Source organism: Corella eumyota, chromosome 2, assembly GCF_963082875.1.
Source record: "Corella eumyota chromosome 2, kaCorEumy4.1, whole genome shotgun sequence".
NCBI classification, from domain to species: Eukaryota; Metazoa; Chordata; class Ascidiacea; order Phlebobranchia; family Corellidae; genus Corella; species Corella eumyota.
The window spans coordinates 16,315,328-16,557,122 of record NC_137491.1 but is presented as its reverse complement, the minus strand read 5'-3'; the positions used below and the strand labels follow the sequence as shown (position 1 = coordinate 16,557,122).

The 241,795-nt window shown below is 32.1% G+C and overlaps 18 protein-coding genes across 21 annotated transcripts; 7 read left to right on the top strand and 11 right to left on the bottom strand.

Annotated features, from left to right (window-relative positions):
- Positions 1-4,977: 4,977 nt before the first annotated feature.
- Positions 4,978-6,372, bottom strand: LOC145742530 (disintegrin and metalloproteinase domain-containing protein 12-like). The gene is made up of 5 exons (XM_082560307.1): positions 6,283-6,372; positions 6,024-6,160; positions 5,553-5,747; positions 5,281-5,443; positions 4,978-5,121 (listed from the first exon to the last, which is right to left on the bottom strand). Exons 2-5 carry the CDS (start codon positions 6,143-6,145, stop codon positions 4,978-4,980), a joined length of 624 nt encoding a protein of 207 aa, XP_082416433.1. The 5' UTR covers positions 6,146-6,160; positions 6,283-6,372.
- A 15,786-nt stretch (positions 6,373-22,158) lies between these two features.
- Positions 22,159-27,669, bottom strand: LOC145741571 (protein lifeguard 2-like). Its single transcript, XM_082559172.1, has 10 exons — positions 27,466-27,669; positions 26,985-27,161; positions 26,432-26,492; positions 26,141-26,251; positions 25,896-25,949; positions 25,358-25,448; positions 24,261-24,344; positions 23,579-23,716; positions 23,141-23,188; positions 22,159-23,060 (listed from the first exon to the last, which is right to left on the bottom strand). The coding sequence occupies exons 1-10, from the start codon at positions 27,533-27,535 to the stop codon at positions 22,908-22,910; spliced, it is 987 nt and encodes a 328-aa protein (XP_082415298.1). The 5' UTR covers positions 27,536-27,669; the 3' UTR covers positions 22,159-22,907.
- Positions 27,670-27,769: 100 nt separating this feature from the next.
- Positions 27,770-28,274, bottom strand: LOC145741572 (bifunctional protein GlmU-like). The gene has a single exon (XM_082559174.1). The coding sequence runs from the start codon at positions 28,233-28,235 to the stop codon at positions 27,777-27,779; it is 459 nt and encodes a 152-aa protein (XP_082415300.1). The 5' UTR covers positions 28,236-28,274; the 3' UTR covers positions 27,770-27,776.
- A 1,295-nt stretch (positions 28,275-29,569) lies between these two features.
- Positions 29,570-31,220, top strand: LOC145744002 (sperm microtubule inner protein 11-like). Its single transcript, XM_082562092.1, has 4 exons — positions 29,570-29,827; positions 30,127-30,288; positions 30,557-30,704; positions 30,866-31,220. The coding sequence occupies exons 1-4, from the start codon at positions 29,734-29,736 to the stop codon at positions 30,912-30,914; spliced, it is 453 nt and encodes a 150-aa protein (XP_082418218.1). The 5' UTR covers positions 29,570-29,733; the 3' UTR covers positions 30,915-31,220.
- Positions 31,154-34,256, bottom strand: LOC145744000 (uncharacterized). The gene is made up of 7 exons (XM_082562090.1): positions 34,119-34,256; positions 33,173-33,285; positions 32,845-32,983; positions 32,369-32,470; positions 32,225-32,291; positions 31,816-32,005; positions 31,154-31,624 (listed from the first exon to the last, which is right to left on the bottom strand). The coding sequence occupies exons 2-7, from the start codon at positions 33,240-33,242 to the stop codon at positions 31,422-31,424; spliced, it is 771 nt and encodes a 256-aa protein (XP_082418216.1). The 5' UTR covers positions 33,243-33,285; positions 34,119-34,256; the 3' UTR covers positions 31,154-31,421.
- Positions 33,556-38,419, bottom strand: LOC145743999 (protein lifeguard 2-like). Its single transcript, XM_082562088.1, has 9 exons — positions 38,233-38,419; positions 37,700-37,876; positions 36,985-37,045; positions 36,633-36,686; positions 36,000-36,090; positions 35,418-35,501; positions 34,721-34,858; positions 34,374-34,421; positions 33,556-34,294 (listed from the first exon to the last, which is right to left on the bottom strand). Exons 1-9 carry the CDS (start codon positions 38,276-38,278, stop codon positions 34,142-34,144), a joined length of 852 nt encoding a protein of 283 aa, XP_082418214.1. The 5' UTR covers positions 38,279-38,419; the 3' UTR covers positions 33,556-34,141.
- A 97-nt stretch (positions 38,420-38,516) lies between these two features.
- Positions 38,517-39,539, bottom strand: LOC145744001 (bifunctional protein GlmU-like). Its single transcript, XM_082562091.1, has one exon. The coding sequence runs from the start codon at positions 38,974-38,976 to the stop codon at positions 38,518-38,520; it is 459 nt and encodes a 152-aa protein (XP_082418217.1). The 5' UTR covers positions 38,977-39,539; the 3' UTR covers position 38,517.
- Positions 39,540-40,120: 581 nt separating this feature from the next.
- On the top strand, positions 40,121-41,323 carry LOC145743436 (sperm microtubule inner protein 11-like). Its single transcript, XM_082561394.1, has 4 exons — positions 40,121-40,214; positions 40,536-40,697; positions 40,966-41,113; positions 41,275-41,323. Exons 1-4 carry the CDS (start codon positions 40,121-40,123, stop codon positions 41,321-41,323), a joined length of 453 nt encoding a protein of 150 aa, XP_082417520.1.
- Positions 41,324-41,561: 238 nt separating this feature from the next.
- On the bottom strand, positions 41,562-44,605 carry LOC145743200 (uromodulin-like). The gene is made up of 10 exons (XM_082561114.1): positions 44,477-44,605; positions 44,255-44,324; positions 44,017-44,161; positions 43,673-43,815; positions 43,486-43,598; positions 43,161-43,299; positions 42,747-42,848; positions 42,603-42,669; positions 42,194-42,383; positions 41,562-42,002 (listed from the first exon to the last, which is right to left on the bottom strand). Exons 1-10 carry the CDS (start codon positions 44,520-44,522, stop codon positions 41,803-41,805), a joined length of 1,215 nt encoding a protein of 404 aa, XP_082417240.1. The 5' UTR covers positions 44,523-44,605; the 3' UTR covers positions 41,562-41,802.
- A 1,985-nt stretch (positions 44,606-46,590) lies between these two features.
- LOC145743283 (leucine-rich repeat-containing protein 72-like) lies at positions 46,591-48,571 on the top strand. Its single transcript, XM_082561207.1, has 6 exons — positions 46,591-46,731; positions 46,960-47,159; positions 47,317-47,477; positions 47,648-47,737; positions 47,944-48,125; positions 48,243-48,571. The coding sequence occupies exons 1-6, from the start codon at positions 46,699-46,701 to the stop codon at positions 48,387-48,389; spliced, it is 813 nt and encodes a 270-aa protein (XP_082417333.1). The 5' UTR covers positions 46,591-46,698; the 3' UTR covers positions 48,390-48,571.
- A 217-nt stretch (positions 48,572-48,788) lies between these two features.
- On the bottom strand, positions 48,789-51,633 carry LOC145742529 (uncharacterized). Its single transcript, XM_082560306.1, has 2 exons — positions 51,509-51,633; positions 48,789-51,349 (listed from the first exon to the last, which is right to left on the bottom strand). Exons 1-2 carry the CDS (start codon positions 51,630-51,632, stop codon positions 48,789-48,791), a joined length of 2,685 nt encoding a protein of 894 aa, XP_082416432.1. The 5' UTR covers position 51,633.
- Positions 51,634-52,392: 759 nt separating this feature from the next.
- Positions 52,393-82,493, top strand: LOC145742528 (titin-like). Its single transcript, XM_082560305.1, has 12 exons — positions 52,393-52,581; positions 53,225-71,154; positions 71,239-78,386; positions 78,534-78,777; positions 78,866-79,243; positions 79,328-79,516; positions 79,623-79,792; positions 79,878-80,090; positions 80,203-81,010; positions 81,293-81,416; positions 81,755-82,050; positions 82,226-82,493. Exons 1-12 carry the CDS (start codon positions 52,393-52,395, stop codon positions 82,491-82,493), a joined length of 27,957 nt encoding a protein of 9,318 aa, XP_082416431.1.
- Positions 82,494-85,711: 3,218 nt separating this feature from the next.
- Positions 85,712-86,537, top strand: LOC145741424 (SPEG neighbor protein-like). Its single transcript, XM_082559015.1, has 2 exons — positions 85,712-85,827; positions 86,030-86,537. Exons 1-2 carry the CDS (start codon positions 85,754-85,756, stop codon positions 86,190-86,192), a joined length of 237 nt encoding a protein of 78 aa, XP_082415141.1. The 5' UTR covers positions 85,712-85,753; the 3' UTR covers positions 86,193-86,537.
- Positions 86,324-103,640, bottom strand: LOC145741423 (complement C3-like). Its single transcript, XM_082559014.1, has 42 exons — positions 103,526-103,640; positions 103,349-103,463; positions 103,108-103,182; positions 102,532-102,695; positions 102,003-102,093; positions 101,759-101,896; positions 101,015-101,060; positions 100,334-100,554; positions 100,120-100,228; positions 99,885-100,009; positions 99,566-99,626; positions 99,343-99,437; positions 99,098-99,192; positions 98,793-98,886; positions 98,442-98,618; positions 98,109-98,175; positions 97,754-97,914; positions 97,100-97,286; positions 96,643-96,832; positions 96,243-96,374; positions 96,049-96,134; positions 95,797-95,936; positions 95,667-95,718; positions 95,238-95,407; positions 94,665-94,809; positions 94,130-94,333; positions 93,614-93,686; positions 93,333-93,492; positions 93,004-93,101; positions 92,767-92,895; positions 92,445-92,572; positions 91,879-92,027; positions 91,301-91,469; positions 90,725-90,873; positions 90,390-90,519; positions 90,135-90,298; positions 89,447-89,568; positions 88,383-88,484; positions 88,006-88,103; positions 87,238-87,350; positions 87,055-87,128; positions 86,324-86,891 (listed from the first exon to the last, which is right to left on the bottom strand). Exons 1-42 carry the CDS (start codon positions 103,573-103,575, stop codon positions 86,693-86,695), a joined length of 5,247 nt encoding a protein of 1,748 aa, XP_082415140.1. The 5' UTR covers positions 103,576-103,640; the 3' UTR covers positions 86,324-86,692.
- A 764-nt stretch (positions 103,641-104,404) lies between these two features.
- On the top strand, positions 104,405-108,307 carry LOC145742527 (multiple inositol polyphosphate phosphatase 1-like). Its single transcript, XM_082560304.1, has 7 exons — positions 104,405-104,430; positions 104,868-105,016; positions 105,307-105,455; positions 106,389-106,600; positions 106,815-106,985; positions 107,535-107,752; positions 107,981-108,307. Exons 2-7 carry the CDS (start codon positions 104,891-104,893, stop codon positions 108,305-108,307), a joined length of 1,203 nt encoding a protein of 400 aa, XP_082416430.1. The 5' UTR covers positions 104,405-104,430; positions 104,868-104,890.
- Positions 108,308-109,117: 810 nt separating this feature from the next.
- On the bottom strand, positions 109,118-174,419 carry LOC145742526 (titin-like). The gene is made up of 116 exons (XM_082560303.1): positions 174,288-174,419; positions 173,460-173,634; positions 173,036-173,137; positions 172,563-172,725; positions 172,069-172,256; positions 171,767-171,936; positions 171,294-171,397; positions 170,694-171,198; positions 170,278-170,481; positions 169,557-169,783; positions 169,032-169,154; positions 168,516-168,679; positions 168,078-168,235; positions 167,614-167,855; positions 167,226-167,349; positions 166,908-167,075; positions 166,594-166,691; positions 166,205-166,373; positions 165,754-165,901; positions 165,141-165,336; positions 164,612-164,801; positions 164,039-164,311; positions 163,698-163,811; positions 163,410-163,562; positions 162,982-163,126; positions 162,616-162,740; positions 162,255-162,454; positions 161,822-161,979; positions 161,436-161,620; positions 161,036-161,299; positions 160,568-160,775; positions 160,118-160,274; positions 159,543-159,717; positions 158,880-159,304; positions 158,165-158,296; positions 157,587-157,841; positions 156,126-156,350; positions 155,536-155,760; positions 155,105-155,273; positions 154,581-154,765; positions 154,159-154,273; positions 153,771-153,912; positions 153,497-153,663; positions 152,963-153,259; positions 152,446-152,742; positions 151,956-152,107; positions 151,331-151,583; positions 150,919-151,122; positions 150,464-150,663; positions 150,224-150,338; positions 149,785-149,987; positions 149,153-149,457; positions 148,557-148,877; positions 148,090-148,327; positions 147,686-148,009; positions 147,317-147,431; positions 146,868-147,055; positions 146,289-146,403; positions 146,031-146,173; positions 145,652-145,902; positions 141,727-145,499; positions 141,537-141,643; positions 140,791-141,397; positions 140,638-140,701; positions 140,346-140,497; positions 140,086-140,224; positions 139,840-139,976; positions 139,526-139,754; positions 128,646-139,391; positions 128,299-128,548; positions 128,077-128,181; positions 127,656-127,878; positions 127,242-127,403; positions 126,928-127,134; positions 126,534-126,707; positions 126,158-126,280; positions 125,700-125,878; positions 125,399-125,516; positions 125,073-125,180; positions 124,636-124,815; positions 124,377-124,528; positions 124,106-124,247; positions 123,804-123,954; positions 123,420-123,571; positions 123,046-123,271; positions 122,634-122,891; positions 122,367-122,511; positions 122,050-122,175; positions 121,505-121,806; positions 121,085-121,296; positions 120,694-120,878; positions 120,294-120,494; positions 119,913-120,114; positions 119,563-119,660; positions 119,226-119,436; positions 118,876-118,996; positions 118,509-118,678; positions 117,946-118,307; positions 117,532-117,794; positions 116,940-117,121; positions 116,327-116,564; positions 115,955-116,078; positions 115,674-115,828; positions 115,165-115,429; positions 114,660-114,870; positions 114,301-114,488; positions 113,818-114,040; positions 113,396-113,628; positions 112,765-113,070; positions 112,404-112,586; positions 111,825-112,035; positions 111,302-111,577; positions 110,794-111,085; positions 110,411-110,711; positions 109,850-110,023; positions 109,118-109,672 (listed from the first exon to the last, which is right to left on the bottom strand). Exons 1-116 carry the CDS (start codon positions 174,358-174,360, stop codon positions 109,118-109,120), a joined length of 37,188 nt encoding a protein of 12,395 aa, XP_082416429.1. The 5' UTR covers positions 174,361-174,419.
- A 628-nt stretch (positions 174,420-175,047) lies between these two features.
- LOC145743114 (low-density lipoprotein receptor-related protein 1-like) lies at positions 175,048-229,578 on the bottom strand. 3 transcript variants are annotated; one of them, XM_082561008.1, is made up of 85 exons: positions 229,448-229,578; positions 228,999-229,127; positions 228,429-228,548; positions 227,576-227,710; positions 227,115-227,258; positions 226,506-226,669; positions 225,696-225,843; positions 225,154-225,328; positions 224,610-224,770; positions 224,147-224,248; positions 223,561-223,716; positions 222,945-223,082; positions 222,108-222,255; positions 221,507-221,576; positions 220,710-220,969; positions 220,186-220,289; positions 219,803-219,921; positions 218,977-219,177; positions 218,227-218,380; positions 217,517-217,657; positions 217,141-217,281; positions 216,488-216,574; positions 215,933-216,118; positions 215,445-215,596; positions 214,865-214,958; positions 214,446-214,571; positions 214,013-214,202; positions 213,485-213,663; positions 212,764-212,980; positions 212,080-212,247; positions 211,500-211,765; positions 210,506-210,675; positions 209,864-210,041; positions 209,080-209,209; positions 208,604-208,754; positions 208,180-208,363; positions 207,442-207,583; positions 206,933-207,069; positions 206,611-206,730; positions 205,967-206,084; positions 205,721-205,817; positions 205,148-205,360; positions 204,509-204,657; positions 203,948-204,102; positions 203,560-203,655; positions 203,244-203,341; positions 202,859-203,015; positions 202,237-202,420; positions 194,633-194,843; positions 194,045-194,228; positions 193,554-193,664; positions 193,046-193,193; positions 192,442-192,557; positions 192,101-192,208; positions 191,534-191,650; positions 191,174-191,293; positions 190,646-190,765; positions 189,940-190,110; positions 189,419-189,560; positions 188,934-189,039; positions 188,507-188,628; positions 187,755-188,062; positions 187,415-187,520; positions 187,193-187,290; positions 186,859-187,008; positions 186,457-186,678; positions 185,732-185,880; positions 185,428-185,521; positions 184,900-185,031; positions 184,351-184,476; positions 183,804-183,985; positions 183,277-183,385; positions 182,941-183,057; positions 182,282-182,423; positions 181,794-181,885; positions 181,312-181,477; positions 180,731-180,846; positions 180,077-180,265; positions 179,377-179,615; positions 178,946-179,103; positions 178,582-178,678; positions 178,188-178,416; positions 176,970-177,780; positions 176,121-176,331; positions 175,048-175,727 (listed from the first exon to the last, which is right to left on the bottom strand). In XM_082561008.1, exons 1-85 carry the CDS (start codon positions 229,512-229,514, stop codon positions 175,587-175,589), a joined length of 13,281 nt encoding a protein of 4,426 aa, XP_082417134.1. In that variant the 5' UTR covers positions 229,515-229,578; the 3' UTR covers positions 175,048-175,586. The 3 variants fall into 3 exon arrangements, with proteins under 3 accessions (XP_082417134.1, XP_082417135.1, XP_082417136.1); XM_082561009.1 differs by having other exon boundaries at positions 205,721-205,814; XM_082561010.1 differs by lacking the exons at positions 219,803-219,921; positions 220,186-220,289; positions 220,710-220,969; ... (12 more) ...; positions 228,999-229,127; positions 229,448-229,578 and having other exon boundaries at positions 217,517-217,655; positions 218,977-219,108.
- Positions 195,628-202,178, top strand: LOC145743116 (uncharacterized). 2 transcript variants are annotated; one of them, XM_082561013.1, is made up of 11 exons: positions 195,628-195,811; positions 196,033-196,125; positions 197,459-197,955; positions 198,045-198,278; positions 198,365-198,496; positions 198,664-198,788; positions 198,932-199,141; positions 199,328-199,849; positions 200,148-200,356; positions 200,679-200,874; positions 201,289-202,178. In XM_082561013.1, exons 1-11 carry the CDS (start codon positions 195,722-195,724, stop codon positions 201,375-201,377), a joined length of 2,397 nt encoding a protein of 798 aa, XP_082417139.1. In that variant the 5' UTR covers positions 195,628-195,721; the 3' UTR covers positions 201,378-202,178. The 2 variants fall into 2 exon arrangements, with proteins under 2 accessions (XP_082417139.1, XP_082417140.1); XM_082561014.1 differs by lacking the exons at positions 195,628-195,811; positions 196,033-196,125 and adding an exon at positions 197,281-197,325.
- Positions 229,579-241,795: the final 12,217 nt, after the last annotated feature.

Sequence of the window (241,795 nt, the reverse complement as noted above, 5' to 3'; positions counted from 1 at the left end):
ACACAACACTCCACCTTCTACGTTGTAACAAATATCCGAACACATTCCGTTGTTCTAAAATATTCAATAATAATTTTTAAATATATTTTTTTAAATTTGTAAATATTTAATTGTAAAAAAGAAATGTTTTTACAGGTTAACCAATATACCTACTAGCCCAGCAATGCGTATTTGAAATTGTCAATCAATCTTTTTTAGCGAGGTAGAATCACTTAATAAAATACTTTTTTAGGCAGTCTATACTAGTAGCCTATAGCTAGTATGAACTTAAAATTGTATTTAAATGCCTATTAATTAACCTAAAAATCATATTTATAGGGTAAACATACCACTTGACAAGAATCTTTGAGTTTTTGTTGAATCAAAATAGGACCAATTCCAAAAACTTTTTCATTTCCTTCAGCAACATGTCGGCGTTTTTTGCCACCGCATGGCTTTGTTAAATTTAAAAAAAAATTAAATTAAACAATCTTGTTGATAGAATGTAAATAGATAAACACCTTAAATATATAATATTATACTAAAACTTAAAATTAAATTATTTTATTATTTTACATCAACTGCGCAACTGGCTTCATGATTGGAATTACAAATTGTCACGCTACAGTGGACAAAAATCTTCTGCATTTCAGAAGTCAAATTGGCCCAAACAAAAGATTTAAATTTAAATTCAACACTGGATTGATAGTTCTTGAGAATTGTGCTGTCAACTGGACAACTAAAAAAAGTAAAACATAAAACTTTAACAGAAATAATAAACAATTATTAAGAAACGTTTTCAAAATTAAAAATATCTTAGGATTTTTTTTCCAAAATTAAAAAAAATAATTGAGATATCCTTTTACATTGAAGAATTAATACTAGTGCTATTTTTACGCCAAGGCTATTCTAGTTAACAAGAATGTTCAACAAATAAAAATAATAGTTACATACCTATTTAGAATCAAATTATATCTAATACTGTTTGAACTAGACTCACTTGGAGTTGCCCAGCAATCAGTTGCCTACAAAAATATTCTTATTAAAATGTTTATGTTACAGGATTTTAACCTGGTGTAAAAAGGTCACATCGTTATCATATTTTATGTTAATGTAAGTTAAAGGCAATCAAAATTAAATTCCTAGCTCTTAGGGGTTTTACGACTAAACCAAATTGAATTGCAGGTTTCAAACCTGACAAATAATTACAAGATCGTTTAAGGTAAAAATAAATATACCTGGAGTATTAGACCACTTTCAACTGATATTAGCGAATCAAAATAAATTTTCGCAAACACATCATCTGAAACATAAACAAGAGGTCTGGGGCCTTCAAATGAAATATTAAAATCTTTAGTTTTGAACAAGCCAAAGCTCAAGGCAATATTGCAAATATTTTCTTCATCTTGGAAATTCAATTTTCTAAACAAAAACAATGGACGTTTAGAAAAACTTTTTAAAAAACATACGTTTCGCAGTTTACCTGATTGTTGGCTGAATAGATTGACTAGAAACAAGTAAATTACTTGAATTAAATAAACATGATAAAGAAAAGCAAATGTCCATAAAGCGATGAATAGTTGCCGAATCGTTCAAGTTTTTCATTGCCCAAACTGTGTAGGTAAATTGAATATATACATCTGTTTCCTATGTAAATTTAAAAAAAATTACATTACCAAAAAAAATTTAATTTATGTTATTGTTAACGTCGTTTAAATAAACAAAAAAATCAAATAATATGTTTGTATAATGCCTTAAGCAAATAATAAATTAACTTTTTTGTTTTAGATGTTTAGCAATTATTTAAAAAGTACTAAGTTAATTACATTTATTGTTGGGTAACAATCTGTTAAATTAAAAGAAAACGAAGCTAATCTTTGATTAAAGGTCGTAGGTGAGCAATATTCTGCAGAAAATCGTGGATTTGTAGAAGTAATAACAACGTTAAAACCTTTGAAACTTTCAAAACCAAAATCTTTTGGCACAACTCTGGAACAAAAAAATATAACAATAATTAACAAATCAAAAAACGTTTACACTACAGTTTAGAATATAAATATGAAAATCTTGCTAAATAATTACTTTGTAATACCTACGTTATATTTGGAGATTCAGAACAAGATATCAGTTCCTCTAAATTAAAAAAATAATAAGTTTAATGTTATACATAACAATATTATAGTAAAACAAACATTTCACAACCAACGGAAGCATGTTTTAGTTTATGTTGATATATAATATAAACATAAAACAATTTTTAAAGGTAGCCTAAGGTTAATTACAACAAGCTTTTGTCTCTAAATTTATAAACATTCTTTTTGTTTAGAAATTGCACGAAAAAAACATACAGTTTCGATTTTATACAATGTTTAAAATTTAGAAAAATTTGCCAAACCTGGTAAACATTGGGGCTCATAACCAGCCCAAGTAAGATTTTCTTGGCATGTTCTTAAATTGTTTTCCTGCAGGGTTAAGTTATTTCCACAAATATATTGCACTTGGTCACCAGGTGTATAAAAATCTCCAGGATCATTAACATCAATTAACGAAAGATTAGAATCATCAAATTCAGTTATTGGCGTACATGCTACAAATTACTAGTTTAATTTAAATGTTTTTAAAAGTGAAAGCGTTAATGTCTTTTTGCTAACAAACATATCAAACACAATTTATTCTTGTTGTTTTGTTTGTTATTGTTTAATCCTAAGATCCTAAAATTCTTGTTGTTTTGTTTGTTATTGTTTAATCCCAAGATCCTAAAATGTATATTACAAACACATTAACGTTAAAGACTTTTAAATAGCGCTACCGACATGCAAGGAGTAAAGAAGTCCAAAATATTTCATAACAAAAATAATGTTTAACATTTTTATACAAATATAACTTACTTATTGTTAAAGTTAAAGTATTGGCAAATACAAATGCATTGCCAAAAATTGCTCTTTAATTTTTCATGTAAGTAAAAGTAAAAAATTCCGATATAAAAATACCTGGTGTGCATACTGGTTCATCTCCAGCCCATGTTAGATTCTCTTGACATGTTCTAAGGTCATTGCCAACTAAAGTGTAATTTCTGCCACAGACATACTGAACCTGTTCGCCAGGCAAATACAGAGGTCCAGGACCATTCAAGTCAATTAACGACAAGTCAGGATCGCCAAATTGAGTTATAGAAAAACATGCTAAAAGTATGGTTAATAGTTACGATAAATAATATTGCTTGTACATATTGACCACACAGTTTACTATCCAAAGTTTGTGTTTTTGGTCAAGTTTTAAAGTTTTATTAACTTTGTAACAATGTCGATCAGTTAGGCTTTGATTTTATTTATTATTTAAAATAAGTTTATGCATTCTACGACTGAGTTTATATACCGGGTAAGCATTCTGGTTCAAAGCCGGCCCATGTTGTATTTTCTTGACATGTTCTGAAAACCTCTTCTTTTAAAGTGAAGTTATTTCCGCAAATATAACGCCAAGTTTGGGTCATCAAATACAGTTATTGCCATACACTCTAAATAGATTCAAATTATATAGTGTTATCATTCAGCTTGGCTAACTATAAAAATAGAATTGTTTTGTAAAATTTACGATATAGTTGTTGCTTAATATTTTTATATCTGCCAATTGGTTCTTATTTTAATATAATAGTTGGATACTGATTAAAACTGTAGCAAAATGTTTAGATACAATTTATAATATATGAAAGAGTCTACAGTAATATACTAAATGATATGATTTTACTCACGAACACTAGCTGGTCCACTGTCAACACTTCCACCCAAACCTGCAACATTACAAAAAACACCTCTCCAATCAAAATCGCAGTGACAATTTCCCAAATTGTTACAAATCTAAAACAAAGAAATACATTGGCGTAACTTTAAAATAGATAGCTTAAATAACACTAATTAGTTATTAGAGAGCGATGTGTAATATTTATACATGTTGTTATATTAACATGGCTCTTAAAAAACCTTTAATCATTATAGTATATTTTTAAAAAAAAAATTTTTTTTTAACTATTTAAAAATTTTAACTACCCCGTTTCCACTACAGTTTAGCGAACATGTCGGAGGAACATAATCAACACATTCCTGATTTCTACAAACCTTAATACCAATGCAGATTATAATTTTTCTTATATATCATTTTTTGATATTTATTTATTCAATGTTGAATAGTCGATTTTAAGACCTATGGCAGTTTGGAATATATTTGAAAAGTTTTCTTTGGCAGTTTGGAATATTATAGACATAAGTACTCAATAATTATGCTGCTGATCAAGTTTTGGATCATCAGAAGTTCAATACCGTTTATAACGCCTTTCCTAAGAGCGCTACAAAATAAGAGCAGCGAGAATCGAACCACGAATCACATTCCCAAATAACCGTAAGTAAATACAAAAAAACAGTCAGTACTTGATTTGCATCACACACAGTCCCATCTCTAACCAAAGAAATATCATTTAAGTCATTTGGAGCTGACTCCAGGAAATTACACCCAAACGTTATGCCTTCTCCGAAAAGAAGTAATTGTCGATGTATATGTGGAATATTTGGAAACATAAAACCGTCAAGACCTTGGCAGTGTAGTTTTTCGCATAGTGAACTAAAAAGCAAAAACTTTTTTAGTACTAGTATAAAAAAGACGACATTAGGCCCAGAGTTTACGAAAAAAAATGTTTTTCTATAAACTTGAATGGCTCTTTAAGTAACATATATTTGAAAGATAATTTTGTCTTTTGACTAAGTTACAATTTCTTGAAACCAACAAGTAAATTCGGTCTAGTACAGTTACAAAATTATTTTTTTTGTAAAAAATGAAATATAAGCGTACTTATCAAAAGTGCATGGGACAAAGTCTCCGCTGCTATTTCTTCCACAGTTACCAATTGAACTTTCCATTACATTAAAAAATGCAAAACAAACAGAATGTCCCCTCGAAACCTCTGTAAAACAAATAACGCAATTTTGTTAACATTTTTGTTGTTTTTTTTTATCGAAAATTACTATTAACAAAGTTACGTTCTCCCCATAATTCCTGGCATTGAAAATCACTGGTAAGACAAATTCCGTCTTGGCACAAATTTTGGTTGCTGTTGCACAAATGCCCATTTTGAACAAAAAAATCTTCAGGACACTAAATTGCAAAATTGTAATGACTAATTTTCAAAAAAACATTTTTTTTAAAGTAAAAAATTTCTTTTAAAAAGTATATAAAAGCTACTATATAATTAGGCTATGGGTACAGCTTTCTCGAAAAAAAATATATAAAGATAAAAAATATATATAAACTTACCAAGTCTGATGTTCCATTACAATATTCTGCTAAATCACAAGTATTATTACAAGTAGAACGACATTCCGTTCCTTCAGGTAAAAATTTACAATCAGAACAGCAACCACCATTATCACATTCAGCATCAACATTTAACATGCAAGTATTTGGATTACAACAGGCACTAATTAAAAAATAGTAAGAAATATATTTACATAAAAAAGCAATAGTTAAACAAAGCACTTTAAGGCGACCATTCTCAGATAGGCTTAAACTAGCTCATTTTAATTTACCTGGTACATTCATCAGGCAAACCACAATCGCATTGTTCTCCATCTTCAACGATAAAATTTCCACAATTTGAATTGTCTACTATTGAAGCTGCCTCGGGAATATTAAGCATACAAAATCCAAACCCAGTTTGCAAATTTGGAATCGCGTTAGCTACATCAACGCAAAAAGAGGACCATGCTGTTGGTAATACAGGTCTGCAAAGTAAAAAAAATTAAAATCCAACTGTAAGATCAAAAATAAAAAATATATATTTTTTTTTTTAAAACAAGGGTCACTTATACTTAAATGACAAGAGCGAATTTACGGGAACCGTAAAATACGGAAAAAAATCAAAATACGAGAGAGAGAGAGAGTAAGAAAGAGAGGGAGAGCGAGAATAAGGAAGGCCAATAAAGTACAAAAGAGAATTCAGCAGGAACGCAAAGTACGAGAGTGATCCAAAACAAATATTTATTTAACTTCATCTTTACCCTATAATTGAATTCATTATACATGTTGCATCTCGACAAGCGCAGGGGTGTTCATAGTCATCATTATGCAGCATGCCAAGATTATGTCCCATTTCATGAGTTAGTATAACAGCCACCTCCATTAAGGGTCTGATATTCTTTAAAAAGAAAACTAATGTAAAATTTTGTAAAAATGAAAAGGTAGCTGTTTTACATAAACATAGTTAAGTGTTATATCTTATTTACTCAAGTTTAAATAACATTTTTAATCTACGTTCACCTCAATAATTCCTGTTGAACCTAATGTACATATTGTTTGAGGAAATGCAATTCCTAAAAACGGTGCTATAAAGTCTCTACCCGATATTAGCTGCCCGTTATCAGTTGTTCGCCATGGAAGTCGTCAGCATCATTAATTATTCGACCTACCTTCCACTCTCCAAAGCTAAGTATAACCTATAAGTCAAAAAATAACAAATAGTAAATATTTCAAATTTTTTATGTTAAAAATAAAATGTAAGATGTTATTGCAAACTTAAATGATTATACTTCTGTTGCATTAGTAGAAGATGTAATAGGATCAGTGCCGTTCCATATTTCCAAGTAAGAGAAAACGACTCGGATGTTTAACCCATCAGCCATATTGACCAGTTCACTCAAATCATTTATTAAATCCGTTATCGTAGAAAAACTTTGTGTCTAAACAGTTTACAGTTCGTTACAATATACACTGTAGATTGAGTTCTACTAAAAAATTACATATTTTCTATTAAATGCACTCTTTACTTAAATCTTATAAGTTTAGTGTCCACGCCATAATCTACTATCAACCTTTTGTGTAAATATTAAAATTTATGGCATGTTTTAAATCATTAAATTCATTTTGTAATTTTCGTTGCATTATTATCATATTAATTCATATCTTTTCTTTTTTTATATAGATGCGGAAAAAAATGAATATAATAATTCAAAAAATTCTAACGACTTACATTTAAAGTATCTGACACTAATGCCAATTCAACAAATTTAAGATCGTTTTCTGCCGAACGCTTGTTCCGCATGTTTTCGTTCATTCCTAGTAAGACAAATCGTGTGAAAAAACATTCGCTTAAAACATTAGCTTAACATTAGCTTAAAAATCATTAGCTTAAAAATTAGCTTAAAAATTAAAATTAGCTTAAAAATTAAAATTAGCTTAAAGCTTAAAAATTAGCTTAAAAAAAAAAACATTAGCTTAAAAATCAACAAAAAAACAGGCCAATATTTCAATAAATATATACAAAACAAAGTAAATGCAAGCCAGATAATTGTTTTTGAGTCAAAAGATTTTGGTTTATTCACAAAAGACTGTGCTGTAACAGTACCATTTTAACTGAACAAAACATTTAGATGCAAAGATCTTATAATGCTAAGCTTAAACTGTTTGAAATAAAACACTAAACATACCCATTGAATGCATAAATTTGTCAGACAGCTCAATAGGAATTACTAAATCGGAAGGAGCCTGAATACCGCTTCCACAGCTTACATCATCGGAAGTGTTAATAATATCACTTGATTGGTAAGCAATATGGCAACCGTTATCATTTTCGTCTAAACAAGGCAATGGTTCAATCATTATATGAGCTTCTGGAAGAATAATCATACCACTGTAACAAACATAGATCTATGAGCATTATAACAACATTAAAAAACGCTTGTACACTAATGTGCATTCCAATACCTTGAGTATTTAACAAACTGTATTCATTTGTACTTAAAGCGATGGTGTGGTCGCAGAGTTTCTTTTTTAATTATGTTTGAAATTTTCCAACTTGCCCGAGAATACCATTATTTTTAAAATTGATCTTTATGTTTTATGTTTTTGAGATATCGTAAATTGCAGTTAAAATATTGTAAATGGGGAAAGTCCCTACGCTCGCGAGTGACGCAAAGCGTCATCGTTGTAACTTCAAAAATTAAGGAAAAATAAATCAACCGCTTAAGTATTTATTGCCACTTGACTTTTATCATATCCCTTTACATTTCCATGGTAATTACAGTGGTGTTTTTGCTAAACAAAGAATCATGTTTGTAAAACTCCTTTTTTTAAATATAGCAAAACCAAATAAGACAACAACGATGCTTTTGGAAAGCTATCTGTCATCAATGTACAAATTTAAAGTAGTGGTAGGCTATAAAACCTAAGTTGTCTATCTATGAGTGTGTCCAAATAAAACACTATCTTATTTGTAAAACAGTCTTTTTTACAACTATTTTCCAAACACACTCAGTTTTCGACACGACTTTATCTACTAAGAACCCAATAGTATGTCACTACAACGCAAAATAAATTATGTCTACGCTTGGCGTGAATTAATCCAAAGGCAAACTATGCCTTTTTTTAAAAACACAAATATTTAAGCAACTTACGCTTTCCGTATATACAGTCATTGGTTCTCCCGTAAGATATCCAACAGAAAACGAACCCGACATTAACTCATCATTTAACTTTAAGTTGAGAAAGTATTCCTTTTCGTGAAATGTAATGGAAAAGTAAGCATACTCCAAATACAATTGGCTTTGCTACACAAAAATCAATGTTTAATATATATCACAAATAAAACATAAGAAATCGTATTTTACTAAAATAGTTACCTCATCTTTATTGGTGTCGTAGCCAGGTTTTTCTTCAGTAAAATCTTCATCGTAATATTGCGTTGGTTTGAATATCTTATCTTCAGAATCTTTTATGCTTTCATGTAAACTAAAATCTTCTGCCCTTGATCCTAAAACAATGATTTCAATTTAATGTTTTTACAAGCCCTATTTAATGATATTATAATACCTGAAGAAGCGCTTGAGATGCAAAACAAAACCAGCATAAAAACTAAAGCACCTGAAAGCGCCATACTTAAAACTAAAATGATTAAACTTAAAGATGAGATGGTATATCGAAACAGACTGTATATCTTTTGTATGTGTAAAGATGTATTCTATTGTTTGTATTGCTTCCGTTTTGAATCATCATTGAATTAAATCTTCAGTAATGCGAGATAATAAGAATTCAATTGATTACATCGTTGTATCCTTAATATTACCCTTTTACATATACACAAAGTAAAACATGTAAAATCAGAGAAAATACCATTTTAAACCACCAATGTTTTGCTATACTTTCTGTTTAAATATATTTAAACGCAATAAATTCAATAAATATTTATTAAAGGTAATATAATAAACTGTATACATCTAGAGTAAACGAAAAGAAAACAGCGAGGTACACTCATACCTTAGTAACAAAAGCGTCCAATAAAAATGTCCACAAATTAAGTTATCAAAAAATTTTAGTGAGGTCCTTAACCAACGAAATTTTTTAAAAAACTTAAAAATTAATATTACTTAGGCTCTTCTTTGTTAAATCTAATTCATACAACTTGTTTTTACGTTTAAAAAATACACTTAAATACACAAGTAGGCCTAGAACAAAAAGTAGAATTGTCCCTGCTGCTAGAATACGCGAGTAGACTTTAAAATCATCTTTTTGATCTGAACAATCAAAAAAATTGTTAAATAAAAATATATTAAAAGGTATACAAAAAGGACATGAAAATGTTAAAGTTTTTACTATTTATCGGGGCATTTGCACAAGTTTTTTTATCCCCCAATAATATTTGTTCTTCAGGACATTGACACAACACACCACTTTCTATGTCGAAGCAAAAGTGAGAACACATTCCATTATCCTGATATGGTTACAACAAAAAATATAATTTAAAAGTTTTTCTTTATTTCATATTTAAGTTAAAATTACAATTTTTATTACTAAAACAACATACCACTTGACAAGAATCTTTTGGTTTTTGTTGAACAAACATTGGACCAATATCAATTATTTTTTCCTTTCCTTGAACAATTTGTCGGCGTTTTCTAGCATTGCATTGCTGTGTGTTTGATAAAACATAATTATGTGATAGCAATATTAGAATACCAAATACAACTATAGCGAGTTTTAATTAACCTTAACTATGTACTTCATTAGTCAATGTATTTTTATACGAAAAGGCAATAGTCATTATCTACAATATCGATAGGACGTTAAGTTATAAAGAATATAAAAAAGGTTTGAAAGTTATACATCAACTGTACAGCTAGCTTCTTGATTGGAATCACAAATTATCACACTACAGTGAACATATATTTCCTGTATCTCAGAAGTCGAATCGGTCCAAACAAAAGATTCAAAATGAAAGTCAACACTGAATTGGTAATTTTTAGTAATTGTACCATTTACCGCGCAACTAAAAAATTTAATATATTGAGAATTGAAAAGTTAAAAGCATGAACTACTAAACAATAACTTTAACACATGATGACTATAAATGTAACAATTGTTTTTGAATCATTATTACCCATCTTGAATTATGTCATATCTTGTTTGGTCTGAACTAGATTCACTTGGAGTAGCCCAGCAATTAGTAGCCTACAGAAGTAAATAAAAGTTGTGATTTTGGAGATAGTATAACAAAATATAATAAAATAAATTTTAAATATTATTCAGTTTACCTGTAAAATTAATCCATTTGCAATAGATGAACTGGAAGTAAATGAAATTTGAGCGAAAACATAATCAGGAACGACAACATTACGGTCAGGATTTGCAAATAAAAATTCATTTTTAAACAGACCAAAGCTTAAGGCAATGTCACCAGGACTTGATTCGTCATGTACAATAAATTTCCTAAAAAATATACATTATTGACACACCTAATAGCCACAATGACAATAGCAGGATGAATATAAAAATACAAACTTCACTAGTGGTTGAACAACATCACTTGTAATAATGGATTCACTTGAATTAAATAAACAAGAAAAGGATGCACAGTTTGCTGAAGAACGTACAATTACATTTGGATTATTTAAGTCGATAGCCCAAACTGTATACGTATACTCAACAAATTTATCCCCGTTCTATTTGAAAAAAAGTTTAATAATTAATAAAAAACAAGACTATGTTATGGAGTAATAATCGAAAAATCATATTAAAATACTGAAATATACTTTACATTTATTGTTGGATCGCAATCTTTCACATTAATTAAAAAAGTAGCTGAGTCTTGTCTAAAAGTTGTAGGTGAACAATAATCTGGCGAAATACTCGGATTTGTTGAAGTTATAACTACTTCGAAATCTTCGAAACTTTGCATATTAAACAAATCGGGAAAAACTCTATTTTAGAAAAATAACATATTAAAACATTACTTTCTTATGTTAATTCAACTTCAACGTAAGAAGGCATACGTTTTAAACAAAACACATACCATCTTGGGTTGACTTTGGAAGTTAATAGGATATTTTGGAATTTGATATATTGTTTATAATCAACCTTTCAGTTGATCTTTGGCTATTTCACAGTAAGTATCGTTATCAACTTTGTTGGCAAAGTAACAAATGTTTACAAATTCCATAAATGAGTTAAACCTCAAGTGTATTTTATTTAAGTCATATTTAAATTTTGTTTAAAAAACTTACTCTATGGCAGGAGATTGTGAACAGGTTATGGTACCACCTAAATTAAAAAAAATAGCGTTAGTTACTTAAACTTTTAATACAAACCAGTTTAAAACATGGTTTATTTATACAAATGCTAACTGACCTAAATCATAGAACATTTTTAAATAATACTTAAGTTTTACCCTGTATTTGGCGTCAAATCGTTGAAAATTGATAATTCTACAGTTTTAATAAAGGCTACATTGTAAATACTTTATTATAGTTGCAAATTACAAAAGCTAGTGTTTAATAAGGCCTATCAATTAATTTTTTTAACCTTGAAAACAGTCAGGTTCTTCCCCAGTCCAAATGTGATTTTCTTGGCATGTTCTTACAGAACTTCCACGTAACATTAAATTGTTTGCACAAACATACTGTACTTGGTCACCAGGTGAATAGAAAGCCCCAGGATCATTTACATCAATTAATGATAAGTTTGAATCAGTGAATATAGTTATTGGGGGACACTCTAAAATAAAGTTAATTGCAAACTAACTCAATTGCATTTGAAACGAGTTCAAATTGTTTTAAACTAAGCTTTTGAAAAAATTTTAATGACAGGGAAGGAAAGGCTTATCGACAAAGAAATAACCAGAAGCGTGGTGTATAGTGGTAAGAACACTTGCTCATTATATGAAGTCCCCACTGCTCTTATGCTGTAGGCCCCTTGAGTTAGGCTCTATAAACGGTGTAAACTCCTGCTGAGCCAGCACTAATCATCAGCATAATTATCGAGCAATTATTAAACTATAATATAGCAACTCGAGAATGGGTCGGGGTAACAGTTGCTACTCTATGTTTAGTTCGCGCATTCGACCTTCCCACATCGATAATAAAGATATATACAAAAAAACAGGGTTTTTAACATAAATTTTAACAAACCTGGTAAACATTCCGGCTCAACTCCTGCCCACGTTGTATTTTCTTGACACGTTCTTATTGCATTTCCTGCCAAGACGTAGTTTACTTGGCAAACATACTGGACTTGCTCACTGGGAGTGTAAAACGGCCCAGAACTATTAACATCAATTAATGACAAGTTTGGGTCAACAAAGTCGGTTATGGCCAGACATTCTACAAAGAAACAACAACAAAAACTTTTAGTAATGCAAGTTTTGGTGAATAGTACTACAAACTTTATTATTTTACTTACGAACACTTGCTGGTCCACTGTCGACACTACCTCCCAAACCCGCAACGTTACACGAGGCACCTCCCCATTCCAAATCGCAATGGCAATTTCCCATACTATTGCAAACCTAAAACAATAATCGCATCTAAAATAAATCAAAAAGCAATGTGACAACATAACCGAAAAAAGGATTCTGGAAAGATTTTAAGTTTGACTTAGTATTCATTTACGAGAAACACGAGAACTTATATTAGTGGCAACGTGGAGTAGTGACCAGAACAATTTGCTTTACTACATAAAACCATGAATTTGATTACAATGCATTCATGCTGTGTCACCTAAGGCGTTGTAAACGGTATGAATCTCTACTAAGCCAATTTATAATCAGCAGCTTAATTATCTGACAATTTTAATCTATACTATCCCAAACTGGCATAGGTAATTCGAGACTGGGTCGGGGTGAAATTTCTCTTTGTTTAGGTCGTGAAGTCAACTTCTCCACATCAAGAATAAAGATATATATTTAAAGCAACAAAAAAATAAAAATTGAAGAAAATATAAGTTTTCTTTAAATACCCCATTTCCATTGCAGTTTTGCGAGCACGTTGACGGAACATAATCAACACACTCTTGGTTGATACAAAGCTAAAATAAACAAAGAGTAAAAAAATGATTTAATGTGCTTTTAAGGTTATTTAATTATCCTTAAAAATTATTTGATATAATCTTATATTTTCAAAGATATCTTTAAAAAAAATAAATACTTTGCCTGATGCACACATAGTTCTCTCCCTTACTAAGGAACCATCCACCACCTCATTAGGATTTGATATAAGAAAACTACACTGAAAATCTGTACCACCCGCGGTTAATATTAGCCCTGATATCGGATAAGGAATGGAAGGTCCTCTGAAAGGATTTATATCTTGGCAAAAAAGTTTACCACAAGGAGCGCTAAACATAAGTTTGTTAATTTTTTAATTCTAAACTGGATTAAAGTTGTTTGGTAGTGTGGTGAACCGTTCATGGCGTCGGACTACGCTAAAAGGTTTCGGGTTCGAGCCGCACCAATGCCACATTATTCGCCCTTGAGTCCGGCGTTTTCGAATAGCTTAATTACGTCCTAACCGCACACCCTTGCCCGAAAAAAATATCAAAAATCTAGTTTCTTAAAGGGATATGAAAAAAAAACTGGATACAAGTCTGCCCGATGGTGTGGTATACCGGTTATGGCAACGGAATATGCACCGCACGAATGCCACACTATTTGCATCTTGGGCCCGGCGTTTTAAGAATAGCTCAAAACGCGCTCAAAGAAAACAACCCTTTCCAATTAAAAAACCAAAGATCACAGATATTAAAGTGTTATTCGGAGCTGATTTTAAATGTGTAAATTAATGCAATTTTGTAAAAATCGAAATGCTTACTTTGCATCAGAGCATGGAACAAAAGATCCCGTGTTGTTATTTCCACAGTGCCCCTCTGAATCACCGTCTACATTAAAAAATGTAAAGCAAATAGGATCTGCTCTTCTTGCCTCTGTTAAATAAAAAACATAAAACAGTGAACGTAACTTTATAAAAGTTTCGGTTTTTGTCATAAGAATTTACACAAACAGACAGTTTCACTAAATACGTTCAAAAATCGTTAATTCACCTTCTCCCCATAGTTCATTACATTGAACATCGTCATTAAGACAAACTCCGTCTTGGCAGTAAAACATGTTATTATCACAAGGTTCTCCGTTTTCAATAAAAACATCATCTGGACACTATATAAAATTTATTTTAAAAACAGAATTTAATTATTTTAAAAAGTATACCGGTATGATAAGAAAAATTTAAAAAAATACGATGTCTATTTATGTAAGTATTTATTTTGAGTGTAATTAACTATATTAATGTGACCCAGAAGTTTAGTCAGCTATAATTTTATACAGAAGGTTTATAAATCGGCAAGCAGTGTAAACTCTTAGCCAGTAACCAATCGGCGGGTGAATATTGAAGGTAAAAACTACAAACTTGTGTACTCCAGAATCTATCACACTTTTGTTTTAATAACATTGGCAACTGAGTGTATAAGTACATTAAACTATAACAACTATACTTACGGAGCTAGCCGTCCCAACACAATATTCTGGAAGATCACAAGTATTATCACAAATAGATCGACATTCCGTTCCTTCAGGTAGAAATTTACAATCAGAACAGCAACCACCATCATCACATTCAGCATCAGGATTTAACATGCAAGTATTCGGATTACAACATGTACTAAAAGAAGAATAGTGGCAAGTATTAACATAATAAAAATAATACAAAAAGAACTGCCAATTTTTTTTTTGATTTAACCTTTGTTACTACAGACGCATTTTTAAATCTACCTGCTACATTCATCGGGGAAACCACAATCACATTGTTCTCCATCTTCAACGATGAAATTTCCACAATTTGAATCACCAAATATCGATGTGGCTTCGGGAATATTAAGCAAACAAAGTCCCAACCCATTTTGAAAATTTGGAAGCACTCCAGCAACTTCAACACTACAAGAAGACCAAACAGTTTCCGGGGTAGCACTGCAAAGACGAAGTAAAAACTCAAAGTTGCTACATTTTTTATGTAATGTTTTTTTGTTTGTGAGAAAGCCAACTTTGTTTTGTTTAGAAAAAATCTTATTTTTAACTCTTTACCTTAAAAATATTTCAACAGTACTTAATATGAAATATTAAAGTATTTGTGTAAAAGTTTAGAAGCATTTCCACTGCTTTTGTCAGTGTCAAGAGTAATGATGTTAGCACAACGGCTTTTTATAAATTAAAAAGAAAATCTAAAGCCATTTTCAAAAAATGTTATATTTAAATTCTACCTTGTGAATGCATTCATTATACAAGCTGATTCGGAACAAACACATCCTGGAACATTACCATCATGTTGCATGCCCAGGTTATGGCCCATTTCATGAGTAAGAGTTGTACCAACTGACATTGGGCTACGACGATTCTAAAAATTTACGCAAAATTTCACAACGTTCACTTTTGCTTTATTTATTTATTAGAAGTTAATTAAAAGTTATACGTTGTTTTCAAAACGATATATCATATTTTCAAACATCACAGCGTAATTTATTCTTAATGTAATTTTAAAGAACCTCGTTTACTCCCGTTGAAACCGTTGAACATATTGTTCCTATATATGCAACACCAAAAACCGGGTGATCAAAATCTCTACCAGATATAAGATGTACAGAATCAGCTGTTCGCCATGGAAAATTTTCTGTGTCAGTTGCAGCGCGACCTGCTCTCCAAACTTGAAACTGGTCCGTCAGTAACTGAAGTAAAAAAAAATTAATTGTGTTTTTAATTTTAGTTTTTCTTTAATAAGTAAAAATAATATGTCTCATTTTTGATATGTTTGTTGAAACAAAAATAAATATTGTTAAGTTACTTTTTGAAACAATGATCAACATATTTAACCTCCTGCATATTTAACGTCCTGCAATGATCAACATATTTACCTCCTGTTTAATTTCTCTACCTTGAACTTAATAAATCTTAAATATATTTTAAAACTACATAAGACAAAAGACGATAACACAAAAGAATAAGTTGCAATATCATACAAAAAACCTATTACATACTCCAAGTATGTGTTCAACTGAAAGCGTTGATTCAACACTGTCACCGACAGCATAATGTAAAAGTCAGAAGTCTTGTGTTTACTACATAAGGTCCTGGGTTTCATTCCCATTTCTTTTATACTCTAGCCCCCTTAAATAAGGCAGTGTATAACTTCTGCAAAGCCAACTCTTTATCAACAGCCAAATTGTCGGGCAATTTTGTTCTAAATTATCCCAAACTGCTAAAGGCAACTCGAGACAGGGTCGGGGTAATTAATGTTACTTCATATATTTATATCGTAAAGTCGCCCTTCCCATTTCGAGAATAAATAAAAGCAGAAAAAATCATCAGAATTATATCACTAGATGATATACTTACTTCGACTGCTACTGTAGTATTTGAAATAGGGTCGACGCCATCCCAAACTTCCAGATGGATAAAAACGACTCGGATGTTTAACGGACTGTACAGTCCATCAGCAATATTGACTAACTCGCTCATAGCACTTACTAATTCCGCTGTATCTGCATACGACTGCGTCTAATAAGAAAAAACATTGTAAACATTTTTCTATATACAACAAACAGTACACCCTATAACGATGTTAACTTTATTTAACTTTAATATAACTTTATCCAAAAATAATTCCAACTGATGACAATTTAAATGTCAGTTTAAAGAATATACAAACAAAAGAAATCTTTTATGAAGTTTATTGTCTAGAACTAAGTTATTAATGATTAAGGGTAATTTAGGTAAAACTGTCATTTCAAATATATATAAAATTAGAGAAAATAGGCAGAAATTGGCAAAAGCGTACAGTTAAAAAATTAAATTAAAAAACCATAAAGTACATATGATATATAAAATTTTAAAAAATCCCATCATTTGAAGCAACCAAACTTATGTTTACTTTTGTTTTGAGAAACATTTAACGTCGACTTACATTAAGGGTGTCCGATACTAAAGCTAATTCGATGTAAGGTCGTTCATTTTGTACTGATCGTCTTTTCCTTGAGTCTGTTCCAAAAATAAAAGATTATAAATTAAGCATCATGTTAAATTTATTAGGGTCGCTTGAAGAGGGGTAAACGAAAATTGAAGGAAAGCGTAAAACGGAGGGGCGAGATCCTAAATTATAAGACGCGGAAAACGCAGAAATTCCGTTGGCTGTATATTTAAGGATGCTGTTTTGATCAAAAACCAAATACCGACACTACGACATTTTTTATAAACTCCCAGCTTACCCTAACTCTCTTTTAGGTCATGCGGCACAATTTATAAAACAATACTGACCTAAATACAAATAAACGGATTTTCCGCGATTTTTTTTTAAGATTCCGCCTCTCCTTTTTTGGCTTCCTTTATTTTCCATTTCTTAAATTCCGCGTTTCTATTTTTTAAATGTTGACGCTACAACTTACCAATTGACTGCAAAAAATCCGCGGACAACTGTATTGGTACAGCTTCATTAGTAGGAGGCTCCGCACCGCCTCCACAAACTGTATCGTTTAAAGTGGAAATAATATCACTTGGTGAATAAGCAATATGACATCCATTGCCATTCTCGTTTAGACAAGACACTGGTTCGACAAATATGTGAACATTTGGAAGATTAACTATGCCACTGTTAAAATAAATATCTATTATTAACCAACGTATTAAAAAATCTGCATAATACAATTCACAACTTTTACAAAGGCTACTTTAGCTTCTAAGTATAGACAAAGACTACTTTAGCTTCTAAGTATGTAATTTAACATTTTAACAGAATATTAGTACCTAGCATATGCTTCTTTGTTTTATCAAACTTATAATATGGTTACTATTTGTGTTTAAATACTAAGGTAAAACATATGAGCCTACCGTATTCCATTGCCAGAATTACAAGTGTTTATGGCTACCTGACTGTTGTTATAACCCTTTACTTCTCCGCGGTAATTACAATGACATTTTTGCTAAACAAAAAATAACATTGCTACGCCAAATGTAGTGTAAAAATCCTACAAAACACTGATTCTACAGTCTGCCCATAACTTATTTAAGCATTAAAAAACTAAAAGCGTTTGTTACCCTTTAGCAAAAAAATAATAATCTAGGTTTTTAAATAGCTTTTAAATACAAAACAAGTTAAATGTAGCAGAGATGGCATACATGCCTAATTAGAGAAAATGTCTAGACGAAAAATGTTTAATTAACTCGAGGCAAAATAACTAGGAAGCTGAAAAGCAAAGCTGTAGCCTATAGACTACGTTCAGTTAAAACTTACGCTAGTATTATATCTAGTCATTGATTCTGCAGTTCCAAATCCAACTGAGAACGTACCAGACATTAACTCATTATTCAAATACAGGTTAAGGAAATAAATTTGTCCATTGAACGTTATTGAAAAGTAGGCTTGCTCTAGAAACGTTCCATTTTTCTACATAAAAACATATAAGAAATAAGAAAATGTCCGTTCAAGTTTTTTTTAATAAACAGTTACCTTGCTTTTATAGGTTTCGTAACCATTTTTCTTGGCACTGTGTATTTCATCATAATATTGAATTGGTTTAAATATCTTGTTTTCGTAATCTCTTATGTTTTCGACATTTTCTGTTCTCAATCCTAAAAAAATAGTTGTTAAAGACTTTATAAAACTCCTATTAAGCTATCCTTGCAAGCTGATACAAAAAATAACTTAGACTGTATGTTACATCATAACAGAAACTGATAACTTTTAAATAAGATGTTATAATACTACTACATACGGTACATAATAGAAAAAAATTAGCTGTTTATTAAATAACTTTAAATACCTTTCGCTGTTCTGGAAATATAATAAAAAAGTAACAAAACAAACACTAAATATAGACTCGTCATATTTAAAATAATAAAACTGGACTGAAGATTTGTGGATATTTAAAAACATAAGATTTGTGAATATTTAAAAAGGATGTGAGTAATAATAATAATAGCTCACAATGTGTTTTTTTTATTATTCTTCTGCATTGTATTGTTTTCAAATCCGTTTTGCTGAATATAGTTACACAGAATCAGCACTTATGCCCAACAGATTAAACAAATTAAATTTTTTTATATATTTGTACTGCCATCTCGAAGAGCTATGCAGGCTGTATATCAAATGTGTGTGTAAAGATTTTTATGTGTGTGTGTGTGATATTAACCTACCACATTGAAATAAAGTAAAACATGTAAAATAAATCAAAAAAGATTTTAAACCACCATTACTGTGCTACCTTCTTTTTAGTAATCTTTAAACACAATAATTCCATTTAATATTTATTTAAGAATAATATAAAAAAAATTTTACATCAACAATGAATTAAAAAAAAATTGCAAATAGAACTAATACGTAGAACATATACGTTCAAGAAAAGTGTCTGTTAATATTATTGTACACAAGTTTTAAAACAGGCAGGCCATTATTTATTGATTATGTATTAAAAGCGATGTATTAAAAGCGCGCTGTACATTAAAAATTATAGGAGTTACTAGGTGGCGCAATATTCCGCTCTGTTATTTGATTAATCGCCTTCGATTTATTCCACTTCAACTTGGGGCCCACCTTATCTGCAAAGTTGATTTAGTGAAAATCGTCGGATCATTACACTTCGCTGTTTTAACCTTTCTTTCCCACAAAAACATGCCTATTGGCATCAGAAACGTACTTTTGGGTTTATCAGTATTTTCTTTGTAAAACCCAAAGGTAATACAACCTTTACAGTAACGCAGACCGACCATGATTTATAGATTATAAGCTAAATGCGTTGGCTTGATTTGATTATTATATAGTTAAAGAAGATGTGGAAAATTTACGCATTAGTTTGCTTTCAAAAAACTAAATTAGTATAAATTTGAAGGCAATATAAGTTAAAAACAAAATTATCTGAATTAGACTCTTTTATTAAAAGCAAAATAAAACGAGTGTAATTCCTTAGGTAGCCTTATATTAGATGAAGGTGAGTTTTTTTCTTTGCAACATACCCAGTAATAAAAGTTTGTTTTTTAAACAATTGATTTTAATTTCTATATTAGGGTTTAAAACTAAATAACTTTGCAGCACATAAAGTAATCAAGACCCCTCTTAATCGTTTTTAATCACAATTAATTTGCCGCTCCGTTGATCCTAGGCCATAGTGACGTAATAAACGATAAAGTAACGTAAACAAACTAGCGAAACGACGAACATTCAATTGCAACGAGTGCCATAAAAACTTCAAATTAAAGTCAATATTGAACCTGCCCTGACCTTCTACATCGAAAAATCAAGTCGTTTGCATTTTATAATTGGTCAAATCGTAAATGTTAATTTATTTAAGTTAAGCGCTAGTGTAGAGTATCTGTTTTTCTGAAAAAGTCGTTTTAAAAACGTCCGCCATTTTAATTTTCATGTTATTGTTATACAAAGTGAGGTAACACAAAAAAATAGACAGCAAAAATTAAATAAACTGGCTCAAGGAAAAATTGTTTCAAATTTATAATTATTTAAAAAAAATTCTCAATTACTAGAAAGAGGATAAGAATTAAAATCTAATGTTTGGAAATCAACTGTATTCTCCGACTACAATATTAAGAAATATGATGGCCTACCACAGACAAAATGACGTCACGACAACGTCATCAGAAACCAATTCTTACGTCACACAACCAACCAATCCATATTTGGTAAGTTTAAATTTAATCATAAAAACACAAATTTTATAAAAATTTAAATAAAAAAATTTTAATTAAAAAACAATTTTTTTAATAAAAAAAAATATATATATATATTTTAGAACATGTAATAATTTAGGTTTGTGTTAAGATTTAAATAGCGCAAACAATTAAAAGGCCAATAACTTATTTTTTTAAACCTGCCGAAATTTTTTTAAACTTGAAACCATAAAAAATCTTTTATCACTTCAACAATGATATATTTGTCTATAATTCCCATTTCAAAGTTAATTTTTGCGCAGTCAGACTTAATGTAGTGTTAACATATTAATCAGAATTAATTATCTTAGGGAATTTCAAGCAGTTATAATTGGCCGATAAATTCAACGTCAAATACTCAACATGCTGCGACATCTAGCGGACACAAGAAAAACAAAAGCGACGACACCACAGATCAGGTTATATATCCTTGGATGCGACGAATACATAATGCCCACGGTAAAATAAAATTCATTAACACATTATATTTTACAATTTTATTTCATTTATGGTAAAAAAAGCATAAAAAATAAAATTTACAACTGATATAGCCCAACTTTAAAGCAAATACTGAAATACTTAAAATTATTTACTGTATTTTATGGCAGACGACGGTATAGACTTTTCCAAGCGAACTCGTACGGCTTACACCAGATTTCAGACGCTCGAGTTAGAAAAGGAATTCCATTTTAACCGCTACCTTACCCGAAAACGGAGAATCGAAGTAGCACACAATCTTGGCCTGACCGAAAGACAGATTAAGATATGGTTTCAAAACAGAAGGATGAAATGGAAAAAAGAAAACAAAGAACAGAGTGCCGAAAAATCTACACAATTACAATCACGACTGGACCAAAACAAATAGATAACAGTTTTTTAAACCATGCATAAACCAAGTACATTTACTATTTATTTCCATCAACTCTCAAAACAACAGTGTTTAACAAAAGTTACCCCATACAAAATCGCATTAGAAGTGACTTGATATTTTTAGGTTGCAATATATTGGATTTTTTTTGCAGGCTTACATTCTCAAAAAGCGCGACTGTCTATAATGTTTTGGTAAAAATTTGCGGTTTGTGCCCATTAAAATAAACAACAAATTACAAAAACTACTCTAGGTAAAATTTAGTCGCTAACACTCTAAGTCAAAAGCAGGTTAAATATCACAAAGTATATTTTTCTATTTTCTATATATTTCATACCACTATATGTATACAATAAAAATGTTATTTACTTTCAATACTTGGTTATCTTAAACAGTTATACAGACTTAAAAATTTAGAGTGAACCGTACAGTAAATACATTAAACTTTAATAAAATCATAATATGTTAATACAGTTAATCAAGCAGTGATTTAAAAATAGTACAAAATTTTTCATAATCTTTGTAACGATATTTTTAACTTTTTTTTTTTTTTTTGAGAACATTATTATATTCAGTTAAATTAATGGTTTATGATTAATAAGTCATTTAAAAAAAACATTATTTTGAAAATAGTTTTAAAAAAATTGTTGTAACATATATATATATTCATGATTTAAAAAAATAGGGTTATTTAAATGGAGAATAAGGAAAAAATAATAGCTTAAACAATTAGGCAGTTAAATTATAGACAAAATTTTATTAAAAATTACCCAATATTAATAATTTTCTTTTTTTTTAAAGTTGATTAAGAAACACGATTAGTTAGTTTAATAAATAAGCAAGTACATTGGCCGGGCTACATAAGCGCTATATAAACAACAGTTGGTATATAAAACTCTGGTAAACTATACAGCAAAAGGAATCATTTAATTTTACTTTACTATTTATAACATTGTCTTTTTATTTTAAAGTATTTACAAAATCAGGGCAAAAATCAAAAAAAAAATAACATTAATATTAATACATACGCTGCTCTTTTTATTTTTTCTCAAACAACTAATTTCCAGAACTACCCCCAAAAATTGCAAGAATAAACAAAAAGATGTAAACGACGTCGATGTAAAGGGCAAGAGCACCATAAATATACTCTTCGGGGTCTAATTCATGTCTCTTACCCCCCATTACCAACTGGGTGTCATAGGCAAGAAACTAAAAATATTAAAATATAAATAAAAGCAATTTGATTTGAAAATAAAATTGTAATCGAAAATTTTTTAAATGTAGCTTACCAAAGAGAAGACTAATGCTCCTAGTGCACCATAAACTACTTGAAGATACTGAAAAATAAAACAAAATGTGGCATAACAAAACATTTTTAATTACAGTTTTCAACTTATATATAAATAAAGTCTATATACTTGGCATTAATGTAGTGATTAAATAAACTATCGATTCGTAAAAGTAAATTTAAAGTTTTAAAATTAGATTTTAAGTAAAGAAGTCTAACTAAGGTAGTTTTTAAAATAAGGAACATAACCTTTTATAATTAGATCGCGTTTTAGCCTTAGGTGTATGAATTTTTACACTAAACCTTTATTTTAATAAGTTTGTTGAATATATTATTTAACCACCATTAAATGTGTTGAATATATTATTTAACCACCATTTCTATACATGATTTTATGTTATATATAGTGTACTTTATATTATATAGGATTTAAATTTACCCAGGTCCTGCTGTATGTAAAGATAGTAACAAATCCGAATAGGAAGAGTACAAGAACTAGTACGAACAACAATCCTCCACATTTTGTGAAATCAAATTTTGTTTGCATTGAGAAAACAATGACTGCAGTGCAAACGCCCTAAAAATGTAATTTCACATTTTTTTATATTAATATTTTTTTTGTAATATAATTTAATATTACACACTGAAAGGTAAATAAAGAAACTTCATATTTATTAAACTTGTAGTCTAATTTTTGTTTTACTTTCTTATCAAGTATATAGTTTTATAAATTAAAATGGTATATATTAAAAGTGAAAATAAATATATTATACTTTTTTATTACTATAACTTTAGATATAATTCATTAACTTTACAACCTAAACATAGACTAAAAGTCTCGAGTTGCCTTTGGCGGTTTTAGATGTAATTTATAATATTGCTACAAAACTAGTAACCAGCCAAGTCAATTTTTTAGGGAAAACAGTAAGTATTGTTTATAATAATATATTTAAGGTTGATATGACTAGGAAGCAGTGAGGATCAAACACAGAAGCTCTTGTTATGAAGCCAAATTTTTTTCACCACTTCACGGAAATTTTTACAATTCAATTTTTTAAAATTCAAACTTTTTTATAATTCAAATTTTAGGACACTTTTTTATAGTTGTTATTGTAACTAACCACAGTGATTCCAAGACCAATTAACACAGCCTCAATGTCGTAAAAACTAGAGATTGTTCCAACCATGTAAGATAAGGCCAGAGTCTAAAATTAAAAAAAAAGTAATAAAATTTTTAGATTGCATAATTTTTTTGACCTTGAAAAATTAAAAAAAAATTAACACAAAAACAATTATGGTATACAAAGCAAATATTACAGCACAAAGATAAACATATAAGAAAAAAAAAATTAAAAGAACTAGCTATATAATGTATATATTTTGTAAACATGTGAAATCTCATTAGGTTATGCCAAAAAAATATTTGTTGTTTACAGTGAAGTCAATTATTACAATCCTTTCCTGTCAGTTTTATGTATGTATTAACACCTACTACTTATGTTTATAATGCATTTAAATGCTGCATTAATGAAATATTAACATAAATAAAAATTGTTTACAAAAATTACATTGTACACCAATATAGGCTAATTTTAAATAGCATATTGCATTTGTAAAGTAAATTTAAATATTAAATTATATATATATTAACTTAAAATTTATAAATACAATATATATACCAGGGAACGAAATAACGTATAAAAAACGATTCGCTAAAAATGAGGTCGCATTTTTAGAGTAATTATTAGGTTCAAGTCATAATCTTCGTTTTTTTGTAACACTTGACGCGTAGCATGGCATTTTTAAAATGTAACGTTGTGTTAAACAATCGTTAAGAATATTTTGCATGAAAAACGAGACATTTTTAATTCTTTTAATTGCGCAACAACTGAACGATCTCGGAGCGAAATTTACGCATTGCCAAAACATAGAAAGTTATTGTTGTTAAATGCCATATAGTAACCTACATTTACGCAGGATTATGATGATATAATTAAATTAGTGTAAAACCGGTGTAAAATAGATCGTAAAAATATACACGAGAGTTTTATCACTGCCTGAACCTTTTTTGGTTGATTCGCTATTTCTAATATATTTGTAAAAAACGATTCGCTAATTTTAAAAAACGATCCGCTTTTAGCGAATAGCGACCCGTTATTTCGTTCCCTGTATACAATAAATAACATAATGTAGTAATGACATTAAAGGCAAAACTTACAAATAAAATAAGAAGAATGATGTTTTGGGGATGTTTTCTTCGCACACTTTTACAGCAAGCAAGTGTGATGTACAAGGCCAAAAACACACCACTAAAAAATACAAAAAAATGTTTAGTTAAAATATTCAAACCGGCAGCGTGGTGTAGTTGTCAGAACACATGTCTTTACTACATAAGCTCATGGGTTTGATACCCTATCCTGTTATGCTGTAACGCCTTTAAGTAAGGCGCTATAAACGGTATAAACTTCTGCTAAGCCAACACTTAATCAGCAGCGTAGATATCGGGGATTATTATCTATATAATATCCCGAATTGTCTAAGACAACTTGAGAGTGGGTCGGGGTAACTGATGTTACCCTATGTTTAAGTCGTGAAGTTAACCTTTCCACATCGAGAATAAATAAATGTAAAAAAACACAATTAATATCGAAAAAAAAAATTTTCTGAATAACAATAATAATAATGCAATAGTGAATATTTTTATGGTTTCTATAAATAATTTAGCTTTAAAAGTTTTATTAATTCAACAAACTTACTAGGCTACCCAGTATATCGCTTGATTGTCTTGAACAAACTCTTTTACAGGTGTACTAAAAAAAATAAAAAATGATGCAAATAAATAATAATAGTATATATATAATTAATTTTTAGATATTTTTATTATAAATATGCCTAAAAATTTTTTCACAAAAATACCCTTTTTTTAATAAACCAACTTTTTATTAGTTTACCTTGTTTACTAATCGTTTACATATATATAAATGTTTAATGATTTACTTACACTATCACAAAAACACAAACGATTCCAAATGTAACTAACAACTGCAATGCCAGTGTTATAAAAACTTTCCGAATAAACAATCGACGAACTGCTTTATCGCTGAAAGAAGTTCTAAACAAAAATAAACACATTATATATATTAAAAAAAAATGTTTAAATAGTATATATATATATATAGCCTATAAATAGATTTTGAAAAGTAAATTTAAAATGTTTGGTTTTAAAATGGATAACCCATCATTGAAGTTTTGTAAAAATTAAACAAATGGACAAAAGTTGAAAGTTTCTTACCCTACTGTAAAACCAGCAGCCTCTGGGGCTCCACCTTGTGGCTGAGCTGGTTCATAAGCAGCTTAAAAAAAACAAAAATAAAATATTATTTAATTTTTAAATATCGAAAACTTCTTTTTTATGAACTAATTCGTGTTAAAAAAATAAAAATATATATACAACAAAAAAAAATTTTGGGCACTTTATTGGGCTATTATTATTGTGGTTAGATAGTAACTAAACTTCTCTCATTTTCAATAAATCGATTGACTTTGAGCAGTAATAAATTATTAAAATGTCAACCTAATCTCACCTTTTTAAAAACCCTTTACTCTCAATAATAAAATAAATACAAAACCAAACAGTTTAAATATTTTAAGCTTTCACTTCATTTTAATCCCAGAAAAGAATCACCTGTAGTTTAAAAGTCTTAAGCAAACACATTAACTTTATAGTCATTACCAAATTTTTTTAATACTTTTACGGTCCTTTGAAACATACATTTACATATTTTGTACCTATAATCAATCTATAAACATTACACGGACATGCCCTTTGTTACATATTAAATTACCTGGTTGAGTGACCATTGGTGAGAAGTTGGGATTATTGTAACCCTGTCCTGGTTGATTATACGTTGTCGAAAAGCTTGGGGAATAAGACTGTGCATAACCTTGAGGGGGTTGCTGAGGGGGGTACAAAGGCTGATTGGGTGGATAAGGGGGATTCTGTTGAAATCCAGCCCCATAACCTAAATGATTTAAAAAATAGTTATATATATACAAAACTTTAAAAAAAATACTATTTGCCCAGTGTACATAAATGTTATGTGTAAATCTAAAACTTAACAATAATTTTTCGCAAACACAGAAAATAAATATTTATTTTAGTTGACACACTTGTCAGCCAAACCCACCTAATATTTCTACTAACTTAATTTTAATTAAATACACCAGAAACTTTTATTCAGCATTCTATATTAACAAATATTTATAAGCATGAAAAAAATGTACAGCTGTCATATAAGTTTTTATTATTTTGGGGAAATTTCATACCTGGTTCTTTTTTGTTATCAGCACCTGAAACAGCATCATCATAACTTGGAGGTGCAGTCGGCTGTGCCATAATCAACTAACAATTTTATCAAAATATTAATTTAATAGCGCACCTGGAAAAATAGAAAAAGTTTTTAAAATAGAGTTTGTTAACTAAAATGAACCGTTACCCCAAAGATAAGGGGCCTAGTATTGTTTATTGAAGTACATGAACTTTTAAAATACTGTTTTTATTACCCACACTTTAAAATGGCTTCTACTTCCAAATTCGTTTAAAAAAAATTCTATTATATGCCATAATACTATTATTGTTAAATTCCCTTGATTGATAACTCATCATATCCTGTTTCTTTATCAAAAGGTCGTTCGAAAACAAGATTTTCAGCGCAGCCAATAACCACTTCGGCAGTTGTGTTCACAATTGCGCCACCGGTGGACATTAAATGACCTCCGAAAACATTGCCCTTGTTGTCAGACAGTGATGCATGTAAATGTGCTTCACCGTTGCATGACAGTGTCCCAACGAGAGAAACAATTTCAGTTTTAACTTCAATATCCATGTATGTAGGTTTATTGTATTGATCAGCATTTGCCATTCTCAAGTTAGCTTTTTTTAAACTGCCTACACAAGTTAGTATAAACCCTGCTTTTATTTTGTTTTCCTTGGCAAAGTCTAGAAGTTTTAAAACTAAGTCATCGCTAGGATGAAATCGAACAGCATAGCAAGATAAATTTGATTTAATTGATTTCAGATTGGGTTCTTTTGACATTACGGCAACTATTCGTTACACAAACTAAATTTAATTTAATTCAGACTGCAAATATAAATAAAGAAATGTTTTAGATTATGTTATTACTTTTAAGTAAAAACTCACTGTACAAATATATTTATTTAAAATATAGAATTTATGAATGCCAGACACTTCGGCCCCCGGACACTTCGGCCAAAATTTTTTTTTCAAAACAGCGGGGATTATGCATTTTAATTACCGCGATAAATTTTATTTTCGCGTAGTTATATACAGTTTTTTAGACAGTATTTGAAACAAAATAAGCAGTAAATTAATAAGAAAGATAACATATTTATGCATAATCCTCAGTGTAAAAAATAAAAAATTAACGCTCCATTTTCTTCAAATATTGTTTAGAAAGGCGGCACTATTTGGCAAAATACGAGATATCATTATGCATTGTCCTCCGTCACCTGAAAGCGCGCGCTTTCAAAATTAGTTTTTTATAGGTTTTAGTTTGTAAAATTAAAAAATTGACACGGCAAAAGAAAGATAACATGTTCTTGCACATTATTATTAAAAAAAAATATTAATTTACTGCTTATTTTGTTTCAAATACTGTCTAAAAAACTGTATATAACTACGCGAAAATAAAATTTATTGCGGTAATTAAAATGCCAAATCCCCGCTGTTTTGAAAAAAAAATTTTGGCCGAAGTGTCCGGGGGCCGAAGTGTCTGGTTACCAGAATTTATAACATTTAAATAAAGGCGCATAGATATGTGTATAAAACTATATAGGCCTACAAATGTAAAAGCAAATTGAAGCTGTATGGTGTAATAATTAAATGCATAAACCTAAAATCAAAATGACCAAGTTTTTATATAACACTCACTTCCATTTGTCAATCTGTCTGTACAGTCACAAGACAGACAGACAGACATCAACAATAACAAAATAAGTAGCAAGGTAACTATATTCTTACAGTAGCAAGGTAACTACATTCTTACTGTCAATAATTATTGTCTACATCGCAGCACAATAACAAAACATCACGAATCTGTGCGTAACGTCAGAACGTGATTGTGTAATCATCGATCATGTGACACTTTATAGGGAGAGCTATTTAAACCAAAAAGTCAAAACATGCTTATTTGAATTTGTTAAGTTTTTTTATACTTTAATATTTAAAAAATTATATAAAACATACACACAAAATTTATATTAGCTAATATTAAAAAAAATTATTGATCAGCTGTTTTTTGTTTAACAGCTTGATTTAAATTTTCTGTATCCATGGTTACCGATGAATAAGTTACCCGCGGTTAGAAAATAACAATTTGTTGTTTTAAGCTTTTATGTTACGATTACAGGATGCTATTTTGGTAAATTTTATATAATAAGACACTTTAATGTCAAAGCCTATTACAAAGATTATTTGGTTTAGGTTTAGGCAGCAAAACACACAAGAAACGGACTTCAATACAAATATTTAAACACAGGGCTTATCGTTAGATAAATCTTAGGTTGTATTTACTATGGCATTTTTTGGTTTAACTGCTGTTGGATATCAGGATCCAATTAAATCCCGACTTGCCGCTCCACAACTTAGTATTCGTCCAGCGACTACAGGTAATGAAAAAATATTAGTATTCACATACAGACATAGCAATTGTAATAAATAATGAATATATTTGAGATTAAAAATACAGGCAAAACCCTTTCCCAAGAGAATTATTTTACTGCATTAATTAGTAGTGAAATTGTGATTTAAATTTTACCGTATACCACGATGTAATATATCGTTAAGATATAATAAAAACAAATTTTTGAAGTTATATTTGTAAATTAAAATACAATAAAAAATGGTTTAAATGCAGTAAAATATTATAAAGCATAAACAGAAAACCGGTAATTTTTAATACATTAAGGATCATCAGAACCGCAGCCAAGGCCAGTAAAGCTGCCTCCTATCCCTAATACAGGACGGGTGACCGATCATTTTAATAATTACACCAACCCAGATCTTGGAAACGAACGCAGCTATTCGAAGCATATTACATTGTTAAAGAAGCACGTTCGTTCACGATATTGTAAGTGTACTTGAAACCTTGTTCAAACAAAATTATGTGTATTTCAAAAATCAATTCAAGGGGGTTCTATTGTTATGATGTAACGAAGTGTTACAAACTATTTTAAAGTAGTTTTAAACTTTTCAAATTTTAACGTATTGCGTTTAAAATACGTCGCATATTTCTTTTACTACAGAGATTTAAAATTGTCTCTTAACATTTTTCATAACCTTTTACATCGACAGGCTAATTTTGCCGATTAAACTTCATTGCTTAAAACTGTTTTTAGCTCCGAACGAGTTATACCGAGTCCCTTTAACGGATGCTAACAATTACGGTTATTGGATACCTTCAACACCTAGCCATCAATCCCCCAAGAGCGCATACCCGTGGGCTCATACACCACGTTACGTACATTGCAGTAGCGAAATGACAAGGTAATGTATTGTCGTTGTGTTATTGACATACGGATTTTCACGCCGATAATTACACATCGTATTGTTTGCTTGTACATACTGCAGGCCTAATACACTTACTTTATGCATTAAATAGATCAATCTGCAGCATAAATAATTAACACTTTTTTCTATATCTACAGATTTGTGGATGCAATGGCACTTACAAACCGCGAATTTTCCTTATTCTAACCTAAACTGCCTTTCTTATATATGTTACCCTACCTAGTTCAAGCCATACCAAAACAAACTGTAATATAAGCACTCGTTGGCATTAAACGTATTGCATTAATCTTGATTGCTTGTAGCATGTGGTGTTAAACGTATGCAGAACTTATTACCTAAATAACCAGCGCTAACTTGTTTTGCTTTGTGCGGTTAAATTATTTTTAAAAAATTCTCAAAATTCTGGCTCTAAAAACTATGCTTCGTAGAAATTGTAATTTATGTAGAATATATTATAGTTTAAAGCGTATTTAGTTAAAATTAAACATTGTAAATTACGTTGTTCTATGTTTTAAGCAAACAAAAATGTACAGCAGCAAAAAGGTAGTTAGTAATTTCAAATTTGTTTATCATATTGGGTTTAGAAAGGCAGCTTAGCTGATAGAGCCTTTGAAATAATACCTAAAAAACGCATACAAGGCAAAGCATACATGTTCGTTGGCTGCTATAATTATCCTTAAAACTGATGGCTATTTATGCTACTGGAATATGCCTTTGTTTGTGAATGGAACTTATGTCAGTGGTTGACTCCGAGGACAAACTATTATTTGTTTCTTTTCCTCTTATGATTCTTCGTGCTCTCCGCCTTCGAACGATTACCATTGCAATAAACAAAGAAAAACCGAGTAAAAATAACAAGAGGGCAATTCCTCCAAAAATAAACTCGATAAGAAATTCTGAAAAATAGGTACCATTAAATAGTGACAAGCTTTATCAATCCAAATTCACTTTCTAAAATAGATCAAGAGGTTATATGTAATCATTAATTATGGTATTATTAAGAGTCAGTAGTAACTGTGAATTTATTTTAATTCCTATGTGCCCATGTTTTAGTTAAAATGCTTTCGTGAGTTTAGCCAAAACTTACGTTGATCTTTTTCCACGTATTTTGCTGGTGTGGATATAGTTGATTTTCCTTTTTCGCTAAGTTTTGCCATTGCAATCGGCCCAGTTGTAATAAAACCTGGTGAACCTTCTGCAACTTCGTCTTCGGTCTCTCGCTTTCCCCTTCCGCCGTCTAGCGGAGGATTAAAAGTGTCCACCCCGTCACATAAAGGCTAAAAATTGCATTTTTAATTTCTTACGTGTTTATTAAAAATAAGTTTGGTGGTCTGCTATACTGGTCATGGCAGTTGACTAAATGCTAAAAAGTTTTGGGTTCAAGCCTAACCAAGGGCCGCCCTATTTGCCCTTGACCCCGGTGTTTAAGAATAGCCCAAAACACATCGAAATTACACACCCTTACCCAATAAAATAACAAAAAAAACGTAAATTACCCCTTCTCCGGTGCAAACTTCTGACGATGAATTGCAAACTCGTACAGCGCAGTGTAAGTAAATGTATCTGAAAATATAACTACAGTTAAGCTCTCGTTCAACATTATAAAGTGTAATATAAAACAAACTGTAAAAACAACTTACTCTGTAGAACCTTTCCATTGGAACATCTGGAACGAAAATCTAGCATCTTTCGATTCACCGTTTTGAATGATCCTTACAGTTGTGTCATTAGGGCTTGCACACCTTTTAAAATATAAAACTTAAATTAAAAACAAAAACTTAAAATGCTTTACATAGAAGGCAGGTAAGACAAAATTTGCTTAAAGTTTTTTTTATAATTTGTAGAGTACTTATGTTAATAAGAATGACTGTTTACTAGTGAATGGTTGTTTACTAGTGTAATTTTTTGCCAGGCCAATACGGTCATTTCGACAATTTGTTTGCCAAAAAATTAATAAATTACGCTTTACTTCTTGAACAAGGTTAGATAACATCTAAAACACAACAAAAAGATAAAAAATGGTACACCATATTAAGAATTTGATTTTATCTTTGTACACCATACTAAAAAAAAATTTGATTATATAAAACTGTTTAACTAAGAATTTTTCCAATACCTTCCAGTTATTAAGAAGTGGTGATCGGTCATTGTTAAATAATCGGGACTGGTTGTTGCGTAACAAGTATCCAATGTCGTAACAATTACGTCATCACCAAAAACATCAACAATATCAACAGAGACGTATATGGGTACACCTAAAAGCAGGCATTTTAAGAAGACTTTATTTAAACGAAAGTTTAAATAGAAAACAATCTAACTTTTAACAATTCAACCCAACTTAACATCTGGCGGGTTGCCTCCTCATAAGGTTGAATTGTCTAAAGTAGAATGGTCTTAAAGTTCAGTAACTGGTCAATATAGCAATAAACTTAGAAAAAACCTACCAACTAATATAAACGGTTTTGGGCCTAGCTTGCTTCTCGGGTGGAAATCTTGTCGTTGGTAAAGGTCCATACCAACGCTGAATGTACCAGTTTGAGTAACGAAATTTAAAGTTCTAAATAAAATAAAAGCATAAATTACCTGGTCATTATTCATTGCTCCTTACGTACATAAGGTTTTAAACATTACCTGGTGTACCTATACACTTAACTCCTACTGATTTGTGCCCATAAAAAATAAATAGCAAATTATAAAAACTACTCTAGGTAAAATTTGGTCGCAAACCTTGCTATTGCTCAAGTTAAAAGCAGGTTAAATATCACAAAGTATATTTTTCTATTTTCTATATATTTCACACCACTTTATGTATACAATAAATGTGTTATTTACTTTCAATACTTGGTTATCTTAAACAGTTATACAGACTTAAAAATTTAGAGTGAACTGTACAATAAATACATTAAACTTTAATAAAATCAAAATATGTTAATACAGTTAATCAAGCAGTGATTTAAAAATAGTACAAAATTTTTCGTATCTTTTTAACGATATTTTTAATTTTTTTTTTTTTCATATATATATATTCATGATTTAAAACAATAGGGTTTTTTAGATGAAAAAGAAGGAAAAAAAATGCTTAAACAATTAGGCAGTTAAATTATAGACAAAATTTTATTAAAAATTACCCAATATTAATAATTTTCTTTTTTTTTTAAAGTTGATTAAGAAACACGATTAGTTAGTTTAATAAATAGGCAAGTACATTGGCCGGGCTACATAAGCGCTATTTAAACAACAGTTGGTATATAAAACTCTGGTAAACTATACAGCAAAAGGAATCATTTAATTTTACTTTACTATTTATAACATTGTCTTTAATTTTAAGGTATTTACAAAATCAAAGCAAAAATATAAGGAAAATAAGATGAACAATTTTACAAACGCCACCTTTTTTATTCTCTTCCGAACAACTAATTTCCAGAACTACCCCCAAAAATTGCAAGAATAAACAAAAAGATGTAAACGACGTCAATGTACAGGGCAAGAGCCCCGTAAATATACTCTTCGGGGTCTAACTCATGTCTCTTACCCCCCATTACCAACTGGGTGTCATAGGCAAGAAACTAAAAATATTAAAATATAAATAAAAGCAATTTGATTTGAAAATAAAATTGTGATTAAAATTATTTAAATGTAGCTTACCAAAGAGAAGACTAATGCTCCTAGTGCTCCATAAACTACCTGAAGATACTAAAAAATAAAACAAAATGTGGCATAACAATTTTCAATAACAAAAAAGTAACTTATATATAAATAAAGTCTATATACTTGGCATTATTGTAGTGATTAAATAAAGTATCGATTCGTAAAAGTAAATTTAAAGCTTTAAAATTAGATTTTAAGTTAAAAGTCTAACTAAGGCAGTTTTTTTTACACTAAACCTTTATTTTAATAAGTTTAAGTGTTGAATATATTATTTAACCACCATTTCCATACATGATTTTATGTTATATATAGTGTACTTTATATTAAATGAGCTTTAAATTTACCCAAGGCCTGCTGTATGTAAAGATAGTAACAAATCCAAATAGGAAGAGTACAAGAACTAGTACGAACAGCAATCCTCCACATTTTGTGAAATCAAATTTGGTTTGCATTGAGAAAACAATTACTGCAGTGCAAACGCCCTAAAAATTTAATCACATTTTTTTTATATTAATATTGTTTTATTAATATAATTAAATATTACACATTGAAAGGTAAATAAAGAAACTTCATATTTATAAAACTAGTAACTTAATTTTTGTTTCACTTTCTTAGTTTTATAAATTAAAATTGTATATATTAAAAGTAAAAATATATATACTTTTTTATTACTATAACTTTAGATATAATTCATTAACTTTACAACCCAAACATAGACTAAGTCTCGAATTGCCTTTGGCAGTTTTAGATGTAATTTATAATATTGCTACGATAAAAGTAACCAGTCAAGTCAATTTTTTGGGAAAGCAGTAAGTATTGTTTATAATATTATATTTAAGGTTGATATGACAAGAAAGCAGTAAGGATCAAACACAGAACCTCTATTCAAGAAGTCAAATTTTTTTTATTACTTCACCGAAATTTTTATAAATCACTTTTAGAAATTATAACTCATTTTAATTCCAACTAAAATGTTAGAAAACAATTTTAAGTTAGAAAAATAATTTAGGACACTTTTTTATAGTTGTTATTGTAACTAACCACAGTGATTCCAAGACCAATCAACACGGCCTCAATGTCGTAAAAACTAGAGATTGTTCCAACCATGTAAGATAAGGCCAGGGTCTAAAATTTAAAAAAAATTATTAAAATTTTTTGATTGCATAATTTTTTTGACCTTGAAAAATTTAGAAAAATTAACACAAAAAACAAATATGGTATACAAAGTTAAAATATTAAAGCACAAAAATGAATATAAGAAAAAAAAATGTTTAACATAAGTACCTATAAACAAGTAAAATCTTATTAGGTTATGCTTAAAAAATATGTGTTGTTTACAGTGAAGTCAATTATTACAATCCTTTCCTGTCAGTTTCATGTATATATTAACAACTACTGCTTATTTTTATTAAGCATTTAAATGCTACATTAATGAGATATTAACATAAATAAAAATTGTTTACAAAAATTACATTGTACACCAATATAGGCTAATTTTAAATAGCATATTGCATTTGTAAAGTAAATTTAAATATTAAATTATATATTAACTTAAAATTTATAAATACAATATATATACAATAAATAACATAATGTAGTAATGACATTAAAGGCAAAACTTACAAATAAAATAAGAAGAATGATGTTTTGGGGATGTTTTCTTCGCACACTTTTACAGCAAGCAAGTGTGATGTACAAGGCCAAAAACACACCACTAAAAAATATAAAAAAATGTTTAGTTAAAATATTCAAACCGGCAGCGTGGTGTAGTTGTCAGAACACATGTCTTTACTACATAAGCTCATGGGTTTGATACCCTATCCTGTTATGCTGTAACGCCTTTAAGTAAGGCGCTATAAACGGTATAAACTTCTGCTAAGTCAACACTTAATCAGCAGCGTAGATATCGGGGATTATTATCTATATAATATCCCGAATTGTCTAAGACAACTTGAGAGTGGGTCGGGGTAACTGATGTTACCCTATGTTTAAGTCGTGAAGTTAACCTTTCCACATCGAGAATAAATAAATGTAAAAAAACACAATTGGAGATGAGATGGAGATGAAGATGATGGAGATGGAGATAATATAGATGGAGATAATGGAGATGGAGATGATGGAGATGGAGATGGAGATGATGGAGATGGAGATGGAGATGATGGAGAAAATTTTTCTGAATAACAATAATAATAATGCAATAGTGAATATATTTATGGTTTCTATAAATAATTTAGCTTTAAATGGTAACAAACTTACTAGGCTGCCCAGTATATCGCTTGATTGTCTTGAACAAACTCTTTTACAGGTGTACTAAAAAAAATAAAAAATGATGCAAATAAATAATAACAGTATACAATTAATTTTTAGATATTTTTATTATTAATGTGGTTTTATCGCTGAAAGAAGTTCTAAACAAAAAAAACATATTAATAAAAAAAATTTGTTTTGAAATAGTATATATATATAATTCGAAAACAATAAATACACTTTTGGTAAAAGTTAGGCAAAAATATAAATACAAAAATTTTTAAAATGTTTATTTTTAAAAGCAAATATTATAAATTGGGTTTTGTAAAAATTAGATTAACAAAAACTTAAAAATTCTTACCCAACTGTAAAACCAGCAGCTTCTGGGGCTCCACCTTGTGGCTGAGCTGGTTCATAAGCAGCTTAAAAAAACAAAAATAAAATATTATTTAATTTTCAAATATCGAAAACTTCTTTTTTATGAACTAATTCTTGTTAAAAAATTAAAATTTATATACAACAAAAGAAAATTTTGGGCACTTTATTAGGCTATTATTATTGTGGTTAGATAGTAACTAAACTTCTCTCATTTTCAAGAAATTGATTGACTTTGAGCAGTAATAAATTATTGAAATGTCAACCTAATCTCACCATTTTAAAAACCCTTTACTCTCAATAATAAAATAAATACAAAACTTAACAGTTTAAATATTTTAAGCTTTCACTTTATACTTTTCATCTCAAAAAATGATCACCTGTAGTTAATACGTCTTAAACGAACACATTAACTTTATAGTCATTAAAAAAAAATTTTAATACTTTTACAGTCCTTTGAAATATACATTTACATGTTTTGTACCTATAATCAATCTATAATCAACACATCTTAAAGTAAGTTATAAGGATTATTTATTCGTGATAGCCTTAATAAAGCATTGTTTTTGATATAAGCATGGATATTGCATCTTGCTACCTTCACAGTTCTAATATTTTAAGAAGACGGAAACTAACAAATTATCCAAAAAAACTTTAAAATTTAAAAAAACTAGCAAAGCAATTGTTACATATTAAATTACCTGGTTGAGTGACCATTGGTGAGAAGTTGGGATTATTGTAACCCTGTCCCGGTTGATTATACGTTGTCGAAAAGTTTGGGGAATAAGACTGTGCATAACCTTGAGGGGGTTGCTGAGGGGGGTACAAAGGTTGATTGGGTGGATAAGGTGGATTCTGTTGAAATCCAGCCCCATAACCTAAATAATTTAAAAAATAGTTAAAATCTACAAAACTTTAAAAAAAATACTATTTGCCCAGTGTACATAAATGTTAAGTGTAGATCTAAAACTTATTAATAATTTTCAACAAACACAGAAAATAAATATTTATTTAAGTTGAAACACTGGACAGCCAAACCCTCCTAATATTTCTACTAACTTAATTTTAATTAAATACACCAGAAACTTTTATTCAGCATCCTATATTAACAAACATTTATAAGCATAAACAAAATGTAGAGCTGTCATATAAGTTTTTATTATTTTGGGGAAATTTCATAAAAAAAATTTTCATCTTTTTTGTTATCAGCTTTCATCTTTTTTGTTATCAGCACCTGAAACAGCATCATCATAACTTGGAGGGGCACTCGGCTGTGCCATAATCAACTTACAATTTTATCAAAATATTAATTTATTATCAGCTGGAAAAATAGAAAAAGTTTTTAAAATAGAGTTTGTTAACCAAAATGAACCGTTACCCCAAAGATAAGGGGCCTAGTATTGTTTATTGAAGTACATGAACTTTTAAAATACTGTTTTTATTAACCACACTTTAAAATGGTTTCTACTTCCGATTTCGTTTAAAAAAAATTCTATTATATGCCATAATACTATTATTGTTAAATTCCCTTGATTGATAACTCATCATATCCTGTTTCTTTATCAAAAGGTCGTTCGAAAACAACATTTTCAGCGCAGCCAATAACCACTTCGGCAGTTGTGTTTACAATTGCGCCACCGGTGGACATTAAATGACCTCCGAAAACATTGCCTTTGTTATCAGACAGTGATGCATGTAAATGTGCTTCACCGTTGCATAATAATGTCCCAACGAGAGACACAATTTCAGTTTTATCCTCAATATACATGTATGTAGGTTTATTGTATTGATCAGCATTTGCCATTCTCAAGTTAGCTTTTTTTAAACTGCCTACACAAGTTAGTATAAACCCTGCTTTTATTTTGTTTTCCTTGGCAAAGTCTAAAAGTTTTAAAACTAAGTCATCACCGGGATGAAAACGAACAGCAAAGGAAGATAAATTTGATTTAATTGATTTCATATTGGGTTCTTTTGACATTACTATTCGTTACACAAACTAAATTAAATTTAGACTGCAAATATAAATAAAGAAAAGTTTTAGATTAAGTAATTATTTTTTAGCTAAAAACAGGTAGTAGTATAAAAATATTTATTTTATATATTACATAGAGTTTATAATATCTCAAAAAAGCATAGCCACTGTGTTAAAGACTTTATCGGCCTACTAAGCAAAAAAATTATATAATATACTGACAGTGACAGACTGATGGTAATATATCAAGTCTGTCTTATAAGTGTAAAACTAAGCTGCTAAGACAGACAGACAGATAAAAATGCTATTCAAACATCAACAAACTGACAATAACATAACAAGTAGCAAGTTGACCACATTCTTACTGTATGCCTGTTTCAAATTGTATTTATATTGTATGAAACTTTGTCATACTGATATTCATTTACAAGTAATTATTATCTACATCGTAGCACAATAAACAAAACATCACGAATCTGTGCGTAACGTCTGAACGTGATTGTGTAATCATCAATCATGTGACACTTTATAGGGAGAGTTATTTAAACCAAAAAGTCAAAACATGCTTATTTGCATTTGTTAAGTTTTTTTATACTTTAATATTTAAAAAATTATATAAAACATACACACAAACTTTATATTAGTTAATAAATTTTATTGATCAGTTGTTATTTTGATTAACAGCTTGATTTAAATTTTCTGTATCCATAGTTACCGATGAATAAGTTTTTTTTTGTATATATCTTTATCCTCGATGTGGGAATGTCGAATGCGCGACTTAAACATAGGGTAACATAAGTTACTCCGACCCAGTCTCGAGTTGCCTGTGGCAGTTTGGGATATTATAGAGACTATAATTGCCCGGTAATTATGCTGCTGATTAAGTGCTGGCTCAGCAGGAGTTTATACCGTTTATAGCGCCTTACTCAAGGGCGCTACAGCGTGAGATCAGTGGGGATTGAACCCACGACCTCATGTGTTACCCGATCCTATTTTGGTAAATTTTGTATAATAAGACACTTTATTGTCAAAGCCTATTACAAAGATTATTTGGTTTAGGTTTAGGCAGTAAAACATACAAGAAACGGACTTCAATACAAATATTTAAACACAGGGCTTATCGTCAGATAAATCTTAGGTTGTATTTACAATGGCTTTTTTTGGTTTAACTGCTGTTGGATATCAGGATCCAATTAAATCCCGACTTGCCGCTCCACAACTTAGTATTCGTCCAGCGACTACAGGTAATGAAAAAATATTAGTAGCCACATAGCAATGTAATGAATAATGGTCAATGGATATATCCGAAATTAAAAATACAGGCAAAACCAAAATAAAAAAACGCTATGAAACCGCTATGCAAGAGAACTATTTTACTGCATTAATTAGTAGTGAAATTGTGATTTAAATTTTACCGTATACCACGATGTAATATATCGTTAAGATATAATAAAAACAAATTTTTGAAGTTATATTCGTAAATTAAAATACAATAAAAAATGGTTTAAATGCAGTAAAATATTATAAAGCATAAACAGAAAACCGATAATTTTTAATACATTAAGGATCATCAGAACCACAGCCAAGGCCAGTCAAACTACCTCCTATCCCTAATACAGGACGGGTGACCGATCATTTTAATAATTACACCAACCCAGATCTTGGAAACGAACGCAGCTATTCGAAGCATATTACATTGCTAAAGAAGCACGTTCGTTCACGATATTGTAAGTGTACTTGAAACCTTGTTCAAACAAAATTATGTGTATTTTAAAAATCAATTCAAGGGGGTTCTATTGTTATGATGTAACGAAGTATTACAAACTATTTTAAAGTAGTTTTAAATTTTTCAAATTTTAACGTATTGCGTTTAAAACACGCCACATATTTCTTTTACTACAGAGATTTAAAATTGTCTCTTAACATTTTTCATAACCTTTTACATCGACAGACTAATTTTGCCGATTAAACTACTTTGCTTAAAACTGTTTTTAGCTCCGAACGAATTATACCGAGTCCCTTTAACGGATGCAAATAATTACGGTTACTGGATTCCATCAACACCTAGCCATCAATCCCCCAAGAGCGCATACCCGTGGGCCCATACACCACGTTACGTACATTGCAGTAGCGAAATGACAAGGTAATGTATTGTCGTTGTGTTATTGACTTATGGGTTTTCACACCGCTAATTACACATCGTATTGTTTGCTTGTACATACTGTAGGCCTAATACATTTACTTTATGCATTAAATAAATCAATCTGCAGCATAAATAACTAACACTATTTTCTATATCTACAGATTTGTGGATGCAATGGCACTTACAAACCGCGAATTTTCCTTATTCTAACCTAAACTGCCTTTCTTATACATGTTACCCTACCTAGTTCAAGCCATACTAAAACAAACTGTAATTTAAGCACTCGTTGGCATTACACGTATTGCATTAATCTTGAATGCTTGTAGCATGTGGTGTTAAACGTATGCAGAACTTGTTACCTAAATAACCAGCGCTAATTTGTTTTGATTTGTGCGGTTAAATTATGTTTAAAACATTCTCAAAATTCTGGCTCTAAAAACTATGCTTCGTAGAATTTGTAATTTATGGAGAATATATTATAGTTTAAAGCGTATTTAGTTAAAATTAAACATAGTGAATACGTTGTTCTATTTTTAAGCAAACGAAAATGTACAGCAGCAAAAAGGTAGTTAGTAATTTCTAATTTGTTTATCATATTGTTGTGAAATGCAATAATACCTTAAAACTCGTACAGGGCAAAGCATACATGTTTGTTGGCTGCAATAATTATGCTACAAGCTTATGACTTTTTATGCTACTGGAATATGCCTTTGTTTGTGAATGGAACTTATGTCAGTGGTTGACTCCGAGGACAAACTATTATTTGTTTCTTTTCCTCTGATTCTTCGTGCTCGCCGCCTTCGAACGACTACCATTGCAATAAACAGAGAAAAACCGAGTAAAAATAACAAGAGGGCAATTCCTCCAAAAATAAACTCGATAAGAAATTCTGAAAAATAGGTACCATTAAATAGTGACAAGCTTTATCAATCCAAATTCACTTTCTAAAATAGATCAAGAGGTTATATGTAATCATTAATTATGGTATTATTAAGAGTCAGTAGTAACTGTGAATTTATTTTAATTCCTATGTGCCCATGTTTTAGTTAAAATGCTTTCGTGAGTTTAGCCAAAACTTACGTTGATCTTTTTCCACGTATTTTGCTGGTGTGGATATAGTTGATTTTCCTTTTTCGCTAAGCTTTGCCATTGCAATCGGCCCAGTTGTAATAAAACCTGGTGAACCTTCTGCAACTTCGTCTTCGGTCTCTCGCTTTCCTCTTCCGCCGTCTAGCGGAGGATTAAAAGTGTCCACCCCGTCACATAAAGGCTAAAAATTGCATTTTTAATTTCTTACGTGTTTATTAAAAATAAGTCTGGTGGTCTGCTATACTGGTCATGGCAGTTGACTAAATGCTAAAAAGTTTTGGGTTCAAGCCTAACCAAGGGCCGCCCTATTTGCCCTTGACCCCGGTGTTTAAGAATAGCCCAAAACACATTGAAATTACACACCCTTACCCAATAAAATAACAAAAAAAACGTAAATTACCCCTTCTCCGGTGCAAACTTCTGACGATGAATTGCAAACTCGTACAGCGCAGTGTAAGTAAATGTATCTGAAAATATAACTACAGTTAAGCTCTCGTTCAACATTATAAAGTGTAATACAAAACAAACTGTAAAAACAACTTACTCTGTAGAACCTTTCCATTGGAACATCTGGAACGAAAATCTAGCATCTTTCGATTCACCGTTTTGAATGATCCTTACAGTTGTGTCATTAGGGCTTGCACACCTTTTAAAATATAAAACTTAAATTAAAAACAGAAACTTAAAATGCTTTACATAGAAGGCAAGTAAGACAAAATAGGCTTAAAGTTTTTTTATAACTTGTTGAGTACTTTTGTTTATAAGAATGACTGTTTACTAGTGAATTGTTTTAGTTTTTTTTGCCAAGCCAATACGGTCATTTCGACAATTTGAATGCCAAATAAATAATAAATTACGCTTCACTTCTTAAACAAGATGAAATAACAACTAAAACAAAACAAAAAGATAAAAATTTGATTATATCTTAAAACTGTTCAACCAAGAATTTTTCCAATACCTTCCAGTTATTAAAAAGTGATGATCGGTCATTGTTAAATAATCGGGACTGGTTGTTGCGTAACAAGTATCCAATGTCGTTACAATTACGTCATCACCAAAAACATCAACAATATCAACAGAGACGTATATGGGTACACCTAAAAGCAGGCACTTTAAGAAGACTTTATTTAAACAAAAGTTCAAATTGAAAACAACCTTTAACAACTCAACCCAACTTAACATCTGGCGGGTTGCCTTCTCATAAGGTTGAATTGTCTAAAGTAGAATGGTCTTAAAGTTCATTAACTGGTCGATATAGCAATAAACTTAAAAAAAAAACCTACCAACTAATATAAACGGTTTTGGGCCTAACTTGCTTCTTGGGTGAAAATCCTGTCGTTGGTAAAGGTCCATACCAACGCTGAAGGTACCAGTTTGAGTAACGAAATTTAAGGTTCTAAATAAAATATAAGCATAAATTACCTGGTCATTATTCATTGCTTCTAACGTACATAAGGTTTTAAACTTTACCTGACATAAGGAGTAAGACCAATGTTTGAACTAACAACATATTTGTCTTCGTAATCACACTGTATATTCAATACTGCGACCTCGGAAGTGGGAGTTGTGGCAAATACGACTTGATTTGTGTATATGTAATTCTCAGTGGTATGCTGAAAAAGTTTAAATACATAAATAGAAAAAAATGAACATTTTACACTTCTTTGTTTACTTTTGAAGTATAGCATTTTTTAATGACTTGTGAGCTTATTTTAAAAATCCCATAGCGAGGCCTTTTACATCTTATCATATTTAATTTTAACCAGGACATTGTCATAAATTGGTTAAGGTCAGAATTTAAGTCACTGGCTAACCTGTACTTGGGTACCACAATCGGTATAAGGGGGGTACAAAGTTAAAATGTAACCTCCATCTATCCTGTCAGCAAAACAGTCAGAGCTGCCCTTAAAGTGAAGTTCTCTTCCTGTAGTTACATCTATTTCTTGGCTTACTAAATACCTGTTATTTCAATTACATGTGGTTGTTAAATTCGGCCTTAACATTACTACAAGGCATTTTTGTTTTATAATGTTATTGATGAACCATGAATACCTTTCTGTGAATGTTAACTGGATACTGCCCGAGTTACACGTTAAAGCAATACCGTCGTATTGGCAATAGGCTGTAATTAAAAAGAAACAAAGCATTAGTCTAACTCTATTAACACTAAAGTATCATTTAATACAAAATAAAATATTACTAAAACTTATTAACAGACTTACTAAATACTTAACACTAAGTGTGTGATAAATATGTGCTTCAAATAATAGTTACCTGAATTAATAAAGACAAGAATAACTAAAGCAAACGCCACTTTCATGTCTAACTATAACTAGTTATCTATTTTTTAAATTATAGGTCTAAAGTGACAACCTTTTTAATTAAATAAACGATTCTGCATCTAAAAAAATAAATACATTATGCTAATTAAAACGCCTAAATAACACAATTTTTATACTCTTTTTAAATGTTAAATATGTCAGTTTTGTGCGCTTAGAATATCCGCGTTAACACTTAAAAATACTTTGACGCAATTTGAAGATATCGTGTTTTGCGAATAAAAACCTGTTTGATTTTGCCTGGAGGGGAAACAGAGAAAAAATAGGCTCATTACAAACTTCAATGCCATTTTTGACCGCATTTACCTAACGTTTACACACGATATTTTAACTAATAGAATCTGTTATAGAGAAGCCGTAATAATTAAATTAATGCAATTTAAACAAATCGGGTTAAGTGGTAACAAACATTTAAAAAAAATTAAAAATTTTTTTTTCATTTACATTTTTTAAAGTTTAATTATAAAAAAATAGTATTTTTTTAAATTTTAGTTCCATACTTAAATTAAATTATTTTATGAATAACTTTAATATTTAATTTAAAAGATAATTTTTTTATTTACGGCCATACGCAAGCGCAATAAAAAAAGAAGAGAATTATTATGGTTTGAAATCTTAGATTTCGAAACATATTGTTATTGTCATTGTATTTATTATTGTTTTTATTCTTTCTAGTCAGAATTTTGAAAGACGATAACTTCTGTTCTATAAAATTAAAAGTTTTAAATTTTCAGTATGGATGTTATTATTCTAATGTGTCGCAAATCTCCTTTAACGACATTTAATCAGTTAGTGTATGTTAAAATATTTTAGAAGAAACAAGGCTCGAAAAATGTTTTGTTTAAATGTCGATTGGAAAAAACAAAATTGCTCCGTTATAAAAACCACGCTAATTACTGACTAAAGTTTCAGGCTCTTTTGTAATATTGCTACAAATTAAAAAAGTCTTTTTACGGTTAAAAAAATAATGTTACTTGAGCAGAGATCAAAAAAACCTTTCCTAGCCCACGCTGCATCTCCGGATGGGAGTTCTGGGTCCTCTTTCTGGAGCTTTACAGGTGCAGGTTTGAGTTTTTCGACTGGGGGCAGACGGAGACCAACAGGAATGGAGGAGGTCCCGGTACCCAACCCCGTGCTGGCGGGTTTCGATTTGTTACAGGTTTGATGTTTTACTGTTACTTTATTATTAAAAGCGTGACTTAAAAATCGTTAAAGTTTGTAAGTTAGGAGTGAATATGTTCGACAACATTTTAAATGTCGATATATTCTAGTAACTAAAGCATGATGACCATTGTTTTAATATTAGCTGATGCTAGCTTATCGTATTATTTTGTTATTGTGTGTTAGTTGTGCTTGTGATGACCCTATTATATTGTCCAAATACGAAGCAAAAGTACAACAAAATATTTAAAATTTGCAACTTAAATAAATCATTCACTAGTTAAATAGACGAAATATTTTAAAAACTATTTATGGCGCTATTTTATTCAATTACCTATTGTATTGTAATAATTTGGTCGCCATGCAATCAAACTTTTTAAAATTTCCGTAACCTAACCTTGTTTATATCTACAATCTGCAATTATTTTTGATTTTTAATATAAATATATATTAAAAATCAAAAATCAATTTTAGGCATTTAAAATTTTGTTTAATGTACATTCTAATTTCAACAACTTAAAACTGAGTTAAAAAACTAATTTTTGTTTGTTGAGTTTATTTAATTAATTTTTGTGGATTGAACAATTAAAGATTAATATTTTAAAACCTTTTAAATCATTTTTTGTTTAATAATTAAATACGTAATATTTGATTTATTAATTTAGTTAATATTTTAAATTAAGTTATGTTTATGCATAACTTTATTTATTAATAGAGATTAATTTTAAAAATAATTAAATAATTTTATAGATATTACATTAAAGTAATATCTATGATGATTTCGAACCATATTTTATTTATTAAATAAACCTAGTTTAAAATATTATTTTATAGTATTTCTATACCTACCAAATCACTATGGAAATAAATCACGCCAAACATTTACATTTGAATGTAAGGTTTGTAAACATTGCAAGTTATCATTTGGTGCAGTATATTTACCTTGCCTTCTAAAGTTAAGAATGTTATAAAAAAATTTATGTGCCTCTGTTTACAATGTCTGAACTCACAAACTGCAATTTTAACACGGTAATTACAGTTACTTTAGTTAATTAATATCCTGATTTTTATATTTTTTAACTTTTTATGATTATCTAGAAAATTATAACGTTTGATTTTAAATTATTTACCATAGTTTTAGTAAAATTAATTTAAACTTACATACCTTTCTAGTACAGGAGTTATAGTGAAAGGTTGTTGATAAAAGATTGCTTTTTACCCTTAAATATCATTAATTATCAAGTTTTCATATTACAGCTTTTGCACAATTTTCTAAAAAGAAAAGGAATAAAACAAGATTTTAATGTAATTGAACTATATTTGTGCAACAAAAACATTAGGTCTCTCGAAAGTTTAGGCCAGTATCGAATGTTACAAAGAATATGGCTAAACGCAAACAAGTTAAGAAATTTGGTTACAACTGGTCCTCAACAATCATTTTTAAGAGACAATTTTAGGTAAGTTTTAAAATTTATGATTAAAAAAACTTGATTGACAGTAATGTCTAATTCTAAAGCATGTAGTTGAATATCTTACTTTAACGTGACCTTGTTTTTTTGAGTAATATTATAGCTTAGTAACTAAATGTGTTTAGTAATACTTGATTTTTTACAGGGTAACTGAATTGTATTTGGAATCAAATGAAATCAGTGATATTGTTGGCACTATTTCACACTTGCGATACTTACAAGTATTGATGCTACAAAAAAATCAACTTGCTAATCTAAACGATGTTTTGCAAGAACTTGTACCACTTCAAGCTCTACGAGTAGTTAGTAAGCGATAAATTAATATTCAACAACATGAACCAAAAGTAGTTATACCCAATTGGCAAATAATAGGCTCTTATCAGTTTAGATTATTAAAGTTTTCAAGAGTGATAGGTTTTTTATATATACAAGGAAATCAAGTAAGTGATTGTTTTAATATGAATGGTTTTTTTTAGATTTATTTGACAATCCTATTGCACAAGAAGCTGGATATAGATTGTTAGTAATACACACGCTGCCATCAGTTGAAGTTTTTGATAGACAAGGTATCATACATTAAAAAATTTCTCCAAATGTAACATGTTTTAAACAAGAACTAGCGTTTTTAGATTTTAAAAACAGACTATGTACAATGCAGACTTATACCTTTGTTGTTAAATTACAAGCAAGTGGCACGATATATGTATAGTAAATAACTTGGTAACATAACCTGAAGTTTTTAAATTTACTAAAACTATTTTTTGAATTTCAGAAGTGACACAAAATGAGAGAAACAAAGCCAGGGAAATTCATGAAGCTCACCGGGAAGCTATTCGTTTGTCTGTTGCATTTGGAAGACATGTTGAACAAAATCCACAACCATTTCCAAACCGCAGAAGCCAGAAAACCAAGATTTATAAAATTCAGTCTACATCAACAGGCACATCAAAAGTGGTAAAATTTTAAGACTTCATAAGTAAACTAATTTTACATAATTACAAATGCATGTAAAACTTTTCTACCAGTTTCTATATCACTTTTGGTAAAAAGATACACCTTTTGTCCATACAGATTTCTGTTAAAGACTTGGATCTTCAATTTCGCCGCTCAGTCATGCAATTTACAACTCTTGACTGGTCAAAGATACCAACTTGTGAGCAACGCAGGTTAGGGGAGGCAGTGCCAACCCCTCAAAATCTTACCGTTAAGTTTCGCTAATTTTTTCTTAAAATTATGTTTTTTGCCAAAGATAAAACAAACATGTATTGCCAAAGTTTTAGATAATGTTTTTTTATGTATACACAATATAGACCTGAGTGCCAAATCGCTGTTTTATTTCTACTGTCTATGTATAATACTTATTTTCACTAAATTTTGGGTAAAAAATAACAACTGTTTACTGTGCCAAAATATATTTTATATTTATTGCAATTATGTTTTATCAAAAATATTGCGAAAGTATTAAATTATTATTTTAAAATAATCTCTTTTTACTATATTTATAAATTTTTAATTAATTTTACTAGAATTACAAAAATTATAAAAAAATCACAATAATTTGAATTAATACTGATAATAATATTAATTAGTTACGAATAACACTATTTTTAATAATACCTATTTTTCAACTACAACCCTTTTATTAATTTTAACCAATCTGGCAAAATTTAGATTTTTTAAACCATAAATATGTAAAGATTGCATGAGTGGACAATTGTTTAACAATTTTTCTAAACTTCGTTGTGTGATTTGCCGACAAAAACTCACTTTAAAAGTTTTTAAACTGTAGCTACATTGAGTTAAGGAATTAACGCTAATATAGGTGGCCGATGTGCTACTAATATCTAAATTGATCAAGGATTTTGCAACAGAAATTAAATTACAAATTCCATTATTGGAAATAAGAGAACAACCGCTTACATCTAAAGTGTTTATACCAGGTAAGTAAGTTGCAATTTCCGACATTGCTACATCAGAAATTGAACTGCAATTGGCCAGAACTAATGTTACCAAATTGTTGCAATTTTTAACAATGGTGTGAGTACATTGGTCTGTAACAGCCCTTAGTCCATGTAAATCTAACACTTGAAGATGTTTTAACTTAGAGCACAGAGAGGTAATACATTCAGTTGTGACTTTGTTGCACAAGCCTATGTTAAGTTTTGAAAGTTGGGCATTGTTTGCCAACTGCAATAAAGATTGATTTGACACAGAGAAACACCCTGCCATTTCTAACGTCCTCAATGTACTTGCATGTCTATCAATAAAAACTTGAAAAGATTCGTCTGTTATCAAACTGTTTCCATTAATGTTAAGGTGTGAAATGGCTGATAAAGATAGACAAATTGCCATTAGACCATTGTCAGTAGTACCACTCCAAGGTAATACTAGTTTTTCTATGGATTTACATCTACATGAAGCATGGAGCAATATTGAATCACCCGATAGTTGGTCTCCGGTACATTGAGCAATTTCAAGTTCTTTTAGACTTAATTTACATCCATTAAAAAACTGCCGTAAACCACGGTTGTTAACTTGTTTGCCACTGCACTTGGTAAGAGTAAATGTTTTTGGTTGTTTATAGCCCATTGCTTCAAACCAGTCATCGCACAAAGATCTGTTTTCACATTTGATGTTTTTCCATAAAACTGGATCTGTTGATACTTCGTTTAACCTTGTAGAAACTTGAGAAATGTTGGCGAGATCTTTAAATGACAAAAAAGAAAAAATATGAAGAAGCATTTCATCAGAAAGATACCCAATATTGGTAACAATATTTTTGCAGTAATTTGACTTCAAAAACTGAATATTACCATTTGCCATTGACCTTTTATCAATCCAAGGCAGTGTAATTTCAGTTTCTAAATGTTTTTGTTTTGTAAGTAATTGAGTAGCATTATTGTTAATCGGATCCTTTGATGCAAAGTTTAACTTCCTTTGCCTATTTTTAGCACTCCATTCAATGCCTGAAGTTTCCCACACTCTTTTTGGACTTTTATTGCTTTTTGCATCCCAAACTTTGCTTGCGCTACAAGGTCTTGTTTTACTTGGACTTGTTTTTGATTGGTGAGAATTATTTGAACTTAACTTGTCTTTTGTAATGTTATTATTAGAATTTGCCATGCTCGCACTTTTTGGTCTTGTCATCTTTTTAGGAGAACTGTCATGAACTGCTTCGGATGCCATGTTGGTTTTGGAATTGTTATTTTTAATAAAATCCCGAGAATAAGTAAAACTTTGTGTGACATTTTTCAGTGGGTTGGATAATTCCATAGATTTTGCAGGTTCTTTCTCATTGGAACTGTGTACATCAAAATCATATGCACCATTATTGATTTTTATAGTATCAATATGCTCGGTATTCTTGGCTTGTTTATCATTTCTGTTGCTGGTGTGAGCATTTTCAGAAATAGCGATTGAATTTTCTAATTCAATAGGTTCACTACTTTTTGTTAAATCTAGGAGTTCACCCAAAAATAAACTTCGGGGAATAATATCAGGTGAGGGTGGAGCTAATAATTTATCCTCATTTCGATCATCATCAATTTCCTGAAATTTTTGTTCTTGTTGATTATCTAAAGCTTTTGTCGGATCAATTTTTAAAAAATCATCAGTTGAAAAAGAACTTTTTGTTTCATTAAATTTCTGTAAATTAGGTTGATGAACAGACAACACATTTAAAGGTTTTTCATCTTCAAAAACAGGTCTGTGAGTAAGTAGTTCTGGAATATCCGGCCTAAACCCATTTTCCTTCAGCCGGGTTAAATTATTTAACACATCAACATAGTTAAAATCTTCACCATGTTCTGCATTAAAAACATCTTCATTGTGTTGACTGTTAATGGATTTTAAGGACAATTTATTGTCTGGTAAAGGATACAAATCACTTGTGGACTTAACAGTCTCATAAGAACTTGGTTTAATAGTTTTTGATAAATTTAAAAGGCGATCTGATTGCAACATGTAATCTTTTACGAATTGAAACTTTTCATTTTCTTCCACAAGATTATTTGAGCCCCACAAATCTTGTTGATAATTTATCGATATATTCTCTACAGGTGCAACAGTAACTTTGGGTGTTGGTTCTTTAGGATCACAACTATCATTGGTATTAATATTAAACTTTGATTCTAAATTTTTTTCTACAAATCTTGTTTCAGAAATGGGAGATTTAGTATCTAGAAAATATATATAATCACATTTACTACAATCCTATTTTGATAAAAAAAAAAAATATTTTTCTTATACTATCTGCCTTAAAAAATAAAGGTTTAACAAAATAAACTAAACAGCTAAAATAGAATTAAAACAGGGTCTGACTGTCTGATAGTTTTTACCTGAAAATTCTGAATTGTTGATGGCATCAAATTTCGTGTTCGTTTTGTTATTCAATATTTGATTTGCCAGGTTATTTGCCAATCTTAATTTCTCCAAATTATCCGAGTAATTGCAAGTCTCCATAATTAACTTTATAAATGGGTAAAATAGCTATGTGCGTCATCTTTGTTTATATTTTGTGAGTATCCGTGGTTACCGGCGCGCAATTTTGATTCCAAAAGTTTATCCCCAAAATTAATAAAATTTTTAGACCTTAAAAAATAAGTAAATTTTAAAGAATTGCGCAAAAATTAATTTAAAAAAATGTAAATTGATTATAAAAAGTGTTTTAAAGGTAATTAAGTATTTTGACTGACGTAATAGTAAAAGCTTTGTTACATGTTTATTAGGCCTTTATATGTTGTACAAAATTTTATTCAAGCGAATAATGTTGCCTTGACCACTATTTTAATAAAAGTTTAGTCGTTTTTTTGTGAACAACCAAGTATGTATGTTTATGCTAAAGCGTTACTGTTGAGCGAAAGACATTACTAACAACAAGTTGTATAAAGAAAAGATGTATAGTACTTGCTGTTTTGTGATATGAACTGTTTTAAAAGGGCTTAAAGTGGGCAATAGAACCGAAATGGTTTTACCGACTACATAACTACCAAAGTGACAAATGTTGCAGCAAGAAATGCGAATTTCGTCACCTTTCTTGAGGGTCGACGCCAACTGTCATTTCACAACTTTATCTTTTTCTAATCGACATCAGGCAGCTAAGTTAACTATAGATCCAGTTCCTATCAAGCTTGACAGTGAACAGACGTTTATACTTTCTCGAAAGTCATCAACATTTAGCAACAAGTTTTATTGGATTACACTAACATTTTAGCCGTACGCTATGGCAAATTGTGCCATGTTTCGAGGGCTAGAAGCAACCGACGTAACTAGGCATTCAGTTACTTTACAATGGGCTCCACCGGACAATGACGGCGGTAGTGAGGTCAATAACTACATCATCGAAAAGAAAGAAGCTACGAAAAAAGCATGGACAACGGTGGCGACCGATTGCACTCGAACAACGTACAAGGTAAATTTAGTTTTATTTATTTTTTATTGCTCTTATAATTGGTAATGTTAGTTAAAAGGAGAAACTGCGAGAACGTACCTAAAAATTGTTACAAATACGTAAAGTAATAAGGCTTAATTTAAGTGGCAAATCGCAAGGTGACGTCATGTTAAATCTAATACGAAGCTTTTAAATTTTGTTTGCATTATTTTAAAAAAACACAAAATTTAAAAAAATACATCTTAGTTATTGAATTAATAACTGTTAGGTTTAAGTCGCTACAATTTTGTTAAGTCATGTCGGTATTGGACCACAACTGTTTTAAGGTATTTTTTAACAATGATATTTCCTTGCCCTTTTTCACTGTTATGTAATATAGAAAAAATAACTGTTATGTAATATAGGCAAGCCATTTTTGGTACTATTTTTAGTGGGTCCGCTTTTGTAAATTTTTTGACTGGTTACCATTAAAAAAATTGCTAGTTGTAATATGGTCGCAACACTTCTTGAGAATTTTCAAACTTTATTCTTTTAGCGCATTTCAGTTAATTTGATTAACAAAATGCTTTTTACATAACTATCAACAAAAACTATTTTGTATCTTAAGTTTTTAACTTCATTAATTTTACAAACATACCTGAAATGTCGCAATACTTATATTAAGGTCACAGGCCTTAACGAAGGCATGAGCTATTACTTCCGGGTTTTAGCGGAAAACGACTACGGCGTGGGAGCGCCGTGTGAAACAGCACAAGCAATCAAAATCGCAGAACCTCCGTGCACACCCGACCGTTTAGACGTGAAGGATATCACCGACGTTTCTGTAACTTTACATTGGTCAAAGCCAGAACATGATGGAGGTAGTCCTGTTACTGCCTACGTAGCAGAATATATGCAGAAAGGGGGTTTCGAATCATGGAAAGTCGTTGGATCATCTAAGCAGTTGAAGTATGTAGTAAAGAAGCTATTAACCGGCAAAGAATACATTTTTCGAGTTCGTGCCCAGAACGATATTGGAATGTCGGAAGGGCGCGAATCTCCACTGATTGTAGTCCGTGAAATTCTAATTTCACCAAACGCAGATATGAGCAAATATTTCAACAATACTGTCGCGGAAAAGGCCGGAACAGATATCAATATTTGTGTACCCTTTACTGGACGACCAGAACCAACTGCTGAGTTTTACAGAAATGACGAGCTGCTTAAAGAGACCAGTAGGATTAACTCCGACTCTTCTGGTATGGTCGCAAAGCTTAACATCGGCGAAGTATCGCGAAAAGATGCAGGCGATTATGAACTTGTCGTTAAAAACTCAGTAGGATCAAAGAAAATTGCTATTAAGATAGTTGTAATGGAACAACCTTCTCCACCGATCGGTCCTATGGAAATACTCGAGGTGACAGCAGAGAGCGTCACAGTTGCCTGGAAAGCACCAGCCGAAAACGGTGGTACTCAAGTCACTCACTACACACTTGAAAAACTTGACAGCACGACAGGCTGGATGGAAGTATCTGGATTTGTTATTCGAAATCAATACAAGGTTACCCGCCTCGTTACTGGACAAAGCTACGTTTTTCGCGTTCGCGCTGCCAACAAGTTTGGCCTAAGCGACCCCTTGACATCAACTTCAGTAATGGCAAAGTACCCATTTAATAAACCAGGAATTCCAACTGTCCCAACCATTGACAAAGTTGCAAGCGAGGCTGTTACTATTTCCTGGCAAGAACCAGCAACGGACGGGGGATCCCCTATTTTAGGATATAACGTCGAAAGAAAGGACCGAAACTCAATTTTGTGGACCAAGGCGAACAGCTATCTCGTTAAAGATACTTTTTTTAAATGTGGAAACCTATCTCCCGGACTAAGTTACGAATTTAAAGTAACAGCGGAAAATCAAGCCGGCTTGGGAAAAACCAGTAAAGTTTCGCAATCTGTTATTACGCGTGACCCAATCGAGCCCCCACGTAACGTACATGTAACTAAAGTTTGTCGAACTTCTATTTCACTTAAATGGGACAAGCCTGAATACGACGGCGGTGCCAAAATCACCGGATACATTGTGGAGAAATCCGATCTTCCGCATGGCCGATGGATGAAATGTAATTTTAACAAAGTAATTGACACCACATTCCAATGCGACGGACTGACCGAAGGAGCTTCCTACGAGTTCAGGGTAATCGCAAAGAATTCAACAGGATGTACCAGTGTACCTTCTGAATCAACCGGGTCCGTTACAGCAAAAGATGAAATTGAACCTGCTTGTGTTGAAATCGATGCTGAATTTAAAGGTATCGTGTGCGTGAAGGCTGGCGAGGCTTCAACTCTTAAAGCCTACGTCAGCGGTAATCCAGAACCAACTGTAACCTGGGAAACAAACAATCGTGAATTGGAATCAAATTCGAAATTTAAGATAGTCAACAATGACAACTTAACCCAGCTCACAATCTTACATACATCAAGAAATGACAGCGGCACATATACCATAAAGGTACGTAACGCGGCTGGCGAACGCCATATCAATATTGAAGTAAGCGTTCAAGACACGCCAGGCCCATGCCACACTGTTGATGTTAGTAACATAACTGCATCGAATTGCATAGTTACATGGAAACCGCCAGTACTTAACGGTGGCGCCAGGGTAACAGATTACACAATCGAAAAAAGAGAAACGTCTCGTCTAGCTTGGACTGTTGTTGCAGCAGGAATTGAACAAACTCGCCACAAATTGACCGGTCTTATACGTGGAAACGAATACCTGTTAAGAATACGGGCACAAAACAAATTTGGACTAGGATCGGGTATTGAATCAGCGTGCTTTGTTGCCACGGACCCATTTACTACACCTGCTGCACCAACAAACTTGGAAGTTTCAAATGTTTTAAAAAACAGTTGCACAGTCACGTGGCATCGACCTGAAACTGACGGTGGAGCTGAAATAATCGGTTACACAGTCGAAAGACACGATAAGAAATCAACAAGGTGGCATCGAGTAAACAAAAAGCTTGTTTCGGATCTGCGCTGCAAAGTAACGGATTTACGAACAGAAACAGAACAAGAATTTCGCGTTATTGCTGAAAATCAAGCAGGTTCAGGGCCAGCAAGTGAAAGTTCTGGCTTTGTAAACTTCGGTGAACCCGTCTACGAACCAGACCCACCAGGTATTCCTAGAGTCATTGATTCCACGTCCACTTCTATATTGTTACGTTGGAGTCGACCAATATACGACGGTGGAGATCCAATAATAGGCTACTCTGTTGATCTTACTGAAGTGCAAGCGGGACTTGATGATGAAGATTTTTTAGAGGAAGAAGCGACGTGGAAGCCTATTATCAATGAAAAGTCACTACGATTGACTACCTTCAACGTGACCGCACTTCAGGAAAACCTGTCATACAAATTTAGAGTCAGAGCTCATAACAAGGAGGGAGCTTCAGTTTCAGCAATCACCCCTGGATTGGAAACTCCAATTAACAGACTTGAAGAACCCTGTTTTGGCAATTATCGAAAAACTGTTTCGGTAAGAGGTGGAAACTCAATGCGAGCAAATATTCCGTTTACTGGTAGGCCAACGCCTACAGTAACGTGGTCCAAGTCTAACACTAGCATTGATGAACGGGCTATTATTGATACTACTGGAAATATGACCTCCATTTTTATCGAGAATGTTACGCGAGAGGATACTGCAAATTACACGGTGACATTGGAAAATTCAAGTGGAACGGTTACATCAAATTTGTCTGTTAAAGTGTTGGACACGCCTGAAGCTCCTATAGACCTAATTGTTACCGAAACATCCAAAAACACTGTTACTGTTGCGTGGAAGCCTCCCAATAACGACGGTGGAAGCGTTGTAACACATTACATTTTGGAAAAGCGAGAAGCAACAAAGAAGGCTTGGTCAACTGTGGAAAGCGACTGCCCCAGAACGACCTTTAAATTTACAAAACTCAATGAAGGGTTTTCTTACTACTTTAGAGTTTTGGCAGAAAATGAATACGGTCAAGGCGACCCAATTCAATTAAACGAGCCACTAAAGGCTTCTGAGGCACCGGGTACTCCCAAAGGTATATATGGTACCGATATTACCAAGGAAAGTATATCTTTGCGTTGGGTTAAACCGGATTATGATGGGGGTAGCGAAGTGACCGAATATCTACTGGAACAACAAATGAAAGGATTTGATCAATGGTCAAAAGTTAAAGCATTTAAATCTTCTGTAAACAGTTACACCGTGAAGTCTTTAAACGAAAACCAACAGTACAGCTATCGTATTTCAGCTCGTAATGTCTCTGGTTTAGGCGAACCCAAAGCTCTTTCAAATTACATTCTTGTGGTAAAACAAACAGCTCCGCCTGATGCAGAGTTGGGTGGTCTTTCGCAAAAACATATCGAAGGGAAAGCTGGAACTGCCATTAAGTGTCCTATTACGATAAAAGGCAAACCTTTCCCCTCCGTTCTCTGGAAAAGAAACAATAAAGAACTAAAGATGACTAGTCGGGTCAACTTTGAAACTGTGGACAATATTTCAACGCTTACCATTAAAGACGCTGAGCTATGTGACGTGGACACTTACGAACTCTACTTGAAAAATAACGTCGGAACTAAGTCGATACCAGTTGTTGTGAGAGTTTTTGACAAACCAGGTCCACCAAAAGGTCCTGTTGGGTTTTCAAATGTGACGTCAGATTCTCTTGTTTTGTCATGGCAACCCCCTGAAGCGGATGGCTGCGCAGCCGTTAACAATTATGTAGTTGATATTCGTGAAACATCTGCCGAAGCAACTGATTGGAAAATTATTTCAGGCTTAACAGCCAGAACGACACTAAAAGTACCACGTCTGAAAATGAATATGGAATATGCTTTTAGAATACGCGGTGAGAATCGATTTGGACTGGGAAAACCATTGGAATCAACTTCGGTAAAGGTTCAGTTTCCATTTAAAACACCTGGTGCACCGCTATGTACGGAAGTGACAGCTCGAACTCGAGAAACAATTAGTCTTCAGTGGAAACCTCCGATGAGTGATGGTGGATCCCCCATTTTAGGATATCACGTCGAGAAAAAAGATCGTAACTCCATAACTTGGCTTAAATGTAGCAAAACTTTAGTCACTAAAACTGAATACAAAATAACAAACCTACAAGAAGGACTTGTATATGAATTCAGGGTTCAAGCCGAAAATATTGCAGGTTTGGGAAAAATAAGTAAACCGTCAGACGGCGCTGTTTGTCGTGATAACATTGATCCGCCTTCCGACGTTGAGGTTATTGCGATTACAGAAACTTCAGCACATATTAAGTGGAGGAAGCCGGAATACGACGGTGGGGCTAAGATAACTGGTTATGTGATTGAAAAACTTGAACTTCCAACTGGTCGATGGTTACAGTGCAATTTTGGCAACGTTTCAGATACCGACTACAACGTCGAAGGATTGGTTAATGGTAGTAAATATGAATTTCGAGTGTTTGCTAAGAATGCTGCAGGTGTTGTTAGCTTACCAACTCAAACGTTATCATCTACTTTAATGAAAACCGATACATCTCCGCCAGTAATAGACATGGATTCGAAATATTCCCAGGCTATTGTAATAAGGGCTGGTAAAACTGTAAAACTTGAAGCTGGCATACGAGGCAAGCCGACACCAGTTATGGCTTGGAGTAAAAATAAAGAAGAAATTACACCAAACTCTCGGGTTGTAGTTAAAAACACTGACATTAGCTCTTGTTTAGAAATATTAGATTCTACCAGAGAAGACACGGCCACTTACACACTATCAGTTACCAATTTCTCGGGCCAATCGTCGTTGTCTGTTGAAGTTAAGGTTTTAGATACGCCTGGTAAACCTGAGGGTACAATAACGATATCTCAAATAACATCAGATGCATGCGCATTGTCTTGGAACGAGCCAAAACTAAACGGTGGAGAACCGGTTACAAGTTATACGGTGGAAAAACGTGAAACCAGTCATCTTGCTTGGGTTTTGGTAAACGCAAATGTCAAGGAGACAAAGTGTAAAGTAACTAAACTGTTGCACAATAACGAATACGTATTTCGTGTCCGGGCTGAGAATAAGTATGGCTGCGGTAACTTTCTGGAGTCAGCTGAAATTGTCGCGCAAAACCCGTTTTCCGCTCCCAAGTCTCCCCAGGATATTGAAGTGACCATGATTACAAAAAATTCGGTGACTTTGATATGGAAGCGCCCTAAGCACGACGGTGGTTCTCGTATAATGGGATATAACGTGGAAAAAAGAAAGACTTCTGGTATCCGATGGATAAAAATCAATAAAGTAGTTATAGACGACCTTCAATATCGTGTATCAGATCTTAACGAGAACCAAGAGTACCAGTTTAGAATATGTGCTGAAAATGCAGCTGGATGTGGATTATGGTCGGATTGTACGCCGTTTATCAAGGTTCAGAATCCAACCTACCCACCAGAAGCACCTATAAACCTGAGTGTTGATGATTCCACTAAAACTTCTGTTTCTCTTTCGTGGGACCCGCCAACTTATGATGGAGGTTGCGAAGTTATGGGTTACATTGTCGAGATGAGTAATATTGTAAAACAAGCAAGGCTGTCCACAGCTTCGACGATTCTAACCACGTGTAGTGGGGTAGAGGAGCTACTTATAACCGAAGAGGCAGATATCGATAGAGAATGGATTAAAATTTCAGGAAAATATTTAGTTCGTGAAACGGAATATGAAGTCAGTGGGTTAAACGAAACCTCACAAAATTTATTTCGAGTTGCAGCATCTAGCAGCGCCGGTGTTGGTACTTACGCCATCTTGCGGATGCCAGTTGTTTGCGTAGATAGGCTAGAAATGCCAGAGTTGGTAGTGGACGATACTGTTCACCGAAACCTCACTGTTAAAGCAGGTTTTCCTATTAAACTTAACTTGGGATTTCGGGGAAGGCCTTCTCCTACTGTTACTTGGTTAAAAGCAGACACGAAAGAAGAAGAACTAAAAGCACGATGCAATATTGACATTACACCATTTACAACATCTCTGGTCATTGACGACTCAAGTCGAATTGATTCCGGAAAATATATGGTCTCTGTAGAAAATACAGAGGGTTCCAAGGATTTTACATACCTCGTTAAGGTATTGGACACGCCTGGCCCTATTGGAAATTTGGAGGTAACGGATATATCACAAAGTTCGGTCTCGCTCAAGTGGGATAATCCAGATAACGAAGGTGGCTCAGTTATAACAAATTATGTTATTCAAAAACGCGAGTTCTCAAGAAAATCATGGGCTACTGTGAACAGTGAGTGTTTGCGTAATAGTTTTAGAATCTGTCCACTAAACGAGGGCGACAGTTATTTCTTTCGAGTGCTTGCTGAAAACAATCAAGGAATTGGCGTTCCATTTGAAACTAAGGCTGCTGTCACAATATCGATGAAACCTTCATCTCCTACAACCCTTCAAGTTGTTGACGTCACAAAATCAACTGTGACATTGGCTTGGGCAAAACCTGATTACAACGGAGGAAGTGACGTAACCGAATATTCGATTGATATGGTAAAAGCTGGATTCGATAACTGGCAAAACTGCAAATCTTTGAACAAACTATCAGTAACTTTAAAGGGCCTGGAAGAAGGACGAGAATACTTTTTCCGTGTTAAGGCTAAGAATGAAAAGGGATATGGTGAACCAATAGTTCTTGACAAACCTGTGATTATAAAAGATATTGTACAAGAGCCTACGATCTCAACTAAAGATTTGCCTGTGGGGGGAATTCACGCGAAATCCGAAGCGCCAATCACTTTTAGCTTGCCTATTACCGGGAAACCTGCTCCGGAAATAACATGGAAGATTAATGGAGAAATACTACGACAAACCACGCGGGTTTCAACTGTAAATTCTCTTTGTGACACGTCGATTAAAATTAATTCTTGTAAACTCGAAGACTCCGGGACCTATGAAATATCAGCTTCAAATTGTTCTGGATCAGCTAGCGCAACTGTGCATGTTACGGTCTTTGACAAACCTAATTTAATCGTGGATCTTATCGTCGAATCTGTCACCGAAAATTCGGTCAGCTTAAAATGGAGTCCACCAATAGAAGACGGGGGCTGTCAAATAAGTAACTACAAGGTGCAGTTTCGTGATACCGAAGACGAAAAGTGGAGCGACAGCAATATCACTGCAGTGCGACCACGAGTTAAAGTCGGTAAACTAACACTTGGAAAAGAATATCAATTTCGTGTTGCTGCGGAAAATAGATTTGGAGCAAGTGGTTATGTTTTATCTGAAAAGATAACTGTTAAATTTCCGTTTAACAAACCTGGGCCACCTGGTATACCACGAGTGACCTCAGTTGGTAGTGACTTTGTTGTTCTTCGCTGGCATGAACCTGTTCACGACGGCGGAAGTTCAATTATATCTTACCATGTTCAAATGAAAGACCGAAACAGTATTTTATGGAGAAAGGTGAACAGAATGGACATACATGACGTGAATTTTAAAATAACCGGATTACAGTCGGGCCTTACATACGAATTCCGAACAATTGCTGAGAATGTGGTTGGCTGTGGAAAACCAAGTCAAAGTTGTGACCCTGTTATTGCTCGAGACCAGATCTCACCACCACGCGAGGTTGAGGTAATAGCTGCAACACAGTCAACCGTTGAACTGTCTTGGATTAAACCAGAAAACGACGGTGGCGCTAAAATAACAGGCTACGTTGTTGAACGTAGAGAATTGCCAAGCGGACGTTGGCTTAAATGTAACTTCAGTAACTTGATCGAATGTCAGTACACCGCAACGAGTTTGACAGAAAACCAAGAATATGAATTTCAGGTGAGCGTTAAAAATTCCACGGGTTCAATTTCAGAGCCAAGCGAACCAAGCGACGCAGTAGTTTGCAAAGATGATCTTTATCCACCTAAGGTTGATTTAACTGGAAGCACAAAGGACACAGTCGTCGTTAAAGCAGGAGAAAATGCAACTTTTTCGGCGGCAATTTTCGGAAAACCACTTCCAACTGTGACATGGCTTAAAAATAACAACGAAGTTGAAAACACACCAAAAACCGAAATTAAAAATACAATAAATTCTACAATGTTAATTATAAAGGACACCAACAAAGACGACAGCGGAGAATACAACCTTGAACTAAAAAGCTTGGCCGGGTCAAGATCTGTTACCATTGCTTTAAAAGTGTTAGACCGTCCTTCACAGCCTGTGGGACCAGCAACAATTACTGAAGTCACGTCGACGAATTGTCGCATTAGTTGGAAATCACCTTTAAATAATGGAGGTGCCCCGATAAAACATTTTATTGTAGAAAAGCGAGAAACATCTCGTCTGGCTTGGACTCTCGTGGCATCTGACGTGCACGAAAATTCATTTAAAATCCTGAAATTACTTAAGGGAAATGAATATCTCTTTCGGGTAATAGGAGTTAATAAATTTGGACCAGGAGTTCCCTTAGAATCTTTACCGATTACAGCAAAAGATCCATTCAGTAACCCGGATGCTCCTGGAGAACCTCAGCTTTCTACAATTACAAAAAACTCCGCTGTACTTTGCTGGACACGACCAGTACGCGATGGCGGGAATGAAATTATAGGCTATCACATCGAGCAAAAAGAGAAGAATTCAACGCGGTGGGTTCGATCTGTACGACGGGCTGTAACTAGTTTACATCATAAGGTGACTGGACTCGTCGAAGGTGCAGAATACGAATTTCGTGTCGCGGCTGAAAATAATGCTGGCATAGGTTTACCTTCCATTCCTAGTAAATATGTTTTGTGTAAAGATCCTATTTATCCACCTGGCCCTACTAGTATACCCAAAGTATTAGATACGACAAACAAAAGTGTTACCTTAGGATGGGCCGCACCTATGTACGATGGTGGGTCAAACGTTTTGGGTTATCAAGTAGAAATATCTCTTAAATCTGACGAGGCTGAAGAGTGGACGACGATTACCCCAGTAAACGGAGTCAAAGAAACGCAATTCACTGCTACAAGCTTACAAGCAGCCAAAGAATATAAATTTAGAGTTTCAGCTATTAACGTCAGTGGAATTGGAGAATTTGCTCAACTTCCACTGGCTGCTGAAGCAGTTGATCGACTAGAAGCTCCTGAAATATCACTTGACGGAGATTTGAGGAGAAAGCTTACTGTAACTGCTGGCAATGCTATTCGAATTAACGCTTCCTTTGGCGGACGACCTAAGCCTACAGTAAAATGGAGTAAAGACGACAAGACCAAACTTGACGATAATATTGAAATCGAAAATATTGATTCTAGTACAACACTGTATATTCCTGAATCTGAAAGATCACATTCGGGAAAATATACACTTACTTTAGAGAACAGTTCAGGCACTGTCGAAGGCAGTTGCGTTGTTAAAGTACTTGATACACCTGGTCAATCTCAAGACCTTGTAGTTTCTAATGTTTGCAAAGATTACGCAATGCTTTCCTGGAAAGAACCTGGAAACGACGGCGGTTTACGTATTACGAATTACATTGTCGAAAAGCGAGAAGCTGGTAGAAAAGCATGGTCTACTATAACAACAACATGTCAAAGACTTCAAATGAAAATACCTCTAAATCCCGGCGAAACATATTATTTTAGAGTGATGGCGGAAAACGAAAATGGAATGGGCGAACCTGCAGTGACTGCAAAACCTGTAAAAGCAGCGGAAACCCCAGGACTACCAGAACATCTTGAAATCGTTGACATAACTAGCTCTTCAGCATCATTAAAATGGATGAAACCCAATGAAGATGGTGGAACTAAAGTGTTAGGGTACACTGTAGAAACCCTTGAAAACGGTCATGATGACTGGAAAAAACGAGCAACTGTTACTGAAACCCACTCACAAATTACTAACCTAAAAGACGGACAAGAATACTTATTCAGAATTAGGGCTCTAAATGAAGTAGGAGCATCAGAACCAAGAGAAACTGTTCACCTGGTTACTATAAGGGACAACTTTTTGGCCCCAGTAGTCGACACATCACAAATTCCCAACTGCATAGCGTATGCCAAAGCTGGTGAGGATCTTGATGTTTGTATCCCATTTACTGGAAAACCGACACCAGAAACTAAGTGGACTAAAAAGGGTGACGCAGTTAAGATAACCAATCGAGTGGAAACCCGAAGTGAATGTGGAAAAATGGCGGTTCTCAAAATTAAAGATGTGAACAAAGAAGATGGCGGGATTTACGATGTTGCAATACAGAATAAGGCTGGAAAACGAACCATCAACGTAAATGTTGTTATTTTGGATAAGCCTGGACCTATATGCGAATTACAAACCACAAATGTAACTGATTCATCCATAACTTTGACTTGGAAACCTCCTTTGTCAAACGGCGGTTCTTCCATTAGCAATTACAACATTGAAATGCGTTCTACTGTAGAAACGGACTGGAAGACGATCTCTTCGGCAGTTGTTCGAACCACTTTTAAATGCACGCACCTTAAAGTTGGCCAAGAGTATACACTACGTGTGCGCGCAATGAATCGATTTGGACTTGGACCTCCTGAAATAACAAAACCAATACTGGTACAGTTAGGCTACAAGTCACCAGGCGCATGTGCGGCATGTTTTGTTACTAAAGTTTCTAAAGAGTCGATGACTGTAAAATGGCAGGAACCGGTAAAAGATGGCGGGAGTCCAGTTTTGGGGTATCATTTAGAGATGAAGGATAGAAACAGTATATTGTGGAATAAAGTTAATCGGAGTCTGATAAGAAGCAGCCAATATCGAGTCGTTGGCCTGCAAGAAGGATTGGAGTACGAATATCGTGTGTTTGCTGAGAATAATGCTGGTATTGGAAAACCCAGTCGACCATCGAACGGTATTTTCGCCCGAGATACAATAGATTCACCAAGAGATGTGGAAGTTGTTGATGTCACTCAAACGACTTGCTTACTGAAATGGAATAAACCGGAATACGACGGTGGACAAAAAGTTGTAGGATACATGGTGGAACGCCGTGAAGTACCTATAGGTCGTTGGACTAAGGACAGTTTTAACATGATTCCTGATCAGGAATACCGCGTAAATGGCCTGAAAAGCGGGGAGGAATACGAATTTAGAGTAATTGTAAAGAATGCTGCTGGCATGTTAAGTGTACCATCGGACAGTAGCGGTGTTGTTAAATGTGAAGATGGATTTCACCTACCAAGAATTGTATTAGACGCACATTTACTTGATGGCGTTAAAGTTTCTGCCGAATCTACTCTTCGATTACATGTTACTATATCAGGGAAGCCATCTCCAGTGGTAACTTGGATGTTTAACGATAAGGACATCAAGGAAAACACGCGTCATGTTATTGATACCACCATGGACCATAGCAGCATGCTTATTAAAAACTGCACCAAACTTGATACAGGAATCTATACAATACTAGCGAGAAATGAATGTGGAGAAAAAATGGCTAATATCAAGGTATTAGTTTTAGATAAACCTGGACCTCCAGCTGGGCCGATTAAGTTTTCAAGAATAACAGATTCTAGTGTTAAATGTTCTTGGAATGCCCCTGTTAATAATGGCGGGGGGAACATTACACATTACGTAATTTCTAAAAGAGAAACTTCGAGGTTAGCTTGGTCTATTGTTACTGATGTTGAGGAGTTAACATCACACAGTGTCAAACGACTCATCAAAGGCAATGAATATCAATTTCGAATTCAAGCCGTAAACAAATACGGAATTGGCGAATCCCTCGATTCGGACTCGATCGTTGCGAAAAATCAGTTTATTGAGCCTTCCGAGCCAGGCACTCCGGGGATCAGTCATGTCACTGCAACCACTTGTAATGTTACTTGGTTACGACCGGAATCTGATGGTGGTTCAGATATTATGGGTTATGTGCTTGAAAGACGGGAACGCAAAAGTTCAAGATGGATTAAATGTAATCGTAAACCTCTTAACGATCTGCGCTACACAGTCACAGGTCTGATAGAAGGAAATGAATATGAATTTCGGGTAGCAGCCGAAAACTTAGCTGGATTTGGCACATACAGTCCAACTTCCGTATCTTGTATTATGTGCGATCCCATAGAGGAGCCAGGCGCACCGTGCAATCCAAAAGTGCGGGATACAACTAAATCGTCAGTTACCCTTTTGTGGTCCTCACCTACGTACGACGGGGGAAGTCACGTTACCGGATTCGTTGTTGAAAGTAAAGTTAGTGAAAAGTTAGAAGAAGATAATGAGGAGATGGACGATGAATCAGGGTGGAATATTCTTGACTCAAATGTTTTGTTTAACAAATACACAGCGGTTGGTTTGGATCAAAATACAAGTTACAGATTCAGAGTCTCTGCCAAAAACAAGTACGGCGTTGGTGAATCTGCTGAGATAACAGGATCCATTAAACCTGAGGATAAACTTGAACCACCAGAATACGACCTCGAACCTCAAATGCGTAAGACTATTCCCGTTCAAGCTGAAAAAACATTTACAATTGCTATACCTATCCGGGGAAAACCTATGCCTTCCATTTTTTGGAAACGAAACAATGTTGATGCCTCTTTAAACCCGCGCGTCAGTGTTGAATTTGTTGGCAATAAAAGTGTATTGTCACTGGAGTACTGTACCCGTGATGACACTGGAAAATACGAACTAATTCTAGAAAATTCAAGTGGCACGATTAACACATTTATTAGCATAAAAGTTTTGGACACTCCCGGGCCATGTACGTCATTTACAGTAAATGGCGTCACAAAGAACCATGCGATGCTTTCTTGGTCCGAACCTGACAACAACGGTGGATCTGAAATTAGCAATTATTGCGTAGAAAGAAAAGAGACAACGCAAAGGGCTTGGACGACAGTCGCACGTGATTGTAGCAAACATTCATTTATGATTAACGGCTTAAAGGCAGGGAGCAGTTACCTGTTTCGCGTTTTAGCTGAGAATCGATATGGTCTAGGAACGCCAGTGGAATCCAAAATGATTACAGCAACAGAATTACCTTCAGCGGTAGTTGACCTACGAATAAACGAAATTACTGACACTGCCGTTTCGCTTGCCTGGTGTAAACCTGAAGATGACGGTGGTACTCCAATTACTCAATACCATGTTGAACATTTGGTAAGAAAGTCGGAAGAGTGGGTCCCACTAAAAACCAAAAAGACAAAGTTCCTCGTGAAATCTTTAAAAACCGGCTTAAAATACGAGTTGAGGGTCGCAGCTGAAAATGAGGCTGGTTTAAGTGAATGGCAAACCTTGGGGCCAATAACAGTGCGTGAACAGCTGATCGCACCAGAGGTAGACTTAAGTGCAATTCCAGGTCGGGAGATAAACATGAGAGAGGGAAACAATCTTCGCGTAGATATACCGTTTTCTGGTAAACCCAATCCATCAGTGTCTTGGAGCAAAGACAGAATTCCCCTTAAACAAAACGAGCGCCTTTCGTTTTTTCGAAATAAGGAATCTGCAGTTCTGCTTATTGCTGAGGTTAAAAAGGTTGACGCAGGTCAATATATTTTGAATCTTGAAAGCGCGGGTGGACGAAAAGAAGCATCTTTTAATTTTAATGTTTATGGAAATCCCGGAAAAATTAAAGGTTTGATCACGTTTACTGAAATCAGTGCAGACTATGTCCAAATGGAATGGGATGAACCAGAAGATAACGGTGGATCTGAAATAACCAATTACATTGTCGAAAAGAAGCAAACAACAACGGATAAATGGTCGTCGGTCAATCCTAATTGCCGTCGTACTACAATTAAGGCAAACCGATTGAATTTAAAATCGGAATATGTATTCAGAATTGCAGCAGAAAACAAATACGGAATGGGAGAATTTGTTCAATCCCAAGCAGTAGTTGCAAAGTATTCGTTTAGAGTACCAACCGCTCCCTTACAGCCGGAGGTAGTTGATGTGACGTCAGAATCTATGTCAATTATATGGAAAGATGGTTATTCAGACGGTGGATCTAAAATTACAGCTTACGATGTTGAAAAGAAGGAAAGAAATGCAATTTTGTGGACAAAGGACAACCTGACCGCAGTAACATCCAAAGAATATTCGTGCGCTGGTCTTATTGAAGGTTTGGAATATCAGTTTAGGGTATTTGCCAGGAACGCCGCTGGTTTAAGTAATCCGAGTGAGGTAAGCCTACCAGTAAAGGCACATAACACCGTCAGTGCCCCTTCTTGTCCGGATTGTACCGATGTCAGTCGTGATTCGGTAACATTGTCTTGGAAACCACCAAAATACGATGGAGGCAGTCCCATTATTGGCTATAATGTTGAAAAACGAACCGGTGAAGCCCGCTGGTTTAAATGTAATTACGTAAATATTTACGAATGCTCATTTACCGTGACTGCTTTAAATGCTGGAGAGAAATATCAATTCCGAGTGTTTGCAAGAAATTCAGCAGGCACTATAAGCAAACCATCTGCTCCTAGTATGGAGATATTGTGCCGTGATGACTTTAAACCACCGATCATTCAATTAGACACCGAACTAATGGAAGGGGTTAAGCTTCGAGCTGGAGTTACTTTGCGTATGAAAGCTACCCTTACTGGAAAACCCCATCCCAGGGTTACATGGTTTCATAGCGATAACGAAATAATTCCAAACGCTCAGGTAGAAATTATCAGCACAGATACTACAAGTACGGTTGTTATCAAGGATACTTCAACGTGCTACACTGGAAATTACGTTGTTTCTGCCCGAAATCCTTGCGGCACTACAACAATGGACATTGATGTTGTGATTTTGGACAAACCCAGTGCACCCTTGGGACCTGTCAAATTTACTGCATTGTCGGAAAACAAAGTAACCCTTTGGTGGAATGCCCCTAAAGTGAACGGGGGATCTTTAATCACTGGATACGTGGTTGAAAAGCGTGAAACAACTAGAGTTAATTGGTCATTAGTTACAGCGGATTGTGAATCTACAAATTTTACGGTAAATCGTTTAATCAAAAATCGAGAATATCAATTCCGGGTGGCTGCTCAAAATAAATATGGAGTTGGACTTTCATTGCTTTCAGAAAATGTCACCGCCAAAGTATGTTACACAATTCCTCAACAACCAGGAAAACCGCAATACTCAATTTCTTCCAAGGACTCTATTACCATTGTTTATACCCGGCCAATTAACGATGGTGGAAACGAGATTAAGTCGTACCAAATAGAACACCGCGAGAAAAAGAGTATGCGTTGGATCAGGGCGAATAAAAAGTGTGTGGCTGATCTTAGATATAAAGCTAAAGGTTTGGTAAATGGAAATGAGTACGAATTTAGAGTCTTCGCTGAAAACAACGCTGGTTGTAGTAAACCCAGTGAAACGTCATCTTATATCGTATGCCAAGATCCTATAGCGCCACCATGCGCACCTGGAACTATAAGGGTAGTCAACGTTTATCAAAATAGCGTCGTCCTTAATTGGGTGCCGCCCATTTTTGATGGCGGCAGTCCAGTTATCGGATACATTGTCGAGGCTAGAAAAATACCAACTATTCCTCAAACCACAGAAATTAACGATGAACAACATCAAGAAGTTGACAGCAGCGAAGACGAGGAATGTGATGAAGATACATGGATAAGAACCAATCCTGAAGTTATTCGACAATGCGAGTTCAACGTTTTAAATCTGGAATCGGGTGAAGAATATAATTTTAGAGTTAAAGCGGTTAACTCAGTCGGAGACGGGGTTTTTGCAAATTTACCTGGTAAGGTGTTAATAGCAGACCAAGTCGTACCGCCAGATTTTGAAATTGAAGCCGATTTTAAATCACTTCACGTTTTAAGAGCTGGTTCTTTACTGCAATTAAATATACCGTACCATGGACGACCTAGGCCAAATATAACATGGTCTAAACTTGACGACGAATTAAAGGACCGTGCCGAAATACACAACACTGACTATAGCACACGATTTGCAATAAACTCTCCAAACAGAGACGATTCAGGCAAATACAGTGTCACACTTAAAAACACAGCTGGCGAAAAGAATTTGAACGTTATAGTTAAAATTCTTGACACGTCTGGCGCTGTGGGGGAAATAAGATGCACCGAAGTCACATGCACTTCTGCCACTTTATCATGGGATCCACCTTTAAATGACGGAGGGTCGTTAGTTCGGCATTACTTGGTCGAAAAACGTGACGTTACCAGAAAGAGTTGGCAAATTATTGCGTTGAAATGCTCAAGAACAGTGTTTAAGGCAACCAAGCTTCTCGAAGGTACAAGTTACATATTTAGAGTATCACCTCTAAATGAATTTGGAACTGGCGTTCCGCGTGAAATTGAAACGGCTGTTATAGCAACTGAAATACCATCAGTACCGCAGAGACTTGACATTTGTAAAGTGACCAAGAATTCTATAACACTGTCGTGGACAAAACCAGAGTTTGATGGTGGAACAAGAATAACTGAATATATTTTGGAAGTTGCCGAACAAGGAAGCGACGCGTTCACAAAGTGTGGAAAAATAAAAGGTTCTGTGTTTAGGCACACTTTATCAAATCTAAAGGAACAAACGGAATACAAATTTCGCATACGTGCTAAGAATGAAGCCGGGATGAGTGATATTAAAGAATCGTTTTCATCTGTTGTTACAAAAGATGAATTACTATTACCATATTGTGAGCTTAAAAATGTGTACAGCAAGAATATCACAGTAAAGGCTGGATCCGAGATTGACCTTAAAATACCCATTTTTGGAAAACCCAAACCGGTGGTGACTTGGTATCTTAGAATGAACAAACTTTTGCATAGCAATAACACGATAATGGAAACTGGCGAAGATTTTACTCGTCTTAATATTAAAAAGACGAAAAAGTCCGACTCTGGAAAATATGTGATGCAAATGGAAAATTCTTCTGGAAAGAAAAGTTATGACATAAAAATCATAGTTCTTGATATACCCGGACCCCCAGCTACTCCAATTAATTTTACAGATATATCTGCAGATTGCATAACGCTATCATGGGGCGAACCAATTGACAATGGTGGCACTGAAATAACTAACTATAGAGTTGATTATCGAGAGTTTGGCAGAGCCACTTGGTCTAACGTTACAGAGTGCGCAATCAGACCCACAATCAAAGTTCCCAATTTACAACGTTATACTGAATATCAGTTCCGCATAACTGCTCAAAACAAATACGGCTTTGGGGATCCAGTTATCTCAGAAAACTGTCGCGCAGATTATCAATACACTCCTCCAAGACAACCAAGCACTGCTATGGTCCATACAGTTACTCGAAATTCGGTAACTATAAAATGGAATGAACCCACTCACAATGGTGGAAGTCCCATAGTTGGCTACAATGTCGAGAAGAAAGAGGCTAATTCTATAATGTGGCAAAAAGACAATGAAAAATCAATCACGACTTTAACTCATACCAGCAAGGGTCTACTAGAAGAATTGGCTTATCAGTTTCGTGTTATAGCAGAGAATCAGGCAGGTTTAAGCAAACCTGGGGATGCCAGTAAACCGGTTGTCGTTATCAGTGCCGTCGGTCCACCGTTTGATCTTGAAATGTCCGATATTTCGAAGCACTCTTCTACGCTAAAATGGAAAAAGCCGTTATCGGACGGTGGAAGCAAAATAGCTTATTACAATATCGAACGTCGACATGTACCAGACGGAAGGTGGTTGAAATGTAACTTCACAAAAGTGTCGACCAATTTTTTTGAAATAACTGGTCTTAATCCAACAGATTCGTATGAATTTAGAGTAAGTGCTCAAAACGCTATTGGCACGGTCGGTGAACCATCCGACGTTTTAGGACCGCTTGTATGTAAACCTGAATACAAGGCGCCTACTATTGAATTTGACAGTAGATTCATGTCGGATATTGTTCAAGTTAGAGCTGGAAGTGTGTTAAGGTTGGAGGCCGAAATAACCGGAAAACCGGAACCTGATGTCTTTTGGCAACGAGGTGATAACGATCTTGAAGATAACGATCATCTTAAAACGGTAACAGTGAAAAACGCAACCACCTTAGTCATTAAAGATGTAACTAGAGAAGACACAGCACGTTATACTCTTTTGTTACGTAATGAATGTGGAGAAAAGCGAAAATCTATAAATGTTAAAGTCCTTGATGTGCCAAGTCGACCAGCGGGGGAAATTGTATTTAGCAAGGTGAGTGCCGAGCAATGCACAATTTCATGGTCAAGGCCTGATGAAGATGGTGGTGCCGAAATCAAACACTACCTTGTTGATAAACGTGAAACGTCGCGAGTAACTTGGATACCGGTCTACGAGAATTTAGAGTCAACATCCTGTACAATAAAAAATCTTATTGCGAAAAATGAATACATATTTAAAGTCACCGCCTTAAACAAATACGGCAAAGGAATACCCAAGGTTTCCGAGGCTCTTACAGCAGAGAATAAGTTTACTGTTCCTGATGATCCGGGTAAACCAGAAATTGTAGCGACAACTAGCGACTCAGTAACACTGACATGGACCAGGCCAGAAAGTGACGGTGGATCCGACATTAAAACATACGTCGTTGAAAAACGCGACAAAAATGGTTATAGATGGATACGCTGTAATAAAACCGTAGTAAACGATGTACGGTTTAAAGTTACTGGTTTGCGCACAAACGCTTTAGTAGAATTTCGAGTTGCAGCTGAAAATAAAGCTGGCTTGGGAGCCTACAGCGAAACTAGCGACCCAGTATGCGTTCAGGATCCTATTTTTCCGCCGGATTTTCCGCGAAATCTCCGCGTTGTGGATTCCTCCAATTCGACAGTAAGTTTAGGTTGGAGTTCTCCCTTATATGACGGCGGCAGTTGTGTAAATGGATATGTCGTGGAATACATGTTGGTTGATGATTCTGATGACAACACTTGGGTACAAATTCATAAATCCAACTACATACAAAACAAAGAGTATGTAGCTACTGGGTTAAAAGAAAATTGCAATTACACTTTCCGGGTTTTTGCTGTTAATAAATGTGGACGAAGTGAACAACCTATCCAGCTACCACAAGATGTTACAGCCAAGGACATTTTGGAAGAACCTGAAATAGAGACCAGCGACAAGACCGTCAATGTTTATGCCGGCAAACCGCTATTGTTACAAGTTTCTATAACTGGGCGTCCAGCACCTACAGTTGTTTGGTCTAAAGAACCATTTTCGGAGGAACTAAACGCACGAGCTTTTATCGAGACACATCCAAATAGTAGCAGATTAGAGATTGAGAAAGCTGATCGCTACGATGCGGGACAATACTCAGTTAAATGTGAAAACTCCAGCGGCACTAAGGAACTAGTTATTCGAGTTCGTGTTTACGATACCCCGGGGCCACCTGGTACAATAGACGTTGGAAAAGTAACAAGAAATTCAGCGACCATAAGTTGGGAAACACCGGAAATTGACGGGGGAAGCTATATTAAGAGTTATGTCATTGACAAACGTGAATCTACAAGACGATCGTGGACTTCTGTAGAGTCTAATTGTGTGAAAACAAGTTACACGATTTGTGGTTTGGTTGAAGGGGTTTCTTATTTTTTCCGTGTGTTAGGCGAGAATCAGTACGGAATTGGAGTAGAAAAGGAAACAGACTTTCCCGTGAACATATCAGAAATACCCGAGGCACCATTAAACGTTGAAATCACGAACGTAACTTCAAAAACTATTTCTTTAAAATGGGATCGACCTGCACACGACGGTGGGTCGCGCATTATCAACTACGTTATTGAAATAAGGGAAAAAGCTACGGATAAATGGATCAAAGCTGGCCATGCAAAACAACAGGATTATACAATCAAGGGTGTTAAGAAAGGCGTGGAGTATAACTTGCGTGTCCGAGCCAAAAATGACAACGGAATTGGGGTTCCAAAGGAATTGCTATCTTCTGTTTTGGTTAAAGATGAACTTATATCGCCATACGTTGATACCAAGAAGATTATCCAAAAAACTATTTCAGTTAAGGCTGGCGATCCGATTTTAGTAAAACTGCCAATATTCGGACGGCCTATTCCAACAGTTACTTGGTTTCTTAACAACATCGAAATTAAAGAAGATCTTGTGCGAAAGTTTATTAAAAATACGGACAATGATTCAACCTTAGAGATCAGAGAATCAACTGTAGCGGATTATGGTGACTATAAAATAACGCTAAATAATTCGTCGGGCACTTTTAGTCACACTTTTACTGTGTTGATCCTTGACTTGCCGCTAGAACCAAAAGGACCGGTTGAAATCAAAGAAGTCACCGAGAATTCTGTTTTGTTAAGTTGGAATTCGCCTGTTTATGACGGTGGCGCAGAATTAACAAACTATGTTGTGGAAAAAAGGGAAACGCTAAAGCCCAATTGGTCGACTGTTAGCTCAAGTGTTACCAGGACAACAATGAACATTACCCGATTAAATGAGGACTGTGAATATATTTTCCGAGTTGCCGCACAAAATCGTTTCGGAGTAGGAAAGGCAATATATTCTGATGAAGTTTTTGTAAAGAGTCAATTTAGCTTTCCTGGTCCCCCAGGAACACCAGAAGTTGCAGCAATTACAAGCGATAGCATGACCATTATTTGGATGGAACCAGTTTGTGATGGTGGTACAGAAATAATTGGTTATTTTGTAGAACGCAAGGAACCTAAATCAAACCGTTGGATTCGAGCCACTAAATCGAAGGTAACCCAGACACGATTTGTAAGCTGTGGCCTTATCGAGGGTGTTCAATATGTGCATCGGGTTATTGCAGTTAATGCTAAAGGTGAAGGCAAACCAAGCAAAGAATGTGAACCAAAAACTTGTCACGACCCTGTAGCGCCACCCAGTGCGCCGATTAATCCAAGAATAATCGACGTTACCAAAGTAACAATGTCGCTGTCGTGGGAAAAACCAGAGTTTATTGGTGGATCTAAACTTCTGGGATACTTTATTGAGATGAGAACAGATGAATCGTGGTGGAAAAGATGCAATGCAACACCAATTAAAATCACTGACTACACGTTAAAGGGTTTGTCAGAAGGAGGAAAATACTACATGCGAGTTTTGGCTATGAATGCAGGAGGCTGTGGTGAAGGAGCCGAAATTAAAGATCCAGTGGTAGTGAAAGACCAAAGTGGGCCTCCTGAAATATTAGGCGGATTTGTGGACACTATAAAGCTATGCAGTGGTGCCATGCTTCGGATTAATATTCCTTTTAAATGTAGACCATTTCCACAAGTTATGTGGAGTAAATTTGAAGGAACTAAAACGAATTTAAAAACTCGTGCAATGACTGCAATTAAATCAGATTCAGCTGAGTTTATTATAAACAATGTAGATCAAATAGATTCTGGTAAATACATTGCATTGTTTTCTAATAAAATGGGGAAAAAGGATGTCACTATCAACGTACATGTCACTGGTAAACCAGATTCACCAGAAGGCCCGCTACAGTTCGGGGATTTACAAGCTACATCTGTTTGTGTTACATGGAAGCCTGTTATTAATGATGGAGGAAGCGAGGTTACGAACTACTTGGTGGAACGACGTTTGTCGGGAAAAACCGCTTGGTTTACGGTCGACGACAAGGTCACTAAAGAAAGCTGCGTTGTTAAAGGACTGGTGGAAGGAGATGAATATTACATTAGAGTATTTGCCGAAAACTCATTCGGTTTAAGTGATCCTTTAGAAGCAGCGGAACCTGTTATTCCGAAAAACCCGCTGTTTGCGCCGCAAGCCTCTCAACTTGTAGAAGTAAACGAGGTGCGAAAGGATTGCGTTTATATTTCTTGGATTGGAGTTCGCGAGGACGGAGGTTCACGCGTCACTGGCTACGTAGTCGAACGAAAAGAAGAGTCCTCCGATAAATGGGTCCGGGTCAACAAAATTCCAACAACCAAACATGCTTTTATTGTTCAAGGTTTGGTCGAAATGGCAAGATACCAATTTCGTGTGATTGCCATTAACGACATTGGTGAAGGTGTTTCATCAGAACCGACAGAATCCATTACCTGCCAAGATCCAACTGCAGTGCCATCTTCTCCAGAGGACATAGAGATACACCATATTGAAAGAAACGCGATTACTTTGGCCTGGAACAAACCAGAATACGATGGCGGTAAACCAATAGAAGGTTACGTTATTGAATACCGAGTTTATAACATGATAATGTGGAAAAAGTGTCACGAGGAACCGATTGTCGACCGACTTTACAAAATTGGAGATTTGGATCATGAAACGGAATATGAGTTTAGAATATTTGCCAAAAATGCAGAGGGGATGTCGAGACCAGTTATGACTGAATCAGCGGTTTCAACAAAGAAGGCAGCTGGAGAAAAACCTGAAGTGGTACAACCCCTGGAAATAGTCACCGTTGAGCGAAAGGATAATGCTTTGTTAACATGCACAATATCAGGACGTCCTCTCCCTGATACAACTTGGATAAGATATGGCAAAGAAATCCAAAGTGGCTCTAAGTACAAAATAACATCAGAAGGACAGATTAATACACTTTGTATTGCCGACTGTAACGACAGCGATGCTGGTACTTACTCGCTTGTTGCTAAAAACAACGTTGGGTGTGTAGAAACAGAAAACAGTTTGGTTGTCGAAGGTATTCCAGAAATAGATGAATCTTTCGATCTTAACAAGACCTTTAAATCCAGACAAGGAAAGACACTTCGCGTTCATATACCTTATTGTTGTAAACCTGCGGCTAAAGGTGTTTGGATAAGGGGAGGAAAGAAATTAGAAAATAACGATCGATATGAAATTGAAACAACTGATTTCTATACCCACTTGGTTGTGAAGCAATGTAATAGAACTATTGATTCAGGAAAATACACAATTAAACTATCAAACAAGTATGGAGAAAACGCTTATACAATTTCAGTCGACATTATGAATGTTCCTGAAATACCAAAAGATCTTAAAATCAACAACGTTACAGCTAGTAGTGTTAATCTTGAATGGTCTCCTCCTAGCAACCATGGCGGTGCACCAATTTCAAATTATGTAATAGAAAAAAGTGACGTCCAAGATAAGGACAAATGGGTTTTGGTTACCAGTACTACACAAACAACATACAAAATAGACAAACTTTTGGAACTTCATGCCTATTACTTTAGAGTCATGGCAGAAAACTGTTTTGGTACATCACAATATCTTTCCACAGAACAACCTGTTGCCATTAAGTCAGCATACAACGTGCCGGATGCACCTACTAGCGTAAAAGCAAGAGGTGTTTCTAATACCGGGTGTATGCTTTCGTGGAAACAACCTAAACACGATGGTGGAAGCCGAGTAAACAACTACATTGTGGAGAGGCGAGACGAGAAGAGACCAGAATGGATGCGTGTTAACAAAAACACTTTGACACAGTCTGTGTTCAACGTTAATGATTTACTCGTTGGAAACAAATACGAATTTCGCGTTATTGCTGAAAACATTGCAGGTCCTTCTAAGCCATCCGAAGTGTCAGATCTAGTAATTCCTAAGAACAAAATACAGATTTCAGCGCCTAAGTTCGTTGAAAACTTGCAGAACACCGTCGTTAAACCTAACGAAAATGCAACTTTAAGTTGTAAAGTGTCAGGCAGGCCAAAACCTTTTATTAAATGGTATAAGGGTGGTCGAGAATTAAGTGCCTCAAAGAAATACGAGATGCGAGAGGGCAGAGGCAATTACTTTTCACTGATGATTAGTGACGTAACCATTGCAGATGAATGTTCGTATACCATCAGAGCAACCAACCAAGGCGGGTCAATATCTAATACTGTTGAATTAACAGTACAACTACCTGCACGAATAAATCTACCCAGACACTTGATAACCGAAGCAACAGTCTGTAAAATTCACGAAGTTGTTGAAATTAAGGTTCCCATTCAAGGCAACCCAGTTCCTTCAGTATCGTGGACTAAGGCTGGAAAAATTGTCAACGTCGACAGTCATCGACAATTCTCGACGACATCTTCTTACACATCAATGACAATAACAAACGCCGAAAGACGTGACTCAGGGTTTTACAACATTGTCGTCAAGAATCGATTTGGCAGCCACCAAGTTACAGTTGAACTGTTGGTCGCCGACGTACCCTGCAAACCTGAGTATATTAAAGTATCAAACGCTACTCGGGATTCAGTTGATTTAACGTGGAAGGAACCGACTGATGACGGGGGTAAACCAATCTTAAAGTATATCATTGAGAAATGTACTGCATCAAGTGAACGATGGGTTAAGGTGTCTTCATCTAGCACTACTCACTACACAGTATGCGACCTGTCTGGTAAAACCAATTACCAGTTTAGAGTGCTGGCTGAAAACGAATGCGGAATAGGTAAACCATCAGTTGCATCTAACCCAGTTATCACGAAAGAGGATCGGATGATGGCAACTACCTACGATGGAATGGTGGAAGTAGATAGGTTTACGCCACATGATGTCAGTAGATACACATGCAGTGTTGGTGATAAATATCAAATTTTGGAAGAACTTGGCCATGGATCTTTTGGAATAGTTCACCGTGCTAGAGAGATTTCGACTAACAAAATAAGAGCAATTAAAATATGCCGATTTGCCGATGAGTCAGATAAAATACCTGTTCTTCGAGAGGTTGAGGTAATGAGCCAACTGCAGCATCCGAATATACTTCAGCTTTACGACGTTTTTAATTCAAAGGACGAGACAGTTATCGCTGTTCAGTTTGTATCTGGTGGCGATTTTTTTAAAAGAATTACCGGAATAAACTTTGAGCTAAACGAAAACAAGTGTGTTTACTTAATTCGACAAATCTGTGAAGCACTTGCTTATATTCATGAAAAAAATATTGCCCATCTCGATTTGAAGCCTGAAAATATACTTTTCCTTACAAGAAAAAGCATGCAAATCAAAATTATTGATTTTGGGGTGTCGAGGGAGTTGAAGACGGGTGAAGGTAAGTTCAAAAATAAAAATTAATTAAAAAGTTTAATTTTAAGTCGGACATTTCATTTTTTAGACATAAATATTATAGTCAGTTTAAAAAATGCAACTTAAACTGACAGAATATTCTGTAGTTATTCACCTTGATTTTATATTTAAGGACTAAGAATGGCGTTTGGAACACCAGAATTTTCTGCCACAGAAGTTGTTCAGAATGATACTATTGGTTGTTCCACCGACATGTGGTCTGTTGGTGTCCTTGCTTACTTGCTCTTAACTGGAATATCGCCATTTAAAGGAGAAAATGACAACGAAACGTTGAAGAATATAAGTGATGCAGAATGGTACTTTGAGGCAAAAGACTGGGCCGAGATATCTGACGACGCTTTGGACTTTATTGACAGGTAATATATAACGAAAAGTCACTGATATTTAAATCGCTTTTCTTTAAACCAATTTAAGCTATTAAGGTTAACTTGTGTTTTGTTTTAGAATTCTCGTTAAAGAAAAGCGGGAAAGAATGTCTTCCGAGGACGCATTGCAACACCCTTGGCTTAGAACGCTCGACCCAGAAATGGACAAACCGATCATTGATAGTCGGTCGAAAATTATACCAACATCACGTCACAGAGCATTTGATAAAGAAATGAAAAAGCAAGACAAGTCAACTGTTATTGTATCCCTTGGTCGATATGCATCTGGTGGGGCTATGCGATCTCTTAAGGGGAAAACAGTAGCAAGAGTTAAGGTGGAGCCAGTGCCTATGACACCCAGACTTATGCCAATGCACCACGTGTTTGTAAAAGAAGGACGAGATGCTAAACTTATATGCAGGATCACAGAAGCTGAAGACGACGAAACAATTATCTGGTAAATTACCCAAAAATAATTATTTTGACAAATCTTTGAATGAAAAAAATTGTAATTATTCTTAACGTAATACTTTACTTATAGGCTTAAAGACAACATCAGGCTTGAAGAAGGCGATAAATATGAGTTTAACTACGACCCCCACACTTCATCGGCCTCTCTTTATGTTAAGGGAGTTAAGAAATCTGATGATGGATCTTATAAATGTAGAGTTGAAAATGCCTTTGGTGGAAGCGCTCAAATTTGCGAGCTTAGCGTTGAGCTCAAAACTGGGTAAATAAAAGAATTGTGAACAAAAATAATTTAAGAACGACTTTCGATTCAAATACAAAAAATGGCGTCTTAGATTTATTTTTAATATATAACACGTTTTTCTCAGTGAATGGACGAGAACTCGTCGAAGTATTTATCTGCGAAAGCACAAGAAATTAACTCGACGGACAGGAACTTCAGATCCCTCACACGCTGTTAAATGTCCACCAGAATTTACTTTACCTTTGTACAACAGAACAGTTTACGTTGGACAGCCAGCTATGTTTACAATAACAGGTTTGTTTTAAGTTACTTCAACACCTTATATAAAATACCGCTTACATGTAAGTAAAATGGTTTAAGCTTTATTTTTGCTTTTAAGTTACTGTCCACCCGACTCCTGATGTTATTTGGTTCCACAACGGGCAAAAGGTTAAAACAGACGCTGAGGAAACACACTACCTCGTGACTGCACAAAAGGGTCTTTACACGCTCCAAATAAAAAACTGTGACGTGGACGACGCCGGTGACGTCATAGTCATAGCGAAGAACAGATACGGTGAAGATGAATGTAAAGCATCGTTGATCGTACAAGGTAAGTTCTACTACGATTCATAAGTTAAACTAACAAGCTTTTAGAGGGTTGAAACTTACACCATCAACTTAAACAACAACAAAAATTTATTTCAAACGTTTTTAAATTTTAGCAAAACCTGATAAGCCTGAGTTGAGCGTGCGTCCAATGTTCCGACGTCTGCTTGCCAACCAAGAAATTAACGAAGGTGCAGACGCCAGGTTTGACATTAGAGTCGCCGGATTCCCCAAGCCGTCAGTGCAGTGGGAGAAAGATGGAAAACTTATTCAAGCCGACCATCACCATGAAATGCAATGGGAGGACAAGCACTCGTGTTATCTTTTAGTTAAAGACACCTTTCAACAAGATAGCGGAGAATACAAGGTTACTGCTAGGAATTCAGCGGGAACGGCAAGTTGCCAAGCAACATTACACGTGCGACCTCTTACTTACAAAAAGAGAAAGAAGCTGAATCCAGACGCTGATTTACTTGCAATGGCCAAATCACACACGTTGGCCGATAAATTGGCCGCTTTGAAGGGCCATACTGACGTTCATTTAAATGACACAGCAAAAGAAGCGCTTCTTGCTGCGTCAGCACAAACCTCTTACGTACGTCGTCAGCCTACTTTTGTAGATGACGAAAAAGATTCAAAAGAAAAGCGAAAGGCTGAAAAGAAACGGCAACAAAACCTGCAGATGCCATACCAAGTACCTGAACCCATACAACGCTCGAAAGACATACTTAAAGAAGATCATTCGCTTACAAAATATGTACCTATGAGCGCCAACAAGTGGTATAAGAAAGTACAAAAGGCAAATGAGTTGTACATTCCTACCGAAATTGACAACAAAGCGAAAAAGAGCCTTCGTTTAAAAAGGCAGTTTGTTCCCGATGTTGCTTACGTGATACCAGATAAGCGGCTTGGAGCAACTGTTAGGTAGGCAAAAGCGACTTTCGAATATCTTTTACAATCACTTATTTAAATTGCTTGTGTTCTTTCAATAAATTAAAGAAGTTTTTTAGAAAAGTATGGACAAAACCCAGGATTTTAAATAATTAACCTGCCGTTTGTAGGGCGCTTGCATTTACTAGGGTAAATTTGTTGCAACTACACTCGACGCAAAGCGATAGAATTGTAACCGGACAAACGCTTATATAGTTTAAGTAAAAAAGTAAATAAATTTAAATAATTAACTTACCGTCATGTTTTAAATTACAGAAAGGAGAGGAAGTTTAAAGAAATTGTAGAGAGCGACGACGAAGATCCCATTCAACAAAGTCGATTTCCATTCATTGAACCAAGCTGGAAGAATTATTACCATCCAATGTCTGATGACGAACAAGTAATCTAAAAATATATTTAATTTTATAAAAAAATGACTCTAGAACTATACAAACATAAATAATATAATTCAAATGCGGCGTTTTGCCGTTGCCTTTGCCTTATTCAAGAATTTCGTAATAAAATAAAGCGCTTTTTGAAACTGAAAAAAGTTATCTAAATTAGAAGATTGCGTTTTGACTTTTACATCCGAGATTTTAAATAAATTAACTGTCCTTGCCATATTAAAAGTGTTTGATCAGAAACAAAATTGAACAATCACTTTTACTTGAAGAATTATCTAACCTAAATTTATCTAATTATTTAATTGCAATTTGACTTAGCTGTGTCATTATTTAGGTTTTGCAGCCGTTAAGCAACTACTTAGAAGAAGAAACTGCAAAAGAGTATATTAGAGAAAGAGAGATGAACGGGTATGAAGAAAACGAAGAGGACATTGAACAATATTACGACATGTTAAAGCAGAGAAGAGAAGCAATGCGTAATTATCAGGCGGAAGATGTAGAAGTACAAGAAGTAGAAAAATTCGATTTTACTCCGATTAAAATACCACAAAAGAAAATGGAGTCGACTTCGTACGAAGAATTAAGAGAGCGACATAGGCGAGCGCTGGACATGAATAAAAACAACAAAAAGTAAATTATCGTAATATTTAATCAATTGTAAAAAATATTCTGAACTGAACAGTTTAATCAATAATAATGTTTTATGTATATTATGGTCGTTAGTAACACATTTGCCTTCCTATTTTGCATATAACTTAAAAGAAAAGTTATTATTTATCTTTTTCAACTGTAAAATTAACTTAAGGACAATGGAAAGCAAAAACGGAATGATCATTGAAATCGATTCTGAAGACGAACTACTTCGGCCGGTCAAAATTAACAATTGGTCTTACCAAGGCTCAAGCCGTGGTCAATTTAAATCTACTCTTGACGAACGAGTCTACGGAAAAAGATCAGGCTCAAATGAAAGACAACCTAACGACGTTGATATCGAATTTGAAGAAATAGAGATACCCGTAAGAAGAAGGCGAAGACCGGTGGAAGATTACAACACCAAAATAAGAAGAAGGTAGATTTTTGTTAATATATAGAAAATAGTCTAAAATTAATTCTGTTGGACAAAATATATGTGTGTATTTGTTCAAGACCTGAATATGTCGAATAATGTAAAAAACACTATTTGTGATAAGCTAAAAAATTTTAGCTAAAAAATTGATTGGGGCCCGCGTATTTTAAAGGGCGATTTGATAGTAACCGGTCCATTATGTTAAAATGCAGTTTGTAGGGTAGGCGCACATATATAGTATATTTTTAAAACTATAAAATAATAAAAATTAATTTATTAACAGATCTTTGGAGTATGAAGAATTAATGCGACCCGTGTCTCAGTTAATAACCAAAAGCACAAGAAGACACAAATATGAAACCTCATCAAGTAGTAGCAGTAGTAGCAGCAGTGAAAGTAGTAGCGACGATGAATTTGAAAAGAAAATTTACGGAAAACAAAAACGCAGTGGGAAAAAATCGAGGTAAATTTATGTGCTGTAATAACAAAAAGAATAAATTAAAAAACCACAGTTTAAAACTAAAAAAACAGCTCATCTTTCGTCTTTGGTAATGCTAGCACCTAAATTGCACTTTAAATCCCAATATTTTAAACCATTTGCTATTTATTTTTGTTAAAAGCCCAATTTTTTTAAACAACTGTTATATTTAAAACTTAAAAGTATTTTTCAGGCTTTAACTTTAAATTTGTACATAGAAAATCTGCCGATGAATTTGAATCTGATTTATCTTCTGGCATCGAGTTCACGAGCTCAAAATTAAAACGTTCGTTCGGCAAATCACGTGACCCGCTGTCGTTGGCGACCGACTACGCACCGACTTTTCAACTGCACATGCGCAGTCACGTGGTTCCAGCTGGCATGACAACAAAGCTGAGTGCTTGCGTACGGGGGAAACCCGAGCCCAAAATCACGTGGTATAAAAACGGGATTGTTTTATCACAAGGAAGCAAATATTACATAAGTAATATTGGAGGTAAGATATTTCTCTTAGTTTCTTAAAATAGAAAACTTTTCTGCAAATACTAAAGGTGCTCGAAATCGCGCTGGCTACTGCAATATTTGTTTTAACATATTTTTATCCTCCATGTGGGAATGAAACTTTAGCGCCCCAATAACACTACACAACGCTGTCGGTTTAAAAATGCATAACTATAACGTTACCGTCATTTTCCAGGTGTCGTATCATTGCAAGTAGTAAGATGTCATGAAGAAGACACAGGGACGTACCGATGCTCTGCGAGAAACTCCAAAGGTGAAATCTCGGATTATGCAACCATCGAAGTGACTGGCGCTCAATTTGAATCAAGTGCGGTGAAGAAGAATACGTATGAGTTGGAGCGCAGTGCTAGTTCCCTATCAGGGTAAGTTTTGTGATATAAAATTTTTCTAAATAGAATATGCAATAAAACAAAATATATGAAAAAGAGTTTATCTGTGTAGCCAATGAGTTGGGTCAATTGATTTCTATATTTCGTTTTTATATACGTGCAGAGCCTTATTATTTTTACATACACCTCTTTTTACTTAAAACGTAGTTCAAAATATAAATTTATATACTCATATATACAAACCCCTATGCCTAGAAAGTAATTGTAACAAAGTGGTAGAAGTCATGTAAATTTATTTTTAGTTGTATGCCATCTGGTTCCAGCACAACATTTGGGACAGATTTAAATAAAGACGAGGGCAAATTAAGCAGCAGACACGCTGCTGGTATACCCTACTTCATTATTCGACCAAAATCTCAAGTTATCACTGAAGGCAACCAGGTTGTGTTTACAGCCCAATGCGACAACTATCCTTACCCGAAAAGTAAGTAGTACCATTTGTTAATATTGGAGCGGCGGTTGTTTTAAATGGACCAATGGCTGTTTTTAATAGACCAATGGCTCTTATTAAGAAAACGGTGGTTGTTTTTAATAAACCAGTGGCTCTTTTTAACAGACCATTGGCTGTTTTCAATCAACCAGTGGCTGTTTTGAATAAACCACTGGCTATTTTTAATAGAAAATGGCTGCTTTTATTAGACCAGCTTCTAGCATACCAATGCCGGTTCATACTATTAAATCAAGTATTATTTTTTTTTTAGTTGAATGGTTTCATTGCGGACAAAAAGTAAGGGAAGATAAACGAATTTCCTTACGTTCTTCCGGAGGCAAAAGCACTCTTGGGATTCAGAAATCCTCATTAAATGATGCAGGAAACTACCAATGCGTAGCTGAGAACAATAGAGGTAGTATGACGTCAGACTTCAAGCTTGACATCACCGGAAAATCTCGGTCACCTACTATGAAAAGACACTCGGACGATTACTCCGCATTCGGGCCTCTGATTGTGAGACAACTTCGCGCAGACTTAAGACTGGACGGAAAGGTTCATATTGAATGCAGCGTTTCAAATGCGAGTGACGTAAAGCGTGTTAGCTGGAAAAAGGACGAAATACCTATTGGGTGAGAACTCATTTATCAAATTGTATTTTTTTAATATTTCTAAAGTAAATCCGGCTATACAAAATTGACAAAGTTCTAAATATGCTGGCCTAGATTTATGCATTGTTTTTTAAATGCCGTAAAAAAGGAATTTAACCAATATTTGTTGATGACATTTTATTCTAAATAGATCAAGCTCAAGTAGAATCGAACAGAGCGCGTCTGGAACATTTCAAGCTCTTGTTATTCAAGATATTAGGGAAAGCGACAGAGGTGTTTACCAATGCGAGATATTTAATAAATCGGGGGCTTCATCAGTCACCACTTACAAGCTGTCACGCGATTTTTGCGCGAGCACAAAGAAAAAATTAGAAAAACTTAAGGGAAATCTTACTCAGAAAGAAGGAAAACCGATGCGGGATTTTATGAAGCACACGCAGGAGTCGATGGAGCAGACATCCCGACTTACTTCAACTCTAAGAAAAGGTAATTTTAACAAACAATACCTAAAAAAATCTTTACTTTTAAATCTCAAAAATCATTTGACCGAACAAACGTTTTACCGAAAACAGAAATTTCTAAAAATTTTACTGAAGATTAGTTTAACATTAATAAGGAAGTTATAATCCAGAAAAGGATTAATGTAAGTGTAATCCAGTAAAGAATTAATGTAAGCTTTTATTGTTGGAAGAATGGAGTTTTCGGTCAAATGTCGATTTAGTGAAAATTAGGTCATATGAATCACTTGCACGGTTATAAACTTTGTAATTTTTTTTAGCTGAAGGACCAAAAATCGAAAGCCTTCCTTCATCACTGAATGTGGAAAATGGAAAAATAATGACATTGACTACAGCGCTGTTAGGACATGGTCCATGCGTTGCTGTTTGGTTTCGCAATGGAATGAAACTAAAGTGAGTTTTGCAAACAGTCCCAAGTATCAAAAAAATAGTTATTTTTGATTCTAAGTCTTGGTAAACATGTATCTAAGCTTTTTAAAAGCAGAGTTAGATTTTATTGTAAAAAAGTGATATAGTTGTATTTAAATAAGTTCGTCTTTTAATATATTTTTCCCATAACTTTACCTATGTAAACAGCTTTATTAATATTTTATAGTGACGGAGACGACCAAGGAAGAATTCGTCTTGAAAGTTCTGACACTTCAACTACCTTAACGATTCTGAAAACAAAGTTTTCGGATAGTGGTAAATACCGTTTGGACGTCGCTGGACATTCAGGCTCGGATTCAGCGCTGGTTATTGTCACCATCAATAATTAGAAGTGGATTTTTAAGTAAACTTAAAAAGAAAGACTTGAAAAAATTTGACATTGCAAACTATTTTAACCGAACGGCAAATTACCTTCTGTCTTTTGTCTTTTTAAACCAACTTTGAACAAAAATTTGTTGCTAATTGTTTATTATTTACAAAATTTTACCATGATGAACTTTGATTCAAATGATAATTTATACACATAAAAAGTGATTTGATGTGAAAAATGGTATTTAGATTGCTTAACCTGGACCTGCGGACCCGTTTTAATTTGGCCCTGGATGTAACTTGACCCTTAATTTTGGATAAAATCCAAAAATAAAGGGGTTTATTTTTAATTATTTAAATGCATGGTGCGTAGCGTGATAAGCATGCTTTGTATTCAATATTTTCTATACAAATTTAAGATTGTTAATGCTTTTTTTTAAGGTTTGTTAATTGTTTTGAATAAATAGTATATCTTGTTGAATAAATGAATATTAAAATGATTTTTTTGCAAGCCTTGTTATTATAAAATATCATCACAACCATGTTTAACATCGCTAACTGTTTTAAAGTTTTTGCAAACTAAGTGACGTTGTTTAGCTTTTTTACATTTCTCCGATTTTGATTTGCCACACGAATTAGCTTTATTTGAAATAGCATCACATTTAGCTTTTGTCATACCTCTTTCAACAATACTATCACGATCAAGGTAGTATTGAAAGCTTAAAAAATTCCAACAATTTAAAGTTACTAATTTGCCTTCTACTAATCTAACTTAAACCAGAAAACTGGCAGTTGCAAATATTATACTAATTTTTCTATTTGGTATATTAATTGGTATAAATATTAACTGCCTTATTTAAACAGTGTAAATAATTAACTTACCCTTTATTTCCATTCTTTTTTATGTTGTTGCCCATAATGATAAGTATGCGGTTCTCGCCGATATAAGGCTTAATCTAAAAAAGGTTATTTTAATTTTATGATTAAAAAAAATTAAACCGATTTATAAAATAAATAACAGCCCGTTATAAGAGTGTTTACACAATAGCAAATAGTTTAACATACCGGAAGGCTTTTAGCAACATACACTGCTTTTAGTTGAGCATCTTGGCATTGTTGTTCGCAATCCTTTCTCATTAAAAATATTCTGTTGTCTGCAATGTTCACAGGGTCTTCGCCTAGATAAAAAAAAGTTAATTATTTTTTATCATAGACCTTTCTTCTCGATATAGAAAAATTGATTTCATGACATAAACCGGCAGCGTAGTGTAGTGGTCAGAACACTTCCTACACTACATAAATTCCTGGGTTCGATCCCCAGTGATCTAATGATGTAGCGCTTTTAAGTAAGGGGCTATAAACGGTATGAACTCCTGCTGCTCAGCACCTAATCAGCGGTTTAATTATTGGGCAAATATAATCCATCAATGTTACATTATGGTTAGCCCGCGCATTTGACCTTTCCACATTTAATATAAAGACATAAACAAAAACCTATGTTATCCTAACTTAGTCTTAAATTACATTTGGCAGTATCATAGATTGTGATTGCCCGATACTTAAGCTGCTGATTAACTTATTGGCTCAGCAAGAGTTTATATTGGTTATAGGGCCTTACCCAAGGGCACTATAGCATGGAAGCAGAAGGAATCAAATCACCACCTCATGTATTAAAGCCAGAAACTCATAAACACCAAAAATATAATAAACGTATATTTAGTTTAAGTGAAGTAACATAAATTTTTGGAATACGTTATTTTTAATTACCAGTTTTAAATCAAAACGTAAAACTTTAGTAACATATTTTTTAGAAACCAGGTTAAACAAACTTACCTTGGTTGTAAATATCAAGAATTGATGCATTTATTTTAACGAAACTCTGCATTGATTCCGAATCTACATCTACAACTTTAATCATGTAACCGTACTGTCTGCAAATTAAGTTACAAAGTTGTTACAAAAAAACATATCAAGTTAACGGTCTTTAACATATACTTCAAATTAACCACTGCGATACCTGTTTTTTATTTCCTATATATCCAAATATGAAGTTATTATTATTTTATAATCGTAGTTATTAACACGCATTGTTTCTGTTACTTTTACAGTTCTAAATTTTTTAAACGGTTAACTAGCTTAACTACACACGATTAAAAATAAAAAAGTAAAAAGTAAAATAATTTATAGCAATAAACAAGCATTAGAAAGACCTGCTGCACATTTCAAATGGCACATCCAAACATTCGCTTATTGATCCTGATGAACATGTTCCGTTTTTCCCCTTTGTCTTAGTTGACTGATCTTCACGTGTTCTGAAGTAAGAGAGAAATTAGTATACCTTTTTTTTCTCAGGAACAATTACTATCAAAATACGTTAAAATTATTATTGAGTTTTTGCAAAGAGATTGTAAAAAACTATTAGGATAAATTTTTGAATCACTTGTACTCAACAGTTTTCGGAAAATATAAGGACGGTAAAGTAAGAGAGATAATTAGCTAGAACTGTAAAGTAAAAGAAAGAATTAGCTGGGACCGTTAAATACAAAAGAGAATAAACATAGCCGTTAAATACAAAATAGCAAATTATCTGGCTCAATATAGAACGAAAAAAAAGGTAGGACCTGTAGCTTATTTTGGATAAATCCACATAAGCTTACTTTTAATTTTATAAACAAACAGTTTTTGATGTTGATTTGAAATTGAATTGTTATTTATTTGCTGTCAAGCTTTGGCGTATTTTTTCTCCCTATTTAAATAATAAGTTTCAATGCTTTTAACTATAACTTGTTTATCGAATTTGCGGGTTATTTAACAACTCTTTTCACATGGGAACTCTAACCTCGTTTTTCTGATATTGAATTATTTTTCCAACGATTTTTTTTCTGCTTTTTTTTAAGTGCAAATGTTCGTTTTAAAAAACAGTTATGCAATTTCGTTCTGCTGAACGGACGCCACTCAATAAACATGGATTTAGACATTACTTAAATTTAGCGTTTATTTCCGTAAGACATTTTTGAAAATTGTTTTCCCAAAATTGTATATTCTTGTATCAACTAACAACTAAGGACAGTTCTAAAAATTAAAATTAATAATTCGCTACAGACCGTAAATTCCGCGAGAGAGTTAAGCAGTATCGTAAAGTACGAGAAAGAATTAGCTAGGACTGAAAAGTACGAAAGTTTTTCTAAGAAACGTAAAATACAAGTGATCCAAATTTTTTAACCTTATAGGGCTACAACGCGGTTCATACGCGTTAAATATAAATTTTGTATACCTACAAACTGGACAAGCTTCTTCCAAACATTTACATGCAGTAGCTTCTGAAATTTCCGCTCCACATTCTGTTTTCAAGCGCTGGGAGTTCCCGGGGGCGGCATAAAACTGATTGCATGAAACCTGAAGTTTAAAATATAAATATATTTGGCCAACGGTATTTATTTTTTGATTTTTTTATCTTGTAAGGGTGTGCAGTTAGAACGTGTTTAGGCTATCTGTGAACGCTGGGCTCAAGGGCGAATAGTGTAGCATTGGTGCGGCCCGTACCCGAGACCCTTTGACTCGTAGTCCGAAACGTTACTAAAAAGTTTGCCTTCAACCGGCCGCCTGGTGTAGTGGTCAGAACACTTGGCTTCACACATGAGTTTCTCGGTTCGATCCCAACTGTATTTATGCTGTGGCGCCTTTAAGTAAGGAGCTATATCAAAGGATAAACCCTTATTGAGACAACAATTAACCAACATTCATAATTATTGCCCAAACCTGATCTAAAATATCCCAAACTGCCAAAGCAACTTAAAGCTGGGTCGGGGTAACTGCTGTTACTCAATGGTTAAAACGTGAAGTTTATAAGTTAAATAAATGTAAAACAAAAAAAAACATACAAAAAACATATATAATTTAACTCATTAGTTGAGAGGGAGTATTACATACTTTAACTTTAAGTAAATAAAGCACAAGCCTACCTGTGGATTATAATAGTCGTATACAAGAATACGAGCAGGTTCAAGCGACTTTACCACCACGGTTTGGTGAACGTAGAATGCAAATTTTATTGGCGTTTCAGTTGCATTTGGTATTGACGTTAAATAAAGAACCACAGAACTGTTACTTGCCTCGTATAGATCAACTTAATTGCACAAATAAAGTTGTTATTTTTTAATAAATAAATGGACTAGTACTAAAACCATTTATAAATATATTTTTTATAAAATTTGTACTTTGGCCATCAACAACTTTGTCTTTGCTAAGTTGTTCTAAGCTGGAGATTACGGGTTCAAATCCGGAGAACATCGCCACATCAACTATTGACATACCAGAAGCTGGTCCAGTTGTTTTAAAAATTTTAATCTAAAAATTATTTCAGCAAATCATATAAAAATTAATTCAGTAAACCATACAAAAAAATTCAGCAAATTAAATAGGTCGATTGGCAGCGTGGTGTAGTAGTCAGAACGCTTGCTACACGACATAAGGTCCTTGGTTCGATCCCCACTGCTCTCATGCTCTAGCGCTCATGAGTAAAGCGTTATAAACGGTATAACCTCGAGCTTACTGTTATTTTTAATTTCACTTCGTCGCCTTCATTTACGTCTTCTTCTTCTTGTGCATCTGTTGCATCAATTGTAATATTAAAAGAACACTTCTTTGCGTTGACTGAGGTTCTGTATTCGCATTTTAATGACATAACCCCACTTCCAGTTCCTTCCAAAAGTAAGTTAATAAATAAGATAATACAAAGTAGTTAGTATATTTATATTTTAATTGAAAGTTGATATAAAAGATAGTGATAATGCTACAGTGGCTAAAAAACGATGTTAAAAATCAAATACCTAATGCAATATTTAAACCTTTACATTTCAATATTAAAAATTGACACCATTTTTTTAATGCATATAAGGTGAGTCACATAAAAATAGATACTATACAGATTAAAAAAATTATAGGCAACAACAAAAGTTTGATTTATTTGTTCTGTTTGCTCGATATATATCTTAAGATTTACTTGCCACCGTATGACATTAATATTATTTTAAATTGAGGACAATATAATATAAAGAGCATTAAAAGATTATATTCAAAATAACCCGAAATCATCAAAATGTATATTAAAGTGTTTGTTTTGATGTACCTGTTATACTTGCCTGCATGTTACCACCCCCAACAATCTCATCTGGAATTATTAACGATTTTCTGAAACGTTCATTCGACTTGTCTAATGTCATCGTGTCGTCAGACCAACTATAAGAACCAGGCCAACTTAACCGAATTGTTATTCTAGGATTTCTAGCCGGGGGTTTCTTTGAATAAATAATGAATGACAACAAACTGTGTACTGTGCCTTTGTTTTCTTGTTATATTAGTTTAATTTGGTGAAGTTAGGACACTTGTATTCACTACAAGGTGTCCCTTTGTTCGATCACCACCGTTCTAATGCTGTAGCACGCTTAAGTAAGGCGCTAAAAAACGGTTTAAACTCTTGCTGGGTCAATATTTAATCAGCTGTTTAATTATTGAGCTATTATAATCTATAATATCCCAACTGCCAGGGCAACACGAAACTAAGGTCAGGGAAACTGATGTTATTCTATGTTTAGGTCGTAAAGTCGACCTTTCCACATCGAATATAAATAAATAAATAAAATAATACTACCATCTATATTTTAATTAACTTGCTAATTAATTGAAAATAATTAAAAAAAAATTTACCGCAATTTCAATCCAGGCCCCGTACTCGGTTAATGCTTCAATAGCAATAACTGTATCTTGAGATGAAGCAAAACCTCCGTTTGAGTTCTGTCTACCTATTAGCCACCGCACCATCTTATTGTCTTTTTCTACCTCAGAAGGAGTGACCACTAAACGTACATAAAAACTAAATCACTATTAATAATAAAAAATAGCCATACATTAATGTGAAAGGGATAAAAAAATTTCATAACTAAACTGCAGACTTAAAAACACTACAATTGCAACAAATCATTGGTTTTAATTAACATCTAGTAAAGCTAAATGTATTTATCAGAACACTTGGCTTTACTACATAAGGATCTCCACTGCTCTCATACTGTAGCGCCCTTGAGCAAGTTGCTATAAACAATATAAACTCCTGCTGAGCCAAAGAGCCAATACTTAATCAGAAGCTTATAATTAACGTGCAATTATAATTAAAAGTATTCTTAACTTTTAAAGAAAACTCGAGACTGGGACAAAGTCAAACTTTACACATCGAGGGTAAAAAAATAACATATATTTATAAAAAACATAAATAATACCTCGTTTCTGTTTTTGGATAGCAACATATGCTAACAAAGCATAAGCTGTAGTTGAAGTGTCAACATTATTATGTCCAGCATTGTTCCACCATATTTTAGTTTCACTTTCTTGCTTTAGATGATCTAGTCTTAAATATAAAACAAAGTTTAATTTCTAGCCTAATTTTCACAATATCAGCAAAAAGAGTTGCATATTAAACAAAAACATTATGAACTTCTATATAGCAGCTTATTAAAAAATAAAATCTCTTCATAGTAGCATGACAATATAATTATAGAATAAAAATGTGTCAATTTTGTTATTCTGGTACATATAGTATACCTATCTTCTAAAAAGCGAACTGCATTTTCCTGTGGGTCGTGTAACGCAAGAGAATAAGTACAAATAGCAATTGTAAAGGGAATCATGTTGTCTCTCTGGTGAGATATTAGGTATGAAGCAGCCCTATTTCTATAGTATACAAACAAAATCTTAGTAAAACTTGAAGGTATGTAAGTGACTTATACAACCTGTTGATTTAAATAAATAGGTATTTTTTGCCAACATACAGGTTATTACCTTGAATTTGCTATTTGGTTATTATCGCAAATCTCAGAAGATTCAACAAGAGAAATAAGCACAAAAGCTGTAAGTGCTAATTCCCCACCTGACTCAACCTTAAAAATAACAAACTGTTAAGTTTTAAGAATAGATGGTTATTAGTTAAAAGCAAGAAGCAGTTCACCAAGTACCCCATTTAAAACCACTAAACATTTTTGGACAAAAATTTTAAAACGAGAATTTTATTTAAAACAAAAACCTAATGCTTATTGTTTTTTTTTCGTCTGTTTTAAGAATAGCACAAATGGCATATATTAAAATTGTTTAAAATATAAAAGGTATTTTACATTGATAGTATAATATTTTGCGTGCTGATCTTCAGTGAATGAACCGTCCTCACTCTGTTGTCTTATAATCCAGTTCAGTGATTGGCAAATTGGTGATACATCCATATCATTATAAAACGGTTGAGCTTGTGAATATATTTTATTGATAAACGCATTCAACCTTAAAAGTATTCAAAAAAACTTGTTATTTTACACAAGGCAATTAATCGTAATTTGAAAATACTTTGATGTTATAAGTTTGGGTTAAATCATCTTAGCCAGCGATTTAGAGAAGTATTTACCAAATTGTAGGAGAGTAGTTTTTATAAACGGACCACATATTTCCGTTTCGATGTGACAGTTGTCTTGTATATCCTAATAGTTAACAAAGTTAAAAAATTAAAAATGTTAAAAAACATTTTTAAGCCTATATACCAAATAAAATAAAAGTTGTACATATTACAGGTATATTTTAAACCTTAAATGGCAGTTTGGTGTAATTCTCAAAACACCTCGCTTCACTATATGAAGTCCATGGTTTGATCCCCACTGCTCTTATGCTGTAGGGTCCTTGAGTAAGGTGCTATATTCGGAATAAACAACTGCTGAGCCACCTAATCAGCCGATTATTTATCGGACAATTTTTATTTATAATATTCCAAAATACCAAAGGCTACTATAGGGACTGGGTGGTGGTAACTGATGTCACTCTATTGGCGTGAAGTCAACCTTCTACATCGAGGATAAATAAATGTAAAAAAGAGTTGATTATTTATTTATAGCTTGTTTAGGTAAGTTTAAACTTTAAGTATTATTACCATCACGAACGTAGTTTGTCACGCTTTGGGTTATTTCATTTTCAATTTCACCAGTGCGTTTATAATACCGAAACACGTACATATTAGGTCCACACACCATTACATTTTGCTCACCACAACCATATGGCAATTTTATAATAGATTTTAGATTCGTAGGCTCTTGTGTTACCGGATCAATTTTCATAAGTGGGCCAAGAAAAGACACTAAATAAAAGGTTTGTATCTTTACTTACGACTTTTAAAGTAATAATATGTAAGTACTGTAAAATTTTCACAAATATAAATATCAGTTTAAAACATTTTTAATCCAGCCTTAGATGTATAGTCATTTTTAAGTAAAAATTAGGGTAGGTAAAGTGTGTAAATATAAATATCAAACATATCGTAAAAACAGAGAAAGTTATGAGACGTTTTTTAACAAACGTTAATCGTTAATAGATTTAAAAAAATTAAAAACGTTTAAAAAACATATTTCTTGAACGTAATTTAATTGCTGTATCTTCACAAAATGCCATACAAAAAAGAACTGACTTACTATATCCATATAAGGTGCATAAACGAGTATTAGGAACTACGTCATCTGGAATTTCAAATGTCATAATTTCTTTTTGTACTAAATTGGTCGCAATTGCCGGATCTAAATCAAATGAATTTGATGTTGTTTCCAAACTACCTTCAGGCTTAAAAATAAAAAAAAATTAAAACATACCATAACATTTAAAACAATAGCGTTAAGGAATGAAGGTCCGTTTTAAAGAGGTGTTAAAAATGGCAGTTCAACTGGTTTTAAAAAAGTTTTTTTTATATTTTCTTGTTATTTTGCAATAAATTAAATGGACACAGTACAAAATCTGTAAAACAAACGTAAATTCATGGCAAATTTTTTTTTTGTACAACCTTTTACCATTACTAATATTTTGCATCAAATTTTAAGACAAAAAATTAAACAGTGTACACTTTATTTTATATGAATATTTATTTCTTACAATTTAAACTTTTGAGATGATATTTAATTTTTTTTTACAAGGTTGGCCGACATTTATTTTTTTTAAACAACATAAAACACTAATTTTAAATAAATAAAAATAAAGAAAATTATCTATTCCACCTCAATGACAAGTTTTTTTTCTATCGAATCAACAACATTGCCGCCAGAACTTAGTTGTAGTTGTATTGTAGCTTTTCCGCTTTGTGGAATTTTGATAGGCACGGCAGTAAAAGAAAATGGATAGTTAGATTCCCCTTGAACATTTAAAGTAGCATCATCTAAGGAGCTATCTAAAAATTTAATAAAATATGGTACATTAAATTTTTGTTTTGAAAAAATTAAAATTCACAATTTGAGTTAGACATCCTTGTGCTATATAAGTGAACGAGATAAAAAAAATCCATGTGACAAATAAAAACCTAAGTCAAAACAAGCATTACAAATACTAGTCAAAAGCACACCACAAACGGCAATTTTGTGTATTTTATTAGCCCATAAATTAGACATATATGTTTCACTAAGTTTTATTATAGACAACTTAATTGTTACCTGTATTGTAACGGGTGCATAAATTTTCATCCGTCTGTATATGCAATTTAACCTATATTAAATATTAGAAGTTAGTTAGGGTTAAAGTAGAACAAGTTGATATTAAAGATTAAATATGACAAATGCATACCTGTTGGGCGGTAGAATGGTAGTTAAAAATTGCTGCTCGTATTTGTACTTGTTCTAGCAATTTTACAGAAGGCGGTAGAAAAAGTTTGACAAAAATATGTTGAAAAACTCTGACTTGTTTTGTTTTGGCAACACAAAATCCTAAAACGTCCGACACAAAAAGCGTAAAAACCTTATAACCCTCAATAAAAATTTCCACCCAAAAAAATTGTGAATAAATGTTAAAGTTTTTTTTTAATTAATAAAAAATCACCCTTTGTAGAATGTAAACTAACGGCGTCAATATCAAATGTTGTTATACTTTCGGGAGATTTAAATTTTTTTGTAACAGTTCCAGTTCTACAAAAAAAATACATTTAAATCCATTGCAAACAAAATCATGATTTTCCCTAATTTTTGTAACTGGCAAATTTTATTTATATATTAAAATAATAAAATATGTGTTACGAGGGTAGGAGGAAAGTAAGCCAAAACCAACTGTCTTGAAATTTTTTCCTTTTTTCTTCAGAATTAAATGCCTCCTGATTTGTAGATGAACTTCCAGATGATCTTCCTCGATATCCGCTTCTGTGGCGATCTCTTAAATAAAAAAATAATACTTTTTTGAAATTAACATTTAGTCACAAAATCGTTATATACATTTTTAATTCAGCAATAAAATAAATGAAATTAATTTTTTGGCTAATAAACAGACCATTGCATACCTTGCGTATTTTCATGTATATGTATACAAGTATTTCCTAATATAAGGCAAGTGTACAGTAAAATAGAAATTTAAATAATATCCCGATAACTTGCACCCAATATAGCGACGCAACTAAATGTTTAAAAGCTATATCTGACTTACCTAATTCTGCTCATGCGGTTACAGGACGTCGTGAAGAGTTTTAAACATTTTTGTTCTTGCTGTGCATCACGATTATAAAAAGTATTTTCCTTTATGCGTTTTTTTCTTTCATTGCAGCCTATTTCTGCAACGTCTTTAAGTCGTCCATCAAGAAAACATTGTATTTCGCCAAGATCAATAAGACTACGGTCTGCACGTATAAAAAACAAAAACCAGTTGAGAAATAGCATAAATTCTTGAAGAATTAATTTTAGCTTCTTTAATGTGTATTCGCATGACATATGCCAATGATTACTACTAAAAAGTAATGACAAAAAAGATTTACCGAAAAAATTAACTTAGATTTTGTAATATTTTGTATGAAACACATTTTAAATAAGGCTTCCCAAGCGTTTGAATCTAACGTATAGTTAATCAAGTTAACAAACAAAATTATAAGTTTAAAAATCTTACTGACATAGTTTATTATAGTCATTGACTTTTCTTTCTGCACTTTTATAAATATTGCTTGAAAAGCGCCCGCGCCTCGGCGTCCTTTTATGTCGACGAGATCTTTCTTGACTAGGTGTGAAGCTTGTTGTACAATTCATCGTCGTTGTATCAGGCGTTTTATAAGTTTGAGTTGTGACCAATAACCCAGCTTCCTAGTTTAAACAAAAAAATCGATTTTGCGTTCTGTGTGCTACCGGATAGACCCGAAACACAACGTTAGTTCCTTAGTTTAATTCCCACTGCCACCATTTCATTTGTGAAACTGCATTTTGTTAAAAACGTTTGTAAAAAGATGCATTTTGTATTAGGCCAATACTATTAAAAACTACCAAAGTCATAACGATATAAAATAAAATAAAAAAACATTAAAAAACAATTAAAAAAATAAAAAATTTTGGTGAAAATAAATTTAATTAACAAAAATTAAAACAAATTTAAACAGAATAAGATATAAATAAAATAAGTAAAAAAAATTTTCTTAAAAAATTAATTTGAAGTTTTGCATCTAAATCGTATTTTTTATTTAAAAATCATTTTTATTTAAATTAATTTTATTTAAAATTTTCTCATTTTTAGACATAAATTTTAACAACCTTAAACACAATATGTTGGTTGTTACCTGAAACACATTCAAACTTGACGCTCCGCCTTCGGGGGAACACCCCATGTCAAATGACGTCATCTTGTCGAACATGACGTCACGATTAAGTCGACTTCCGTTATTGATAAAGTATCCTGCAATGTCAACTGCAGACAAACCAATTGTGGAATCACCTTCTCCTACGAAAAAAAAACAATTTATAAAACAACGCCAAAAGATCAAAAAAAGGGACAAACGGTACAAAAATTACAAAAAATAATTTAAATGATAATAGTTAAATAAATTGTGTTGCGCGATTTTAAGTTAGGCTATACAATGGTTAACATTTAAACAGATTTTTTTCTTATTTTTGTCAAACCAGCCGTTAATAAACCTGTTATAGTAAAAACTACAGCATTGCCAAATGAAGTTTCTGAACTACTTGGTTCCACAATCAAATTCTAAAAAAAAATTAAATAAATATCACGAGCTGTAAAAAAAGGTTTATTTTTTAATATTTTTTTTTATCTTAGGATAATATATTTTTGTAATTTTACTTAGAAGGGGGTGCTTTTGGAATGAATTTTGAGGTATTTGTAGACGACGGGCTTCTAGGCGAAAAGTGTGTCATTGGTGCAGCTTGAACCCAAAACCTTTAAGGTCGCAGTGCCTTGACAGGCATATCACACCATTAAACTTTTATTAATTTTCAGGAGAAAAATCTTACCGTGCCAGTGCAAACATTCTCAATGTCTACCCAATGTGAAGCAGCTATCAATTTATTTTGATACATGTAGTAACCTATTATTCTTATGCCTGGGCTCATTTGTCGAGTTATAGAAACCGATTTAAGGTTGCCTCTACTTGCACTACCAGATTCCAAAATTTTTCCACGGGACAATACCTAGAAATAGAGAAAAATTTTAACCACATTTTTATATAGCTGCCTATAAACGAAAATAGATATACTTTTGTAAACTTATAAGTAAAAGGATTAATGTTTTACGCTAATACGAAAAATTATCGAGAATAATTAGTTTATGTTAATATTTAAAATAAATTTTAATAACTGAGTTACCAGGTAATAAATGGTAGATGGAAAGTTAGTAGGTATTCGTCTAAATCTCACACTTAAGGAAGGAAAAGAACCCGAGTTTGATAAAGCTATATATCTGAAATAAAACATTACCCATAAATAACCTTTGAATGACTAAGGTATGACCGAAAGGCATTTTACCAAAAAGATGTTTAAGCGAACACTATACGCCCGAAACAAAATTTTGCGTCTTGGGTAATTGCCTATTTGGTTAAACGATTTTGAGAAATCGTGTGAATATCCAAAGCTTAACATTACAGGGACAATATTATCTTAAAGTTATATACCTATCTGCAGTAATATGTAAGTACGCTCCAGTTTCGCTTGTCTGCTTTTTTAAAATAAGTGTAGTTGAGCTGTGGGGATCTTCTGTGATTTGCAACTGCAAAATATAAATTCAGTAACTAAGTATTTTTATCTACGCCTGAAGTTTACCTCATTAAAATAAATACTTAAATGACCCAGTAACAAAACTTATACAATTTTCATAAAAAAACATAAAACAAGAAGGACAAGAAAATATTTTTTTTACTGATAAAGGTATTCGTGTTGATGTAGCGGAGGTCTCAATGTCAAATTCGACACCGCCTCTAGCGTTCGAAGATGTCCTTAACCGGCGTGTTCCATCTAATAAATCAAGCATTACTTTGTATATGTATATGTATTTTTAACGCCAAAATGGAAAATTTTAGTATTGGAACAAAAACACTAAGTTTTAGGGTTTAAAAAGCACCTTATTAACAAATAAAGCTTACATGACAAAGATACTCCAATGTTTGGCACGGGTTTCTTTGTAACTGAATCACGAACCACCACCTAATAATAATCACATGTTTATTGCCTTTTCAGGGTAAAGGAATTAAATAATTTGACGCAAAATATTCGGTACCAAAACGCCTATAACTTTAAAAAAAATATGTATAATTCTTTGTTAATTTAAAATGTCGCAAAGGTGTTTGCGACTTAACATTCGATAAAGCTTTGAAACAGCAACAAAACTATCATTTTATCTTTTTTTGGGGCTTTCTTTTCCAAAGCCCCCGACAAAAACTAACTTTAAGTAAAAAGACTTACGTAAACTTCAGCTATGAGAGAAGGAACAAAATATTCTGATATTTGTGAAGTATCCAGAAGGTATGGTGATGTTACTATAGGTATACCTTCTTTGATGTCACTTTCAATGGTCCCACTTGCCCGAGCTTAATAAAAGGCGAGGTTAAATAAAAAGAGCTTATTAACATAAACATGCACATTATGGGTAAGTGTCATTGTTACTTATTTTTAAAAAATGTAAATAAATGTTAAATACCTAAAACGACAACTTCAATTGTAAAAACGTATTCGGTATTTAAGCAATTTCCAGGATCGAACGTACGTAATGGAATCGAAATATCTGTAGTTTTTGCTCTGATTAAAATCTGCAAATAAATAGTTTACTACATTTTGAATAGCAATAAATTAAAACACACAAAATAGTAGCAACAAAATAGCATACAAAATAAATCATAAAATTATTCAGTTACCTTTCTTGAAAATCCTGCCGGTTTTCTGTAGAAATAACTTGTTTTACAACCGCGGACCAAAGGACTGGTGCCAATCTTTTCGGCCGTAACATTAAGAAAGTAGCTGCCAGCAACAGCTTTACCGAAACTGTATTCTGCGTTGAAAGAACCGCTGATTTCATTGTCGGTCAAAAGAACGTAAGATTTGTCGAGTTTAATTTTCACATCAAATAAGGGAAGAGCTAAAACACAAAATAAAATTAAACTATTTGCTATGTTTGGACTAAAAACCACGTTAAATTGTATTTCGTAATTTTAATTTCCTGTAGTATAATTGTAATCAGAAAGACGATGTGGTGGTTGGAACACTGGACTTCACAACACAATGTCATTTGTTCAATTTCCACTGCTTTCTTGTCATAGCGTGTTTTGTTTTTTTGCATATAAATGCTACAAACTACTGCCGATCCCAAAACTAATTGATTAATTATCTGGTAAAATGCTTAATAACATCACAAACCGCCAAAGTCAACTCAAGACTAGGTAGAAGTTACAAATATTAAATTTTGTTTAGATCCTATATGTAAAATCTGAACTTACAAAAGTCTTTAGTTTAAGTCACACTAAAGGACTATTTTTGTTTTTAAATTTGGTAGTAACAAACAGTTGACACAAAAAAGTGTAATAAAAATATATTCTTACCCTCTTTTCGAACTTCGAATTCACAGTAACCTTTAGTTGACATGGTCTGCACAATAAATTATTTAAACAATAAAAAAAGCTTTAATCCAAAAGTATTTTTAATGTTAGTTTAGGTATACCACCTACATTTAATCTAAATACAGGTTTATTATTTAAGGCATGCTAAAAAGTAGATTCAAAATTTTCACAAGTGTTTTTTGCAACAACTTTTGCACATTTATACATCAGGGCGTTTTTCACGTGTTATAAAATAAAACTTGGTGTAAACAAAATAAATTGTTGTTTGAAATTTATCTTTATTTGTTGACTTTACATCATAAGCATAAAATATATTTATAATTCTATACCAGTCTCTAAGCAGTTTGAAATACTAAGAATATTGGCCGATTAGATAGCTTTTTTTGACACAAGAAAGTACAGTTGACTTTAATATATTAACTTAGCAAAGATTAAGTAACAGACCGTAATGATCATTACAAATAAAGTAATTATCAAATACTGGCATAACAACCGATATGTCACTTATTTAATTTAGGTTTTAAATCGAGTGAAAATTCTTATTAAAAAAAAGTTACAAGGAAATAACCATCACTTTTTTTGTGTTTGTATATCTATTTTTTTATTGTAAAAAGTTAGTGCATAGAAACTTAAAATAGCTTACCTAATGTCAAGTTTTTGTTAATAACTAATCTTTTTAATAATAAGACAACGTAATACAAGTTAACAAAACGTTTCAAAAACTACCTGGTTGTTTATCTGGGCAGTTATATTCCACCGACCAAGAGGAGCACCCTCTGGTATTGTATAAGTTGACACCAAAAATATATTTCTGTTGTTTGTACCTCCTAAGTTACCTTTTTTGATACCTATTCCATCGGGTGTCTAAACAGATAGTAATATTAGGTTATTTATTTAATTAAAGGTTGTTTATGAATTAAAATAAAGTTAATTTACGAAAAATACTTTAAATGCATGTAAAGTTATTTACCTTTACAATATATTCTACATCAGTACTTTCTGGAAGTCTGACAAGACTGCTGTTTAAAGGTATAATTCTTATTTCCACCTTTTCATCAGGTCTATAACACATATCAGAATAATATTACATCAATGTTTGTACGCATAATAAAATAAAAAATAAGTTTTGCTTTGGCGCGCATCTGTTTGTAGTAACTTTATTGCTCTGACCAATTAATCGGCTGTCTGACCGAAACAGTAAAAATACAGTTCAAAGGACGAACTCAACTAGAGTTTTTTTAAAAAAAAGGCACGTGTGCTTTAAACTTTACTTATATGAGGCAACATCGCAAGTTATTAAAAAAGCTTATCATTAATGACCAAACTAAAAGTTTCAGGCCTATATTTTCCTGCATGCATAAGTCAATGTCTCTAACTAAGTTCACTTAGTTTCTGAATAAAGCGAATAAGAAGAAATCTGACCCAAAAATTTTGCAAGTTACATAAAAACAACCTCGAAAAGTTTAACAAACTTTAGGTTAGTAAAACTAAATTCTTACTTGTACACTGGCTTGTTAGTTTGCACAAACAAAACATGACCTATAGGCAATACAAGCGCTCTTCTTTTTCTTGTGATACTTTGATTTCTTGATCCTTTCAAAGTAACGACTAAGAAAACCTGGTCAATGACTTGCCCTTCATGAACCAGATCTTTGTGTGTTACCTTGTTTTACATTAAAATGGAAATAAAATATCGTAGGAAACTTTTTTTTTAATTTTTTATATAAATGTTTATTTATTTATTGTTGTTGTGAAAAGGTTGACTCCACAACCTAAACATAGAATAATAGTTACCCCGAACCATTCTCAAGTTGCCTTTCGCAGTTATGGATATTTTTAATTATAATTGACCGATAATTAGGCCGCTGATTAAGTGTTTGACGAGCAGGAGATCATACAAAAGAAGCTACAGCATGAGAGCAGTGAGGATAGAACCCAGATCCTCATGTAAAAAAGTATTCCATGACCACATCTGAAGTAATTTACTATACAAAGTTAAAACTTATTAAATTATGTTGTAAACATTTAAAGACTTTTATTACGAGTTTTTGAAGCTGGCCATCTTAAAGTCTCACCTTCATTTTTAATACAATAGGAGCTGGTTGACTAAAATTAATCAAGCTAAAAGTGCGATCAGCTCTTGGAAAACTCTACAACACAAACATTAATATATCAACATACCAAAAGCCTAAGTTGTTGTAGCTAGAATTCACCAATTTAATTTTTAACGGTGTTTTTGTTAATTCACCAACTGTTTTTTATTCAAATTTTTTTTTTGCTGCTAAAGGTAATTTAATAAAAAAAAGAAATAAATACCTTCATATACGCATGTCCCCTAACGTTTCCTGAAGTCCATGCAAAAACATTTATCACAACATTTTCATAGTTATCCACTCTAAAGGCCTTTGGTGAAATAATGGCAAAATTCTCACTAAAAAATAATTAAAACCATTATTAGCTTGCTGTAGGTTTATAAATCTATGACCAACTTACCAATTCACAGAAGCAACCATAATAATAAAAACTATAAACTTGAAACTCATATTAAGTGTTTTTCATGTTAGCGCTACTTGCAAATGAATTTTTGTCAAGAAATTTTGCACCTTTCAGCAAAAGGGAAGTTATTTAATAAATATGCGAAACCTTATTGCTTTTATATTGTTCCAGTATTGGTTCGAGTTCTCTAAAAAAAACATTTTGTTTTTCAAGTTTAAAAGAAAATCTAATTACCGACTGCAACCAAATTTAATAGTTTCCTTTTTGTAATGACTTGCAGCCATTGTCGACTTAAAAAAGTGTAAGCTACATTGGTAAAACCAAAGTTTGCCTTAAACAAATGAAAATAAAACTTATTCATTACATTAAAGTGGAAAATAAATTAACAAAACTTTTTTTTAACAAACGTAATTTAAGTGGTAAAACTTTTTATTATTTTTGTTTGACATTTTTTTGTTTCAATAAATAATTAAAAGTTAGTAAATCGATTAAAAACGACATATAAATTGGATGTGTTGGTATAAATTGTTTTGAGCTATGCGAAAGTATATAAAATTGTTTTGAGCTATGCGAAAGTATATAAAATTGTTTTGAGCTATGCGAAAGTATATGCCAAAAAATGTTTTTTTAAACAATTATTTTAATCTTAATAACGCCGACGGCTCTAAAAAAAAGCATCGCTAAATAGTTGCATTTCTGTATCAGACACCTTTTGTGCATCCAAGTCAAAAACATGTTGGTAAAATGGGTAATTGGTTTATATCTGATTGCTTTATTTGTCCGGAATACAGTTAGTCAAAAGCAAATTTGTTTCAAACGCAAAAATGAATACAAATTGTATGGAACAAAAACATTTTACGAAGATGTGAGGGGAAACTTAACTAAGCTGCAAACCCCTTCAGGTATCTTAACAATTTTACTTTTACTTTAAATTTAATTAAAACTGTTTTTTAAATGTTATTTGTATAAATAAAAGATTCAAATAAAAAATTAGTAGAATATAATAAATCAATACTAATTTGTTTTTAGCAAAGTTATAGAATGCTGGACGGTTTTTTATGTTATCATAACAGTTTTAACAGCAAATTCAGACTACACTATTTAACATAGGCTTAATTTATGGTTATATACTACATATACGACATCAAGAAGAACTAAGTAAACATCTTATTCCAAGAAATAAAAAAGCATATTATCTTGATTGGGTAGAATTATAAGTGGTTAAGTCTACATAGTTAAGCAAAAAAGCAAGTTTTTAACAAGATAGTATCGAAAATCGAATAACTTAACAAGCTTAACAAGCATACGTTTACAAGTAAAATTCATTTTGATATTTCAGAATGTTCACCTATTTTTGTATATATGACTGTACGTCACGGTGCTCGCTATCCTTCTAAAAATGTTGTACCAATATTTCACGAGCTTTACGATTTTGCTCGAACATTGAACACCACCTCAACGGCAAGGTTATGCTCCAAAAATCTCCAGGTGTTTTTTTTAACAATTAACTAATTTAAAAAATTAGCATAAGTTTGATACAGGTCTAAACCTTTTTTTAATCGAAATTTTATCTATATGCTTGGGTATCACAAACAGTTGTAATATTTTTAAAGCATGTGTATACATATATGGTCAGTCAAGCTCCACTATTTCGATTTGTTTATACAATAATTTTTCAACTTTGTTAATACGTTAAGTTAAATTTAAGTGCCTTTTACCAAGAATTACGATTAGTTAGAAGTAATCTGTACTTAAATGTTAGGTAATTTCTTGTTTAGGCTATACGGGATTGGAAAATTTGGACAAATACTTTCAACGATCAAAATCAAACAACGTATGGTGATCGGGAAGTTAGAATGGTGGCTACAAATTTTCAAACAAAATTTACCGAACTACTTTCCACATCTAATTCGCCAGATTTTTACAAGTAAATTATACCTTTTGTAAATTTTATTTAAAATACCACATCAAAAAATTTAACAAAATAATTACATTTTTTGAATCTGAAGAATCCTAAAAATCAAGCCATTTTAGACAAGCAAACTAAACATAAATTAAAGGGTTAAATATTGTCAGGCTAGCATTGCTATTTATTTGGTTGTAATTATGCCTTGTTGTTGCAAGAAGTTAGAAAAAACGCTTTGTCCAAACTTACGATTTGCGCTGGTAAAATCAGCTTAAAGTCATTGCAGGTCATGCTTTTATTTATGCTTTTAAGACGATAATGCAGATTAAAATAGCTCAAAACAAACATCATGCTATTGTGGACAAGCACACGATATTGATATATTTTGAAAAATGTTGTATTAGTTTGGCGGAAAATTTTTTGCGTTTCAAAAAAATTCTTAAAATTAAGACTACTCCAAATATTCGCCAATGCGCTATAACTCTAAAAATAAATTTTTAAATGACCTTTAAAAAGCATTTGTTACCAAAATATTTGCTTAAAGCAAACTTATTTCTAATTTGGTACTAGTATTAGTCCAGAACTCTGCACTAAATGGCCAATTGTATGTAGTAGGTTGCAGATTCAGTAACGGCTATTACAATTTATTGAAAAATATAAAACCTAAGCTAATAGATCTCTAAAAATATAATACAATACAAACATAGCGAAGGTACGAAATAAGAAACTCGCAATCACGCATAACACGTACATGTCAAGCACTCTAGTTAGAACTAACCAAATAAAAGCATTAATCAAGTAGACTAACAGTCTTACGTAACTGGCCAAATTACACCACCCCCAAAAAATACAAAATAATTAAGCATTTAACTAAAGCCTGCATAGCAAAAAGCGCGATCAGAACGTTATTAACAATATTACTAAACGTTACACTTGCTTAATGTGTTTTATTAGATTTACTAGCACTGACACACCAAGAACCCGTCAATCGATGCGAGTTTTTGCCCGAGCTATCTACGGAGACAAAGTAGGAAACGTGACGATGCCGAACCTCAGCGTCACACCGAAATCACGTGACCCGCTTTTGCGAGAGAGTTGCCCCAGGTTTCTGGAACGCGTAAAAAACAACCCAAACTCAACATCGCAATACAACAGATTTATTAAAGGTAAAAGTTGATCTTAAAACTAAAAACTTTTGTAATGTCAAATTTATTTAATATGTTTCCAAATTTGTTTATATTTTCGGAACAAAATACCCAACTCCTTTAAATAAATAATTTTTAAATAAGTTTTATAGTTAAATGTGCTAAATTTACCATATTCAGAAATTACCCTATAAATCTATGCTAATTGTCAAGCTAAAATTATTTTAAAATTAAGGTAGACGTATGTTAAGATTAGCTAAAAATGTGGCCATTCGACTTGGCGTTCCCGAAGAAAATGTACCAGTAAGTCTCATGCTAAAAATGTACGATGCCTGCTATTATGAACGCTGGGTTACACGAAGGTCGGGGCCTTGGTGTTTTGTGTTTACTAACGACGATTTTGAAGGTATATAAATTAAAAAATTTTATTTTAAACAAGGCGTTTTTTGTTGATTTAAGTTCCAATGTTATCAATACAGATTATACGCGTTTTTTAAAACAGTTAGTTACCCGTCCATTGTTGTATTGTACATTTTTTACTATCAATAATTTTTTTTGGAAATATTATAATTAAACATTTGTAAAATCTAGCCACGAAAATATGACTTTACAAAACTAATGTTATAGCACAGTAAGCCCCTCGAGTAAGAATATAATAAACAGTTTTACCGACAGCGTGATGTTGTGGTCAGAACACTTGGCCTCACTACATGAGGTCCTGTGTTTGATCCCAACTGCTTCATGCTTAAGCTTACTTGAAATAAACATTATAAACAGGTATAAAATAAACTTTGCTGAGCCAACACTTGATCAGCAGCTGAATATTCAGGCAATTATAAACTATATTGTCTTAAACTGCCAAAGGCAACTTGAGACTGGTCGGGGTAATTGATGTTACCCTACGTAGGTCGTGCAGTCGACCTTTCAATAAAAAATTTAAAATGATGCTCAATAGATTTGGAATATGCTACTGACTTATATAACTGGGCACAACGTGGTCTTGTTTTTCCTGTGGTAAGAGAAAAAAACTGCTTTCACTCGAAAGAAATTATCAACTCTCTAAAACTAGCTAGCGATTACAACAGACTGAATCAAACATATTTAAAAGGCAGATTTCGGTTTGGCCATGTTTTTAATGTTTTCACAACAGCAGCTAACTTTGATTTATACAAGGTAAATTATTAGTTTTTTACTACAAATAAAAATAAGATTACCTTGGTAGTCTTTCTTAAGTTTTCTTGGTAATTCCAAGTAAGTCAGTCTCCACATATTCCATTTTTAGATTAGCTTGACTATACTTTTCTAATCAAACAGTTTTTCAATTATACACAAAAGTATTAAAATACCTACATTTTAAATAAATTAAAACTTTTAAAATATATAAATATGTTACATGATTAGGTGGACAATCCACCGCGCTCTGGTAACATCAAAACTCAACAAGACAGGGTTTTTCGAACAAGTCGAATGATACCAAGTGCTGGAAATCTTGCGTTTGTTCTATATAAATGTCCTGCAAGAACCAATAACCAATGTCCTGCCTCATATTCTGACTACAAGGTTCAAATATTATGGAATGAAAAGTTGGTACTCAACCCTGCTTGTATAAATGACAACGAAAAAGATGCTACAATGTGTGATCTCGACGCGATGTTGAAGTATTATGAACGATTTGTAGCTGGCTCTGATAGAGAATGTAACCAGGATGAAATATGTTCGTTAGATTAAATATACAATGACTAAAAATATAATAACTATATTAGATACTTATATAATAAACTAACACAATATTGCGAAACTTTTATCACATGTATTTGTTGCAGTTCCGTTTACTAATACTGCCATTCACTACACCCTATTATTATTGTTATATATGTACTGTACTAACTAGAAACCTAATTACATGTATACGAAATGCCTTATATCAAGTTCTATTTGGACTCTTAAGCCTAAACGCGCAGCCAGCTGTGTTATGTAGGCCAACTTAAACCCGGGTTTTAAAATGCGCTTACGGAAAATAAGAGGAAAATGTGCTTTTCTAGTTTAAAACAGGCGTGGTAAAATTAAAACTTTGCGTGCACGCTTTCAAACAGCTGCGTAAAGCTTGTGTTGCAACAGGGGTTTAAGAATGTCGTTGTTTGATGGTTTAAAACTTAAATTTAGGATAATCTAAGTCTTACCCTTCGAAGGAATATATACTTAATATTATTATAAAAAGAATATCATAATAGTGTTAAAAAAATACAATCTTAAAAAACGTAAACATTGTTTTGCTGTAAGGCTAAATATTTTGCCTTTTTAAAAAACTTGGTATTTTCTGCTTTTGGTCTTTTTAAACTCAATACCATTTAAATGGTATAGAAAATTTAAAAAAATACAACTTAAATTTTTTTTTATAATTGTATTAGTTAAATAAATAAAATAAACCACATGACCAAACATTATTAAGTTTTATCAACAACATAGACATTTTACATAGAAGGTTATTACACTAGCAACAAAATTTAATTTCAATAATCCAAAAAATTGATGATCATTTTAAGTGTGGTTGCTTTCAGCAAGCAGATTTTTTACTGGACCAGGACATGCCAAAACTCGAACAGTAATTTGAAGATTCCTTGTTCCGGACGAATTCTCCAATGTTAGGATGTATTTTCCAGCATCGTTAATACAACAGTTATTAATAACAAGAAGAGTTGAAGTAGCAGTTGTTTCGATTATTGCATTAGAGTTAACCAAACCATTCTCCTTTTCCCATTTTGCAGTAGGTGCCGGTCTTCCACTTTTGTTGTTGAACAATCTGATCGTTCCTCCTGCTCTTACGTTAAGAAACTTTCCAACATCCGCATCCAACTCAATTTCGGGAGCAATAAGGATGTCCTTGGGCTCTACAGCATCCGGAAGATCACATGAATCACTCTGACCAGCAAGATTGATTGCAATTACTCGAATTAAATATTTCCTCTCTTCCACTAGCTCGGTAATGTTATGTTGCAACAACGGAACTCCGATCTCCGGAGTGCACATTTTCCAATTAGGTTCATCTTCGTCCTGCTCGTCTTCTGGAAGAATCTCTACCAAGTATCCTGATATCTGTAATAGAGGAAATTGCTGATAACGGACAAATATTTAAAGCATTGATGGCTGTATGCACAGACTAGAGCCATTTAACAACATATATGTACAGGCTAAAGAAGTTTAATTACATATAGATGTACAGTTAACACCGCTTTTCTTTGATTTATTAAAATTTGAATCTAAATTACTTACCTCGCTACCACCGTTAAATAATGGCGCCGTCCACGAAACTTGAATAGAATTTTTTGTTGTGTCGATCACTTTGAGCGAACGAGGCATGTCGGGTACAAATATTGGATCTTTCAATAAAATTGGATCTGAGCAAACACTGGGTTGACTTTTTCCCTCGCTATTTTCAGCCGACACCTACACAAAGAACATAAAATGTTACGTTTATTCTTGTTGTGATTTTACAAGTATCTAATTTAAGATTAAATTATTTAGGTAAAAGAATATTGTTTTGATAAAGGTAATTTGTTTTGTACAAGTAAACTTAGATTTATTTACATAAAAAAATTACTAAAAATAAAAATGTTCGCCCCACTGTACTAATGCTGTAACGCCCTCGAGTAAGGCGGTATAAGCCCTCGCTAAGCCAACACTTAATTAGCAGTTTAAGTATAAGGAAATTCTAATATATAATATTCTAAACTGAAAAAGTCAATTTTACTGTTTAGGGGGTGGACGTTACTGTTAGGTTCTGAAGTCCTCCCGCCCACATCGAGGAAAAAGAATTACAAAACAAACACCGACCTGAAATTCATATTCGCATCCTTCCTTCAATCCAGTAATTTTTAGTTTACAATCCAAGATCTGATGAGTAGTCACTCGCAACCATTTTGCACCAAGTTTTTCCCGCTTCTCTACAATGTAGTTGTTGATATCACAGCCACCATTGTTAGAAGGACGGGCCCAGGTCAAGACCAGACCCTTGCGGTGAATTTTGGAGGCCTCCGGTTTTCCCGGTTCGCTCGGGACTTTGAACGGGCTTTGAGTTAGGACAGGCTTTGTTTCAGATGCATCTCCGAGTCCGAATTTATTTTCAGCTTTTACTCTGTAAGAAATTTTAATTAGGTTTAGTGAATTTTCAAACAAAGCTATATCAATAAATATAGTAAGATTGCACCACTAAATACCTAAAAATGTATTCAGTGTCTTTCATTAAATGACGAACTCTGATCGTGCGCGCTTGTAAATCGGAAGCAATCTGAGTCCAGCTGACTCTATTAATATCTCGTTTTTCGACAACGTAATTGGTGACGTCACTACCGCCGTCCGCCAATGGCGCATTCCAGTTCAAAACACAAGAATTTGCGCTTAAATCTTCAACCTCGAGATGGCGCACCGCAGCGGGGACGTCAAGCACTTTCATTTGGATCGAAACGGATCGTTCACCAGCCTCGTTTTCAAGATAGACTGAATATGAGCCTAAATTTAAAAATATTTGACAATAAACTAACACATCAAACGCATGTGTTTAAAATAGAAAGCAGGTTTTTTTCTAGTAAAAGTTTCATAAGTAGTGCAAAACTTAAAATCATAAAAATAAGTTTAATATATAAAGTTGAGGATTTATACCAAAAATAGTTCAACATTTACCAAAAGATATCCAGACTACAAAGAAAATTAATTCTAATATCTTACCCGTATCAAGCCTTGAAGTATCGGAAATACTCAGCAAAGTATAAGTCGGAAAATTCTCGGTTTTAATTCGTTTCGAAGCCTCAATATCCTTGTCATCAACACACCATCGCACAGAAGGTGCTGGCTTGCCGAAGATGCGCACAATAAACTTGGCTGTGTCGCCAGCTCTGATTAGTTGTACGTCTCGCAATGCTTGGTCAAACTCAAAGCTTGGTGCTTCTAATTCATTACGGCAGAGTACAGATGACGAGATTTCGGATGCCTCAGAAATTGAACCTTACAAATATTTTATTAAATTTTAAAATACATCTTAATGTTTGCTTTATAATATTCCCATTTGTTTTAAAAGTAAGGCTTAATTTTTAATAAATGTAAACGTGAATTATTAAGACTAAAACGATGATTCAATTTGGTTACAACAAAGTCTTTAGTTTACCATTTTAGGTATTTAATCTTTTTTAACAAGCAATTTGTAAATATTAAATATAAAGATTTTGAAGTTAAAAACAACCACAGTTCTTACCTAGTGCATTTTTAGCAAACACTCTAAATTCGTATTCTTTCTTCTCGAGCAGACCTTCCACCTTATAAGTAGTCTCAGAAACATTACCATAGTTGGCCTTCAACCATCTTCCATATGGTAATTCACGTTTGTCGATAATATATCCAACTAATTTGCTGCCACCATCGTACATACATTTGTCCCATTTGAGTGTAACGTAATTACCGCCAACCTAAATAAAATATATTTTAATATTAATATTCATTGAAGGTCAAGAATAATATAAAATTTTTTATTTAAAGTTAGCAAATAATTATTAAAAATAATTTTAAAAATAAAAATTTTATAAAAACAGCAAACATTGACCTAATACCCTTTTCTTAACAAAAATTGTCGAATATTAGTAACTTTATTATTCAAATAGTTTTCTTATAAATAATTTTTAAAAAAATAACTCAACTTATAAGAGAAAAAAGTTTAAATGTTATAAAAAAAAGCATAAACCATGAACTGGCCTTAGGTTTAAAAAACTAAATAAAAAACTAAAAATTAACTCAAAAAACAAAAATTACTTTAAAAAGTTCTAACACAAACTATTACCTGTATAGGTTCAGGTTGTCCAGGTGGATCGATCGGATCCCTGCATAAAACAAGATCCGAAGCTCGACTTGATTTACTAAATCCAGCAGCATTCTGGGCGTAAATTCTAAACTCGTATTCGAGTCCGGCATCTAGGCCAGTAACGCAATACTGCGAGCCTTGGATCGTGGTTTTGTTGGTTTTCTAAAACGGAAATTATAATTTAAAATAAATCTTGAAATTTATTTAAAGCTTCTTTTTGATGTTGTAAGGTTAATTTATTATTTTTTGTAACAAAAGTAAGCTAATATCTCAAACAAGTTTCGACATCTAAATATATTAAAAATACTCCTAAATCGTTACTATGACAACTCTTCCCTACCTGCCACAAAATCGAATTCCGATCCTTGTGCTCCATTTTGTATCCCACAATCGGGGAACCACCGTCGTTGACCGGTTCGCTCCATTTGAGCGTAGCTGAGTCTTTCGTTACCTTGACGACGCTCGGTTGACTTGGTGCACCGGAAATTTTGTACGGGTGCTGCGCGGTAACCGGATCGGAGGTCAGGGTGGGTCCGGTACCGAATCGGTTCTCGGCTTTAATGCGGAACAAATATTCCTTACCGGCGTGAAGTCGGTTTGCTTTTACAGTGTTCCGGGCGCAGGCGGCAGAAACCAGAGTCCAAGCCTAAGTATTAAGTTAAAATATTTAATCAAGATATTGATATTTAAACTTCGCGTCAATGTAAATTCGATCAATGATAATCTATAATATCCCGAACTGCCACAGGCAAATGCAGACTGAGTTGGGGTAACTGTTGGCACTCTATGTTTAGGTCGCGCATTCGACCTCACCACATCGAGGATAAAGAAACAAAAAAAACAAAATTGTTAACTAAATCCTATCAGCTATAGAAAATAATAGATATTCATTGACAATAAATAACGACAACGCTTAAGGCATAGTCTACAAAAAATAAATATTTACATAATTAAGTAATGTGTTTACTGACCGTGTGAGTAACATCTCGCTTCTCTACAATGTAATTCGAAACCTGGCAACCTCCGGTAACAATTGGAAGATCCCAGGATAGAGTAATCGAATCAGCTGATATTTTATCGAACCGGACGGGACCTTTTGGAGCTCCTGGTTTATCGTAAACAACGACCTTAACTGGGACGCTCGTTTTTCCTTTTGAGTTCGATGCAGTTAATTCGTAGTCACCTGCATCTCCGACAACGCAATCTAACAAAGTAGATTAAATAAACCATCATTAAAAAAAGTCAAAAAAACAAACAACCCGAACTTTAAAATGCTTAAAAAATGTAATGCCACGCTTATTTGACCTCAAGTTTGTCTTATACCAAAATAATCTACAAAGTGCCCAATATTTGATCTTTACTTAAACCTACAATCTAAATGTTATTGTAATACGACTTTGAACAAATGTTGCACCTTTTATGGTTAGAATTGTGTAGTTTTCAATATTCTCCACGTTGATTCGAGTCGTCGGTTTTAACTCGTTTTTATTTCGCTTCCAGGTTACACTCGGAGTCGGTTTTCCCTTCAGAGTTATTTTCGCCGTGACGTCATTTCCTTTCTTTGCGTAATAAGTCAAGTTTGAGGCTCCGCCCATATCAATATCAGCAGCAACAACCTTGAAAAACAAGAAAAGTAATTTTAAGAACAAAAACTAAAACAAAAAAGGCTAACTAACAAATACAATTTTGTAATCCTTCAATTAAAAATTTTTCTTCATGAACTATTTTAAATAATTTTTTTAACACAGAAAGAAAAAGAACATATATGAAATTTTTATAGGTACATTTACTACCGCCATACCATTAAACATACAGCATATTTAAAAACCTTAGCTATTTAAAATACGCAATAACAAGTTTTAAATAATATAACTACCTCATCACAGACTGTCACAGGTTGTAACGTCTCTCTAGCATCACCAAGTCCGTTTTCGTTAAGTCCTTTAACTCTAAAGTGATAGTCGCGTCCTTCTGCCAGTCTGTTTACTGTAGCAGTTTGGTGTTTAACCTGCGCAGACTGCTTCCATTGGTCTGTTGCAGCGTCTTTGTACTCAACCAAATACCCTGATTTGTAAAATTAAACCACTTTAACATACTGTTTACCTCATAAAATCAATATAAATAAAAAAAATAATTAATTTACTATTTAAAAAGTACTTAAATACATTGCCTTAAAAAAATAAACTTTCTATAATAAGTGCGAACTGTGGATAAATTACATTAACGAATACTTACCGATTATTTTAGCCCCACTATCAGTGTCAGGTTTACCCCAGGAAAGAGTGACGCTTTCCGCGGTAGTTTGAACGATATCAAGCCGCGACGGAGGACTAGGAATCTCCGATGCTCGGATCGCTCCTTTAGTTTCACACGCAATGCTTAGTCCGTATTCGTTCTCGGCCATTACACGGAAATAATAACAATTACCCTCGTTAAGATTAAGAACCTAATACAATAGTTTATTATGTTAAGATAAGACAGCACCTTTTATAGGCCTAATAAACAGTGTTTTGCACTTTAAACTAAAGCATAAATTAAAGTATTATGCCATAGGTAACCCCTTCAATTTGACTGCGCTTTCTTACATCTTTAGTGAATGATTATCAGGTATTTATTAGATATTAAAAATTTTAACAACTACTTTTAAGGGCCAAACGGGTACAAACGGGTATAATAATTAATAAAAGAAAACTTTTTAAAAGGCAGAATGCAATATAATTCATTTTACAATTTATTTTACCTTGAATGTTGTTCGAACACAACTCGAGGTAACCGTCGACCACGACTTTTTAGTTGTCTCCTTCTTCTCTATGACGTAATGATTAATAATGCTTCCGCCTTCGTTGATTGGTGGAGACCATTTCAACGTCACGGAGTCAGTGGTGGAGTCAATCGCCTTCAGTAACTCTGGTGTAGAAGGTGTGTCAAGTACAACGACGTTAATATCCAAGCTTTCTTCGCCAGCGCTGTTAACAAGTTTTAGGGTATATTTTCCATAGTCGAATCTAAATCAAAATATAAGGAAGTCACAACAAAATATAAATCAGTTTTTATTAAATTTGAATATTTTTGATAGTTGTATATTTAATAATGTAGTAAAGTGTATTAGCATTTTGCAATATCAAAGATAAATTAAATCTTTTATGCCCTTTTAAACGACATGACATCCTTCCTATTCATTAATCAAATGTAATTGTACAACACCTAGGTTAAAGTAATTGTTTATAAAATAATATGATTTTTACAGACCTTGATACGTCTTCAATTGTCAGCGTAGTTGTCTTCTCTGTTGTTTCAATATGAGCAGTTTCAGGAACATCTTTACCATCTTTTTGCCACAATATGGTCGGTATTGGACTTCCAATAAAATTTGAGAGCAAGTAAAGTGCATTGCCAGCACGAATCTGCATAAACAAAATGAGAAAATATTACAAATATATCTAGGTTTTATATGTTTTAACGAAATATATTACAATGTCAAACATTCAAAAACATGATAAATATGATGTTATCATGGGTAAGCTACACACCTTTAATGCTTGTCGAGTGCTGACGTTCATATCCATCTCAGGGGGGGCTAATACATCTTGAGCTACAACATTTCCACACACCTCAGCAAATTCACCCACACCAGCTTTGTTAACACCAGCAACTCTGTTTAAAAAAAACATATTTTATTTACACAGTCAAACACATTTTATATGTAGGATTAGTATAAGCTTAGTAATATTATCAACTTAAAACTGTAAATCAAGATATTAGCATACCATTTACAATAAAATTACAACTTCGCCCTTTTTAAATTTACCTTTTTACCTTTAAAACTTAAAAAAATACATTAATTAGCATTTAAACTTTAATAAAACAAAGTTAAACATATTTTATTTTACAAAACAACTAACCTGATTTTATATTCCTTGTCTTCTGACAGATTTCTTACAACATATTCGGTCTTTGAGTGTCTGTCAGACATCGGACATTTGACCCACACTTCTTCGTCCGGGGTTTCGTCACCCTGAACCTCCACACACTCGACTACGTAACCGGTGACGTCACTTCCGCCGTCGTAAGCTGGTTTTTGCCAGACAACAGTAGCGGTTTCTTTGGTGGTTCGGGAAGTCCTTGGCTTGGTGGGAGAGCCTGTAAACAAATTATTAATAAAATTTTTAAAGATTTACGAATTGTTAAGTTCATAGTTTACTGGAATAACACAGTATTAGATTGCTAGTGCAAGTTGATCGTCGATTTTTTTTAAATATTTCAGTACAAAAGATGATAGGTAGTAACATTAACTACAATATTTAATCAATAGATATATTAAAACATTCAAACAATTTATAGAGTATAAAATGAAGGGCGCACAATAGTGCTATTTATTTGTAACTTCTACTATTTTCTTAATAAATTTGATTTGAAAACACTTTTCGAAAGCCTAGAGAATACAACATTCGACTTGTTTAAATAAAAGCTACAATTTTTTTAAATATTTAATGAAAACATCAAAATTTAAACTACCTGGAGGATAAACTGGATCTTCAATTATAGCGTAAGAAGATGGATCCGACGGTTCGCCAATTCCGGCGGCATTTTCCGCGGCAACTCGGAATTCTAATTCCGCAGATGTCGTCAGAGATGTTAAACGATATCTACAATCTGTGATGGTTTTTCGCGTTGCTCTTATCCAACGCGTCCCCTTTCTGTTTTATTTAATTAAAGTGTGTTAGAAATTTGTTTGAAATTCAAATACATATTTTGTGGATAAAGTTAAATTATCAGTGATTTTAGCCAGATTTTATAAAATTAAATATTTTTAAATTTTAATTGGGTGGTATTTGTATTTTATTAGCTTTTGTTTATAAAGTCTTAACCTGGAAAATAGCATTTTGACATATAATATATCGAAACTGATAAAAAAATTATAAACCTAAAACCTTTATAACAAAAAGTGCAATGTGGGCTATATACAAAAGAAAATATCATGAATCAAAGGAATAAAACAGGATATCATATATAAAAAATTACTAAATATTAATGCATGTAATTCATAGACATATTTTTTACAAACAGTATTTTAATACTTATTATCATTAGGCTTACGACAACTTACCTATCTCGTTTTTCTAGGAAGTAGTTGGTGATAACAGCACCGCCGTCAGTCGTCGGCCTATCCCACGTGACTACACATGAATCACACGTGATATTACTGACGACAGGTTGACCAGGTTTGCCGGCGATCAGGAACGGATTTTCCGCCTTTGCTACGACTGATTCCCGGGCTTCGCCAATACCATATTTATTGATGGCCATTACACGGAATACGTATTCGTTGTGCTGCAGAAGGTTGCTTATACGAACACTAGTTCCCTTAAGCTAAATGAACATGTAAATCGTAAAATAACTAGGAGTCAAAAATAACTAGGAGTCAAAACAAAGTAAATCGTAAAATAACTAGGAGTCAAAAAATTTTTTTATAATTATCATATAGACAATAAAGTATGCCTTAAACTTGTCAAAACTTTACCTCGTTTGCTGCTAAAGTCCAAGCCAATCTGCTAGTTTCTCTCTTTTCCACAACATAACTCCTAACTCGAGCTCCACCGTCATTCTTTGGCGCAGTCCAAGATATTTTTGCCCGTCTTGACGTAATATCAGAAACCGTGACATCACCTGGTGGTCCGGGTCGTCCGAGAACCTTAACATTGATCGAAATGCTGCGATTTCCAGCAGGGTTGCTAGCTTCTAAAGTATATTTCCCGGAGTGCAATCGTCTGGCATCGCGGACGTGTAGACAGCTTTTGCCTTCTTCGTTTGTTACAAGCACCATGTTAGTTTCTTCTAAAATTTCGCCGTCTTTTTGCCATTGCAGAGTTGGGTAAGGTTTTCCTGAAAAAAATTCGTCATAACAAAACGTTAAAAAAATATTTCAAAACGTTTAGAAAATGTTTTTTTCATTGTACAATTAAGTAAGAGATTTCTAAAAAATATTTATCATTAGAAAACGTTGAATGAAAGTGTAACAACTTTTACTATGTTTTTAGTTTAACCACAATGTGTTTCTCTAGAGTTTGTTTTTGAATATTTTACCGAATACTCTAGCTTCAATTTTAATATTTTCCCCAGATTTTGTGATGAGGGTATCTTTTAGCTTAGAATCAAACTGAACTCTTGGCATGATGTGTTCATCTTTGCATAAAACAACTTCAGAAATATCAGATGATTCGGAAATACTACCGGCCGAGTTCTTAGCAAACACCCTAAAATCAGAAAAAAATATCTTCTTTACATACACGTCGGTATAAGTTATGTTAAAAATACATCATATTATTATTATTGAAATATGACAAAGAAGTAGTTGTACACCAATGCGTCCAAGACTAACTTTCAGGCTTTTTAATATTTGAAGCAAACAATATTATTAGTAAAATTTAATTTCAAAATTTAAATATATTACCTGAACACATATTCGCTTTTTTCGTTAAGCCCGGTCACGTTAAAGCAAGTTTCAATAACGTTACTGAAATTACATTTTAACCATCGACCTTCTGGGTATAATCTTCGCTCAACAATATAACCTTTAATACAAAAAAATATGTTACTATGTACATATAAATTTAAACGAAAATATGTTTATTTAATTTTGTCTGTCTACGTTGGGCCTAAGTTGTTAATAAAATTCATAAAGATTATAATATTTTTAGTTTTTATAATATTTTTGAGTCTGAAGCAAAATATTGAACTTTCAAGTGTTAAATTTACACACATTTGCTAAAAAACTTATAGTTACGAAAAAACTTGAAGTACCAGTTATTTTTGCTCCTCCGTCATACTCGGGCTTTTTCCATTCCAGCACCACGTGATCACACGCAACTTCTGTTACCTGGGGGCATCCTGGGGCATCGACGTTGTCACGGCAAATATAAGAGTCGGAAGGGCGACACCATTTGCCGATGCCTGCCATGTTTTCGGCACAAACTCGAAACTGATATTCTAAATTTTCGTTCAGACCAACAACCTATACAAAAGATAAGTTTAATTTATATTAAAATAACTTTTATAATTTCTACAAAACACACTTTCAAAAATATAGAATAAGTCATTATTTTTTATGCTACAAAAGAAGAATTTGTTGTTATTTTACCTTGTAAGTTGTTTCTTGAATAGCACCCCTGGCAGCAGGTGTCCAAAGAATTGAGTTTCTATCTTTCTTTTCGAGATAATAAGCTGAAATTTTTCCACCTACAAAAAAAAAATTTTGCATACACATTTTTAATAAAATAGAAAAGACTGTAGTTTAGGTTTACATATGAATTATTACGTTAAATATTCAAAATAATCTTTCATGAAAAACTCTTCAGCGTAAGCGCAGCAAATTAGAAACCTTACTTAGACTTTTTAATATAAGTTTAGTATCGAAAAGCACACTAACACCAAAGAGTAAAGTCTTAAACTAAAAAAACCTTTTGTACAATCATTAAATTTTTAACAGACCTCCATCATTTTGCGGTGCAGTCCATTTTAGGAGCATGCTGTCTCGTGTGCATTTAACAGCTTCAGGTTGACCAGGCATACCAGGATGTTTAAATGAATATTGTACAAGTACAGACTTTGAGGTAAGAGGTTCGGATCGACCGAATCGGTTTTCGGCAAATACTCTGAAGTAATATTCCTGGTTCTTGGTCAATCGTCCAACCTGTTTAACCAAACCAACGTTAACCAAGCGAAAAAAACAACAATATTGTAATAATGCTATGATCAAGTTTAACAAAATTGTAAAAATGTGCAGTTATAAAGCGATACTTTCTAAATCTTCAAGTTTATAGTTTAAATTAAAGAAACATTTCACAATGTAAAATCAAATCAATAACTTGCCTTAAGAGTTGTTCTGGTAACCGTACCAGCGACTTCTGACCATTTTTCTTCCTCCTTAAACTTTTTCATGACAACGTAATTATTAATGTGAGCTCCTCCATCTTGTTCTGGAACCTTCCAAGTCATTGTCAATGAGTCTGATGTGACGTTGGAAAACTCTATAGCGCCACTTGGTGGACTTGGACGGTCAAAAATTGTCACCTGAAATTGTGCATATCTTTGTTTAAAATTTGATTTTAAAATAAATTAGAAAATTACATTTTTATTTTGGTGAAGCTTGTTTGGATAAGTTTATACGCATCAAACGTTTAAATGCCTTTACAAAAATTGCTATATAAAGATTAAGTAGCGCATATTAATTATGAGATTTAACTGAAAGGAAAACAATTTTTAAACAAACCGTAATTTCAACTGTCTTCTTGCCGACTGAATTTTCAACGATAATTTGATAATTGCCAGCATCAGAACGCTGACATTCCTTAATGTTTAGTGTTGTAAAACCGTTTGAGGTTTCTGTGTTAACACGTTGTGTTTCACGGATGTTAGAACCGTTTCTTGTCCAATGAACGGTTGGCAATGGTTTTCCTGAAAAATAATTTAAGTAAAATTTAAAAAAAAACAAGCATAAATTTATAAGTTTATGTTGACAACTTGAATGACGTTAATTTTGAATCTTATTTTATTTTTGATAAACAGTTATATATTTACATATTTTATAAAATGTAGTTTAATTTGTTTCAAAAAATTATTATAGCAAGTTGTTTACTTAAAGTATTAATAAAAATGTATACCTATAACTGGTAGTTTAATTTTGATATCTGAACCAGCTTTATCGGCTATAGTTCCTTGATACAGTTCTCTTATATCAACACTTGGACGGAAAACGTAATCTTTAGCGACAAGTGGCTTGTATGTTTCTGTAGGCTCTCCAGCACCAATTGTGTTCTTAGCTCGGATTCTAAAGTTGTACGTCGCACCTTCGTTTAGATCGGTTATAGTTGACCTGAAAGAAAATCAAAATTCAGTAAATATTAAAAAAAATCTGTCTATTAATAAGCTATACGTTAAATTATAAAAAAAGTTAAATAAACAATTGTTATGTTGTTAAACACAATAATTGCAACAAGACAACACCACACTATTATTGTAGTTTCTTTATATTGATATACAGTTTATTAAAAAACCTAATATTTAGAATAAAAGTTTTTTACTTTAGAGCTGAAGTAGTTGATTTAGTAACCCAGGTTTCCATTCCAACTCTTTGCATCTCGACCAAGTACGTTGTTATGGCACTACCGCCATCACTTTCGGGCTTTGTCCACACAAGACTAGCATCTTGCTTAGTAATTTCGACAACATCAAGTGATTTCGGTGGGCCGGGAACCTCAGAGGTTGTTGTCACATCTTTGGTCTCCGCCGGTTCGCCTATTCCGTATTTATTTTCCGGGAGAACCCGGAAGAAGTATTGTTCCCCTTCTGACAACCGTGTCACTTTGAAACAAGCCCTTGGGACCTTTAAAACAAGTTTTCAAAATTAGCTTGTTAAAAAAATATCCTGGATAACCCTGGAAGTGATACTAAAAGATTAACATTAAGACGGTATCGTAATATAACGCAAACTTCTTAACGCAGTCTTGAGGTAAGTTTGCTTAATACGCTATTAAGCATTGTTAAATTTACAAATTTTAACAGTTAAATAAAAAAAACAGAGAAAATTTTTTTTAAAAGAAAAAGTATTTTAATTCAAATAACAAACCTCTGACGAAACAGTTGACCAAGCTTTTCTTGTTGAAATTCGTCGTTCGACAATATAGTTAAGAATTGGAGATCCTCCGTCGTTTTGCGGAACATTCCAAGACAAATAAGCACTGCTTCTTGTTACCTAAAAAGGATCGCAAATTCGTTTTTAATGAATATTGTGGTATCACAAAAATATTTTAAATCTAATTTTACAGTAAACGTAATGAAAGCGAGGTATCACAAAAATAGTTTAAATTAAATTTTACAGTGAACTTATTGAATATGTGGTATCACAAAAATATACATATTTAAAATCAGAATTAATTTTCTCACATCTTTAACGATGATGTCTTCAACAGGTCCAGGTGTATCAAGCACCTTAACCCTAACTGCAACTAGGTTTGATCCAGCAGAGTTCTCAACTAATAGTTCGTACTTTCCTGCGTCGTTGCGATTGCAGTCAGTAATAACCAGTAGACTAAAACAAAAGTGTTACCAAAATATAAATTTAAAGTTATTATGAAAATGCGCGTTCGCTTATACTTTTTATAAAAGTGTAAGTACTTTTAGTGTAATGTGTTTTAACAAAAACTAATTTACCTGTACGAAGAAGTTGTATCAACAGTACATCTATTTTCGGGAAATCCCCCTTCCTTCTTCCACGTAGCAGTAGGTGTCGGTCTGCCCTTAATCGTAACAAAAAGTCGAATCGAACCCCCGGCTCGCACGGTGAGAGATTGTTTTGTGTCGGCGTCCAAAGCACATTCCGCAACTTCTACTACGTCGACAGGTGATGTGGGTTCGGTTACGTCACTTGGCTCCGATTCTCCGTTTTCGTTTACGGCAAGAACTCGAAATCTGTTTGTGAAATTACAAAAATTGTTGCAAAGTTTGGTATAAAGAATTATTGTACAATTGGTAAAATTTATTAAATAATCAAAAAAAAATAAAATTAGACAAGTATAAGCCTAGGTGACTAAAAACCACCTTTTAATTACATCCACTAACTAACCTGTACAATGTGTCGGTGTTTAATCCAGTAACAGTATGTTTGGTTGATGTTATTTCTGACTTAATAGGTTCAAAATTCTCAGTTACGTCATCTTTTTCAGTGGCCATTTCCAACACGTATTCCGTGACCGGAGAACCACCGTCGTAACTCGGTTTAGACCAAGTGAGACTGATGCTGGTAGCTGCAGTGTCTTCGACTTTTGGCACGCCTGGTACTTCGGGTATATCTAATAGCATATTTAAAAATTCAAAAAAATAATATTTTTACAAACACAAAAAGTTTCCAAATAAATTTTGCTTTAATATAACATTTTAAAATTGTCTTAAACCTTTTTAAATAGTGGATAATATCACGTAGTAAAAAATAAATCTTACATGTCGGGTCTTTAGCTGTATAAAAGTCTGAGTCGGGGCTGGGTTTACTAACACCAACTTTATTTTCAGCAGAAACCCTAAACTCGTATTCATATCCCTCAATCAATCCAGTAACAACATGTCTGCTATTTTTAATCACGGTACGGTTACATCTAAAGCAGTAACATGTAAATTTTTAAAATCGTAACAATAATTTAAAACTTATTAACCAACAAAAAAAGGTAAAATAGTAAATTGCACTTTTAGGATAGTAAATTTAAATCTTTGAAATTTTTAAATAATATTAAATTAGATCATAAAGAGACCAATATATTTTATTTTTATTCGACCTAGTTGGACATAAACATAATTTATTGCCTCTGATGATTTTTATATTATTTTTACCTTATCCACTTCATAGATTTCTTGTAATGTCGTTCAAGATGATAACCTTTGATTTCTGATCCGCCGTTATTTTCTGGTCGTGTCCACATAACAGTCATCGAATTTTTGGTAATTTTCGAAACTTCGGGTTTGCCAGGAACGTCAGGAACAACTAAAAAAAACAATTTGGAATTGTACATCAATATAACTCCATATATTTATTTGAACAGCCAAATATTCTGTTAGCCTATAGGTTAGACATTTCATTAAGTTTATTTTATATTAAAGGCCTTTCTTTAAAGTGTATAAAACAAGCGATTTACCAAAATTGTCTTCACAATCCACTGGTTCTGATTCTTTTGGTTTACCATGCCCGTATTTATTTTGAGCAGAAACACGGAACACATACTGGTTTCCATCAATTAAACGTCTACACTTTATATTGCAATCAGGTGTGTTTCCGACCTATTAAAATTACAACATTTATTTATATTTTAGTAGTCGACAAATAATCCAAGACTAATATAACTTTTTTAAAGTCATTTAATTTAAGCAAAAAAGAGAATATGTTTAATAAAAGAATTTAAGTATTACTGTAGTCCATAACAGGCGACTTGTTTCTCGTTTTTCAACCAGATAGTTGGTTATTTTACTGCCACCATCTTTTAATGGTTCAGACCATTTTAATTGGCATGATGAACCAGTAACGTCGTTGCAAGTTATTGATGCTACTTGACCTGGTTTATCTAAAGATAAAAAAGACAAAATTTAATGAATAATTCACATTTATAAAGTACAAAAAGCTTTTAAAGTAACAAAATAAATGCATTTTAAATAAAATATTATGGTTTACCCAATATTTTAACGCTACATGTCGCTGATTTTGAACCATAGTGATTAGATACAGTAATCACATAATCGCCCTCGTTGATAAGTTTTACGTCTTTAATAATAAGGGTGGATTGAGCAGCTGTGCGTTGTATTTTAACGTCTTCGTTTGCAATGATTTCTTTGTCTATGTGACTCCATTTAACTATTAAAGAATAAAATAAAATGTGAAATATTTTTACAACATCTATAAAAATATAAATAAAATATATATTGTTGTCAAGAGCTTGTTTCGTTGTTAGAACATTTTACGGATCTTTTGTTAAAAAGTAAACAACGAATATGAATGTTTAAAGTTTTTACCCAATACCATATAAAAAATTTTTAAACAGTAAACAACAATTGCGTTAAACTATACAAGAAGCTATATTGTTGGTTAAGTTTATACTGTAGCCTACTTACTTTCAGGAATAGGTTTGCCAGATGTGATTGCACTAATCTGAATATTTTCGCCAGCACGAACAATTAAACCATCGATTAAAGCGCTGTCCAAAATAACGTTAGGATGCTCTGTAATAAACAGAAGATATATACATTTTACTACTATTGTTATTAACTAAGTAAAATTTTAGGAAATCATAACCATTTTTTTAAATTAAATGTTGAAAACAGTTTCAAGATTAAGTTTTCCTTTTAAACAGAAGTAATCTATAAGAGATTTCCGAGGCCAAAAGTAAGTATTTTTATGATCTAAAAACATTGAATCTGTAAGTTTTTTAAAAACAAACCATAATCTTCCTGACAAATTATTGGTCCAGTATTTTCAGATGGTTCAGAAATTGCACCAGCTGTGTTTTTGGCTTTAATCTGAAAGTCGTATCTGCACCCTGGAGTTAACCGATCAACCTAAAAAACAAAGTTTTAAATCCATGACATGTTTAATTTGTTTTGAAATTGAAAAACAATTCTGTAAATAAAGTAAACACAAAATTAAATCCATTCAGGTATAACGGGAATTTAATAAAAATTAAACCTCATAACCAATACAGCTTTAACTAAGTAAACGTATCAATAAATTATACACAATACCTTGAATGTAGTATCCATAATACTTCCAAAATTGCATTTGATCCAATTTTTTCCGGGCAAGTTACGTCTCTCAACATCATACCCTGCAAGAGTGTGACCACCATCAAATTTAGGTTTTTCCCATTGTAAACTAATGCTATTGTCCGTCGAATCACAAACTATGGGTTTAGTAGGTGAACCTGTAAATGTAAATAGTTATAATAATAAACTAATTCTAAGTTTTGTTATTTTAAGCAATCTCAACACATGAATTCATGAATTGTGCCAAATACAATTTTAAACAAACTTTCAATGAAAAACAGTCAAAAAACACATTTAATAAAAAAACATATAATGAAAGAAATACGTCGTACCTTATTTACGAAAAATTCAAACACTTTCTGTGTTAACACACCAAAAATGCCTACTACTAATATTTAAAGTTGTAATTTTTTATCCATAGTAGTTTTTGTTCTTACCAACTGGTTCAAGAGCAAATTTAATCTCAGAGGGTTGTGATGGTTCAGATTTCCCGGCTTGGTTAATTGCATAAACCCTAAACTGGTATTCCAAACCTTCTGTAAGACTGTGGGCAGTGCAACCTTAAAAACAATATAACAAAATTTGGTACATTTAAAAAAGGTGAACTAGTATACTGTCTTGTAGTAAATAACAATAAGAGCCTATGCTCAGTATAAAATAAAGCTTTAAAATATTAAAAATTTAAGCGATTTTCCTCCTTAAATATTTTAAAAATATAAGCTGAAAACCAAGTTACTCTTAGACCCTATTAGAACACAAAAATATAAAAATGTTTTATTTTAACAAAAAGTTTTTTGAGAGTTCATAACATACCAGTTTTATAACACTTGCTTAACTCCTTCCACAAGATAGAATTTCGTTCCTTAATTTCAACAATGTAATAAAGAACTTCAGATCCACCGTCTTTACGAGGTGGTTCCCAAGCAATAACAATTGAATCCCGATGACAAGATTTTATGTCAGGGGAAGCAGGTGCGTGTGGTGTTTCTTTAAAAAACAATTTTTTACTTTGAGTAAAAATGACTAAAAAAGTTGGGTTACAAATTTTGACTATTAGATACGTAAAATAGATAACATTTATTCCTTTTTCATTTACGTTTTGGACACGTACAATATGTTACATTTATATCATAACAGTGCACCACTGAAAGCTATATTAAAAATATAAGATGTGTAATACTAATAATGAACAACATCAAATACTTACTAAATTGATATTTTGCAACAATTGTACTCGAGACAATCGGACTGCTAACTCCGTATCGATTTTCAGCCATAACTCTAAAAATATATTCGTTTCCTTCAATCAAACCACTAGCCATACAAGTTGTTCGTTCGGCTGATGACGTCACCAGGGACCACGTGTCGGCGTTGACGTCACGTTTTTCGACAACGTAGTTTGTGATGTCTGACCCTAGGAATTACAAGTAAGATGTAAATTTCTTTCGTTGGGTAGACGTACAAAATTGAACAATCAAATTACAAAAAAAAAGGTTTACTTAAATAACCGTTTTTAAATACCTCCGTTGTTTTTAGGTAAGTTCCATGTTAGGACAGCGTAATCAGCAGACAGTTCACTAATTTGCAGAGAACCGTGGGGAGGCCCTGGTTTACCCACAACCAACATTTTAATAAATGCAGTTTTCTTTCCGCCAGCATTTGAAGCAGTAATGGTGTATTTTCCTACAAAATATTGCAAATACAGGGTGATTTTAAATACATTTTGCAAATGATGGGTAAACTACATTTTCATATGCACAACAACAATGAGGTATCAATAAAATATATAAGAATGAGTAATCTTTTTATAGCCTTCCATACACACTTAACCCAAAAGGCTAATACTGTAATAGTTATATAGGTAGTTCGAAGCATTAACACCTAGAAATTTGCATTAGACTTAATAGTTTTTTTTTCGTACAATACTTAACATACCCTCGTCTTCTTTTTTTACTTCTTTAATAAGTAACATAGAAGATATGGGTGTATCCTCCACACTTATGCGAGTGTCTTGTTCCAAATCTTCTTCGTTCTTCAACCACTTGATTGTTGGTTGAGGATACCCTTGTACTGGTACCTTCAACTTGGTTGGCGTTCCTTCTTTTGCTCGGTATATTAAGCTCGGAAATTCAGACAGATCAAAAACAGGTGACGTGGTCTAGATATATAAATATTAGTAAATCGAATTAAAAACGACTTAGAGAATAAATGGTAATACTTTAATTGTTCTATAAAATTGCGAGTATATATAAAATATAAGCAATGTCGTAAAGCTTATTATAGATTAAAAAAATCTAAAATTAAACAGAAGAATGTCTTGGTAACGTAATATAAAATTCACACTAAAATGTTCAACCTGATCTTTGGCAACTAAATTCCGTTCTCTAGGTTGGCTAGAACCAGTTTCGTTGATAGCCATTACACGAATTGAATATTCAGCATCCCGTTTTAAACCAGTAAACTATAAGTAAAAAAGTACTAACAAAAAAGTCCAACAAAAATTATTAAAAAGTATAAAAAGATTACAGAAAACGTAAAACATAAAATTCAATTTTAAAAGTGTTGAATGTAAACTTACTTTATAACTGAGAATTTGGACTTCCGCAACCGATTCCCAATCATCGTCGTCTTTGGGCGAAATTTGTATATCATACCCTCTAAGTCGACTCCCCCCGTCATGCAGTGGTTTTTGCCAGGCAACCAAAGCTGTTGATCTTGTTGTTTCGACGACAACAAGGGACTGAACAGGTCCCGGTTCTTCAGTTGCTTTAACTGCATCAAATGTCTCATAGGGAACTCCAATACCGTATTCGTTTTCAGCCATCACTCTGCAAAGCAAAGTAACGTATATTTATAAACTTATTTTGATTTATACCACTAATTTAATAAAGAAAATATAGGTATGTTGTTTTTATAAAAACTTACCTAAAGAAGTAGCATTTTCCTGCTTCTAAATTATTGATGGTCCAAGATGGACGAGCACATTGGTTGGTCACCGATGCCCAAGCTTTACGAGTAGCCTCCCTTTTTTCTACAACGTAGTTAATGACTTCGGAACCACCGTCGTTTAAAGGCTCGTCCCATTTAATTGATATCGAATCACTGCTGACCTTAGCAAACTGGATAGGTTCCGGTTGCCCTGGAGTATCTTGCACTTTCACTGAAACTGTTGTTGATTTTCTGCCGCTGCTGTTTTCCAGTGAAATAAAATATTTACCAGAATCCTCGCGGTTGCAGTTTGGTAATGTAAAAACACTATCCCAATCGGAATTTTTAATTTGAACTCTGTTTGATGGAAGATCGCCGTCAAATTTTGTCCAACTCGCTCTCGGAGCTGGTCTTCCGCGAAATGCACATCTCAAAAGAAGAGTTCCTCCTGCACGGAGTTCAACAGAGTTGGAAAACGAAGCATCGAGATTAAAATCAGGTCGCTCAAGTATTTCTTTAGGAATGACCGACTCAAGAACACTTCCTTCAGATTCACCTATCGAGTTAATCGCCTTAATTTGAACGTGATACTCAGTTCCTTCTTTTAAACTCGTGATCGTGTACTTTGTATTTAAGGTTGTTCCAACACGAGTATATTTGCCAGGAGTTTCAGGATTGGCAAGTTCAATCACATAACCAGTAATTGGACTATCCCCATCCGATGCCGGTTTGTTCCAAACTAAATCAACACTACTTTGAGTGGTGTCGACAACTTTGGGAAAACCTGGTGCTTCTGGTGGATATTTGACATCTTCAGCTTTAGCAGGAATCGAGGGAGAGCTTGGCTCACTTACCCCAGCAATATTTTCAGCCCTAACCCTAAATTCGTATTCCACTCCTTCACATAAACCTGTGAGTTCAATCGATCGATCCATAGTCGAAGTACGATTAACTTTTCTCCATTGCAGAGATTTTGTCTCTCTTTTTTCTAAGTAAAATCCGATAATTTCTTTACGACCATCGTCTGTGGAATATTTCCATGTCACCTTTAGCATCTCCTTTGCTTGTTTCGTTATCAAAGGCGCTTCTGGTGGACAAGGAACTGTGAAAGGATTTTTAATAATAACTGGAGCGGAAACAAGCGAAAAACCAACTCCGAATTTATTTTGTGCGGAAACACGGAACTCGTACTGATGATTTTGTATCAATTTTACAATCAACAATTCCGTATCCGTAACCATGCTATTAACCGTTGCCCAAGTTGGTCGAGATCTTTGTCGTTTTTCAACAACGTAATTCGTGATTGTAGAACCTCCATTCTCCAAAGGCTCTTTCCATGTAAGCTTCACACGGTCAGCTAGTACGTCTGATATTTCTAAAGGCCCCTGTGGTAAACCGGGAATGTCAAGAACTCTAACTTTAGCAGTACATGTTGCAGTTCCACTTGCATTATTTAGAGATATCACGTAATTCCCAGAGTGATAAATTTTACAAGACCTTATTATAAGACAAGATTGGAGGCGGGTAGTTTTAACTACAACCGCGCCATCACTTGTTGATTTTAATTGCTCTTTACCGCACATCCACATAACAGTTGGTTTTGGTTTTCCGGAGATATTTGCCGTAATAACAATATCTTGTCCAGCTTTTACCGACAAGCCGTCGTTACAGGTTTCATCTAAGGTTACTTGAGGCTCAGAACTCACTTGCCTTATAACAATCGCGTCAGAGGAATCAGAGGGTTTAGATTGCACCACAGTTGTTTTAGCAACCACCCTAAAGCAATATTGTTCTCCTTCATCTAAGTTTTCCAACAAAGCGCTTGTGTCAAGAGATCTAATTGTCAAATGACGAGACCATTTGTTGCTTGGTAGCTTTTGTTTATCGACTATGTATCCCACGAGTTTATACCCTCCAACGCTACGCGGTGGTGTCCATGATATTTCAACAGAACTGTCGGTAACATCAACAAGCTCTGGTTTGCCTGGTGCATCACATTGGTTTCTGGCCAATACTCTTTTGGTTGGTGATGAAAATAATCCGGGTCCAGCTGCGTTGCAGGCTTGAACGCGAAACTGGTATTCAATGCCTTCCAAAAGAGACGAGTCTACAAATTCACGGCGCTTAACGATATTCTTATTGATAAGAGTCCACAACAAACTGTTTGCCTCCTTTTTCTCAATATTATATCCTCTTACTGTATTACCGCCATCCGTCTCGGGTGCATCCCATACCAAGGTAGCAGATTCCTTTCCAATTTTTAACACATTTAAATTAAGTGGGATTCCGGGGTGCGTAAATGGATGAGTTGCTTTAACTACAGAAGAAGATAAAATGTTGCTAACTCCGCATTTGTTTTCAGCTTTAATCCTGAACATGTAGGAAGAGCTTTTCTTGAGTTTACTTACACGGAAAGTGGTTCTTGATAGTTTCTTGCTTATAACACTGAAACCTGGATGTTCGACCTCAGATTGCTCAACAATGTAATTTGAAATATGACAACCACCATCGTCTTCTGGCGGACCCCAACACAAAGTCACAGTATCAACGTTGACATCCTTGAACTCAACCGGGCCCACTGGCGGACTTGGTTTGTCGAGAATTTCAAACTTGACGACGCTTTGTGTTTTACCATGAATGTTTTCTGCTCGCACAGTGTATTCGTCTGTATCTTTACGTTCTGCCTTAGGGAACGTAAGTGAAGAAGTGTTTGCCGTATTTTGCAATAAAAGGCATTCGCTTTCTATCAATTCCTTGTCATTACGCATCCAATACACTGTTGGCTTAGGTTTTCCAGACACTCTGGCCTCGACGAAGAGTTTTTCACCTGCTCGCACCTTAACTTCGCTTAAAACCGTTATTTTGGGAGCTTCAGCAGGCTCTTTTACCTCTACTTCAGTAATTTCTCTTTCGGGTCCATTGTGGTATTCATTTTTGGCTTTAACTCTAAAGTTATACAAATTGTTTGAAACAAGATTTATTACCGTAACGTTTGTGTCTGTCACAGTTCTGTATTCAATCCATTTTTCGGAGCCATCTTTTTGGTATTCAACTAGATATCCAGTTATTTTGCTTCCTCCATTATTTTCTGTGGCCTTCCACGTTAAAGTAACAGATGACTTTGTAATGTCAGTGACTTTAAATTTTTGTACTGCTGCTGGCTCAGTTATTGGTTGAGCCGCCTTAACAGCTCTTAACGTTTCAAGAGGAACACCTACTCCAAATTTATTCTGGGCCATCACTCTAAAGTAATACTCTTTTCCTTTTATTAGCTTGGGTACTCTATACGTCGTTTTCTCACAATCTGTAGTGGATATGGCCCATGTTTTCTTGTCTGATTCCATTAATCCAACGACGTAGTTTGTTACATCAGATCCACCGTCGGAAATAGGTGAGGACCATGTTAGCAACGCAGAAGCAGTATTTACCTCTTTTACTAACAGCGCTTGAACGGGTCCAGGAACATCTAGTACTTTGACATTAAATTCCTTGATCAAAGTCCCCTTTGGATTAGAAACAGTTAACTTATACTTCCCTGTATCTTTTCTGTTACAGTCTAGAATATTCATTGTTGTATGTAAATCACATATGTCAATGTTAGCACGTCGAGCTAATGTCTCGCCTTCCTTCGACCATTTAACAAGTGGTTTAGGTCTTCCTTTAATGGTTGCAGCAAGTTTAAGTTGATATCCTGCTTTAATTTCGATTGAAGTTTTTGTATTTTCGTCCAATATAATTTCCGGCTCTTGAAGAATTTCCAAGGGTTTAACTGAACCATCTAATACCTTCGGATGCCCTTTGCCCAAATCGTTAACAGCAGAAACACGGAATATGTAAGAACAGTCCTGCCTTAGACATGTTACTGTAAAATCGGTCTTTCTAGGTGTACCACACCCTACGTTGGATTTACGCCATTCGTCAAGTCCATCTACACATGTTTCTACAACGTATCCAAGAATTCTGGAGCCTCCGTTATAGTTAGGCTCACCCCAACGCAAAGCGACAGAGTTTTTGGTAGTGTCTACTACTTTAAGGTAAGAAGGAGGTCCAGATAATTCCAATGGTTCTTGGATTGTTACGAGTTTGGTTGGGTAGCTAGGTTTGCCCATGCCGACTTTGTTTTCTGCTATTACTCTGAACTGATAATCATATCCACCACACAGACCAATAACTTTGAGCTTTTTGTTTGTTGTGGATTTGATATTACATTGAGTCCATCGTACGCCTTGTTTTTCTCGTTTTTCAACGTAGTACCCCGTAATTTCTCGTCCACCGTCGTTTTCAGGAACTTGCCAGGATATCACTGCGTTATCTTTTCCGACCCTGACAATGTTCGGTATATCAGTAGGTCCTGGAGCGGTAAAAGGATTTTTGGCTACAACGGGCTTTGATTCAATAAATTGTCCAACACCCATTTTGTTTTCCGCTTTTACACGGAAAATGTATTCGTTTCCTTCCAATAACCTTGGCACAGGATACGAGCACTCAGTTACTGAATCGGTAACCACGGTCCATATCATTCGACTAGTTTCGCATTTTTCCAAAGTGTAACCAGTTATTTCACATCCGCCATTGTCTTCAGGAGGAGACCACGCAACAGTGCAGCGATCACTGGAAAGAGACACCACGTGTAAAGGTTTCATGCATTCACCAGGCTTGTCAAGAACCTTAACGTTAACTGTTTCTTCAGCAGTACCACCTTCGTTTGTTACAATAAGACGGTACTGTCCACAATCTTGCCTATTAAGATTTCTTACTGTTAGGCGTGTGTTATCATCCCAGACTTTCACTGTTGCACGGACAGTTTTAAACAAATTAATATCCCCACGTTTCCATAAAACATCTGCAACTGGTAAACCAGTTAATTTAGCATTAATAACAAGATCCGAGCCAGCTCTTGCCAACAGTTCATTGTTTGTAACTGTTGTGGTGATTCGTGCTGTTGGCGGTATAACAACTTCGCATGGTTTCACGGTTTTAGTTGTAACACAAACCTGGCTTACGCCCGCTTTGTTGCATGCCATAACACCAAAGCGATATTCGCTTTCCTCTTCCAGGTCTTTAACATTACAATGGCAATCAGATTTCTTGGTTCGAAACTCTTTCCAATCTTTTGTGCCTCGCTTCATGACAACAATCTGATAATCAATAATAGGACTACCTCCATCCCATTCTGGTTTTAGCCATGTAAGCTTAACACATCCTTTTGAAGTAGATTGTACTTGGAGGTCTCTGGGTACTTGTGCCACATGAACAGGGTCGACGGCAATAACAGACTTTTCAAGTTCAGCACATGCACCGACACCACATTTGTTTTCGGCAAATACTCGGAAGAAATACTCGTTGTTTTCTACAAGTGGCACTTTTATCATTTTCTTTGTACCTCCAGAATTGACAATACTCCAACCCAATGAAGAAAATCCAGGTAGAGTAGGTTGCTTCATCTCAAGAATGTAGTTAATAATATTGGTACCACCATCATCTTCGGGATGATCCCAAGTGATTACACAAGATTTCTTAGTAATGTAACTGGACTTAAGGTTACAACACGCAAGTGGTTTGTCCAATACGTTAACATTGAACTTGAACAATTTTTCACCAGCAACATTTTTAGCTTTTAAAAGATAAATTCCACGATCAGTTCGTTCCGAATCTTTAACAACAAGGCTAACACCAATTGCTGAACGGTCGACTACGCATCGGTTAAAATCAATAACTTGACCATCTTTTAACCAATCCAGATCTGGTGCAGGACGCCCTCTTATTCTAGCTGAAAGCTTAACCGTTTGGCCAACTCTAAATGTAATTTTTTCGCACATAAACGCATCAACAATAATCTCAGGTTCTTCAATAATGTCCTTGATAATTGTGCTTTCCGTAACCTCACGAGGTTCGCTTTCTCCTTCTGCGTTAACAGCCAGAACTCTAAATCGATACTCACGATTTTCTTTTAAACCGGGTGCTCTAAATTCACATCGCTCTATCAATTTTCGGTTAATACGAGCCCACTTAACTTCGGTTTCTTGTGAGGCCTTGAGGTCAATGCATTGGCATTCCACGTGGTATCCAATAACTACACTTCCACCGTCATTTAATGGTTTATTCCAAATTATTGTGGCAGAAGATCGGTCGTGATCTGAAACTTTAGGGTTAATTGGTAAACCAGGAGTGGTAGTTGGCTTTCTTGCAACCATAAAATCTGTTTCTTCAGACGGTTTACTCAATCCAGCGTTGTTTTCAGCAGTTATACGGAACGAGTACTCCTTGCCCTCAAACAAACCTTTTACTCGCATTGTAAATCCAAGCAATGGGTCATGTGTAATCTTTGTCCATCTGCCAGAATCTTTGTCCAACCTTTCTACGATGAAACCAAGTATAGAACTTCCACCATCGCTCTCGCCAGCTTGCCAGTGAAGAGTACAACTTGTCTCCGTCATCTCGCTGACTGAAGGCATGCTTGGAGCATCGGGTATGTCGAACATGTGCTTTGCAACTTCTGGTGTTGATACCAGAAAATCACTTACGCCGTGTCTATTTTCGGCGCTCACTCTAAAAAGATATTTCTTACCCTCAATCAACCGAGGAATCTTACATTTCGTTTTGGTACTGTTTGAACTTACAACCGACCAGACAGGTTTCCACGACTCTTTCTTTTCCACCAAATAGTTCATAATAACAGCACCGCCATCATCTTTTGGTGGTAGCCAAGAAATAATTGCATGTTCTGGGGTCATCTCAACAATATTTAACGGACCAATTGGAATTGTTGGTCGATCCAAAACAGTGATGTGAACTACAGCTGACTTAATACCAGCCTCATTGCTCACAGTCAAGGTGTACTCCTGAGTATCGCATCTCATAGCATTATGTATTGTCATCAGTGGATTGGAAGTTGAAGTGTCTACGGTTATTCTGTCTTCGGTAACCACTTCAGTACCATCCGCTCTATTCCACTTGGCAGTAGGTTTGGGCAGGCCACGAGTTATAGCAGGTACGCGTAAAGTTGATCCAGCTCTGACCGTCAAACCTTCCAAAGTTTTCACGTCAATCTCAATTGTTGGCGAAGACAGTTTTTGTCTAGGTGCAACAGGCATTGTGCAGTCCGGTCTTCCTTCACCAGATTCATTTACAGCTCTTACTCTAAGTTTATACAGATATCCTTCTTTTAAGTTATTTACAGAGCATTTATTTTCCGAAACTGTACCAAAATTTATCCATTTTGAATCTTCAACAGAACCAGCATCACTGGTAGAATGGTCATCAATATCTTTTCCAAGCTCAAGATAATCAACTATATATCCTGTAATTTCGGATCCGCCGTTACGCTGTGGTTTAACCCAAACAAGTGATATCTCGTTCTGGTCAATATCAAAAACATTCAGATTTCTAACTGAACCAGGTGTTTGAGTCTGATCCTTGGCGAGAATTTCTTCAGTATCCGCGTTAGGTCCAATTCCAATTTGATTTTCAGCGGATACTCGAAACTTATAGTGGGTCCCTTCTGTAAGGTATTTCACTACAATACTTGTCTTCTTGGCGTTCATAGCAACAGGTTTCCATAGGTTAGTTTCAACATTGTATCGCAAAACAACGTAGTTAGATACAACAGCTCCACCATTGTCGACGGGTGCTTTCCATTTAAGATAACACGACTCGGAAGTAATTTCGCTAATTTGTAAATCTCTTGGTATTCCTGGAACAGCCAGTACGTTAACATAAACTGCTGCTGATTTTTTGCCTGCTGCACTTTCAGCAACTACTGCATACCGACCAGTGTCAGCTCGAACTGAATTTTTTAACGTAAGTTGATGTTCGCTATTAATTAAAGTAATAGAAAACCTTGATTCTTGATCGTTTGGTATAGGTTGGTCGTTATGAAACCAAGTTACTGCAGGTGAAGGGTTTCCAGTTACTTTTGCACTTAATGTAAATGAAGCCCCAGATTTAATTGTCTGCTCGCGACACATACTTGCGTTTAAAGAAATTTGTGGAGCGAGTTGTTTATCCTTTACAATCACAGTCTTCTTTACTTCTACAGGTTGACTCATTCCTAATTTATTAACAGTTGTAATACGGATTTTGTATTCGCAGTTTTCAACTAGGTCTGGAATAACGTAAGAAGTTGTGGTTTGCGTTTCTTGTGTACATTTAACATCCCAAGTTTCGTTGCCAGCTTTTTGTACATCAACAACGTAGCCTATAATAGGAGATCCACCGTCGTGTCTTGGTGTTTTCCAAATTACTGTAACGGTATCTTTAGTAATTGCAATCACTTCTGGAGTAACTACAGGTCCTGGGACTTTGATCGCATTTTCAACCTTAATTGCGCTAGAGGGTAGAGACCGTCCTCCTATTCCAATACTGTTTTCAGCGGCTACTCTGAATTCGTATTCATTTCCTTCGTACAAATCAGTTACCGTATATCTAGGTTCATTTATTAGTTCCCTTGTTACTCTGACCCATCTCTCAGTCTTCGTTTCACGTTTTTCCACAACATAGTTAAAGACTGCCTTGCCACCATCATACGGTTTGGTCCAAGCAAGACTTACAAAATCTTTAGTAACTTCTTTAACAGAAAGAGCATCTGGTGCGTCCGGAACACGGTATCGATCTTTAACTACAACTTCGTCGGTATCTGCAGGATCTGAACAGCCCTGATCATTCTCAGCCATTACCCTAAAGATGTAACGTCCTCCCTCGACCAGTTTGTTGATTCTGTATTCGTGTTTTAAAGTTGTTGAGTTAACTGTAATCCACATCATGCGGGAAGTGTCGCGTTTCTCGATAACGTAATTCGAGATTGTAGAGCCACCATTGTCCTGCGGTGATGCCCATGTGATATAAACAAATTCACGAGTTACTTCTGAGACATACAAATCACGTGGTGGTGTTGGTTTATCAACTACTGATAAATTAAATTTGGAATCACGCTGCCCACCGTCGTTAACCACAGTAACTTTATATAATCCGCTGTCTTCTCGCAGACCCTTGTAAACTTCCAATGCAGAAGTTGTGTTGTCGTTTTTAATTTTATATCGTTCGTCAGTCGAAACAACATTTCCATTGCATTCCCATGTAACTCTTGGTGTTGGTCGACCTGAGATCAATGCAACGATTCGGTAAGGTTCGCCAACACGAACAATAGTGTGCGGCCTTGTCTCTAACTTAAGAGTAGGTGGTTCAATTGAGTCCCTACAGACAACTGGTTTAGTTGGAAACGATGGGAAACTGAGACCTCTTTCGTTTTTAGCCTTTACCCTAAATTCGAAATTATCTCCTTCGTTAAAAGCAGTTATTGTAACATTGGTATCTCTAACCATCTTGTCAGTTGCTGGTACATATCGTTCTTGTCCAATCAAACGTTTTTCAATCATGTATTCAGTTATTGGCATGCCACCATCCGATAGTGGCTCCTTCCAGGCAAGAGTAACTGAACATCTTGTAACATCAGTTACACGAAGATCACCAGGTCGATCTGGTATTGTGACTGGATCTCTGGCCAATATAGGAACAGATGTCTCAATAGCAGGTCCAATTCCAACAATGTTTTCAGCTGAAACTCTAAACATATACGATTCACCGTCAATCAAACCTTGAACAATTGCAGACGTTCTGGTAACAGTCATTGAAACTTTGGTCCAAGATCTTCTAGAGGATTCTCGTTTTTCAATTACGTAATTAGTGATAGCACAACCACCGTCGTCTTCCGGTGAACTCCATGAAAATCCAATGGTATCTTTCGTTATGTTCGATGTTTTAATAGGTCCAATACATGCAGTAGGAACATCTTGCACAACAACTTCAATGTTAAATTTCTTTTCTCCGGCCTCGTTTTTAGCGGTTACAGAATAACTTCCAGAATGAATACGTTGGCAATTTCTTAAAATTAATCCCAAATTGTTTTCAGATTGTCCAATACGGGCTTCTTTAGGAATTTCTGCGTTATCTTTATTCCACACAATTTCGGGAAAGGGGCGACCAGTTGCTTGCACTGGAATTCGAAGAACTCGCCCAACCTTGACTACTATTTGATCTTTAACAAATGCACCAATGATAAATTCTGGCTCTTTTTGCTTTTCTGAAACGATAACAAAATCGTCAGTATAGCCTGGTTTTCCAATGCCGGCTTGGTTTAGTGCGCTTACTCGAAATTTATAGCTTGTGTCTTTAATAAGCCCAGAAACAACAAATTCAGTGGACCGATGTTCATGGCTAGTTGCTTTTTGCCAGATTTCCTCACCCTGAACTTGTTTTTCAACAGTATAGCCTTTAATTTTTGAACCACCGTCATTTTCAGGTGCTTTCCATTTTAGAGATACAGTTGTGTTGGTAGTGTCTGCTACAGATACAACAGGGGAGCTTGGTGGAACCATATAAGCTGTTGCTAAAACAGGGTCACTAATTGGGGAGCATTCACCTATGCCAACCGCGTTTGCAGCTAAAACACGAAACATGTATTCGCTCCCTTCATGCAAGCCCCTTACCCTGTACTGAGTACCTCCAATCGGTATAATTGTTGCTTTGGACCATTTTCTATTCGAACGGGTTCGTTTTTCAAGAATGTATTTAAAAATAATAGATCCGCCGTCGTCTTTTGGAGGATCCCAGAATACGGTTATAGAATCACGCATTATGCCCATGCATTTTGGTTTACCAGGTGCAGAAGGTACCTCTAACTGATTGCGAGCAGTACAAGGAGATTCGCATTCTATCCAGTCACTGGAACCGTATTCATTAACAGCTCTGAAATTAAACATAAATATCATAAATCAATTAGTATGAAAGTATTTAACCCAGAAGTGACTATAAACATTACTTAAAAAGAAGCAAAATTAAAATAAACGCCATAAACACATAAATTTTCTAGTTCCACTTACTTTACTCGAAACAAATACGCCTTGCCTTTTTTCAACCCAGTTGCCGTTGTGGTTATATCGTTAGTAGCAGGGACCGAATGCCAGAAATCCCTATCTTCCTCCCTCGATTCAACAACGTAAGTAGTGATCCGACTTCCACCATCATCTTTACAGGGACACCACGACAACGTGATCTCGGTATCAGTGACGTCACTATAAGTAATTGGCAATTGAGGCGCACAAGGTTTTCCTGAATGTAAAATATTTCCATGTAAGTTTTAACTTTACAATATAGAAGTGCGTAAATTGCAATACAAATTTGGTAAGTACTTTACCTAAAACGTTGACTTTAACGTTAAAAGTAGTTTGGCCAGCAGAATTTTTAGCGGTTATGCAATAAATTCCCTTGTCGTTTCTCTGAACATCCTTTAGTTGTAAGTCTGAAGAAGTGCCTGTTCTTTTGATTGTAAACCTATAAAAAGAGATTTTTTTTTTTAAATAAATAACAAAACGATTTTTTTTAATTTTTACTAAGTAGTTTAATTTGTTAATTTTACAAGTTGCGCAATATATAACTTTACCTTTTATCAGATTTTAACTCTCTGTCGTTCAATCTCCAAGTTACTTCAGGTTGTGGTTTCCCAGTAACAGTTGCAACCAAATCAAGCACAGACCCTTCTTTAACTTCAGTAAATTCGACAGTTTCAATTGCTGGCATTGCTGTAAAAACATTAAAATAAACTCAACAGTAATGATTACAATTGCTATCTATATTTTCTATGGAACAGACCTACTTTTACTAACTTAGGATTGAAACCCAAATTTTATTTAAGCTACTTACAAAACTCTTCCTTGCAAATAAGTGGGCCGACAGTGTTAGAAGCTGGACTTATTCCCTGTTTATTTTCAGCAAAAACTCTAAACACGTGTCTTTTGGTCGGTTCCAAGTCATATACAGTGTACGAAGTGTCAACCAATTTATCTGGATTGCAACTAAAACAAAAACATAGATAATAAGGTATTTTTTAGACTAACATTAACACCTGGTTGGTTAGCAATTAATGGCTTCGAAGCAATAAGAAGATCGCTTAAGTTTCTTCCAACGTGTTGAACTAATGGCCTGACATAATTACCTTGTCCAATTTTCAACTATTCGGGATTGGCGTCGGGATGAACCATCACAAAGAACGTTTTCAGCTAAATTAAACAAACGATTTATAATTTTTTTTTAACATGCTATATGACTAGGTACAAGAAATAATAGATTAAAATGTAACTCAACATACTTGAAGCTCTTTCCACGATGTATGTTTTGAGTGGTAAATTTCCCATAAACTGAGGAACGTTCCAGCGTAGAGTAACGTTGGTTCCGATCACATTAATCAGTCGCATATGCGATGGAGCGTCAGGCACAGAAAGTGGGTCCTTGGCAACAATTGGTTCCTCAGTGACGGCATAAACCCCGTGGCCGATCGAATTTACGGCACACACCCTAAAGAAGTACTCAGAACCCTCTAGAAGATCGGATACTGAAAATTGGGTAGCTGAAACCGACGAATCAACTTTGACCCAGCTTCTTCCGTCGCCTCGACGTTTTTCTATAATGTAAGTTTCAATTTTTGATCCTCCGTCGTTGTTTGGAACTTTCCAAGAAATTTTTGCAGCTCGTTTCGTGACGTTTGAGATTTTCAGATTTTCCGGAGCTCCCGGTGTGTCCTTGACTAAGACTTTACAAGAAGCGGTTCTGGTGCCACCTAAATTCTTGCACACAATTCTGTAACGACCGCTGTCGTTCCTTCCACATTTCGGTATAGTGACAACTGATTTTCTGTCAGTGGTTTTAACAATAGCATCCTTGGAAATGGATTCTTTCCAATCCTTTTCCCAAGTCGTCTAAAGATAACCCGAAAAAAGATAGATGTTAAAATATATGCAATATTATTTATATTATGCCACAATGTTAATACCTGATTTATGTTATATGCATAAATTTTTTTTTTTTGATTTATATTTTATTAACAATTTGAATTACCTCGGCTGCTGGAGTAGCCTGAATTGAAGCATACAACTTAATAGAAGCACCGGCACGAATCTCTAAGAAATTTTGAATTCCAACATCCAAAGTGATAACAGGTGCCACTGTTAAAACAAGAATAAACATATAATTTCTAATCTCAAACAATACAAATTGACTTACGTTTAATAAACTATACTGTACTCACCGATTTGGTTTTTAACCTCAATCGAAGCAGTTGGTGAGGAAAATTCGCCACGTCCAACTGAATTAATGGCACATACTCTAAATTGATATCTTACTCCAGTTTTTAGTCCATTTATTGTTGTTTTATTTGTGGATAAAACGTCGTTATTATCAACAATATGTTTAACCCAGCCACCGGTAAATTCATTTTGATATTCCACTACATAGCCTATAATTTCACTATTGTTAGCCTCAGGCTTTTGCCATTGCAGAGATACACTCTCAGCTGTAATTTCAGTGACCTCTGGTGTTTTAGGCGCACTTGGTGCAAACATAGGATTTTCTGCTGGTGTCGGGTCAGATTCTTCACTAAAAGCACCACTGCCTGCCATGTTAGCTGCGGAGACTCGAAACTTGCATTTGAGACCTCTTTGCAACTGGAGAGCGCGGTATTCGCAGGTTACTAAAGGCGGTTTAGTCACTGATGAACGATTAAGTTTCTTCCAACGTGTTGATTCGTTGTCCTTCATCTCTAACCAGTAACCTTCAATTTCAGACCCTCCGTCCGACTTTGGAGGTTTCCATTGCACCAACATACTTGACGCATCGACTTCTGAAATAGTTGGCTTGGAGGGTGCATCAGGTGGAGAAAACATGTGTTTAGCAACAATTTTTTCAGTTTCAGCAAACTTTCCAATTCCCAATTTGTTCTCCCCGGCAACGCGGAATTGATATTCGGTTCCAGGTGTTAGCCTGCTTGCTTTAAACTTAGTATCAATAACAGTACTACTAAGTAGAATCCAGTTTTTGTTTTTACCTTCGCGCTTTTCAATGACATAATTCATTAACTCAGTGCCACCAAAATCAGCCATGGTTTCCCACGAAAGAAAAACATTTTCTGTTGTTACTTTTGATGACTTTAAGTTAATTGGCGCGGAAGGAACGTCCTGTACAATTAAAGTACATCTACCAACTTTGCTGCCAAGCGAATTCATTGCGGTAACGGAATAGTATCCGTCGTCTGAACGTAGACACTCCTTGATATAAATTGCACAAGTATTGCCTTTTTCTACGATTTTGAGCCCATCTCGTTGTACGACTTCTAAATCGCCTTTCCTCCATGTTACTTCCGGCGCTGGAACACCAGTGATAACAGCAGGTAAGTAAACGCTACAACCAGATCGAACTTGGATAGTGTTTTTTACTCCGACGTCCAAACTAATTTGAGGCGAGCTGTCTGGTTCTTTAGCTTCTGTGAGTCGTGTAAACGCTGGCTCTCCGTCACCGATGTCGTTACATGCTTTGATTCTAAATAAATATTTTATTCCAGTTTCCAGTTCGTCAACTAAGAACTCGGTATCTCTGATTGGGCGCCTGTTACATGAAACCCATTCTTCTTGGCCGTCTATTTGTTTCTCGACAATATATCCAGTTACAGCACTCCCGCCATCGTCTCGTGGCTGTGCCCATCTTAGTCTCAATTCTGTGTTTTTCTTGTCTTCTATTTTTACACGTTCGGGCCTTCCCGGTACAACAAAAGGCTCTTCGCATAATACCGAAACTGATTCGGTGTAAACTCCGTTACCCATTTCGTTTTCGGCACATATACGGAAAGTGTAAGTTTTTACTTCAAGCACCTTTTCCGCTTTGATAGAAAATTGCTCAGTAGACCCAACCGGAAGCCAAGATCGCATTGACATTTCACGTTTTTCAACGTAATACTTAGTAATCGGCATTCCGCCGTCATCTTCAGGTGCCTCCCATTTAAGTTCAATAAAGTTTCTGCTGACAGCTTTAATTTTAAAGTTCCTGACAGCAGATGGAACATCGCGAACCGATACAGAACAAACTGACATCTTTGTTCCGCTTGTATTTGTTGCAGTAACTTTGTAATCACCCCAATCTGTGCGTTCGCTCTTCTTAACTAAAGCCTTAAACACTTGATTTGGGAACTTCTTGATAACAACGTGTTCGCATAACTTTTCATCGTTCTTTGACCATGCAATTTCGGGATAAGGTCTTCCAGTAATTTTAGCTGGAATCTCGAATGACCTTCCTGCATTAACGACGATGCCGTTAACAACGCTACAATCGAGTTCGATGTGTGGCAGATCTATCATGTCATGAGCAGTAGTTTCTGGAAATTTAGCTGCCCTACTTTCCCCGCCACGGTTTACTGCTTTAACTCTTAAATTATACTTTTTACCATCTTGTAAGTTTGCAACTATATATTCAGTATGGTCCAATTCTGCACTGTTACATTGAGACCAGGATTCGTCTTCTTGTTGCTGTTCAACAATGTATTTTATTACTGAATCGCCACCATTACTTTCTGGTTTAAGCCACGACAATGAAATTGAGCTTTTCGTGGTGTCTTTAACACATGGCTGGCGAGGAATAGAAGGGGCCGATACAGGATCTTCGCACACTTTACTTTCACTAGGAACGCTGAATGGCCCAACACCTGCCTCGTTTTCAGCACATACCCGGAATTGGTACATGGAACCTTCGGTTAAGCCCACAGTAACTACATACTCGGTTGACCTTGCTATATCTCTTGTCACACGAGTCCATTTCGTGGTTTGACTATCCTTTTTTTCCAACCAATATCCCTTAATAGTGCTTCCACCATCATGAGGCTCAATCCATTTAAGATTCATAGACTTTCTTGAAACATCAACAAACTGAATCATTTCCGGAGCAGATGGTCGGTCGAAAGGGTATTTCGCAATGTAAGGTTCAGTAACAAGCCAAGTGCTTACTCCCATCTTGTTTTCGGCACAAACTCGGAATAGATACTCGCTTTTTTCAACTAACCCAGTCACATTATACTTGCATGATTGAAGAGTAGAAGTCAAGTTAGTCCAGGACTTTTTACATGTTTCTTTGATCTCTAATATGTAGTTGGTAATTTCAGATCCACCGTTATCGTTTGGTGCAATCCATCGCAGTGTTACGGTTTCAATTTTTCCGTTATCAAATGACCAAGGTAATTGACAAGGTGAGGGAACTGAGAACACTTCAACAGGAATACTAGTAGATGCGGTACCCTGGTCGTTTTCAGCTGTAATAATATACTTACCTTTGTCACTTCTAAGCGTTTCAGGAATTGTCAGTGAAGCTGTAGTTTTGTCTGTACTTAATACAAGACCACGACTGGGTACTTCGCTAACAACCTTTTCTATTCTGTCGTACTGGATCCATGTTATTTTAGGTCTTGGTACACCACTGAACATAGTTGTAATAGAAAGCATACATCCAGCTGTAATATCAAGTCCGTGAGGAGTTTCGTTTGTGATAGTAATAGATGGTGGACACAAGGGATCTTTGGCTGGAATTGGTTGAACTGTTGTAGCCCATTCACCAGTTCCAATTCGATTCACGGCTGCAACTCTGTACATATATTCCTTTCCTTCTTCCTGGCCTGAAACTTCTAAAACAGTTTCTGAATGCAAACGCACAACTTCAATCCAGTTTTCACGTTCTTTGTCCATTAATTGAACTGTGTAACCGGTAATAGCACAACCACCAGCCTTTACTGGTCGTTTCCACCCTAGAGAAATATTATTAGATTTAACGTTGGTAAATGCAAACTCTTCAGGAGCTGACGGGACTGTTAAAGGATCCACTGCCATCATCATTTTCTCCATTTCAGTTGGTTTTCCAGCGCCAACTTTATTGTGTGCAAATACTCTAAAGTTGTATTCGTTTCTATGAATTAAATCCGTGATTTTCCAGGTAAGTTTGCGAACATCAGTCACAACAGGAGTCCAAGTGCGTCTACCAGCCTCTCTCCTGCAAAAAATATATATATTAAAGATAAGAATTAACTTAAAATTAAAAATTTTAAACAAAGATCACTTGGTAACAAAAAAAATTACAATATTTATTTCAATTTTGTAACACTCATTTACTTATATTATTATAAAAAAACATTTATAATTTACCTTTCAATAGAGTAAAATAAAACAGGAGTTCCTCCATCGTGTTGAGGACCTTTCCACACCAGTTGACAACTTTCTCTCCTGACGTCAGTTGCTATGACGTCAAGAGGTTGATCAGGTCGATCAACGACGTTAACAACGAAACAACCTGAAACTTTGTTGACCTTGTTTTCAAGGATAAGGTTGTATCTGCCAGCATCTTCTCGCGTTGCAGAGGTAATGGCAATATATGCTTTGTCATCCATAAGTTTTGTCTAAAAGTAAATTAAACCTTAAGTTGCTTAAATTTAGAATATGTTTTAAACTTTACGTATTTTTTTAATAAGCTATAATATATTTTATTAGCAATTAGTTTTTAACATCATTAAACCAACTTTCTTACTTTAACATGGTCTCTAAGTGGAAGATCGTTTTTGTTCCATGCGACAGTGGGCGGCGGTGATCCAAACACAGGAATGTTAAGACGTAATTTCTCACCAGCCATTAAGACTATCTCGTATGTTATCATCTCCATACTTGGCTCACCTAGAAAAAGTAATATATTTTAAATACAAATATTAAATGATTTATAATCAGTATAATTACAAAAAAATAATTTGTATTCAGATAAAGGTTAAGATGTTGTAAAAAAAATACTTACAATCTGGTTCTTCTGCTACGATCGTTTTTGTTGGTTTGCTTGGAGGGCTTAGACCAGCATTGCTGAAGGCCGAAGCTCTGAAAATATAGGCTCGTTTCTCTTTCAAGCCGCTAGCCTGAAAAATTAAAAAAATTATATCTTACAGCTTTGTTTATCAAGAAATAATTCCTGGAATTAATAATAGTAAAAACAGTAAATTTACGTAAAATTTAAGATTAACTACCGGCAGCGTGGTGTAGTACCGGCAGCGTGGTGTAGTGGTAAGAACTCTTGCTACACCACACATGAGGTCGTGGGTTCAATCCCCACTGATCTCATGCTGTAGCGCCCTTGAGTAAGGCGCTATAAACGGTATGAACTCCTGCTGAGCCAGCACTTAATCAGCAGCATAATTACCGAGCAATTATAGTCTCTATAATATCCCAAACTGCCACAGGCAACTCGAGACTGGGTCGGAGTAACTTATGTTACTCTATGTTTAAGTCGCGCATTCAACTTTCCCACATCGAGGATAAAGATACATACAAAAAAAAAAAACTATATTTATAAATACATAAAACTAAGAAGTATCATAATTACCGTTCCAGTCAATTTCTTAAACGGTGTTGCGTTACATCTTGTCCACACTTGTTCGCCCTCTAGCGTACGTTCGAGAAAATAACCCAAAATATCCGTTCCACCGTTTAATGTTGGTTTGGACCACGTTAAAGTAACCGATGAAGGACTGGTTGTTACTTTTCGTACATTTAGCGGCTCAGAAGGTGGTTCTACAAAGTATTTCAAAAAGTATTTAATTTTTTAACTAAATGCGTTTTCTAATAGCGGATTTCTAATTTGGCGATTTGATTTAAAAAGAATGGTTAGTAATTAAAATCAACAAGTTTAAACAATAATTTCAGTGTTTGTTTTCAAAAATACATTTTTTTATTGATATTTTATGACCTTAATCTTTGAATATTAATAAAATCATCAGTTTAACAGAAAAATATTGTTTATTATTTTAACTTTTATAAAATAGTTTTTTTTACGTTTGGGGTCTTCAATAAGAACAAACTCAGTTGAGTTACACGGTTCTCCAACTCCAGCTTCGTTTTCAGCACTAACTCGGAACTGGCAAAGACTCTCCTGCTTAACATCAGTGGCCTGTCATCAAAGAAAACAAGTTATGCACTTTGTCATTCGTTTTAAATTTCTACTTCTCACAAGAAGCAAAAAAAAAAAAATTTCGTTGTTATACAAATTAAAAGTCATGAAGCTATAAAGAAATTTTTAAGGGCCAGAGTTGTTATTTTCGTTTTAAAATTTTTTTTTTTTTTGGTTTATTTGCAAAGATAAATTTTATCTTATTCTTTTGGAGCTAATGGTTATCGCTAAAGTGTCATGTTAAAATAACAAACCCTGTAACTGCACTGGGCGTCTTCGGTCTTTCCAATTACAGTCCATCTTTGTCCGCCCTTTTCCTTTTTTTCTACGCTGTAACTGGAAATCGCAGATCCGCCGTCAAATATTGGTTCATTCCAAGAAAGCTTCACTTCAAATCTGTTGATTTCATCAATGCGTAAAAATCGTGGCGGATCTGGGACCTTGAACATTGACGTCACTGCAATTGGGTCCGACTGTTCCCAGTCGCTTTGGCCTACTTCGTTGAAAGCGGAAATGCGGAATTCGTAAGATATTCCGTCTTTTAATTCTGTCACAATAAACCCTTCCGTCGTAAGGTCCTATAAAATATTACATTTGAAATAGGTGAAATAATATAACAACCATAAAAAACAGATTTGCAAATTAACTTTAAACTTACCGATGATACAGGTTGCCAGGCTTGTCTTCTGAGTTCTCGTTTTTCAAGAACATAGCCATCAACTTTACAACCTCCGTCACTGTCAGGTTGAACCCATTGTAAAGTGATAGTAGAGTCGGTTGTACCAGCTGATTTAAGGTCCCTAGGTGGCGTAGGAGGTTTGGGAACACGTTTACAAATAACTGGTTCTGATTCCTCGCTAGGTTCGGATTGGCCAGCTTTATTAACAGCAATAATTCTAGAAATATAAGAATGGTTTTAATAAAAAACATTGATTTTGAAATTTTTGCACAATAACGCATTTGTCCATTTTAGGATATTAAAGAGTTGCGACAATTAAAATCCTGGCAGTTGGGTGAGCTATCGACTAGTTATATTAATGTAGTACAAAATTACTTTTTAATTAAATTGAGCTTTTTGTATAACTATATATATTTCATTGTTACAATATATTATAAAATTCCTACCTGAATGCATATTCATAAGTGAGCGACACTAAATCAACAACAACATGTTCAATATCGGGTACGTTGATCTCCCAAGGCACAAACTCATCCTCCCATTCTTCGGTGCCAACTTTCTTTTTATTCAACTGAATGATGTAACTATCCACCGGGCTCCCGCCGACACATTCCGGGGCCTGCCAGCGTAAACGGCATGTACTTTTGGTGAATTCCATAATGTTTGGTTTGCCGGGTTTGCTGGTTGGCTTGATCGGATCTCGAGCTGTTGCGCCGTCGCTTGGTGCACTGGGAACCCCACAGCCAGCTAAATTCTCAGCAGTAACTCTACAAGAAAGTGTTATTTAATCCATAGTTTAATAAATAAGGTATACTAAAATTATTTTTAGAAATAGCTACATAAAATATCAGTCAAATAAAATCCATTAATTTTATTGAACTTGATTAAATAAAATTATTGCAAACACAACTATTTAACTAGTATTTTAAACTGTAATTTTTAAAATATGAATCTATTGCGTTTTTTTTAAATCTAACCTTTTTACCCCAACCTTCTTAATATATTATTTCACAAGACAATACATAATTTGTGAAACTATTACCTGAAAATATAAGTTTTATCTTTGGTAAGGTCGGTTACGCGAAATGACATTTCGTCAGCATCAAGAGGTTTCTTGGTCAGCCTCATCCAACTATTACTCCCCTTTGATGCCATTTCGACGTAATAACCCTGGATTGCCCCGCCCCCATCCGAAAGGGGTTCACGCCACGTCACAGTCATTGCGTCCCTCATGATGTTTCGGCACTCGGGGGTGTCTGGGGGGCCGGGGGGTGAAAACCAATATTTGGAGACCACTGTTGCACTGGTTCGGGGTTCGCCAACACCAATCTCATTCTCAGCAGTAACCTAAAAAGTTTAATTTTACGACCATTTAGAAAAACTTAAATTACATTTCTTGTTATTTAATTCAAAATAAAATTGTCACTGCCGGCATGTTAAAACGTTCTTGGTTAAAAGAACATTAGCTATAATAGTCATTCTACTGTAAATTTAATATAATGCATCACAATGTATTAAACATGAGAATTTGAACAGCTACAAATACTTTAACAGTAAATGTACTGTAGATTTAAAAAAAAACGCATGGAAATATACCAAACAAGACTTCGAAGAGTTACAAACAATCACTACTTAAAGTCTATCTGGAAGAGGAAAAGCAATAATTTAGCAAACCTGAAACTCGTATTCTCGATTTTCAATCAGTTTGTCGACCTCAAATCTGAGTACATCACCCTTGACACACTTGCTCAACAACGTCCAAACTTGTCGAGTGGTTTCTCTTCGTTCGACGATGTACTTTGTAATCTCTGAGCCACCGTCGTCAGAAGGTGGTGTCCAGATCAAGGTGCATGAAGATTTCGTCATATCTTCGACATCTATAAAACAGCATCAGTGTGAATTAATTAATTTAATGTACAAAATATTTTAATAATATAAATTTAACATTAGTTTAATATTTAAATAACTTTAAGTAAACTGACGTTAACTTAAATATTATTAGTTTATTAAAAAATTATTAAAATTTTTCAACTTTCTTTTTTAATCAAGTAACATTGCTGTATATATAAAAATAATGGGCTATTTATTATTCGTAATTTTTTTTGAGACTTACCGACTGAATGTGGTTTTCCAGGTTTGTCCATAACTTGAACTGAACAAGTAACTGACACTTTACCGTGTTGATTTTGAGCCAAGGCCGAATATTCACCCGAGTCTTCGCGTTTAGGCTAAAAAATAACAATTTAAAAAAAAATTTAAGCAAAAAAATATATATAGGTTTTAAACTCAAAATTTAAATTTAAACTTTAGTGTATTACAAGCCATTCATCAATAATTATTTAATCCAACTTACTAAGAATACACGCAATGTTGATACGTTGTCGTTAGATTCAACTGTAATTCTGTGATCGGGTAGAAGAATGACGTCATCGTGGCTCCATCGAACGTTTGGGAACGGTCTTCCGTTAACAAATGCAGGAATCTCAATACACGACCCAGCTTTAACTGATACCCCGTCAATAACGATTGGATCAAGTTCCAAGGTTGGGGCAGCTAAAAACCAAATACATTTAATAAAACATTTTAAGCAAAGTAGTATCTAAATTACGATTTAACATTAAAAAACATTAATATGCAAAATTTGAACTTATTGTTGTTATATTTACCACTATTGCTATATATATAAAGTTTAGCTAAAGCATAGAGATATTAATCTTGCCATTACTAAGCCAAAAACAACCTATTTCTCGATTATTTGTAGTTTCTAACTAAATCTAACACTTAAAAGTTACACATATGGTAAACTACCTGTTTCAGATTGAATTAAAACAGATTCAGTTGGCTGGGAAGGTTCACCAGGCCCCAATAAATTAATCGCTTTAACCCTAAAGCACCACTTGGTGTCGGTAGGAAGGTTGTTAACTGTATAACGAATTTCTTTATGTGGGACGCTGTTGTCTGCTACGAACCTGGCTTGGTCGTCGTTCTCAGGACGCTTTTCAATAATGTAACCTGAAATAAGGGGGAAAGGTTAATAAATAAAACAGCAAAAATCTATATTTTAACAAACAAATTTAATTTAAAACAGTTTTATTCAATAATTTAAAGCTCTTGAAAAATTAAAATTACAATATTAAATGAAATCCTGCAAACGACTACAATATTAGATAGAACATGAAAACGCAAACATAAACCTTGATCAATAACAGGTTTAAATTACCTGTGATATCGTGTCCACCGTCCGACTTTGGCAGCGCCCAACTAAGACAGACCGAATCTTTGTTTACGTTCGAGTAACTAACATTTCGTGGGGGTCCGGGCGGAGTAGGAGGGTCCACGGCCAAAATTAACTCAGGAAATTGAACGTAAGGACCACGACCATATCTGTTTTGAGCGCATACTCGATAACGATAAGATTTGTCTTTTTTCATCCCAGATATACTACATTCTGGAGAGTCGGAAGAGCCAGGCATCTGTGTAAGTAAAATGAGTTAAAGCTTTAGCTAACTTCAAGAATACAACTGTAGTAATTAAAACAAAAAAAGATAAACAAAAAATTGCAAAAATTAAATCATTAAGTTATGATTACCTTTAATGAGAACATAAGTTAGTTTTACTTAAATAGTTTTAAAGAAAAAAAATTTTCTTGTTTATTTATGCATAATTTATGTATAATTTTTTTGAAAAATTTTATTATGTATAAATTATATTACTAACTATGCATAAAGTAGTTTTAAAAGAGTAAAAGTTCGCAAAATAACTGCAGTAATTTAACAAGTTTTAAAAGTAGTTAGGTATAATAACTAAATTAAAAGTAAGCGTTAAATTAATAAATTAAATTTTACCTTAGTCCACGCTTTACGGTTTTCCTCGTTTCTTTCAACGATGTAGGTTACAATCTCTGCTCCACCGTTGTCCTCTGGCTCCTCCCACGAAACATAACAACTGCTGCTCGTAACCTCGGTGATGGCCATATCTCTGATAGGTCCGGGAGTACCTATAAAGTGACCAATCAAATGTTGATTTGATCAAAATAAATCGTTTTTCCTTTTTTTCAACATGCTAATTTTTGCGTTTGTAACTTTATTATTACATCAAGTATTTAAGTAAAAATATATGCATTCGTAAATTATAATTCTGTAATTAATAATTACGTCTTTTGTTTTATAGGTGTTTAAACATAACTAGGAGTTATCTATAAACGCCAGGTTCGAGAGCAAATAGTGTGGTATTGGTGTGGCTAGAAACCTTTTGGCTCGTAGTCCGTTGCCATGAAGGGTATACCACACTACCGGATTTCATTTAAAATATTGATAGAATTATATATATGTATACCGTATACTGTGACATCAAATGGACAGAAGACGCTTCCCACTTCGTTTTTAAGAAGAAGTTTAAACGATCCAAGGTCTTCCTTTCGGTTGCTAGGCGACAGAGAAATATTTGCAAAAGTTGAACCAGTCTCGATTTTACTTCGCTCTTCTCCGTCGACCATCACCCTGTCGTCTCGGGTTCGAATCCAGGTAACAGCAGGGGAAGGAAAGCCACAAATAGGTACTTGTATGTGAATAGGTTCAGGTTCGACAACAACAATGTGTTTCTTGTTGTCGGCAACGTCATATCCGGGTAGTTCTGTTAAAAATTTTAAAATTGGATTCTATCAATTTTTTTAAAAATATGAAATAAAATTACTTTCTGTTGTTAATTTACAAAATCTTTGTTAAAGTAAGTTTATATGTAACTTGGTAAGAACATCTACAAAAATAAAACCTTCAAAGTAAAAACATTTTCATCCTAACCAGCCCAAGCAATTTTACCAAATAAATTATTTCAATAAAAAAAAAGTTTTTACTTGTTTCGTCCTTAGCAATAACGAACGGAGTCGGATCAGAAGTTTTTCCTTCATGTTCCTTGTTCGTTGCTTTTACTCTGTACGAATATTCATGATTACACTCCAAGCCTTCAACCACAATCTTTAAAGATTCAGTAGCACCACATTTAGACCACAGATCTTCAGTTTTGTCCCGTTTTTCGATTAAATATCCAGTAATTGGCGAACCACCGTCGTTGATAGGCACATACCATGCTAACGTTATGCATTCTTTGGTGACATTGTCGTAACTTAAACGCAGTGGCTCGCTTGGCGGTTCTACAAAAAAAGGTTAAAATTAAAATATAATAGGTGGTCGGTTGTAAAGTTAAGATAATTGTTTTAATTTGTCTTTAATATAAATATACAAATAAGCACTGTTTGTTTGTATATGTTTACGTTAATAATTTTTACTTAATTTAAAAAAAAAATGTTAAGTGATGTTTTAATTATGTAACTAAAACATAGATTATCCATGTTCTCAAATAGATTTAATGAATAGAAAAATATTCTTACCAATTGGGTCAATGAGTTTAATAAGTGGTGTAGATGCACTTGGGTTTCCCACGCCCGCAGCATTTTCCGCAGAAACCCGGAAATAATATTCGTTCATGAAAAAAACGTCTGGCTCACTAACGGCACATTGTAAGAAATCACTTTCAATCACTGCAATCCGAGACCAGCTGTTTACAAAAAGTTTTTAAGGTTCAATTGTTCTAACAAGTAATTGAATTCAAAAGTATATATAAAAGGCACTTAGAAAAGTTATATAAAAAGCATAAAAACTTACGTAATATGGAGTTTATCGCGCATTTCCAAAATATATGACGTAATCGGAGCTCCACCGTCGAATGAAGGAACTTTCCAAGTTAGAATCACGTGATCATTTCTAACTTCTTGACATACAAGATTTTGAGGCGGTTCTGCCAGTTCTAAAAATTAAATTCAAGATTTTGTAAATAGTTTGTTTAAATTAAATTAAGGCTTTATGAAAAAATTACCATAACAGTCTATTTAATATTTCATATAATAGAATTTAGTTAATCCAGTAAAAAAAATTAACAAATGTCATATGACAATCAAAACATTCTTTTTTTGACTTTAACAAATCTAATAAAACTTTTTACAAAAAAACAGTTTGTGTATTTCTATTTATTATTCTGAATAGCAGTACATACCAAATTGAGATTTCGCCAACACCGAGTTTGGAAATTCTGTCGGGTCGGAAAGTCCAACTTTGTTTTCACATGAAACACGGAACATGTAACTATTTCCCTCCGTTAATTTCTCAATCTAAATTAAAAATTATTAAGTATTAATACATATAACAGTTTTAACCCTAAAGCACCATAGTGTATAAAATGTATAGTGTGTAAAACAGGTAATAAAATTATTTTTAAATTAGTCCCAAAATCAGGTAATATTTAACTGATCTAATGAGCTAATTTAAAAAAAAACATATACCGTCTATTTAAACAATTTATAAAGCTGGTACTATCTATTTTAAAAAAATAAGTAGCTTTGCTAGTTATGTTATTAAATAAAATACTTTTTTATGTAAATAATACGAATTTAAAAAAAATTAAAAAATTCCGCTTACTTTAATTTCTGTGTCCTCGAAAGCGTCAGAAACAGTCTGCCACATTTTTCGCTTGATGTCGCGTTTCTCGACGAGAAAGCTACGAATTGGGGAACCCCCGTCTTCTTCCGGTTCTTCCCAGGTCAAGGTTGCAGTGCGGGCTGTGACCTCAGATATTGTAAGGTTTAAGGGGGGCATAGGTCGACCTATATAAAATTTAAAAAAATTACATATTTTAGAACAATTTCGGAAGAGATATATAATTGGTCTAAAATTTTAAGGCCACATATTTAGCATTAATGCTGCTTAAACATAAAATAAATTATAATTACCAGGAAAAATATTAATATTTTATTCAAATTACTATATTCAATGCACATTATTTTATATGTCAAAATTAACTTATATTTAACTTAGTAAAATAAAAAAAGATGTATTTAACTAAAATAACAAAAAAATTTAAATTGTTTTATTTAATAATCTATTCTTGTTTTAATTCCGTTTTAAAAATTAAAATTACTAACCAATAAACAAAAATTACTTACCAATAACAGTCAACTTAATTGTTTGACTACATTGACCATATTTATTCTTGGCAAGAACCCTGTAGCTTCCAGAATCATCAATCGAAGGTTTTTTCAATTTTAATTTTGTCGAATCACTTGTTGAAACAAAAAACTCCTGAGACACAGGAACTAATAGATCCCCATCCTCCTAAAAAATAAATTATGTATTAGTCATGATGTAATTTTGAGTTATTAAAAAATACAAGAGTTGTTGTGTCTGAGTAATTTTGGCTCCGATTTCTATACGAGCCATTTAGAATTTGATCCCCTTTGGCAGTACTTAGATTTACTCACAAAAGTGTTAACCAATACCAATAGCAATCTTTTTTTTAAACTTTAAAAACTGAAATATTGTTAAACCTTTTGAGAAGTCTAACAAATAAAATCTAAAAATATATAACTAGTTTTACCTTATGCCATGTTATCGTCGGACTCGGCATTCCAGTCACGCGAACAATGACCTCACAATACTGGTCAGCTTTTGTTGTGACGTCATCGCTCTCAGTTGACAAACTAGGAGGTATGGCGACGTCAATAATAGCTGTTGTAATGACGTCAGTGCCATCGCATTGAACAGCATATCTTCCTCGGTTGGAATAATCGAATTCGATAATTTTAAGAGTGTGAGTTTTGGCCTGAAATTTAAATATTACATATAGTCTAGATATAAAGGAGCTTTGTTAACGATATTTATATATATATATAAAGTGGCAAGCCATTTAAACACCTTACATTTAAACCTCATTATCTAAACACCTTTTAATTTAAATCCTTATATTTGATCCCTTACATAAATCCCTTACATATGAACCCCTTTATCTAAACCCCTCAAAATTAAACCCCTTACATTTGAACCCCTTTATCTAAACCCCTCATAATTTAATCCCTTACATTTGAACCCATTAAATTAAAACACCGACTGAAAGATAACTATCAACTAATAATATAAAACACAAAATTTCAAACTTAAAAATATCACATCACATTTTTGCTAACTTACATTATCAGAGCTTGTAAACTCGTGTCGTCGATCTTTCTCTATGACGTTTGAGTCACGTGTCCACGTAACAATGGGGTGGGGTTTATTGAGTACAACTTCCAAGTAGCATTCGCTGTTAGGTTCAAAATCACGGTCCCATAATTTTTTCTTAAATCGTAAAGGGGCGTCGGTGATTTTAAGAGTCGTGCTGACTTCGTCGTCCCGGCAACGGCATAAGTACAACACCTATACAAAGAAAGAAAAAATATATTTTTTTACTTTATGTTTATTTGTCCTCGATGTTAAAAGGTCGACTTTACGATCTAAACATAGTGTAACATCAGTTGCCTCCACCCAGCCTTGAGTTACCTTTGGTAGTATGGGATATTATGGATTATAACTGCCCGATAATTAAAAGCTGCTGATTAAGTGTTGGCTCAGCAAAAGTTTATACCGTTTATAGCGCCTTACTCTAAGTTCCAAACTAATTCGAAGTAAGGCTATCAATTACCCACATTTACACAAAATAGGTTTACGGTACAAACAAAATTTCATGGTAGGAGTTGTTTTAACATTACTTTTAGTGTAATAAAACCGCTATGACTAAATCGTAAATAGATACGCAAGTTACCAAACATTACTATATCACTACCAAACCATACAGAATTAAATAATTCACAATATTTTTTTCACTTAATACTTAATTGAAGAAAGGGCTCATTTTATACTTGAGTTTAAGTGAGTGTTAAATAAACAGGGTATTGATTATCAGATTAGTGAGCGCATATATCAGTATGTAATCACTTGACCAGCTAAGTCGAGAGAACCCCAACATTCGCTTAACTCATGAAACTCTGAATATACAACTTTTCATCATACAACCGCACCCAGCGGGATACGAACCAGGCTTTATAAACCCACAAGAAAGGTGATTAAACCACTCGACCACCTGTTCGACGAAAAGCGAGAAGCGCTAAAAGGGATGTTGTTCAAATCGTAATTTAATAACTAGGCTATGCAAAGCTACACAAGTTGTAAATTGTAACATATAATATAATAAATTTATAACTTAAATGTGTATTTTTAACAGCGGTAAGCCTCAAGTTTTTGCATAAAAGGTTTTATTTTAATAAATTATGGATGTGTTCGTTAAGTTACGCACGAGTGAACTCACGATAACGCGACAGAGAGAAAAGCGAAAAATGTGACGTCACATTTTAGGCCAAACTTTTCGCTCAAATTTTAAACAACTTTGTTAAGTTTAAAATGTCAACAAATTACAATAATAATTGTTCACCAAATATTATCATAAACATATTTAAAAAAAATAGTCGGATTTTATTTTTTTTGACCAGTTTTAGCTTTTAAAAAAATTAAAAAGACTGTTAGTATGTATTGTATGTATAGATAGCTATTTTAAGAATTTACTAAATATCTTGATTATTATCTAGGCTTAACTTGGTTTACTAGATGAAAATTTACCTCGTCTGTGACTCTTCTACATTCCGATACAAGCAGAGTTCGTTCTAAACCGCTAGCAACAAATTGAACCCTAGAGTCTGGAATAACTGGTTCGCCATTTGCAAACCATTGTACCTTCCCGCCTGGTTGAGTTAGGTAAGTTGTAATACTGGCTCGCGAGAACTCCTCAGCAAATGTTTGGTCTTCAAGCGGGGAAGCGAATTTTGCCGGCGGTTCGGATACTAGTAGCCTAGCTGTTGTGGTAAAGTCAGCGACCTAAATGTATAGGGAACAGGGTATAACAGTTTGTTTGGTTGTAAATATAAGCAAACCCTTAAAAAAGTTTGTAATTGATTGCAAACCTTGTTACATTCTTAATAAAATTCTGCTTAAAAAAACTGAATAAAAATTTGATATATTAGGATGTTATTAATTGTCAAGTGATACATACTTCTTATATTATGCCATTTGCTTTAAAGTAGTTTAGTTTAATTAGCAGAGAGCAAAACTTTAATACTAACCAATAGATTTTTGGTATATTAACTACTACAAGCTACCAAACTATTTTTACATTGATAAGATTTTTAATAAAAACTTACAGTAGCTGTAATTAAAGAATGGTCGTCTCTCAAACTGCATTCGTTTAAGTGTAAACGATATTCAAATCCATCACTAGTCATAGAAATACCATTTTCTTCGGTTAGTTCTTTCCCGTTTTTAAACCATTTCACCTTAACAGAACAAGCAGCAAATAAATAATTTACCCAAAAACGTTGATTTTTTGTTTAATTTTTAGCCTATCAACACTTGTTGCGCGATAACCATTATTTGTTATATAATATTACGTCATAAATCAGAAAAAAATAAAACAAAAAAATTTGAAATCACATAAATTGTTTTAAAACTCTAGTATTTAAATCATAAAATTATGTTTAAAAATTATTTAATAAAATAAAACCATGTTTAAAAATTTTTAATAATAAAAAGTGAAAGTTAAATTTAAAACAAAAAATAAAGGATACCAAAAAAGGCGAGGCGAAATCTTGTAAAAATAAAACGCGGAAAATGTGTTGACTTTCTATTTGTACTTAGATCAATATTTTTTTTAATATCTTGCATTTTTCAAAAGATTATAAAGCTAAGCTGGGACTACGAACGGTTTCTCATTGGTATTTAGTTGTTAATTACATGACAATATCCCTAAATAAACAGTCAATGCTTTTCCGCGTTTTATTAGTTTAAGATCCCGCCTCTTCTTTTTTGGCTTTTTTCCATAATTCCGCTCACTTATTTTTAAAATAAACCAATGCTTACCTCAACTCCCACTTTGTTTGTGGTACCAACGAATTCCGCTGCCTCGTTTTCGTACACTCTTGCGTCACCTGGCGGAACAGTAAACACGATAGGTACAGATTCTAGCCTTGCCGGCTCGCTAGTTGCAACCCCCTCGCATACGGCAGTGATTTCGCAATTATCTTCCGTGGTAACGTTCTCTATTGTAAGAATATGAGTCAATTCATCCTCGTCTTTAGTTAAGTTAATTCGTCCCTTTTCCTTTTTCAATATCTCGTTTGTTATTTCGATTCCGTTCATCGACCAAATGAGATTGTATCGGGATTTTGTGACAGTGCATCGGAAGATAGCGTCTTCTGTGACGCAACAATGAACGTTTTCCGGATTTTTTAGAATACCAGGTGAAATTTCTATGACAAAATTATAAGATTTGTTACATTTGATTTCTGTTAAAATTAACGTTTTGAGACACAAACTTACTTGAAAAACCTAATATTTAAAGGTAAAAAAATATAACAAATAAGTTCAGAAATATATCTTAAATGTTATTGCTAAACTAGAAAAATCTAAGTTTGGACTATATTTTATATTTACGTATATTACTTATTAATACAATATTTTTTTATAATTAACAGTAAATTATACTAAATTAAAAGCAATATTTTCTTTTGAATTTAAACCTACCATTGACTGTCAGCTGTGTAGTGGTTACAGTATCTTCGTCTTTGACCTTAACTTTATATTCCCCAGCTTCTTCTAACTTAACTTGAGCAATTTCCATACTTCTTTTTACTCCATCGGAGATAAACTTAAGTCTGTTACTCTCTATTACCATCTTGTCGCCAAAATACCACTCGACCTTAAAAAATTGTTTAAAATATTATAAAATATAATATAAAATGAACAAAATAGTGTGTAAAAAATTGCGCCAATATTAATAAATATTGTTTTTGACTGTAAGTTTTTTGTTTTTCAAGTTAATTTAAAATTTGCTATTTCAATTATTTACATGAGGTCCCAGGTTCGATCCCTACTGCTCTCATACTGTAGCACCCTTAAGTAAGACTTTATAAACTGTATAAACTTTTGCTAAGCCAATACCTAATCAGCAGCTTAATTATCGGGCAATTATAATTTATAATATTCCAAACTGCTCGAGACTGGATCGGGAAAACAATATTAAAGATTTTTTTTCTTTATATTATAGAGAAAAAAGCACAAGAATTAGGAAAAAGCACAAGAATTACTTAATAACTTACATCAACGTTCGATCTTGACAACTCGCACTCCAGCGTGACGTCATCAAGTTCAGTGCACGTGACCGGTTCCAGGTGTTTCTCAAACCAAGCTGGTGGATCGTCAACGTAAAGAGAGGCTTCCGATCTCTGATCAGCAAACATACAAACGACTTGATTTCTGTAAAGAAAAAAAAATTAAAAAAAAATGAAATTTATGACCTGAAAAATCTAAAACACTAATAAAATTTAAAGCTATTTTTTCCTTAAGATATAAAATGTAATTACACTTAGAAAACGCATTGCTGACTTTGTAGGTATATTTTATGACCAATGCGTTTTCTAAGTCTATTTTACATTTAATATCTTAAGAAAAGAATAGCTTTGGTCCTGGATTTTGTTAAAGTTTTTTTTAAGTATTTGGTATTAAAAAGATCCGTTAAAATAAATAAATAAAGTTTTAAAATTGCATACCTGTCATCGACAGTACATTCACTTATTATAAGAGATCTGGTTCTGTCGTCATCAACCATGTTAATTCGATCACTGGAAACCAATTCTGTTTCTCCAAGAAGCCACGTGACATTTTGATCACGTGGTGAAACCGTGCAAGTAAATGTAGCGGTTGCAAGATGACCGACTTCTTGGTTTTGAATGTCTTCAAGAAACTTAACTGGTGCATCTAAACAAAAATAGTTTAATATCCCAAAATCCCTAATTTAGAATATAAAGTTGTTAAATTTAACAGCCAAATATAAAGTATAATGCCACATTTACAACAGTGTAATAAAAAACTTTGGTTCAAAAATGTAGAAGTAAAAAAAATCATTTTTGATTTGGTAGTGCTGGATTTAAATTTCGTCTTTGCTTCGGTAGTTTTGGTCAAATGCAGCTCAATTTAAATTCTGAAGTGCATTTTTTAGGTAAATTTGTATTACAAACCTTCTACATTAACAGTTGCAGTAGATTTTGAAAATCCAGCCACTGCTTTGTATTGCCCAGCATCAGAATGTCGGCACCAAGAAACAGACAAAGTATGAACTTTGTTGTCTGCTTGAATGGTCACGTGATCATCAGGCAAGACAGGTAAGTTGTTCTTGTACCATCTTAGTTTAGTTTCGGGGTCAGATATCTCGCATTGAAGTTCGAAATCGCATTTATCAAAAGTGTTAATGTCGGATAATTTCTTGAAAAATTTGATACCGTCTGTATAGATAACAACGTTAATTAAACATTTTTGCCTATACATCTAGAAGTTAAATCTGTACGCGCATACATTTATTAATAATGCTTCATAGTTTATTATTTCAAGTATTTTCACATTACATAAGCATATGTTCACCTTTGACTTTAAGCTCAGCGGTAGTTTTCGAATCAGCCAGTGAGCAAGTATATTTTCCAGCATCTTTTTTGTTGATATCCTTAACGATCAACGAACGATGTATTCCAATACACACAACTTCGTATTTTTCGTTATCACAATTTATAGGTTTGTTGTCTTTAAACCATTTGACTTCACCAACAGATCTTAAAAAATAAATAAAAAGTTTTGTCAGATTAGAAAAATTGAAAGTTATTATTACCTACAAAACTACAGTTATATTTAAATATAAAACTTTATAGTTTATACTTTAATATATTTTTGGTTCATTTTAAGTTTGTTTTTAGATTATATATCTGTTTGGAATATGTTGTTATTAACCAATAGTTGTATATAAATATTTCTACCTCATTAAACCACATGAAAATGCAACGGAAGGTTGTTCCTCCGTTCCTTCCAAGTCATATAAATTTCGAACGATTTTGTTTGGTTTTTGGTTGACAATTAATTTAAGTTCAGTTTTCACGTTTCTTACACGGCATTGGTAATGACCATCTTGACGAATCTTTAAAACAATAAAAAATGAGTATGGTTATTGCGTGACAGTAACAGATATTAAAAAATATATTTGATTTAGATAGTTTATGTAGGTGTCTAAAAAGAAAAAAAAACGTATAGCCAATAAGTAATTCACGATTAATAAAAAATAACCACTTATGAAGTACCTTTTTACAAATTTAACGGTTAATTATTATATTTTTTATTTTGGTGTAAAATATTTAAAAAAAAAAATTAAACCAAATATTCTAACATTTAAAAAGTAAATATAAAAAAAATTACCGAGATGTTGTTAAGCTGAAGCTGTAATTTTCCACCATTTCGGTTGACTTTTAGGTTTTCGTTTTCAACAATTGGTTGACCATAATGTAACCATTCAACTATGACTGGTTTCTCAGTGTTAATGACGCAATCAAGAATGACGTCATCGCCTTCTAAAACTGGCTTACACACCAGTTTCTTAGTAAATTCAAGTTGCAGTTCTATACCATTAATAAAAATATTATTTAAAATTATTAGTATTTTTAAAACCATAAGTTAATTATAAATATGCAGATGTTAAAACAATTAAAATACAGTATTTTTGTAAGTGAAAAAAATTTATAATGGCAATTTTATCTTAATATTTAATAAACAAATTTACCTTTGACGGTTAAAACGCAAGTAGTTTTCGAATCTACTCCATCACACGTCCAAGTTGAGTTGTCGGTCATTGTTGCAGATGAAATATTAAGACGACGTAGTATACCTTCTGATTCAATTCTAAACCTAAAAAATAAATATTAAATAAAAAAAAATTTTCAACATGTCAAGTCGGGAAAAAACTTAATTATGTTATTCTTATTGTAGTACTATTTGTTTAAATTTAAAAATCATACTTTTCTTAAAATTGATTTTACTTTATATCAATAATAAAAACAAAATATTAAAAAAAAAAATTTTCAAGTTGTTGAGCCATTTGACTATAAAATGTAAATTTTAAATATTTGATATATAAATTTTAATTTACTCTTCACTAGATGTAACTTCGATGTCGTCTTTAAACCACGTGACCTTCGCGTTAGCTCTGCTCACGTGACATTCCAAAACAACTTGATCCATTTCCTCACAAACAATATTATCCTCTAGTTGTTTGGGAAATTGAACGGGTGGCTCTGTAAAACAATTATTTAAACGTTTATTATGGTATTAACTGTTTTGTAACAAATCTTTACAACACAGTAAATTAAAATGCAGTTAACAATAAACAAAATATTGCGATATTTTTTAACTTTTTTTGTGTTATTTATAAAAGTGATGGTATACTAAAATAACTATTTGAAATACTGAAATAACTATTTCATAAGATTTGGCCTATATTTTAAAAGCTTTTAAAGTTTTTTTTATAAGATACAGAATGCAAAGAGTATTACATAAAGACTGTCACGTTTTACTTACCTATAACAGTAAGATTCGCAACAGTTTCGGCAGTTTTTGAAATAAATTTGATCTCCGATGTATCTTCAAGCGAACAGTTAGAAATCTTCAAGGTATGCAAGGTTCCCTCATCTAACATTTCCAACTCGTTGTTTTTAACCAGTTTTACGTCATCTAGAAGAAACATTTAAAATATTAAAAAAAAAGTTAAGAATAAGTAAATCATAACATTTGTAACTTGTGATAGTCATCTTTGTTTTATTTTATAAAATTTAATGATTTAAAAAAAATCTTGTAAATATGACTTACTTTTGTACCAAGTATGTGGTACGTTGTCATAGTTAGTAGTTGTTGAAAAAATGGCCTCTTCTTTTTCAATTACTGTTATGTCCTTTAATCCTTCCTCAATTTTCACTTCAATTTCTAAACAAAACAAGGCATTTGGAAAGTGAAATAATAAAAAAGTATTGCAAAATATAAATTTAAAAAGAAAAACAAAAAATACAAGATAAATTTTAAAATAACATGTTATATTTTTATACGTTAAAAAAGATTATGCTAAGAAAAAAAAATTAAAAATTATATATATAAATCACTTTATACGAATAAATACAATATTTAGTTAAATTTCTTTTTAAATTTTAATATACCATCAATAAATAATGTAGTTCTAGAAGTTTCTTCTTCGGCTTGTGCTACTACTTCAACTCCATAATCCTCCATGTTAGCTTTATGTATAACCATTCTATGACAAGTCCCGTCACTCTCTATTTCTATATTCTTGGTTCTTGCCATTTTAGCTCCGTTTTTGTACCATATAAGTTCTACATCGGTATGTGATAGTTCGATTTCGAATGATATTTCTTCTCGTTCCAATACTCGCATGGTTTCGGCAAGAGGTTGGATAAATTTAATGTTGCGAGCTTGAGCATAAAATAAGTTAGGTTATTTGTGTATAAAACATCAAAAGAGTGTTTAAAATTTGTTGAAATACTTAAAAACCTCTAAAAAATATGCTGAAATGGTAATACCTTGAAACAATTTACTAACAACAAAGAATTGTTATTACTTTTGAGTTATAATTGGTATAAAACAATAAAAATTGTAATCTTAAAAACATGCTTCTGCTTCTATTAGTTATACGATATTACAAATTTTTAGCAAAAAGAATTGTTATTAGATCAGGTCTCAGTTGTAGTGAAATTAACTTAAATCTCTTTTACCTTGAACTGTCAGTTTAGAAGTTGTTCTAGCGTCGTCAGCGTCACATGTATATTTCTTTTCGTCATCAAAAGTACACTGTTTAACCACTAGGGTTCGAATACAGCCTTTCGAAGTGATTTCGTATTTCTCGGAATCTCTGATAATTGCTCTTCCCTTGTACCAACGTACTTCTGCGTTTTCGCGTGATACCTATTATCAAAATCATTTTTTTTTAAATAAATAAAAACTAAAAATTGCCTTTGTATTTGATATATATATATATATATATTCGTTAAAGTCCAGTTTATAATTTATACGAAAATTAGATAATTCCATGTGTTTCAAATTAGATCGTTCCAAGTGTTTTAAGTAAGATCGTTCCAATTGTTTCAAATTAGATTATTTTAAATGTTTCTAGTTAGATCGTTGTATTTTCTAACTAAGTGTTTCTAATTAGATCGTTTCAAGTGTTCCAAGAATAGGTCGACTATTCCAAAAGGTATTGGTGCTAAAATATTAAACAAAACTAAAACAAATTGAAGACAATACCTCGCACGTGAAAATAGCTTGAGATTTTTCCTCAATCACTAAATCTTCAAGCTGGGCGACAAACTCGACTAATGGTTCCATAACACAGAGTACAGCCTCTGTCTCAGCATTCGAAGCAACGAGTTTGATTTTCCCTGCCAAGTCTGACGTCACGTTGACGATGTTGAGACGATTCTTGCGACCAACGACTTCAATTCTAAAAAAAAAATTGTAAATTATTTATTTAATCAATTAACAACAAATATTATTACAAATTTTTGCTTTGAATTCTACAAGAAATATTTTAAGCAAAACTACCAAAGACAAAAATTGAAAATAATTAAAAAAAACTTTGTTACAAGTGCTTTTATTGTTAAAATATACATAACTACGCTAACTTAAAAAGACTAGGCCTCTAGATTGCCCGCACAACAAGTCGCATATTAAATGTGGTACTATTGTCGCAACTATCAACTAAAATCTAACCCTAATAATTAACCCGCGCACAACAAACGGCAATTTTTTTTATTTAAGAAGTATTTTAAATTAAACATAAAAATAAACAATTAAATACATAGATCGTCCACTAATCTTTAAACACAAAATAAAATACCAATAACTTTATTAGACTTACTGGATGTTCTCGTCCTTAGTTACGAAATTATCACCAATATACCATCGAACACGAACATCATCGTGAGATATTTCACACTCGAAGGAAACAGATCCTCCTTCTGTTGCTTGCATGTCTCGAAGATCTTTTCTGATCTTGATATTTCGGCCTAAAAATATTTCATATGGTACGTTTTACAAATTTATAAACAAATATTATTTAATAAATTACAAAAAAAATGTACGGCAGTTTTAGGAATAAAAATGTTTTAGGAAAAAGAAATTTATGTCTTAGAAAAAAAAAATTAAAAAAACAACGTACAAATTGTATTTAAATAAAAACAAGTAAAAAATGTTTGTAAAAACTACAAAGTTTTGTAAAAATAAAAAAATTTTTTAAAACAGGCAAAGAATATGCATAATTGTTTAAATAAAAAAAATTAATAAACATAAAATCAATTTTGTTATTTTACCTCCAATGGTCACTGCAGCAGAAGTTTGATCTGCTTCACACTTGCATCCAAACTCCGCCTCATCATCGTACTCCGCTTTCAAGATCACCAACCTTCTCCAACATCCCTCCGAGACCATCTCAGTCCTCTCGTTTGTCTCCACTTCCTCATCACCCTTGTACCATGTAACCTTGAAAACAAATAGCATAAATAAAACATTTTACAGTAAAATGTTGAAAAAATGTTTTATTATTACTTAGCTAAAAAAATGTTTCAAAAAATAATGAGATCTTGAAAATAATTGTTAATTTTTACGTTATAACAAACCCTATGTAATTTGAAAATTAAAGGATAAAAAAAAATTATAATTTTTCTATGTTAAAAAAAATTTAAAAAATTAGTTTTCGTACCTGGCCATTTGGTCGACTGACTTCACAGGAAAGTTCAATGACGCCCATTTCAGTCACTGTGACTGGCTGAAGTTTTTTGGTGAACACAATGGGTCGTTCTAAAAATAATCAAAAAGTTATACTCTATATTTAAAAAATGTAACAACAATTAAATGTTTTATAAATATTTTCGTTCATAGTATAAGAAAAATATTAAATACTATTAATTATAAATCACAAAAAAGGTCAATAAATTTTTTAAATTAAAAAAGGGCATAACATTTTTAAATTAAAAGTTACCAACAAAGCTTAAAAACACTATGCTTTAAATTTACCTGTTACAGAAATCATAGCAGTTGACTGAACACCGACAGCTGTGAACGAGAACTCCGCAGCGTCATCTACCGTCAAGTGTTTGACAACCAAATAATGTGTGTCACCTTCACATCGGATGGCAATCAAATCGGATCGGGCTAACTTAGCACCGTTTCGAAACCAAGATCCTAAAAACATAAATAAATTTTTTTTTAATTTTTACATTTTTTTATTACAAAAAAGCATGACTTGTAAAACTTTAGACTGTAAAAATGCAAAAAATGTAATTACCCCATTATATAGTGCTTATAGAGTTAGGGTTTATATATTTAACCTACCCATGATGTTAGGTTTGTTGAGTTGGCAGGTAAGATTGACTGTTTCACCTTCCACCACGCTAGCATCCTCTAGTGGTTGGAGAATACAGAGTTCAATTTGGTTAACTGTAAGCGCAGCTTCACCCTAAAATACAAAGTTATCAGTGAAAAATAACAAATAATTAAAACTTTTGTTTGTTAAAATTACCTGAAGGAAAATATTTTTATTTAATAAATTTAAAAGTTAATTCACTTACTATATAAACTTTAAAAAATACTGAAATGACAGAAAACTTTAGGAAAAACTAATTTGGTTCAAATTTAAGGTAAATTTATATATTTAACTTTTACAATGAATAAGTAAGATTTTTTATTAATAAATAATAATTAATGAAATAAAAGTTACTACCTGAAGATTTTCAGCCTCGATTGATATTGAACCTGTGTCGTTTACGCTTGTTTTCATAAACGTAATTTTGTGCATGGCGCCTTCATTTTCGATGATGACGTCATTACTCATTAAAAGTCGAGCCCCGTGTTTAAACCACGTGACCAATACGTCATCGTAGTTGAGTATACATAAAAACGAAGCTTGTTCCTCTTCCATAACTGATAGGTCTTGCAAACTTTCAACGAATTCAACTTTGCGAGCTTGAAAAATAATCAAAAATTTTAAAATCAAAATACCCATAATATTTAAATCTTGAGTTTGTGTTATAGCAAACAATTTTTTGTATATCATCCTTTATTCTGTTGTAAAAGATAGTTTTTACCTACATTCTGTTATAATTTAAATTGTAATATTAAACATTTAGTAAAATTTAAAAAGTTTTAACTTCTAATTTTTTTAAGTAATTTCTGTAGTTTGTTTACCTTCGACGTGCACCGTAGCAGTTGTTTTACAATCTTCTGCGTCACAGGTATAAGTCATTTCGTCGTCAAGGTTGACGTCATGAATAATAAGTTTTCTTATCGTTCCTTCAGAAATCATTTCATATTTGTCCGAGTTTTCAATAGGAATGCGACGATCTCTGTAAAAACAATTAATTTTAATAAAAGATTTTCTTACAACCAAATAATGCTACAAATGACTTTAAATTAAAACAAAAAATTTTAGCAGAAAAGTGTTAAATAAAAAATTTAGTAAAAAATTTTAATTTATTATTATAGAAGAATTGAAAAAAAATCTAGCATGAAAATCCAAAACATTTTTAATCAATCAGTAATAACCTAACAAAAATATAGACAACTAAACATTCAGTTCGAAATCTTTATTTTAAATAAAAAATGGACATTTAAAAATGAACTTACCTCATCCACTTTACTACGGCTTCAGGTTTGGAGACCTCGCACACAATGGTAACAGGACCACGTTCCTCGACTACCTCATCTTTTAATTGTTCAACGAATGAGACTGGTTTGTCCATAACAGCCAAGTTGGCGCTTGTCTGGATATCTCCAGCCACCAACGTAATCTAAATAATAAATATTTTAATAAATAAGAACGTTAAACGTTTTTTAATAAATAGGAACGTTAAACGTTTGACACCGTAAACGTAGGTTATGGTACAAATAAAATTAATTCATGTTTTTTAGTTAAAGTAATTTCTAAAAAAAAAATTTATAAACCTATGTGTTTTAAATGTGTTGAGCACAATACAAGTGTTACGTTTAAGCCAATGAAAAAATAAACAAAGACAGAATATATTCAAGTAATTTAAAAAAATATTAAAACAAATTAATATAGCTAAAAAAAGAATTTTTACAAATTTTACAATTTAAAAAATGTTATTTTTTATTTAACATAAAATTAGAAATAATATTAACCTGGCCTCTGTGAGAAGTGCTTGTTTGTTTTATTGTAACCGAACGTTTTCGTCCATCTGTGACGATTTTGACGTCATCACTTTCTTCAATTTTTTTTCCATCCAACATCCAATTACAATCGACCTAAAACAATTAGAGAAAAATTTAAAAAAAATGCAAATAGATATGCACAATTAAAAAAAACTTTTCAACAGCCTTATTTTAAAAAATAATGGCAAGTTTGGGTTTGGGTTTGGTGACCACGCCATAACATACCTAAAATCTTTATAAACGTTAATACTTTTGGCATGTTTTAAATCATTAAATTGATTTTGTCATTTTTTCCCGTCGCATTGTTGTAATATTAATTGTATATCGTATTTATTATTAACTTTTATCAATGTGCAAAAAAACGAAATGAAAAAATAAAAAAAGTTTAGCAGTCTATAGCAATACTTAAAAATACACTTTACCTAATGCTATTAGAAAAACTGTTACTGTAGATATATTAACTTATTAGGTATATTTTAGTTATTTTTATCTTACTTTTTCGTCGGAGATTTCGGCCTCAAAAATCGCCACATCACCTTCCACTACTGAGGTATCGCGAGGTGACATCAACAACTTGACTTCACTCTTTCCGACCTCAAGTTGAGCTTGAGTAGAAGCTTGACCGTCATCAGACTCGCACTTATAACTTCCCTCATCATCTACGCTCAAGTGCTTGACATGTAAACTATGTTTTCTTCCACGGTTTTCTACTTCATATTTACCTGTGAATAAGTCAAATTAATTAGAGCACAAAAAATAAGGATAAAAAAAACTTTTACAATATAAATGAAAATATAAAGCTAAGTTTTAGCACATAAAAAATAATAAACAATATTTAAAAATATCTAAGACAAAGCCAAGCCATAAAAAGCGTTCCGATTATAAAAAAAAACTGTTTTATAAAAACTATCAATTGAAAAAGATTAAATCGTTATCAAATACATAAAACAAAAATATCTAGATAACGCTATAAGAAGTATAAACTTCTGCTAAGCCTACATTTAACAAGCAGCTCAATTATCGAGAATTTATAATCTATAATATTCCAAACTGCCAAAGGCAACACGAGACTGGGTCGGGGTAACTGGTGTTACTATATGTTTATAGGTCGTAAAGTCGACCTTCCCATGTCGATGATAAATAAAAAAAAAAATATGAAACGGTTGTTGAGAGTCTACCAGAAAGTAATTGCTGGGTAAATATTTCAATAATTTACCTTCTTCTGATTGGATTCCTTTTCCGTTATAAAACCAATGCGTTTCGACCTGGGCTTGATTTGCTTTACATTCAAACACACAAGCCTCGTTCTCCATTGCAAACTGATCGCCCATTGGTTCGAATTTTAGTTCTTCCTTTGGTTTTTCAGGTTCGACAATTTCTCGTTCACTTACATTCTGTATATCCACGTTGTATACAACTTCTACAAAAAAAAATTAAGGTATTAACAAACATACAAGTTAACAAAAAAATAGATTACAGAATATCTAAACACGGGTTTACCAATAAAATTTTACAAAAATGTAATTCTTTATTAAGTATTTCATCTTAAATAAAATAATGTACAAAACGGAATAAAACTATAAACCATGAAAGACTATAATCCTAATAATATTCATCATTAAGAAAACCTACCTTGGATAATTTCTTCAAGTCTTTCGGTAACAATTTCCTGAAAATTTTCTTCCATTCTTACTTCGTGAAGTTGAGTTATTTCCTGCAAGTTGATCGGTTCTTGAATTGGTTTCTTGCGCTGTTTTTTAGGCTTAACTTGCACTGGTTCTGGTTTCGGCTCTGGCTTAGGTTCTGGTTTTGGCTCTGGCTTAGGTTCTGGTTTTGGCTCTGGCTTAGGTTCTGGTTTTGGCTCTGGCTTAGGTTCTGGTTTCGATGCTGGTTTTGGTTCAGGTTTTGGCTCTGGCTTAGGTTCTGGTTTTGGCTCTGGCTTAGGTTCTGGTTTTGGCTCTGGCTTAGGTTCTGGTTTCGATGCTGGTTTTGGTTCAGGTTTTGGCTCTGGCTTAGGTTCTGGTTTTGGCTCTGGCTTAGGTTCTGGTTTCGATGCTGGTTTTGGTTCAGGTTCTGGTTCTGGTTCAGGTTCTGGTTCCACAATAAGTGGTATTTGTTGAACCACTTCTGGTTCAATCTACAATATTTTTGTAGTTGAAATTAATGATAATTTTATGCCCTGACACCCTTAAAATTTGTTCTGTTATGTATTTTAAAAATGTTTTCACAAACCTCTTCACATTCTTCTTCCTCTTCTTCAAATTCCTCCTCCAAACTCTCAGTAGATTGAAAAGTAAATTCCTCCTCTTCATCTTCGCTTTCTTCACTTTCCTCTTCTGCAAAATAATTATATAAATTAAAACATTTTTGTAAACAAGTAACACTAAAAATTAAATCCACGATGATGATATGATGTAGTGGTTATAACATTTTGGTTTTCTAGACTTAGACCCTGGTTCAATCACCACTGCATCCTTTAAACGACATTAGCTACGTTAAAGCCTAAAACTAATTGTCAAGTTTATATTTAAAATTACCAAATGCAATTAGAGTCTGGGTTAGACTAACAAATGTTGTCTTTTTAGTTGGGCTGAAAAGTTACTTTAAAGATAGACATTTTACTTTAAAGATAAATGAATACAAAAATGAAAATTTTTAAACTATTAACATAATTTTTAATTTTACCCTTACACACAAAAAGTTACCTATTGAGTCTTCAATACGCAATTTCGCAGTAGATACGTGAGGTCCAGCAACAACACGATATTCTCCTACGTCGTGTTCTGTAGTAGTATTGATACGAAGTCGATATTTTGATCCACTGTTTGAAACTTTGTATTTCGAACAGTTTTTAATGCGGTCGTTGTCCTTATACCTGTTAATTAACAAACACAACAACATGTGTTAATCTTTAAAATCCAACACACATAAAAAAATTTCACAAATAAATATTAAAAAAATGTCCGCTAAGAACGATAATCGTTTTAACATAACATAATAAACTTACCAGTTGACTTTGATTCCTGGCACGTTGACAACCAATTCCGTCACGAGCCTTGCGTTCTTTCCCATAGTAACCGTGACGTCATGAATGTCCTTGACAACCTGAACCTTTTCGGAATGAGTCAAAGACAAACTCCTAGTCATGAGGTTGTAAAGATCGTGGACTTCTTCCGCTTCGTCCTCCATCGACATCTAAAGTAGTCAAAAAACAATACAATAAGTGGTTCTTGTCTGATATAAAATAATTAAGCAGGTGATTTTAGCAGTTGTAGCTGCAGCGATAACAGCGTATCTTTTTTTCAAGTTAACGTCGGATTTAAATCTAGTTACGATTACTTAATTTCTAGTCTTATAAAAAGGTTATAAAAAGTGTAAATTTACCAAAAAAGACTAATATATGTTTACAATAGGCCTATCTTATTAAGTTTAAACTATACTTTCACAACTATTGTGGTAATATAAGGCATTTATATTCTTTCATAAGTAATGTGCATTTACCGTTTCTTCTTTTTCACTACTCTCAGCATATCTCGACAGGATTTGACGAAAATCGGTAATTCCGTAATATCTTGCATATTTTTCATATTCTTTGGGATCTACCTCGGTCAATAACTCGAGAATGCTTTTGTCCAACACTTTTTTTGGTTTTCTTTTTGATGGTCTAAGCAAATTTAAATCACATTAACAACAATACTTTCTCAATACTACAATATTAAAACAAATTGGTCACAAACTGGTGCTTGGCTAATAAAAAATAGCTTTGGCTGGCCTAAAAGTTGACAGGCAGCGTAAAATAACTTGTTTCAACTCCCTTAGTAATATAAGCTTTTTTTGAACAAAAACGATTAGAATAGAAACAGACATTATCACAAACTAAATGATATGAGAGAGAAAAACTTGTTATCTTTGGACATTATGATAAGTAAGCCTATAACTTGATAAATGTCGAAACATAAAAAAATTGTACTTACCTTTTGAGCTCTGTAGCTCGTAGTTTTTCTGACACACATTTGTCTTGAACGATTAAATCAAACGGAACAGAAGCTTCGCCATCTTTGTTTTTGGCAACACACCTGACAGAATAATAAGCAATTTTTTTGTAAAGTTTTTTGTATAGTTACGTTGCTAAAGAAGCGTCACAGAGTTAACCTTATTACGTCACAGTACGCTGGTATTGTAGTGAACTACATTTATTTTGCCTTACTATATGGACCACAGACCTAAGCCAAAAAATGTTAAAGAAATACATTTAACGTTTTTAAGCAATTTATTTTCATTTTTGCCCAACTAAATTAACAAAAATACACAATATTTAAATTGTCTTAAGCCCTATACTGTCTTAAATTCTCTTACTAACAGTTTGTTTTAAACTGAAAACATCAACCTAACACTTGCCTGTACATGCCCTTATCTGGCAAATCCAGTACACCAATTTTAAGAACATGCTTGTTTCCATCTTGTGTGATTTTAAACCGACCATAATTTCGAATTTGTCTTCGAATTCCTTTTCTCCATTGCACCTGTGGTGCTGGCTCTCCGGCGACTATAGCAGTGAAAGTAACTGTTTCTCCTGCAAAAACAATTCTAAACGTTACAAAGCTAATTGTTTAATGGAAAGGGTAAAGCTACGTATTCCACTGCGCGAGGGCGACGCTTTTTTTGCAAAGGCGCTGATTTTTTTTCGTGCGAGTTGCGATGTAAGCTTGCCTTAAAATATTTTCGTCTGTAAAGGCGTTGTTATAATAAATAACCTAGTTGGTTTAGTACATTAAAAAATAGAAATCCCTTTTTCGTTATAATTAGTTTATTACACACTACTCGATAAAACTTAAATTTTGGAGGTGAAAAAATGGTTTTTAAATAAAATACATTGCAATTGAACGACGTTAACGTGAAAAATTTAGCGCCTTTAAATTAACAGCATAGTTTTAGTTACTGAATTTTGCCTTTAGTTTTTTTAGATTTTTTTAAGATTACTTTTTATTAAATTAATTGTTTTTTAAAACTTAACAACACTTTAACATAATATTATATATAAAAAAATGTTATTATAAATATTAAATTTAATAGCTTAATTAAAATGTTCTTATAACAAATGATTTTGATATTAAAAATTAGGCTTATAGTACAAATGGCTTGAAAACGCCGTCACTTGTTAAAGCAACTTTTTACAAACTTATTATTGCAAAGTTTTTTCAAATATTTCATGGTTATACAACTCACCAGTTCCACACGTTTCACTTTTTGGTTCCTCCACGAATTGTGGTCCAATCTGGCTAGAAGTCGCTGCATCCATTTTCAATTATCCTAACTAGCTTGTTAACAACAAGCACACTTGTAAAATATGTTTTTAACTTTCTTTTGATATCTATAAACAAAAACGTGGTTAGTTTTTTTTTATAATATATAGCAAGTATTAATTCTTCGCATCAAAATCTAGTATTTTCACTTTGAATATCTTTTTTATTATATATTTCTTAGGTTCTTCTATTGGCCTGCTAGTTCAGCGAAATGAATCCAAATGACTGTACATACATGGTTATACTGTTACTAACAGCCTACATTAGATTTAAGGTCACCGTGTAGCTGCTGGATCGTTTAAGGTGAAATAATTTGCACTTCAGCAAAGCGCATAAGTCCAGACTTGATGACAGGAAAAATTGATTTAAATTACTTTTAGTAAATGTAGAGCTGTCAAACCGCAATTTGCATTAATAGGAAGGAATGTATTAAAATTGCTTTTTAACTACAAAGAATAAAAAAATAATTATTTAACTGCAATCCCTTTTTATGGTTTTACAATTTTAAAAAATTATTAATTGTTTTAAATTCTACAAAAAAAGAAAACAGTAACCTCAAATTTTAAATCAATTTTATTATTAGCACAACATAGTTATATGAATTTGTGTAAACACATTAAAATTTGATTGTCTAAAAATGATTTAAAAAGTATTATTGCAACACAAATTGATTGTAAGTTCAAAAATAATGTATAAAAAAGTGTAAAGAAAAATAGCAAAATATAATAATACTTTTTGGGAGGGATAATATAAGCATATAGGCAATTTTAAAGATGGTTTTGTCTTTTAAAAACTGCATACAATTAACAAAAATACTGCATTTTAAACAAAATAATAGGAAAATATATAAAAAACACAAAACATAATTATCCTTTCTATAAAATGTCTAAAATCTAAAACACATTAGCAATAAAAATATATAAACCATATAATACGAAAATTATGCTTTTAACTTGCCTTTTTGAGCAGTGTTAAAATATAAAATAGTGACAAGAATTTTGGTACAGTGAAGTGCATAGAAATAGATAGGCAATCTAAATTTTACAAAACGACAGTCTACATCACAATGTCTCACATGTTTTGGTACCTTTTTACCCCAAAAATACAAAAAATCAGCAGTTCTCTACACAAGGCAAAATAATAAATGTATCGCACATAAACAGATAGGTACAACTTGATAATGGCTAAGTTTGGGTCAAGTATCGACAAATAAAAAAAGTTTTTATATAGTAGGCACTTCGTACCGTTTTGACTTATCTAAAGTTTTGTGCAACTGTATATCTTCACCCTCTCTTAGTAATTGAGCACTTTCTTGGTCGTCGTGGCTTTTTGAATATACAATAACACTGTAAGGCTTCTCAGACTAAAAACAATGGTAAAATAAAACAACATTTAGAAACATTTTCAAAATTTTAGATTTTTTATTTATATTAATTTTCTCTTATCGTATGTAAGTATTAAACTTAACTACTGAAACCAGCAGCCTGGTGTATAGTGGTTGAAACACTTGTCTTCACCACATCAGGTCCTGGGTTTAATCCCCATTGCTTTAACGCTATAGCACTTGATTAAGGTGCTATAGCATTGTGTTAATCTAAGTTTAAGCCAAAAAATCAACCTTATAACATAAAGGATAAGTAAATAAAAAAAAAACAACACCAATATGGTAAGTCCATCATGCGCCCAAAGTTTTAGCATCATAATCTCAGTTAAAATATATTAAGTCATGATCATTATTAAAGAACTAATTAGTTACACTCATAACGGTTGATGCAGACTCCAAGTCCTCCTCATCTGTTTGAACCTCGGTATAAGTAAGTCCATTTTTATTTGATTTATTTAACTCTTTCAGTTCTGTGTCATTTTCTCTTTCAGTAGCATCTAGTTGCTCAGCAGCAGCAGCAAGCTCACTGTAAACCAAGTCTCCCACTGTAGTGTTTGACCCAGCCATTCTTCTATGCTTAAATCTAATTGACAAAAAAATATATGTTTTTAGGTATGTTTATTTTATTTATTTATTTTCAATGTAAGAAGGTCGACTTCACAACCTAAACATAAAGTAACATCAGTTACCCTGACCCAATCTTAAGTTGCATTTAGCAGTTTTGGATATTCATGAAAAAATTGACTGATACTTAAGCTGCTAATTAAGTGTTAGCTTAGCAGAAGTTCATACCGTTAATAGCACCTTATTCAAGGATGCTACAGCATAATAGGAGCTGTGGCAATTGAACCCAGGACCTGATGTAGTAAGCTAAATGTTACCACTACACAACACTGCCAGCTTCTTACAAGCATTAAAAAACATTGCTTATTTTTTAACTGTATCCTACAATACTACTTTGTTTAAAATAGACTTTTAATCCTAATCACGAGTTTAAGTTTTATAACTATGCCCTGTAATACATTGCCAATACTAGTTTCTTTATTTAATCTAACTATATCAGTTTAAAGAATTAAAGTTATTTCACTACCGAACATGCTAACATAGGGTTTAAAAACTAGTTACTTGAAATGTTAAATAACCTCAACATAAATATATAAGCCAACATAAGTTATTTTATACTAAAAAAGTAATATTATTTAACAATAAAGAGACACTTACCCAATCATAAGATTTTTCCGCTTAAAGAAAAACATTGCAATCACCACTCCAATAACAGTTAACCCAAGTAAGGCCACTCCTCCGACTGTTGCCATGACAGTAGAAGTGGGCACGCCAGCATGCTTAAACACAGGGACAACTGAAACCTCACAAGATTTCCCTACGCTGCCATTATAACATCTACATTCATTGTCAATACATTGGGCAAGTTTTTTACATTTTGGATTGCAAACAGCATGGCATTCTGTTGTCGTTGTATTACTAATGCAAACACATGAGCTATGTTGATCAACAGAATCAACGTTCATCATACAAATAGATGTTGTACCACAAGATGAGCAAACATTTGAAATGTTTTGAGAATTTAAAGGTGAGTTTTGAGATATTGAGATAACAGACATAGTAGCAGAAGACTTTATCAGCCAGATAATACCATGACGACCAGTTAAATCAAAATCTGATGACCTTAAATTGGTATAGGCAAGTTTGTTAAGCCTAAATACTGCATTGGTGTGCAATATTGTACCGAATATAGCATCGCCATAGACTACAATCAAATAAGGCTTCATATTGTCAGAAAATTTCCAAACCACTTTTCTATTACTACCCTTATACGTGCAAGTTGATATTTCCCCCAATTTCATATTTGCCCAATACACTCTCGATGCTAGGCAATCTAAGTCTATACTTGAGGGCCAAGAGGTGTTACTGAGTGTAGTAATAATGTCAGGTGGGTCTAGGCTTAGCAAATTTTTTCTTAATATTGAGGGTTTTTGGTAACTTGAACCACCATCAGCAACAAATAGATAGCCTACAAAAGAATTTTTATTTTTGCTGACAAAGCAATAATAATAAAACTAGTCGATAGCCTGCCCAATGGTCAGGATTTTAATTTTTGTTGTAATATGGTTGAAACTCTAACCAAGTTTTGCACACATTAATTTACTAAACCACAACTGGAAGTTTTATATTATATATAGATTATTGTTTTAAAAGTTTGGCATAGAAGTAAGCCATAATGCAAAAATAGATTCTATAAAATCAAAAATGCAAATTGTGTAACCAAAAATGCAGTGCCAAAAGTTAAAAAAATGAAGGGCCAAAAGTTTGGGTTTGAGTCTGTGGCTCAGACTCAAAACCAAACTTTTTTAAACTGTTACTGGAAGCATTTATCATTTAGCTGTTTTATCTGAAATAGTATTCAAAAAATCAACATACCATTTGGAGAAATCGCAATATCAAGAGGCCATTTCAATACAGAATTGGATCTGTTCATTAAAACAACTTCACTATTATTTTTCAAACTTCTTTTTTGCCTTGTAGAAAGAGTTAAGTTATGTTTTGTTACAATTATATTTCCAATTCCAGTATCACTCCAATATAAGTTATTAGTTACAGGATCATATACCATCCCAGTAATTTGGTTTTGACTTGAGAATTGTCTTACCTTAAATTAAAGTAGGTAATTTGAAAAATTTTAATATAAAATAAAAAAAATTATTATTAAATACTTCATCATAAAAAAAAGTTCTTCGAAAATTGGTTAAAAATTTTTAAAAATACATAATTCTTTTAGCATTTCATACAAAGTTAATATTAGTAAACAGTTTACCAATATTTGTTTTGAGGAATCATGATTATTTGAATAAACTATTGCATTTTGCTTCACATCAAAAAAATAATTTCCGTTGTTTGAATGTGGGGCCATTCTAAACATAAAAACATTTTGAATTCAGATATTAATTTTTTTAAATCATAGTTTTTAGATTTCTTCTTTTAAATATTTAAAAAAAATTATTATTTTTATGCACATAATTTATTGTGCGTATTAATTTTTTTCTTTGTTTTCTTAGCAAGTTCATACAGCAAGGAAGCAACAAGGGGGAAGGACTCCATGCAGTGAAGCCTAGTGTTTTACCTATAACCATGCTGCTGGTTATATCAAATGTATATTAGACTATGAAAAAACAACTTACCTTGTAATTTCTCTGTAAGGAAAAGTTGCTGATAAGTTTGCCATGGCATTTAAGTCCAGAGTGTTAAAAGTTTTCATCTCAGGTGGTTCCCCACCAATCACTTGTAAAGTAGGAATAGATTGCCCACTTTGAAGTTTAGCAACACAAAAGATCCCATACTAAATTAATTATTTAGTAAAGTTATTAAAATGATCTTTAAAAAAATTTAATAGTTAGAAAAAAATATTATTAAAAATTAAAAGTACAGTAATGAGGCTGTTATGTATAATTGTATTTGTAAAAAAATAAACTTTGCTAAAAAACAATGACTTAAATTACTAAACAGTCAAAATCATAAAAGATACAATAACTTAAAAACACAATAACTAAAAAAGGTTAAATGAAGTCCTGTAAATAAATCTTAAAATATAAACCAAAAGTAAATATCTTACTGAGGTATATCCTTCCTTACAAGAGCAATGAAAACTTCCAACAGTGTTTTGACATATCTGCGAGCAAGGGGAAAATAGCTTACACTCATTAATATCCATACAAGCAAATGAATCATTCTGAAACTTAAATCCAGGTTTGCAAGAGCAGTAAGCTTTATATCTTCCACCAGTGGCATCTTTAGGTAAAGGTAAGCATACTTGCCCATGTTCAGATAAACATCTTGTTGTACAATTGATATCTAAGTGAAAAATATGTTTTAGAACACTATTTGTAATTATAAAATTAAAAAATTAAAAAATTAAAAAAAGTTTGATAGTTGGCCATGCTCTATAAGGTCCTTGGTTCAATCCCCACTAATTCCCTATTTTTAAAATCCCTTGAAATCTGTACATACTTTAACAGAATCAGTAATAGCAAAAACTGTTAAAGTCAACCCAAGATCAGGTCACTGTAACACTTATTATTAATGTTTAGGCAGTAAATTGGTCTTTTTACACTAAAAATTAAAATATATTAAAAAATGAAGATTAAACTATTCGTCGGCATAGAAATGTTGATAAACTATTAAAAACTAAGTTAGAACTTCTCCTTTATAGGTACAACATCGCTATAATATTAACTTTAAGTTTTACTGCATTGAAGACTCTTCAATAACAATACCAAATATTATAACCATATTACACAATATAATGTACTTGCCTTTACGACATAATAGCTCATCTTCTCCATTTGGGCAATCCTTAATTCCATCACAGAGATCAGCAGTGTGTATACAAGATCTATCTGAGCATAAATATCCATACCTTTCTATCTTATAACTTGAAAGTGGTGAAGTGCTAGTGTGTTGAAGTAGACAGTGTGTTGAATTAAATGAGTGTTTGGTATTACCTTTAAGCAACAAATAAGTTGATTTACAAATAGTCAATTTAAAGTTATATATTATTACTACTAGTACTAGGCATATATACTAGACATGTATACTAGGCTAATATACTAGGCATATATACCGAATAAATCTATACCAGATTCTAGGCGTGACTAAGTGAGGTCCTGGGTTAAATACCCTTTACTTTTGCATTTTAATATAAGGAGCTATTATAACATACTTGCCTAAAAACCAATTGACATGAAACATTGTAAAATAATATTCTTAATAATATTTAGAATTGGAAAAACCAGATTTAGGAATGGGAAAATTTTCCTCATATTTAGTAAAAATAATAAAAAAAATAATAGCAATACAAGAACTGTCATTGATAAAATGATATCAAAACATTAACAGTTAAATATTTTTAAGGATTACAATATATAAACATACTTAAAAAATAAGTTACAAAAATTACATATACTTACCTAGTAGTTTATGTAGGAAACAATAAGAACCTTGTTCGTCACTATCTGTGTCATGACAATTATTTACTCCATCACACAACTTACTTAATGATAAACATATATCCATGTTCTCACATCTAGTATTAAAAACATCTAAGTTTTAATAAACCTCAACCTCAAAATTGCAAGTCAAAATTTGCAGGCAAGTCCACTCTTTGAATGACTAAGCTTCCAACAAATTTTTTTGCATAACAATTAGGACCCCGAAATAAAATAGTCACCCTGATCACCATTTAAGCGCCCTTAAAACCAACATAGCCCCCTTATGACCAACTCCCAAAATCACCATATAACCATTTCTACAACCTAATAAGCCCTGCCAAACCGGGTCCCTTAAAAAAAAAAAGTTCCCTTAAAACCAACAAACCCCCCTGATTACATTTTAATCCCCTTACAACCAACTACGACCACTTTTAACCAACTGAGTTCCCATAAACCAACAGGGACACCTTACAATTGACTAACTGGTCCCTCCAATTACAAAAAACTAAATACCATCAAAGCCTACTTACTAAGCCTAATTTTCTAAAAATATATTTTACCTAAATGGTCGATTCTTGGTGCATTGAAATGAGGCACAAACCGGACCTTCATCACTACCATCCATACAATCAGGTTCACCATCACATTTAAACATATGTGGGATACAACTTCCATCAACACACTGCATCATGTGATATGGACAAGTTGTTTTGCTTGGATTTACATCTAAATATATAGAAAAGATTAATAATTTAATCTGACATTTAAAAATGAATAAGATGTTTGAAATGAATTATATACATTAAAATAAAGCTAAGACCAGTACAAAAAATATAAAAAAAATTTCTAATTTAGTTTTGGAATTTTTTTTTCAGTTTTAATTATATTTCTCTTACAATAAAAAAATGTGAACTTTTATATGTATTTTTTTTTATTATTGCAGTTGCAAAATATTAACTTGGCCTTAAAATATTAACCAAGACATGTATTTACCTAAACAACCTTCAAATTGCTACAAATTTATAAATTAAATATTTTTTACTTGAGCAGTTGTGTTCATCTGTTCCATTAAAACAATCTGGAAAACCATCACAAAAATGTGAAGTTGAAATACAAAGAGAAGATCCATGACAACTACATTACAAAAAACAATTTTTAAACACAAAAATACAAGTTTATAAAAATTTTGATTAAAATGCACAAAGAACCAAATGCAACAAAATGGTGTAGTGGTTTTAACACTTGGCTTTAAAACATAAACCCTGGGTTCAAATCCCACTGCATCTGGATTGTGGAACGTTTGAATAATACTCTCCAAAAAAATAAATATTGCCAACTTTTACAGAAAACAATCGAAGGTAAGTTATCAATAAATAATATCTAAAACTGCAAAAGGAGTTTTAAAACTGGATTAAGCCAAAGGGCCAGTTTTGTTAAATAATACTTTATTTATAAACTTTTAATGACAAAAACCAGAAGTTTAAAGCATTTTGTTGGTACTACAAGACTTAAATTGTCAAATAGACTTACTTTTGGTATCCTTTTTCGCAAACTTTACTGCAATTTTGTTCATCAGAACCATCAAAACAATCAACATTTCCATCACAGACAAACAAATTTAAAATACATTTGTGATCTGATTTGCAGGTAAACTCTTTACACTCTGGATACACTGTAAAAACAATGTTAAAAAAACATAAAAAATAATATTTACTGTTTTTAAAAAAAAGGAATGTTTGATTGAAAATTTAAAAATGTTGTAAAATTAAGATTGTAGCAAGTCTGTTTCAATTATAAATCATTAAATCTTACAAGTTTTTGTAATTAGTTATATATAGTAGACTATAAAATAATAAATTAAAATTTAAGAGCTTTATTATATTTTAACTCAGAAAATTAGTTTTGCTATTTTCCATTTGCTATATTATGTTAGTTATTGCTATGTTCAAATTATAAAAATAATAAAGAAATAAGTTTAAAATATTGCAAAATCATCCACATATCGACAATTCATCAACATAACAACCGGAGCCTAAACAACACGTTAACTTGCTATAAAATTAAGAAAACTGCAAATAATCATACCCTAAACAACATTAAAGAAAATTTTGCAGTTAAGGTAATAATGCTTTTCTTGTCTATTTAAACTGTTAGAAAAGTTTGTATTTTAATAAAAAAAAACAAATTACCACATCCAATTTCATCACTGTTATCTTCACAATCTTTAGAATGATCACACCTCCATTCCTGTGGTATACAACCTCTGTTCTCACATGTAAACTCTGTTGGGTCACAAGTCTTGCTCTCTTAATAAACAGATAAAATGAATTAATCAAAGTTAAAAAGTTAGCACTACTTTATTAAAAATTCATTTAAATTTAGTTTAACTTATTTTTATTACCAATAATAAAATTTAAAATTTGGAAAAAGCTATTCTTCAAGAAAGTGTATTTATTTCCTCAAATAAAAAACACTTTTTTTTCTATTTATTGTAGATATTAACCAAAAAATTTAAATAAATTTACTGCACGAATCTTGGGTTTCATCACTGCCATCCAAACAATCTACATTTCCATCACACAACCATGATGAATAAATACATTTCTTGTCAGTTACACATTGAAACTCTTCTTTCTGCGTATGTATCAATATAAAAGTATCAGAGTTAGATTAAAAGCCTCACCTCAACAATTAAAAACTATAAAATTAAGGCTTTTGTTGAAAAAGACTATGTTTTTAAAATAAATGATTCTTGTTTTACCTTTATTAAATAGAATGTAAGATATTTCTTAAAGAAATTTAAAAATGCAATTTTAATAATAAAATTAATATCTATGCAATAAAAAAGTGACCAAACAGTTTATAAAATATTAATACAAAGTAAGCTATATTTATTTTCTTTTTAATCTGCAAAATCTTTAAATAAAATGTTAAAACTTAATTAAATTTAATTGCAATGATATTTTTTTCTTTTATTCTGCGAATTAAAAAAAAAATGTTAAAGCTTAGTCAAATTTAAATGCATTATTAACCTATCAATACCAGAACCTACCTTGCATTTTACATGTGTGCAATTTACTTCATCTGATCCATTAAAACAATCAGCAACTCCATCACACATCCATGATTTTGATATACAGATATCAACATTTGGTGAAATGCCTCTTGACAATCTGTTTGTTTCCGACACAGCAAATTTACACATAAACTGATCATCGTTACATGTAACTGGGGCTATACAAAAAATACAAATTTCCATAAAATTTAATGCATTATATTCTACTATTCTAATGGTACAAAATACCATACTACACTGCTAATAGTACAAAATACTTTTTTTTTATAGACCAATGTTAGTCACGTGTTTGCACCTTCACTACCTTGTTATACTTATTTTTAGTGAGTTAATTTTGAATAATATCTTTTTGTGTTTTTTAATATTCTATTCTATTTAAATAAGATTGGTATTGTAATAAAAGATGCATTGAAAAAAACAAAACATATTTAAAAGAATTCATGAAAGGTAATAAATAAATAACTGATATTGCTACCTAGATAAAAATGCAAATATAATATATATTTAAGTTAACTACACTTACGACAATCTAGTTCATCTTCCCCCATAGGACAAGTAGGAATTCCATCACATCTGTGTAGAGCGAGTATACACTGGGGTGGGCTAGAGAGCGAACATTTTAACTGAGAGGGAAGGCAAACATGATGATCTATATAAAAATTTAAAAAAAACTTTAAAAATTCATGCTGTCAAAATTCAAGAGAGTAAAGTATGCATCAATAGACAAGGTTTACAAAAGTGTAAAACTGTTTTTTTTTGTTAAAATTTAAAGTTGATGTAAAAAGGCAAACTTTTCAGCCTAAACATAGAGTAACAAGGTAATTGAGGCAGTTGGGATATTATCAAGCAATTTGCCAGATAAATCTGCCAATCAATTTTTGGGCCCAACAGAAGTTTTTAGATTGTAGCGCCTTACTCAAGGAGTCTACAACATGGAAGCAGTGAGAATTAAACCAATGACCTCATTTTGTGAAGTCAAGTGTTCTAATACTACACCGCGTTGCTACTGTTATATAGACTTAATCTAAACTCAATTTAAGTTAAACAAAATAATTGAAAATATTTAATTTACCGCAGTTTGTTTCATCTGAACCATCATCACATTCTACAACCCCATCACAGATTCCAGATGGACTTATACAATTAAAAGAACTCAGTGTACTGTTTTTACACTGGTATTGACCAGGTTGGCAATAGAATTTATCTGATAGAAAAGGAAAATAATTTACCAAAAAGTTTAAGAAAAACAGACCTTAAGTATAAATATATTTTTTTTAGTTTTAATATATTAAGTAAACTTAAAACTTTCAGTTACATTAATTGAATCTTAAACTACTTATTTCAGCTACTATTTCAATTCAGTATGTTATGTATAACTTTTCAGATTAAAAATTATCTATTTTAACATGTTTTTAAAGATATATATCAATTAGAATTTAATTAAGCAACTCTTGGCCCTTTTTTTAAACTTGATATACATGGTAATAGTAATGTGTAACTGTTTGCAACCACTTCATGATTTGGTTAAATACCTGAACAATTAACCACTTAAACACCATCACTAAGGTGTAACATAAAAATATTTTAAAGTTATAGTTACCACAGTTAGTTGGTTCATCTGAATTATCACCACAATCGTCCACACCATCACATTTCCACCACATTGGAATACACTTGTCATTCTTACAGACAAACTAAAATAAAAAAATCTCAAAATATAAATTATCTGGGTCAGAGAAATTTTATTATTAAACGAATCTGTCATTAAGCCTTACAAATTCATAAATGCATTTCAGAAAATATAAAGCAAAATAACAAATTTTTGTTTTGATACTAAAATATCTTTCAAATTTTACCAATGTCAAATAATTTGTAACTAATGAAAAAAGTATCAATATTTTTACCTCACTGTAAGTACAATTACTGATGCACGATCGTTGGTCATCAGATAAATAAAAGTTGTTAGGACATGCACACATGTATTGACCTTGTGGACTTATTAGACACAAATCTTCACAACCCCCGTTGTCGATCATACATGGGTGTGGGTGAACTAATAGTAAAAATACCCGATTAACTATTTACAACCTAATTGAATATTTGTTTTAATTTTAAATAAGACCAAATAAAAAAACATTATCAAGACCTTACATTGATTTCTATTGTCTCATGTTATAGCTTAAGTAAGATGGTAATGATAACTTTTTTGTATCACTTTAAGGTGATAGATTTTTGAGTTTTTATTAAAAAAAATGTTTTAGAAATATATTTTAAGCCATTTTAAACAATAGGCTAAATGGCAAATAGCGTGGCATTGGTGTGGCTAGAACATAAAACTTTTGGCTTAAAGTCTGCTACCATGACTGGTTCAGTGTACACCATAAAAACTGAACTAAACAGACTGATACTTAGGCAATATCACAAAAAGTCAATAAAATGGCAACAACACCTACAGACCAAACCAAAGTAACAAAAATAACACTTAAAAAAGGGTTGATAGGTGTAACTTCTTAAAACATGTACTAATAAACACAAAAAAGTTCAATTATTCTAACCAAAGTTTGCCTTTTTTGTGACCTTATTGTTCTGAAATTAAGACATTAAAACTGTACTTAATACAAATACATACTTGGTACAGGTTGTCTAAGTGGGTGGACAACTTTAAGATCCATAGGTTTATGTGTAAGATGATTTTTCAATATAAAAGGTGATTTTGTTATTCTTATCCCCTTAAATTTATCCACAGATAAAATTGAATTTTCATCCCAGTCGGTCCAATATAATTTATCCTCAAAAAGAGTCAGAGAAAAAATGTTTGATGCTGTGTCTTGATTGGCAGGTCGTTTGTAGACTAAAAGTATTGTAAAACAAATTGTTTAAACCAAATTTTTTAACATACGTAAATTTAAAATTACTAAATATATTAAAGTACATATTTTATTTAAAAAAATATATATTTTAACATTGTTTATATGATTTAGTCCCTAACTTAACTTTTAGTAATTTAGGACTTAAACAAACAAAAAAATACCTATTCTGGGATTGGATCCATCAAAATCACAGTAAGCAATATAATCTTCTTTTGCATCTGCCCAAAATAACTTATTACTTGCAAAATCAAGAGTCAAAGCATTTGGCCAAATAATTTTCTTGCTAGGCCACAAATTTTTTGAAACATTTTCTAAAAATAAAAAATTAATTTTGCAAAAAAATCTAATTAGTTTGTATATAAGTTAAATCAAAAAATTGTTAAAATAGCTTGTGATATTTTCCATTAAAATATATTTATTAGTGCTAAGTGGAAAATATATGTTCAAATGGGTTTTATAAATTAAATATACTTATTTAATAAAGACAAAAATTACTTAGAATGAGGTTGTTGATAATAACCGATCTCTGTGTTCCGTCCATTCCTATTCTTCCAATATGTGGAACCTTACCCCAGTCTGTCCAAAACAAAAATCTAAAAAATAAAATTAAAAATCAAATAAAGCTTACGTAAAAATTGCTTGATTTAAATAAAATTTGCTAAATAAAATTAATTAGTCGCTAAACAATATCTTGAATTATTAAATTTATATAACTACCCTAGTCTTGGATGTAACACAATAGCCCTTGGTTCATCTAACCCAGTATTGATTAATATTTTATGGAATTTTCCGTCCAACTTTGAAACATCTATTGTGTTTTTGCCTATAAAATAATTTAAAAATGTATATTATTAATAATAGTACAAAAAAATAACTAATTTACAATTTATGATAATAACAAAATCACATTTCAAGGATATATTTTAATATTATATTTAAAAAAAAAACTTAATATATAATCATAATTATTTTATTTAAAACACTTTTAAAAATATCAAACAAAGATAGAAATTGAAATAAAGTTTCTTTATCTTACAGAAAACTAATAAACTCTTACCTTTATCAGTCCAGTACAAATTCCTCCCAACCCAGTCTACTGCAATACCATGAACCTGTTGTGTGAAAGTCTTATGTATAGTTTCAACCCCTTGTACATTATCCATATACATGGACAGCTTATCTAAATCAGTGGTGTCCAGAGAATGGTTTAAAGCCATGCGCTGTATAACACTTTGTCTGCGCGTCACATCACTCCAGTAAAGCATTTGACCTGGCCAATCAAAATCAAGCGCAACAACATTACGCAAATGAGATAATCGCATTACAGAGTTAGAAGCATTTAGGGTGATCTCACGAACATAATACCTAAAAATATGTGTTTAGTAATAATTAAACTAAATTGAAGTATGTTTTATATTATAGGTATAGTGGAAGTTTAATGGTTATATATATTATGTATATGTCTACTTTATGGATTTTAAAATAAAAAACTACCACCTAGCGATTATAGCCAAATATCTGTAGCAACCACATCGCAAAAAGCAATTTAATTGTAACCAACCAAAAAAGTTGAAAATGTAGCCTATTGGATTATAGCTTAACAAGTGTAAATTAAGTAGGTGAAATGTATTAAATTAAATCTATGGATGAAAAAAAAACTAACAAAAAAGTTTGATATACCCTGCTAACTTTCTAATAATATCCCAACCTTAATACATTAATACACTGACAAATATAATGACCCAATCAGGACGGATTCCAAATTTAGACTTAAGTTTATACCCAAATTTAAAAACTAAATGTGTTTACTTGTTAGCAAATATGATGTAAGGTTCCCCTGATGTAGCCAGACAGTTGGTTGGTTGATTGTGATCTTTATGATATCCTGAAGCACATGAACATTGATATCCACCCTTCGTGTTTTTACAAACCTAATAAATATTAAATCAGTTTAAGTAAATTATTGTGAACAAGATTTTACAAAGTGTATACAGTGCAAAAAGAGTTTTTAAATAAGTTAAATCCATATATAATAAAGCTTAGTGGACGATACATGTATATATATATCCAACATATAGACCTCTGAAATAAACAAAACTGCCTTTTGGCACATGCAAGTTATCACAAGCAATTATAAGATAAGAGAAGCAACTTTAATATGACAATTAAAAATGCCAACCATATAAACAGCTATCCACTCATAAAAAAAGATTCATAATTAAAACTTGTTATTTACCTGAGAACAAGGTGGATAAAGATTTTCTTCATCACATTCATTAATATCATCACAAGATAAACCGTCATCCTTTAACCGGTATCCAACATTACAAGCGCATGTGTAACTAATTGTAACACAAGAAATATTTAAGTACATGAAATCATATCAAGTAAACTATTTTTGAGAAGTATTGGCTTAGAAGTTGTTACTGTTTATTGAGCCTTACAAAAGGGCAATACAACATGGACGTAGTAGAAATCAAGACCAGGACCCCAAAATAAAGTTAACTACTCTAACTAGTACACCTTGTCACCAGCATTTCATACGTTTTTTAATTAATTTTTTTTAGGTAAAAAAAAAATTCTTAGATTAAATATAAATAGTTCATAATTTTATTAATATTTGTAAAACTAGGCTAGACTAAATTAAAGTCACCTATATTTTGAATATTATTAAAAAAATAAAAACAAAAATTTAAGTTCATTGGAAAATATTGTCTTCACCTGTACTTTTGATCCACACAAATATGATTACAATGATTAAGTGATTTAGAACTGCATTCATTTTCATTACAATTTCTCTCATCAGAATAATCATCACAATCTGGTACATTATCACATGCTTTTGACAGTTCAATACATTTTCCTTCAAAACAACATACATTTTATTATAATATTACATAAAAAAAATGTCAACAATAACAATTAATTAATTAATTAATAATTTTACAAGACTGTAAGGGTAATTTTAATTTTCTTTGAATAGTTATTCATAAGAAAGTTTGGCTTTACAGCCTAAACATAGGGTAACCTTTGTTACCCTGACTCAGTTTTTTTAAAGATCATTAATTTTTTTATACTACTTAAAAACTAACTTATATTCCTACTCCAGGACGCTACAACCTTAGAAGCAGTAGGAATATAACTTTTAAAATCTAACTATTAAACATTGCTAGATTATTTTCAAATATATGTACAAAAAATTACAAAACTTTATAAATAATATTAAAATAAACTGAAATAACCTTCATCGCATTGTAGGTGAGTAGTAGTGTTACAATCTTGATGTAGAGTTGTGCAGTTTGTTTCATCCGATCCATCATTACAATCCTTATCTCCATCACACATCCAATCTCTGTGTATACATTGACCTTCAGTTGTACACTGAAAGAAAGTTGCATTGCAGGGAGTATAATCTAAAAACAAACAGTTTTCAAAGATTTAATATTATTCAATTTTCCGAACTTTTTTTTGAATACCCCATTACATTTTTCCTTTTGAAGTTAGTAACTCAAGATTATAAAAAAAACTTTTTCGAATTTTAAATGGACTAAAGAGTTTAATAAAAAAGTCTATTTTAATAATTTAGAGATAACTTCAGTGTAAAACATATAGTAAAATCTGATTATTATTTTTATGTAATATTACCTGATATTTTTTTCCAATTGTTTTTAAACTTAAAAACATTGATAAAACTAAGTTTGTTTATTTTTAAATTAATGGTAATGCATCAAATTTGCCCTTAGTATTACTTTAAATTATTAAAATTCTGCTAAAATTTATGCAAAAATTTAAATTTTTTTTGTTATTGTAATCAGTTGATTGCTCACCCTTAGGCTGCATTTTAATTGTAGTAATAACCAATATTTGCCAGCAATTATTTACCTGTACAATGTTTACTACGATTCATTATATATAAAATATTTCTCAATTTTTTTTATATTTCTTTACCACAATTCTGTTCATCGCTTCCATCTTCACAATCTTGATCAAAATCACATTTCCAATCCATTACAACACATTTTCCAGATTTCACACATCTAAACTCACTCTCTTTACATGTTTCCACAACTAAACAAGCAACAAACGTTTTAAGTAAAAAAAATTTGTTTGTTTTGTTCTCTAATGTTACAGCTGAATATAAACTACATTTTGTAGGATAAATAAAATTCAAAAAAATAAAGAAACAAAAGTTTATCATGGGTTATTAAATAAATTAATTTAAATCTCATTAAATTAACTGTTAATTAACATAATAAAACAGAAAATGCATGTATAAAAAAGGCATGCATACAAAATCACCTTTGCATGAATTTTGGAACTTTAAACCTCAAATGTCAAAACTACTCAATACATTTGAAAAATCAAGACATCCTTGTGCAAGTTGTGTAAATGTTGGTTTACTTATTAATATACCCTTTAGCTTTAACATTTTAAATTTGAACACAAAAAATTTATTTTAAAATGACCACAACTTACCACAAGAAAGTTCATCTGAACCATCAGAACAATCATTCTGTCCATCACAAGTCCACCTCAGAAAAATACATCTCTTTGATTCAACACACTGAAAGTAACCAAGCTGACAGGTAGCCGATTCTAAAAATTTAAAATTACCATTTAAATTAGAAAAATATTTAAAAGAAATATAAAGAACCCTAAATTTAGGCTAAAAAATTAGTGGCTTCATATCAAGGATAAATAATATAGAAAATGTTTGAACTGTACAAAACCCCAAAAACATATTTTTTTCTAAAATTTTGTAAATCTTACTGCAAAATTAAACACTATTAACCAAAAACCTATGCAATGACTTTAAAAATTTAGCACATAACTTACCACAATTAGCTTCATCACTTCCATCATCACAATCAGGTTCCATATCACACTTGTAAGGTTTTGGAATACATTTTCCTGTTGTGTTACATTGAAAGGTGTCAGCCGGACAATCATGATCTATAAAAATAACATAAAAACATTCTTATCATGCAAAAAATCTTGTTTTTTTTATTTCAATTTTTCGATAAATAATAAAAGTATGCAATTAACAACACATTGATGCAGTTGAAAAATAAAAATTATGATTTACAATATAATAATTAAATATTTATAGATAATGATTTACCAGTTAACTTTTTTTTATTTATCCACGGTTAAGTTCACTTCACGACCTAAACATAGAGCCACATCAGTTACCCCAACCCAGTCACGAGTTGCCTTGGCGGTTCGGGATATTATAGTTTATATTTATGCTCAATAATTATGCTGCTGATTAAGTACTGGCTCAGTAGGAGTTAATACCAATATAGTGCCTTACTCAGGGGCACTACAGTGACCAAACCCTTTACATACACTTTCCCGCAACTAAATAAAAATAAAATGTAGTAAAAACAGATATAAACAGACCACAATTTTCTTCAGAACCATCACCACAGTCATTTTCATGATCACATTTCCATGAGGTTGGTATACAAGCTCCATTATCACAAGTAAACATTCCATGCATACATGATGCTAAACAAATTAAATATTCCAAAAAATAGCTTAAAATAAATTTATAAGATTTAAAGGTTTTAAATTAAAGTTAAAAAAACTGTATAAACATTCAATTTTAGACAACTTAAAATAAAGCTATTTTAAAATAAAGCTATTTTAAATGACAAATATTTATAAAATTAAAATTATCTATCTCAAAGTGCATAAAACAAATAAATGTATAAGTCTACTGAAATTTCGTTTTTACTTACGAGGACTGGTAACTTGGCAGTCATTTTCATCACTATTATCACCACAATCATTTACTCCATCACATTTCAAGTTTGAATTTATACATTTGTTGTTTTCACATCTAAAATATCCACCCCTATATACAAGTAGAATATTAGCAAAGAACTAAATTAAGTACAAATACAGTGTTATTTAAAATGTTAATACAAGCTTTGTGTAAATGCTGTAAACATAACTACAAAACACTCAAATTTTATATCTTAACTTAAACCTTAAACTTTACTTATAACTTAAACCAAGGTTATAACTTAAACCTAAGACCCTAACTTATGACTTAAATTAAGATCATAACTTTTAGTTAAATCTTAGGCCTTAACATGCAATTTGTTTCTTAGACTAAAGATCTTGGCTTTAACTTTAATTAAAGTTATAACTTGTAACTTATACTTAACTTGAATCAAGATTATAATATGTAACTTGAACTCAAGACTTTACCTTATATCTGTTACAAGATTATCTATTTAAATTTGAGACCTTTATGCTTTTAACAGTTCCCAATTATTCTACTGATTATAAAATGTTATGTAATACACATAAGATCTCAAAAATCCAATCAGTAAAAACCTGCAAACTCTGGTGTTACAGTAAGTAGGATTTTCGTCTTTTTCATTTTCACAATCATAATTTCCATCACAGGTGAGTGAATATACAATGCATGTTGTTCCACTTACTGAAAATCCACAATCAAAATGTGCCTTATCACAAGTTGTGCCTACAAAAATCTTATTTTAACCACCTGTTTTTTTGTAGGAAAGATAATTTTTTACTAATTGTAGGTATATGCACTAAAGTGAGTGCAATCTCAAATTAATTTTTACAATTTTGAATAACAAGTTTATGATGGTGTTGTGTGATAATTAGCAGTCTTTTGGTTTTTAGCTTAACCAAAACAACTACCGTTTATAGCACCTTACTTAAGAGTGCTAAGCTGTAAAAATCAAAGAAATAAGTAAACAAAGTGAACCCAAGTGTTCTAATCAACATACCTTATAACTAGCCTCTTAAACTCGTTACCTAACTTGGTTAGATATTTAAATTAACTTATAGAATTATATAAACTAATTGTTTTCACCTATACATTCATCACCAAAACTTCCATCACTGCACATACACTTAGCCTCATAACTTTCAGTTACAACACATCTGTGCTTGCAGGTTACTACATCGCATGGGTTGGGTCGACCTGCAAAATTAAGTCATAATAAATAAAAAAACAAAATTTAAGTAGAAAAGAAAAGTTTTGTTAAAAGTTAATAAATTTTTACTATCTTAGTTTAAAGTTTAAATCCTACTGTCAGCAGTACTCAACTAAGTAGAATGTTAAAAAGATTTATTTTTAAGACATGAATGATAATTTGCAAACAAAAAAATTTTTTCCCAACAAGATTATAATAGATAACTCTCATTTATGAATAAATTATAAACAAAATCTTGAACATTAAATATTATGAACAAAATTTTAAATATAAAATAAAAAAAACTGTCAACACAATTATGCATAATATAACTGTGGTTAAAACTGTCAATTTGCCTTTAACTATTAATCAATAATAAACAGCTTACAAGTATCATTATAATAAGCCAGTACTCCCATAGTATTCATGTAGGTTATATTTCTCAGTACCATCATATTCTCCCCGGTCCATTTATTCAACCTAATCACTTGATGTAACTTCCAATCACTCCAATATAAATAATCACCCAACATAGTGAGGGAGAATACATGCTCCATTCCTTGAGCTATTACCTTAAAAATTAAAAAAAAAAATAAGCTACATAATTTAATATAAAAAAATGTTAATAATAGTTTGAAATGAGGCATATAAAATTTCAATACCTAAAAAAATATTTTAAAACAAATTTATAAATTAAATTGGTGCTATTGTATAGAAGCTAAAAAATAATTCTTTACTCTCTTTACTATAAAAGGTCCAGGGTTTAATCCCCACTGCTATTAAGTCATAGCACTTTTCAGTAAAGCGCTTTCTGCCAAGCAAACAAAACCATTTGGCAAGTTAATTATCAAGCACAACACCAACAAATATAACTAAAACCACTAGAGGTAAAGGTTTGGCTGTGAAGTCAGTCTTTAAACATAAATAATTAAAACAGATAAAAATTAATAATTACAACAAAAATAATTTATTTTACCTCCCTATTATTTCCATTAAAATCACATCGTTCAATTTTATCTAATTTTGCATCAGCCCAATAAATATATTTCATCACAGAATCAATTGTTAAACCATTAGGAGTAACAATATTTTTCTGAATAATCGTCGTGATGTTTTTTCCACTGGTGGTCGCTCTTAGTATCTTGGGTGCATCGTTGTTCCAATCAGTCCAAAACATCAAGTTCGGACTAAGAAAAAATTATTTAAAATTTATTTTTTATTTTTTTCGGCAAAAATATTAAAAATTTAAAAAATAAATAAATAAATATTTCTTTTGAAATTAAATTAAAAACCTTTAAATATATATAGTAAATTTTGCAAAACCAAATAAAAAAATAACAGCCTAGAAACGTATGAAATGAAATACAAATCATTTATTTACTTAAGTGACAGGCCAGTAGTTAAGTAGATAACTGGTCAATGAATCGCTTTAAGTATGGTCACTTAAGTATTTGGAATTACAAACATAATAGAATAGACGACACGCGCCAAAAACACTTTCAAAAAAAAATTTAATAATTTAACATCAAAACCGTATTTACTATGTTTAAATGTGTATTGTTTTATAACAAGCGTATGCCAGAAATAGTATAGGCAAAATACGCGGCAGTGTATGGGCCTTTAAACGCCTTAATTATTAAGAGAATGTGTTAATATAATTAACCGAACAATTCGATATGTAATATGACGCAAACACGCTGGTTTAAATGCTTTAGAACGGCATACGTGTATTGGTAACCTGATATGTCGACAATAGGGACAAATAGGGCAGATATTTCACCTGTAAAGACGAGAATTAAAAAGACGAATGACATATAGATAAGACGATAGCTAGGCAGTGATATCATTTCAGTTTAAACAGTAAGCATATTATAATATCATATGAACGTTTTAAGAATAAGCTTGGCCAGGTTTTTTTTAAACAAATTTTAAATATTTAAATTTTAACTTGCGTTTTTTTAAAAGCGCTAATGCTATGACAGTCTTCCTTAATAAATAGACAAGTAATAACTTAAAAATATGAATATCTGAAAATTATCTGAAGAAACTAATTATAGAACACAAAATGTCGATGACAAAAAGACAAGTAGCTGAAGAAAGGGAGGTGATTGATTTAATGCAAAACATGGAGAATCCGAACATGAAAAAAATGGAGGTTGGTGACGTAAAATATGACGTAAAATCAAAACTTGTAAAAATAAATTCATTTTGTGCAAAATGATATATTTTTAAATTTTCGTAAAGTATTACGAGTAAAAATTAAAGTTGGTTTCTATTTGGTAAAAGTAAAATTTTATGGTAAAACGAGGCCATTTTTTTAATTTTTGCATATGTTGATTGAATATAATGATGAATAAATTATGATGTGGTATATAGGCTGCGTTAGAGCGAACAAAGCAGCATGGTACTGGATTTGTGCTGACAAGTCAATTCGTTTCAACCAAGCAACGTAAAGCCAACTCGGGAAAGGTGAATTTTTGGATTTATTTGCTCGATTTATAAAAGATTTGATGGTTAAATTTTATTATTAATATTTTTTTTTTTTTTTTTTTTTTTGTATATATCTTTATCCTCGATGTGGGAAAGTCAAATGCGCGACTTAAACATAGAGTAACATCAGTTACTCCGACCCAGTCTCGAGTTGCCTGTGGCAATTTGGGATATTATATAGATTATAATTGCCCGGTAATTATGCTGCTGATTAAGTGCTGGCTCAGCAGGAGTTCACACCGTTTATAGCGCCTTACCCAAAGGCGCTACAGCATGAGAGCAGTGGGGATTGAACCCACGACCTCATTAGTGGTGTAGCAAGTGTTCTTACCACTACACCACGCTGCCGGTCGCTATAAACACTATAGTCGCTATAATCGCTATAAACAATATAAAACAAGTCTAGCATGGGATAGTCTACCTTAAATACGTTTACTGTTTTGTATTGCAAAATAAGTAAGTCACTAAGCAAAAAATAAGTTAATAAGGAAAGGGCACCTCAAAATTATAAAGTATGTAAACTACACAAATTTACTAGTTCAATTGGTTAGATATAAAACAAAATTGAATACAGGAAAGTTTTTCGTCTCGTAGCACTTGATATTTTTTCTCTTTTAGTGGCATTTAATGTTAAACATATATATTATTGTAAGTCGTAAAATAACATAACCTTTGTTACGTTTTAATAAGGCCGCTATGTAAAGCGAGTGACGCTTTAAATAAAATTTCTGTAGTAACAAAGAAACAAGGACTTTTGCGATTATAGCTTTACGGGGTAAAAAAAACTAGAACTTAGTGACTAGGTAAGGAAAAAAATAAATAACATATATACTTGAAAAAAAACTTTTTTTTACGACAAATTTTAGGACATATGGATAATCGACAAAGCATATTGTTACGTTATAACTATGTACAATAAGGTTTAGTTATGTCAATAGTTATAATAGAGATTGTTTGTCTTGTATGTTAGGATAAGCTTATCGTGTAGGACTGTAGGCTTAAAACTAGTTCATAAACTTTATGTGAGAAATATGAAAGTGTAAATAAAAATCTCGCGCTGCCTTAGTTACAGACTTACATAGGTAAAGCACACAGTCAATAGATTAACTACACACGTTTTATAGGAAATCTAGTGCGTTAAAATACTAGTTTTTAGGTTACCTTCTTTTTTTTACAAACGTAAGACTAGTTTAATTACTGACCTAGTGTTTTTAAGGAAAGATAGCTGTGATAACAAAATATTTACGTCTAATTCTTAGTTAAATACGTACTGTTAAATTTAATATTCTACATTTATTGTAATTAAACACAGAGACGAAGTGGTTCTGCCCAACTTCCTATGGTGATAGGTTCACCAATTGGCACACCACCTCCATCACGTAAGTCATCTCCCTCGCCTACTCTACACAGTCGAAATAGAAGCGCAAAGCGGCAACAAAAACCGAGCCCAGAAGACGACAGCATACCACAAACTTACCTTACCGAGTACCTTCAAAAACCGTTTAAAGTTGACATGGCGGTCCAAAGTAACGAAGACGATTTAAATGACCTTGTTTTGCCTAAACCACCGCCTGCCTCGCCTGAACAGCGTTCTGAACAAGGCAATCCAGTTGAGATAAATGATATAGAAAACACGAATCCAGATGCAGAAAAAATTGGCAAAATTTCAAAAACTGAGAACGAAAGCAGAGAGCTTACGCCACAGCGTTCTCCGTTTTTTGAAACCGAGGCTACACTAACTGAACAAATTTCAGAGAAACAGAAAATAAAATCTGAGAAAAAAGAAAAGCGACTGAAAAACAGAATTTCGTAAGATATTTACAATTTTTGTTATATTACATATAACTATAAGATGAGGCTTACTGATAAATTTTATCTATTTGTCCTTTTTTACTTAGAGCTGCAAAGTTTGCAAGATTAGGCTTATCCCAAAGACCAGAGCAGTTCACAATTCGACCCCGGACCCCTAAAATATCAAGAAACTCTGAACCCATACCATCAAATATTTACATAACAAGAATACCCAAAGTGGGGGGGTTAATAAAATCCCCCTTTTATGCACAGGTCGATGTACCGAAGGGTTCTTTGAGGGGCGATGTCATCTTGAAATTTGAAACTCAAAATTTTAAAAGGTTGAAAATTAGATTTTAAATTTCTTAATGGGATCATGTATTAGTTGGTTAATGTATTTATTTAAAATTGTTGTTTTTTTGTTTAGTGCTAAATTGGATCTATCTGAAAATGATAAGCTGTGCAGTTATGTTATTGATATGAACATGAACCCAACGACATATAGCTTACACAAAGAAGCAACAGTTAAAATGAGAATCTTGGAGGAATGTATTAACAAGTAAATTCTTTTAAGAGCCCAGGATTTGGTTCCTAATAGTCTAATTTTTTTGTATACAAAAATTATCATACAAATATGTGGTAAATAAAAAAGTTTTGCAAGAATGTGTAAATCAATTTATAATTTAACTTAAACTATTTTTTGTATTAAATTATGATTTGTTTTAGAAATGAAGATGTAGTAATTCTTGCTGCTCGCCATTTTCAGTGGGCAAGGGTCCCAACTAAAATAGAGAGTAGAAGTGTAGGAGGTGATCTACATTATTACGCCACAACCAAAACACAATATCTAGGTACCAAACTCTAAAACAAAATCTACCAGGGTATAAAAAAAAGAACCAACATATTTTTAGTACAAAAAAATAAAAAAATTTTTATTGTAACTAGTCCTTAATTTTTTAGTGCTTTAACTTTAATTTATTGTATTTTGTGTTAGGTAAGTATGCTGTCATTACAACACAGAGATTAGACCGATTTGTTGTTACAAAATCCGGTGGGACATTGTTTTCTACAATCGAACCACTTATAACAATAAAACTGGAAGAAAAAGCAGTCAAGAAAATACCGCATGTTGTTGAGTTGGCAGTGGCAAAATGCAGAAACGATGCAGTTTTTAGGACTAGTAAAGAAATTCAAAACTTCCAAGGTATTGTTGAAATATTTGGTAGGGATTTTAGCACTTTATTTTTTAAATGCACTATTTTGGTGGGTATGGCCAATGGGATAATTTTTGTGGTACGGGACTTTAACAAAATTGTCCAAAATTTTAAACAACTTGATTTATATAATAAATAAATAAAAGGCTGATTACTTAAAAAAACACCGTTTTTAGATGTAGAGGGACAACTTGTGGCATCTAGTCCGTTTATTGACATAACCAAAGCAACTATGGGTCGTAGTGGCTTGCTTAGCGATGGAATAACACTACCAAGTGCTGTAAGACTTACTGTTCCAATTACGAGCGCCGCGGAAAAAGATACCCCAGAAAACAAAGGCAAGAAAGCAACACATTCATGGGACCAACCAGAAATTAGAATCCTAAAACGCCAGCCATTGTGGTTAGAGAAAAAATTTGGCAGACAGCAAGAAAGGCTACCCGGCATGTGGGAAGACATCACAGCCAAACAAAACATTCCTCTAAACCCAATTGCTGTACAGAATGGAGAAGCTGTTATGTTCAATTCAACAGTTCCTAGCCAGTTTATGGTCCTTGTTTTCGATAAAGGATCAAAGAAAGCACAATCGGGTAGAAGTGTGGCTATTGATGAACTGTGTGAAGTGATAACTGAGCACAACAGATACTGTAATGTGTCAGTGATTATGCATCAGCGAAACTCACAGCCGGAGATAATAAGTAAATAAATTGAGTGCTTGAGTAGTAATTCCCAAACAGTATTTTTTTTTAACTTTTTAATAAGTAAGTTTATTGCGATTCCAATTTAAACAGCAGTTCTAATTGTAACCATTGGAATAAGGATCAAGAGTTATATCAGGCACAAAACAAAATTAGTTGAATTTTTAGTGAAAATTAAACAAAAATATCCAAAATCTTAAAAAATTTTTAAGAGCTTTGCAAAAAATTTAATATTTTGGAATGCTTGTTTAAAGCAAAAAAGCTTTCACAAAAATTCAAATATTTTTTGTTTTACCAGGTGTTCACTTAGTACCTGATCATGCTCAGGTTCTTATCTGTGATGCTATGTCTCAAGAAGGGGATTGGAAATTAGTTGGAAAGAAGAAGGGGTTAATGTTGAAAGAACGCCAATGTGTAGAAATGACATTCAAGGGAGGAATTCAACTAACTGTAAACCAAATTGAACCCGAGATTCAGTTTAATAGTAGAAGATGGCAAGGTTGCCAAGTAAGTGTTTAAACTTTTGAGTTTTAGCAATATCAAATTTAAAATCCAAATTTAATTTAGTGCCATTGTAAAGGTATAAAGCCTTATAATAGATATATCTATTCTGGTGCTTAGAATTTGTTCATTAAATCATTTGGATTTCAGATTAAAAATTTGACCAAAAAATTTTGAAATTTAAAAGAATATCAAATTCTTATAAATTTAATGCCATAGTAAAAATATTTATCCTTTTAATAGATATATCCATACTGGTGTTTAAAATTTGTTTCGAAATCATTAGGAACAAATTAAATTTCTTTATTTTTACATTTTTTATATTTAGTTTCAACTCGAGGCAACAGAAGAAGCATTCATGGATGACCATTTAAGAAATTTTAATGGTTGGGTTGACTTTAAATTACAACTTGAAAATGAAAACGAAAAAGATCAACTTGTTTTGCACACTATATATGTGACATTGCCTCGAGATCGGGCAAAACCATACAAACCAGTTGTTATAGAAACCCCAATGCCAAAAGGTAATAAAAAATAAAATCTATATATAATAAAGCATATTGGACAAATGTTGAATTAGTAGCCCTGTAAAAGAAAAAAACTGCCACTTGTGGAGCAAATATCGTGGACAAGTTTTGTTTGGGAGTTGCAACCATATTACAACAACTAAAATCCTGATTTTAGGGCAGACTATCAATTAGAAAAAAACAATGTTACTAGGAACTACATCAAAAACCCTATCTATTATATATTTCCTATGTTTTCAACTTTTTCTTGTGCAGAAAAACAAATCCAAATGTAAAAACATGCTAAAAAATTCAACCCATTTAACACAAAACCCTGCAAACTAAAAAGAACACTATTTTAAACCCTTAAATCGCAAACAGATATTTAAAAAACAATAATTTTGAAATATTAAATCAATTTACTTAATACAGTGACTGTATTCCGCGAATACAAGCTCAAGTGGATGAAAAATCTTTCCAATGCAGAAAAGGAAAAATACAAGGAAATCAACACCCCTTGAATACAACTAACACTTGGTCAAAACACCTCCAATTTATTACGCTTAACTTTTTTATGTGTATCTAGCCCTAAAACCTTGCAGTTTAGAAGTTACGCCTTAAGACCATGGGCGTCGATCCAAAATTTTTTTTTACTAATGTTGGGGGTGCCAAAAAAAGTAACGTATTTTCTAAAAAAAAAACGTTTTAAAGTGCTCATAATTCGTTTAGCTTTTCTAAAATAGATTATAAATAGTCTTAATCTTAATGTTCGCAACGATAGCAGACCACGTTGGTTTTTAACCAACGGAAGTACAATTATTACGTAAAATAAGGCACTGGACAATCGGTATTTGTTTTGCAATAATTCCAGTTTTACACAATCTACAACGTGGCACGCAGAAAATGCTATTTTGATTAACATTTGTAAAGTACTTAGCGACATTCCAAGTATTTATTATCGTGAAATTTTTTAGATCGCGTATATAACTATCCGTTTTTACACCAAAAATGCAAAATTTTGCAAATATTCTAAGGGTGCCACATATATTCAGCACTTGATAAAATTAAAAGTGAGGGTGCACCCCCAGGATCGACGCCAGTGCTTAAGACAGTTTATGCATAAAAAAAATTAGTTTTTGCAAATCCTTTTATAGAATCAAAAATAGAAATAAATTTGTAAAATTACAAATCCAGGCCTCCATTTAAATAAAACTGTTTAAAATCAAACATTTTTACAAAAATTTGGTTATATTTATTTTTCACTGTTTTTGCATTTAGTGATACCCTTTAACACATTCCGTTTTTTTTTAAGTTAATTTTTTTGTTGCACTTACGTTAGTTCTGACATTTTTACAATAAAAAATATGTATTGTTACTAACCTTTCACATATGTATAACCCGAGAGCTCTTAAACGGTCACCAGGTGCAGTGCTGGGTACAACTGTCTGAATCGTTGAATTAGGTTGATTAAGATTATATTTTTTGATTGATTGGGTTAATGAAGTGGTCCAATAAAGAGCATTCTCAATCTGATGGTAAGCCATTCCTTCCACCCAGCTGCCAGCTAGAATTCCCCAAAAAAATATACATTAAAAAAATATTATTAGCATTCAATTCCAAGGCATTTTTAAAAATGGTAATTAATTTTTAAATAGGCATTTTTAACAATGGTAATTAATTTTTAAATATAATTTTTAAATAGGCATTTTTAAAAATGGTAATTAATTTTAAATAAAATATAGCCTATATATATAAAACTTTTAATTTAATTAGGATTTTTAATAATTAAAGTAAAATAAATGTTAAACTGATAATATTCATATAAATGTGTAATTTTTAAGACAATAAGGGTTAATAAAAATCTTACGGCATAAAATCTCATTTAACCTAACTTTCCAATTCAGAAAAAAAAACTTGAATACATCAGTTAACAAATAGAAAAGCCCGTTAAATATAGTTTCATATCATATGTATATAAACCTGAAAAATTTTAAGAACTTACTATTACGTTCCACTACTGTGGTTATTTCCATGTAATTGGGACTTTTATAGTTGGTGTTAATGGAGTAAATTGTCATAATAGTCATATCACTGTAGAACAATCTTCCACCATTGTAATCCATTGCCATAACTATTACAGATTCCATTTTGTCTGCATTCTAAAAATAACAGAAAATTGTTTTTTTATCAAAACAACAGAAATTTAAAAAAATTTAAAATTGGTAAATAAGCACCAAATAAGAAACATAGTAAGGGGTCCTGGGTTCAATTACCACTGCTTTCACATTGTGGCATAAGCACCAAAATATGAGATGCATTTACAAATTATAAAAATTTAAAACCACAGAAATTTTAAATTTAATGTGTAAAAATTGTTTTCTATATACCTTAACAACTGGAATGGGTTCATTATAGCTCATAGGATCACTAACATCAACGCTATGTAAGGAGGTTCGCTCAGAATATACAAGATACTTATCAAACGCTGTTAAAAAAAGACAAAAATTTTTGTTATTGTAAACCAAAAATTGTATCAGTAATTTTTAAATGGAATAGTTTGCTAATAAAGGGTTATTAAGTAATTTATTTGAAACAACAAAAAAAGAATGTGTTTGTTGGTTTTAGATTTTTTTACACAGAAAATTAATGTTACTTATTTGATTCAAGTCCATTCTTGTATATAAAATTTTTTTAATTACTTACCACTGCAGGTTTTATTAGCTGGATTCAATACACCATGCATACATGCACATTTTATTTGACTAGTTTCTATGTAAAAACATAGTTGCTCACAACCTCCTAAAACAATACATAAATTTGAATATGTAAAATAATTAAATCTGAAACATACAAAGAATAGATAAACATTATTATAAAATAAGGCACCTTTTTCTAATAAAATTTTATAATAAAGCAATAATATCTAATAAAATAGTAAATGCAACTAAAAAGAGGAATATAAAAAGGCCATCAACAAAGTCAAATTCAAAATAAAATATTTAGAAAAACAAAGAATGCCTTTAAGTATAATTTTTTTATTGTAAAAAACAACAATTTTCTTAAATTCTACATGTTATTTTATGTTGCATACCATTATTAACTGAACATAGATTGGTGCCAAGCTGGCGTTGTTGGCTATATACAACAGCATCAAGTAAGTTTGAACCAAGGCCTGAAGAAAGTCTTTGTATATTAGAACAACCATCGGTAACATTGCAAGAACTGATAGAGCCTCCTTCATAAACACTAACATAAAAAAAGAAAAAAAATCTTATAAAATTAGATTGAGTCAATGCTCAATTTTAAATTTTTTAGGGATTTTTTAGTGCTTGGCTGCATCTGCAACCTACAAGTAAAAATATAACCAAATTTTAAGTAAACTTTTTAACATGAACAATTTTAACAGTAGGTTAACCTTAGTGGTATAGGTATAGTTTTAAGTTTATAAAATTACAAAAAAAGTCTTATAGAGTCTGCTAACCACTAAACAGCAGGTCTTACATTGAAAAAGGTCAACTACCTATAGGTTATAAAATTTAAAGAAAAGGATTTATTAGTAAAATTTTATACCAACTCTGGCAAAACACATAAACGTCAAAAAAATCTTTTAAGAAATAGAAGTAAAATAAAAAAAAAAGTAACTTCGACTAACCTATCGGTCCAATATAATATTCCATCATAAAAAGTGATCCCAAAAGTTCTTTTTTGATTAATTGTGATCACCTCTGCAGGAATCCCCCCATTAATATTTACCGAAAATATCTTGTCCTGTTTTGCATCACACCAATACACTAAATTATTCTGCAATGTAAAAAAATAAAATTATATAAAATTATAAAATTGTTTTGTAATATATATTTTTACACTAAAAAAATAGGGCAATCATTTAAAAAAAGAGGGCAATCAACAATAATATTATTTTATTTTTTTAATATTTATTTATCCTTGATGTGGAAAGGTCAACTTCACAACCTAAACACAAAGTAACATCCGTTACCACAACCAAGTCTCAAGTTGTCTTTGGTAGATTAGAATAATATAAATTATAATCGCCCAAAAACTAAGCTGCTGATTAAGTGTTGGCTTAGCGGAAGTTCATACCGTTTATAGCATCTTATTTAAGAGGGTATTTTATTATTAAAATATGTTCTAAAATTAATATATATTTTATATAACAAATTTTATAAAAAACTGTCAGTAATTTGCAACAATAGTTATGTTATTTTTTAACAAATGACCACATAAAAAACAAATTTTAGAATTTATTTACTCTAAAATAAAAAAATCTCACATTATAATCAATAGTAAGTCCATTAGGCCACCCAGAACTTTTTACAATTTGAACTGGATTTGATCCATCCAATGTCATTTTTAAAATACCCCCTGAGGAGTCCGCCCAATCAGTTGCGAACAATAGCCCAAGACCCGGGGCAACTGCAAGACCCCTTAACTTGTCACCCCCTTTGTAAATAACGTAGGGGTATTTTTGGTTCAAATTGATAACCTGAAAATGTAAAATTTTGTTTTTTAAGAAAAAATGGTAAAAAAATTAACATTGCAAAATAATACATAACACAAATAGACATTTCTTTTGCAAACTCTTTGAAGTTCATGAAATTTTTTACATTTTATATTTTTATTACATTTTATTTACATTTTTTAAAGGCTGACAGTACAACTTAGATATAAGACATATGCTATCCAAGCCCAATCTTAACCTTCGTCATATTAGGATAATATTTGGTTCAACAGAAGATGCTGACATATATGTACTGAAGGATATATGGTGTCCCGTATATGGTGTCCCAATGAGTATCTAGCCTATTTGTTTTAATAAATAACTATAAATTTAAGTAAAACATACCTTAATTTGATCTAATCCAGGATCAGTCCAATAAATATTATTTGCCATCCAATCCACAGCCAACCCTTCATAATTCTCATTTAATAAACTCAAGCTACTAAAAAATACCAAAATAAATTATTTTAAATTATTTAATAATTTTGTTTTTATTTTAAACAATGAGAATTAAAAAAAAAATTGTGGGCTGACTATATAAACCACATTGTAAATATAAGTAATTAAGTTTTCATTAAAATAATCTGTTACCTTTCTAAAGATGTTGGGTCAGAGAGGGATGAATAAATATCAGTCATTTGTGAAGTTTTTCTGTTGTAAGATCTTATTTTATTCTTTTTTGCATCCACCCAAATGATAAGATTCTTTGCTAAAATTTGGTTAAAAATATTAAAAAGTTTCAAACTAAATTTTTTTAATACGAAACTAACCAATAGAATTAAAAGTATAGTTCAAAAAAATGTGTAGTTGGTAGAACACTTGGCCTTACTACACAAGATTTTCCATACTATCCCAAACTGCCTTAAGCAATACAAAGTGGTTAAGATTAAAAACAATATGTTAAGGAAATGAAGTTAACCTTTCCACATCAAGGGTAAAATATTCCCTCAAAAAAACTCTTGAAAAGCATGTAAACAACAGAGTAGTTATAAAACTACAATAAACAACTACCAAAATAGAGTTGAATTTGTATTACATAAAGTTATCACAAAAAAGGTATTCCGGCAGAAGAAACTTATAGCAATAAAACAAATAATTGTTAAGAAAGCTAAAGCAAGGAAAGTAATTTTTAGGAGATAACTGTCAGGCAGACTTATTTGGGGGGTCAATTTCTCTAGTTATTTGGGGTCAATTTCTCTAAGGATTTAAACAAAATATTTTTTGAGATTTTTTACCTGCAAGAAAATCCAATCCGAATGAGTTAACATCGATTGGAACCATCGCTTCATTATCAGTGTTTAAGCTAATTCCATGCATTGAATTTCCAAGCGAATACAGCAAAAATTTTTCAGTGCCTAAATAAAATTGTACAAATAAAAACTTTAAAAAGTAATGAGTGCTCTAAAAAAATAATTAATGCCTAAAAAAAAAATTAGACTGTTTCATTTATATTTAAATATAAACCTTTATTTAGATCATAAAACCAGTTTTTATAAAATTAAAAAAATGATATTTTTACCAACTTATTTTAATATCCTTTAAATAAATATTTCTTACTTTGGCAAGCTGATGTGTCAACAGTTTGGGGTATAAATCCAACACTGCAGACACATCTAAAAGTTCTTGGATTTGGATATTGGCCTGGTAAACATATCTGTTCACAACCTCCATTATGTAACATGCATGGCATATAACTAAAAATATTAGGAATTTTACTTATGTTTAATTTAAAAACCTTCAGAATAAAATAAAAAAACTGTAACCGGCGGTGTGTGAACAAAAAATTATGGGCAAACAGTAGTTGCAACAGCATGTAGGGTGCCAAATTAACTAGTATAACAAAAAAATTTTTTTTTTTTAATTTTTTAAATATGATCAAAACATACTGTGATTTTTAAGTTCAAAAAATTCATAAATTAGGCAAAAAATTAAAAACAAAAACACAATATTTAAAAATCATTAACCAATAGTATAAATTATTTACGTTAATACACAAATAATTTTTTTTCCCGTTGAAATAAAACTAATAAATTAGTAATGAATAACTAAAATAAAGTTTTAGTTACATGTTATTATCTATGTGCTCTTCTCTATTAATATTTGAAGCATTATATAACACCATGTCTTTGATTGGTTGAATATATCTTTGAAATTCAGATTTAAATTGACCATCTTGTTTGGTTGCTTTATACAAGGCACCACCGTGAGCTATTGAAAAAAATTATATTTCAAAAATAATTAAAATCTGTACTAATAAATAGTAAATGTTTTTAAATTTTCAGATAATTAAAATTTTTAAATATACAGTTTTCAAACAGATTAAAAAATATAATATAAAATTGTTATACCAATTTTTAAACTTTTTTATGGAAAAAAGATGTTAAAAATGTAGTTTAGGTTAAACTTGACATGATAGTTTTAATGATTCTTTAAAAATATATTCAATGACCCCGATAATGATACCCGATTTTTGGCAAATACTACTTTTTGCCAAACAATAAAATGTTAAAAATCACCTTCTATTATTTAAAACTTATTGACCAAAAAAAACACATTTTAAAAACAACAAAAAATGTTAGAAGTATTTTCCAGTGAAGGGGTTAGGGTATGTCAAAATTACTAAAAATGTCTTACTGTTAATAAAATGATATTTTCTGTCATATGGTTTTTGTTTAAATGTCCATATTGTTGAACGCTTTTTTACCATATGACAGTAATTGGTCTAAAACAGTTTACACTTTTTTGATACACAACCTTTGTCTTAAAAAATGTCAATTCATTAACAATAATTTTTCCTTTTTTACCATTTTTTTCTCTGTAAATCCAATAAGTGTTATCAGATAGAACCACTTTAGTTGCACGAATGGTATGAAAAATGATGGACCATGAATTGCCATAGTTATATGCCTCAACAACCAGTCCATCTTCTACACAGTATACTGAACCATTTGCAAAAATCATATCGGTGACATTTTTCAAATTTGCAATCTAAAAACAAAATTTTTACAAGTTTTAAACAAAGATAGTATAATAAACCCTTAATATAATCATAAAAATATATGGAAAATGACAAAAATTGTATTTTATTAATAAAACAAAGAGTTTAAAACATATTGAATATAAATAATTTTAATTTATTGCAATTATTTTAAATTTAAAAAAATTTTACCTATTTAAATATAGTTTAAGCGATTAAATTTATAATTTTTGGTATTTTAAAAAAATTACCTTTTTAAGAGAAGCGCCATCATATGAAACAGAATAAACTCCACTATCACTTGAAATATAAAGAACTGCATTTTTAACATCACAACTTAATAAATTTGGTTGTTTAATATTTTCCCAACCCTGAATATCTTTCTCAAGCCAATATTTGTACCTAAAAATTTTATTAATAACATTAATTCAGGTTTGTTCATTAGTTTAATGCAGAAATTTAAACTTTTATAAAACGTCTTAAGTTAGAAACTCACTGAAGCCCAATAAAAATTACTATTTACTAAAAAATTACTATTTAATTAAAAAAACATTATAAGTGAAAATTTTCATTCATAATAAATTAAAGATATTAAAATTTCAAAAAAATTAATAACAACACTATTGAGAAATTTTCTAATTAAAGCTTGTACTATTGTAAAAAAAATTAATTAAAAAAAATACTAAATCAAGTGATAATTTTGTTTAAAAATGTTTAATAAATTCACCCGCTTTCTTCTAGCAAAACAATTCCAATTTGTGACTTAGTTTTACCCTCAGATTGTTGGTAAGAAGAGGTCATGTAAATTATAAAATTTCTTATCCAGTCTATTACTAAGCCTGTCACATTGTTGGAATCTGAAATCAAAATTTGTTTTAAAATTTAAATTTTTAATTTTGTTTATCCTTTTTGTGAGAAGACCAGCAGCGTGGTGTAGTGGTAAGAACACTTGCTACATCACCATGAGGTTGTGGGTTTAATCCCCACTGCTCTCATGCTGTAGCGCCCTTGAGTAAGGCGATATAAACGGTATGAACTCCTGCTGAGCCAGCACTTAATCAGCAGCATAATTACCAGGCAATTAGAATCTATAATATCCCAAACTGCTAAAGGCAACTCAAGACTGGGTCGGAGTAACAGTTGGTACTCTATGTTTAAGTCGGGCATTCGACTTTCCCACATCAAGGATAAAGATATATACAAAAAAAAGACAAACTTTATTTTAACAAAGCTTAAGTTGTATTTACCAAGTTTTAAATATTGTTTATCTATATACTTACCGAATGTTTTTTAGCTGGAAAAAATCTTAGCAAAATTAGAATCATCTTACTTAAGGACAATATGTTGAAAAACCAGTAGAATTAAACTCAAGACATCTTGCAATAATACCCGGTAAGAAAATATTATTTTTTTCCAAAATTTCAAACTTAATATTATAACACCTCAATTTTTATTGTTTTAAAATACCAAAACAAATTAAAAATTAATTATAAGAATAATGTTCTACTTACACAATTGCACAATATCTTGAATGTCTGTTCCGTTAATGTTGGATCTCTTAACAACATCATCCTCAAGCCAATAAATATAATCCTGTGTAAATCTTACAAATTTCGCTTCACCAACATTGGACTTGGAACCAGAGTGGCTAACACTTTTGTTCAAGTTAGATAAGCTCAAAACTTGAATCTACAAAAAAAAATTTTATTTATCTTCGATGTGGAAACAAACTAATATCCTTATGTTGTGATGGAATCAAATACTATGAAAGTTACCCGCCATGTATTACTTATAGATAATTTATTGTGAAACATGTATTAAATATGTATTTACATGTAGTAATCTATTTAAAATAGAGCTTAGTAGACGTTTGATATATTTATGTAAGTCCAATTTAAAAGCCTACAAAATAAATAAAACTGCCATTTGTTGTGCAAGGGTAAATTATCCATTATTACATGCAAACCATATCAAAATAAAATTATAGCAACCATATTAACACAATTTAAATCTAGGGCGGGCTATCAACTAGCACTTTGTTAATTGATAATTAAATGTAACAATTTTAATACAGAATTGTACACACAAATAACATTTTATAAAAACAAACCTATTTCTAAAAAAAATTAAACTCAAAATTAAAAAATAAATACCAGGTTAGATGTCGAGACAATTAGGAATTCTTTTTCTGGTAGACAAGTTTGATTATCAGTATCTAGCTTATACATGATAGGACAAGAACACACTGAGCTTAACTCTCCATTTACTTGAGTTAATAAACACAACCCATCACATGTTCGATTAAGACATGGATTTTTGACAACTGTTGGTATAGAATATCATGAGTTAGGTTTTTTTAGTTTTCATATAAATTTATATATGTATATAAATAAAAAGGCTAACATTAACCGGCAGCTTGGTGTAGTGGTAAGAACACTTGGTACACCACACATGAGGTCGAGGTTCAATCCCTACTGAGTTCATGCTGTAGCGCCCTTGAGTAAGGCGCTATAAACGGTACGAACTTCTGCTGAGCCAGCACTTAATCAGCAGCATAACTATCGGGCAATTAAAATCTATAATATCCCAAACTGCCACAGGCAACTCGAGACTCTATGTTTAAGTCGCGCATTCGACTTTTCCACATCGAGGATAAAGATATATACAAAAAAAAAACATAACTAACAATAAAACAACTAAATTATTGCCTTCAATATTTATAAATAAGATTAAAAGTTTATGTAAATGTATTTCTATTCTCAATTTAAAAAAAGAGTAAACTTCAGGCCAATAAATAGGGTAGCTTCAATTAGGGGTAAAAATGGGGACGTTTGACAGTTTTACATGCCAACAACATGGTGTAGTTGTTAGAACACTTAGTTTCACAGTATAAGGTCAATGGTTCAATTTCCCAAGTCTTTTATGTCATAGCATGCTTCATAAACTGTACTAACTCCAACAAAGCCCAATTATAATCACTAAGTTAATAATCTTGCATAATAATTAATGATATCAAAAACTGTAAAAGGTAACTCAAGACTGATTTGGGTAGTAAATGTTTAGGTCGTGAAGTCAACTTTTTAATAAAAATTTACAAAAAAAACTTCATACCAATTTTTTGCTTAAAAAATTTAAATATTCAACTACCTTTTTGGCTGTCAACAAATGTCCACGGCTGCCTGGTCTCATGGAACACTTTAACATCATTCGGACAGCAACGCATTAGTGCATATGCCCCATCATCATTTCCAGTCCATTTTGATGCCCCGGCAATTACAGATAAACGCCAGTCGGTCCATATTAGTTGCTGGCCATACATGGTCAACGAAAAGGGATGAGATGACCAGGTTGATTTGGCCAAGACAGTAAATTTGTTTTCCCCATTGTAGTCACTAGAGTAGATTGAAAGTAACCTAAAAAAATATTTTTTTTATTTTATGACAAAGACAGTTTAAACAATGTCGGAAGGCCAACTTTGCTGCCTAAACGTAACAATTGTTACCCTAACAGTCCTGACCAAAATCTTTTTTCTGATTAAAAAGATTACATAATTATTGGAAAATAGAAATCAAATTTTAGGTTCGCGAAAAACCTGTGTTTAAAAAAATTTCTGTGCAGTACATTTAATTTTTATGGCTAATGATTAGATTTACTAAAATCTTCTTTTTCTTTTCTAAAAAAATCTGTTTTATTTCAAAAATTTAAAAAAATAATTATTTTTTATTACTTTGCATCAGCCCAGTATAATCTTTGCTCTAAATAATCGATCGTCAAACCATTCGGCCATCCCACTTTCATCTTATCTGCTTTCCATACAAACTTCCTCTCATCCCCGGACATGGTTGCTCTCTCCACACGAGGCATTTCCGATTCCCAGTCAGTCCAAAATAACAAACTACAAAATAAAGTATCATAAATGATGTAAGAATCTATATATAATGGAGCATGGGTAAAAACATTTACATATTTATATTGTTTTATATGTATTATTAATCTATAGGCCTACAAATTAAACAAAGCTGCTGTTTGTGGTCCGCAGGTAAATTATCGCAGACAAATATTAGTTAAGAGTTGCGACCGTATTGCGATAATTAAAATAAATGCCTAGTGTAAGGTGACTTTGAATCTTTACTTTAAATTTAGCTGCCTGTATCTTTACAGCATTTTAATTACTTAGGCTACTAAGCCCAATATAAAAAATATCAGACTTAATTAATATATGGCCAATATCACCAAGTTAATAGTTACTTAATGCTAAAAATTACCAATTTTAAAAAAAAACAAAAGCCGAACAAAGAAAATTAAAAATGTGATACTCATCATAAACTTAAAAATTAGTTTACAATACCAATCCTATTTTCTTAACTATACTAAATAAGTAACTGCACTTTAGGTCAATGCATTGACTAACCCTACTCTAGAGTCCACAGCAATAGCCCTTGGGTTCCCAATACCACCAGCCAATACAACAGTTTGTTGAGTCCCATTTAAATCAACAACAATAATGTGGTCCAACACTGATTCAACAATATAAAGTCGATCGGCAATCCAATCAACAGCCATACCTTCTGATGTTGTTAAACCGATGTCCATGATAACTTTCTTGTTGCTGGGCTTAAGGGCGTTAGCTAAATAAAAAATTTTAAACAAATATCAAAAAAAATATATACATATTTTAACGAATATCAAAAAATGACCCCCAAAAAAAAGAAATTATTTAAAAAAAAAGCTTTTTATTGTTTTTACCTTAAGGGTTTTTATAGATCTTTTTATTAAACTACAATTTCTAAACATAAGGTAACTTTTTTTGCCTTAATTAGGTCCTAATTTCTTAACATTTATTTTAAAATATTAATTATTGGGCAATTAAGCCTTATAATTTAATAAGCTTGTAGACTTTTTTTAAGCCTAATAATTTAAAAAGCTTGTAGACTTAGCAAAAACAATTACTGTTAGCACCTAACATAAGAAAGTTAAAGTTTAAAAGCAGCGGGGATCAAACCTTAAACCTAACATGTTAAACCTCTACAATTTAAACCCTCACAACACCTAAAAAAATTACAATACAGTCTTACAACAAAATAAATCGATTAAAAAAAAATTTAACATATTAAAAAATTGGTTTTAAATACCATTAGGTAGAAGATTTATTTTTGCTCTTGATACAGTTGAAGTGTCAACATCATTGTAAAAGATTAATTGTTTCTGATAATGAATATCCATACCAAAAGGATGATCTAGGGAACCAATTAGTTTTCTTATAGTCTTATGGTTACCTTTAAATGAGTTCATTGAAGCATTGTAGACCATGCTAAAAATATCAAAAGTAAAAACACATTGGATTTTTTCGTAGTTTATTCGTAATGTTGTTTGCAGACATAGCTTTGATTCAGATATTATAATGGCCATTGCCTAAACAACAACTTAAACAACATCTAAACAAAAACATAAACAACAGTAAGAATCAAACTGAGAACCTCTAGTAATAAAAGTCATGAAATTAAATGTAATAGCAACAATATTTGAACTTCTTAACCCACAAAACAAAAAATCCCGAAAAATTTTTGTTAGTAATATATTTATTTAGATTCAGTTTTAGCTAGTAAATGTTTAATTTTATTTATATTAGGTTTTGTCACATTTAAAACCTAATTACTTACTATTTAATCGACTTTCGATTAGTATACAAAATAAAGGGCGGAGGGTCGACTTTATCGTATAAACACTTGGAAGCAGTTAGGTCTCTATTGTCTATATGCCAACCATTATAACATGAACATATATGTTCTCCTGGTGTTAATGGTGAACACTTTTGACTACATATTCCTTTTTTCAGACAAACGTTGATCTCTGGAATATGTTTAAAATAAAATTTAAATAAAGAAAAATAGGGGGCATAATTATTACTCTTTGAAAGAAAAAAAGAAATGTTTGTTCCAGTCTAAATACTGAAAAGCATTTAGAAAGTGAGACATCAACAATTTTTTTAAACTTTAAATCTAAAAATTTATAGTCGTGAGTTGTGACCATATTACAACAATTAACTGGACTAGTGTTTAATTTAATTTAAAGTTTTAAATTATTTTTTTGAACCTCTGCATGTAATTCCATCTGAATCAAGTTGTTGAAATTCGGGACAAGTGCAAATATAACCAACTTCCAAATCCTTACAACCGTAATGACATAAACTATTCAAACAGGTACCTTGATGAACGCCATCTAAATAAAAAAACAATTTTGGTGTCATTTATAATTATTTAACCCTAAGGTAAGAAGGTCAACTTTACAGCATGAGCATAAAGTAACATTTGCTATCCCATTTTAGTTTCAAATTGCTTTTGGCAGTTTAGAATGTTACTAATCTGGTATATTGCCCAATAAATTGGCCACTGATTGCTTTTTGGCTTAACTGTAATTTGTACCGTTTATTGCGATTTACTAAACAACAGCAGATTTAACTCAAATTCAACAAAATAAAAGAACAAAAATGTTTAAAAAAAATAAATTGTTACTGCAATTTCTTTCATCTTCCCCTTTAAGACAATCCACTTTTCCATCACATTTCTTAACACAGGAATATTTATACTTCTGTGTGTAACATCTTATCTGTACAAATAATAAAACAAAATATAAATTAATAATTAGATAAAAAGCATTCCTTAGTTAATATATTATCCAAACAAACAACCAATGATTAAAGTTAGAAGGGAAAAATACTTTTTGGAAAAGATATTAAAACGAATTTTAAATGAAGGAATATGGGTAAAAATTTCTGCCAAGTAATGTATCTAAAATAAATATCTGTTCCAATAAATTGAGCTTAAAAATTACTGGCAGTGTGGTGTAGTGATTAGAATAATTGCCTTTACTTGGCAAAGTCCTGGGTTTAATTTCCACAGCCTCTAAGTTGTACATCCTTAAGTAAGGTGCAATAAATGATATAATCTAATTCTGGCCAATCAATTGTTAGTTATAGAAGAATAATTATCAATATTATCCCAATCTGTCAACTCAAGTCTACAAATGTCACTCTTTGTTTGAGCCTGAACTTGCCCATTTTTATATCAAGAAAAAATAAATACAAATAATAACCTGTTTAAAATTATCAGTATCAGATGCATTACAAGAACAATTTAGTTCATCTGATTTATCCAAGCACTCAGCTGTTCCATCACACCACCAACCTTCAAACACACAATGGTGTGATGATGCACAAGATCTCATGTTAGCTGGACATGTGGTATCTGAAAAATAAGTATGTCAAACTGATAGCCTTTAAAATAAAAAAAATGCTGCATGTGGTGCCTAGCACAGGCTAATATTTTTTTTAATTACATATAACAGTTAAAACTGGTAAAGTTTGATCCCCACTGCTTTCATGGTATTATTAAAGATGAATTTACTAAAAAATATAAGTCTTTAACATAAAAAAAATATTGTTTGTTGCTTAGGCAAATATTTGGTATCATATTACAACAATTAATTTATAGTAAGCAACTAATTGAATAAAAATCCATTTAAAAAAGTTTTTAATCATTTTAAACAATAGAGTGATCTTTTTAACTCCATTTTCAACTTACTTTTGCAATTTTTCTCATCGCTTCCATTTAAACAATCCCATTCCCCATCACATTTCCATTTTGATAATATACATTCATTCGTTCCAGGACCACAAGAAACATCTTTATCACCTACACAAACAAAATCTCCCGGCCCTGTTTCAATGTCGTTATCTTTCTGGCAGATCATTTCATCTGATTCGTCTCCTAAAAGTTTTTTCCAAAAAAAATTTAAAAAATATTAAAAAAAATTAATTTAATAAAATGTCTGTTTTATGTTAGAAATTTTATCACTGGAATATTTAGAGTTTTAAAGAATTTGCAAATTGATAAAATATAATTTAACGACATCATTAAAATGGTAATGGTAGCATAATTACGAATTACAGGACTTTCCAAGTAAAAACCAAAAATAAGTAGAATGTATTTTAGACATTAAAAATTAGAAAACTATGGCACTTCAAGAGATTATTAACATAAAAATCAATCATTGTTGTTATTTTAAACTAACTTAATTTACTATTTTATAAAATAGCTATTGCCTGCAAAAAAATAACAAAAAAATTAAAAGTTTACCACAATCATTTATTCCATCACAGACCCATTCTAAGATAATACACTCTCCATTTGCACATGAAAATTCAAAGCCCTGTAAGCATGGTTCTAAAAAAGTAAATGCAAAATATATTTTTTAACCATTCCTTTAAAGCAAAATACGTTTTTAAAATATAAAAAAAAATTAATTTTTTTAACTAAAATAAACAATTATTAAACATTGAAATATTAAAAAAGGAATGTTAATTAACAAATATATATCAAGTTTATTAGGCTTTTAATAATACTGTAATTAAAAAGTTACTGTAGCCTAATGGCATGTTATCAGAGAAATATAATTAGACTGTACCGGCAGCGTGGTGTAGTGGTAAGAACACTTGCTACACCACTCATGAGGTCGTGGGTACAATAAAAAAAAGGTGATATAAACAGTACAAACTAATCCACAAATTAATGCTCAGACAACACTAATATTCAAAACTGCCATTGGTAAATCAAGACGAGTTCGGTTTAACAAATGTAACTCTTTGTTTAGGCTCTGAAGTTGGCCTTTTACATTAGGGTAAAGATATATGAAAACAAATTTACACTATAAGTCAACTTATTGCAGTGGAAAAACTTAAAACTAAATTGAATGAAAGCAACATTAACAATTTTAATTAAGTAAACATTACCACTTGGACAGTATTCGTCAACATTTTTTTCATCTTCTCCACCAAAGCAATCATTATCTTGATCACAAACCCATTTATTTGGTATACACATATTCATTGATTTGCATAAAAACAGGTCTTTACCACAAGCAGTTTTATTTTCTATAAAAAGGTTCAAGAGAATTTTTGCCAAAAATTTTTTTTGAATTCTGTTTTTTAAGCCACTCATGAAGCTTAATAAAAATTGCATTAACTCCAAATGGTTTTGAGTTCGAGTCCCACTTATACTTGCCCAGCAATTTTTAGATAACTTACAAACATTTATTTAGCAAAAAACTTGATAATTTTACACAAAGATTCAAACCACTGAAGTTGATTATATTTTTATAGTACTTACCACAGGATATCATTGACTTTGTTCTTGCTATATCACAATTCTCGTACTCGCATACTCTTTGTTTTAAGACACACTTTCCATCATTACAAGGCAAGTAGCCTTCGGGACAGTGCGGGCTGTCAAGCGTTTGGTAAACAATCTCTATAAAAATTTAAATTTAAAAAAAATTTGAAGTAAAAAAACGACATAACTAAAAATAGTTATAGTATATACATTGAACATGTTAGATATAATTCATAAGTCTCGATTACATCAACAAACATTTTCGAAAAATTGAATAATTTTAGTTTGAAGTTACTACAAAAATAATGGTTTACAACTAACTAAACAAGTTTGATATAAAATCAAAAAATTTATTTCGTTAATTTTTTTCATTTTACCAATATTTTGTTAGTTAGTTAATTTTGCTGATATAATTTTTTTTAATATTCAACTTGAAACCAAGTTTGATATTTAGGACAAATTTAAAAAAAAAAACACCAAAAAAAATTACAGCACAACCAGCCATAACAGTAATCTATATTTAAAAGAACTTTAATATAATAAAATAGATGTGTAAGTATATCCGATAAAACAAAAAAAACTGCCGTTTGTGGTACGAAAAGTAAATTAACACATACATACTATTAGTTACAATGACAACCAAAACTGAATCCAAATAGCAGGCAATCAAGTTGTTATTCCAAAAATATTAAATATACTTTACTAACCCACACAGGTTCCATTATTGAATTCATATTGATCTGAACACAAGCATTGGGCAAAAGGTTGAACTGGTATAGGCACACAGATCTGATTTTGCGCACAAGCAAAGCTGGCGCAAATACCACCACCACTTCGTTGAGTTTTGTTCCAAATACGTAACTTTAATATAATGAATTTATTTAAATGGTGATACTTTTGCATATTAAAATACCCTTTAAGTGGGGCCATCATTACAGCTTAAATATTAGGTAACTGGTGACACCTTAAACAGGCATTTAGTTGTCCTTGCCCATTTTTAGATATAAACTAGTATACTTAAAACGATAATTTTTTTATGGGCTTAGCAAACAAAATATATTTTTTACTTATTTTTATGTATATATATATCTTTATCCTCGCTGTGGAAAGGTCGAATGCGCGACCTAAACATAGAGCTACATCAGTTACTCCGGCCCAGTCTCGAGTTGCCTGTGGCAGATTGGGATATTATAGAAATTATAATTGCCCGATAATTATGCTGCTGATTAAGTGCTGGCGCAGCAGGAGTTTATACCGTTTATAATGCCTTACTCAAGGGTGCTACAGCATGAGAGCACGTGGCCGGTTTCTACACCACGCTGCCGGTTAAATATACTGTTAACAACACTATAACATAAAAGCAATATAAGTCATACTTAAATATGGGAAATTGTGAAATTTCTTTAAACAATGCTCAAAAATGTATAAGGAATATATTGAAAAAAAAAAATTCTTACTTCATAAATTTTCTGGTGATCTTGAACAATATGTTTCAAATATAATTTGCTTGTTTGGTTTAAATGAAAAGCACTAACGTTGAACTGATTAATTTGACTGGATTTATATTCAGACCAAAACAAAAAATCGACGCCTTCGTAATGCACAAACTCAATCGCATAAGGATAACCCATAGACAGATATGAATATTGGAATAACAACTAAAAAAATATAAACAATGTAAAGTGACAACAAGGAAGCAGTGGGGATCGAACAAAGGACCTTTTAATAATAACCTCTTGACCAGCCTTTTTTTTTTGTATATATCTTTATCCTCGATGTGGGAAAGTTGAATGCGCGACTTAAACATAGAGTAACAACTGTTACTCCAACCCAGTCTCGAGTTGCCTTTAGCAGTTTGAGATATTACAGATTATAATTGTCTGATAATTATGCTGCTGATTAAGTGCTGGCTCAGCAGAAGTTTATACCGTTTATAGCACCTTACTCAAGGGCGCTACATCATGAGATCAGTAGGGATTGAACCCACGATCTCATGTGTGGTGTAGCAAGTGTTCTTACCACTACACCACGCTGCCGGTATTTGTTAGCTTGTTATGACATTAGTCCTTTACGTATGCAACATTGCTTATATTTTAATATAATTATTTACACGGATTCTTTCGCGTTAACAGTAAAGCTAGTCAAACCGTGAAATGGGAATAAAATTAAGAGAACTAGAATAACTGTCTATTCTAAAAATATTTTAAAAAATTTACAAAATATTTAAATTTTTACATTTTTACACCATTTAATTTTTTTAATTAACAAAAATAAATTAAATACTTGTCTATGTGTTCCATCAATATGAATAGATTCAACTCTGCCATAATGAGCTTCAGTCCAGTACAAAATGTCATTTTCACGATCCAAAGTTAAACCATTAGGCACGATTATTGTACTGTCTAGATCAACAAAAATGATTTTAAAGCAGAAATAGACACTTTACACATATGTTACTATTTAAATTCTTGTAAAATTAATATATGCACATTTTCTTAATAATTTATTGTAATTTAGATAGTTAGTAAATATTTGTAGAAATTGATATTAGTGAATAATAGAGATTTTGACAATCAATAAATGAAAAGGTTTAATTTCTATGCTTACATATCATGGTTCTGAATGGTACCTTATCAAGTTTAATAAATAAGTTTTAAAGAAATTACCAGATACTATAACAGTTTGATTTTTTCCATTCATCCATGATGATTTAATTCCTCCAAAAATGTTAGATGAAAACGAATTGACCCAAGCAGTCCAAAACATCAATCTTACAATCAAATATAATATTAAAAGTAAGTTATTAAATTTATTTATTTATTTTTTTAACTTTATTGTCTAAACTAAGAGTAACAAAACTTATCAGTTAGATAGACCTAGTCTTGAGTTAACTGTGGCAGTTTTTGGGTATTTTATGTTATATTTGTTTGCCAATAAACAAACTACTGATTGATTTTTGGCTTAGCATGAGTTTAGTCGTTTATAGTGAAGTTTATACTATTAAAATTCCTATTTAAATATTGTGAATACATCTTGTGTTAATATTCCTAATAAAGAACATTAAACTAGCCCTGATTTCTTCAAATTTCAAACTTTAAAAAAAATTTAATAAAAATATTAAAAAAATGTTTTGCTTTGTTATTAGTTTTAAAAAGTTTCAAATATTGATAATAAAAAATAAAATCTTTACCCTTTTGTGGGGTGAACCACAATGGCACGAACTCGAGTATCAGGAGAAGTTTTTACAATCTCAGCTGTATGATTTGATGCAGAATTTTCGGTTTCACTCGCTGAATCTTCTTTAAATATTTCCCAAGTCCGGGAGGTGGCATTAAAAATCTTTACAACATATATTGAGTTGAACACATCATCTGTCCAGTATAGATTCCCATTTAACCAATCCACAGTCATTCCAGTGCATTTGTAAACATCCCCTGTACCCATAATTTTCTGCAAAAGAATAGCACTGAATTTAGTTATAGCTGATACAAATTTCTATTGAACATGACATATTAGCCTGAACCACCTATAAGGTCCCAGGTTCGATCCCAACCGCTTCCACTTTAAAATAAATTAAGTACAGTGTTGTATAACCAATGGGGTCCTGGGTTTGATCCCAACCGCCTTCCATTTAAAATATCTTAAGTACGATGTTGTACAACCAATGAGGTCCTAAGTTTGATCCCAACTGCCTTCACCTTAAAACATCAAGTATTATGCTGTACAACCAATAAGGTCTCAGGTTCGATCCTAAACGCTTCAACTTAAAAACAGCTAAGATAACATACTGTACAACCAATTAGGTCCCTGGTTCAATTACAATTGCTACCATATTAAGACACCATAAGCATAAAGCTATACAACCCAAGAAGAGTTAAATTTGGGTTAAACTGATTTTATGTTTTTGCAAGCATCAAACAAAAGTTAAATCATAATTTAACAAATATATTTAAAAATATTAAATTTGACCATTTTTTTTTGTTTTACCTGCAATCTTAAATCATTTTGTGAAATAGTATAAAAACTATTTTCTTGGAAAAATATCACACCAACGTCACTAAATAAAGTTAAAAATTTAAACAAATGATTAAAAATTTAAAAAAATAGCTTTTAAAAATACAACAAACTTCGTATTAGTTAAAAGTACATAGTTTCTAATTGAACAAAATTTATATAAAAATCAGCTTAGTGAAAAAAGTATAAATATATTTATATATATGTATAATGTATGTTTGTCCAATATCTAATAATAAAATAAAAAAATGTCGTCTATATGGTGCAGGTAAATTAACATAATCATATATTACTTGTCAGTTGTGCTCAAATTACTACAATTCAAATGCAGCCTATGATGGAAGCAATCAATAAGTAAATATTAAACTAATTAAGCTAAATAAACAATATAAAACTAGTTTACTTAAAAAAAAGATTGTTTGTGATTCACGGGTAAACTACAATTACAGTGTAAATCAAATTCACTTTTACAAAAAATAATTTAAATTGTAACTGACCGAATATATGAAAATGCAGATTAAAAAAATATTGTAATATCTTAACATCAAAGACAAAACCACTTGAACAAAAATACCTTTGAAATGCAAATAGACTATAAGGTTGGATTAAATCGATGTATAATGAGATACCACTTGATGATTGTGGTTGTGTTTGGAATGGAAAAACCATTTTAATTTCGCCTGGGTCATGTGTAAGGTACATTAAGCCTAATTCATCAGAATCTGTTAGAAAAATAAACAAGGTTTTTAGTAATATTACTGTTTATATTTTTATTTACACTTTTTATAAAAAAAAAGTCTACAGGCTAGTTTATAAACATGAAGCTTTAAAAATTTTTAGTATTGCATGGAACAAAATAACTAAATTAAAATTGTCATGAGTCAATAAAGTATTACACTAGCTTAGATAACTCAAAACCTGAGGTTAAAGAAAAACACTTAAAGTATAAGTTGGCCTTACCACATCAAAAAAGTGTTTAAAAATAAAAAATCTATTTCTTTTTCTTGATGTAGATTTAAAAGTATAGACAAGGGAAATTTTAAGATCTATGTTGCTTTTTTAATATTAATAACATCTTACATAAATATTAATTATTATTGACATTAAGTTTTACCGGCAGCGTGTTGTAGTGGTAAGAACACTTGCTACACCACCACGAGGTCGTGGGTTCAATCCCCACTGCTCTTATGCTGCAGCACCCTTGAGTAAGGTGCTATAAACGGTATGAACTCCTGCTGAGCCAGCACTTAATCAGCAGCATAATTACTGGGCAATTATAATCTATAATATCCCAAACTGCTGAAGGCAACTCGAGACTGGGTCAGAGTAACTGATGTTAATGTATGTTTAAGTCGCACTCGACATCGAAGATAAATGATATATACAAAAAAAATGAAATTTTTTTTAAAACCTTGGCACGATCTTCTGTCATGTGCAAGGACTTGCCAAGGTGGACAAACACATTGTACTGCGGTGTCTGTGTTGGAAGATGAAGGTTGCAATAAACAGATGTAATCACAATTTAGTTTCTCACATTTCATGCTTGCATCTAAAAAAATGTAAAATCCGAAAAATAAATTATATATTTCAACAAATAAACAACAACAATGTGTAATGATTAAAGTAAGCTTAAAAACATAAAGTTTGAGTTCATTTCCCACTGCTCTCATTCTGTAAGGCAGTTAAGTAAGGCACTATAAACAATACTGACGCCCATTAAATCAAATATCAATAAAAAATAATCATCATGCAATTATAATTATTATTTTTAGACTGCCGAAGTAAACTAGAAACTAGGTCAAAGTAACAAATGTTACTTTATGATAAGACCATAAAGTTGGCCTTTTCACATCTAAGAGAATTATTTTTTTTTTAAATGAATCTATTAGCCAAACTTTTGTAAACTTTTAAATAATATTGCAAACTTAACAAAATTTTTCAATATTTATAACTGTGTATATTAAGCAAGATTTTAACACAGCAAAAAATACATTTTAAAATTGAGTATATATAAAAAAATAATGTACTGTATTGGGTAGCATTATAACCAAGTTTCCATATTTTCATTTTTATATTTTTCGCAGGTTTAGAAATGGATGTAAAATTCCTGATAGTCAAAACATCAATCCTAAATGTTGTAACCATTTCTGTTTTTAAGTTTAAAACATTGCCATGTAAAAAACCTAAAAAAAATTATAAAACATTATTAAACGCAAATATTTAAAAAAAAATAATAATAATGAAATTGTAAAATATGTTTGTTATATCTGACTTTAGTTTAAAACAAAAAATTACAATATTTAATAAAAATTAGTATGCCATATACATAAAACCTTCTAAAAAATTTTCTTTATATATACATAAAATATATTTAATGTACAATTTATATTTATATTAATTTATGCCTGTATATACATTCAAAATAGAATAATATTGTTTGCATTGTACATTTAAATTAACATAAGCAAACATTAGTTGTGACCATATTATCTCAAGTGATGTAATGATAATCAATCAAATAGGTAAAAATTCTGTCCGTAGGGCAGGTACTTTACTAGTACACAAAATATCTAATGTTTACCATTTCTGTTAATACACATTCAATTAGTTTACCTTGCATGTAATACATTGAATATAGATAAGCGCTGGAAAATTTCAATTGCGTTAAAATTCTTTTTCTGTTTTTTCCTGAGTAATCAACACTCTGCAGACCACCTAAAAAAATATTTTTAGTAAAAAATGCAAATTTTTTATTAAAAAAATATATATTTTTAGTAAAAAAACGCAATTTAAAAATTAAATAATGATGTTTAGAAGTTACAATTGCACAATTTTACATACTTTTTTTTATCTTTTTACAGTTACATAATTTATATATATATAAACACTTTAAATAAATTTATATATTACAGCCATTAAATTTTTTTGTATTTTTTTACAAAATTAAAATTTAAAACATTTTAATAAATTGTTATATCCTTCTAATTATTAAAATTAGGGCTTTAATAAAAAAACACGTAAATAACTTGGTTTTATTAACAAAAAATTATAATATCAATAATTAAGATAGACCTACCAAAATAATCAGCAAAATATAAAGTTCTGCTTCGAATATCAATTGCTAATAATTCAGGATTTTTCAGGAAAAATTGAACAATAATTTTTGAATTTTTTCCATTCATATTAGCTCGATAGATTAACCCCGTTTTATTATTTTGTTTAATGTAAAACATATATCTAAATAAATGAACGATATTATTAAAATAGGATTACCATTAAAGTGATGTAAGTAATGTTTGATTCTTGTTTAATTAGTGTTATTAAATCTACTGGTCAAGTGCTGGCCCTACAGGTTATATATTAATTATTAAATTTGCCATGCACCACAAGCAGATATTTTATTTAATTTAAAGTCCTTTAAATTGACATATACTTAAATCATTAACCAACTTTTAATATATATAGATCTTACAAAGATTATGTTCGTTTTACTATTTATAAATTAAAATTAATATTAAAATTAAAAATGTAAAACTGCAAAGTTATTTTTTTAGTTAAAAATACAAAAAACACAAAAATATATTAAATGTTTTAAAAAATTATATAAATTATATATTTACCCTGATAAAGGATCCACGATTAGACTTGTGAAATTCAGGCTTGAATTTGACGTTGTAAGTATTGATAAACAATCAAGAGACAGTTTTTTTCCACCATTTTTAACATTACAAACATGTATATTTTGATTGCTCATCATATATGTGTTATTAGACAGCCAATCAAATTCAAGAATTTCTACAAAACAAAATCAAATATTCATATTCAAATTTTAATTATTAATTAAATTATTTTAAAAATTCCTAAAAAATGTGCAGTTATAAAAAATACATATTTTTTTTAGTTTAATATATAATTTTTTTAATTTTTGATTTTAGCATAATTTTTAAAATTTAAAATTTTAATTTTAAATAAAAAAACAAAAAAATACATTTAAAAAATGTTATTTATTTAATTATAAGTAATGAATTTTAGTTAATTTATTTACATTTTTTAATGTTTGTTATTTAAATCTAAGCAGCGGATTTAAGCATTTATATTTTCAACTTCTTGACATTACAATTAATTTAAAGTGGACTGTGATATTTGTTTGCGAGCATCTTACTTATTTTAGGGACGTTTAACAGCAACTCTATCTCCCTCTGTTGTTGTCCACTACACTTCAAGTAGGCATAGTATAAATTCAGCCAACTGTAAACGCACAAACTTTTTCCACCCCCATAATCATAGTAACTTGGACTCTCTTTTGCATTCTTAAAAAAACACCGGGTGTTAAAATAAAATTAAAGAAAATTTTTAAAAGGATTTATAAAAAAAATTTTGCTTGTAATCCAAAATGGTATTTGGATAAAAAATATATTTTATCTTTTAAAATGTTATAAGGTTTTTTTAAATTAAAACTAAGTATGTATACATTTAAATTAAAAAAAAATGAATTGATAATTAAATTAAATAAAAAAAAAAGTTAATAAAAATTAAATAAATTCTACAGTTTATTTTTGTTAAAACTTTTATAAAATAAAAAAAAAATAAATAAAATTAAAACTTAATAAAGCTGTATTTTTTTTTTACGTTTTAACAAAAAGAAAATGTAGTAAAAATTTATTTATTTTTTTTTTTTTATTTGATAAAATTTTTGAGTTTTAACAAAATAGATTGTATTTTTAAAATGTGTTATCAAAATATATTTTAATAGTCTAAATAAAATTAAAATATTCAAAAAAACAATACTTTAAGCAAGCATTATAATATAGGTTTAATATTTATATCAAAAATCAAACAAAATAAAATTTAAACAAAACATTTAAATATTTAACAGTAAGCACATTATATATATATTTTAAAATTAAAAAAAAAATGTCTAAAAATTTATTTGGAATTTATTAAAATTTAAGCAAAAAAATATAATTTTTACCCAATTAGTTGACGACACTATATCAGATGGATCTTTATACGGAGGTGAACATGAAATTGTATCAACACTAACTGTACCATGTAGACATGAACAAGTATAATTTGCACCAATTCCATTCGTGCATTTTTCTTCACAAGGTCTAACAAGCTCACATACATTTGGATCTGATTAAAATATAAATTAAATTGGTGTATTTAACTACATTTATAAACTACAGTTACTAATTAATTTTACTATATTTCTATATTTTGACAAATAAGTCCGGCCAAAAAATGGGGTTCAATTAATTTTTTAGGTTAGACTGTAAAGTTTAATTTTTTTATTTTTGATTAGTATACATAGAAAATGTTGAGTTATGTCATGTGTTATATAATTCGGTCCTTAATTTCAGAATCGAAATACCCCAATTTTCATTAACAAATAAAAAAAAATTAACCTTTTGACCTTTAGTTTATTTTACAAATTTTTTATCCAGCATTTAATTTGCAATTAAATAATTTTCAGAGATTTAAACCACAGGTTTATCAAAAAAAAACAACAAATAATCTAAATTTTCCATGAAATTTTAAAATTTATGTATCTGAAGATTTTATCAAAAACAAAGCAAACCTTTTACACTTTTGCTCTGTAGGACGGCTTCGGCAAATCCATTAGAATAACACACAGGTTGATTATTGGGTAAGATTGTACAATCTTGGTTGCAATTTAAAATAGAACACAAACTCGTTCCACTGAAACCAGGCGTCAGTTTTTCTGTGTTAAAAAAATAAAACTAGCACATTTAAATAATTATACAAACAGTTATAAATAAAAACATTATTTAACGAATTGGTTTAACATTTTTTTAAATATTGGTCCTAAACTGAATAATTTTTTAAAAGGCATGTAAACTACAATATTTTCTGTGTTTTGGCATTGCATTTTAAATAGATCTAATAAACAGAAATGTAAAGAAATTAAACATGTACATATAATAGAATATTTCAAGCAAAAATGCCTTTTTGTAATAAATTAACTCAATATATAAACAAAAATTTGATTTAGCGACATAAACTTTTGGGTAATATTACCTGCACATTGCCTTCCTTCATCTGATGCATCGGCACAGTCATTTACCCCATCACATAACTTATTAAAAGGTATGCAAATGAAAGGAGCAGTCCTGCATCGTGCACCAATATACAGACATGGATCTATGGAGTTACCTAAAAATACAAGTTTTTTGAATATATATATCTTCATCCTTAATATAAAAAGGCCGACTGTAAATGTTGATCGATAACCAATCTGCCCATACTCAAGAGCTACATAAAGGCAGAGCAGATCAAACTTATGACCTTATGTTGTAAAGCACAGTTTTCTAATTCCTACACAACATACCATGTTTATATACATATTTAATCCTAATAAAATAATGGCACCTACACTACATTAACATTCGGTAATTTTTAAAACCTCGACCTTGTTTAAGGTTTTTTGCCTTTGCTAGGTTTAAATATTATTGACCAAACTTGTCCTTTAGTTTTTGGGTATTAATGTTCAATCAATTTTAATTGCTTCCTGTTTTAACCAATTGATAACCTTTCTATTTCCGCTAAAATGTCACATCATTTAAAACCAATAAAAATATGTTTAAGTAGGATAACTGTCTTCGTACTAAATTTATTTTGTACTTTACTTTTTATACCCTTTTTACCTTAACTTTATATTAAAAACATTCTTTAATTTCAAAAAAATGTTAACCTGTATTTTGATATAATTTTGTTTTAAAATTAGTTTTCAAAGAAATGACCATTTAGTCAAATAATTTAATGTAGGCAGATATCACTTAAGTATCTTCAGAGCGCTTTTATTAAGTTCCATAAAATACAATTTGCAGAAATAAGATATAAATTATATTAAAATAAAAATTTTGTAACTTACAAAGACTTTTTTGAGCAGGAAAAGATTGTTCACTTGTGCATGTTAATTTGGAATTACATATTTGATCAAGTGTAAGACAATTTTCATTTTCACATTTGTATTCATTAGTTAAGCATTTACCTAAAATTTAATAAAAAAATAAATATTAAATAAAAGTTATGTGCATATGTAATACTATAGTTTAGTTCACAAAAATTCAATGAAAAGTAAACATTGTAAAGACCTACTCAAACATCTTTTTCTGTTTTTTTTTAACCAAAATAATAAAATACATTGAGTGAAAAGACATTTAATTTAATAATTTATGAAATTTTATGTTATATATTCAGCAAGGTTTAAAAATAAATAATGTGTAATAAACATTTAGAAAGTCAATAGGTAATTTAACCCTCACCAAAACTTCACCCCAATTTTTTTCTTAACTTAATTTTACATTCATTAAAAACTATATATTAATTAACAGATTTCTTCTAGAGTAAATAAAATATTTTTAAAATTATAAATAACTCTTATTGCTCTATGGTGTGCAATACAAAATATACCCAATAAAAAAAATTAAAAATAAGATACCACAGTATAATTCATCACTTCCATCTATGCAGTCATTTTCCCCATCACATTTATATTTAAGGTCAACGCAATGAATACCTCCACTGTTGCATTTAAATGAAGATGTATCACATTTAAATGGAATATTCTCTAAACATACATTTTAACAATTTATTATTTTTTTTTTAAACAAACAAAAATTTATAAATATATATAGCCTATGGTATAATAAATTTAATCATATTTAAATTATAAAATACTGTTTTAAAAACATCTAAAGACATTAGTATAAAAAAATAAACAGACAGCCAGATTGAATGGTATTTTTATTTATTCATAGATGCCAGAATAGTAAAGACCTTCGGTTAAATTACCACCATTGGCAATTTACAAGTTGAAAATATTTTATTTATTATATAATATTTCCAATCAAAATTTTTATTTAAACATATCCTTAAAGTTTGACCTACCTGTTTTAACTTTACCTCCGTTAGCCAAGTTTAACAAAAATAAAATTTTTAAAACAAAAATAATCATAGTCACAAAGTTAATTTAACACAATTGCAGATAAAAAGTTCATTGCATTGCAATTGGCATCTAAACTGTTTTTATAATGATTATAAAAAAAAAATACCTTATAACAATTAAAAAGAGTTTATATAAGCTGATATTTTTAGTCTCCTTTAAAAAAAAATTGTGGTACCGTAAAGTAGACCCAAACTTTATGGGGGTAACACTAAAAGAATGAAGTTAAAAGAAGACAGAAAGGAAGGAAAGTACTAAAGGGATGAAAAAGGGAACGGAGGGGCTAAAGGGAAAGTATTTTGCAGTCATTTTTATTAAGCAGCAAAAATAGTCAATTCTAAAAAGCATTAAACAAACATTGACAATTTCCGCTTCTTACTAAAAATGACTGCAAAATACTTTTTCTTTAGCCCCTTCTTCCAGGGCTTTCTCCCCTTCCTATCCTCCCTTTTTCCCTCCTTTTAGTATTGCCCCTTTCTGCCTTTATAGCTTTATAGCTTTAACGTTTGTCGTCAACTTTTTAATATAAATTTCTACGACAGTCAGTCTACAAAGCAAAACGATGATTTACGCCAAACTAATAAACCTAGTTAAACTGTATATAACTTAAACGTAAGCAAAGTAGTTAATTTTTAAAGCTATAAAACGCTTGTTTGTCATTGTGTTGTCTAGACACGTTATCACTTCATGTAAACAAAAACATGCTGCGTTTTATAAGCTCCGAAACGCCGTCTAGCGGCGAGTAAAAAATCAATACGAGTAAACCTAGTTTTTAAAGTTTAGTTAAAAAAGCATGACATATAAGACAGGATTTAAATTTCTTGCATTAATTAACTACAACTTAATTTAATTTTTTTGTTTTAATAACAATGCATAAATAAGAGTGGTCTAGGAAAAATGCCTGTGTAAGAAAAAACAATAGAAAACATAAAATAAATATTAAAAAAATTCTGTTAATTGTTAAATTGATCAAAGAAATTAAAAAAAAAATTCTTAAATTCATACAGTTTTGCATAGTAAAAATATTTACACCAAAATATCTTCTAGTTTTTATAATAAATATTGAAGAGTTAACCAAAAAAACTACAATGAAGTTTTTTACTTTAAATAACATGTTGACAATTTAAATAGAATTAAAACGTTGTATAATTATAAACTAGATAAAGTTCTAACAATCATAAAGAATTTTTAAATTATAAAAATCTTTTATAAATGTTTAAAGAAATTGGTATATTATTTTTTCTAAACAATATTCGTGTTTTGTCGATTTGCTCGTTAATTAACTTTTTTAGTTCTCGACTGAAGGGATCAAACGGTAGCTTTGAGGCTTTTCTTTTTGCAGCACCGTCAACATTTTGATTTAAGCACAAAAGTTTGTCGTTTATTTCATTATTAGTTAGATTAGTGAAGTTAGCAAACTTAACCATACGTTCTGTTTCTTTAATAGGGTCACTTTTCAACATTTCAAACAAAACAAGTAAATATGGTTTATTTGATTCTAATACGGCTTCAGTGAGGCTCCCCCAACGAAAAGTTCGTTCCTTGACATGCTCTTGAAAGTCTAAAAAAAAACATGAACTAATAAAAAAAACATTATCGCGTGTTACCATAAAATAATAAGTTACTAAAACAACTGAAAGTTGTTTATATACGATGTAAGTGTACCTGAAGTATTGAATATATCAAGAGAAGCCAATCCAGTATGATTGTGGGACTTTTTTCTGTTGAAATCAGCAATGATTGCATCATACGGGTTTCGCACAATTAAAATAGTTGCATTATACATTAACATTTTTTTAATTTTTTTCATGTGATCTTTGATAACAAGTGTTTTACCAGACTTATCCTGTTCACCAAGAAGACCTATAAACATTCAAAACACGCTTAATTAAAAAAAGATCTATTGATTAACGATAATCTGTCAAATAATTGTGTATGTCAAAACAATACATGCCTGCAATTGCAAAAAGTTTTTTGTCACGATATGATGACCCGGTGTAAAATCCTGAACCTTTCTCGATTAAATATCTTGCCCACGTGTTGCCAGATCCAGGACAGGATGCTAGAGCGATTTTTGAAGTTGCAGGTTGAGGTAAAAATTGTATGACGTCACATCGAGGGTCAGATGACAAAGTTTTGTAAACAAAAAACGATTCAGAACCACATGTTGAAGCGGAATTTCTAAAATTAAACCTAAAGGAAAAAAGTCTGACATATTAAAAAATACTAAAACATATTTTAACTTATTTGTACATATTTTAAGTTACATGTTTTATTTTAAAATATGAAAAAGCTAACCTTTTTGTTAACCTTCCGCACCAACAACCTTTTCCTTTGCTCACTACAGCAATGGGTTTCTTTTTATTTCCGCACAATATAAAACACATAGCTGGGCTGACACTAACAAAATGCTCAGCTTTTCCATCATCAACAAAATTCGATATATCATCATTTCTATTGAAACAACCCGTAAGTCTTGAATTAAGGTAGTTAGAATCCACATTTTTTTCTAAAAAAATAACAAAAGTTTTATATACAGTTTTACAAATATGTTTCTTTCCTTTGTTTGTATATATTTGTATCATTGATGTGGAATGGTCGACTGCACGACCTTAACATATAGTAACAACTGTTACCCCGCCCTGCCTTGAGTTGCATTTGGCAGTATGGGATATTATGGATTATAATTGTCTGATAATTATGCTGTCGATTGTGTGCTGGCCCAGCAGGAGTTTATACCGTTTATAGCGCTATACGCTACTCAAATCGCTACAGCATGAGCAGTGAAGATTGAACCCACGACCTCATGGATGTAGCCAGTGTTCTTACTACTACACCACACCGCCGGTCTTATTACAATATCACTACACCACGCCGCCGGTCTTATATTAATATATATTTTTTTACAGTTGGGTAAATATACATAAAACGTTTCAATTTTGTTTGTTGTCTATAAACAATGGTATGTTAATTTAAACTACAATAACCTGATACACACGGACTTAGTAAACGAAACATGTTAACTGAATATTTCCCCCCGCAATTCTCCAAACTATTTCCTGAACATGGCGTGTTACATTTTACAGAATATTTACTTAAAACGGTTGATATCTTGTCTGGAAAGTTCGAACATTCACAAAACTCTTTATTGAAGAGTGCAGCGTACGGTAAATTCCTTGTTTAAAAAAATTACAATTGCTGTTTAAAAAAAAAATTGATCAAAAATCATTTTTAATTAATTATATTTTTTGGTAAACAGCCTGTTAAATTAGCACCAGTTGCTAGATTTTTTATTAGTTTTGATGTTACACTGAGCATTAAAAATTTTCCGTAAAAGATGTTTAAAATATAAAATTAATGGATTTGCAACCGGACCAAAATGAAAAGGTTTCTGTGAATTGCGAAATGTATCGTTATATTTATATTTAAAAATAATCAATAGCTTGGTGCTTTTTATTGATAACAAAACATTGTTTGTTGTTAAATAAATTAAGTTGCACTTACAAATTTGAGCAGTATGAAAAACATCTATTCTGAGTCATCCAGTTCAACTTTTTCATTCTTAATTCTTTTTGATTAATTTCAAAACAGCCAATAGATATAGCTAAAATTTTTACAGGTATTAGTTTTTTGCCATGGTCTTGTGATGAATTTAAATTAATCGTATATTTTTATACCTTCACAATACACGTGATTTTCGCTTATATTAGCAAACAAATTTGGCAGCATATTTTTCAGGTTTCTAAAAAAATTGTTCACCTTTGTTTAACTTGAACCCTTAACATTATTTACAGTTGATTACTAAGCTAAATATTAATTTCAAATATTTAAAAGATTAATACAAATAAATAATTTATAATATACTAACTTCTTGTCTGGTATTTTTTCTTTTTCTTCAACAAGAAAATATATATATAATTCAATTATAAAAATGAAAAAAAATTACCACTGATAATACAAATCGTTTAGGTAATTTCATTTTTCCTTTTTTTTTTGTCAACAACAATCGAAAAAATATCCTAGTTTTAAATAAGGTAATAAAGATTGATTATCCAACATATGCAGATATTTTACAATATTCACATTACATAAATCCATTCATTTTCCGCCTATTTAAGATTACACAAACTGTAGTGTTTCTTAGAAAAGGAAATAATCAATTCGCAAATGTGCAACTGAATTACTAACAATTAAAACCTATCAAAATATGTTTAAAACTGCTATTTTTTAATAGTATTAACAGAAAATAAAATTATAGTAAACTTTTTACATTTTTATCAGGCTGCATGGTGCTTTCGTATAAACGCTAGACTTTACTTACATTCGGTCCCAGGTTTAATTTCTGCTGTATCTATGCTGTAGCGCAAGTAAGTAAGGCGCTATAAACAGTATTAAAAGTCTGCTGAGCCCAAACCCAATCGGCGAAACACTTACTTCATATGTATACTATAATTTGCTATACATTATTTTTTTGTTTTGTGAGGTTGCTTAACATATACGACAAAGTAGCAGAAATCCACAAAGGATTTAAAACAATAAATTTAAAATAACTACTTCAGAAATATTTAAAATAAACTCATTTTTAATTAAGCAATGAAATCGTTATTATAACAACAAATGTGTTTGCTATCATAGCCTGTAAAACCCATATGATATATAAACAATTAAGGTTATTATAATTAGCATTATTTTACTATGCAACATGCCGTATTAAAAGTTAAACACACTGACCTTGTTATTGTTATAAACTATAACTTTACTACAAGACATTAAAACTAATTAAAATATTTTAAATGATATTTTAAATGAATTTTAAAATATATTTAAGTGAGTTTAAATTTTTACAACAATCTCTTATAGTTTCTTAAATACATTGCTTTTTTATATTTTCTAAGTAAAAGTTCAGATTTATCAATTTGATCGTTAATAATTTTCTTAAGAACTTGACTGAAGGGATCAAAACTAAGCTTTAAAGATTTTCTCTTTGCAGCACCGTCAACATTTTGATTCAAGCACAAAAGTTTGTCGTTTATTTCATCATCAGTTAGATTGGTAAAGTTAGCAAATTTTATCATACGTTCTGTTTCTTTAATAGGATCACTTTTTAACATTTCGAACGAAACAAGTAAATATGGTTTATTTGATTCTAATACAGTTTCGATCAGGTTTCCCCAATGAACAATTCGTTCGTTTACGTGCTTTTGAAATTCTACGAAAAAAAGAAGATTACTTGATTGTTACCTTAAACGATTATCAAAAAAGGTGAAAAGAGAAATCCAAACACATAAATACAAGAGCTGTTCAATATAGTTTAATGCTTAAAATAAGCTTACTTTAAAATAGTGAAATTTTAAGTAACGAATTAAATTTAACTTATCGTACCTAACGAATTAAACTCATCGAGACTTGCCAAACCAGTATGATTCTTTGACATTTTTCTGTTAAAATCAGCAATAAGTGCATCATATGGGTTTCTAATTATCAAAATAGTTGATTGGTATGAAAAGATTTTTTTAGGCTTTAAAATATGATCTTTGATGACAAGTGTTTTGCCAGGTGCTGCGATCTCACCAAGAAAACCTAAAAATTACTACTGCATAAGAAATTTCGGTAGATTATCAATTATTTGCAAAATATTAATATAATAATTTGTATGTCGAAATGCCACATGCCTGAGGTTTGAAATAGTTTATTATCGCTATATGTTGATCCCGTGTAAAATCCTGAACCTTTCTCGATCAAATATCTTGCCCACGTGTTACCAGATCCTGGCGACGAGGCTAATGCAACTTTTAAGGTCACAGGTTCAGGCAAGAATCGTATGACGTCACATCGAGGGTCAGATGACAAAGTTTTGTAAACAAAAATCGCATCAGTACCGCATACTGAGTTTTGACTTTTAAAGTTAAATCTTAAAAAACATTGAAGTTAGTAAAATTTTGGTAACACATAAACAATCGCCGGTAAATAAAAACGATCCTAATAGTACCATAATTAACTGAATATTGGCTACTCGTTTATAAACCAATCGGCTGGTCAATGTCACCAAATTATTCATCTAGCCTAATGAACAAAAATATCTTAAACTGCAGTTTTGGTATCAGAATTAATCTTAAATTAAAAACATTTATACACACAATATGTCTTAACTGAAATGTTATTTTTTTAAATTAAAAAAAAAACAGAAAAATTGACACCTTTTTGTTAACTTTCCACACCAACAGTCGTTGTTTCGACTTACAATGGCGATAGGTTTGTTTTCAAGTCCGCACAATATAAAACACATCGCTGGACTAGAGCTAACAAAATGCTTAGCTTTTCCATTATCAAAAAAATCCAAAAAATATTTCTCCGTATTGATACAACTCATCAGTCTTGAACTAAGGTAGTCAGAATCAATATTTTTCACTAAAAATATAACAAAAACTTTTTTTAAATTGTTAACAAACTATAGACTACATCACTGTTGCATAATCAACGGGGTATTCATTAAAAACACTTAAAACAACATCACAGCTGACAAACAAAAGATTTTCGTAAGTTTTATAATATTATAAGTAAATAATAACAACCTGTTATACAAAGGCTCAGTAAACGAAATAAACTGATTGATTTCTCCCCTCCACATTTCTCCAAACGATTTCCCGAACATTGTGTGTTGCAGTTTAATGAATATCTTTCTAAACTAGCTAGTCTCTGCGGATTTTTAGAACACAAGCACGTTTTTCTGTTGGATAACGCAGCGTACTGTAACTTCCTAGTTTCTCAACAAAAAGAAGTAAATAGTTAAAGCGAGGCAAAATTAAAACGACGCAGTTGTTTAGGGCACTGAAAAGTTACAACACAAAAGCTTGTGTTTGACTCACTTTTTTAATTCTTTGAGTATGCCGTTAGTTGTGCTTGTAATTACGTTAGTACAAAAACAATCTCTAGATTAATAAGTAGGCGATAATTGTTACTTAAAAATGTTTTAAAACTTGCAAAAGCAATTTACAACATATCATTTCGTTCGAAAATTTTTTTACATTCATTTATTCCTAACGTAAAATAATCAAGTTTATGTATATTATCTTGCCGCAATTACCTCTAACAGACACAAGATGCCCTGGTAGGTTAAATATCTTAAAGTAGGTATCAACACTATTTGAAACCTAAGATGTTTAACACAAACCTTTTACTTTGCCATTTTTGATATGATTTGTGTATAAAGTGTACAAATTAAAAACAAAAATCAAATTTTTGTTGTTTTATATACTTTAAAAGCAACCAAATTAAAATAAAAACTTACAACTGTGAGCAGTATGAAAAACACCAGTTGTGCGTCATCCACTCAAACTTGGTGACGATGACGTCAATCTTCTTTATTCCAAATGCCGTTGTAGTAGTTTCAAAACACCCAATAAAAATAGCTTAAAATTACAAATAAAATTTAACTATATATAACGATTAGGAAGGCAGAAAATACATCGAGAATTGTGTGATATGTTGGTCCACAATAAAATTAAACAGCATACCTTCGCAATGGATATGATTTTCGGCTTTATATTTTAACAAACTTGGCTGCATAAGTTTTCGCGTTCTAAAAAAAGTTGTAATCTTAATTTAACGCTTACTTTTACAGACATCAGCTAGATGTTATTATTTATTGTTAATACTGATTCAAAATAGTTAAAATGCAACTATATCATTTGACACTAACTTTGTTGGTGATATTTTTTCCAAATCATTGCGAAAATGTATACTTAAACAAAGCATAACCATAAAAAAAATCACTAAATTTAGCCTAAACCGACTTGATAACTTCATATTATTACAACCATGAAATACAAACACAATTTCAACAAATATTTTTATCGCTTTACAAGCAGGAAATATATACTTGTTTAAATTAAACAATGGTTGTAAAATTTTATGCAACTATACATATTAAACATGTTTAAACAAAAGCTTTTAGTTTATGATTGACTACTTTTCCCACTATTTAAATCGTAACAAAGTTCTATAACACGCCAGGTGGCAGGTTGTTATTGAATCAAAACTTGTGAATTGTTTTTAAATATAAAATAAATGTATCTAATTGGATAAACGCAATGTGCCAGACTTTAAAGTAACGGGTGTGTCGACACGTGCACGATCCTTCCCCCGACCCGTTGCATATTCGGGTAAACAACACCATATAAACTTTTTACAAGTTTTTTTAAACCATTTATACAATCATACAAAAATTAATCTACTTTACCCGATTTGTTTAAGCCCGCTTTATCGAAACGTCTAATCTTGTATTGTTAATGTTAGTTAAAATCTGTACAGTTAAATATCAACATCATTATTACAATTGTAAGGAAAATTGCAATGACTGTTTCCTTACTAAGTATACCGACTTATTCACCTTAAGACTTCAACTAAATCTGTAGGGTTTGTCTAACTATACCTCACGTGACCAACAATAGGTTGATCGGAGAATAAAATACGCCCCTTGATCACAGATTGATCTCAGTTAATATAAAAATAATACCGATAATGGGCCCAGAATTGCAACTGTCTAACTCGACTGATACAACAATTGAAATACTCTACAATGTATTCAATATTCAGTACACAAGAAAAACAATTAACAAAAACAATACTGGCTTAACACTTACAAATCAATATTACTTTTAACAAAAACTAACTAAAGACCATTTATGAATTGTTAGAACAGGGCGAATCGTATTCTAAATATATGACGTACTAAAAGTAGAATTCCAAAATTATTCCAAGTTACGATACAAATAAAGACAAAAAAGGCGAAACACAAATCACGTGACTAAGAACGCTGGAAAAAAGGGAAAAACTTGAAATGACCAGGCGATAAGGCGATCCAAAAGAAGCGCACAATAGCGGCTAATGGTGTCCAACCGAGTGTGAAATTGTATTTAAAATTAATGAGAAAATATAAATCAGTTTTCATATAAATGGACTTAACATTCCGGCCCCAAATGACCGAGTACACAACAAAATATACGAAGTCATTTCACAATAAACAAAGTACATTATATCAAAAACGAAACCAATATACACTGTGAGCATGCAGCAAACAGTATGACGTGAGATAATCGTCAAAAAAGAAAATATTACATTATAACAATATACGATAATCGTACACATCAAAGGGTAAGAAAATACGAAAGTTCACACGAGTGACATGAGGTGAAATGATAACGATACATGCAATAATGAATGAAAGAAAAACGCGTTATAAGTCATTGCTGCGCTTCGAGAAGGCACAGCTTTCTAATATCCCGCCAAAGGACCGTTGTGGCGGTTTTTACACGCACGCGTCGTACAAGTCCGTTACAGTCACTTTCACATTGTTCTATAATTCCCTTCGGCCAGTATCCTCTTTTAATTGTGTCATCCACAATCAACACTACGTCACCAACAGCAAAATTTCTCACGGGCCGAAGCCATTTTTGTCGGAATTGCAAAAGCGGCAAATATTCTTTTATCCATCGCGTCCAGAATTGATCGACGACTAGTTGGGTCAGGCGCCATGACTTTTTATAACCATCCGCTTTTATAAATTCTCCAGGAGGCAATGACATATCGATTGCTCCTTTTAAAACCATACTTGGAGAAAGCGTTTCCAAGTCTCGCGGATCATCACTAATAGGGGTTAAAGGTCGGTTATTCAAGATCCTTTCAACTTCAGTGAGCAACGTCATGAGACCGTAGTCGTCAAGAACTCGTTCACCGGTGATTGAACGTATAATTTTTCGAACTGTTCTTATTATACGCTCCCATACTCCGCCTTGATGGCTTGCAGCAGAGGGATTAAATCTCCAATCTATTTCATTCTGCAACATAGCATCATGCATTTGTTTTTTATTCCATTTCCTTATACCCATACGCAATTCACGTTCGGCACCGACGAAATTAGTGCCGTTGTCACTAAAAATTTGTTTCGGTGTTGGCCTTCTTGAAATGAACCTTCTGTATGCATCTATAAAGGCACTTGTTTCAAGCGACTGTGCAACCTCAATATGGACTGCTCTGGTGGCCATACAGGTAAAAACACAAGCATATCGCTTAACTTGGCTCCGTCCCAGCTTGACAGGTATGGGGCCCATATAATCGACACCAACACAGGTGAATGGTGGCCTGTTGGCAGTAACCCTTGATGAGGGTAATGCGGCCATCATTTGTTCACCGATTTTCGCGTTCCATCGTCTACATTGTCTGCAGTTTCGTAGTACCTTTCGAACAGCTGCCTGGCCACGCAAAATCCAAAAACTTTCCCGGATAGAGGCTACCACATGCAAGGTTCCGGAATGACCTTGACGTATGTGATGAGACGAAATAATGAGGGCAGTGACAGGGTGGTTTGAAGGCAAGATCATTTGATGCTTTGCATTCCTATCAACCAAAGACTTTTGTAATCTTCCTCCAACATAGATTACATTATTGACCAAAATGGGTGACAACTTTTGCAACGAGCTGAGAACTTTTGAATTGCGAAGTTCTCCTTTACTCATTACTACAGGCGACTGAAAGTTCTCATGGTTAGAAAGCAACTTAATAACCTCGGGAAAAACGTCGTGCTGAACAGCATGTACGATAGCGGTAGTGGCAGCATCTATCTCCTGACGACTAAGAAAATTGGTGTTAAACGAAGTTGAACTTGCTGCTAAATTTCGAGTTTCAGCCTTCCACCTCAGGTATTGCTTATAACGAAGAAGCCATGCCACGCAGCGTTGTAATCGGGAAAAAGATGAATAGCGAGAAAAAAGGCGCTCAATGCCAGTGCTGCTAATTTCTTTTGTGAAATTGCACTTTGCTGGTTCTTGTTTCAACTCAGGATCGTCGTTGGCAAGCGGTGGCAAAACTTGTGGGCGAGCGGGCCATTCATTAACAACTTGACCCAAAAACTGCGGGCCATTAAACCAAATTTCGGCCTTATCTACTTTGTCTGGCATAAGACCTCGAGATGCTATGTCAGCCGGGTTACGTTTGGTGTCAACGTGTCTCCATTGACACGGCTTAGAAAGACCGTGAATAAATTCCAATCTATTGGCAACGAAAGTGTGGAATCGTGTTGATGTATTAAGAATGTATTGAAGCACCGTCGTCGAATCCGTCCAGTAGAAAATGTCGCCCAGCTTATACTCAAGCTCTTGCTGAATTAGCGTGCTTAGTTTTACGGCAATAACAGCTGCCGTAAGCTCAAGTCTCGGCGTACTTACAGGTTTCAAAGGTGAAACGCGAGACTTGCCCATAACAAAAGAACATAAAATCACATCATGCAAATCAACAACACGAAGATAACTAACGGCTCCATAACCAATACTGCTTGCATCACAAAACGTGTGCAGTTGAATACTTTTTAACATGCTTAAAGAAGACTTAAGGCATCTGGGAACGCTTATACGCTCCAAAAGGGTTAGATTACGTAACCATGCATTCCATTTAGTGATATGACTGTTGGGTAACAGATCGTCCCAACCTACTTGTGAATTGCATGCTTCCTGCAGTAATTTACGTGCAGGTAAAATGAATGGTTGGGCAAAGCCCAATGGGTCATAGACCTGACTTACCATAGAAAGAATACCACGTCTAGTGGAAGGTTTTAATTGAACGTTTACCTTCACCTTAAAACAATCAAGGGCGGTGTCCCAATAAACACCTAACGCACGTTCAGTTGGCAACTCATGTAAATCAAGATTTAACGTTGACGATGCCAACTCTGCAGAAGGAACAGAAGCAAGTATAGTTTTGTCATTACTAATAAACTTAGTTAAATGGAAGCCGCCGCTTTTAAGAAGCGGTTGAATATCACGTAACAAATGCAAGGCTTCATTTACGCTACTACACGATTTTAACATATCATCAACATAAAAATTTTGCCTTACAGTACTCAGGGTTTGTTCGTTCGCACCAGTCAGGTTGTCGTCAGCTGTCTTACGTAATGCAAATGCAGCGCAACTCGGCGATGACGTCGCGCCAAAAATATGAACGTTCATGCGGTAATCAACCGGAGTTCGCGACAGGTCGTTTTCTGGCCACCACAAGAACCTAAAGGCATCCCGATCATTGGGATCAACGAACACCTGGTGAAACATGCCTTTTATATCTGCAACTAAAGCGATTTTTTCCTGGCGAAAGCGCAAAAGCACGCCAACCAGATTATTAGTTAAATCAGGCCCCTGTAACAAATAGTCATTAAGAGATAGGCCTAAATGTTTAGCAGCACAATCAAAAACAATACGAAATTTAGGCCCTGTAAAATGGTGAGGTATATAATATTTAAAGTTACT

What these genes read in the sequence shown, in the direction of transcription:
- LOC145742530 (XM_082560307.1), bottom strand. Translation starts at nt 6,145, where the DNA reads ATGGAGGTGGCTGTTATACTAACTCATGAAATGGGACATAATCTTGGC. An exon ending in ATAATGAATTCAATTATAGG is followed by an intron (nt 5,748 to 6,023) that starts GTAAAGATGAAG and finishes TTTACTTTGCAG; the next exon opens with ACCTGTATTACCAACAGCAT. An exon ending in TTGCCTGATGAATGTACCAG is followed by an intron (nt 5,444 to 5,552) that starts GTAAATTAAAAT and finishes TTTTTTAATTAG; the next exon opens with TGCCTGTTGTAATCCAAATA.
- LOC145741571 (XM_082559172.1), bottom strand. Translation starts at nt 27,535, where the DNA reads ATGGCACAGCCGACTGCACCTCCAAGTTATGATGATGCTGTTTCAGGT. An exon ending in TCATTCTTCTTATTTTATTT is followed by an intron (nt 24,345 to 25,357) that starts GTAAGTTTTGCC and finishes TTTTAATTTTAG; the next exon opens with ACTCTGGCCTTATCTTACAT. An exon ending in TTGGTCTTGGAATCACTGTG is followed by an intron (nt 23,717 to 24,260) that starts GTTAGTTACAAT and finishes TTACATTTTTAG; the next exon opens with GGCGTTTGCACTGCAGTCAT.
- LOC145741572 (XM_082559174.1), bottom strand. Translation starts at nt 28,235, where the DNA reads ATGTCAAAAGAACCCAATCTGAAATCAATTAAATCAAATTTATCTTGC.
- LOC145744002 (XM_082562092.1), top strand. Translation starts at nt 29,734, where the DNA reads ATGGCATTTTTTGGTTTAACTGCTGTTGGATATCAGGATCCAATTAAA. An exon ending in TATTCGTCCAGCGACTACAG is followed by an intron (nt 29,828 to 30,126) that starts GTAATGAAAAAA and finishes TAATACATTAAG; the next exon opens with GATCATCAGAACCGCAGCCA. An exon ending in TGCAGTAGCGAAATGACAAG is followed by an intron (nt 30,705 to 30,865) that starts GTAATGTATTGT and finishes CTATATCTACAG; the next exon opens with ATTTGTGGATGCAATGGCAC.
- LOC145744000 (XM_082562090.1), bottom strand. Translation starts at nt 33,242, where the DNA reads ATGGACCTTTACCAACGACAAGATTTCCACCCGAGAAGCAAGCTAGGC. An exon ending in AAAACCGTTTATATTAGTTG is followed by an intron (nt 32,984 to 33,172) that starts GTAGGTTTTTTC and finishes GCCTGCTTTTAG; the next exon opens with GTGTACCCATATACGTCTCT. An exon ending in CACTTCTTAATAACTGGAAG is followed by an intron (nt 32,471 to 32,844) that starts GTATTGGAAAAA and finishes ATATTTTAAAAG; the next exon opens with GTGTGCAAGCCCTAATGACA.
- LOC145743999 (XM_082562088.1), bottom strand. Translation starts at nt 38,278, where the DNA reads ATGGCACAGCCGAGTGCCCCTCCAAGTTATGATGATGCTGTTTCAG. An exon ending in TTATGATGATGCTGTTTCAG is followed by an intron (nt 37,877 to 38,232) that starts GTGCTGATAACA and finishes TAAATTATTTAG; the next exon opens with GTTATGGGGCTGGATTTCAA. An exon ending in TCATTCTTCTTATTTTATTT is followed by an intron (nt 35,502 to 35,999) that starts GTAAGTTTTGCC and finishes TTTAAATTTTAG; the next exon opens with ACCCTGGCCTTATCTTACAT.
- LOC145744001 (XM_082562091.1), bottom strand. Translation starts at nt 38,976, where the DNA reads ATGTCAAAAGAACCCAATATGAAATCAATTAAATCAAATTTATCTTCC.
- LOC145743436 (XM_082561394.1), top strand. Translation starts at nt 40,121, where the DNA reads ATGGCTTTTTTTGGTTTAACTGCTGTTGGATATCAGGATCCAATTAAA. An exon ending in TATTCGTCCAGCGACTACAG is followed by an intron (nt 40,215 to 40,535) that starts GTAATGAAAAAA and finishes TAATACATTAAG; the next exon opens with GATCATCAGAACCACAGCCA. An exon ending in GCACGTTCGTTCACGATATT is followed by an intron (nt 40,698 to 40,965) that starts GTAAGTGTACTT and finishes AACTGTTTTTAG; the next exon opens with CTCCGAACGAATTATACCGA.
- LOC145743200 (XM_082561114.1), bottom strand. Translation starts at nt 44,522, where the DNA reads ATGAAAGTGGCGTTTGCTTTAGTTATTCTTGTCTTTATTAATTCAG. An exon ending in CAGTTAACATTCACAGAAAG is followed by an intron (nt 44,162 to 44,254) that starts GTATTCATGGTT and finishes TTGAAATAACAG; the next exon opens with GTATTTAGTAAGCCAAGAAA. An exon ending in CACTTTTTAATAACTGGAAG is followed by an intron (nt 42,849 to 43,160) that starts GTATTGGAAAAA and finishes ATATTTTAAAAG; the next exon opens with GTGTGCAAGCCCTAATGACA.
- LOC145743283 (XM_082561207.1), top strand. Translation starts at nt 46,699, where the DNA reads ATGTCTGAACTCACAAACTGCAATTTTAACACG. An exon ending in CAAACTGCAATTTTAACACG is followed by an intron (nt 46,732 to 46,959) that starts GTAATTACAGTT and finishes TTCATATTACAG; the next exon opens with CTTTTGCACAATTTTCTAAA. An exon ending in TGAAGTTTTTGATAGACAAG is followed by an intron (nt 47,738 to 47,943) that starts GTATCATACATT and finishes TTTGAATTTCAG; the next exon opens with AAGTGACACAAAATGAGAGA.
- LOC145742529 (XM_082560306.1), bottom strand. Translation starts at nt 51,632, where the DNA reads ATGGAGACTTGCAATTACTCGGATAATTTGGAGAAATTAAGATTGGCA. An exon ending in CAACAATTCAGAATTTTCAG is followed by an intron (nt 51,350 to 51,508) that starts GTAAAAACTATC and finishes TATATTTTCTAG; the next exon opens with ATACTAAATCTCCCATTTCT.
- LOC145742528 (XM_082560305.1), top strand. Translation starts at nt 52,393, where the DNA reads ATGGCAAATTGTGCCATGTTTCGAGGGCTAGAAGCAACCGACGTAACT. An exon ending in GGAGTTGAAGACGGGTGAAG is followed by an intron (nt 78,387 to 78,533) that starts GTAAGTTCAAAA and finishes TTTATATTTAAG; the next exon opens with GACTAAGAATGGCGTTTGGA. An exon ending in AGCATCGTTGATCGTACAAG is followed by an intron (nt 80,091 to 80,202) that starts GTAAGTTCTACT and finishes TTTAAATTTTAG; the next exon opens with CAAAACCTGATAAGCCTGAG.
- LOC145741424 (XM_082559015.1), top strand. Translation starts at nt 85,754, where the DNA reads ATGACATTGACTACAGCGCTGTTAGGACATGGTCCATGCGTTGCTGTT. An exon ending in CGCAATGGAATGAAACTAAA is followed by an intron (nt 85,828 to 86,029) that starts GTGAGTTTTGCA and finishes AATATTTTATAG; the next exon opens with TGACGGAGACGACCAAGGAA.
- LOC145741423 (XM_082559014.1), bottom strand. Translation starts at nt 103,575, where the DNA reads ATGAGTTTCAAGTTTATAGTTTTTATTATTATGGTTGCTTCTGTGAAT. An exon ending in AACCGCATGAGCAGAATTAG is followed by an intron (nt 96,375 to 96,642) that starts GTAAGTCAGATA and finishes TTTTTATTTAAG; the next exon opens with AGATCGCCACAGAAGCGGAT. An exon ending in CTTACTTTCCTCCTACCCTC is followed by an intron (nt 96,135 to 96,242) that starts GTAACACATATT and finishes TTTTTTTTGTAG; the next exon opens with AACTGGAACTGTTACAAAAA.
- LOC145742527 (XM_082560304.1), top strand. Translation starts at nt 104,891, where the DNA reads ATGACTGTACGTCACGGTGCTCGCTATCCTTCTAAAAATGTTGTACCA. An exon ending in TATGCTCCAAAAATCTCCAG is followed by an intron (nt 105,017 to 105,306) that starts GTGTTTTTTTTA and finishes TTTCTTGTTTAG; the next exon opens with GCTATACGGGATTGGAAAAT. An exon ending in TACTAACGACGATTTTGAAG is followed by an intron (nt 106,986 to 107,534) that starts GTATATAAATTA and finishes GATGCTCAATAG; the next exon opens with ATTTGGAATATGCTACTGAC.
- LOC145742526 (XM_082560303.1), bottom strand. Translation starts at nt 174,360, where the DNA reads ATGGATGCAGCGACTTCTAGCCAGATTGGACCACAATTCGTGGAGGAA. An exon ending in TCGAGGACACAGAAATTAAA is followed by an intron (nt 154,274 to 154,580) that starts GTAAGCGGAATT and finishes TTTTTAATTTAG; the next exon opens with ATTGAGAAATTAACGGAGGG. An exon ending in ACTTATGAATATGCATTCAG is followed by an intron (nt 148,328 to 148,556) that starts GTAGGAATTTTA and finishes TTATATTTCTAG; the next exon opens with AATTATTGCTGTTAATAAAG.
- LOC145743116 (XM_082561013.1), top strand. Translation starts at nt 195,722, where the DNA reads ATGTCGATGACAAAAAGACAAGTAGCTGAAGAAAGGGAGGTGATTGAT. An exon ending in CGAACATGAAAAAAATGGAG is followed by an intron (nt 195,812 to 196,032) that starts GTTGGTGACGTA and finishes TGTGGTATATAG; the next exon opens with GCTGCGTTAGAGCGAACAAA. An exon ending in CGACTGAAAAACAGAATTTC is followed by an intron (nt 197,956 to 198,044) that starts GTAAGATATTTA and finishes TTTTTTACTTAG; the next exon opens with AGCTGCAAAGTTTGCAAGAT.
- LOC145743114 (XM_082561008.1), bottom strand. Translation starts at nt 229,514, where the DNA reads ATGATTATTTTTGTTTTAAAAATTTTATTTTTGTTAAACTTGGCTAAC. An exon ending in GAGCACATAGATAATAACAT is followed by an intron (nt 207,070 to 207,441) that starts GTAACTAAAACT and finishes TAATATTTTTAG; the next exon opens with TTATATGCCATGCATGTTAC. An exon ending in GACTTACTATTGATTATAAT is followed by an intron (nt 204,658 to 205,147) that starts GTGAGATTTTTT and finishes TTTACATTGCAG; the next exon opens with AATAATTTAGTGTATTGGTG.